At 44.3% G+C, this 260070-nt stretch overlaps 3 protein-coding genes, 1 long non-coding RNA gene and 1 pseudogene across 7 annotated transcripts; 4 read left to right on the forward strand and 1 right to left on the reverse strand.

Moving 5' to 3' along the window:
• Positions 1–1416: 1416 nt before the first annotated feature.
• On the forward strand, positions 1417–4316 carry HOXC6 (homeobox C6). The gene is given in 4 exon segments (XM_020966244.2): positions 1417–3126; positions 3914–3924; positions 3926–4135; positions 4137–4316. Coding segments are annotated over 4 exon segments (708 nt in total). The 5' UTR covers positions 1417–2726; the 3' UTR covers positions 4224–4316.
• A 3196-nt stretch (positions 4317–7512) lies between these two features.
• Positions 7513–11981, forward strand: HOXC5 (homeobox C5). The gene is made up of 2 exons (XM_020966246.2): positions 7513–8179; positions 8922–11981. The coding sequence occupies exons 1-2, from the start codon at positions 7726–7728 to the stop codon at positions 9134–9136; spliced, it is 669 nt and encodes a 222-aa protein (XP_020821905.1). The 5' UTR covers positions 7513–7725; the 3' UTR covers positions 9137–11981.
• A 1274-nt stretch (positions 11982–13255) lies between these two features.
• On the forward strand, positions 13256–33643 carry HOXC4 (homeobox C4). Its single transcript, XM_078145576.1, has 3 exons — positions 13256–13385; positions 30594–31945; positions 32445–33643. The coding sequence occupies exons 2-3, from the start codon at positions 31507–31509 to the stop codon at positions 32795–32797; spliced, it is 792 nt and encodes a 263-aa protein (XP_078001702.1). The 5' UTR covers positions 13256–13385; positions 30594–31506; the 3' UTR covers positions 32798–33643.
• A 56725-nt stretch (positions 33644–90368) lies between these two features.
• On the reverse strand, positions 90369–223754 carry LOC110194034 (uncharacterized). Of its 3 annotated transcripts, XR_013482505.1 has the most exons (7): positions 223524–223754; positions 220735–220852; positions 110425–110491; positions 108297–108399; positions 106722–106772; positions 95634–95735; positions 90369–91431 (listed from the first exon to the last, which is right to left on the reverse strand). It is a non-coding gene; the product is annotated as an uncharacterized LOC110194034 (long non-coding RNA). The 3 variants fall into 3 exon arrangements; XR_013482507.1 differs by lacking the exons at positions 106722–106772; positions 108297–108399 and having other exon boundaries at positions 223524–223751; XR_002320613.2 differs by lacking the exons at positions 106722–106772; positions 108297–108399; positions 110425–110491 and having other exon boundaries at positions 223524–223750.
• On the forward strand, positions 131706–137007 carry LOC110194033 (homeobox protein Hox-B1a-like; annotated as a pseudogene). Its single transcript, XR_013482503.1, has 2 exons — positions 131706–132174; positions 135440–137007. The product of XR_013482503.1 is annotated as a homeobox protein Hox-B1a-like (transcript).
• Positions 223755–260070: the final 36316 nt, after the last annotated feature.

A 260070-nucleotide genomic window follows, 5' to 3' on the forward strand; every position in this document is an offset into this window, starting at 1 on the left:
CACCCTCTTTAGACCTGGGTGAAGTCTAGAGTTGGGTGGGGTGGGGGCTGGGCATCCGGGCTGGGAGGTTCACCTCGGAACTCCCCCAGAAGCCCTTTCAAGGTTCGAGGATTTCCTCCCCCGCCCCCATCCATAAAAGGAGAAGATTTTTAAAAAATACATTAAAAAAATCAAGACTCATTGAAAACGAAACCTCATTAAAACATCCAATCTTATATCATTCAATTTGTTGTACATTGCAACAATTTAATATCTTGAAGGAAATATCATTGACATGATTTATCTCGGTTAGCAATCACTCTCTGGAATGGGGAAGAATTTACTCTCTCTTCCGGCCACTTCTACTTGTTACACCGCTGTTCTTCAAGCAGAAGGGAGGAGGGGGCTCACTAAAGTGTGGCCCTACATTCTAGGGGTTCGAAGATCTGTCTCCTGCCTCATCACTAGTCCCCCCCCGCCCCGCCCTTTCCTACCCTACAGGAGCCTGGAGACCCAGCCAGCTGTTGCACACTACTGCTTAGGCATGCCATGAATTCGAGGGCAGCTGGATACTAGAGAGAGGAACACAATACACGCGTGTGTGCTGGTGTGTTATTAAAAATTAGATAACACGTGTCAAAATTTCTTTCTTAATTTATAATCCCTCCCCTACCTCCTCCTTTCTCTTCCACCTCTGTGGAGAGAAAGCAGGAAGGCCACAAGGACATTCCCAAACAATTGAAGAGTTCCCCCCCACACACACCTTCTAAATACTAGTCAATCGTCTGTCACTACTATTTGGAATGGGAATGCATTTTTTTTTAATAGGCAACCCAAGTTACTTCACAGGAAAACACGTCAATCGAGTAACGAGGTATATATGTTAACTAACATATTCTCTCCTTTAGCTACTACACACTGTCTCCTTTTTGGTTACAAACTTTATTTTTTTCCCCCAGCGACACTCCAGGGAAACCTTAATGTTATAGAAGATGAATTAACGAGTTTTTTTTTTTTCCCAGTGTAGTCCCGTTTATGGCTTTATTGCTACCCATTGATTACTTCGCTTTGTTACACAGAAGGAAAAGATCATAAAATCCTTCGACATCCGGGTTCTCGTTATAGCCAAAAAGAGGGAGAAAAATATGAGCTCTTTCCTCCAACCCACCCCCTGCCTCAGCGCCCTCCCCCCCCTTGTCAAATCAAAGGATCTCTGGGTTATGTCGCCGACATTGAATTAAGTTTGATTTCAACAGAAGAGAAACCCCATCACGACACCTTCCTCTATGTATGTTCTCCCACTCCTGTTCCTTCTGAAGCTTTCAACTCCCTTCTTTTCCTTCCTCTGACCAATGCAGTAAGTTGGAAAGAAAATAGGGGGATAGATGAGGGATGAAGGTTATTGGGAAGGTTCCTGGGTCCAAGCGACACGTTTTTCTGGGTTTGAGGAGAGGAACATTTTCTACTGGGTTGTGTTCCAAACCCTGGAAGCTAGAGTTTGGGGGCTTATCTACTGACAAGCAGCAAGTCCAGAGTGGGACTTAGAGCTTCAGGTTTGGGGACAGAGTACCCTTAATCCCAACAGATCTTATATTCTCCAAGAACAATCTTCCTAGCTGATTTTCGGTGAGTTACCCCACCAGCCCCAACCCTCTCCATATCATAAATTCTCTCCAACATAAACACAGTTGATGTCTCCAGAATGCCCCTCAGAAAGAGCTCTCTCTCTCTCCCTCCCTCTCTCTCTCTCTCTCTCTCTCTCTCTCTCTCTCTCTCTCTCTCTCTCTCTCTCTCTCTCTCCTTTTCTTTTCTTTTCTAAAAAAAAAACCCAAACAACCCTACAAACAAATTTTTCACTGTTAGGAAAAATGCTCTCCATAGTCCCAACAGGAGACCCCAAGAGAAGACTGGGGAAGCAGAGAAGAGGCACACGCCAGCTCCCCGTTACCCCAACTCAGCTCTATAACTTCTCACTCTCCCTGTAAAGTCGAGAGTTCTCCTAGTCTCTTACTTGGGCTTTGAATTGCTCTCCCAAATGCACTCCACAGCTAAGATTATCAGCCCCACTCTCCTTCCACTGGCCAGTGTATTTAATAGAATTCTTTTCTACCCCTGAGGTGTTTTTGCTTTTTAATCAATAGGAAGACACATCGTATTCTGTCTGAGCCTCCATTCAGAGGGAACGGAAAAATAGGGTTGGGTGCTTTAGTGTTGCCTGTTACCCACTGAAGGGCTCTTCCTGGAGTTGGGCAGGGATAATTTTAGGGAAAGAGGTGCGACCCTACATATAACACAATCAGGTAGCAATGCATCCATTTCTTCAGGCCAGTTCCTGGGCAAATCTAATCTGGGTTAGCACTGGATGTGGGATTTTCCTGAGAGGACTTTCTCCCTCTCTAGCTGGCTCAAGGGCCTGCCTTGCCCCTCCTCCCTCTTCCTCTGTTCCCCAAACCTGGTTTCCTATACCAATATATATTATGTATGAATATAATATGTATTAAAAGAAATCCAAGTCTTACTTTGAATGCACACACTTAGTCTCAACTAGGGAATCAACAGAAGCAGGAGCGATTTTTTTCCCCCTTCTTGACATCTAGCTTCCGATTGGCTCCGAGGGGGTCAGCTGACTTTGTCATTTTGTCTGTCCTGGATTGGAGCCGTCCCTATAACCATCTAGTTCCGAGTACAAACTGGAGACAGAAATAAATATTAAAGAAATCATAGCCCGACCAGGTAAAGGCGAAGGGATGAATTCCTATTTCACTAACCCGTCCTTATCGTGCCATCTCGCCGGGGGTCAAGACGTTCTCCCCAACGTCGCCCTCAATTCCACCGCCTATGATCCAGTGAGACATTTCTCGACCTATGGAGCGGCGGTGGCACAGAACCGGATCTACTCGTCTCCCTTTTATTCGCCACAAGAGAATGTCGTGTTCAGTTCGAGCCGGGGGCCGTATGACTATGGATCTAATTCCTTTTACCAGGAAAAAGACATGCTCTCAAATTGCAGGCAGAACACCTTAGCACACAACACACAGACCTCAATGGCCCAGGACTTTAGCTCTGAGCAAAGCAGGACTGCTCCCCAAGACCAGAAAACCAGTATCCAGATCTACCCCTGGATGCAGCGAATGAATTCGCACAGTGGTGAGTTTTACAGCTCCAAGATATAAATTAAATAAAGTGAACTGGCGTTATGAGCAGCTTCCCTAGAAGAACAGGCGGAGAGTTTTTTTTTTTTTTATAGCGCCATAAAAACAATCACGTTCCTCTCCTCGCCGGCGTCGAGACAGGGCCCCCTCTTCTCCTCCGTTTTCCCCCTCCTCCTTCCCTTTCCCTAGCTCCCTCTCCCCTGATGGATTGGAGGGGTTATAGGCGAGCTAAGGGGGAGGTGAGGCTAGGGATGGGAACAAGGACTGAGAAGGATTGGGGGAACCCCTGAAAGTGGAGTCAGGCAGAGTGGAAGAGTGAAGGGGGAGGGGAGAAAGAAGAGAAGGGGAGAAGTTTCTAAAGGGCAAGAGAGGGAGCAAAGCAGAGGGAACCTGAGAAAGTAGGGAAAATCAAGTCAAATGCACTTCTAGAGGGTTCTCCTCTCTCCCCCCTCCCCTAAGCAATTGGGGTTTTCTCCTCTTCAAACTAAGGTTTCAGACTTTCTCCCTCAGCCCGATATCACTTCACCCTCTTCTTAATCCCCTCACCTCCAGGACAATACCTATCCCCTACACTGGGGACCTGGGAGGAAGTTGGGGTCCAAGTTCCCCCCTAGGCTTCGAGGAATTAAGATGGGGGTGGGGCAGAGGCGAAGGCAGAGGGGTGCAGTAGGGTACTGAGGGAGTTGGGCGGGACAGAGACACTTTCTTTTTCCTTATGTGAATTATTAGGATTATTCCCCTTTACTAATTGTTTTTAGTTTGCTTTGTGTCCGGATCTCTAGGGGTCGGCTATGGGGGCGGACAGGAGACGCGGCCGGCAGATCTACTCTCGATACCAGACCTTGGAGCTGGAAAAAGAATTTCACTTCAACCGTTACCTAACCCGGCGCCGGCGGATCGAGATTGCCAATGCGCTCTGCCTGACCGAGAGACAGATCAAAATTTGGTTCCAGAACCGCCGAATGAAATGGAAAAAGGAATCTAATCTCACTTCCACGCTGTCGGGGGGGCGGCGGAGGGGCCGCGGCCGACAGCCTAGGCGGCAAGGAGGAGAAGCGGGAAGAGACAGAAGAAGAAAAACAGAAAGAGTGAAAACTGTCTCGCCTCCCCCCTACCTTCCCCCACTACCCAGTTCACTCCTCTCCTCTTCCTCCCCAGACCTTCTGCTCCCCTCCTTTCTCACATACCCTATATTTATCACTGGCACAATTTATATTTTGACTCCCTCAGGAAAATTAGGGAGTCAAATGTGGACCTTCAAGTCAGATCGCGCCCCTGCTCCCTCTCCCCAAACACCCCCTCCTCCCTCCCTCTCTCCCTTTCTTTCTTCGGCCTCCTCTCCCTTTACCTCCCTGATCCCGCCGGCCCTGGGAGCCTAGGTCTCTGAACCTCGATTCAGAGGCCATAGGGCTCACTTTGAATGAGGACTGGATCTTCCTTCCTCCTCCACCCCAAGCCCCACTCTAGAGCCCAGCAGCAAAGAGCCGACCCACAAGGCGCCTATTTCCCATTCAGCCTCCCCAGGGGCGAGAGGGACTCTAAAGCCGAGTGAGTCATCGAGGCCCTACGTAGAGACACTGCTAAGGGTCTAAAACAACCCCTGGGGCTGTTGGAGTGGGCAGGAAGCTTCCCCCTTCTTTCAAACCCTGCTGGTCCCAGTTCCAATCCCAGTACCCCAGTTCAGTGCCCCCGAAGTTCCGACATATTTTCCAGCATAGTCCAATCGTATTTAAAGAATCCTCGGGGGTCATTATGGCATATAACAAACTGTGACAGTTTCTGTGTGAATATTTTTAGCTGTATTTGTGGTCTCTGTATTTATATTTATGTTTAGCGCCGTCAATGTTCCAATCCCAAATTTAAAAAAAAAAGGGGGTGGGGGGTCTGAAAGGAGAAAAATATGAATGAAGTTTGTTTAGCCAGTAGGAAAAAAAAGAGAAAAAAATACAAAAAAGAAAAAAATGCCCCTCGTGTTACCCTCCTGTATAAATCCGTCTCCCAGACCGGTCCTCGAGTATTTAATAAAACTGATATTATTTTTAAAAGTTTATATCCTGATTTCTGCTCATTCGCTCGCCCCATCTCCTGTACATCATGGGCGAAAGTTGGTGCTGGCGCCGAGTCGTTGCTGCGTCTCTATGCCTCCCCTGGCGGCTGCTTCTCTCCCCCAGCCCCAGTTCCAGCCCCTGCACACTCCCATTCCCTTCTGGTTTCCTCTCAGAAACTTCAGGAGCAGGAGCCCCGAAACATTCTCTCTCTGCTTCCTCTTTGTCCTCTTGTTCTGAGCTGAGAAAAGCTCCCTTCGATCCTTTCCCGGGGAAAAGGCAGTCTTAATTTTCCCCCCTCCCCCCCTCCACAAGAAAAAAATCGAATTTTTCATTGGAAAATGCCCTTCTAAAAGCCCACAATTCAGGTTGGAATCGAATCCCACTCTCAAAGTCTCCTTAAAGACTCCAAACCTTGAAGATTTGCCTCCTGACCCCACTATCCCCTCCCAAAAAAATAAAACCCAGGAAAGAAAAGAAGTTCACTCCAGGCACGGAGCTCCCAGAAGAGAGAAAAAGCTGGCAAGCTGACCCCTGAACTAGGGGCCGGCTGAGGCGAGATGTGTCGGAGGCAGCGAAAGGTGAAGAAAAGATTTGGAGTCAGTTCACAGAGGATTTGGCGACTCAAGGACGCTTAGAAAAATAAAGACGGGAAATTTAGTCCTCTCTTCTGCTGGGATTTGGACATAAGGGCAAAAATATATCTTTCTTCACTCGCCTCTCATCAGCACCCCAATTCTCCTTCTCCCTCAGATTCCCCTTCACGCTCCCAAGTCTGGTTGAAGAGCAAAGTTCAACCCGGTCTTTTCCCCTGCTCTGGGCCTTCTCTTTCCCTCCTGCCTTGCTTAGAAATCCTGACCCAAACTGGGAAGGAAATCTTTTCCCACTGAATTGGAATGTTGAGATGGGGTCTTCAAGAGGAATGAAAAGCCAAGAAGATTTCCAAAACCCCACACATCCCAGGCAGCTGCCAGAGCTTGGTGTTTCTCAATCCAAGGGCGGAGATTTCCCCAGGAAGGAAAGGAAGGAAGGAAAGAATGTGATTTGGAGTTGGGGAAAAAGAAATGGAAACCAACAGACATTTTAATGGGCTCTCCTCCAACTGGGAAATCATGTCCTGCCCGTCCTGATCTAGGACCTCTTCTGGCTGGCTGGTCCCCCAGATCTCTCCTCTTTCCTCCCCAAAGTCTTCTCCCTTCTCTGTCATGTCCCCACCCCCTTCTCCAAAGAAACGCACACATTCTATAAAGAGTTTGACTTATAGGAACCTAACCCAGAAGACCTTAGCCCTTAGAAAGTACCTATTTGCACACACCTGCCCCAAAGGGTGGAAAATATGCATTTATGGGGATTTTTACAAATCCTACTTTCCTGTGACTTCACATAATATCTATTTTCTATGCATATAGATACATATTGAATACATGTGTGTTACATGCACACAAATACCACTTTCTCCACTCAAACCACATTCGTTTGCAGGCCTTTGTGTCTCACTTTTCATAAAACACATATCACCTATACTATCACCATTAAATTACTCTAATTCCTACTGTGGGGTTGGATATGAGTGAATGTGGAGTGAGGTCTAATCATAATTATTTTCTCCTCACCTTCAAGCCCTTCTTAGACATCCTTTCAGTCTACTTTTGCCTCCACAACACCCACCTCAGCCTCCCCAACTCTTGTAGATCCAGGCATTCCCCTTCCCCAAATAACCCTGAGTGGCTAGACTTCCCTTTCCAAGTCAAGTCGTTTCGGAAACCTAATCAACTCTATTTGCTCCTCCCCCTTCCCCAAGGCAAGGAACTTAGGTCCTTTTAATTAGGAAAGAGGAAACAGATCCACTCCCAGCCACCACTAAATGAAGGGTCTAGCATCTACTCCCACTTCAATTCTTCCCCCCTCCCCCCAACACGCGCACAAATTCCTATAAACCAACTCATTCCAACCATCCTAGAAGACCCTGGGGGAGGGAGGGGCGTCGATCTATTCAGAAAAGCCCCTCTGCGCATCCTAAATGAGGCCCCATCTTTCCTTAAAATTAAATACAATTTAAAAGGCCAGCTCAGGGGGGTTTGTGTAAAACAGCACAGCTTCTCTTCGCTAGGGTAGAAAAATCCACCCAGGAGAGGCCAGGATGATGAGCCAGGGCGCAATACTGCCGAGCCTACGCCAGGTGTCGCTGTGGACTCGTTGTCCCTGCTACCCCCTAATTCCAACAACCATTTTTTTTTCTCCCCCTTCTTCTCTCCCTTTCTCTCGATCCCTCTCCCCTCGGTTGGGCTGTGCCAACATATCAAGATGCGTTTCGCCGGCTTCCATCACTAACCTCCCGGAGGTCATCAAGCCAAATTTATGAGTGGCCGCCCGAGTCACGTGACTCTATTTAAGGATCCCTTATTTGGAAAGCGCGCATAGGATAAAGAAAGAGATATCTCCACCTATAAATTGTGCACTTTGGAGAACAAAAAACCCCTCAACTTCAAAGAGTCACAAATCACCCTTAATCAAAAAGGGTGCAGAAATTTTTTTCGTCCCTCCCCGCCATGAGCTCCTACGTAGCCAATTCATTCTATAAGCAAAGCCCTAATATTCCTGCCTATAGCATGCAAACTTGTGGGAACTATGGATCTGTCTCAGAGGTGCAGCCATCCAGGTACTGCTACAGTGGATTGGACTTAAGCATCACTTTCCCACCGCCTGCTCCTTCCAACTCTCTCCACGGGTTAGACATGGCTGCCACTCCTAGACCTCACCCAGACCGACCCGCCTGTACCACGGTGGCAGCTCCGGGACACGCTCTGGGCAGAGACGAACCGGCTCCTCTAAACCCCGGGATGTACAATCAGAAGGCGGCTCGCCCGGCGCTGGAGGACAGATCTAAGGGGAGTGGGGAGATCAAGGAAGAACAGGCTCAGACTGGGCAGCCCGCAGGACTGAGCCAGCCACCGGCCCCGCCACAAATATACCCGTGGATGACCAAACTCCACATGAGCCACGGTAAACTTTAGGGCTTCATTTTGTGCGCTCGGGTCCGCCTGGGTTTTATAGGCCATACGGGGCAAATAAAAAGAAAAAACCTGCGGCCATAAATTTTACGGTGCAGGCATCAATTGCTCGTAAAACTGTCCACTAAAAGGCTTAGAGGCTGTATGCGCCCAAATTTACGACGACATAATTGGATCATAGGAACAAAACGTGTATAAAAGGCAATATTCAATTTTTTGGGGGGAGGGAGGGAGTTAAAAAAATAGAGGGATCTGAGGGGTAAGGCAAGCTGGCCTTACAGAGAGGGGATCCCCCCCTTCACCAACACCCCCATTATTAGGGAAATGATTCTCATTGCGGGGGCGACTGAGGAGGCTTTCCACCCAGGAGGGAGGGAGGGAGGAAGCAGGGGAGGATAAGGGAGGGGGATCCCCTTGTGTCGGGGTCTGGAGGTCTTATTGTCTCGCTGGAGTCCGGGTCTCCCTCCCCATCCCCCTCGGCCTCCTCTGGGTAAGTGAGTGTCGGAGCGGAAAGTTTCCCTAGCACAGAGCCAAGTGTCGCCTCTCCCTAGGGCCGGGGGCTGCTTTCGTTCCCTTCCTTACCCCCTTTTGCCCGCCTGCCCTGTTCTCTAGTCTGTGGGGCTAGTTCTGAGACTGATCTTAGGGTGGGGGTGGGGGGGGGTAGGGAGACGCTGGGACTTTTAAAAAACTATTCACCCGTTCCTGCACTTGCTGGGGTGGGGTTTATATTCCAGAGACAGACGGCAAGCGATCCAGAACCAGTTACACGCGCTACCAGACTTTGGAATTAGAGAAAGAATTTCACTTTAACCGCTACCTCACCCGCCGAAGGCGAATTGAGATCGCCAACAACTTGTGTCTCAACGAGAGACAGATCAAGATCTGGTTCCAGAACCGAAGGATGAAATGGAAGAAGGATTCCAAATTAAAAAGCAAAGAGGCTCTTTAAAGGGAAGAGGGAGATATGGGATATGGCAGTCCCTTCAAATAGTTCCTCTAGTTGGCTTGAATTTACCTTGGGGAAACTTTTAATTTTCTTTTTTTCCTGGGGGTTTGTTTTTTGGGTTCTTTTGTGTGTGTGTGTGTGTGTGTGTGTGTGTGTGTGTGTGCGTGTGTGCGCGCGCGCTTGCTTATGTGTGTGAAAATTTTTTAGAGGATGGGGGTAGAGGGGTGTGTGTGTTGGAGCTGGGGGGATTTGTCACGGACTCTCCCAACCCTGCAGACAAAAGCGGTTTTCGATTAGCATTCAGCTTTCCAACCGCAGCTTGACTCAGAGTGTGTTGTTCTGTTCATTCACTTCTTCAGTCTGTCTCCCTAAGCCCTCCTGGCGACCCAATAACCCAGTGAAATCTTCGTAGAGGGTCTCACTAAAATGATCTAGACCCCGGGACTGTTTGATGGGCCAGGCGTGGGGAAGGAGAGAGCTCTTTGCCTTCAAAATTCTCCTCCTGAACCTCGCACTACCAGTTAAGGCAACAGCCAAGAAACCCCTAGTCCCATCTTCTTGTCCCCTTCATCTCTGGCTACGTTTCCTGAAGGAGAGGCCGGCAGTGGTCTATTCAGGGCTAGGGTGGTCCCTGCAACCCTCTTTGGGCAGAGCCACCACCTTTGGGCTCGAAATGTATAACACCCCCTTTCAGGCGACCTTCAGCCTTTCTTTGTTCAAGGGGGCCCTGCTACAGAGCTGGCGAGTTGGGACCAGGCCCAGGAAGGGTATCTTTTCTTCAGTGCTGTGGGATTCTGTAGGTGTGGGTGATGGTCTGACTGTGTGAGTGAGTGGGTTAATTTTTTTTTTGGGTGGGGAGGTTGTTTCGTTTGTTAAACTAGATTTTCATTATTTTTTTATGATTTACATATGAAAAGGGAAAAATTTAATGAACTCTGGACACTCTTTTCCAGGCCCTCTTGATGTCCCTAAGCATTACTCCTCCTTTCAGTTTTGGGGGAAAATGTTACCCCAAACCAGCTCCCCGCATGCCAAGGGCCAGCTCCCCGGAGTCCCTGCACTGTTTGTATATATTGGGGTCTACCTTCATGTGATGTGCTCTCTGACTCCAGTAACAACTCTTGGTGACAATGTAGTCCCTTCCTGGCAACTTTCTTCGGGGAAATTCCCCCACCACTGTCACCCAACTATTTATTGACTCCGGGTCCATTATGAAACTATATTTTGTCATATTGAATAAAGACCAAATAGACATAAAGAAAGAAGGCGGCCACGCAATCCTCTCTTTCTTGACGGGGAAGGGCAAGGGAAGGTGGGTAGGAGTCTCTAAACTTTTTGTAGAGGCTTCTTGAGGGGGTCCCCTTTACTTTTGGGAGTCATTCCTAAAGAGGGCTTTCAAGACTAGATTTGGGGGTGCCCAGGTTGGCTGGCAATGAAGGAAAAGGAATCTTAAATTTCTAGGCCTTGGGAGTTGGAGAGGAAGGAGAAAGCACCCTCCATTTGGCTTGGTTGGGGGCATACATTTGAACAGAAAAGAAGATATGAGTGTACTGGCACATGTATATGTTCTTTATGCATATATGATATAATCTCTGTGTTTATATAAGTAATCCATGTCTGGAGTCACCCTTCCTTGGGCCTTATTGGATTTCTGGTCTCTGCGAAAAAGCAGTTGAAGATTCATGGCCCCATTGGTCAGGGCTGCCCTCTCAGTTGGAGAGTCTCTTTGGGAACTGGATGGCAGGTTTCCTTTCTTGGGTCTCTTGCCACAGACTGTTAGGGGTGGGGGAAAGGGAGACGGGAGGATCTGGACCTAGGAAAGGCTGAATGTCTGCAAAGGGAATCAGACTATTCCTCAAGTGGCATCTCCTGAAGGAGCACACTGTCTTGGCATGTTTGTGGTAATGGGAAAAAGAGGCAGTGACATCTGACTTTCCCTCTAAAATCTTCTTGGGAAGAAGTATATGAAATTATATACGTATGAAGATGGAGAGGTGACAGACATGGGGTGGTCTGCATTGTGTCTTCATAGTATAAAATGAGTCTCTTTAGGTCTGTCTCTCCACTTTGCTGAGCAAAGGGCTAAGTTATCTGGTTAGTTCAAGCAGTACAGGTAAGCCTTCCTGGCTCAAATCTATCTTGTATTTATTGACGTACATTTTGATGCATGTCCTTTAGGGTCTATTTAGGGAAAAGGAGGCAAAATTCTCCCAATGGTGGTGGCTGTAGAATGAATCAAAACAACCACACTGTGGATTCTCCTCACTGGACAGTAAGGACATGAGGGTGGTAGAAGGACTTTGTAGAAGAAAAAGGAAGAAGCATTGTACAGTAGAAACAAATGTAGCAGCCATCTAAGGCCCCATAAAAGTTTATAGCATTTCCTCTCCACCATCTACAATGGAGGTAATTTCCTGAGTTTGAGCCTGATGCCATCCCACCATTTCCCACCCTTCAGAACTGCCTGGGAAGGAGGGGGAGGGGAAATCCCAGGAACTGGGCCTCAACTTGCTAAAGGTCCCAAGGAAAAAGACCCAAGGAGGTGGAGGCCAGGAGCAGACAGGGATTGGGGAGGAGGGAAGGTAAGAGGGTTATTTGTGATTATTAATGATGAAGCTTTTTGGATGTATTACAGTCCTCTGTATTGACTCCTCTTCCTTTCAGCACAGCCTGTCCTGCTTTTGTTTTTGTTTTTAATTTCTGTGAAGGGATCTAAGGGGTCCTTTCCCCTTATGTACCTTCCTCTATGTCCCCTTCCAGACCATTTAACTCTGTCTGAACACCCAGTTCTAAATGAAGATTTGGCTGGTGTTGTGACTCCCTCCTCTGGGGTTCCTGGACCTGCATTCCCTGCCTGTGATCCCTCAAATTATCTGTCTCGCTAGCTTGCTTTCACTGTGAAATAAAATGTATAATTTTCTTCAGGGAGTTATTTTAATTTTTTCTCCATGCTGAGTAAAACTATTGGGCGATCGCTGAAGCAAGGAAAATCACTGTTGTCTCCTGTTGGGTAGCAGTTAACTAAGAAAGAGGGCTTGTCGCTTGCTCCCAGCCCCTTTCCGACCAGCGGGCCCTCCCTAGCTGCCTGGACTCAGGTTCACCCGGGGAAGTGGGAGATGTAGCTCTCAATAGGACCCCAGAAGACCTGTAAAGACCAAAAGCTGAAGACTTCCTCCTCCCAGGTGGTTAGCCCTTCTCTCCTTGAAAGACTGGAGTCCCTCTTCACTTTTTCATCCCTCTAGGCCTGCATAGATTCAGCTGCTGTCTCCTCGAGCCAGTTTCAGACTCTCCTTTTTCTCCTGTCATGATGGCCCTGGGCCTTTCCTCCTAACACACCAATCTCTATTTCTTCGTTTCCCAAACCAAAACAGTCAAAGCTTCCTTCTCTCTTCCTCTTTTCCTTCCTCTGCCTGCTTGGGGAGGGGATTTGGCAAGCAAGGCTGACGACTTCTTTCCTACTTACACCCCTTCACCAGCCTCAGGGCTAGGGACTAGGACATCTTGTCAGCTATAGACAATATCTAAATATTTGCTTTTGCGTTTCTCTGGAGAGTTGTTTGGAGGTGAGGGGTGATGTATATGAGTCCCAAACGGAGATCACAGATTACTTGTCTCCCCTGCCCCCTCCCTTCTCCCTGGAGCCCAACCCTTCTGGCAGCAAGAAAAAAGGGGAAGAAGCATGACTTACCTTCCCGAGGGAGTGGGGAGGGGGGCACGGGCCCACTCTGAGGAATAAGAGGAGAGAGGAGGAAAAAAAAAAGGAGGAAAAAAATCACGCGACCACGGAAGGCGACAGGTCCTTATGAAAATAAGTCAGTAACTAAGTAAGTAAATAAATAAGGACCCACCCTCCCCTACCCCCCACCATGCAAGGGGGTGCGGGGTGGGGGAAAGGGAGGAAGCAAAGAGGGTTTTTTAAGTGTAAGTGAGCATTCGAGAAATAACGCATGGCTTCTATGTGAATTTAGGAGTTTGAAACTTTTGGAGGTTATTTATGTGAATGGCCCGAAGGCAGGCCCGTGAGTGGCTCTTGGGGAACCACGTGATGTCATTAAACCAAGTTTTATGGCGTAGGGAGAGCTGACAAACCCACAATATATTTACATCATATATAATCTTAACTGTCCAGCAACGCAGCTGCTGGTGAGGTTTAATGCTAGGACAGAGAGCCAGGCAGTTAGAGGGGATTACGGCGGCTGGGGATGATGTTAAGAGAGGTTACATCTTCGCAAATGAATCCCAGGCGAACGCTGTAAGTTAATTCTCTCTCTCTCTCTCTCTCTCTCTCTCTCTCTCTCTCTCTCTCTCTCTCTCTCTCTCTCCTCCCTCTTCCCCCCTTTTCTCCGTTTTACGCACAAAACTCCCCCAACTACTTGTGATCACAGTTAAAGGGAGAGAAAGGGGAAGAAGTCCCCTGAAAAGAAAAGAGAGGAAAGGAAGACTGGAGTTGGGATTGGGTGGGGAGAGCTGTTGTATTTGCAGAGTGGTAAGGCAAGGTTGGGGGGAGAGCTAAGTTCTTTGACTCATCTCTCTCTCCTGCCCCTCCACCTCATTTTCTCTCAATCACAAGTTATTCTTTTAAGGTACTTTAGGAAGAGAGCATTTAGTTCAGTAAAGAATTTACCTCCCTTCCCTAATCTTCCCAGTCTGGGAAGACTGAGAATCCTAGATGGGGATAGAGTCGTGCTGGCTTCTTGTTAGAATATTTGTATTCTGAGTGCAAAGCAAACTTCCCTCTTTCTCCTACCTACTTTCCCCACCCTTGCCCTTGGTTATAATTAGCTGACTTCAAAACTTTGCTGGATTGGACTATCTTGAAGATAAGAGCACTGGTTGGATTGAGACATAGGCAGGAGGGAAGAATGGGAGATTATCTGCTTTTTTTCCTTCTCCTGGTAGAGCTGGGAGTCACCTGGAAATGTTCTTTTTTTCTTTCTTCATCTTCAAGGGCTTCTGAGGAGACTTCTGAGCTGCCAGGGTGGGCTAAGGAAAAGGAGACCTCAGTTGGAGTAGGTTGGTCCCAAGACTCAGGGAAATAACCCTGAACCTCACTCATCCTTCCCTCTGCACTCTAGGCCAAGCCAGGGGTTAAGGTGGAAGAGGAAGGAGCTGTCTTCTGGCCCTCAGAATTCAATGTCATGGAAGAGTCTGAGGGAAGGAGGCATTCTCAGCTACTCTCTCAAGCTGCCTAATAGATTCTCCCTTCCCTTCTTAGCTTCTAGGGTGGTCAGGCCCCAGGAGTGCAAAAACTAGAATAGTTCAATGGAAGGTTTTGGTTTTTTGTGCAAGCCCTGTGAATCTGGAAGGAGTGGGTTTGAGCAAGGAGAAAGAATCCTCTGCCAGGAACACCCTGTTCCGATGGGCAGGTAGTTCAAGGAGAATGGTCTATAGCGCTTGGAGTTCCGACTGTGCTAACATCTGACTTGGAGGGTCTTTGTACTGGGGAAGGTGAAAGAGAAAGAGCACATTAAGTGTGGGTGTTGGAGGCACGTGTCCCCACACACCTGAGAGCACATGCTCTCCCCTCCTCCTATTATGCGTCACGTTATCCTACGTAGCAAAAGCATGCACACATGGAATCTAGGTAAATTTATGCCCTGGAGTATTCTCCATCCCAGAGAGACTGGGGTAGGTCAGAATTGTTTGTGGATAAAAACTGGCTTCCCCAAATGGACTAGCAGATCAGAGAAGCAGGGGGGAGAGGGGAAAGGGAAGTAAAGGGGAAAGACATGACATCAGCCTATTCGAAGACAAGGGATACCTGGAGTGTCAAAGCAATGTTGGAGGTGGGAGAAGGGCAGAAGAGGATGTGTCAGCATCGACTCAGAGCAAACCGAAAACCTGAAGTGGGAGAGGGAAATAAAAAAAGACCCAGAGAGACAAAAGCAGTAACCTAGAGAGGGTAAAGGAGAAAGAGTAGAGACAGAGGCAGAGAGATATAGAGCCAAAGGGAGTTATTTAGGGAATCACTCTAGCTATCTTACTATGTTATCTTATTCTTCTTACACCAAATGGGTTCAACAGGGATGTACATTTTAAGAATTCCTACTCTCTGCTTCATCCCCACCACACTGCTCCAGCTTAGCACTGAGCCCTGGCCAATAAAAACCTTCAAATGCACCTTCTTTCCCTTCACTTGGAAGGGTAGAAAGCCCAGCCTCTCCTACTCCCAGATTGGTATATCTAGGTTAACTATGAAGCAATCCTTCGACATCACTCCTTTGGCTAATTTTGCTATTAATAACCATTTATTCATAATCATTTATGCATTTGTGTATCTTTTTTCAGATGCCCCTTCCCTTTTCCTAATCCTCCCAAGCTCTCTGCCCACTTATTGTCAACTTCCTCGCCTCTAAGTATACTTCTTCCTCTCCCATTCATAGCTCCTACTCTTCTCTTACTCTAATTCCCACCTTTTGGAGGATTTCCCCAAAATTGAAAGCAGTAGGTTGCACAGAGCCAGGTCTCTCTGGAGCGCTGGGCTGGAATGTGTGCTTTGGGTGTATTACCTATCACTTCTTCTTCGTTCGACTGCTCTAGCTTTCTTGCTTATCCCTACGGCTTTGATGGAAGGGACAGTTGAGTTTCTTTCTGAGGAAAGGGTAGAGTCAGGAAATCTGGGAGTAAGACAAACTGGACATACAAACTTCAGTACAAAGACTTGAAGGCTCACTAAAAACTCAGCCATAAGCATGGCACACAAACATGTATATGTGGCGTGTGCTTTACACACAAATACGAGCAAACATGTTTTTCTAACTCACTTGGGCTCTTTCTCTCTTACCTGGGCACAGTAGAACCATTTAACTTCCCTGACCGCACTCCTTCCCTCCTGCACTTTGCATTGGTCAGTTTCACTGTTTTGTCCTTTGCACCAGGGAAACAGGAATGTGCTAATAGGGACTCTTTCCTGGTCTTTCTATCGCCCCGAGCCACCTCTGCATGAACTTGGCTCCTTTCTGGAGAGGAGGAGGGGCATCAAATGCCTCCTGTCCTTTCATCAGGTGCCAAGGTATCCTCACTGCAGCAGGAGGGAATGCTGTATTTTTGTTCCTAGGTCTCTAACCCAGGGAGAGGTCAAGCAACCAATCAGGCATGCGCTAAGCAAGGTCACATGCCCCCCGTCAGCCAATCAGCAAAAAGTCCTTGGGTCCCTTTCTCTGTTCCCTCCCCCCCATATCTTTCCTTAGTCCCCTACACTCGCCGCCCCCCACCCCCAACATTAATCCACCCTCACCAACGGGCAACACTGGGAGCCATATTACTCTGTGAATGGTGCTGGCTTTCTCTTTGTGACTTTCTCTCCCATTTGCCCCCATCCTGTCTTGGGGAGTCCTGAGCTCGACTGACCTGGCTTTGAGAACGATGGATCTCTGATCCAAATCTGATTTCTAAAAATCCAATATCTAAAGGGCCATTGAGGCTAAAGGGTGAGGTGGGAGGGAATTGTCCGAATGATTTCTAGTGTGGACCTGACCCCTTTGTGTTGGATGGGGAGCTTTCATGGATTCCATTTTACAAACAAGAATAAATCTGAAGCCGTCATTTCCCTTGATCTAAATGCAGACTTTTAAAGACTAATCTCACAAGTGCTAAATTTTCCTCGAGTTTTCACTTTTGTCTAATGTTGTTGTCCGGTGATAGTAAGGGTAAAGAGAGATACTCCAGTAACTTACCTGGATAAAGTATCCTCAAAGATGAGGCAAGGGTTTGTGGTAGAAATGAATAAGACTCCAAATGTGGAAATAAATGTTTACAGAGAGAAGGTGAGGAGTGAAGATTTTGTAAAGTTGAAATTTGGTGGGTCCTTTTGGGGGAAGAAGCCTAAAATTAATTGGGGATCAGGTTAGCAGGCCAGAAAGTCCAGAAAGGGCAATAGCTAAGTGGATATTCCTTCCCATAAATCCTCTGATGTAAATCATACAACTGTTTGAGTTGCTAATTCTTCCCTCCTTTTCTCTTTTAAAAACCTTAGATTTAAGGTTAACTTATCCAGAGAAGAATGTGGATCAATATAAAAGAGAAAGTGTGTGTATGTGTGTTTCTGTATGTGTGTGCAAGTCTAACAGAGTGCATGTGCATGTGTATGTGTACAGAGACTATCTCTGCATATCAGTGTGAATGATGGTGCATCAATGTGTCTAAGTGTGTGGAGTGTGAGTGCCCTATTTAAGAGTGTATATATATTCAACAGGAGTTCATGTGGATTTATATGTCTGTGTGAGAGAATCTATGAGAGGGCAAGGAAAGTGATCGAGTCAGTTTATGAAATACCTGTCTTGTAGACAAACCCCAGGGGGATACAGAGAGACTTAGGACTTTCTTTGCCTCAAAATTCAAACTCCACTTTTCAGAACTTTGTTACAGGAACATTTTCCCTTGTTGGACTCCCATGGAGGCCAAGTAGAAAAGGAAACTGCCTCTCCCTCTCTTGCTTCTAACCCCTCAATTCCCAGTTCAGGTGTATCATAAAACCTCAAGTGAGCTTATCCGACTGTCTCTCTTCATGCTAGAAGGAAATCTCTCCCCCTCTTAAAGTTGGGCTCTGGAAGATGGAGGATTCTTTATTAAGTAAGTGGGGAGAAAGTCGGAGTGTCCACTGTTCTATTCCTTGGCTTGTTCCCTGTATTTATTTGCTTTTCTAAGTGGGGGGATGGGGAGGACAAATATCCACGTGGACAGGACCTCTGAGGTCAGGTAAAAAGATTAGGTAAGAAAAAAAATTGAAAGGAGGAGGAAGGGGGGTAGGAGAGACTAAATCTTTAATCCAAAACCTATTATCTACAGATGCCCTAATCATCCATTCCATAGCCCCCTCTTCACTATCAAGTGATTTGTTTTTTTGGTGGGAGGAGATATCTTGGGGATTGGATTCTCAATATGCAGCCTCACCACATTAGATTTCAGATAGCTAAAGTTACCAAATCTTTGAGGAATGGAGGTGGAGGAAGACTACAGTAATCATGTTGATCTTGTCACAGGGAAATGTTTTATCTGGAGAATTTCAGTCCAGTAAAGATAGACCCTGGGGATTGTTTAAGTTAAACCAACTTTCACTCTCCATCAGGATTAGTAGGGCTAAAGGGAGAGGGGTAGGGATGAGATTTTTGTTTGTGTGAAGGCTTCAGTTTATTGGGTTTTGTTATGCACGCATAGACACCACCTTGGAGTGTCTTTCTTCCAGAGAAAGGCTCTGAATTCAACACCTTGGTTATACTGGATGGTGGCGGAGGTGGGGTGGGGGGGGAATCTAGTTTTGAAATGAAGACATCTAGGGATCTCTTGAGAAAGTTTTCTTGAGGTGTCAAGGGAGGGATATTGGATGGAAAGGAGAGATGGAAAAGAGATCCTTCTCTAGTCCCCTTCTTCCTCTTTTTATGGAGCCTATATAAGTCAGGAATGTCTGCTCAGTAGCTTTTCTCTTCTGTATCTTAGACCAGTGGTAAAGGCCTGGGAGGGTCTTCAGTGCTTGGGGGCAGAGGGTGTTTGTTGTTCAGTGGAATGTGAAGGACGAATTGAGAGGTGTTATGAATCTTTTTGTCTATGTGCTTCCCTGTTCCTTAAGGGATCCAGAGTTTCCTTTTCCCAACATTCTCTGGGGAATTAGGAAGGAAACCCGGTCAGAAAAAAAGTATGTGGGATATAGTGGAAAGATTTAGAATGGAAGGATATGAATTTAAATCCTAGTTCTGCTACAATATATCCTACTACATGTTTGTTCCCTCTGAGCCTCAGTTTCCTCATTCATAAATGTAAAATGATTGGATTAGATTATCTCCCAATGCCCTTCAGAATGTGTATCCAATGTTTTGCAAAAACATGCTAGATTTACACTTGCCTAATGTGTGCTGGATGGGTTTGAATCTGCTCTGTAATGCTGCTGTCCCAAGACCCCCCCTTTTTTTTTATAGCATCCATATACCCTGGGAAGAACTCAATACCAGATTCAACGTCTGATTTAGAACATACTTTAGGAATTCCAGGATAAGGAATCCCAGGTGTAACTGGAGATATCAAACATAACATCTGGTCTGTAACGTAATATATTGCATACAATGTTGGTGTATTCTTGTGTGTAAGGGGATGTGTTTATTTATACTCAATCCCACAGATGTGTAGAGATATTCCCAGCAAGTAGCACTATATGCTTACATAAAAATAGGTGTATATATCATACATAACTATAAATCTCTTTGTAGCTCTACATTTGTGGCTGTGTGTATAAACGTCTGCATGTTTGTGCCTGTAGATTTGTGTAGGTAAGAGTCCAGTTTCTCCAATAGGCAGGACGTTAGGCATTCCCCCCCCACACACCATTTAAACCAGCCTTCTTTTCCCACCTTTTCTCTCTTTCTCTCTCTTCCCCTTCTCACCTATTCCTATCCCTCTGGCAATTCCCAGTCCTTCTTAATTTTGTGCTTCAGAAACCTAAAACCACCTAACAGACCTCCCCCGGGGTGACCTTTGGTGTTTATTTCTGTCTTGGCCATGATTATAGTTGGCTAAACTGGGTTAATGGAAAAAGAGTAGCCTTTATTTTCCTTTGCTTTCTTCTTTTTCCTCTGCCTGGGGGGCTGGCCCATTGGAATATCTGTTGCTTAAATCCCCTTGGACTTCTTGATTGCACAGACACTGGAGAAAATCTTTTTCAGTAAGTACTTAAAAAAAAAGAAGAGGTAATTTTCTAACCACTTGGAAAATCAGGGATAGGGGAAGGGTATAGAGAGGTTGGTTACTGTCTATGCCATTTTTAATTGAGCTTCCTTGCTTTTCTATTCCCCTAATGTAGGAGTGTTGGATGGGTGGGGGTGGAGGTGGGTAGGGTGTAAGCTAAAGTTTTATTGAAGGTGCTTTTCCGCCGGGAGGAGAGACAGGGTCATAAACGCAGAGAGGAGGTTGTTTTGATCTGGTCCCTTCCCAGGAAATGGCATCTGAGGCTTTGCTTTGTAAATGCTCCCCAGCCTGCTATCTAAATGGCATTTCACCCCCTAAGTACCCATCATGGTCCCTCCCAGCCAAACTCACCCCCCAATAAAACCCAATTAAAGAGGAAGCAAGAAGGAAACCCTGTGTTCTGATTCTGAGCCCCTCCAGCGCACCTAGACAGAAGAGTTCTTTCTGTCTCTGTTTCTGTCTCTGTCTGTCTCTGTATCTCCTGGTGTATGTGTGTCTGTGTCTCTCTTTTGTACTCATTTTGTCACTTTGTGGCCTACACTAGAGATGTAAAACAGAGAATTAGAACAGTTATGGATGTAATCTTTCATTCTCCCTCAGCTCCCAAATCTTCCACTTTTCTGTGGAGAAAGAAAAAAAATGTTGTCTTCCTTTTTTTCCCTCAAGGGAAGAGCTGCTCCAACTTTTCATCTTTTTTGACTGTATAGACACTGCTCTGTCTTGCCTCTCCTTATCTCTTTACCTCTAAAAGACACAACAATTCCACAGACCTCAAGGCAGTCTCCCCAAATAACACTGAATACAAGGGGTGGGGAAAAGCTATTGGTACTAAAAATCTGAATGTGTTGGTTTGGACCAGGAGCAGGGCATACAGATCGGTCAGGTTTCCTTCTTCAGAGGACTTCTTGCCTCCATTTGACCCCTTCCTCCAAATATAAAGTCGGCTTCCCCATATATAGGATTTCTGAGGTTTACATAAGAGCTTGTGGGATCAAAAGAGGAAAATCACTGTAGGGGTGAGAGGGGGAGGGGAAATGCAACTCCTAGCCGATCCAAGCTAGTGCTCTGGGGCTGTGGTGGAAAGTAATTGAGAGCTGTGTGTGCGTGTGTGAGTGAACGAGAGTAAGTGCATGTGGTAGCCTTCTTTCCTAGGCGGTTTCGCGCTGTACACGCCTGATGCCTCCTCTCTGTGGAGCTGCCTCCAAACAAAATCATATTTTATCCAAATGACCCCATTTCGTAATGTTAACGAGCCTTCCCCTCGTGACACCCGGAGCCCCCTGCTGCCTCTGAGTCTGCCTAAGGAGTCTCTGAGTCCCACGTCGGAAGAGCTTTTCCCTTGGTCTTTCGGTGAGGGGGTGGGAGTGGCGTGGGGGAAGGGAGAGGGGAGGGGGAGAGAGAAAGAAAAAGAAGGGAGGGGATAAGGGGTAGAGCCAAATGAATCCCCCACCTGCGGCCTCAGTTTCGACTTCACCAGAGGCAATGCTACGCTTCCCCCCTACTCCCGCCCCGAGACTTGAGGGTTAATATTCCTCTCAAGAGAAATGCCCCATATGCTATAAATGAGAGTATATATTTCTCTACTTCTGGGGTCTTTGTACGTCGGTCAAACCCAGTGTCTCTTTCTTGGCTTGGGGATGTGTCTGCATTTGATACCTATAGACGTCCTAGACACATTAACTTGGACATCCGTGTCCATATAAAAATGTGCCTGTCTAGAGAGAGTTCTGTATATGTGGTCATGTATTTAAAGATCGTCCTCCGAGTATACAGTCAGAAACTATTTTACATACTACCTCGCCACAGCTTTAAATGCATGTTGATGGATCTTTCACGAGGGATTAGATATTTCTCTTTACTATACCTGAGTGTACATTATGGCCCTTTCTGCAGTGGTGGGTGTACGATTGGGTGCATATTTGTAAATATCATTAAATCCAAATCCATACTGATTTGCTAGTGTATGGATTGTGTATACAAATGAATTTGCTGGTGTGTATTTATTAACCTCCCTCTTCAAACTTAAATGAACATTCAGTAATCTAATGCAGAAAACTGGCATTTATAGATGTCTTTTGTTACATAACTCTTTGGTTTCAAATGTTATTCTTTATTATATCTCTACTTACTTGGTCTTCTTCATAGTATGACTGCATACTTGAGTATTTAGATTTATTTAGAGATGGTCCCTAACTAAGCATAGATGCCTATTTGAGGATGGTGGTGGTGGTGGTGATTTCTTTTCTCCTTCTGCATTTTGGTTTCTGCCATGAAGAGTATGTGGGGGGAAGGGGGAAGTGGAGAAGCATTTTTTCTGGAGCATTCACTTATTACACTAAATTACTCCCTGGCCACTCCTAAGTGTGACCTAGGTCTTTGCACCCCTGCCTTACAAACCCTAGATTGAGTGCTGCAGCCCAAATAAGAAGAGGTGAATGGTTATATGTCTCACTCTGCCAGGTCCTATGGACTCTCCCAGAGGCTTTATCATTCCTCCTGATTCCCTTAGCCTGAGCTTTCATCTCACCCAATTGCCCTCTGACTCTACTCATAGGAGCCTCTCACCCTAGATGCCTTTTTCTAAAAAGAAGGAATGGTATGAGGGAAAACCCTCAGATGTCAGCAAAATGGTAGCAACCTAAACCTTTCTTCTCTCCCCTCTCTTCTCAGGTTGTACTTAAAGCTAGTTTGGATTCCTCCTGTGTATGCAGTGGGGGTGCCTTTCTTTTCTTCTTGCCTCTTGATCTCAGGGCATTTGGAAAAGAGGTTCAAGGTGTCCACGAACCTACACGGTTTTCACTGGGGGACCAAAAAAGGGTGCAAAGTCTCCCTTTGGGGGCTTTCAAAGTTCCCTTCCTCCTTCCTAATTATGAAAGGTACCCAGAGCCCAATTAAACACCCTCCCCGCCCCAGCTCCCAGCAGCCCCGCTCTTATCGGCCTGAATTGATGCTCCAGCCGGCTCCTGTATATCATTTCCAAGATTTCTTCTGTCCAACTCCTCGGTTTCTTTGGCTTCCGCGGGTTTGACTAATGATCGCTACACATGCCAACGTCTTCAGAATTCTAATAACCAAGAGCAGGCGAATTCTTATTTACCCTGCAACATTTCTGCTCTTGGAAGGGGACTGGGGTTGGGGGATTCAGTCTTGGGGGCGGGAAAGGGGGACAGGTTTATAACTATATGAAGTTTCGCTGAAGTTTTTCTCTAGCCAAAAAGCCAGGCGCCCCCACCCCCACCCCCGAGCTCGGGAAAAGAGCCTCATAAAAATACCAATAATGGTAACTAATGGCTGCGGTGTTGGAAGGGATCAGAGAATGAAAAGGACGTGAGGGAATAAGCGAGAAGCGTTTATTAGGTGTAAACAGATGAGAAATTAAACTGGGAAAACACGCCGATGGCCGATCAAATCGTCTGTAGGACGAAAGATAGAAAGTCAGCTCGGGAAAAGGTTATCTCCATTCCCTATTTGTTACTCTTTTCCACCCTCCAAAATAATACAGTTGGCTTCCACCTTGGATTCTCCCCTCCTTAAATCCCCCTACCCTCGGACTGCGTAGATTCAATGACTTGAGGTATTCGGTTCTGCTGGAGGACCACAGTTAACTGGGGGGAGGGGAGCGGGGATGGGGCGCGGTGAAAGAAAGTTCTCAACTCGGTTTTCTTGAGCACCTATGAGTGCACCTGAAGAAGTTGGGGGGGGGGATACAGCGGAAAAAATGAAACTCAGATTACCGTCTTTCTGTGTTTGTCTGCACCCGTTCTTCAATGTTCGAGTTATGACTATTTCTTTACACTCAAGTCTTCCCATTATCCATAGATAGTGAGGAGAGCACATCTATTGGGAAGGGGTTTTACCTTCTCTACAGAGTTGTGTCTGCATTTGTGCCTGCAGAGGTCATAACTGGAGACCTTTTTGCTAGAGACCCAACTCCAGCGTGTGCTAATGTACACGTTGAACTGTATAGAACACAAGGGTGAACAATGTGTAAGAAAATAACATATTTAAAACAATACTATAGAGGAAGACTCCATAGAGAGGTGTATGTATGAACAGGTCTATCTCCTCTCTATCCATATATGTGTCTAAAAATCAGAATGAATCTCTATCCACAAATACATAAAATGTGTGCATCTCTCTCTGATACGGACGAAAATAGAAGTGTATGTATTTGCATATATTTCTAGATGACAGAATAACATAATGTAAAACACAGTTACACTCAAACCGGGAACAGAGTAGAGGGGTACTGTAATAGGAACGTAATTTGGGATAACATAGGATGCCCCAGAAAAAAGACAGAAAATAGATTTTTTTTTTTGGATGCTAGAACAAGATGGAATAATTCGGGTAGAGGACAGCGAATCGTATTGAACAATGAAAACAGCATAGTGTGGAAACAGGAGTGATACTAAGTAAATTAGATGATTCAGAGCAGAGACGAAAATACTAAAGGAATGTGGGGAAATCTAAACAGTCAGAAACAGACTAGACTAAAAAAAATGTTAACATAAAGAATTAATCCCTTTCTTAACATAGGAGTGAATCCCCAGTGTACTTCTGGCAAGGGCTCTTTCTGTTTCCAAGGGAGGAAGTTTTCGGGTTCAGAAAACGAGTGGGAGAGCACGAGGCAGATTTTAATTCTTTGGCTTGCAGGGTGAGAGGTGCGCACAGCTCAGGCAGAGACGGAAACAGGGAAGCTAGAGGGATTTCTATCAAGTTGATTAACCAATCACTATTGATTCATTTTCCCGACTGGCTGGAGAGGACATAGGATGTCTTTTCTCAGAAGTCCGGCTTGCTTCAGGCCTTGGTCTCAACCACTCCCATCCCTTCCCCCACGTTTCTGTTTTTGTTTTTGTTTGGTTCTAGCGGGCCTGAGTCTCGGGAACTGGGGTACTGATCCCCGGAGACTACTGAGGGGAGATTGGTTTGTCATTCAGAGAACCTATCTATGGTCTAAGTCGAGCCGGAGCAACCTCATCTGGAGGTACTGGGGGAGGGGGTTGGGGTCTTAGATCCCACGGAGACAGCCTATATCTGTCCATCTGTCCTCTTTCTGGAAAATGGGAAATATAGAGATTTGTAGTGACTGGGATTAGCTGGGGGTGTTTAAGGGGGTTATGAAGGATATGATGACACATTTTAAAAAGGGGACTCCGAAGCTTGGGGAGCTGGCCTAGAGGATCGATTGCTTTCCTTTTGCAAGAAAGAAAAAAAATTCCTGCTTGAAAAAGAGAAAAATGTCAAGGGAAAAACTGGGTGCTCTGACCTGCCGATAGAAAAATGCTATTATTGATATTATTACCATTAATAATAATGTGGATAGAGATGTAAGTTGGCGAGGTTCTGGGTCATCTGTGAGGGAGATAGACCTGAAGAGAGCTTATAGTGCAGAGTCTCCAATGCTGTATCTTTTCTCCAGCTATATTTCTGCAGGGAGCCAAGGACTCTCTCCACCAACTTTTATTTTTTTTATTTTAGGGGAAGCTGAAGGACCTCTTTTTCCCCGTGGGAAACCTTATGCAAAAACCAGATCCTCTGCCCCGACCCCATTCACTTCTCTAGGCCCCCTCTGCATCAGTCTTATTGATTCTACTAAATTTTACCTTTTCCTGGACTTTAAGGCTTCCCCAGAGAGAATGCAGTGATGGCTAAGGAGAGACAAAGTCTAACAAATGGGTGACCCCCGGCCAATTTCCAGTCAGCAAATCTCTGGAAGGAGTCATTTTGGTACAGAGGCCTTGAAAAGAAGCCGGTTTCCCTCCCTTCCAATGCCTCTTTTAAAACACTTCCAACCCCAAGAACCCGTTGGTTTCTCCCCATCAGAAGTGGGACCAAAGCTGAGCCTGCCTCGCAGTTTCTGACACATTTAATGCCTTAGCAAAAGGTCCTCAATGAGCTCGCTACATTTTTCTGCCCAGCTGCAAAAGCCAGCAAAGGTTAGAAGCATCTACACTAAGCCGTTCTAAAGCCAGGCTTTTTCTCAGGCCTTTAAAAGACACAACAGCACACCCATCACCACCCTTTAAAAAGTAAAAGTCTTTCCCATTCCAAGAACGAAAGTTCAGATTACAGACCTCCAGTAGCTTCAGCTTCCTCCTTCCTCCTGTTGGAGATTGTAAAAGTAAGAATGAAATTTAAAAAAAAATAAAGGGGGGGTCAAGAGCAGAAGCTAAGGTTAAAAGGGGGGTGGAATTCAGTAGACCCGCATGGGGGGGGGAGGAAGGGGACCAAAGCCCAAACTAATAATTTCTCCAGCATAAAAATGAAACATCAAATTCGTTAGCCCAGGGCCTTCATTTTTCCCCTTCCACATTATAACTAGTTATTGAACTCACTGGAAGATCTAAAGGCCATTTGCGAAGAGACAAATTTCAATGGAGTTTCCCCATCAATAACTCTATGGCAGTGACCTATTGGAACAAGTCAAACAACCGAGGTGAAATGCGGGTCACTCTGTCTAACCAATATTAAAATGCGTCCACTTTTTAAAAAGCCACTTTAAACGAGATTTGAAGAAAATTGAATTCTAGGGAAAGGAAGGGGAAGGGGGGGGTGAGCCAGAAGAGGACCTTGTCCGAGATCTCCGAACAAACAAGAGAAATTCATCTTTAATATTTTAAAAGAGGGGAAATGAACGGGCCCATAATTGGTTTTTTTGAGACTATAGGCGATTGTGGGGGGTGGGGAAGGTTGAGCATTTTCTACTGACACGTCCGGGTTATTAAAATCATTTTAGACCAATTCATTACTTTTACTGACAAGAGATTTAAGAAAAAAATCAATTAAGCATTTGCATATTCCTTTGCATACATTAGTCCTGTCTGCCAGGCGTCATAAAGGAACAAAACCAGAAGGGGACCTCGCTTCAGTTTGGAGCTTTCAAGTTGTTGGGGGGGGGGAGAAATTAAAATGGAATTAATTACTTGTCATCTAGAAGTCAACTTATTTGGAAAGAAAAAAGAGGGAGGGCTGTGGAAGTCTCCTTTCTTTAAAAAAATCCTGCAGTTTGTGGAGTGGGGGAGGGGACGACCATGATCTTCTCTCCCATTCTTTCCCTTCAACCAAAAAGACGAAAAACAAAAAATCTTCAAATCCAAATCAAAATAACCCCCTGCCCCCACATACACACACTTTCTCCCTTGGAAAAGAAGGGAGTGGGGTGAGTCTAAGGGCTGAGATTTTTAAAAGCATCACAAAGTCTCAAGAGCTACTTATGTTCTCGGGCCGCAGATTGTTAATGGGAGGGGGGAGCGAATATAGGTTATCCAACGGTCAATATGGTAATGCCGGACACAATAACGCCACACACACAATGAACACTTATTTTTCTTCAGTACTGTCAGAAGGGAAGCGCTTTGTACTGAAACATGTTTCCGAAAAGAGAAACCAGACCTAGACGTAGAGAAAGGCGACAGGAGATGGGGGTTGGGGGTGATACAGACTGTAAATGCTGGCGAAAATGCAGCAAAAATAAAAATAAAATTAGAAAATATCGGGATGTGTGCATGAATGGCTGGGGTGAGAGATGGCTGGTTAGGATAAGGCAAGGGGGAGGAGGATGAACCTAGCTGACCATGGGGGTGGGAAGGCAGAGGGGGGGAATACAAAAGGATTGAGGAGGTTAGTATTGAAGTGTTTTTCACACGCCATGGAAGCCCCAGTGGCTTCTCTATGCAAACAGGAAATCTATGGAAGGGAGCAAGTTGGGGTATGCAGAATATTCTATAGGTGAAATGTGTATGGCCATTAGAGGTGAAGGGCACATGTATATGTTTGCTCAAAAATAGCTTTCAAAATGTAGAGAAAGTGTGGGTGTGGGTCTAAGTAAATATATATGCCCAGAGTCCTATCGATGTCTAAGTGTGTGAGTATAAATAAATACATAGATTCCTCTTCACATTCAAGAATTCAATGAGATGTACAAATATGGTATCAAATCCCTGTGTGTGTGCATCTTTATGGCACACATGCTGGCATTTAGTATTATGTTTGCGTGTATGTTGTTAGTTAACAATGTAGTTATATTAGCTTAATGCAGAGTTAAATCCGATCTCCCACCCTGTGTTCAGGATAGTTCCTATAACACAAACTTACCTGCATAAACAGAAGGCTTTAGGGGTATGCATCCATGTGGTCCTTCGTGCAGATAATCAAATGAGTTTATTGGAGGCTATGATAGAGGCTAGTCTTTAGAAACAGGAAGAAAAGTGTGAGGAGTTTGGAGGGCAGAGGGCTGGGGCTAGAAAGGGAGAATGATAGAGATTCCTAAAGAAAATCTAAGTAGGTGAGTCCCCTAATATATGATAAAAGCCATTCCCTCTGACATGTACATATCTCTATTATGAATTTGTGAAGGAATTTCCTCACTAGGAAGCTCCCTTAATGGATGAAATCACAGGTGAAGGGGAAAATACACACACACACATATACATGAACACGTGTATAGATATACATACATAGATACATTATTATGGATACATGTAATCTATATATGCAAAAGACATACATGTATGTATGTACATTTGCATGCATGCATGCATGTATCCAGAAGGCAGACAAAGATCAGAGAGGAAGACTCCATCAGCATCAGGCCTAGAAAGGGGATTCTGAATATTTGTGGAAAGCTTTGCCTTCACTTCTCCCTCAGTCCCACCTAACTTTTCAGTGTCCCAGTGGAGAAAGCTGATTTCCAGCTCACGATTAGCCATTGATTCTCTCCCATAGCTTGGAATTACACTGTTTACTTCTTCCTTCCCAAACTACTAGCTCTATTTAGAGCTAGGATCTTACTTTCCCCAATTAACCTACACTACCTCCCTGCTTAGGCACAGGCAGCTCAAACCAGCCTCCTGCTCCCTCCCACCAGAACTCCCAGCTAGTTTCAATCAAGTTTGGCTCTGATTTCCCTGAATGGATTATTCAATGTTCCAGGGGATTCAAACATTCCACCCCAGTCCTATTGAGGGTGTGTATGTGTATGCACAAGAAGGGTGCTTTCTCTGCCCTTCAGGGAGAAGGAATGTGCCCCTTTCCAGAGAGTGTGTATACACACACTCACTCACACCCACACATAACCAAAGCTCCTATTCTAAAGAATGAACAGCCTTCGTACTGAAGAATATAGATTTGGTTGTGGTAGGACGGTTTGGTAGAGATGAATTATAAAACTGGTAGCTTTGAAGTCATAGACTAGACTAAGAAGAAATAAAAAGAGGAAAGTGGGAGTGGGTAGCACTTTGAAGAAAGAATACTTAGTTGCCAACAAGAACAGAGCAGTGGATAGCTGCAATTCAGAGGTTTAATTTGATTTCTTCTTATTCTTCCCCCTTCCGCTGCCTTTCCCTCTCCTCCTCAATCCCTTAATGAGGGGGGGGGCTTAATTTGGGGGGAGAGAAGATCTTTCACTCTCGCCCCCCCAAGCTCTAGAAGCGAAAGGAATAAGCCTGAGTCTCCCTGCTCTAGTCTCTTCCCCTCTCTCAGCTCCTCTCTTCCCTTTCTCCTTCCCATTCCCTTAATTGCAGATGTTCTAATTAAACCCTCAAATAGTTGTTATGCTGTTTTAAAAGGTACTAATTCAAGTGTCAACCAGGCCGGGAGGGGAGGGGAGGCAGCGGTAGTGGCAGTGGCAGCGCAGGGTGGCGAATTAAAGGTAGATTGACTAATCACGGCGGCGATCATAATAATAAAATCAGAGGGGGAAAAAAATCACATTATGACTTTTCGTGGAAAGAAGGGAGCAGGCAGCGGCCGCCAGCAGCACGCCTACTCCGACACAAAGAGCCTCGGCGATTCCCCTAGACTGATTTATGACGTTTTACAGCCCTATAAAAGCTGCAGCGACGAGGCAAACGCTCCTACCACCGCTGGCAGATTTAGTCTAATAAATAAAACATAAACAGTTAACTTTATGTGTCACTTTTATTGTTATCAAGTAAAATATAGCTGGGCCCGGCAAGCTATGATTTTAAACTATAATTGTTATCAAGTACAACAAGGGGATCCGGCTCCCTCCCTTCCTCTCTCCTCTCCTCTTCCCTCCCCTGTCCCCCGGCACTCTCCCCCCCCAACCAAACTATGACTTATCCAGGGGCAGTTAATTGGAATCGATGTCCTGAAGTGGCTTCTTCAGCTCTGAGGGTGTGTTGTATTGGGCCTTATATTTCCCCCACCTTGGTGAGGTTTCCACTTATCTCTCCTTTCCTCCTTCTGAAAGCCATCAGGGTAGTCTAATTTGGGGGGAATGGGGGATGGATAAGGACATCAGTAGGAATCTACTCAGGTCCTTATCCCATCTCCCAAAACCCCTCTCCTTTCTCTCTTCCACCTTATCCCCTCCCCACCTCCCCATAGGCCCAGCTGAGTCAGAACCTAGTCTTGGAAGAACAGAATCTTCACCTTTCCCTGTTTTCCAATGCACACTCGCCAAAGGACCCCACTTCTATACTCCCCCCCCACAAAAAAAATACCCTCTGGCTCCTTGGAGGTCTGGGGGAAGTTTTGCACTTAAGATTCAGCCTTAAGCCAAGGGTGTTCTGGGATGCATGTTTACACACATGTACCATAGATAGTGCCTCACACCTAACAGGTATATACATAAAATTACACATGCAATGGGCACCGGCAAGCATTCTATCGCACCAAAATTTACTCATCTCTACTTATAGAGATATCCTACATCTACTTGTGTAATAGCTATAGACATAGGTCATCTGTAGAAATATGGTCAATATTGATAGAGTTCTGTAAATGTTATCAGTTTTTTTTCCTTCCAAAATCCCAGATGCAGTCCTTTTAGATGATTTTCAAGAGTTGGAAAGCCAAGGTAGGTAGGACATTGGAAAAGTCCCAACACTGAAAATGTAAAGGTGAAGCTCTGGTTCTGGGGGGAGAAGCTGTGAGAATGGGGAATCGAAGAGGAAGAGTTCTGAATTCTGCCTTTTTCCAAAGACATAGCATCTCTCTCCAACCAAGTTAAGGGCATCCAGACCTTCAGGCATGACAATCATTTGCATACAGCCAGCTCTACCTGCCAGGTAAAATTCTTTACCTCACCTTCTCTCCCAACAGTCGGAGGGTAGGCTTGGGTGAGTATGTTTAAGTGGGGCAGAGAAGGGCATGGGCTCTGGTCTTCTTAGACTTGTGGTACACCAGTGTCCTGCTCAGCCTGGTGTCCTCTCCCACCCAACCTCTGCTCCAACTTCACACTCTTCATTGGTTCTCGACCTAGACAGATTGAGACACACAACCATTAATGGATTCATTCGGAAAAAATACATACAATCAAGGAGACACAATACGACTGGGGTTTGGGGCTCTCTCACACAACCTTCCAACGCCCCAAATCAGATTCTACTTTTCTCTGAGTGGGACTTGGGGGGGTACCCTTGCCTTCTTGGGCTGGGGAAAACTGACTGAAGGGTTGAAGGAAGACACCCTAACTCCAGTCAGTTTGGGGCTAGTCTCCCCCTCACAAAGCCCCCCACTCACCCCCACACCACCACCACCAGGAAAAAAATTGGATACATTTTGAATAAAGCGATTCTGTTCCTTATCCGGGGACTAGGTTGCTTGGCGTGATTGGCCGGCGCAGTCACATGGTGAAAGTAACTTTACAGGGTCGCTAGCTAGTAGGAGGGCTTTATGGAGCAGAAAAACGACAAAGCGAGAAAAATTATTTTCCACTCCAGAAATTAATGATCATGAGCTCCTATTTGATGGACTCTAACTACATCGATCCGAAATTTCCTCCATGCGAGGAATATTCGCAAAATAGCTACATCCCTGAGCATAGTCCGGAATATTACGGCCGGACCAGGGAATCAGGATTTCAGCATCACCATCAAGAGCTGTACCCACCACCACCTCCACGGTCTAGCTATCCCGAGCGCCAATATAGCTGTACCAGTCTCCAGGGACCGGGCAATCCGAGAGGCCACGGGCCGGCTCAGGCGGGGCACCATCACCCCGAGAAATCGCAGCCGCTCTGCGAGCCAGCTCCTCTCTCCGGCTCCTCCACTTCCCCCTCCCCAGCCCCGCCAGCCTGCAGCCAGCCAGCCCCAGATCATCCCTCCAGCGCCGCATCCAAGCAGCCCATAGTGTATCCATGGATGAAAAAAATCCACGTTAGCACGGGTAGGCAACTTTGCTTTTTTGCTCTCCTCCTCCCTCCCCTCTTCCTCTACACTTCCCACCCTCCCCAGTCCCCCCTCCGGCTCCCGTCCTCCTTTCTCTCCTTCCCCCTCTCTCTCTCCAGGAGCGTCTCTGGGTTAGCACAATTGAACTGGATTTACGAGCGAGAATGGGTAATTACATCCCCCATAAATTTTATGGCTTAGCTACTCTGGGCAGTCCGAGCCATGTGCTAGGATCTGTTATGTATGTGAGAAAACTCTGCTCGCTTTCTAAGGGCGCATAAATAATTCAGTGGCGTTACAATGAGGATTCCCCTCTTATTAGACTACAAAGTCTTCAGCGTCCCTCAAGTTCTTTATAACCCATTTAGTTCGATGACTTTATTATTTTTCCCCTCCTGCTCCTCCGAGCTGAGAAGGGGGTGGGGGTTGGGGGTCAGGAAAGCCTGCTGCCTCTGAACCCCCTATCTGCTTTTCCCATCCCCCTCCCCTCCTCCTAGTGAACCCCAATTATAATGGAGGGGAACCCAAGCGTTCGAGGACAGCCTACACCCGCCAGCAGGTCCTGGAATTAGAAAAAGAGTTTCATTACAACCGCTACCTGACCCGGAGGAGAAGGATCGAGATCGCCCACTCGCTGTGTCTCTCCGAGCGGCAGATCAAAATTTGGTTCCAAAACCGTCGCATGAAATGGAAGAAGGACCACCGACTCCCCAACACCAAAGTCAGATCCGCCCCACCAGCCGGAGCGGCGCCCAGCGCCCTGCCCGCAACCACCCCCGGCCCTACTGAAGACCATTCCCAAAGCTCAACACCACAGGAGCAGCGAGCAGAGGACATTACCAGGTTATAAAACATAAATCACACCCCCCTCGCCCCCATACCCACTTCCCCACCCCCCACACACAAATTGACTCTTATTTATAGAATCTAATATATATATATATATATATATATATATTTTGGTTCTTTCTTCTGTTCCCCCCACCTCTTGTCCTTTGCTTATTCCAAACAGAAACAACAGATACATGGAAACAAGCCCCCCCTCTCCCCTTCTCTCCGTTCCACTGTTAAGGACCCTTTTAAGCATGTGATGTTGTCTTAGCATGGTACCTGCGGGGCTTTTTTTAGGCCATTTGGGGGTTTTATTTATTTTTTAAGAAAAAAAAAGCAGTAAAAAAAAATATATATATATATATATATTGCAAGGTGCGATGGTCCAGTTCTGGTTAATTTTCAGGGGGAAAGAGGGAAGAAAAAGGAAAGAGACGTTTTTAGGCCAATTCTTCTGTTTCTTCTTTTCCTTTTTTCCCCCTTAGGCCTTTTGCATTGAAAAATGCATCAGGGGAGGTGAGGGAGGGGGAAGTCATTTTAAGGAGAACAAAGCTATGAAGTTCTTTTGTATCATTGTTTGGGGGGGTGGGAGGAGAAGGGGGGGGAAAGGCAGCAGACAAAGCTAAATGCATCTCGGGAGCCTCTCCTAGCTGTTCAGTTTGAGGAGCCAAAAGAATATAAAAAAGAACTTTGAGTTCTGAGACGGAAACTCCAGACTTTAGGTAGATTTTTCACCCCCCTTGTGATCATTGTGGTTTTTGGACTGAATTTACTTGGTTATTGTAAAACTTGCAATAAAGAATTTTAGTGTTGATGTGAAGTGCCCCGTGATCAATAATAAACCAGTGAATGTGAATTAGTTTTACTTAATGTCTGATGGTTTCTTTTTTATTCCCCCTCTTCTCCTGTGGACTTGGGCTGCTGCTGTTAAAATCCCACCTTCTCCCTAGTTGCTTGTTAGGTTTACTCTAAGCAAACATATGAATCTTAACTCTCAACTCCAGTTTTCCAAGTGTCCTTAGAAGGACCAAGAGGGGAAAGGAAGCGTGTGTGTGTGTGTGTGTGTGTGTGTGTGTGTGTGTGTGGTGTGGTGTGATGGCTCAACTAGTAGGTTTGTATGGGACATTAGGATAGAGTTCTCTTTTCACCTCTCCTCAAACTGAGTTTTCAGAAAGGAAGGCATCCTCTGGGGGTGGGGACAGTAGAGTTGGGAGGCAGAGGGTGTCTTATTTTCAGGTAGCAAGTGCCCTCACTTAGTTTCTCTTCCTACCCCACCCCCTCCTTGCCTTAGAGCAGAGCTTGGTTTGAGATAAGCAGAGTTGGACTGGGGTAGTGTCTTCAGTCTTGCTTTGTTTTGTTTTTAAATGGGACCTATAACTTTGTTGGAACAGAGCTCCCAGTGAAGGGCTCCTAACAATGCAGATATATATAGTCTTAGAGACTTGCCTGGGGAGAAGTGATTTACCCAGGTTCACACAGTATGTATCTGGGGCATGTATCTAAACTTAGTATGTATTTAAACTCAGGTTTTTCTCAATCTAAGGCACTTACTATGCAATTCTGCTTCCCATTTGTCATCTTATAGGGCTATTTTGTGATTGAGAGGACATAAAGGAGATGTACCCCCAACCAATCCCACAACCAAAAAGTCATTTTAAAGACAACTAAAGGGACACTTTGGCCACTTTTTCTGTTTGTTTAGACTAAGAATAGAGGGGGAGGTGAAGAGCAGAGGCTCTAGAGGGCCTCCTTCCATGGGTAGGCCTCAAAGCCTTGTGTTGGTAGATAATGGAGATGTTTTTTTTCCCCTCGTAACTCCTATCATAGACTAGCCAGGTGTGGGGCAAAGGTACATAGAGAAAAAGATCTCAACCCCCTTTTCTCCCCCACCCCAATCTAGGCCTTGGCAGGCTTGTGGGAGATAAATGAGTTTATAATTTTGTTTATAATAAAATTGGAAATTCAAGAAGAAATGTACAAAAATAAATACTCTCCCCTCCCCATCATCTGGATAATTTGAGCCAATAATTTTAGCATTGTAGACCAGGCCCAAGTAACCTCCATGAACATATTTTGTTTGCTTATTGGAAGAACAGTATCTGAATTCAATTGATTGTTGTAACAGAGTTTTCTTCCTCAAAACTCACAGACCTTTCCTTGCCAGGAAGTCTGTCCAAATTTCAGGACATTAAGGGATCTTAGAAGCTGTATTCTTTTTAAAAGGGAAAGAGAAGAACTGTTCTGGATTTGGCTTACATCAAAATCTTGCTCTCCTTTACCAGATCTTAGGATGAAAGGTGACAGGACCAGTTAAAGGCCTCCTTGAATAGAGAAGTCAAGTTGTAGAGGAATATGTGTGTGGTTAGTTCTCGTTCTCTCTCTCTCTCTCTCTCTCTCTCTCTCTCTCTCTCTCTCTCTCTCTCTCTCTCTTGAATCCACTTTGCTGGTAGGGTAGTTATTGAGATGTAGGTTGGGTGAAAAGAATGGTCCTGCAGGCCTCTTTTCTCCACCCTTGATCATACTCTAGAGATGGCAAAACTGCCTCTTTCATCCAGCTCCAGGAGTGCAGACCAATAATTATCCTAAGTTATTTTTATGTAATCAAGTGAATTAGCAACTGAATCACAGATGAAGCTTCCATCATCTCAAGGCAATTGGTTTGGGGTCAGGAGGGGATAAGATTTGCATGTTCCACAGCGGTAGGAAAGAGAAGTTGTGAAGAGAGTATATAGAGTGGATAGTGTGTAGTTTATAATAAAACTAAAGTGAAAAGTATGAGGATAGGATGGAGGGAATAGCGAAATAGTGCCCCTAACTCTATCCAGGAATCTATTATTCTTCGGGGATTTTTTCTTTTTTCTGAAAGTTGTAGAAAGGAGATTAAAAGAAAAACCAACCACAATTCTGATTTCTGGTTTTGCCAGAACTTACTACATGAAGATCACTTCAGGCACAGGGACCTTAGTTTCAAATGGGAGGAGAATTAGGGTCAAATAGGGACAGAAGTGGGGACATTTATTTTATTTCTTTCACTCCTCTGATCTCTGTTTGTTTCCTCCTCTTTTTCTCTCTGTGTTTGGATCAGAGGAGAGACATCATAGATTATAATAATAAACATTACTACTAATAATAATGATATCAATTATTTAAAGTTTATGCCCAAGGTAGCTTTGGCCTGTGGCCCTGTCTTTTACTAGTTTGCCTGTCTTGTCCTTATTGCCAAAATTTCCCCTTTGCCTTGGACATGACCACCAGGAATCGGGGAGAGACTGCCCTGAAGGAATGCTGGGTGAAGAGATCAGGAATGGGGCTGGATACCTGAGCCTGGCTTTTCCTCCCCACCAATGCAACTCTTTCATTCTGGTTTGCCTTCCTGATGAAGGGGAAGGGAGGGGGGTTTTATTGAAGTTGGGTGGAGAAGAGGGGAAAGGCAAGGGGAGAATGCAACTCAGGTTCACGGAGAGGACACATTTTCTCTGCCATCGCTTTTATATTCCACAGCTGCCCTGACCTCTCCCCCCCCTTCTCTGACCCTCTGGGCTCTGCACCATGTACTATCCCTGGGTCTTGAAGCTTTTGTAAGGTTGTGGATTTTTTTCCCCCATAGTAATGGGGTGGAGTGGGGGGAGAGCCAAGTTGAGCTGAATGCATGTTATTGCATTGTGTCTCTCTCGAATGGCTAAATAAAAATGAAGATGTGGCTGAAGCATCGACCAATCCATCCAAGGTCCTTCTCCAAGAGCCTGGCGATACTCAACAGGTCAAAAATTCGCTTGACATGTAAGTAGTTAGCATTTAGATTTGTTTGAGTGGGATGGGGGCAATATAAATATATATCTATATATCTACATTTTTTCCTCCAAATTTCATCTCTACTCCAACTAAAGAGGAGGAGGATAAAGAGGGAAGAAGAGCAATGAGAGAGTAGAGAAAGGAAGTGTCTGTTCAACGTGGTTGAGTTTGAGCAACATTCCCCCTCCCCAATTACAGAGACAATCACATTTCTCTGATGTTAAAAGTCATCAGGAAAATGTTGAGAGAGGAAGAGAGATAGAAAGACAGAAAGAGGAATCCTGTCTGCTTCTCTCCGGATGCCTCTGGTCCTCTTTATAAGGAGTTCCCTACCAAGTTTCCATCTCTTTGGGCCAGCCTCCTTCAGAGAGGTTGGCTATAACAGAGGGGATATAGAAAGTCTTCAATTTCTTGAGAGAAAAGAGAAGGGCAGGGGTGAACCAGATGGGAGCTGGGGGCCACTCATTCCAGGTGTTCGTTGCTTTCATTTGCCTCTTTAGGATTAAAGGAGAATTGAATTTTTTGACTTGAGCATGGTTTAGTGAGAAGATGCTGCGGTCCTGGAGTTGAAAGAGGAGGGGGAGTGATGCTGGTGTAGGAGGAATCCGCTTCTCATGTTCATTCCCCCACTACAATTGCCTTTTCTCTCTTATTCAGGGAAAGCCATACATCCTGTCTCCCCAGTCTACCTTTCTCAGGTATTTCCTGATCTTGCAGCAGCTTCCTTCCCCCTGTCCCTATCCCACACCTTGGAGAGAGGTTAACTTTAATTAAAAACTGCTTTTCCCTACTCAGGCTGGGTAACAGAGCTAGAAGATATCCCCCAATCCCCACATACATACACCACTCCCAACTAGAGCTGGAAGGGATATTTATTAACACTCTGAATGTCATTACCCACAGATACAATTTTATGAACTTCCTAATCTGTCGTCTTGATTTATCTGGATGGGCAGGAGCCCAAGCTAAACATTTGGGGTCTTTGGTGAAAGAGGGGAATTTCTTGCCAAACAATTCTCCTACTAGAATTAGTCCCACTTGGGTCTATTTCTACATCCCTTTTCTCCTACTCATGCCTGGCTTTTTTTTCTATTTTTCTCCCCCAGTGCAGGCCCAGGTCCCTGGTTGCCTTGGTCTCCCATTACCTTTTGGGAATTAAAAATAGGGAAAGATGCTTGTAGCAGAAGACTGAAAGGAGATTCTCCACCTCTTATCCACACACTACCCTGGTTCCTTTCTTTAAATAAACCTCCATTCTCTCTCTGACCCATTTTTGCTTCGGATTGCCGTGGGAAGGCAAAGTCAAAATCCCTACTTTGTTTTCAGTCTTCTCCTACCACAGGAATCTCCCTCTTGGTTCCTTTCTCCCCCTTCCCCAATTTCCATGCTGTTGGTTCCCTTAATTATTTCAACATCCCCAGTGGGTCAGCCAGTAATCAGTTTGTTTCTAAGTCTTTTGATCCATGTTTTTCTCCTCTCCTCTCCCAAGCCAGCTCTGAGTCCTCCAGAAAACAGACAGAGCACTGGAAAACACCTCCCCTTCTGTGTCTTGTCAGCTTCTATCCCATTTCAATATCTCCTCTGTCAGGCTATCATGATTTCATCTTGCTCCTTTATAGCCCTCAATGGTGGTCCAAAAAGTTGATGGGTCAGAAAGAAGGGAGATGAGGCAGTGAAATTCCTCTTAAAGGCATGTGAAAAGTGCATTGTAGGGCACTGCAAAGAGGTTATAAGGTCAGATAGAAATGTGGAGAATGCCCTTAATTTCCAGTCAAGGTTAGAAAATGCCCATGGTTAATAGAAACCTCTCTGATTTGTCCAGCCTGAAGTGGAGACCTAAACTAGCAGGATCAAAAAAAGAAAATGGTATCCAACCCCCTCACTACCTCTGGTCTCCTGTTTGTGCTCTCTTTGTCACAGGGTGGGGAGAGGGGGAGAAAACTATTTTTGTTTGCAGTAGCAGAAATCTGAAGACCGCACCTGTAGGAAGCAGGTTCTCTCCTGCTCTTGCTTCTTTCCAAATGGTCTCTGCCTTCTTGGGGAACCTTGGGAGAAAAAAATATGACAGGATGTGGTCTCTTCCAATTAAATTAACATAGCACCACTTCTGTTAGGGATATCCCACATTTTACAGGACTGGAGTTTAAGGGACCCAGGACTAATGCTTCAATGCTCCAAGATGAGCCCCGTTCTTAGATTCCCCAGACTCCTCCTCCCAAGTTTCTGGGGCACCTACCTTCCATTCCAGTGTCTGCTGGGAGGGCTGCCTTTGCATTCTTCTGGGTCACGACCCCAGCTTTGGACACCAGGACAATAGCGGGTTGAGCAGGGGCAGCTGAGGTGGGTGAGCGGAAACAGGCGCCTAGAGCAGGTTCACCGAGTGGTGAATTCCATTGCCTGGGAGTTCATTGCATTCAGCCCTGGGCTTGAGCCTTCTGGAGCTCCCTTTACTTTTCTCTGATGCTTAAAAAGTGCTACCCTCATGCCGTCCATTTTCTTCCCCAGGAAAAATGGAGTAGGCCCTTTATCTGCATCCTCCCCCATCCATATATTGGGATTTATTTTCCTTACATACGTAAAGAAGCTGGTGTCAGAATGTCAGCTGGTCTTTCCCCCTAGAGCAGTCAGTCTCTGAAGGGAGGTTCAGTTGCAGATTGTAGGAATCACTGGATCCCCCTGACCATATGCCTAACATAAAGGGACTAAACAAAGTGGAAGCCCATGGTAATTCAAGACACCAGATAAAGCATTTTCTTGATCTGGGAGATATTAGTCATAAAAGAGGCTGAGACTGAACTATCCAGATAATTACCTCAACCCTTCTGAGTGGCCAAGGCTTTTGTCAGGAAAATGGGGCTGAGACTAGAAATCTCTGTTGTTTTGAACAGCAAAACAAAAATAAAAACTAACAAAATCAAATAAGAAGTATGATAGATTTGTGTTGGGGGGAGGAGACCAAAGTGGAAGGGGGTGGTGCCATTTTAGTGGGGCCTCCCCAAATATACCTTCTCTTGGGAAGGGGTTTTATTAAAGGAATCTCACTTCTACCCTGTCAACCATCACCTATGCCAAAGTAATTACCCCACCTTATTTCAATCTTTTGGCCTCTATTCTAACTTGTGAATCAGATCAGCCCAGCCTGGATGGAATTTGGTTGTTGACTTCCCAGTCAGCTAAAGAGCCTGGTATCTGGGCTGGAGAAAAGAAAATTAGGCAAGTCTGGGGAATTTTGGATGAGCAGTTGCATTGAGGGGACTGGAAAACTTGAGGGTTTGGGCAGAGGGAAGGGTAAAGGATAACTGAAGACTTATTGGATTTGGGGAGGCAAGGATTGAAAGTACGGTTGTGCCAGAGTTCTTGGGTAGTATCTGTTTCATTCCTTCCACCTTTTTCAGAGATTGGAGTTTCAAAAGGAAAATAATTTGAGGGAATAGGAACAGGGCTTCCTAGGTGCAAAACCAGGGACTCAGAGCTCAGGGTAGAACCTGCAAGTTATGAGTCTCTAGGCCCAAGGAAAATACTGTGATTGGGGTTCAGCCTCCACTGCTTTTGTCGCAGGCTGTTCCTAGTAATTTAGGGGGAAAATGTTAGTTCCCTTCTTCCCCTTGGTGTCTGCCAATCTATCCTTGTCTCACCCTGGCTCACTGTTTCTCTCCATGTCTCCTGTGTATTTCTTCTTATACTTTCTTCTCTTTGAGTTCCCAGCCCAATATTTTTAAAAGATTTATTCTCAGCCTCAGCCTTCTTCTTAACCCAGGTTGGGAGAGCGCAGCACCCTCTAATACCACCATGAAAGCAGAGAAAGAGGAGTCAAATGGCTTGGGGTTGTGGCATGTGGAAAGAGAGCTGGCCTGGTTGGCTGCAGGGTCTGCTGAGGTTCAAAGGTTCCCAGGCAGGAGTGAGGGGCTAGGGCCGCCCACAGAACACTTTACTGGGGGATTGGGGAGCAGTGTGCTTTCCTGGGGCAAACAACACTGTTTTATAGCCCTTTCAGCAGATGTTGAAGGAACCACTTTCTCCCGGGATGCCCCTTTATCTCTCAGGCCGCCCTAAGGCCCCAATCTCCTTTGCAGCTTTGTTCTCTTTCTCTTCCCCTCCTCCCCCTCCTCTTCCTCTGTTTGATCCTTCCTCTCCCCCCATCAAATTGTTTCTTTAGATCTTAAAGCATCTGCTCCTCCCTCCCCCTCCCCCACATCCCCTCATTCCACACCAAGGGAGTCAGAGGGGCCCCCAAAATGGAAGAATATTGAGGAGGGGGCTTCAGCAACCATAAATGCTGCCTTCCTTCCTGCTTCCTCCAAGCCCTGCCATTTGAAACCAAAGAAATATTCTACCTCATCTTCATGAAAGCCCCTGATTCTGTAATTAAGATTGTTTTTAACCCCTCCCTTGAATTCCTGAGGAAATTAAAGCTGTGTAGACTAGGCCTCACCCCTAAGTATTTGGGGCTGCTATGGTCACAGATACTTAATTATCCTCCTAATTCAAGCAAAAGCAATTTTTAAAAAATGGTTAATATTTTTCCTGAATGATTCCAGTAACTGGTCCAAATCCCTGTTCTTCTTTTGGAAGTTTTAGGATGTAACTTCTATTTTAATCTGTGTTGAGGAAAGGTAGACTAACATTCTACCCAATTCAGAGTGGAAAGCACTGGATTTGGAGGAGTACCTGGGGTCTCCCCAGAATCCTCCCCCTCCCCTGTAATTTTTGGGCAAGTCACATGACTATTCAGGGACTCAATGACCTCATCTAAAAAGTGATCATTTCTAAGTTTCCTTCTAACTCCAAATCTATGATCCTATGATTGACATGTCATCCCACTCCATCTACTACTACCTTCTGCCCCATCTTTTTGCTTTGAGGTCCCTTTCAGGCAAATAAGGGGATAAGGAGGACACACTCCCTATCACTACCGTAACTTCTCTCCCCAAACTGGTCATCTTCTAAGACAATCAAGGCACTTTAAATTAAGTAGATGCTTGCCCCCACATTTATGTTGTTCTGCAATGTCTGGAGATAGAGGGAGCTTGACTAATATGATGCTTGAATGATGTTGCCAGCATAGGGCAGCTAGGTGGCGCACTAGATAGAATACTGGGCTTGGAATCAAAAGACTCATCTTCCTGAGTTCAAATCCAGCTTCAGACACTTACTAACTGTATGACTCTGGGCAAGTGACTTAACCTGTTTGCCTCAATTCTGTATTTATAAAATGAGATGGAGAAGGAAATTAAAAACCACTCCAGTATCTTTGCCAAGAAAACCCCCCAAAAGGAGTCACAATGAGTCAGACATTACTGAAAAACAACTATGCTGGCAATGTTGACAGCAGCTTGTCTGCCACCATCCCAGACCAGCCCGGCCAGGTCTACACAGCTAATCAATTGAACCATTCAGTACAAAGCATTCTGAAGTGGAGGAATGGGAGAGGGGAGGTTCTTGCTGCACTTCTAGTTCTGGCCTGGCTTTCACAGACTTTACAAATATCTACAACTTCAGTGAGCCTGATTGGATTGATTTTAACCATCCCACAGAGATGGAATTTTCCTTCTGCTCTCCCGGTCTTTACCCTGGTATCACCCCCTAGTGCCATCCTTCTCCCCTCCACAAATTGAGAACTTAGCTATAGCATCTGGATAAACCTAGAAATTGCTTCATTGCTCCTCCATTTTTTTCCTCCCAGAACTACTAGGGGTCCGCAATCTTGGCCTTCCCTTCTCTCAAATCTGGTTCAGTCATCTCTCCAAAGATTCTTGGGGGGTCCTTGAAGAACAGGCTGTTAGCCACAAATGTTTGATTTATACCATTGGCGATGGTATTTCCTTGACTCAGTCTTCATAGCAATAGCAAAAGCAGCAAGGTCCCTCCCACCCCACTCACAGCACATATGCTCTCTTCCACTCCCTTCCCTGCCTGGCCTCAGAGTCAGGCCTGATCTGGTCACAGGAATGTTCTGGGGGAGCCCAAGAAAGGGGTGGAAAAACCCTGTACTTTATTATCATATTATTACAAACTCAACAGGAAAAGAGAGGAGAAAAGCTTCAAGTGAAGCTTTATCCTTTACCTAAGATCATGGCTCCCCACCCATGTACATGCAAATAGGCACACATGTATACATATATAACACACAAGCACACATATGTATAACACATCTATTTATACAAATACATGTATGCAAACATGTCTTCTGTTTGTATATTTATATGTGTTGTTGACATTCTTTTTTGGAGGTGATAAGACTTGTAATGTATGAGGAATAATATGGGTAATTGTGGGGAGGGGGAGAGAAGGGAAAGAAAAGAGACAGATGCATGATGGATGTCTTCAGTGGCACCTATGAAGTTTTCTTATGACTTAACAACCGCTGTCCTTACTGCTGTTGCTATTTTCCTTCTAGGAGGGGTTCCAAACTAGGATTCTTGAACTTGATTTAGCAAATATTATATGAACTACATTTCAATATAATTGGTTTCCTTTGTAATACCATGTATTTTATTGAATGCATTTAAAAACATGATTCTGAGAAGTGCTCTAGACGTTTCACTAGACTGCCAAAGAAGTCTAGGACACAAAAAGGGTTAAGAACCCTTACAATTGTAGTCTTGATGCTGACCCACAAATAGACTCCATGTACCTCATGGAGCTGTAGACTGAGCACATTGAGGAATCCACAAGCTACCTTTTCCCAGTGGCCTCATTTCTTTCTCATTCCACCAAAAATCAAATGAACAAATATTTATAAGGCATTTAGTATCGCATTAGGCACTACTATACTATACTCCTTAGAAGAATGGGATCAATGCTTAGGATCTAATACCATTGTTGTCCGACTCTTTGTGACCCCATTTGCAGTTTTCTTGGCAAAAATACCACAGCGGTTTGCCATTTACTTCTCCAGATCATTTTACAGATGAGGAACTGAGGAAAATAGGGTTAGGCCAGGTCATTCAGCTAGTAAGTGTCTGAAGCCAGATTTGAACTCAGGAAGATGAGTCTTTTATGGATTTAAGTAACTTCTGCAGTATTGGTGCTGGTTTTGTCCCACTCATCCTTACTCTCATGAGACTCAGTCGGTATCGCTTTGTTACTTGGATCATTTCCCTTTCATTAAAGTGACTTGGGTGGGATTAGGAGCCTCTCTACAACAGGGTTGGATTAGATGCCTGCTATGGTTTGTTTTAGCTTTCAATCCTAATATACAACATAATAATAGAATAATGGCTTGCATTTGTATAGTGCCTTACTGTTTTCAAAATAGCCTTGCACATATTAGGTAATTTGATCCTTACAGTGACCCTTCAAAATAGTCTGGGCAGGTTTGATCATTCTAGCTTTATGGATGAGGAGAGGGCAAGTGATTTGCCTGAGGTCACAAGGCTGGGAAGTGACTTCACTGGGACTCCAATTGAGGTCTAGTGACTTGTAGACCAATGCTCTTTATACTTCACTCACACACTGATTTCAGATCTATAAATGTATTCCTCTGTATAGGTACCTAGACAGGAAACAAATAAATTTGAACATGTGTACATAGAAAGACCAGCATAGAATTATATGATGGCTGGTCTGCCTTGCAGAGAGGTGCAAGATGACCAGCCTGTCAATGGTCAGGTTCATTTACTCATTAACTCACAAAACTATCCCCTTCCTACCTAGTGATGTCCTGGACATGATACGCTCATTAAAGAGATCCAACAGTCTGCTTTCTTTTGATTTCCACAATTGTAAAGATCCACATGGAATATACATATAATTTGGCCATCCAGAGGAGCATGTGGGTGACAGTCTGTAAATTCAAGATGTATTTCTCTCAACACTCTAATCTTTAAGTGTACAAATAAGAAGCATAACTATGGGAATTTTTTAACTGATGCAAATATGGGACCACTGGGTGCTTATATATCTGTTGCTTTGACATATATAGAACTTTTGTGTAACAGGAACTTCTGTTTATTAATCTAGTGGTATTTTAAAGCAGGGGTCACATATATTATATATCTTTATGTATAAAGATGTATGAAGTCTATGTTTTCATGGATCCATGCATATGTTCCAGTACAAAAAGCCCCAGAGTGGGAATCAGGATGTTGGGGAGTAGATGGGAGAGGAAGGAGAAGTGGACCAGCACTAGTTCAGAACCTGACAATGGTAGGTGTGTGACCTTGAGCAAGTCATATAGCCTCTATAGGGGACTCTAGTTCCTTATCCATAGACTGGGGAGACAGACAGACAAACAGACAGGTAGACAGATAGATACGTAGACAAAACATTTATTGAGTTCTTACTATGAACCCACAAAAACTGGGTTACTGTAGGGCTACTTAATCAACCAGGCCATTTACGTAAGCAACTTGTTTGCCAGATCCTCCTGGTGACTGCCTCCCTCAGTAAGCTGACCATATACATATACATACATGCAATGTATACATATGTATGTACTTGCACACATAGATAGAGACAGAGACAGAGAGAGAGAGAGAGTTAGAGACAGAGAGAGACAGAAACAGAGAGAGAGATGGAGACACAGAGAGAGAGAATACAGGGAGAGAGAAAAAAATAGAGGGAGAGAGGAGCCAGACACTCTCCTAGGTGCTGAAGATACAAATCCAAGCAAGGAAGAAAATGCTTGCCCTCAAGGAGCTTACATTCTAATGGGGGAAACAACATACCAACATGTAAAGAACAGAGGAGGGGCAATAATACATCAGCTGGTTTGGTGTGTCATGGAGGCCTAATTCCAAGGAAGATACAGCAAATGTTCACTTATCAGAACAAGGCATGCCAGGGGTGTAGTCCAAGATCCTGATAGTTGTAGATGAGGATGGTGGCTGGAGTGGGAGCAGCATGATGCAGAGATGGCACGTGTGGATTGGCTTCAGCGCTTATTGGTGTATCGGTGCTATACAGATAATAATCAGTAGCACTAGCACTTCAGGGATCTGTCCAGTGGCCCTGTCTAAACCCTCTCTGCTCTAGGCCTCATCCTCTCATCCCCCTGGCCCTCTCATCTTACAAGCTGTGACTCCCTAAGCTAGGCAGCCAGTGTAATAAGTTCGAATATGGCAGACAATGGTTGTGACTTTCAGATTATGTGCATGTTTTGTGAGTGTTTGTGTGCTTATGTGTATGTGTATCATAATATATGTTTATCCTCACATTCATCAATCAATTAATCAACAAATATTAATAAACTCTTACAGTATTCCAGTCACCGTGTTAGGCACTATAGATACAAATGCAATAAATAAAAACCTCTCTTAAAAGGTTTATATTCTGACACATACCAGCATTTTTGTGGTAGTAATAGTGGTGGAGGTTTGAGGGCATTATGCTGTTTCTACAACCTGCCAACCTTAAGGGTTGAAAGGTAAAAATGTCAGCCAATACATTGTTTTTCCTTCATTACTCCAAACAGTTTGTCGGACTGATTTTTTTCTCTCCTAAATGGATTGAATTGAGCTGGTGTCTTGGCATCTCATAGACATAGGCTTATGGTTCTTTTTCTTCTCCTTCTTTTTTTTTTAGTGTCTTCACAAGTCTATGTCAATAGTTGGGGCCTACCAGCTTTATTTTTAATCCCAATGTGCTAAGCAATTCAGTCAAAGAATTGATTTGACCAAAATTTTCCCCAAAGTGATCCAGGTATTTTGGCTTCAAATGGACTCAGCCATGGTGTGAAGATGAAGTTTTATTCACTGGAGGCCAAGAGAACTGGTTGCTGCTGACAATTTAGAGATTAAGTTAGTTAAATGGACTGGGGTTGGAGAAAATCAGGCAAATGGTTTGGCCTTGTAGAGGTCAGACTCAGCTTTTCCCTTTCAGACAAACTTTGGTATGCTAGAGATGCAACTCTTATGTTAGCGGTTTTGTGTGACAGGGTGCTACTGGGTATTAGCTTTAGGTCTAGCAGACAATGTTCTTGAGGCTATCTCTAAATCCCATCCATTTTTAAATGTTTTGTAATTCTAAACTGTGTGTGCACTTACAGTGCTTTCTACAGGAAGCAAACACAGTTCGTTGAAAAATGACATGCACATTTGAACCATCAGGGTTTTTTCCTTTATATAAAACCATAGAATCTCAGAACTGTAAGGAACCTTGGTAACCATCTATTCCAATCTCTTTACCTTTAGAGATGGGAAAACTGATTCTCAGAGAGGTAAATGACTGGCTTGACATCATACAGTGAATTGTGGCAGGGTTGGAACTAGACAATTCGGGTTTCCTGATTCTGTTGGTTTGCATAATATCACCCCTAAATCAATCAGAGTTGCAATTGTTGCTTTCTTGTTTTATATTTTTATTTTGCAAATGCAACCTCAAATTCAAACTACCTGAAATGTAGACCCTTGAATGGGTATAAAGCAGAAAACAGTTGGTAAGATGATGGTGTTGAGTCAAGATGCCCGACAAGCTAACGGGTCTGAGGAAAGGGGATCTGTATTAAGAACTAAGGGAAAGGATATTGCTAGTTCAAAAATTTTAGTACTTGAAGGGATCCTATAAGATCATTTTGTCTATTCAGTGCCATTAGTGGTATCCCTGGGTCAAAAGGTAAGCACAGTATAGTGACTTTGAGGGCACAGTTATAAATCGCTTTCTAGAATAACTGGACCAATTTGGAGGACCAGCAGTGCCTTAGTGCTGATCATCTTCTTTAGGAAACCTTTTTGGATTTCCTCTTCTTCCCAAAATTTGTTGTTGTTTAGTCATTTTTCAGTCATGTTCCCACTCTTCATGGCACCTTCCAGGGTTTTCTTAGCAAAGATACTGGAGTGGTTTGCCATTTCCCTCTCCAGCTCATTTTATAGATAAGGACCTGAAGCAAACAGGGTTAAGTGACTTGCCCATGGTCACACAGTTTATAAGTGTCTGAGGTCGGATTTGAACTCATGAAGATGAGTCTTCCTGACTCCAGGTCAGGTGTCTATCCACTTCTCCATCTAGTTGCCCTCTCCCCAATATTACCTTGTATTTATTTTGTATTTACCTCTATATTATGTACATATTGTCTTTCCAGCTTAGATTATGGTGATGAGCACCTTGTTTTATATTTGTCTTTGCAACCCTCTTCCGTAGCACAGATCCTGGAATGCAACAGGTACTTAACAGATGTTGATTGATTGTGTCCAGTTCCCTTCCAGTTCTGTGATTCAAAGCACAAGATTGGAGAGAAAAAGTATCTTTGATCTTTTTGGTAAATTCAAAGATGGATTGTGTATCTTTCTCTGACTTGAAACAGGAATAGAAAACCCTTCCTTTTCAGTCTGTTCCAGGTGGCAATTTTCAACTATGGTGGCTTTGTATTTGACCATACTACCTTTTGGACAAACCTCTATGGACATGCCAACAGATGATGTTTTTTCTGGAAGGACCAATCCCTAGAGAGAAGATGAAAGACAGTGGGACTTGGAGATAGAGGCTGTATATAATCTAAATGATGCCCACTATCCAGATGAAAATGAAAAAAAAAATCAGCCCATTCTCAGTCTCTCTCTAAATACAGTGTTTTCATATACAGATAATAGATAGAATTTTATAGCTTTTATTCTACATATTTGGCATCCATTAGAGCCAGTCTGAGGCTAATGAATTACAGTGAGTCACCTATTTGGGGAGATTTGAGGAGCCTTGGCTCTAATCCTGCTGAAATTCTCCCCCACTCAAGTGCTAAGGTGCCTGAAGCTCTACCATTAGAGACCCATTACTTTCAGTTAAATTTTTGCCTTTTAGAAGTGGCCTCTCATAAAACAATAATAACTTCCATCTCTACTGTACATTTTGTATGCTTTTGATCCTCACAACAACCCTGTAAGGTAGATTATCTTTATTTTACAGATGAAGAAACTGAGGCTTAAAAAAGTTAGATGACTTCCCCAGGGCCACATGGTGGGATTTGAATATAAGTCTAGCTGACCGGAACCAATGCTCCATGCATTATATCATACTTCCTCCAAAATACAAATAGTTCCCCAGCAGAGTCAATGGATGAAAGACAGGCCAGTATGAAGTAGTGCTTGCCTATTTGGGGTATGTGTCTTCTCTGAGTGTGAGTTGTTGCTGAAGGAATGGACGTTGTTGCAAGGGATGGAAGGTGAGGAAGAAAAGACAAATCAGTATTTCCTTAGTTCATCAAATGTTGGCCTTTGTGAATAGACCAGATTCTAACTAGGAAGGTGGGAGATGAAGGGCCTTCATAGGAACTAAGTACCTGAATCTATTGCCAAAAACCTTGTTGGATTCTGGTCCCTGGAAGAGGAGAGGTGGATTCCCAAAGGAAGGTTGGCATCAGTCTGAGAATCACCAAGATGTTTCAATGGAGTTTCCAAGTGCAGTGACTGGGATGCCTAGGTCATCAGAACTTTCACAACTGAAAGAAGTCAAGGTGTTGTTCTTTAGGAAAGACAATATATTTATGGAATCATAGCAGGAGATGGTAAAGAACTTAGGCACAATCTAGTCTTCTTCTTTTACAGAGGAGGAAACTGAGGCTTAGAAGGATACAAAATATCTTGCTCAAAGGCATATAGCTCATGAATGCTGCCACTAAAACCCTGGTCTACTGACTTTTTCACCTCGTATAGTGGAAAGTGCACTGGGCTTAATTCCAGAAGATCTGAGTTCAGTCTCACTTCATTTGCCAGTCATCTGACCAGGGGTGAGCCACTTAACTTTTCTTGGGCCCAGTTTCCTCAACTGTAAAATGGGAAATAATATAGTGCCATTTATAGTGTGAAACAGTTGATATGATGTAAGAACTTTACAAATCTTAAAATGCTACCTAACTGTTGTTGCTCCGCAATGATAGATTTAGAGGTAAAGGGGACCTTAGAGATAATCTAGTACAATGATAATAATTTTTTAAAAAGAAATCTAGATAATCTAGACTAGATTATCTCTAGCCTCCTCACTTTACAATGAAGACCAAGGCCCAAAGTAGGAAAATGGCTTGCCCAAGGTTAAACAAGGCAGAAAAGAGATTCAAACTCAATACCTCTGACCATAATTCCAGTACTCTTTACACTGTATATAGAGTTAGGGCAAGCATATGACCACATTTCAGAAAGCTGCAAACTGAATAGAGAATTGTCTCTCAGGGGCAAAAGCCAAGCAGACTCCTAGAACTGGATAATTCCAGGGGGGCTCCACTCTTGATTGAATGAACCCAGCCCCTTTCCTATTCTCCTTTGCCTCTCAAAGTCTGTCAAGGAAGAAGGTTCAGAAGAACTTGGTCCAGTGTAGACAATGTGCCTATCCTAGGCTAAATGCAGGGTTGATTTTGCTCATAGGTAAAGTAGGTAGCTGCCTTTATGCTGGGATTTCAAGAACTTCCCCAAATCTTACTTGCCCCCAAATATCTCTCCCATGGGCTAGTTCTGGTATCTGAAATTCCACCATTATAGCTGCTGTTGATTGTTTTGTTTATCATATTTTACTCTTACTATCCAGGAGAGATAGTAAAATATTTGCACATGGATTCTTTATAAAGAATACCTAGGTGAACTGTTACATGTCAAGAAACATGGCCAGGAGTGAAAGGACACAGAATATTTAGGTTTTTATGGGGGTTGGAGGAAAGAAAAGTCCAGAACATGAAATACTTCCAGGAAACAATGGATTCTATCTATGGGGCAACTTCCAGGTTGATGAGAGAACCTGGGAGAGAGAGGATGAAAAGAAAGAACCCAAAAATAGAGACAGGGAGTAACAAAGATGAATTTCATCCAACTTTACCATTTTCTGTGTAGTCAGATTTGTAACAGACTTTTCTGTCTTATCTCTGGTATTATCTACAACACTGTAGATAATGTTGGGGAGGAGGAGAGTTGGAGACATTAGAATACTATCTAAAAAATCCAGAACACACTTTTACTTGAATGATAGAGGCATGAAAGGCACCACAAGGTTCTGGCCTGAATTATTTCAGTTTACAAAATGTGGTCTGTAGTTTGATAAAGGTCTTCCAGGTGGTCTGGGGTCTGGTTCTGAAATGTGTGCATGTGTGTACATGTACACATGTATACATGCATGTGCTGAAAGTTTATTTTCCCTGACAGACTTTAATCTATATTTATTTCAGTCCTTCAATATATCTGTGATCTCATCTATATGGAGTTTCTCTCCATCAGTGCATAGCACAATCCAGTCATGACTTTTCACCCTCTATATTTTTATCTATAAATTCTCTACAGAGGAATGTTAAAGGGCCCCTCTTGGTGTTTTTACACCTCATGGAAACCATTGTATTTCTTAGTTTAAATCTATTTTTCAAAGCTACAAAATGAATATTTTAAATGTTCTTAATTTAAGAAATAGAATCACAGTAGTAAAAACTTCTATAATATATTTACATATATTTGTATAAATGTAATAATAATAATAATAATAGCTTGCATTTATATAGCGTTTTAAGCTTTACAAAACATTTTGCAAATAACATCCCATGTTATCCCCACAACAAGGAGGAGGCAAGTGCTATCATTATACCCATTTCACAGAAAAGGGTTCTTTTGTTGTTGTATTTGTTCAGTCATTTCATTGTTTCCACGACCTCATTTGGGGTTTTCTTTGCAAAGATACTGGAATGGTTTGCCCTTTCCTTCTCCAGCTCATTTTACAAAGAAGAAACTGAGGCAAACAGGGTTAAGTGACTTGCTCAGGGTCACAAAGCTAGCAAGTGCATTATCCCCATTTTATAAATGAGGCTTCCTGCTCCCCCTTGATTCTAATGCCTTCCTTTAGTTGATTATTGCCAATTCACCCTGTATAGAGCATCTTTGTACATAGTTGTTCGCATGTTGTCTCCTCCACCAGATCCTGAATTCCTTGATACCAGGGACTGTTTTTTTGCCTTTCTTTGTACCCTCCATGCTTATCACAGTGCCTGGCACATAGTTAAGTACTTAATAAATGTTGCTGTTCATCTTTCATTCTTGAAGGGGACCAATGGCATCACAAGGGTGATATTTGTTGACTGAGGCAGATAGAGGTTAAGTGACTTACTCAGGGTCACACAGCTAGTGAGTGAATGAGGATGGATTTGAATCCACATCTTAAAATCCAGTAAGTTCTGCTCTGACACTTTATGGTAGCCTGGATCCCAGAATTCTAGAACACTATGTCAGGCTAGCAATAGATTATATGGCTATTTGCTGAGGACCAGTACAGTTAAATTCAGAGACATTTCTCACTAGAAGTTTGGGCACCAGGGTATGGGATCTTCAGGTACAGAGACAGTCCTATTAAGACACAGAGGGGTTAAGTCTTGGTGGAGGTAGAATCCACCTCTGGGAAAGGATAGACTTAAAAGTATTGAGGTAGATTTAGGGTTAGGGTTAGTGTCTACAGTATCCATAGCATGGTATTTGTACAGGGTGTTCCCAAAATCTCAGTGCAGTCACCAGAGTGACTTTTTTATGTTTCTCTTTTTGAAATTAAAAAAAAATTTCCAATTGCATGTAAAAAATCTTAAACATTCATTTTAAAAAATTGGGTTCCAAATTCCCTCCTTCCTCCTCCCCCCCCTTCCCCCGCTTCACTGAGCAGGAAAGCAATTTGATACAGGTTCACCAGGGTGACTTTTGGGACACCCCATGTATATACATGTTTCCATTTGTGGTGGCAAACTGGTGTGGCTGGAATGAGTGCTCCTGTGGTCAAAGTCTGTTGTTGTACACAAAATAGTTTGATGATAAATCACACTTTTCACATTCCATCCTGATGCTCTGGGCTCATATAGGTGTTTTTATTCTAATGTCAACTCCTTCAATCCTTTGACTGTTTCCTAAACCCTGATTCTTCTTCAGAAGGAACAGCTAGGTGAATGAAGAGGTAACAGAAACTTCTTCCATATTCTGGATACCTCTATGATATAAAGGTTTTTCCTTTCTGATTTAGGGGAGACAGAAAGAGAAAGAAGAGTGACCCCATCGGAAGAAATGTTAAGCAGAAATAAAAAGCCAGAGTCTTTAGATGTCTTTGTAGGTGTGGGGTTTGGGGAAGAGCAGGCAATCAGGAAGGGTGGTAATTACTATGTTACTATTTCCCCTGGGTGTTGTGAGAATTCTTTCTGAACTGCTCGTAAAACAGGGAGAGAGAAGACAGTAAATACACATCTAATGATGTGCTAAATAAATTATTATTGTTATTATTATGACTATTATTATAGTAACTGCAACTTGTTCTCTTTCAAGTTACCAAGGAAGAAAGGAATCATTTCCCTCCTAGTCAGGTCTAATCTGCCACAATTACAGTCAATCAGTGAATCAACAAACATTTTCGGGTGCCTATTATGTACCAGGACAGCGCTAAATACTGGCGATCAAAAGATGATATGGAACAGTCCCTGCCCTCAAGGAGTCTGCACTCTAATAGAGGAGACAACATGTGTCTTGTGTACATGTGTATATGTATGTTTCTATACACGTTATGTGTGTGCATGTATACACACATACATATATATATACACATATATGTGTCCCAAAAGTCTTCGTGCTGTTTTAAGCTTTAGTAACTTAAAACTGCACTAAGACCTTTATGACATCATATATGTATACATAGTGTCATATATTAAAAATATACACCAAAGTATACAAAACAATAACATGACTACAAAGAATTTGGGAGCAATCAGGAAATCGTGAAGACTAGGGTTTCCCAGTCCTTTTTGGTCCCCATACCTCTTGGCTTTTTATCCCCTATTCAGTATGAAAGGAAATAAATTTTAGTGTTCGCCATGAACATGCACATGATAGCAAAATAACTTCATTACTTTTTTCATAAAGAACATTTTATTTGAAGCATAAACATATTTTAAAAATAAAGTTCAATGTTTATCAGAACACAATCACATAAATTAGTGAGACCCTTGGTTCTGTTTCTCATCAACCAACAATTTGATTCTTGGTATAGTTTTTGAAAAAGCCCCCCACATCTCATGTTCTGGCTTCCAGTATTTTTCTGGCTTTGGATCTGATTGAGAATCTCAAAGCACAATGATCAGTTTGTTATAATAGAATTAAAACCCAGTGATCATGTTTAGCGAGAATGGGATCCAAACCTCCAAGGATACACAAAAAATTTTGTAATGTCATTGATTGGAAATCAATTCAGAGTTATTTTGGAGATAATTAACCTGTCTTCCACTAGGTCACTGTTGTTGGTTTTTTCCTAGTTCTATATGAAAAGGCATTTGTATCCAAACCTCATTCATTTGGTTTTAGACAGTAGGAATTATTCCTTCAACTGTCACTTTCATATTTTTCAGAAGTGCTATAATTCTCCCTCCCTTTTCCATCTCAGCCCTCCCTCATCAGTCTCAGCTCTACAATTTATATTTTATTTTTTTCATTAATACTACTTTGGGAATATTTCTATAGGATATTATAACTATTTATTCCCTGAACCCTGCTTGACAAGGTTCTTGTATCCATTGTATGCTACAAGATCTCTCACACCCCAGATTGAAAGCCCATGGTGCTTGAGTTCAGTCTTGAAGAAAACCAGAGATTCTAAGAGGTGGAGGTAAAGAAGGAGTGAATTCCGTGCATGGAATATGTACAGCCAATGCCAAGGCAAGGGGATGGGATATTGATCATGGTATGTGAAGAACAGTAAATGAGGTGGTATGGCGAAATTGTAGAGTTCATGGAGGAGAACAATTTGTAAAAGAATTGGAAAGGTAGGAAGGGGCCAGGTTGTGAAGTTTTTTAAATGACTGCAGTTTATATTTGATCCTAGAGATAATAGGGAATGACTGAAGATTAATGAATGGGGATGTGTGTGTGTGTGCGCGCGCACACGCGTGTGTGTGTGTGTGTGTGTGTGTGTGTGTGTGTGTGTGTGTGTGTGTGTGTGTGATATGGGCAAACCTGTGCTTTAGGAAAACCACAATTCTTGAGGAATCTGGTCATTGGGCAATGTAAATCAGGCATCAGAAAGTGGTCAGTACACTGATTCCTGGGGCAACTATTCTGGGTTGCAGTTGCTACTTCTCCCTCTTGTGATCCCCCTCTTCCTTCCCCACCCCATTCCCCAGAGACAAGCTGCTTGGTACAACTTCTGATATGGGCCTTGTCTTTCTTTTTACTGAGGTGAAACTTTTTGACTAAACCTTGTGATCATCTGAAAGGAGGCCATAAAACTCTATCTGGAGATGTTTAGGCCGAAGGTAGGACTACTCTGGGTCAGAGAGAGGAGACAAGGACCAAGTATTCTCCGATGCCTAATCCCGTAATTTGCTTCATGTTTTCCTAGATGCATCATCCTTCAAAAAAGGCATTTTTGAATGATAATTTTTTAAGAAGACCTTTTCCCTCCCAGGCTTACTAAGAGATACCAGAATGGTGGTAGGGCCCCCCGACACCTGTTGGCTCCTTTCCAGTTTGGAGTTATACAAATGAGCAAACACCCCCATTCTGCATTTCCTTAGGGAAAACAGTCTGGGCTTGCAGAGGGTCCTGCACATTTGCCTAACAACCCAGTCTGGGGTAGGCTTCTCCCCACTCTCAGTTTTGCATTAGCATTGTTCCATCTCTTTCCGAAGACAAATTGAGGTGAGAAGGGTCCTTGTAAGAGTCTCTCACAAAAAAGGCCAAGGTATGCCTTCACTGGCCACCTCGGCCAGACCCTACTTCATTCCCAAATCAATGGAGAGTGATCGTAACATCTCTTAACCTGCCTCCCCCCACTCCCCAATCTCCAGGCTCCTGCTCTCCAGGGTCAGGGCGCCAAGGTGTCTGGGGATGGTACAAGCTCTGTCTACGGGATGCCAAAACAACCCTGTTGGAGCTGGAAGGAGATGGGAGCAGGGAATAAGTCCTTTATCAGGCATCGAATAATGCTGGCGTTTGACTTTTCTTATATCTCCCCTCCCCCAAAAAATATATGTATATATTAAAACGCAAGAAAATTAGCATTTAAAAAAAACCCAGATTTCGGTTCAGTGAGCCGTTGAGGACAGGGTCTCCAGCTGGCTGTGGGTGATTTCCTGGAGAATCTGTGTTGCACGCACCAGAGATACTGGCAGTTATCAATTCAGCGTTAGTCCCCCAGGCCCTAGAAGGTCGATTGCCGAGAAGGGCTTGGCGGGAGAAGGGAAAGAGTGTTCTCGAGTCTGTTTTCCTTCGGCAGAAACCCCACCACCTGCTTTCTCTATGGTGATCTGGCACTAAGTCTGGGTTCAGGAGGGGAGGGGTCTTGGAAAGGCACTGGGGCAGCAGTGCTGGCTTCTCCCTTCTTCGCTAACCGATGAACTTCCCTCCTCTTTTGCCCCGGCATCGTCCGGAGTCTATACTAAAGTCTCCCATTCTTACGACCGGATCTTCACGTTTTGAGAATTGTTAACAAAAAGTCGTATCAAGTCGGAGCAGGCCAATATTGTTGCCTGGTTTCATCAAAGTGCTTTGGAATTCAGGTGGTAGGTGTCCCTACCACCCAGCATCCCAACCTTCTCTTTTTGTGCCTTATTACAGCAACAGCCTTGATTTTGGCACCTCCCTGTGTCAGGGAATCTATGATCCCCTTAGCCCCATTTTCTAGCCTGCTTCTCAAAGTTTGTAGGAGCTGTAGCTGGAAAATGGAGGTCTGGGCCTACTTGAAACTCACCTTGGGTTCAGCCCACGTCTGTACCACCGAGTCATATATGCACTTCAAGGCTGGGGCAGGGGACAGGGAAACATTTTATTCTGGGGATAAAGAGGAAATTCTCCAGAAAAGTGAAAAGGCCAGAATGATCACCTACCCAAGAAGAAGACAAGAGGGAAGTTTAGTGGAGATAGGAGGTGAGGGACTGTAGCACAGGGAGTATAGACGCTCCCCGCTGGTGAGAGGAAAACTGTCTAGGCAAATAGCTTAGGGGATGAGGCCTGCGGCTGAAGACTGTTTATGAGGCGAGAGGGTGACTGATTTTCTCATCCCCCATCCCAGATGCTAACTCAGGCCCCGGTTGGCCCTCTTAGCCGCCACAGCGGGGGAGAAACTGGGAGAAAGATACAGTGTTCTGGGTCCGAACAAAATGAAGCATCCTGTAAGGCAGAGGTCGCTCAGGGAGAGAGGGTCCGATCTGCAGGAGCTTACTGTGTACCCGCCGAACCCCCGGGAGGGCCCATCATTAGAGTCGCATTAATCGGTGAGCAGTTTAATTCAGATTTTCCCCAATACCCCAGGGCGATTCGCCTAATACCCCCTTGCCTCAGTCCCAGCTTTGCCTCCTGAGTCAGGCTGTCAGGAATACGCAGAAGCTTTCAAACTTTTTCTTTTCTCCTTCTTCTTCTTCTTCTTCTTCTTCTCTTCTTCTTCTTCTTCTTCTTCTTCTTCTTCTTCTTCTTCTTCTTCTTCTTCTTCTTCTTCTTCTTCTTTTCTTTCTGGAGATTTCATTTTGTTCTTCTGGTTACCAAGAGGCAGAGACCGCAGATGCCACCCCTGTCTTCTCCGTTACCAGTCCCTGCCCAAACATCGTTGTTTGTCTTCCTTCACTGGATCCCGAGATAGAAACTAAAGTTAGGCAGAGTGCTCCCTAGTCCTATTTACTGCAGTCCTCTTTCCTCTCTTTAAATACTGCCAGGGAGAGAAACCTGCCTCGGGACTCACTCTCTACCTCAACCCGCAACTCAACACTTTTCTCTCTCTAAGCACTTCTAGAGTCAGCCTCGCTAACATACTGCTCCTTTTACTTGCTTTTCTAACGACTCCTAAAGTGATAGCTGCCTCACTACACCACTTTATTTAGCCCCTGTGTAACTACACATATCCCCATGTAAATAGATCTGGTAGCTGTCGTCCTAGCAAGGAAGAACATCCTTCCAGAGTCAGCCATCTAGAAATAGCCTCGTGTACAAATCTCTTTCTGTCGCTAAGTATAAATATGCCTCTATAGAGATATATACTAAGGCTGTGCCATAGTCACCCATCACTACATAATTATAACCTTATATACATATAGATATCTCTATAGAGTTATAGATGCCAGCCACTGCCTATAACTCTAGAGAGAGATAACAGTGTGTGCATATAGGACTACCAATACTTATCCATATTTTTGTAACTATGTAGTTATAAATAGATATGACTATATATAGTTGCAATTGTATAGAACTATGTTCATAACCTTATATGGCTGGAGCCATATTCTGGAACTCCTGTATATCACTACTAGTAAACATATATCTCTCTGTGCATAATTCTAACTATATACATTTATCTTTATTGCTCTACAAAGATATAAATCTGTCAATGCATCAAATGTCTATATAGGAATGGCTATAGATAGAGCTATATATTTCTTTCCATATAAATATCTGGGGCTATAACTAGACAGTATATGGACAGATAAAAGTACACAGATATAATTATATATTTTTTCCGGGCATAAATCTGTAGATATAACCACATCCTATTTAGGTATGTTTAGAGATGTAACAGTCTTTTCCAGATATCAGTCTGTCAATATAAACAACTACAGTCTCTCCTTATAGAAATAGTTATAGGCATAGCTATAAATTTATTTCCCCGATCTAAATTTTTCGGGATAGATGCAAACATAGATTTAAAGATGTGAACTGCACATATTTCCCCAGATGTCAATTTATGCATAACATCCATGTCTGGTTGGTGTAGATAGACATAGATATAACATACATTTCTTGCAGAGAAGGGTTGACGCTGGCTGCTGCATTCCTTGTGAACAAAAGCAAAGCCCGCCCACGCGGGGGAAAGTTTCTGCTCCTCAGTGTCCTAATCTGTAGTACTCCCCGTTCTTCCAGTTCCACACTGGGAAGGATGATTGAGGGGAATAGTCCAGAACTTTAAAAAAAAAAAGGCTGAAAAATGTAATTTCATTTATTGCCTTTTTTTTAAGAGAAAAGGAGAAACAAAACCCCGAGATAAGTCTCTCTGGAGCCCTTGTCCCGCTTAGAAAGACAAAGAGCAGCAGCGGCAAGGTATGGATGCTTAGCGGTTATTATTTTAAGAAGGCCCAGGCCGAGTCTTGACTACTCTTTCCCAGTCGCTCTCCTCGGCGCTTTTTACGTGCCTAACCGAGCTTTGCCTTTGGTATCGGCCTCAGCCTCCAGCCCGCGCCAGCCACGCTGCGGAGGAGAGCTGCCGCCGAATCTGCTGGGGCTTTGAACCACCACTCAAAGCTAGCTAGCTCACCACTTTGACTTTTTTCCTTTTAAAATTTATTGTTAATATGTCCTTTTGTTTGCTACTGCATATTTTTCCTACTAATTTTTTTCCCTCCCGTATAAGAGGACTGTCGGGTTTTTCTTTCGATTAAAAAAAATTCTTGCTTTTGATTTTAAAACAAGTGGGGAAATGTGAACTGTTAGTCCAAACCAATCGCCGGAAATTTAAAAAGAACTTTTATTTATTAAGAGGCTTCGGGTTTCAATCATTTTAAGTCTCTTTATTTATGATCGATTTTATTTTTCCCAAAGTAATTTTTGAATGCTGGAGGATTTATATTTTTCTAGTTTATTTGTCATTGTTGTTATTTATTTTTTATTTATTTTTGTGTGTATGTAAGTGTATTTTAAAGAGGTGTTCGGTGTGCTCGAAATATTAGGGTATCCTCATACCACAATTCTGTTCTGATAACCAAATCTCTCCGGTTGCCTCCAGCCCCCTCCCCTCCCCAGCCGGGGGGAAAAAAAGGATTCTAGGAGAATTGTACCTGAAGAATACGAGGGGTATGTTGGGATTATCCGGGGAGAAATGATCTTTTCTTCTTTAATGAAGTAGGCTCGGCTTCTGCACACACTGTAGAAAAATAGACAACACGTTCCGGCTTTTCCAAACAGTCATGCAAAGGGTTAAGTTTGTCTGATCCCAGTCAGAGTGCCCCAGGCCCCCCACTGTCCAGGCTTCTTAAAGATTTCTCTGCCTCCCTTGGACCAGCAGCACTCGCTCCAGGGGAGTGCCAGGGGAGAGAGAGAGTATGAGAACAAGGACTAAAAACTCACTCCACCTCCACTGTCCAGCTCCAAGTCCTCCCCATTTCTTCCTGCCCCCCCCTTAAGCTTCAAATACTGCTTTCCTTTCATTTTGGTCTGTCATTCAAGAAAAGGGACTTATGGCATTAGTTTGCCTAATACCCCCTATAGCTCTCTGCCTCTGTTTCTCCAACATTTACAATCTCTATCTTAATGTCTCGTCCCAAAACAATCCCAAAGAGAGGGAACAATCTCTAACTTTACCCTAACCCCATGTCCAGATGTCAAACCAGGGATAAGGGCGTTAATTTTCAATCTCCTCTATCCAAAAGTACTTAAAGAAACTTTCTTCCTCTGTTTCCTTTTCTTCTTTCCCATGCTATATCTCCCCTCTCCTCTTTTCCTTACAGATCTCCTGTTTTTATCATTGATTGTTATTCTGCTGAAGAGAAATTGTTAACTCTTGTTATTGTTACTTGTTATTAAAAAAAAAAAGGCTTGTTTGCCCAGGGTCAGGGGCTGGCAGTTTGACACTGGAAGGTGGCCCTAGACACATGGGCAAATCCTACTGTGCAAAGCACAAACACAAATGTATATTGTAAATGCTTATCTACACAGACACATACACACAATCCTCTCCCTCCCTTTGCAAGTAATTCCCACCCCCACTCTCTCGAACCACAGAATCCCCCTTCCCCTTAACCAATCTGCACCAATACACACCCATGACCACAGGCCCCAACACCAATACACAGCCACGGAGAGATGTGAAAGCAGGCCTAACCACATATCTAAGTAAAGAAAAATAGATAAGAACCGAATTTGCAGATCTATTCTCTCTTTCACAACCTGGAGGGACGAGTGAGGCCTCTGTCTCTCTCTCTCTCCCTGTCTCTCTCCCTCTTTTTTTCTCCTTGTTTACAGATTCAGAGAAGCCCAAGGCCCATAAATCTTAAGGGGCCTATGGAGAGCAAAGCACATTTGTATGCATCGTTAGAAGTCTCTAATACCTAAACCCATTAACGAGCGTGTATGCTCGCGGTTTCCGGTGTGTATTAACTTAGAGTTAAATTCTGGAGGAAAGGGCATTGTGTGAATTAACATGAGCCAAATCCATCACAGGCTTTGTCATATCAGATTAGTCAACCGTGGATTTGTGGTTCCGTGTGTGCATGTGTGTATACGTATGTACACATCCTCTAAAGTTTTCTTTTGGAAGGAGGGTCTCAGAACAAATCAAGTCCTCCAAGCCTCAAACCCAGATAATTCCAAAAAGCCAGGCTGAAGTGGCTGTGGAGGAAGGGGAGAATCCACAGTGTGTGTGTGGGTTGTGTGTTGGGTGCATGTGTGTGTGTGTGTGTGTGTGTGTGTGTGTGCGCGTGTGTGTATAATGGAGTGTAGAGAAGAACCCTAGATCTTAGGTCACAATGGCCCAGTTGCCTTTGCCAAGAAGGCTTTGGGGTGTGGTGAGAGGAGGCTGCCAAAAGCTGTTGTGTGGTTATTATGGTTGTGATGAGGCAGCGTTGTGATTTTTGTTTTGGAGAGAGAGAGAGAGAGAGAGAGAGAGAGAGAGAGAGAGAGAGAGAGAGAGAGAGAGAGAGAGAGAGAGAGAGAGAGGACAAGTAGAGTCCCTGAACTTTAATTACACAGAGAAAGGCGATTGGGGGGAGGGGAGGGAAAAAAAGGAGTTTGCTGGAAGGAGGTAGGAGAGGGAAAAGGGATGGGGGAGGGAAGGCCAGGCATAAAGCTGCCTAGTTCTAGCGCTTCTCTCCTTGGAGTCCAGCGGTTGGACCCGGTGAAGGAGAGAGGGAAAGATACCAGGGCTCTCCAGAATTTCCATCCCCTTATTCTCCATCTCTGCGCTCCCCCCCACCCCACTCTTGCCAACCTCCCGCCAAAGTGGAACATGGAGACAATTATTTGAATAATTCCAGCCTAAGTTTTTTTTTTTTGAGCCTTTCCATCAATTATCGGGAGCCTTTGAGCCCGGTGGACACGACCCCAGCTGGGGTCTGAAGGATCCCTGTAATCGAGGCCGTGTAGATCTAACTGAATGCAGGCAGTACAGGCGAGGCGGGGGGAGAAAGAGTGGCAGAATGGACAGAGACACCCTGGGGTCCTCATAGAAGAAGCCGAATGCAATTTTGAAAGTAGGCCGCGTGTGAATAAACTGGATGTTTGACTCTGGGCTCTATGAATGCAGCAACACGAAGGTGGCGTAGTTGGGGAGGAATGCAGAAGATCCCCCTTCCTCGCCCTCCACTGTGGTGCAAAGGGGGCCTCAGCCAGAGCTACTAACTCAGTGGCTGCTCCCGGCTGCAGAGTGGAGAGAGGGGAGTGCCAAGGGGGGGAGGGGGAGGGGAAGGGGAAGGGGAAGGGAGGCGGGCGGGGAGGGGGGGAGCCCAGGGCCGTCCCTGGGTGCTGTGAACTTTAGTTGGAGCCGGCCGCTTGTCAGCCCCAGAAAGCGTTAAAGGTGCAGCAGCCCGCGCCAGCATCCACAACCGCCTTTGTAAGGGTGATTTATGACTTCAATCTTGGTTCACCGAGAGTTCACATGGATTTCGCTGCTGTTGAAGGTTAAAAGATGGTCTTCCCTTGACAAGTGGGACTATTGAAAATTCCTTCTTCTCTCTCTCTCCCTCTCCTTTTTTTTTTTAAGAGACGAATTGGAGCTCAGAGGAGGAAAATTGGGGAGGGTGGGATAGGAGGAGATGAGAAAGGGTCAGGAAGATTTCTCCCCCAAATGTAGAATTGGTCTGGCTGAGAGGGGAGAAGGGGAAGAAGGGGGAGGAGCTTTAAAAGTCTCATATTCAGAGGCCCAAATAGTTGCATTTTAAAAACAGACCATTTTTAAAGCAGCCAATTATCCAGATAACTTGGGCCATAAGTAAGTGTATGTGTAGGGGCAGGATGGGGTGGGGGTGGGGGTGGGGAAGAATTTGGAGTAGAAATTTAAGGGTAAGGAAAGAACTGGGCAATTCCAGTAGGCTTTCTATATTGATGCTGTTTTTTGTAGATCTACTCTGCTCTCCACTTGCACGTGTAGATGCTTATCAAATGTTTTGAAGGGTGTGGGCAGCAAGGGGGAAGAGATTTTTAAGCCCAAATGATCATAGTGTTTTATCCATGTAGACCAAGTAGCTTCAGATCTGTAAGCAGAGACAGTGAAGAGTTGGAAGATGAGATTTACTAAATGGGGCTAAAGGAAAGTGCAAGAACCAATTCTACCTGGTCTACATAATCTACACAGCCTCATGCTTACTCATCTCTGAACTCCATCTGGATGCAGCACCCCTCCTGGGGCAGGGAAGACTCAACAATAGTTGGATTTCAGTAGTCATGCCTCCAAATCCTTTTCCCTGCAGACCTAGAAGGCTTGTGGCAGCATTGGGCCTAGAGTCAGGAAGACCTGGGTTCAAATCCAGCCTCAAACAACTGGACACGTCATTTAACTTGTTTGCCTCAGTTTCCTTATCTGTAAAATGGGAATAATAATAGCATCTATGCTCCTAAGGTTGTTGTGAGAATCAAATGAGACAATATTTTAATAGCACAATTATTATGGTGTATAGCACATAGTAAGTTACTATGTCAGCTGTTATTATTATTAGCTATTAAATGAGATAATATTTGTAAAGTTCCAGGCATAAGTTCTATATAAATCCTAACTGTCATTACTCTATTACTTCCCTGAACACTACCAAGGGGAGATCATTCAGGGGATTTAGGGAAATGCCAACCCAGCCTATCCTGTTTTCTAACCGGGAAGGAGAAAGGAATTTAACATTTAAATGATATGTAAATGAGAAGAAAGCAGATGGGAAGGCAGCAGAGTTTGAATTGGATGTCCTATTCAATCCCAGGCCCCTTTGGCCCATTCCTTCTCCAATGCTATGTCCTCCTTTCCCTGCCTAGTGATTTGGATAACATAGAGGTTAGGGTACAGGGAGTGGAGGGGATGGAGTCATTTTATAGCTGCTCTGAAAATAAGCTTTTATTGACTTTTTAGAATTTAGGGAACCAAGAGGAAGAAGACTATTGCCTTCTCTTTTTTAGATTCCCAGTGAGTGCTGGATTTGTAAGGTCTCATTTGGTTTTGATCCTCTGTGGTGGCTTTCCTAAAACTTCCCCCAACCCTCCTTTGGCTAAAGAAAGAGGCTGAGTTAGCTAGCAAAGAGAGTGAAAAAAGAGAAAGACAGGGAGTGATAAAGACACAGATAAGAAGAGAGAAAAAGATAGAGACTGGCTGGTATGTATTGGGGTGAGGCAGTATTTGAGAACTGACTGTGAGGTAAGGCTTGTTTCAGAAATTTTCAAAGCAAACACAACTCCAAGAAGGGGTCAGAATGCCCAGCCAGCACCAACAGTATGGCATTAGTCTCCCCTTGGGATGAGGGGGAAAGTTGATCCTTGGACCTTTCTGGATCTCAGTGATTTTTTTTTTCTGTAGGCCGTTTCTAGAGAAAACATTCATTCTCCAAAGCTATATTTTAGGTCCAATGGGAATGGAAGACTATCAGATTTGACCAGGGAGGGGGTATCATATGAGGTTACAAATTGCTATATGAATGCAAGTTATTACAAAGAAAAGAAATCTGATATAGAGAAAGAACACTAGACATGAATTCAGGAGAAACCTGGGTTTGAATCTTGACTGATAATATGTTGTTACTGTCATGTTCAACTCTTCAACCCATCAGGTTTTCCATGCTAATATTTAACAGAGTACTAGTAATTCCCAGGAGCTTCTAGTATAAAAAACACTTTTTATACTCAACTCCTGGGGAAACATTGGGTGACAACTCTGCTTCCCATAGGAAGAGGGAAACAAATAATCTCAGCAAAGGTCATAAAGTGAGGCAAAAACGAAACCCAGGCAATCATCGTTCTTAGTATAAAATGGCAACTACTTCCCACCCCAGGCTAACATAACCCTAACTCTGTCTTTTTGTCCCAAGCTGTATACCTAGCTAGGCCTCTCTGCCCATTACCTTTACACACATACACTGCTTCCCCCATCCCTTGGGGATTGCCAGCATCAAGGAATATTCTACTCTGGGAAGGCTGGGGGGTGGAGAAGTGGGGGCAATGGGATCTACCAGTTGTTGCACATCTGTAAAGGCCTGGAAGTGGAGAAAATTGCTCCAGTCCCATTAGATCATTTCCACTGAAAATATCTCACAGCAGCCAAACACCCCCAGGGCACAGCCTGTTCTCATGCCCTCCCCCCATCTCCTTCCCTTTCCATAGAGACCAACGCAGAACACAGAGAAAGAGATAGAAAAGAGGAAGCAACAGAAACAGACACCAAGGAATAGAGCTGGATATTTGTAAAGAAAAACTAGAGACCTAGACCTAGACCTAGAAAACGAGAGATCCAGAGAGATACCTAAAGACAGAGACATCGACAAAGTTTCCCCACCCCTATTGTTCCCCATTTCTCTTTCTGAGCATTGATAATGAAAGTCTGTCTCCTAGAGTCAGGGGGCTGCCCCGGATGACTTTCCAGGCCTTGAACCTCACCATCTCCTGCTTGCCCATTTCTTGCCCCAACCCTCCCCCACCCCTTCCTCTTTTTCTAACTCTACTATGGCACTGGGGCAGGAGACAGCCATATCCCCTATATTCCTAATCTTAAACCTGCATCTCTTTTTCCCCCCTACCTCTCAGCCATTCTTGGTCTCTCCAGGGCTGGGGCCTGCTACACATGATCAGGCCCAAGTGTCTGACTGATGTTAGCAAGTATATTTTATTTTATAATTTGCCAGGCTAAATAGAGACCTTGGGTGAAAAAAAAAAGGGGAAAAAAACCCCACTGTGCTGGGAGTTTCCCCCCTGCTTCCCGGACACTGGCTTTCTCAATGAAACAGTGTGCTGTTGTTCTTAGAAAAACCATTCCCCCACCATCTCAGTTCGGAGGGTTTGAGTTTCACCGTCCGTTCACCCCCATTAATCACCCCAGCAGCTTAAACATCACCCAGCCCCTCTGGCCCTTTTTTCTTCTCTCTGTTAGTATTCATGGCCGGGCACTCAGCACTGCTGCATGCCTCACAAAGACCCCTCCCCCTTTACTCTGAAGGTCCCCATATCTCCCCCATCCCTCACTCCGCAGACCCCTGTTCCCTATCCCCCACGACCCTTGTCTCCTGGCCACATCTTCCATCCCAAATACTACCTATTCTCCCTGTATCCCCTCTGTGCACTTACCTTCTGTCCCTTACTATACAATGCAGGGTCCGTTCACCCCCCGTTCCCCCTTCACATTCTTCTCTTCTGCTCCAATTCTATCCCCATTCCCAACTTCACACATCTCAATTATCTTCTCTACTCCCATTATTCCCTATGTTCCTAGCCTCTGTCCTCCATTCCACATGCCCCTAGACACAATTTCCTTTGCCCCTTTCTCTCTCCTTATCTCTTTTTTCTATTTTTAGGAGGTAGTTGGGGTTAAGTGACTTACCCAGGGTCACACAGCTAGTAAGTAGTTGAGGCCAGGTCCTCCTGCCTCTGGGGCCAGTGCTCTATATCCCCATCTCTTTTCAATACATTTGTATTAACTTTTTAAAAAAAATTTTATTTTGGCTAGGCAGTGCGGTTAAATGACTTGTCCAGGGTCACACAGCTAGTGTTATGTGTCTGAGGCCAAATTTGAACTCAGGTCCTCCTGAATCCAGGGCCGGTACTCTATCCACTGTGCCACCTAGCTGCTCCATTTCTGTTAACTTTTGTCTTAAATCAACTGTGCTTCCTACCCCATCCTTTCCCTACCTCCTTCATTCCTTATAATAAAGAATTAAAAATAGGAACAAAAAAGAAGTTAGGCAAAGCAAACCAACATATAAAAAAAATCTGACATTATATGCATCATCCCAAACCCACGGCCCTTCACTTCTTCAGAGAAGCTGGGGGAGGTATATTCTTGCATGTCTTCTTTGGGGCCAAGCTTGGTCATGATAATTTCAAAACATTCAATTTCTGTTGTTTTGTGGTTTTCACCTCAATTTACATTATTATAAACATTTCATATATTGTTTTCCTGTTTCTGCTTACTTCATATTGCATCAATTCAAATGAGTCTTCTCGTGATTCTCTGTAGTCATGCTTCTCATTTTTACAGCAAAGCTATCCATTATATAAATGTATCACAATTTATTTAGCCATTCCAAAGTCAAGAGTCTGCCATCTCTGTCCTTCATTCTGTACAACCCTTTTCTCCCTGATCCTTTCCATATCCTTCTGTTTTTCATCTTCTCTTCCATAAACAACATTCTCTAAATCCCTATTCTCTCCAACTTCAAAATCTCCACCCCTCCTCTGTGCCCTCATCTTTTCCTCCATCTTTGCCCTCCTCTAAATCAATCTCCTATCTTCACTGTCTCCTGAATTTATTCCCCTTTATCACCACCACTCCCAACACCTCTCTCCCCACTTTGTACTTTCCTTTCCAACTCTACATTCCTAATCTGTCTTCTGGACTGTTGCTCTTACATCCATGCCCTTGCCATCTGACATAGGATCATAGATTTGAGGCTGGAAGGCTTCTTTGAAGCTCTTAGTTCAACTAAGTTCAACTCCATTATTTCTTAAATGAGGAATTTTACAAATGAGGAAACTGAGGCCCAGAGAAGCTAAGTCCAAGGTCATGAAGATTAGGTCCTTCAACTCCAAATCGAGTACTCTTTTCACTGCACTATGCTGATTCATCCTGTTTCCCCTTTCCTGCTTCCCCTATTCCTCCTTTTCCTCTATTCTCCTCCTGTTCTTCCTTCTTCCCTATTCTCCTCCCTTCTCAACCAACTCCTACATGAGGTATTTGAGACCTCTTCTTTGAGATTTGGAGTTAGAAAGGCCCCTTATGAGAAGAAGAAGGTAAGCCTACTGAGGGCTTTACCTCTAATTCCAGAAGGATGGGATTTGAGATTACAAAACTCAGTAGATAGCTAAACCCTTTTACTGGGCTGCCAACATTTTCTACCAGTTTGATTAAGAAATACTTAATAGGGGAGGGGAAAAAAGATATCCTTTTCTTACCACTTACCTGTATATGCATGTTGCAATGGAGAAAATGAGTTAATTTTATAAAATTTTATAAAAATTAATAATTTTTTCAGAGTCCTCCATTACAATGAGGAAAGAGAAACTGTTGTGGTGGGGGGGAATGGGGATATCCCCTTCTCTCTCAGAATCTCAGAAATCCTTTTCAGCTTTTCAGCTTAACTGATGGTTTGAGGGGCAAGAGTACTGGAGGTAAGAGACCTGAGTTTGAATCATAGTTTCAATGCTTTCTAGTTGTGTGACCCTGAGTAAGTCAAATAACTTCTTTGATTCAGTATTCTCATCTGTAAAAAGAGATAATACTACTTTCACTATCTAATTCACAGCACCCCGTAAACTTTGAAATGGTTGTCATTATCTGATAGGACTTAGAGAGGAACAGTCCCATCTAGAAGCAAGGGGACAGACAAGATGACTTTGGTGTTCAAAGGAACTATGATTTGCAGATAGCCATAAGAACGAGGCATCGGAATCTAAACAATATAGAACTCTGTAGTTATATGGTAAATGGAATTTCTATCTGGTTGCCACAATGATATGCCAGGCAACTAGGATACAAGTTTCCAAGATCTTTTCCTGTATTTCCAAAAAAAGACAAATCACCCCAGAAATGGAATCTGCATATTGTAATTAGCTGATAAATATTTCATAGACATTTTGAACTTTCTCTTCCTCCTCTACTTAATGGTCACAAACTTGAGCAAAGGGAAAACAGACTAGGGAAAAATGGAGCTGGGGAGGATTAACCTATTGTGGGAAGACAGGGAGGGAGAAGGGACAATCTTCTAGGGCCCTTCTTTACTTTCCTTTTTCCTGTACCTTTAAAATAATTTCTCTCACCTGGAGAAAATCAAGGGAAAAGTATATGAGGCAAGGTTGATAGGCTATTCTAGCACTGGTCCAACTATAAAGAGGGGGTACATAGCCTGTGGCACAGAGAACTACTGTCATTGTTTGGCCTCCCTATTACTAAATAATAATTTAACAAACATAATAATAATTTCCATTTTTGATAATGCTTCAAAGCTTACAAGTATTTTCCTTGTAACCTTGTGAAGGTAGGTGATTCAAGTGCTATTGTTTCCATTTTACAGATAAGGAAACTGAGGTCCATCTAGGTGAAGTGATTTAGCCAAGTCAGTTAATTTATAAGATAAACTTAAACCCAGGTCTTCTGTCTCCCCTAGATTCACTGCTCTGCCCACTGTGACACACCATATCCTTTGCTGCTAAGCCCTAGTCTTCTTCTTGTAAATGCCATCCTTTCCCCTCACCCTCCTACCTCCACTTCCCCTATTCAGGACCTCTATTTTTGTTCCTCAACTCTAGGTCAAATTTACTCTTACTTGATAATGTGGAGGGTGGGAGAGGGGGAGGTGTTCTCAGGAGACATTAAAGGCCCCTGCTCTCCCTCATCTGGTCCCCCTGGGACTTGGGGAAAATGACACTAAGTGGATTATGGTTCCATTTCAGGAATTAAATCAAAACTCAGGGCTAACTCAATTTGGCTTTGGATGGCAGGAAAAGGTTAAAAGGGAAGAGGTATTGTCTGGGTGTGCTCTCAGCATCATAACGGGTTCCTGCTTCAGCCCATTGCCCCATGGGAAGGCCCAGGATCTATGGGGTTTGAAAGTGGCAAATGTCTGAGTAAGCCTGGGAGATTACAGCTATCATCAGAGCCATGGAGTCTGATTGCATTTTAGTGGGGAGATCCCCATGCCAGAAATCTCTGGAAGCTCAACCCTCTTCCACTTAGCAAGGGAAAGTGAGAGAAGGAGAATTGAATGAAGGACATTATACTGAAATCTATTCATCCAGAGAGAAAAAGATACATTGAAATTACTCTCTTCATAGGACAACTATAATGGGTGCATTGGCATCTCTATTGTATACCCATGTCACTACAATGGTGCCATGTCTTATGTATTAGCATGTACAGGATGTGTTAGGGAGTTTTCCCTATAATACCACAATAAGTTATGTAGATGCTCTTTAATCAACTTAAGAAATAAGGTCTCTGGCCATTGGATGAAATAAACTGTAACAATAATAGTGATTAGATGAGAAAGACAGTCATGTCCCTTGAACTTTTCTTTTCTTTTTCTTTTTTTTTTTTTTAAAGAAAGTCATCCAATGATTCAAGAGTGAGAGGCAGTCAAGGCCCAAAGCAGCTGTGGAATGAGATTCCTGCGTGGGGAAAAGGAGGAATTTTTCTCTCCTTCCTCACTCCCATCAATCATGGAGTAACTTTACTGACCCAGAAAGAGACATCCCATTTAGCAGTTGTACAGTCACTTGGAGACAGTTTGAAGACTAGTGAAGGAAGCAGAGACAGATGCTAAAGTTAGGGATATAGAAATGACTTAAGGAAGGAAGTAGTTTCAAGGAGCATGACCCCTAGCATGAGAGAAGAGAGCCAACTATTGACTCAAGATAGAATTAGTCCTGACAATTGAGAGTTAAGCTCCAGAGTGAACTCCCTAAGGAGAGAAACTGCAGTATCAGAATTGTGAAATGACTTGTCATTCATGTGATTGTGTGTGTGTGTGTGTGTGTGTATATACATGAATATATGTATGTATTGTATGTTTTTGTATACACACATGTATATGTATATATACATACATACATGTGTGTACACATACAATATATACATATATACATCTACATGTGCATACGTAGATGCATGTATGCACATATATGTAACTACCCTTTTATTTTAAGTTTCTGCATATTCTTCTCACTGACATTATATGTATTAGTGGGAGAATGCACACCAGGATTGTGGGGCAAATATTTTGTAGCCATTTGTTCTTATGATACTCTTTAAGAGAATGCCTTTTGTTGAGAGCTATTTGTATCTACTAACTGATTGTTAATGGAAAGTACACCAGAGGGGGCTTATAAGCTACCATTTAGAAAGGTGGCTCTACAGGGGATATCCTTAAATCTTAGGGTAGTAGTTGCCCTTCTAAACTATAGTAACTGCCTTAGGGAAAAATCACCCAGAGAGTGCTACAGATATATCTGATTATGCTTGTATACATATATGGAGGTAGGAGAAGGGAATAAGCATTTATGTGGTATATATTTATCTTTATATAGTATGTGCCAGGTCCTGTGTTAACAGCTTTTCAAATCTTATTTCATTTGATCCTCACACCAACCTTGTGAGATAGGTTCTGCTATTATCTCCATTTTTATAGTTGAGGAAACTGAAGCAAACAGAGGTTAAGTGATTTGCCCAGGGTCTCATAGATAGTTTCTGAGGTCATATTTGAACTCAGGTTTATTGGCCCAGTGCTCAATCCACCATGCCACCTAGCTGCCTCAATAATATAATTGCATATCTGTCTTTATTCAGCTATTACTATGCCACGGACACCCACAGATTCATAACTGACATTTGTATAGCACTAAAGAGTTTACAAAACAATGTCCTCACCAGGAGATCTTATGGTGTGGTGGAGGGAGCCTTAGATTTGCAGTCTGAAGATCTTTCTCCAATTCTGGCTCTACTACTTGCTAGCTGTGTGATCTTCGACACATCACTTAACCTCTAAGGGCCTTCCTCTGATTCAAAGACCTGGGGTCCTACATGCTTATGAGGACAATAGTGTGAGTAGTATTGCCTTCATGTTACTGTTGGGGAAATTGAAACTTAAAGAAGTTAAATAACTTTGTACAAGGTCACATAGCTAGTAACCATGTGGCAGGATGGGCCAAGATCTTTAACTCCAAGAGCAAGGTTCATTCTCCTACTCCATCATGATCTATAGACTAATGTTAATGGCTAAAACTTTCTACCAGGAATGTCTTTAACCAGGACTTGTCTAATTGAATTGCATCACCATCTTCCCCCAAGAGAGACAGAGAAAGAAATTCTCCCCATTTTACAGAAGGGGAAACAAAATCCAGAGGAGCTACATTGTTCTCCCTGAGCCAAACAGACTGAAATTAAGGAAAAGAAACAGGAATGCCCTGAGTGATAAGAAATAGGGAGTCAACTACTATTCCCCAACCTGGCTCCTGTGCCCTGGAGCCCTGGGCATCAATGGGAAAATGGCTATCCATAGATTCCGCCTCCCCATATTCTAGGAAGCAGTTGGGAGGGACTTCACCAGGGAGCAAGCAGCTCCAGGGCAAGAGCATCACCACAACATCGTCATTCTGCGATTACTGTCAGGGGACCATCATCCATCAGAGCTTCCTGCAGAGCACAGCCCAGACTGTGTGCACCACCCTGCTCTTTCTAGATTGCATTAGCTAGGGAGAGGGCGTAGTGTGGCACCAGTTGGGAGGAGGGGGCAGAACTGTCCACAGTCCTCGGCAGGCCCCTGGGGGGGGTGTATGGGGGGAAAGTGAAGAGGTTTGTCTGCATAGGGAGGAACAGAGAAGAAGCCTCAGGACCTCATTGTCTAAATTTCCCTCTTCTGGTGTTCTAACAATATGTGGGAGAATTAGAATGGGCAAAGAGAAAAGAAGGGAGAAGAAGAGAGGAAGAAATGACCTATATGAAAGAAGGAACAGGCAAGCTAGAAAGGGATGAGGGTAATGGCGGATGAAGTCAATATCAAAGGAGGAGAATGGGGACAGGGGCAGGGGGAAGATGGGAGACAAAACAGAGACATATGAGAAAAGAAACAGAATGAAGAAGAAAAAGGAAATGAATGCAAGAGGGAGATAAGGGTAGAGAGGGAGATAGGATAGAGGATAGAGAGATCAGATATAGAGGCAGATGGAAAAAGAAAGGATAGAAAAGATAGACAGTTGAGAAGAGGTTGCAGAACCCAAATTTTAGTGCTAAAAGTAATTTTAGAGATTATCTAAATCAGCACCTATGTGGAATGAACTTGGAGTCAGAGCAGATTGAGTCTGGCCCCTTATAACCATGGATAACTAACTTAATCTCTCTTCTCTCTCAGTTTCCCTATTTGTTAAATGGCAATAATAATAATTTCCCTACCTACCTCATGGAGTTTGTAAACTATTAAGTGCTTATATAAATGTGAATTACTAAGGATCATTAATAATTACTTATCCCAATCATGTCATTTTACAGATTTGGAAACTGAGACTCCAAACTCACATAGCCAGTTAGTGGAAGACTAAAGAATAGGACCCAGGTCTCCTAACTTCTTATTCAGAGCTCTTTTCTCCTTTTCATACTCCTTAAGAGCTGAGTCAAGAGTAATCTCCTATGTCCCCAAAGATCAGATTGAGTTTCAGGATTTCTTAATATCCTCTTGTCCACTGATCTTTTGGCTACTTTGAATAAATTTGCTTTATGAAGTAAATTTGCATTATAAACCCTGGCTGCCTGAAGATCATAGAAAATGAAGTATCCTCTTTTCCCCAAATGATTTTAGGTCTCTGAAGGAACTAGACAACATTCTTGAAATTTGTCCCATCTCAAAGAATGCTTTGCCCTTTGTAAAAGACATAAGAGATGTGTTTGATATTGCACCATGCTCTTCCCACCATTCCTTGCCCTTTTTTTTCTCCTTCAAAGGATGAAGACAAAAGCTCAGAGGGATAATGATTATTTTCATGGCTAGTATTCATAAAGTGCTTTAAGATTAGTAAAGTGTTTTACATACGTTATCTAATTTGTTCCTTAAAACAGCCATGGGATATAGAAGCTAACATTATCCCCATTTTGCAGATTATTATTGTTATTCCTCATTTTATGGAAGAGGAAACTGAGGCTATGACTCAGCTAGGGTCACACAATTGGTAAGTGTGTGAAATAAGATTTGAATTCAGGTCTTCCTGACTCCAAATTTAATACTCTGTCACTGCAACTTGCCTTTTGTGGAAAGTATAGTGTTCCTGGAAATGGGGAGAGTGAATATTTTGACTTCTTAAGTTGCCTAAATGGTCAGATGTCTTCCTCTTCCTTTGGCCAACAAATATCAGCCATTGGATTTCATAGTCACAGAATCCTTCGGACTTCCAAGGTGAATGATTAAGAAATCATTCTCCTGTCTCTGGGCAGGACTGCATCTAACTAGTTCCCCCTAATCCTCCGTGGAGAATTCTATGATTTTCTTTGGTATCATGCTCAAGGATTTTATTCCTAAAAGGGCTTCTTTATCTCTAAACCCATTCCCATCCCCACTTCTACGACAATACTCAAAGCCCATTGTCATAGTCAAAATCACAACATCACACAGGATCTCAGAGTTGGAAGGGACTTCAGAAATTGTCTAGTCCTAACTTGATCTTAAGAATTCCTTCTCTAGCATCCAGTCAAATGACCATCCAGATTTTGCTTGAAGACCTCCAGTGAGGGTGAAACAGCCTATTCCTTTTTTGGATGACTATCATTGTTAGGAAGTGTTTCATTTCATCAAATCTAAATCTATTTCTCTGCAATGCTCATCCATTAACTCTACTTCCAGATCAGGCAAGTTTAGTTTTTTTCCTTCATCATAGCTTTACAAATACTTGAAGACAGCTATCATATATTCTCCATCCAAATTTCCTTTTCTCAAGGCTAAACGCACCTAGTTCCTGAACTAGACCTCACATGGCATGGTCTCAAGGCCTTGTATTAACCTAGCTGCTCTGGTATGTTCTGCATTATCTTCAGTTAATCTATGACATTCATGCTGATTGAAGGAATAAATGAATAAAGCATTTATTAAGAATTTACTATGTGTAAAGCATGGCACTGAATACAGTAGATAGAAATAGAAAAGTCAGGCAGTCCCTGCCCTCATAGAGCTCACATTCTAATGGAGCAGACAATTCACATAGAAGGTTTCAGCTGTAATATCAGATGGAAAAGTCCTATGATCCTTTGTTCGGTGGCAAAGCAGATGGTAATTTTTCTTTCATGTCATTTCCACTGATAAAATCATATCATTTGCTGATGTTGAACCATTTAACTGTGCCAAGGACTTTGGTGGAGAGAACTTTCTTTTCTGTTGAAGGAAATAAACTGAATTAATTGACATTGTGTTTAGTGGTCAGATCTATTAGAAATAATGTTTATTAGTTACATCAAACAGCTGTTTGGGGGATGGTAGCTATATGAAGAGAGGCCTATCAACCAAGTGTCCTGTCTTGGCAAAATAGCCAAGCCTTGTATCTAGTTAGCAAGAATAAAGAGTTAAAATAGGAGCTACCTACTCCCTTTTTTGGTAATATCTTCTTTAGCAATAGCCTTGGGGTGTCCTGAGGACACCTGAGGTGTCCTATGCTTTTCCCCCATAGAATGATGTCCCAGTCTCTCTCTCTTTCCAATTCTTTGCCACCACAAAAAGAGCCACTATAAATACCTTTATACATATGGGTTCTTTTCCTTTTCCTTTGGTTTTTTGGGGGTCCAGACCTAGTAGCGGTATTGCTGGGTCGAAGGGTATGCACAGTTTTATAGCCCTTTGGCCATAATCCCAAATTGTTCTCCAGAATGGTTGGATTAGTTCACAACTCCACCAATAGTGCATTAGTGTTTTCCCACATTCCCTCCAAAATCCAACATTTTTTTGGTCACGTTAGCCAATCTGATAGGTGTGAGGTGATACCTTATTTTAATTTATATTTCTCTGATCAATTGTGATTTAGAGCATTTTTGCATCATAGATAGCTTTGATTTCTTTATCTGAAAACTACCTGTCCATATCCTTTGACCATTTGTCATTGGGGAATGACTTGTATTTTTATAAATTTGACTCAGTTCTTTATTTGAAAAATGAGGCCTTTATCAGAGATACTTGTTGCAAAATCTTCCCCTCCTCCAATTTTCTGCTTTGCTAATAATTTTTGTTGCATTGGTTTTGTTTGTGCAAAAACTGTTTAATTTTGTGTAACCAAAATTATTTTTTTTAACGTTTTTTAATGCTCTCTGTATCTTTTTGGGTCCTAAATTCTTCCCTTATACATAAATCTTTCTGATAAACTTCCATGTTCTCTTAAAAGTAAATCATGTACCCATTTTGACCTCATCTTGGCATATGGTGTAAGATGTTGCACCTAGTTTCTGCTGTATTGTTTTCCAGTTTTTGTCAAATGAGTTTTTATTCCAAAAGCTTGGATATTTGGATTTATCACATACTAAATTACTATGGTCATTTACCATAATGTAATTTGCACCTATTCTGTTCCACTGATCCACCACTCTATTTCTTAGCAAGTACCAGATTGTTTTGATAATTACTGCTTTGTAATACAGTTTAAGATCTGGTATAGCTAGACCACCTCCTTTTGCATTTTTTTCATTGATTCTCTTGATATCCTTGAGCTTTTGTTCTTCCAGGCAATTTTTTAAAATTATTTTTTCTAGCTCTATAAAATAAATTTTGATAGTTTAAATGATATGGCACTGAATAAATAAATTCATTAGATAGAATCGTCATTTTAATTATATTGGCTCAGCCTACCCATGAACAATTAATATTTTTTGGATTGTTTGGATCTGACTTTATTTGTGTGAAGAGTGTTTTATAGTTGTGCTCATATAGTTCCTGGGTTTGTCTTGGCAGGTAGACTTCCAAGTATTTTATATCAAGTATTTCTTTAGTATGTCTCCAAGGTCAATAACATAGAAGGCATCTATATTATCAGAGGAAGAAACTTCATTAATTTTCTGGTTCAGAATATCCTTAGCACTAAAGCCTTCATCAGGGAATTTAAAGTCAAATTCTTCATTACTAGAGCTGGTCATGGTTTCTTGGTGTCTCTCTAATGTGCAACAAAATGAAAAACTAAGAAATGGAATTTAAAGAAAAGCTACTTTTCAACTTTATACCTAAGATAGTTCTCCAGGAAATCAAAGTCCTGTTGAATACAAAGCTATGATTGGGCCTTCCAGCAGCTATTTCACTGGGAAGGGTTTTTAATGGCTCTGGATAGAATGGGCAGATGCCATGGAGATGTAGACAATGGATGGGATGGCAATAGTGTCTTTTTGCAATATCTGTCCCTGTTTAGCTGACTTCTGTCCTGATGGAGTTGTACTAAGCCACAGTGAGGGATGTAATAGTGGAGAGAAGGCCAAAAGGGTCTGCCCTGAGAAGAAATTTGGCAAAGTAGAGGAGCCTGTGAGATGGGTTTAGGTTCTGACCCTGACACATTGTGGCTGTGTGACTTCAGAAAAGTGACTTGACCTGTCTGTGACAATGGGCAACTCTCTAAGACTACAAGGTATACAGAGGGTCCCAGTCTGGATGGTAGAGGGACTTTCCTTATCTGGGAGATCTCTATGTCAATGACATCACAGGTCCAGTCCCTATCTTTAAGGCATACATGGTACTTTTCTCACAACAGCACTGCTAGGTAGTGTAAGAATAATTGTCTTAAGGAAAGAGAGGCAGAAGAGATTAAGTAATTAACCTATGGTCTAATAAGATTAAGTGATTAGCCTATGGTTATGAAACTAATAAGAGGCAGAAGGATTGAAATTTGGAGTTCAAACCAGTACTATCTATTCCATTTATGTCTCTAAATTCAGCAGGTGATCAATAAATACTTATTCCTAGACTAAGTTTGAGGAATCTTCTAAAGTCATTCGATTAGAAATGTCACCTTCCTCTCCTCATCTGTGTGTTCTTAAAGAGGCAGGATAAGGTGCATTGATGTAAGATGCAAAGAGAGCAAAGATCAAATGATCTTTGAGACACAGTTCCCAATTGATATGTCTATGTATTCCATGATTGAAAGAGAAAGAGGTGTTGACATACAGTAATCTCTTGAGGATGGCTCTAAGGAGCTAGGGTCTTTGAACAATCCCAGATTCCTCCTCTCCAACCCCAAGAGGCAGTTAGATCAGGCAGACATCAGCAAGATGTGTCTAAAACCTTGGGAATTTAGAAAGGGTTCTAGATAAGAGGAGATATTAATAGGCAGAAGGCTGGAGACTTAAGGATGGATACATTTCTCTTTCTCCCATCCAGTGATGTCATCTGCTCTCTAGAACTGTGAAGTCCCTGGGGAGGTCAGCATGACTCTCCCACTGATCATAAGTGATGCTGAGCTCATCCTAGTTTTTCCAACCCCATTTGATTGTGTCAAAGACTTTCAGAGGGTCCAGGACAGCCTCATTCAGTCGTCTGTTCCACTGTTTTGAACTTCCTCTGTGTTCCTTCCTCATGTCTAACTTCAGTCCTTCCTTTTCATTCAGTCTTTGGTGGAAATACAGCATCCTCCTCAGAATAGGAATCCTTCGGGAACTTGTATATGGTGGATTCAGTTTCAGAGGCAGCAAGGTCATTCAGGAGATAGATTGGTCTACTTGGAGTCAGGAGGACCTGAGTTCAAATTGGGCTTCAGACACTTACTACCTATGTGACCCTAGGAAAGTCACTTAACTTCTGACTGTCTCAGCTTCCTCAACTGTAAAATGGAGATAATAATAGCACTTATCTATTGTTGTGAGGCAAACAGTATTCTGCAAAAGTATTCCGCAAACCTTGGAGTGCTGCATGAGTGCTAACTATTATGATTATATCCCCTCTCCTCCAATATTCATTATTCCAACTCTAGACCCATGTCTCTTTTCCAGGCCCATAAGAAAAGTCATTACTCCCTCCCAGTGACTCTCTGACACCATCCCCAACCTCCAAATTTCTCTATCTCTAACCCCTTCTCCTCTTTACTACATTTGGAATTGGGCCAAACCTTGATAGTGACATTACCCCCAGCAGCATTCTTGATCATGTCAGTAATGGAAACCCATCCACTGGATGGGAGCAGGGTAGGGAAGAAACTCTCCCTGCTCTTTGAATCAGCTTGGCCCTGTGGGTGATTCCAAGTTACCCTTCCATGCTCTTCATTCACCAATTCTAGACTACTAATTTTTGATAATTCCCTAATATGGCCTCTATGTGTCTGTCAGATTGAGCCCTACTCCACCAAACACCTGTCTGGAGTCTTCATTAGTCATTACACCAATCCCTTCCTCCCCATTATTCCAGTGTTCTCTATTCCCCATCTTCCAGGAGATCTCCTCTCACTCACTACCTCCCTGGCTCCAGTCTGTCACATTCTCCCATCTCCTTTTCCTTCACTTGTACGTACTGGTTCTAAATACCAAAATGTTTTCACAGTAATTTCTAGAGTGTGTCTAGCCTTGCCATCCCAGTAGAGTGAGAGCTCTTGAAAGGCACAGATCCTACTTCTTCTTCCCTCTGGATCTTCTCTGAGAGCCCAAGACAGAGCCCTCAGTCAGTGGTGTTGACTGACTGGTAGATTGACAGGCTGTGGAGCCTCTCAGACCTCCCTGGTTGCTGCTGTCCCTGAGCCAGGAGGAAGCAGCTCCCCTTGCCAAAGAGATCCTGGTGGACAGTTATTGAAGGCTCTCAGCTGGGGACTCCTCTCTGGTCTTAATCTGAACTGCCCTCAAGGAAATCATAACTAGCTCTTAAAAACATGTTCAGACTCAAGCCTGTGTGTGTTTGAGCAAGGTTTCAGACATCTACTTAACACAGGGGGCCTCAGGGCTTTTGATTTCTACCTGCTGCTTTGCCCTCTCCCCCTGTCTGGCTGGTGTTTATCGCCCAATAAATTGTTTAAATCAGTGTCATTTCCCATAAACATTTCACTCTGAACACTACCCCCTACTCCAGAAGTTCATCCATCACCAGTTGAGGGGTATACTTGAGAAACCACGCTTTGGGGGCAGGAGATATGGCCCCCTTCATCCGTCCTCCCTTGAGCCAAGCCCTTCCCCCTTCCCCCCACCCCCTGCCACCTTGGTCCTCTGCCTAAACTACCTTCTCAGATTTCACACCATAAGAGCTACCTCATTGCAATGAAATGGGGCACTTAGAACTGGGGTTATTTATAACAGGCAGATTGGCAACAGGCAATGGCAGAACAAGGAAGATGACCGGCACTTTCTCTTTCAACGCTCAATAAATGGACATGGATTGCTTTTACTTCTTGGTGTCTCTGGCTCCTTTTTTATTTTCCATGCTGGCTACGGGATGAAGAGTAGGGAGGGGATTGCAGGGGGTGGCTCAGAGCAAGATGACTCAGATGAACACTCAGCTTGGGGAGCCAACTGGTTGGGCCCCATCAATTTCATCTTGATACTGTACTTTCTCCCCTGCCTCCCATTTTAAACCAGAAATTTCCTTTCTTGGGTGAACATCTTCCCTCTAAATTCAATGCCCTTAGCTCTCAGCAGAGGAAGGACTCCTTTGTTCTCCAGTGAAGTGGAGGGCATTTTTTGATAACAAGAATGGAAGTCAGACTGAGCAGGAAGAGCTTTTGTGCTGATCAAGATTTCGAGAGAGAGTGAGGTTTCGAGGAAATCTCTTTTTGAGAGAATTTTGAAGATTAGTTGAAAGGCACCTATTCCTTTTGGTAATTGAATCACACGATGGTGTGGAGGCAGGGGCACAACCAAATTGACCTCGAAAGATAATGATAGTCAGCATGTATATGGTACTTTAAGGTTCACAAAGAGCTTTACAAATATTATCTCATTTGATCCTCACAATATCCCAGGAAACCCTGGGAGGTAGGTGTTGTTATTACCTCCATTTTACAGTTAAGGAAACTGAGGCAGACAGAAGTTAAGTAGCTTGCCCAGGGTCACATAGCTAGCAAGCGTTGAGGTTGGATTTGAACTCAGGTCTTCCTGACTCCAGATTCAGAGCTCTATCCACTTCCCTTTCTCTCTTCTGAAGGTCATCAACCTCCGTCATCATTAATTAGAGCAATTTAAGGGCTCTGTTGACTTTGGGGCACTGGAGGATCTCAAAGCACCCAACTTTCCTACCTCTCACTCCAGCTTCTCTAGTACTCCATAAAGGAAAAGGGACAGTTAATGCCTCAGCCCATCCCAAATGCTAGAGTGAAATCCAGCCACTTACACACTGGCACTGCCACCACTGACTACATGGTGCCCACTCCTGCTGTTGGTGGTACATCAGACAGTCCAGGTTAGTAAGGAGAATGAGGCAGGGGACTATGGTGGACCACGAAGAGAGGTATGCCTCCTTCTTGGGGGTTAATACTTTCCATCTTGAGCCAAAGGAGGAGAAAAAAGTTGCTTGGGGAGCATATGACTCCATAAAATAAAGGGGAATAATTGGGAGCGATATCTAATTTATCTATTGAATGCCTCCTACGTACTCTTTTATCACTTAGACGGACAGACTATAATTGGTGTGCTGAATGCCATCAATCTAAGGGCCTGGGCTTCCTGCTCATGCTACACCTATTACTGTCACATTATGACACTATAATACCAAGATCAATGACATTTTAAATGCACTCCAGTTATGGGCAATCGCTGACAATAAAAACAGTGACAAATTGATGAAACTCAGGCAGCGATGATCTGGTGTCGAAAATAAACCATAAATAATCCACTTTCCAAACTGGGAGAGGAGTTTGGGAACCCAGCTTGGGGAGTGGTGGCCTGGTAGAAAGGGAAGCCCCATCCCAGCTCAATCACCTCAGGGGCCTTCCTCCTTAAACTTTGGGTCTTGTCCAAGAAACTCACCTTGATCTGGACCAGTTGTGCTGAAGGAAGACCAACAATCAGAGAAACTCTTGGAGAGAAAGTGAGCCTGCTTAGGCCAGACTGTACCATTATTCTCTCAGTATAGTAGCATGTCAGGCAGAAAGATGCTTTCTCTCAAAGACTCAATCAGAAAGGCCATCCTAAGATTACCACTTGCTTTCCAGGTAGGCTTCCTCATGGTCCAGAGGAAGGAAGAGGAAAACTGCTGGGGCATTGAAAAGGAGTCTGTCTTATATGGCAATTTGCAGTTTTAGAGTGGGGGGGGTGATATCAGGGGATCCATTCTCCCAAAGGTGCCAGAGATTTCCTGTTGGGTTACCTCACGTATTACCTCACTTTTCCCAAACAGGAGGACAGAGATAACTATCTGGACCATGGACTGGGGGTAGTAGGTTATGTGTGAGATGAGAGGGGCTAGAACAGGTGGTATACTAGAGATAAGGTGAGACTGAGGCATAGCTATGAAGTTGGTAGAGGTAGCCCTATGACCCATGGGCAAGTTATCCATTTAGTACCACCCTCATCCTCTAATCATCTAGCAACCTTCCTGCTGGCCTGCTGGCTACCTGGACATACCCAGGCCTGCTTTTTGGCTTTTCTCTCCTTTCTCTCTTTCTTTCTTCCCTTTTGTCCATACATGATTACCCCATATCCATGCACTTATCATAAGATTATAGGATCAAGACTCTAGATTCTAGAGCTAGATAAGATCTTAGAAATCATGTAGGCCAACTATCCCCCCACCCCCCACACACAGACCTTTATTTCACAGATGAAGAGATGAGGACCCTGAAATGTTAAGCAATGTGCCCAAGCTCATTAATGTAGTAAGTAGGCAGAGCCAGAGTTTGAACTGAAGCCATCTAAATATGGATCCATATGGATTCAACTCCCTTCCACTGTCTTTTGTTGTTGTCTGACTCTTTGTGACCCCATTTGGGGGTTTTATTGGCATAGATACTTGGAAGAGTTGGCCATTTCCTTCTCCAGCTCCTTTTACAGATGAAGAAACTGAGGCAAACAGGGTTAATGACTTGCTCAGGGTCACACAGCTAGTGTCTGATGATGGATCGGACCTTCCTGACTTCCTGACTTCCTGGTGTTCTATCCACTGCACCACCTACCTGCCCTATGAAGAGGTTACTATGTTACTTCTCTGAGATGATATGCATGCTAGTGGGTACTTTCTGCAGACAGTGACAACCCAAAGGAAGGACTTTCAACTCTCAGGACCTTAACCCAAAGAATGGAATTCTTTGACTCTGAGAGGCTCTGAGTTTGATTTGTCTTTTTTGTTTGTTTTGTTGTTTTGGCTAGGCAATGGGGTTAAGTGACTTGCCCAGGGTCACACAGCTAGTAAGCATTATGTGTCTGAGGCCGGATTTGAACCAGGTCTTCCTGAATCCAGGGCCAGGGCTTTATCCACTGCGCCACCTAGCTGCCCCCCTCTGAGTTTGATTTGAACAGAGGGCCAGGCTAGGTTAGTTTTGATTTAAACAATTCATGGGATGGTCTGGCTCAGATTGTATGGCCTAAGTAAGTGCCATCCAGCTTGGCTCTAACCTTCTCCCCGGCCCCTAGAAATCTTTTCTCTTGGGCAATTCCCTGTTTTCCAGTTGGCCTCCAAGAAGGATCTGAAGAAGATAAGACATCTCTCAAGCAAGTGAGGACTAGGGGCAGCTAGGTGTCTCAGTGGATAGAGTACCAACTCTGGAGTCAGGAGGACCTGAGTTCAAATCTGGCCTCGGACCAAAGACTTGACACTTAATAGCTGTGTGACCCTGGGCAAGTCGCTTAACCCCAATTGCCTGGAGAAAAAAAGAAAAGAAAAGAAAAAGCTAGACAGTCCCTGCAACACATAATAGAAACTTCAGCTGAAAAGCAAATAGAAGGCTCAGGAAGTCTTAAGGGAAGTTGTAAGTAGTAGGGTGAATGGCAAAGCTCAGAAGTCCTTAAGTAGTTGAGATAACAGTGCTGGAGGACTGCAGTGTTCAGAGGCAGAAAAACCTGCTTGTCTTCCATCTCCTCAGTTGGAATGGAGTTGTAGACTTCATCTCTTTCAAACCCTGTGAGTGGTCAGGCAGCCCAGACAAGGGGGAAATGAAGGGGGTAGAGTGTCCATTTCTTCCTTCTGAGCTATACCAGGTGGGTTCTAGGACAGCTCAGGCTAGGTGAAAGGGGAAGGCAAAGGGGGTAGGATGGTCTGAGTTAGCAGTGCCTCTTCCCTCTGGCTGGGAAGTACAACAAGGGACAATTTTCAATATGACTTTTTATAAGTGCATATATTTTTCACTTTTAGTGGTAAGTGGGGATTTTTTTTGTGATAAGTCAAATTGTATGTTTTACAATAAAGGCTAAAAACCTCCAAGGGAAAGTGACTTGGGGTGGCGGTGGGAAAGGGAAACACTCAAATTCAAGGGAATGCAATTTTCAGACTTTGATAGGGCATGGAAATGTCTCTGCCCACTAGCTTCCAGAATGAGGCATAAGTGGAAATAGAGAGAGATATTTAATTCCTTCTATATCCGTGCTTCCTCCTCTTAAAAAAAAGTTATCTTATTTTTTTAATTAACAAAAATCTATTTTTTTATCCTTTCCTCCTCCCTCTCCCTTCTGGAAAAAATAAAGAGAAAACAAGACCCTTGTAATAAATAATAATAGCTAATAATAACTAGCACAAATATTGCTTTAAGTTTTGAAAAGTGCTTTACAAATGTTCTCATTTAATTTTTACAGCTCTCCAAGGTAGGTGCTATTATTATCACCATTTTACAGATAAAGAAACTGAAGCTGAGAGGTTAAATGATTTGCCCAGGGCCACAGTGTCTGAGGCAGGACACTACGGTCTTTCTGACTCAAAATCCAGCATAGTAAAGCAATCTTCATTATCAGACAAAGCAAATATGAGTAGCCAAGCAAAGCAAATGCCCTAATGGTCAATGTCCAAAAAAAAAATTTCTTTTTGGCTCATTTTACATCTTGAGTCCAACATCTCTCTATCAGAAGGTCTTCTTCCTGACTCCACCATAAGATGGGATCCCCAGATCTCCATTCCAGGGGCACTGGAGCTCTCACTCAAGAGTGTCTGATTATCTGGGATCTGCTTATGTTGGACACACCAGGTCAGTCATCCAATAGGACCAGGTCCCTGGGCAGCTGTCAATATCGAGCATGTCCCCCTCCCCTTTGGCTACACATCTTATATCCCTGGGTGTCCTTGAGTTCTGCGGGCTGTGGGCTAGCCCAGAACTTTGCTCTGAGATACCTAGGAAGGTGACCTAGGGGGTCACACTTAGTCCTGCATCTCTGAACTCATGTTCTTTGAGGGAATAGATGCTGTGGAGGAGGAGGAGTTAGAAGCATTCACCACCTTCTCAGAGGACTTCCTTACCTTCTCTCTGGGAGTCCTGCATAGTTGCTGAGGCCTCCTTATGATGATAAATGCGTTGTGGTCAACAACATTATTATCATCACCTGGCTTATTCTTATCTTTTTTTTTTGACAGGGGTCAGCTAGACACCATCTGAGGATGTCATACTATCGTCATCATCATCATCATTATCCTCCTCCTCATTGTCAACATTAATTACATGAGGCCTGTGATTGCTTTGGCTCAGGAAATTCCAGAGAGGAGACTCTATCATTGCAGATCAGAGTTTGTTCTACAATTTATAGCCTTAGAGAGTTGTGTCAACCAACTAGTATGTGTCTTAAGTTCCTAGCACATAGTAGGTGCTTAATAAATGTTTATGGATTGATTGACATGTCAGAAGTGGGGCTTGTCCTCAGGTATTCCTGATACCTAGGTCAGCTCTCTAGCCACTACAAGATGACTGCCTTGATGATGATGATGATGATGACAATGATCTCCATGCCTCAAAATATTTGTGATTGGTTGGTGTGGGCACTCCTACTGATAGAAACCATAACTGTACTACCCCTTAGTAGATAGTGCTTTGTGAGTCATTGTGGCCAAAATAATCATGCCCTGGTGACCAACTTTATGGTGATAAATTTCTTTGAATAATGAGACCCCAGTGTCACCTCCATAACACTATAAGATGATGAGTAGGACCATAATGAAAAATCACATTGATTATTTATAATAATAACACTAATAATAATAATAGAACATTGTGTTGGTGTGGAGGGTGTTTGCTAGTGTTTTGAGTGTGTATATGTAGCACTTTTTGTCTTTTAAAAAATTTACCCTCTGATCCCATCTTTGAGCTTCATAACACCCCTTTGAGGTAGGAAGAACACCTGTTATTTGCCCCATTTGTCAGGTGAGGAAATTGAGGCTCAGAGGACAGTCATGCATGATACAATGGAAAGGTTGTTGTGAGGATCAAATGAGATAATATTTGCAAAAAATGCTTAGCAGGCAGTTTATAAATGTTCATTCCTCATAACAATCCTGGGATGTAAGTGCTATTATAATCCCCATTTTATAGTTGAGGAAACTGAAGCAAACAGAGGTTAAATGACTTGGCCAGGGTCACACAGGCAGTAACTAGCTAGGGTTGTATTTGAACTCAGGTCTTCCCTACTCCAGTCCCAGGATTCTATTCTCTGCACCACCTAGCTGCCTCAAAAAACTGCAATGAGTACTACTCTTTCTTTGGGTAGAGGGGATGGATAGGGTCACCATCCCCTTAGATCTTGATTCTTAAACCTGGGATCCACGAACTTTAAAAAATAATATTTTGATAACTATTGTTCAATATGATCAGTTTCCTTTGTAATTCTATGTATTTTGCTTTATGCATTTAAAAAATTTATTCTAAGGAGTCCATAGGTTTCACCAACCTGTCAAGGGGATCCATGACACAAAAAGAGATGAAGAATTCCTGCTTTACACAAACCTGTCTCCTCCTCCCCCTGGGTCCTGGTTAGTTCCTGGGCTTCCTTATAAAGGGAAGCATTATTATTCATTACTATCTCATCCTTCAAAAGGCTGATGATTTTGTTAGTAGTAGCGCTTCTGTTAGTAGCAGTATCCTAGGTACAAGGAAGAGGCCACAGGAAGGAGGAGACTGAATTCTTACTTTTGGTTTCATCCCACTCTGATGGGGAAGACATTAGCACTGCAGTGTGAGGGATCAGGAGGAAAGAAAGTAGGGGTCCTGGGTGGTCAGGACAGAATTCCTAGAGGAGGAGGGTGTGAGTCAAAATGGGAAAGGTCTAGCTTGGGTAGAAAGTGTTGGGGGGAGAGTGTTATGAGCAGACAGATGAATTCTTCATAGGCTTGGTAACTGAAGAAAGTGAGGGGCAAGTCATATCTGGGGTTGGTGGAAGGTCCTCAAGGGCCCAAGCTGGGGTTGAAATTGCAGGGGACATGGGGTGAGATAATGGGTGAAGGGCACAGTACTAGAGTGTGAGACATGGGAGGAATTGGGTCATATTTCACATCCTTCTCAGAGTGGAGATTTGATTGGATTTGGTTGAGAATCAGTCCCTAAGATGCAATTTCAAGAGCCCCCCTTCCGTCCATCTTGTTGATGAATATGGAGCTGGAGCAAAACTGGGGAGCGTGGGAGTCTGACGAGGTCTTTATGATCTTGGAATCACTTATTACATTCTCCTCCTCCTCTGCAGCAGTGGCTAATGGGCTGCGGGTGCCTACGGCACAGAGGGCAGGCGGACATGGACGAGTTGTTTGCGGGTAATGGGGAAACCCAGCAGGACTAGCAGAAAGCCAGGCAGCAAGCCTAAAAGAAACCAGAAAACAGGCTGAAAAGCACAAAAAATGGGGATCAGTCTAGGGTCTGTCCTTTCTATTGCCTTTTAAATTTAGTCTCTATGAAGACATTGAATTAGGTTCTCCTCTATCTTTTTGCTTCTAGTCAGGATTATTCCTCATCCACCTCAAACTCCTCCCCCCATCATTCTTCCAGATTCATAAAAGAAGATTCCATAGATTCTCTCTCATATCTACCCATTCCTAGACGCATTGGTCTCTCCTGCTGTAGAGTGTGCAGTGATCCCATTGGACCAGCCAAGCACCAACTGCACTAGCAAAATCCTTTGCAGCCTTGAATACCATGGTTCAAACTCCTAAAAATTTACCATCATCCCTACCCACATCCCACGAACCCTAGCCCCCATCTCTCTCTCTTCCCTGTATCAAATAACCAATCTCTAATACTTCTTCCTCTCTCCCTTCTCCTTTCTCTTCCTTCCTCTCTCTCTCTCTCTCTCTCTCTCTCTCTCTCTCTCTCTCTCTCTCTCTCTCTCTCTCCTTCCTTCCTTCCTTTCTCCCACCTTTCCTTCTTCCTGCTCTCCCTCCTTCTCTTCTTTCCTCTCTTTCTTTCCTTCCTTCCATCTTTCCCTGCCTTTTCTTCTTTCCTTTCCTTTCTTCCATCTTTTCCTTCCTTTCTCCCTCCCTTCCTTTCTGCTTCTTCCATCTTTCCCTGTTTTTCTTTCTTTCTTTTCTTTCTTTCTTTCTTTCTTTCTTTCTTTCTTTCTTTCTTTCTTTCTTTCTTTCTTTCTTTCTTTCTTCCATCTTTCCCTTTCTCTCTCCTTCCTTTCTCCTTCTTTCCTTCCATCTTTCCCTGCCTTCTTCCTTCATTCCCTCCTTTCCCTCCTTCCTTCATCTTTCCCTTCCTTCCTCCTTCTCTTCCTTCCTTTCTTTCTTCTTCCTTCCATCTTTCCCTGCCTCCTTCCTTCTTCCTTTCTCTTTTTCTTCTTTCTTTCTTTCTTTCTTTCTTTCTTTCTTTTCTTTCTTTCTTTTTCTTCTTTCTTTCTTTCTTTCTTTCTTTCTTTCTGTCTTCTTCTTTCTTTCTTTCTGTCTTTCCTCCATCTTTCCCTTTCTCTCTCCTTCCTTTCTCCTTCTTTCCTTCCATCTTTCCCTGCCTTCTTCCTCCATTCCCTCCTTCCTTCCATCTTTCCCTTCCTCCTTCCTTTCTCTCTCTCTCTCTCTCTCTCTCTCTCTCTCTCTCTCTCTCTCTCTCTCTCTCTCTCTCTCTCTCTCTCTCTCTCTCTTTCTTTCTTCCCTTTGCCTGCCCTCTTAACCCTGGAATCACTGCATTGTCTGGTTTGACTGGTGAGATGGCGGTGTTGTGGAGGGAATGAGAAAGGGGAGGAGGAGGGGGCTAATTTTTTCTCCCTCTGGTTTTAATCCAACTGCAGCTGGAAAGACAGATCACCTGTTCCCTCTTATTCAAAACCTGGTTTGTCTCCAAACTGTGACCCAGGCAGGTTTGGGGGGAAGGGGAAAAGGGAGAAGGAAGGGAAGAAATCTGAGTCAGGCTGCATAAATAGCCTCGTCACACACAACCTAACCCCTCTCTCCTAAGGCCACCAAGGAGGAGAGTTTAGAAAATGACTGACTGCTGTCTGTGGCTGTCTTAACCTTGCCTTCCCAGTATCAGAGGACCAGTATCATTATAAGGTAGGGAGTGTTGGTTAGAGCTGGGAAGCCTGGGCTTGGAGTCCTAACTCTGCCACCAGTTCACTGTGATATTTGGCACATCGCCTGAGCTCTCTGGGCTCCAATTTCTCCCTCTACAAAATGGAGAGAGATACTAATATTCTTCCTTCTATTTTCTTCAGTAACCATGGGTTCAAATCTTCTCTCTATATGATGGCTCTCAAATCAATATAGCTGGCGGGAGCCTCTGTCTTGCATTCCAGTCTTTTTTTTTTTGGCTTATTCTTTAAAATTAAAAATACATATTATTTATTTTTAACATTCATTTTTAAAAATTTTGAATTCCAACTTCTCCCCCTCCCTCCAGTTCCTTCCCCACCCATTGAGAAGGCAAGCAATACTCCATTACTGCAATACTGGAGTCTTGCATCGCCAGCTGCCTATTGGATGGATGCTTCCACTTGGATGTTCCACAGGCATCTCAAACTCGGCAAGTCCAAAGCACCATCTTTTCCTCAAAACCCTGCCTCTTCCCGTCAAGAATACTCCTGATGTGTCACCATCCTTCCACTCACCTGGATTTGCAACCTTGGAGTCATTCTCCATCCCCTCCTCTTCCTCACTCTGCACATCCAATCAAGTGCCAAGCTTTCTTGTCCCCACATTCTCCAGTATCTTTTGCATCTCTCTCCTTCTCTTCACCTACCCAGCCAACACCCTGGTTCAGGCCCTCACCCCCTCTCTCCAGGACTATTGCAGTGGCCTTCTAATTGGTCTCCCTGCCTCAAATCTCTCTAAGCCATCCATTTTCCCATAGCCACCAAACTGATTTTCCTAAAACACAGGTCTGATCCATGTTACTCCTCTCTTCAATAAACCCCTGTGGCTCCCTATTATCTAAGAGTCAAATAGAAACTACTCTATTTGGCATTTAAAGCCCTTCACAACCTAGCTTCAGTCTACCTTTGCAGGCTTCTTATACATTATTATGCACATATTCCATATGATCCAGACAAAGCAACCCCAATGTTGCTAACACAAGACACTATCTCTCCTAGTTCTGTGTGTATGTACAGGTCATCCCGCAGGCTGATGACGTACTTCTCCCCTCCTCTCTGCCTCTGAGGAGGCCTAGTTTCCTTCAAGGCTCAAGTATCATTTTCTACATGAAGTGGAAACCTTCCCAGTCCACCATTGTTAGTGCCTTCTCCCTCCAAAATTTTTATATACATATCTATATATCTATATCTATATACATATACATACAGGGTATGCATACACACACAGATATAATACTCATATGTGTGCATATTGTTTCTCCTTGAGGTGAGAGGTTTTTGTTTGTTTTGGTCTTTGTGTCTCTAGTACTTAGCACATAGTAGGTGCTTAACAAATAATTGTTGGTTGATTGATCCCCCACAGGAACCCAGGGTAGAGAAGATTTAGGGGAGACATGATAGCTGTCTGCAAGTATTTGAAGAGCTATCTTATGGTATTGGGTTTGAACTCATTCACTTATGCCGGAGGAACAATTCTCTATAATCTGACCTACCTTCCCAGTCATATTTCTTACTGCTTTTACTTCACCCCCTCTACATTCCAACCAAACTGACTGTTTACTACAAGTTCCTGAAATATGAAGTTCCATCTTCCACCTCTGAACATTTGTATAAGCCCTCTCCTAATCTATATTCTCAATATCCTTCTCTTCCTTCCAAAATGGTTGAACCCATTTGCCGCCACCTCCTTAAAGCCTTCCCTGGATTCCTCCATTACTAAGCTTTCTTGTTCCTCAGATGACCTTATATTTTCTTGTTTATGTCCATCCTACCCCCACCATAAGCTCCAGGATGGGTATGTTTTAGGCATTTTTATCTTGGTAACCCCAGAGATCAATACAGTGTCTTGTATATGGTATACCCTTAATAATTGTTTGTTGAATTGAGAAACAAAACAAAACTAATGGGTAGAAAAAGCAGATTTAGGTTTATTGGGAGAAGAAGTGAACAGCATTAAGTGGGTTAAGTATTATGTAGCAGACACTGTACTAAGCACTTTACAAATATCTCATTTGAACCTCACAACAATCCTGTGAAGTAGGGGATATTATTATCCTGATTTTACAGTTGAGGAAACTGAGGCAGACAGCGATTAAGTGACCTGCCCAAGGTCACATAGCTAGTAAGTGTCTGAGATGGGATTTAAACTTAGTCCTTCTGACTCCAAGCCCAGTGTTCTCTTCACTGTGCTTACCTACCTGGAAGAAATGCCCTCACAATTAGTACTATCCAAAAGTGGAACGGGCCACATTTGTAGGTGATAGTTTCTTCATCGCTAGAATTCGTTAATCAAAAGTTCTATAACCACTTGTCAGGTGTGTTTGAAATAGGGCCAGGATTCTTTTTCAATTGGAGGCTGAACTAGTTGACATTTGAGGTCCCCTACCTCCCAACTCTGAGTTTCTCTGATTTGATTATTCTGTGAGTTTGAGCCACCACATACCCTTCCTTCCTGGGCATTCCATTATACCACTAACCCCTAGGCAACATGAGGATGAGAGAATGCAAAAAGCAATCTTGGTAATGTGGTAAAGAGTGCTTGAGTCAGAATCAAGAAGCCTGGGTTTAAATACAGTCTGTGGCACTTAACTGGCTATGTTCAATTCAATTCAATAAACATTTAAGTGCCTCCCATGTGCCAGGCACTGTGCTAAACTATGTGAGTTTAAACAAGTCACTTCAACTTAATATCTTAATCTCTAAAATGAGGATAATAATACCTTTACCACTTCTGTCATAGGTTGAATGAGGAAACACATAGTAAGCTATATTTAAATACTTTATTTTTATTTTGAATTTAACAGACACCAAACAGTCTTTTCCATATACATAGTAGAACAGAAAAAGAGTACTTGAAACCGCAGATCTCTGTTTTTCTTTTAAAATATATAATAAATTCAACCTGTAGCTTTCAAAGTTGTTCTGCTTGTCTGTGATCCTTTCAGGCCTTCTTTCTGCTCTCTTCTGTGGATTTAAAACATGTTTATATGACATTAAATATTTTAAATGTATATAATTTAAATTTTATAGAATGCCCTATATAATATATAGAGATTGTTATATATTACCTATTTAAATATATGATATGAAGACCTCAGTGACCTCCATTTTTTTCTTCCCTCCTTTCTTCCCTCCCTCTCTCCTTCTTTCCTTCTTTCCTCCTTCCCTTTCTCCTTCCTTTCTTTCTGTCTCTTTTCTTCCTTCCTCCCTTTCCTTCATTATTTTATCTCTATGTCCCTCTCCCTCCCATACACCCCTATTGGAAAATCTTTAAAAAGGAAGGAAAAACAAAGCCCTCATTTTTCATAGTTAAGCAAAACAGATCCCCACACTGGCCCTGTCTGAAAATGTATGTCTTATTCTGCACCTTAGGTCTAGCACCTCTTCATTAACAAGTAGGCAACATCCTTTATCACTGGTCCTCTGGCATTGTGGTTGGTCATTGCATTGATCAGAATTCTCAAGTCTTGCAAAGTTGTTTTTTGATATAATTTTGTCGCTATGTTTATTCTAAACAAATATACTAAGTGAATAAGCTAATATTAGCATCAGTCTTTGTGTCCAGGTCACTTAAGTCATTTTCTGGCCAGTATCTCAACTAGATCAGAATTCTGCCTAAATTTAAAGCTTCCCCAAGAAAGAATATCCCATGTCCTCTCCTGCTCACCCTGCCCATCATTTAACTTAGTCTTAAGCTCTTTCTGGTGTCTACCCTCCATCCCTTTTGCTGCAATGTAAACACCATTTCTTCTTGTACTCATGATAGATAGAGGCCAGTGAATTCCTCTCTCTTTAGAGAAAAATCTTTAGAGAAAAATCAACTCATCTCTCTCTCCCTGCTGCCTTCTCTCATCTGGTATGATTCGTAACTTTCCACTGTCCTCATATGCCATCTCTCTTCTCCTCTGACCCTTCATTTCCCTTACTACTTGGTTCCAGGAACTCCAGGGCCAGAATGGGACTTTCCTTGTGGGCAATGGGGTCTCTGTCTCTCTGTCTGTCTCTCTCTGTCTCTCTGTCTCTCTATCTCACTTTCATATCAGATCTATGAGGGGAAGCTACACTTTGTTCCCTTATCTGGAGATGAAAAGAGTGAGTTAACTACACCATTATCTCCATAACTCTGCTTGGTGCCTCTCATCCTATCATGTCTGAACATCTCAATGTTGTTATTTGTCCTTCTACTCAAAGTGGGCCAAAATGACATCACAATGTTGGGGTCAATGTACAGTGTGTCTGGCCATGGTCAATCAAACCTATATGAGCTTGGAAGGCTCTATCACAGGTCAAGCACAAATAGTCTGTATGACCTCTCAATACAACTTTCTGAATTCCCTCCATTCTGAGGGAGGGACTCCTGCAGTCTTCACTGGTTTCTTATGATTCTTCAACATACAACTTGGAATTTCCAGCCCTGGAAATCTCTGCTCCCTGTTCCCTTACACAATATCTGAACCCCCCTCTGAACTCAAATCAAAGACTGAACTCCCCTGCCTAGGAGATTTTTCCTTTCCCATCTGCCAACTCACATCCCTCTTCTCCTTTAAAACGTTCCTTTTCCAGGAAGTATTTGGTCATTAAATCTGAAAGGTTCTGATCCTACCATTACTGCACATTCCTTTTATTTTATTGTTCAGTCATTTTAATTGTGTCTCATGCTTCATGAGCCCATTTGGGGTATTCTTAGAGAAGATATTGGAGTGGTTTTCTATTTCCTTTTCCAGTTCATTTTACAGATGCAGGAACTGAGGCAAGCAAGGATAAGTGACTTGCTCAGGGTCACACTGCTAGTAAGTGTCTGAAGCTGAATTTGAACTCAGGAAGATGAGTCTTCTTGACTTCAGGCCTGGCACTCTATCCACTGCACCATCTAGCATCCCCAAACATTCCTAGAGAATATTTAATTGGCATTTGTTGACAGAAATCAGAGAGAGAGTGGTGCTGTACTAATGCATTGGCTTAGGAGTCAAGGGATCAAGGTTCCAGTTTTAGCATTTAGCACTGACTAGTACTGTTGACTTTGGATGAATTATTTAAACTTTCTAGGCCTCAGTTTCCTCCTCTGTAAAATGAAGCTGTTGGATTCAAATATCTTTAAGGTCCTTTTCAGTTTTCCATTCAATAACTGTGTCCTTTCTTCCCAACTAGCTTGCACAAACTCTGGGCTATTAGCTCTGTGGGTCTCAGGCAACTCCCTAGGATTTTTCAGTACAATGTGGGTCAAGAACTACTTGGGTATTGTCCAGGCTCATAAAAATCACATTTATGAGATATATGAGGAAAGAACTTGAAAACAGCCTGACTAGTTAATACATTCAAATCTTAAGTTGCTAAGAGAGACAGACATGACCAGCCTTGCAGTAAGAGGCTAAGGAGGAATCTGGACTCAGAAACTTACAGATATTAGCTGTGTGACTCTGGGAAAGTCACTTAACCTCTGTCTACCTCAGTTTCCTCAACTGTAAAATGGGGATAATAACAGCACCCAGGGTTGTTGTATCAGATGAGATAGTATTTGTAAAGCACAATGTCTACCATATAGTAGATGCTATGTAAATGTTTATTCCCTTCTCTTCCCTCCTTTAAAGGGGATAGGGACTGAATCTATGAATTCATTGATGCAGGGAAACTTTGGTATAAGGAAAGTCCCTCCAAGGTAGCTCAACACTTTCTTGCCAACTTACAGTCTTAGAGAATTGCCTAGAAAAAGAAAAAAAACAATTCTCTCCTTAACCTAGGATTCGCCATAAGACACCTTTAAATAGCAGGACCCCTGGAGTGTCTAAGCTAGAATTCCATTTCCATTTGTTTTTTCAGGAGTGTGTAATTTAATGGAAATACCTCTAAGAAAACCTAAGGCAAAGATCAATGGTTATTTTTGGTTCTTTGTAATTCTTCCCTCAGTGCCATATATAGAGCTTTGCCCCCCCTTTTTTCTTTTTTTTTATCCCTATCCCATTTTAAAAAAAATTTTTATTGAAAGTTTTTAGTTCTGAATTCTATCCCTTCCTCCCCTCCCCCCTCCCTGAGATAGTAAGCAATCAGACATAGGTTATACATGTGCAATTATGTAAAACATTTCCACATTAGTCATTTTGTACTAGACTTGAGTAAAAGGAAAAATGAAAGAAAGTGAAAAATAGCATGTTTCAGTCTGTATTAAATCAATATCAGTACTTTCTCTGGAGGCAGATAGTATGCTTCATCATTAGTCCTTTGGGATTGTCTTGGATTGTTGTATTGCTGAGAATAGCTAAGTCACTCCCAGTTGAACAATATTGCTATTACTGTGTACAACATTCTCCTGGTTCTGTTGAACTTCACTATGCATCAGTTCATGTAAGTCTTTCCAGGCTTTTCTGAAATCATCCGGCTTGTCATTTTTTGTAGCACAACAATATTATAATCATACGCCACAGCTTATTTAGCCATTTCCCAATTGATGGGCATCCTTTTGATTTCCAATTCTTTGCTACCACAAAGATGGTGCAATAGAGTGGCACCACAAAATCTGCCTGATTATTTCTGCTATAAATATTTTTGTACAAATAGGTCCTTCCCCTTTTTTTATGATCTCTTTGGGATATAGACCTAGCAGTGGTATTGCTGGACCAAAGGGTATGAGCAGCTGTATAGCCCTTTGGGCATAGTTCCAAATTGCTCTCCAGAATGACTGGATCAGTTCACAACTCCACCAATAGTGCATTAGTGTCCCAGTTGTCCCACATCCCCCCCAACATCCAACATTTTCCTTTTGTGTCATATTAGCCAATCTGATAAGTGTGAGGTGGTACCTCAGAGTTGTTTTAATTTGCATTTCTGTGATCAATAGTGATTTAGAGTATTTTTTTCATATGGGTATAGATAGCTTTGATTTCTTTGTCTGAAAACTGCCTCACACAGGCCCTTTCAGCACTGACTGACTGATTTGGGTTCAGCTAGAGACCCACTGTAGTGCCTCTAGTCAATTAGTTATCTTGAATGGAGTGGGGGGAAGGAGTTTTGAATGGCATTCCTCCTGGAAGGCCTACCTCATGAGGCAGAGAGAAACCAGAGTTAAGTAAATGCTTAGGAACACATATTCCTAAAGGACTTTGGAAATCATCTAGTACAAACTCCTTATTTGACAGGTGAGGAAATGTGCTCAGAAAGGGGAAGCCACTTGCCTGAGGTCCCACAGTCGGTCGGTGGCAGCTCTGGTAGCTGAACTCAGGTCTCCTGTCTTCTTCCTTGTTCAATGTCCTTTGCAGCTGGTACCATGTTGGCAGCTGGGGGTGGAGGAAGCAGAGAGAGTGAGGAAAGGGAGGGGAACAAGGAGGTTGGGCCTGGGCCAGCGGTTGCCCCCAAGGGAGTCCTCAGCACAAGCTGCCGGACGTTGATCCGTCCTTCCCGCCTGACTGATGAGTCTGCCCGGCTTGCACAAGCTGTCAAGCCAGGAGCTTTGCCAAGGCAGAAACAGTGAAGCTACTGTGTATGTGTGTACCCTCGGCCTCCAGCCTGGGAGTCACGGGCCAGGGCCAGGAGAGGCAGGAGGGGGTGATGGAGAAAGCAGACGGAGTCTCGGGACCCCAAACCACAGAAGCTGGGCCACGGGAAGAGCTTGCAAGCGTCCCCACTCCCCTTCCCCCCTCCCCAGTGGCTATAGAAATGGCAACAGACGTTGATGGTGATGGAGGAGGGGACAGATGGGAATGGGTACGCATTGGGGGACGGTTTGGGGGTGAGCTCCACAGCTGTACGGTTCAAAACGTACCCCCCATCAACTCAACTTTGCGTCTTATTTGCATTCAATCATTTGCATACTATTTATTTAATGGTCAGATGCACGGACCACCCTCCCTGCCCCCACCCCAACCCCTCAATCCAGTCTTAGGGACAGCCTTGCCAGCAAAAAACCCCAGGTTAAACTCAAAGTCAGCCTCGGAACGCTTTCTGGTCCCAGCAAGCCGACCCAGGTCTGTCCAGGGAGCTTCCTCAAGCCTGGGATCTGCATAGAGAAGGCCGATAGGGGCTGCTCTCAGGCCCCTGTCGGGTCGCCCGATCACCCCAGCCTAGTTCGGACCCTCCCAGCAGCCACAATCGCTTCCCCCCTCAGCTTTAATTAAAACCTGCGAGATGGAAAGCCTGGCGCGGGCGGCCCCGTTTTATTTGCAGCATCTTTCATGCTGCTGACGATCGTAAAGGGCTTTAATATTGAAATATGGGCCATTTTCCCAGCTCCAGCCCTTTCCGCGAGCTCCCTACACCCCCACACCCAGCCACCTCGGGCTTGATGAAGGAGCCCCTGTAAATCCATTAATAGGAGATAATTGAAAACTCCGGGGTAATATTTAAGACAGCGGGCCCTCGCTGGTGGCGGAGGGGTTTGTCTGCATTAGGCGCGCGAGCACCCCAGACTCAGATGATTCCGCCTTGCCCGCAGCCCCATCCATCATCCCGCGCTCGTGACGCCGCCGCAGCCGCCTAGGCCCCGGGCTCCAGCTCAGCTACCGCCTCCTATCTGTCCGGGGACAGCTCCTTCGCTTCTCCCTCTTCGGCTTCCGCAATCTCGGCCTCCCAGCCCTCTTACGCAAAGGCCCTGTAGGGTTATTTCCTGCCCTTCCACAGACGATGGGTCATCTTTTCTAAACTGCAGTGGGAAGGGCTGAGGTTAGACAGTGAGCAGGACTTCTAGATACTCCCCAATTCTGGGGACCTGTGGTGTCCATGTTCCTAGAGGGCTGAGACAAGGTGGTTTAGGTGTAATCTAGGGAAGAGCTGGAATGAATGGAGGCCAGGCTGGGGTGATACTGGAGAAGAAGGGCAGATGCTTGGGAGGTCACAGGGGAAAGAAGGGCAAGAGCTCTGAGGAGATAGGGAGCAAGGACATAGACCCTGGAGGACACTGGGAAAAAGTCTAAAAGTTGTTTTGTTTTGTTTTAAAGAGCCTAAAAGTTCTTGGGGAAACCCTGCAGGGAGAGGGGGAAACTGGAGGAGACCGTCTGTTTCTACCGTCACAAGAAGTCATCTCTCTCCAGAACTACTGTTAATAGGCTCTCTCCTAAGTGGTCTCCGTTCCTCTTCTCTCTAATCCATCCCATACAGCTGCCAAAGTGATTTTCCTGAGGCACCGGCCCGATCATGTCCCTCTCCTACTTAATAAACTCTAGAGGCTCCCTATTACCTCTAGGTAATGTTTGCTTTTTGAATCTCCTCACAACCTGGCTGCAATCTACCATCGCAGACTGATTATACATTACTGCCTTTCAAACACTTAATGACTGAGCCAAAATGGCCTCCTTGCTGCTCCTCACCAGAGACACTCTGTCTCCTCTCTGCACCATCGCCCAGATTGTTTCCACACCTGGAATACATTTCCTTCTTACCTCTACCTCTTGGAACCCCCCTGATTTCCTTCAAAGCTCAGCTCCTGTTACCTTTCACATAGGCCTTTCCTCATTCTTGCCCATCCAAGGGCTGATGCTTCCTTCCCCACCCCTCCCAAATTATCTTTTTAATGCATGTATAGGTATGTATGTTCCCTCTGATAGAGTGTAAACTCCTGGAGAGCAGGTACTGTTTCTTTTTTGCCTTTGCGTCCCTACACCTAGTACAGTGCCTGGCACATAGTAGGCACTTAGTAAGTGATTGACATCAGTTAGTTGGTATCAAGGGTTGCAGAATTTATGTCTACTTTCCCAGAAACTGATATATATGGAATGTAAAAGAGATACTAACATGTAAATGACCTACATTAATCTCCCAGACTATAGAGCCCTCTATCTCTCATCTCTGCCTCTCCTTCCCCTCATATTCTTTTAGGACTTCCCTGTTTATTGCCCAGCTCTTCCAACAATCAGTATGTGGTTCTGGTGACTTGGGTCTTGGTATTTATTGCTGTTCTAGCTCTTGGAACCTTTGGCCTGAAGATCTGGTTGGGCCCCACAGAAGGTAAAGTATTTTTTTTAAGGCAATTGGGGTTAAGTGACTTGCCTAGGGTCACACAGCTAGTAAGTGTCAAGTGTTTGGTCTGAGACCATATTTGAACTCAGGTCCTCCTGACTGCAGGGCCGGTGCTCTACCTACTGTGCCACCTAGCTGCCCCTTAGGTTTTTTTTTGTTTTGCTTCACATTGGAGTTTCTTATGTCACTGCTTGTGCCTGGATTCAGTGGAATTAAGTAACAGATACAGCAGCTGGGGAAATCTTTGACTCAAGAATACTTAGGTACAACTTTGCCGAATCTCTGAAGGAGCTCTAAGCATTTTAGTGCCTTCCCCCATGTCACAGAAGTTTACCCTGGACGTGAGTGACTCCCTCTTGAATGTGTAACAAGCATGCTCACTTCAAGCGTGTCTATGTAAATAACTTGGGTGTAAGGTCTGATAACCAGATGCTTGTGATAAGCATGTCTTCTTACCTTGACCTTTTGATTGTATTTGATTAGGAAGTACTGGCCAAAGTCATTTGTGCCAACATTCTAAAATACTGATGTCACACTTCAAGGTGATTCATGATAGACAGATCTAGCCTTCCTAGGGGCAGCTAGGTGGCGAAGTGATTTCTTCTCATGACAGGATGGCCTGGTGCTGTAGCAAAGACCAAATCTAAACAAGAATCAGGAAAGCATGAACAGGCAATGGCCCAAGATTTGAGAAGAAATCATATCAAGAACACCCAGATTCCTGGAGTCCACTGGGGTTAAGCTGTATCCCAAGCAAAGACTGGACCGTGTGGAGTTCTTCCCGCACCTGCTCAGTCTGTGCACCTGCTCAGACCATCCTCATTTCCAACTTCTTAGAGGTGATGAGATAGTTTTGGGTGGCCTGAATGAGATGTTGGCCTGGGAACTTGGATGATTTTCACTGTGTGGTGTGGGAATCAGAGTGAGTATTTTCCATTTCTCTATCAAGTAACTGAGTGAAGTGACAAGAGACTGTATCTATTTATTGAAGTAAATAAAAGCAATTTGATTGACCAAATCATTCAGTGTCTTGCCTTTCCTTGGAGAGTACATTCTAAATTTTGGCTGCTCTTTTTTACGTAATGCCTTTGGAACTTGTGCTCAACAAGACAGTAAAAGACTCCCAATTAAGATACTTCCCCTACCCCTCACCCTAACATCATCCCTAACAATTCAAGACTTGGCTGGTATTCTCTATCCTTGGCTATTTTTAAGTTAGGGAAAGATGGGCATTTAAAAGGGGCTGTTTTCTCTTAATTAAGGACACCTCCCTGAATTCTTCCCACCACTTTTTCCAGTCCACTGAATTATTCAGGCTTTGAGACTTGGCATAGTTGTTGGGGGTAGGGGTGGGGAGGGCAGAGTTTTGTTGAAAGATGCCATCTTATCTTCTATCAGGCCAGCTGTGGAAGTATGTGTGGGAATTTAGATGTAGGAAGTTTGGCCATTTCTCTGCCCTTTTTTCAAAGCACAATCAAATGTCACCTTTTTTATGAAGACTAATCTCACTATTCCAGTCAGAAGTGATTCAGACACCATTGCCTTGAACTCAATTAATAACAACTAACATTATTAAGCACCTACTAAGTGCAGGCCACTGTGTAGAACCTGTTCTTAAGGAATTTATAATCTAGTTGGGTGCCCAGGTGCAAATCGTTAGGAGGAAGAAAAAGTAAAGAAATACATACATATGGATACCTATAATACAGCTTGGTGCTTAAAGTCCTCTGCAATCTGACTGTCTTCTGTCTTTTTGGTCATTTTCATATTATCCCCCTTCACAAATTCTCCCATAACAACAGAAACTACTGCTGAGTCCAAGGATTCCTTTTGTACCTCCAGCTTTGTGGGACCCATGACTGTGGTCCTAACTGGGTTCAGTCCTAGAAAGCCCGACCTCTAATTAGAGAGCTTCCCCTTCCTTAAACTCCTTAGCTTATTGGCTTGAATTATTTAAATTATTTAAAGCCTGGGCCTGGGCTCATGCCTAGGTCTACTTACAGGAGGAGTATAAAGGTATTCAAGGTATGATGTGAATAAGGTATGGGAGAGGTATTTATTTTCTACGCACAAAAGAAATGCTAAACATATAATGCCAACAAATATGTATTTGGGAAAAAACCAACAAATTTAAAATAAGATTCAGTAGCTTAGCTTATAACTACTATCACATTCTCCTGGGGGACTGATTCTCATATCTAATGTGAACATGAAGCAAATTGCAGGACTGTTAATTTTGCATTTTCCATTTCACCTTGCCTCTGCATAGTCTCCTTTAAAGTCTTCTGATAAGCCAGGCCAGAGGTTTGGGTTCTTTCTCTTGTAGGTGGTTGACTTCTCTCATCTAAAGCTTCCCAGGCTACCAGTCAGTTCCACTCACTGGACCTAGGATGTCTTGAATTCACAAAGTCATCTCTAAGCGCGAACACCTACTCAGGAAAAAAAACCCCATAAAATAGAAAAAGCAACTGGAGCCCAGGTACAGGCTCACTTTGATTACATGATCTAAACAGGAATTGGGAGTTCACCCCCTCACTTTGGGGCAGTTAGGTAGCACAGTGGATAGAGCGGCCAGGTCAGGAAGACTCATCTTCCTGAGTTCAAATCTGGCCTCAGACACTTACAAGTTGTGTGACCTCATTTACAGAAAGAAGGGATTGGATTAGACAACTTCTGAGGTTCTTTTCAGCTCTTGATATATGGTCTGATGGGGCAAGAGGGAGTGCAGACTCCTCCATATGTATTATTGCCCTAGTCATCTGTGAATCTCTCATAGATGGATTTGCATAGATGGACTTGTCATTTAAAGTTCACAAGGTACCTTGGAAACAAAAGTCTCAGGGCCCAGGCTGACCCTGCCACTGACTGGACTTTAGAGTTCTGCAGTATCAGGACTATGAATCATATAATTGGTGGTAGGGGGGCAGCCAGGGGGTGCAGTGGATAGAGCACCAGCCCTGAAATCAGGAGGACCTGAGTTCAAATCCGGCCTCAGACCAAACACTTGACACGTACTAGCTGTGTGACCTTGGGCAAGTCACTTAACTCCAATTGCCTCACTAAAAAAAAAATTGGTGGTAGGGATGTTTGGCCTCAACAGAACTCACTACCACCCTAAATCCTCCACTGGCTAGAGAGGGAATTGGCAAACCATTCCAGTATCTTTGCCAAGAAAACCCCCAGTGGGTTCACAAAGAGTAAGACATGGCTGAAAACAACTGAAGAACAATCCTCATTTTGAAATTCAATATGAAAGAGTAGTACTTGCCACATAAAACAAAGTGGACGGGAAGCTGTCTCTTTAACTGAAAAAGTACCCCACCCAACTGGCATGGTTTATGAGTGGAGGCCCAAGGGACTATTCAGGGTTTGCCACATCTTATCAAAACACCAGGTCAATGGTTTTAAAAGCAATCATGGAATTCTATGCAGAACTTAGTCATCTCTGAGTCACCCAATACTGAGTCACCTACATGGTTGGCATGGAGCAGAAGAGGCAACTTTTGTGCATATTCCATAGAATGGCCCTCATTATACTGTATACTACTGTACATACTATTTTATTCCCTTTGCTTTTGAAAAAGTGGTTCTCTAGGCCTGGAATGTACTCCTTTTTCTCCTCTCCCTCCTCACTATACTCAAAGCACAGCTTGGATGCCTCCTCCTACACAAAACCTTCCGTGTACCCTTTCCTGATCCCCTATCTAGTTATCAACTCAATTTCCTTCTCAAAATGTTACAACTCCCCCATTCCTCTTTCCCTCTTCCTTCCCCCCAAATGAGGATCTGAAATCCCTGAAGGAAGGGATCAGGGATGGTTTCATTTTTACCTTTCTATCATTGGCATCTTGAACATGTGAGTAATAAATATGTGTTGAAATGATACAAGGCAGAGGGAGGTAAATACAGAGAAGTGATAATACACAGAAAAGTACTATGGGAAATCTGAGGAAGGAGAGGCTACTTTTACCTGCCAGTTCAAAGGAGATTTCACAGAAGAGTTTGGCCTTTGTGGTGTCAGGGGGAAAAAATACTGGGTTTGAGGGCTGAGGAACTGGGTTCAGCTCCTAACTCTTCTGCTAATTATCTGTGTGATCTTAGGCAAGCGGCTTCTCTCTAGGCCTCAGTTTCCTCATTTACAGAAAGAAGGCATTGGATTAGACAACTTCTGAGGTTCTTTTCAGCTCTTGATATATGGTCTGATGGGGTAAGAGGGAATGCAGACTCCTCCATATGTTATTATTGCCCTAGTCATCTGTGAATCTCTCGTAGATGGATTTGCATAGATGGACTTGTCATTTAAAGTTCACATGGAACCTTGGAAACAAAAGTCTCAGGGCCCAGGCTGACCCTGCTACTGACTGGACTTTAGAGTTCTGCAGTATCAGGACTATGAATCATACAATTGGTGGTAGGGATGTTTGGCCTCAACAGAACTCACTACCACCTAAATCCTCCACTGCTTGATAAGAGGGAATCCTCTTTCAAAGAGGAACACCTCCCCCCCCACATTCCCCCTCACCTATTGTCATCTGTGAGCTCTTGAATCTGTCCAGCCCCCCAAAAGTCTGCCCTTTTTACCCCTGTTACCTCAATATGGCAGTAATCTGGGCCTGCCCGCCCACTCTGCAGAGGTCTGCACTGTGTCCCAACTCCTGCCATGAGATGCCAAATAGCTTCCAGATGGATGATTCCTCTAGGGTGGCGGCCATGAGAAACTGTAGCATCAGCCAGCTGAAGCATGGGGAGGGAGGCAGCACATTCCCTTCTCCTCGACCAACTCTGGAGTGCTTATCAGGGGTACCGAATCTCTTTCTAAACAATGACTGGGCCACGACTGGGCTGGAATAGGTGTGGCCAATAGAAAGGTAATAAGGTGTGGCTGATTGACTCCTAGCTGCTCCCAGGTCATAGAATCTAAGGATTTCAAGCTAAAACTTTGGAGATCATCTTGTCCCCATACTGTTACTTTACAGGTGATGAAATCAATTATTTATTAAGCATTATGTACAGGCACTGTGCCAGATACTGGGGATAGATGTAGGAAGAAGGAAACAATTCCTACTTACAAGCAGCTTATGCTCTAATATAAAGCACACAGCAGTAGAATAATTGGCTAAGGGGCAGCTAGGTGTGCAGTGGATAGAGCTCTGGCCTTGGAGTCAGGAGGACCTGAGTTCAAATTCAGCCTCAGACATTTGACACTTAGTAGCTGTGTGACTCTGGGCAAGTCACTTAACCCCAATTGCCTCACCAAAAAAAAAAAAAAAAGAATAATTGGCTAAACAAAAAGTCACACAGCTAAGGACAAAGAGCAGATTTAAACCAAAGCCCCATGCTGTCTTCAGTAATAAGGTCATCTTATCTCTCCCTCCTCTGGGATTCACATCCTGAGACTGGAGGATTTCTAAGGAGTCTGTCTTTTTCTTTTTCCTTATACTGAAAACTTCCCCTCCTTTGGCTGTGCTGAGGTTTAGTTCATGTCTGAGGACAGCTTGCTAAGATAGAGCTCAGTGAACTGTGCCAATTAAAATTTAGCAAACATTTATTAAACATTATCTCCTTCCTGCAGGCAAGACACTGTTAGGTGCTGCCCTTGGGATATAAAGTTGACTGAGACCTGGTCTCTGCCCTCAATGAGCCAACCAGGGAAGGCAATTACACAAATATATATAATGTAAATTAGAAAATGATAAATGCTTAGGAAGTACATAGTGTTATGGGGCTTCATAGGATAGATGGAACCTGAGCTAGGCCTCTAAGGATAGGTAGGATTTTAATAAGCACAGGTGGGATGGGGAAAGTTCAATCCAGGCAAAAGGAACAGTGTGAGAAAGGCCCCCCAAAGTAGGAATGTCTGGAGCACGTACAGGGGATAGCTGGTATATAGAGTACATGAAGAAGAAAGATGAGAAATGAGACCAGGGTCAGACTGTAATACTAACAGCAGACTTTATATAGTGCCTGATGGTTTGCAAAGTGATTTCTTTACAACAACTCTGTGAAGTAAGTAGTAGTCATGGGATCCCCTTGAATTTAAAAAGAAGAAAGGTGTTTTTGTCAGGAGGAGGGCAGTTTGTTTGTTTGTTTGTTTGGACATAGATGAAGGGAAGTTTGCAAGGTGAAGCCTTATGGAATTATCTGGAGCACTGAGAGTTTAAGTGACTTTGTGTGACAGGGTCACACAGCAACTATATGTCAGAGGTAAGATATGAACCCAGTTTTCCTGACTTCACAGCTGGTCCTCTACAGCTGCGGCAAAGGGTCTGAGTTGCAAGTGGTCCAATGGGCAACACACAATCAGCGCAAGTAGATTATGACATATTTCTATTCATAACCTACATTCAAGAAGTGGTGCAATCAATGTCACTTAGGGTGTGTATGATCTGAAAAGGAGGCAGTTTGGTCGTGTGGCAAGTGCTAGGGATAAAAGATGGAAAGGTAGTCCAAGAACTGGACTGGTACCCATGAAATATATGAGGAAGACTCTAGCCTGCTGGTTTGTTTGTTTCTAGGGGATCTATAAGAGACCATAGGAAACGGTAGCACAGATTGAGAAGGTTGTGGTAGGCTGTGATCTGCACTGATGGAAAGAATGTCCATATCAGTGACATCACAGAGCCATCAAAGCATTGAAACATACGGATGAGGAAATGGAGGCCCAGAAAATTGAACTGACTTATTTGCTCATGGTTCTTTACACCACCATTAGACATCTCAGATCTAGTTCTGTCCTTCCTCTTCAGTGGCTCCTTGTGGCCTGTTCAGTTAAGTTTTAAGCTCCTTAGCCTGGTGCCATCTTACCCTCTTGGCTTTGTCTCATAAGACTATCCTCTGTATACTGCTCTAACCAAACCAGACCATTCACCACCACCCATAATGTCCTTCACTTGCCTACCTTTGCTTATACTGTCTTCTAAGCCAGGAATGTCTCCACCAAGCCTGACTACTAATATTTTAAAGGCCAAACCAAATGCCACCTCTTTCAGGAAGAATTCCCCAAGCCCCTCAGGTTAGCAAGGACTATTTCCTCCCCCAGAGCTCACCTAGATCTCTGCTTGTACATGTCTTACGCACTTACCGTGTTCTCAGTCTCCTTTGTCAGATCATCATCTATCTTCTGGCCCCAATCCATAAGTGTCCCCCTAGGCTCTGTCCTAGGTCTCCTCTTCCCTCCATACTTTCTGTTAGTGATCTTATCAGTTCCCATAGTTCAGTTATAGGATTCCCCAAGTCTTTGCGTCTGGCCCTAACAACAAGTCAAACAAGAATGTCCACATACGAAGCCCTAAGGTTGCTTTGCTTCTGACACCTGTGAGATAGTTAATACAGGTATTATTGTCTCCTCATTTTATAGATGGACATGAAAGGGAAAGATGAGAAAGGCTCTCACAGTTTTAAGTGACTTACTCCAGGTCACAAAGCTAGTAAATTTTCAAGCAAGGTGTAGTACTCATCTGTCACTCTTTAAAAATCTGGAGAACCCTAGGGATAGGTAGCTTTACCTCCCTTCTCCCTCACCTCCCCTAGACTAGGGCTGAGCTCTCCCTTCCTCCTCTTATTTGTTACTCCCACCATCCTTCCTCAGGACCCATGCATATGAAATTTCTAGACATTAAATGGCACAGCAAGTAAATGCTCTTCATAATAAAGTCCTGTCATCGCCAGGTCTCTATGCCCGCTCCTCTGCTCCTGCAGATAGACTGCGAGTCCCTTGGCCATAAATCCAGAGGTCACAGCTCATAACCATTAGCCAGTGATTGTGCTCATCAGGACGTCTTTATGAGACTCGGGTCAAATAAATTGATTGTTCGAGGTCAGAAACATGGATCTATTCTCTGCAGCAGTGTTCCTGCTACCCCTGAACCTGGCAAACCCTGTTTGCTGCCCCCAACCCCAATCACTAATGCAAGGGGCATCTCAGTAGGGGCAAGATAGACTCTCCCTGGTTATCTACTTCAATAAAGGGAGGAAGAAGCAGTCAGTGAATCAAGAAGCACTTACACAGTACTTCTTATACAAGGAGTATTAAGTACTTACACAGTGCTATACACTGTGCTAAGAACTGGGAATGCAAATACAAGCAAAAAAGAATGCCCACCCTCAAAGAGCTTCCATTTTAATGGGGGACAATAACACATAACAGGGAATTGGAAAGCAGGAGATAGAAGATGAGGGAATGAGTAAAGAGGAGAAGGTACCACCAAAGATGATGGCAAAGCCCAGAGATTCAGAGGAGAAGAGCCTGGAGAGGAATGAAAGATGGTTGGCTTAATTACTTCTTCAAAATGGAGGTTCAGAAAGGAACTCACCAATGGGAGGACAAGGCTTCAGGAGCAGAGGGCTACTCCACAGTGAGAAGCCTAGGCAACAAAGAAAAAACAAATAGCATCACCTTCCCCCCTAAACTTACTCTACCCCACTTTCTTATTCAGTTTGGCTGATGGTACCACTATCTTTCCAGTCCCCCTAAATGGAAGTCTCATGTCACCTGAGACTCTTGCCTTTCCTTACCACCCATATCCTATCAGTTGCCAAGTACTCTTGAGTATACCTCCACAATAATTCTTTTGGCCTTCTTTATTCCACTACTCTAGATTGGCCTCTTCCCCTGACTATTATAATAGCTTCCCAACCAGTCTCTCTGATTCCAGTCTTTCTATTCTCCAATCTATCCCTCACACAGTTGCTAAAATCATTTTCATAAAAGCTTTATCACGTGATCTTATCATATCTCTTTCCTATTCCCTACAGTTTAAAGGTAGGTGTCATGTTGCTTTTTGTAGAATGAGATAGAAAAGCATTTATTAAGTGCTTACTATGAGCCAGGTATAGGGAACAGGAAGAAAAAAATGAGACAATTCATGCTTCCAAGAATCTCACACTTTAGTGGAGACATCTCTACAAGAAGCAGGGTGGATGAGGAAATCATATCACTCTAGAAGGTCTAGTAACTCAACTCAACATGAGGAGCTCTTGAATCATGAGACAATTGCTAAAACTAGATATATCTATTTCATACTGGTGCCCATGTAATTCTGTTATAAGACAATATTGCTGATTTGACTTGTACAGCATTCTACTTAGGGAGCAAATATAGTAAATTAGCCAGTACAAGTTCAGTGAAAAGTGGGGTTGCTTATTCAGCAAACACCAAACCATGCCTGCTTTCTGGGGGAGTCTAAACCACATGGTATTACTACAATCTTGGGAAGACTGTATACATAGGACTTTAGAAAATAGGGACTCACTGGAAAAATAGAGGGTTGCAAATTTAATTTCCTTCTGGGGGTGGATAGCTTATAGCTTATTTTTATGCCTTATTTCTGTACTTATCTAATGAATTCCTGTGAGTCTTTAGCATTTTACACATTTTCTGTAGGGTAAAATAAAGACTGCTTATATCTAATAGCTACATTGTATGCCAAGTGTCTTCACAGAACTTGGGGATTCTGCCACTGACATTTGGGATACCCTAAATTTTTTTTTATTTAAGTTTTATCTTGAAGAGTTTTCCTATGTTAATTCAAGTAGGGGCAATGAGGCAAAGGAAGAAAGATTGACCCAATGGGGTCAAGCCCCCAGGATGGAACTCAGTCTGTGTGTACCCAGAGTCCTTGGTGGCCATGGATTACCTTTGTTTAATTGAATTAGATCAATTCAGAGGCAATCCAAAACCATTGGGATTTGAGATACAAAAACATACATTAATAGGTACAAACATACACTGAAACAATAGACTCACACATACCTCCCTCCCTCACCGTGGAAAAACCAGATTTCTGGGCCCAACCAGTTCTATCTCAGGAATTTAATTTCTCATGGCTTCCTGAAGACTTTCCAGACAAGCTAATCTATTCCCTGCCCTCAACACATAGCTTGCTCACTTCTGTCTCCAAACTGTCAGCTAGAGGAAAATGATCTCATGGAAGGTAAGTTCATCAGTGTTGAAGTAGCCACCCGGAACATCCTGGACATGGGGGAAAAAATCTGGGAAGGAAAAAACAAACAAACAAATAAATAATCTGGGAAGGATTTCTGGTAGAAGGAGGTATTGGACTGACTTGGGAAGGAAGGGAGAGGCTTGGCTTAACAGACAGGAAAGAAGTAGAGAGCAAATGCCCTATGGACAAATTCAAGGTCTGAAGTTGTGCAGTAGAAAGAACACTGGTTTTGGAGGCAGCAGGACTTCCCATGTGTCCTCCTCCCCCACTACATGACCTTGGATAAGTCACTTTCCTTCTAGCCCTCCAATTGCTTCCATCTAAAATGAAGGAATTGGATGAGATAGTCTCTGAGGTCCCTTGCAGTTATAAATCTATGATCCTGTGATTCCAATATGTATGTCAGGGATGAAGCAGCATCTTTTCCATGTTACCTGCTCTGTGGAGACTTTCCTGAACCCTGGAACTCACACATAGTACTCTGCTTGGTGACTCTGGAATACCCATGTGTAATGCAGTTATGCTTTCCTCATCTTGGTTTTGATATATCTCGGGTTGGCACAAGAAATTAAATGGGAATTTAGGGGGTGTTTTGCAGAAGCTGTAGATGATATACAAAGGACAGCAGATGACACAGAAAAAGTTTAGAAACTCAGAAATGCATAAAATATATGTATAGTATTGTGTAATATCAACCCAATTTTTACAAGAAGGTACTGTAAACACCCCATAAAAGAAAAAGAAAAAAATTCAGACTTCTTTGGTATGAAGGGAGGGCAAAAAAAGTTTACGTAGATTCTTCCTCCTACCCCCGGTCATGCCCCTAACCCCTGAGATGTGGAAGGAATAACTGTGCTGGTGAAATATAAACTCTTTGAGGGCAGGAAATGATTCATTTTAGTTTTTACATCCTCATTGTCTAGCACTGACATATAGTAAGTACTTAATAATAATGATTACGATGATTTAGAGGAGATGATGATGATGATGAATATTTTTACAGCACCTGCTATATGCTAAGCACTGTGCCAAGTGCTGTACATATTTTATTTCATTTGATCCTCACAACAACCATAGGGGGTTGGTGTTATTATTATCTCCATTTTACAGATGAGGAAACTGAAGCAAACAGAGATTAAGTGACTTGCCCAGGGTGACACAATCAATGAATGTCAGAGGTCAGATTTAAACTCATGTCTTCCTGACCCAGGCCCAGTGCTTTATCTATTTTATTACATAGCCCCCACTAATTGCCCCCCCAAAAAAATAATTGCTTTGTTGTTTGGTTGGTTTTCCTAAAGTGCAGGTCTCACTATGCCATTCACTTTCTCAAAAAACTCTAATTTCTCTCCATTGCCTTAGTATCTAATATAAATGCCTGAATTTGGTTTTTGAATGCTTTGCAAGGAAGCAGAGCCAAGAAAATAACATACACAATGACCACAACAATGGAAACACAAAGAACCACACACATGTTGCAAAATTATAAAGAACAAGTATGACCGGAAAGAAAAGATACGAGAAGACACTGGCACTCCCATCTCTTGGCAGAGGTGGGAGGTCCCCAAGTGTTGTATAGCACGCATATTTTCAGACTTCTTTGATGTACTGATCAGTTATATTGATTTCCCCCCTCTTCTCTCTCTCTCTTGTCTTTAAAAATATTATTTGTTATATGGGATGGCTCTCTGGAAGGGGGAGGGGAAGGGATTTGGAGGGAAAGTATGGTGATGTAAAAAACAAAAATCAAACCCTTCTCCAACCTACCTTTTTCAGCCTTATTATATATTACTTTCCTTTCCCAGCTGCTACTGTCTACCCAGACCAACTTTCTTGCTGTTCTTCACACAATGAAGTCCACTTGCCATCTTTGCTCCTTTTTATTGACTGTCCCGCACATGTAGAATGCACACCTTCCTTACCTCCACTTTTCGGAATCCCTTATTTTCTTCAAAACTCAATTCAAATGCCATTTTCTATATAAAGTCTTTCCTGATCTCCTCTCGGCCTCCAACCGAGAAGCTATTGACCTTCCCATCAAAATTACCTTGTATTTTGTGTAAATACTTACCTATATACAGATTGTAAGCTCCCTGAGGGCATGGACTGTTTTCCTTTTATCTTCTCATGCCTGGAGCCTACAACAAAACAGGTGCTAAATAAATCCTGGTTGAGTGACCGTAATTCCCTGAGTTGTCTTATTGTCCTACTATGAGAACAAGAACACTTTTATTAAAACTTTTGTAAACTGGGTCTCCAGCACAGCACAGGTTCTTGAGCAACATTTGCTGAATAAAGGAACTAGGATTCTTAACCCAGGGTCCATGAGTTTGTTTTTAAAAATAGTTTGATAATTGTATTTTGATATAAGTAGTTTACTTTGACATTTTTTTTCCTTTAGTTTTTAGGCAATTGAGGTTAAGTGACTTGCCCAGGGTCACACAGCTAATAAGTGTCAAGTGTTCGGTCTGAGGCCGCATTTGAACTCAGGTCCTCCTGACTTCAGGGCCAGTGCTCTATCCACTGCGCTACCTAGCTGCCCCCTACTTTGTAATTTATGTATTTTAGAACATGCCTTGAAAGACATTCTGAGAAAGGGGTCCATAGGCTTCCACAGATGAACAAAGGGGTTCAGGACACAAAAAAGGTTAAAAAGCCTTGTTCTAGTATAAGCTAAGAAGTCACAGGAAATGGGGTTGGTGAACTAGGAAATGGTCTTTGAAAACTAATCTGAGCATAGGATGAGGATCTTGCATGGAAACCCAGGTCTTTCTTTCCAAGTCTTTGGATGAAGGATTCAAAACGTAGTGAAGCCTGGCAAAGTGGGAAGGGAAGAGTGTTTCCCCAATGGCTAGGGGAACCCACACCAAGCAATGGGTTTCCCTCCTTATTCTGCAACTGTATGACTTCAGGTGCATTATTTCTTTAAGAGACACTCTTCTCCAGGAAAAGAACTGCTTGGCTCCCTGCTTCTGCCAAGATTAGGTGACCATAAATCAAAGCTGGCACTCCCTTGGCATTAGCCTTGCTCTGAGCTGCCCAGATGGCAGGCACAACATGCAGGGGCAGCCAAGAGTACTGGAGGGGAGGGATGGGCAAGGAGGAGACACCTGGGGGAAGAAGGGGCACAGTCTATCTCTACATTAGATAACTGAGTGCACCAGGATTCCAGTGCACAAGAAAATTCCAAGATATCTCCATTTCTGTTTCATATAGAAGATATGTTCTGACCCCTGACAAAAAATCATAGATTGAAAGTGACATTGAAAGGTCATTTTCTCCACCATTTTACCTCTGGCTTCTTTGCCATCCTGATTAACCTCCTGCCTAGGACCCTTCTCTCCTCAAGACCACCATTTTAGGCAGGATACTAGTCATTCTTCTCTCATGAGTGGACCCTCTCCAGATTCCTCCTCTTCTTCACCTGCCACATAGCCCCCCAACACCCTTATTCATTTTCTAGTGCCCCTTTATGCATTGTCTTCTATTAGAATGCAAGCTTACTTGTATTTGGATCCAGTATGGCATAATGCTTGGCATATCATAGGTACTTAATAAATGCTTTGTTTAGCTACCTGATTTCCATCATCTGTGTGTCCTTGGATAAGTCTTTTCACTTCCTTAGGTCTTATTTTCCCCATCTATAAAATAAGGGGGATGGAATAGATGGCCTCCAAGGTCTCTTCCAGCTCTATATTTTTAATCAATAACCTCTATACTCAGGGCAGCTAGGTGGTACAGTGGATAATGCACCAGCCCGAGAGCTGGGAGGACTGAGTTCAAATCCAGCCTCAGATACTTACTAGTTGTGTGACCCTGGGCAGGTCGCTTAACCCCCATTGCCTCCAAAAAATAAAAGTCATCTCCATACTCTGTTTTGACAGCCCTTCTTATTTCACAGTCCACTTCTAGTCTAACACAGAAAATTTTCCTTGGGTTTAACACTCATCTGTTCTAGTCTATCTCCTTGAATTCAGGAAGAAGAATGAATTTTTATTTTTCCTGGGAAAATCCCATTGTAGACTCATGATGAAGTCACACTCATCTAGAACTTCAAGGTACCTTGGAAATCACCTAATCCAATCCTTCATTTTACCTATGAGGAAAATGAGCTTCAGGTGCATTGACTTTTCCAAGGTCACCCAGTGAATGGTTGACAGGGGTGGGATTTGAACACAGGTCCTCCAATTCCCAATATCTTGTTACTTCCTGGATCTCCTGCTACCTCTGGAAAGGAGGCAGGAGGCTAGGTGACCTGACCTAGGTGACCAGATGAGCTCAGCTGGCTTCACTCTTAGAGCCACTTCCCAGACCTCCCAGTCACCTGCCTGTAGAGCCAACTGATGAAGCCGAGACAAGGAGCTGGGATAAACTTTCACAGAGTCGGGAGGGATCTCAGTGGCCATCTGGTCCGACCCATATGTGAAAGGAATCCCTTCTATAACATGCCAGACAAACTGTCACCCTCCTATTTACCTGCCAGAGACACATCTCCACTCTAACTGGGGTGGGAGCAGAGAAAGTTATCTCCATCCTTGTCTGGGTCATATACCCAGGACTAGGAGGTGGAAGCAAAGTAGGGAGGATCCTGGGGCATCCTTCCAAAAAACACTGGAGGGCACCCTGTGCTTCCTCCGCCCCACCTAACCAGTTATAGTACCTAAAGTACTTGTTTGGACTAGACCTGCGCTTGGTATAGGGAACTCCCAGTGGGGAAGTTTTCTCTACTAGTGCCCCTGTTCTGCAACTTATTTATTGTTGTTCAGTTGGGTCCAACTCTTTGTGACTCCATGGACTATACTGTCCATGGGGTTTTCTTGGCAAAGATATGAAGTGGTTTGCCATTTCCTTCTCCAGTAGATCAAGGCAAACAGAAGTGACTTGCCAAGGGTTACACAGCTAGTAAGCATCTGAGGCCAGATTTGAACTCAGTTCTTCCTGACTCTAGGCCCAGCACTCTATCCACTGAGCCACCTACCTGCTTCCTAGGCAAACAGAGGTTAAGTGACTTGCCCAAGATCACACAGCTAAGTGTCTAAGACTGGATTTGAATTCAGTTCTTCCCGACTCTACTCCCAGGGCTCTGTTCATTCCACAATTTATAGCCTTGGACAACTGCTTTAAACAATTAGAGATTGACTCACCTAGGATCCTATGGTAAGTACATGTCTGAGGTGGAACCTGAACCCATCTTCTTGACTGTGAAGCACTATCTACCCATTGTGCCATCCTGACTCTCAGTATTTTGTTAGCAAGAGGTATTATCATATGAGTCATTACTTATTATCATTGCTAATTAGTACTAATAATGGGCCTGACTCACATCCTTTCTTCCTCTGCCACTCTGAGAACATGCCATTTTGGCACATTTTGTGGCTATTATCACTGATAACAAGAAATAATGTTATGAATACCCAGGAATGTAAGGCTTTATTTAGAAAGGTGACTTAAAATGAGATGCCACAATGGTTGGAGATGGGAGGGTAGCTGACAGTGGAGTTGGCACCAGGGTCACGAGTGGGACTGAGTTTGAGTGGGGTTGAGGCCAAGGCCAGCGGCAGAATGGAGTTGGGAAATTGTGCCGAATCTGAGGCCAACTGTGTGGGAGGGTTTGAGGTCACTGTCTTAGAGCTCTGATTTATTTCTGGATGCTAAGCAACACCCCACTTATCTAGACATTATTTATTTTACATGATCACCTACCCAGAACTCAGGTTCAGACCCAGAATGAAATAGGTGACCTTCAACGTCCCTCATTTCCAGTATTCTTGGATTTTATTGTAAACAGCACAGGCATAGATAGGGTGAGGCAGCCAGGACTTTGTTCCAAGTGCTGACATCTGTGGAGAGCAGGGCATGCTTTTTTCCTGCAGTGATCCAGATTCTCTCTTCCCCAAACTATGAAGTCTTCCACTTGCTTGTACTCTTGAAGGGGTTGGGAGAGAAGGTGAGTCCCAGAAGAGAGCTTGAGGGCAGAGGTCAGGGGAGGAGGAGGAAGGAATGGGTTGTTCTCTCTCCTAGCATTACTGGGTCAGGGGTAGGGCTATCTTCTGGGGCCCGCCTAAGCTGTCTTTCTCAGCCCTTCTTCCCCATCCTAACTCCTTCCAACCAACCACATTTGCCCCAAGGGTCCAGATTCATAGTGACAATTCTAAAAAGGCATCAACTCCCCTTGTCCTGAAATCTGTAGGTGGCACAGTGGATAGAGCACCGGCCCTGGATTCAGGAGGACCTGACTTGAAGTCCAGCCTGAGACACATAACATTTGCTAGCTGTGTGACCCTGGGCCAGTCACTTAACCCCATTGCCTAGCCAAAAAAAAAGAAGAAAAGAAAAGAAAAGAAAAGAAAAGAAAAGAAAAGAAAAGAAAAGAAAAGAAAAGAAAAGAAAAGAAAAGAAAAGAAAAGAAAAGAAAAGAAAAGGACTGTCTAGTTTTTTGATGTGACAGCGGTGTTTAAAACCAGAACTTAATTGGTAGGCTCTGGCTGGGACTATCGATTCCTTCCCAGAAAGTTCTAAAATGCATGGAATACAATACACGGGATTAAAAAAAAGGAAAACAATGATTTTGAAAGAGTTATCAAAATATTATAAAAACAAGTTCATGAACCCCAGATTAAGAATTCCTGTTCTAAGCAATTCTCTTAGTTGACAATAGATTGAGGACCTGAAAGCACAGAGAGGTGATCCCATGACTTTGCCCAGTCTAACACAGTCAGCATCATCAGAACCAGGGTTAGAACCCTGCTCTCTTGACACCTGTTTAACCCTGGCTCCCTCCACTAGAGCATACTGCCTCGAGGATAGCTCCCCATCCACTACCAAAAAGGGTGACATTTGGTTCCCAGGGAAGCAAGATGCTTTCAGGTTAGAAAGCAAGGTACCAAAATGGAATGGGATTGGTTTTTAGCATGTTCCCTGTGAAAACATACACACTCAGAAGACTTTCTGAGAATTGTGATGATTTCTCTATAAAATTGAAATTACAGTTTAAAAAATGGAATGGGACAAAGGTGGTTTTTGGAATACATTTCTCCAGAGGACAATGGAGAAAAAGATCCTTGGCCTTTGGGGAAGAAGGGAGGGCAGAAGATGGGAGACTAATTCTCTCTATGGCTATCAGGGAGTCAGGGCACTCTGGCATCAGAACGCCTAATTTCAACAGAGAGTGGGATGTTTTGAGTTTTTTTTTTTAAATCTAGCCTTGGCCCTGGTGTAGGCTACTTGATTTTCTTGTAACTGAAACACAGGCTCTCTCTCTTCTGATTCTCTGGGTTTCGTTCCTTGCTGCCCCGTCCCACCTCTTTTCCAGCTTATGTTGCTGTCAAAGTCATTTGCCTCACATAATTTATGTCTATATTTAGGTTTCCTCAAACAGGGGCTTAATGTGCTATTATTCAGCATTCTTTGGTTGGAGCGTAGAGGGTGCTGGAGCTGGGGAGAGGAAGGTGGCTTGTAGATACCTAGACATGGTCACACTGCTTCCCTGAGGACCTGAAAGTAGTGAATCACCTTCTCCACTTCTTAATATTACTACCTGTAAATCAGGAAACATAATCCTCTGGCCTATGGCTAGGGCTACCAGATGAAGGAGATTGGTATTATGTTTGAAGACCCAAAAGTCAAGGGCCCCTCTAATTTTGCTCCCCTTTATCACAATCTTGAAGGGTGTGTGTATGTGTGTGTGGGTGTGTATGTGTGTGCATGCACGTGCACACGCACTCATGATGGAGGGGAAAAAGAAAGGGGGATGTAGAGAGGGTACTGGAAGCCTCATAAGGGAGCCAGTTAGTACTGGTCCTAGTGCCTCCATGGGTGAAACTCAGAAGCCAGAGAGATCACTAATTTCTGACATGCGGGAGGTCCTTCCTACTGTCTAACCTTATTCTTCCCGCTGCCATGTCACCATGCTGTGGCTTAATTCTGTTCCCAGGCAAACTAAGAATGAATGGGTTCCCATCCATCAACAATGATGAGTAGTCGCTCAGTCTCCCACTCACACACTTGGAAACTGGAGTTAAAAGATCTGGGTTCAAATCTCGGCTCTGCCATTTATTACCTTTGTGATCCTGGGCAATTCATCCAGCTAGATGAATATCCCTTCCAGTTCTAATATAGCAGGTGTTGGAGCATTGTGGAAATGGACCTATAGGGACCTTCCTATGGATTATGCTCCAGAGCTACATATCTCCCAAAGCTGTCAGAGGTATGCTCCATAGGATGGTCCCTAAAAGCCCATTCCCACTCATGGCCCAACCCTCACTCCACTGAAATCTTACAGTTCCTGGGGGTCCCTCTTCAAACTTGTCATTCCAGCACTTCTCACCCTTAATCTGTGGCTCCTAGAACACCAAACTGGGGTAGCAATGGCTAGGGAGAGACCCACCTGACTTAGCCCTTCAGGCTTCCCCCTGCCCCATTCAGAGGGCTAGCCCTTTTCAGCCCAGATGCTCCTGAAGGTACAGGTAACACCAACTCTTTCACCTGCCCCAAGGTCTGACCCCTTCAGGCATCTGGCTTGTCTGAGACAACCCACAACCCCGTGACCATCTCCATTTCAGGAACTAAAAGGTTTGAATCTCAACTAAACTTTGAGGTTCTGTCCTTTGAAACCAAACCACATCATTCCCTCCCAGGCTCCTAGGGAAAGTTGGGAGGAGGCAACTCTGCCAAAGCTGGTGTTTCATATGTAGCTGAGAAATTATGCTATTCATCCCCAGCATGGAGAGGGCAAAGGGGGGATATGGAGCTAAAGAGCAGATGTGAAAACTGGATGACTTTCATTACCTGATATAATACTTCCATCTCACCTTTATGTAGTGTTTTTTAAAGTTTACAAAACACTTTCCTCCTAACCACCCTATCAGAAAGATAGTACAGATATTACACATAACAGCAACAACTGACATACAGTGTCTGGCATGCAGTAAGCACTTAAATGCTTATTGTTGGACCTGGCCCATAGAAGGCACTCAAAAATGCTTGCTGTTTGATTGATACAGATTTGGCACATAAAAGGCATTTAATAGACATCTAGGTAGTGCAGTGGATAGAGCACTTGGTTGGAATAAGGAAGACTTATCTTCATGAGTTCAAATCTGGCCTCAGACACTTACTAGCTATCTGACCCTGGGAAAATAACTTAGCCCTGTGTGCCTCACTTTCCTCATCTGTAAAATAGAGAAAGAAATGGCAAACCATTCCACTATCTCTGCCAAGAAAACCCCAAATGGGGTCAGGAAGAGTCAGACAAAACTGAATAGCAGGGGCAGGTAGGTGGCGCACCGGCCCTGGATTCAGGAGGACCTGAGTTCAGATCTAGCCTCAGACACATAACACTTACTAGCTGTGTGACCCTGAGCAAGTCACTTAACCCCATTGCCTAGCCAAAAAAAACCAAACTGAATAACAAAAGTCACTTGTTTGACATAACACCTTCCTGATTGCAAACCAGTTTACACATGTCATTTGATCCTAGCACAACCCTGAGAATTAAATACCATAGGTATGATTATAATTCCCATTTAACAGATAAGGAAACTGAGATTTAGGGACCAGTCTTTTAGTGACACTGCTGGCAACTGTCAGAAGCAGACTTCAAACCCAGGTCTTTCCTGATTCCATATCCAGCTCTCTTCCTACTTCATCATATTGCTAGATCATGAATCCTCAAGTCATTGGATGCTGTCAACCAGCAATGAATCTATAGCTCTGGATTCTCTACATGCCCTCCCCAGCATTCACCTAACATTGTGACCCAGGATCATGCCCACTGTATCACTGAATGCAGTGATGCTGAAGAAAGCCCATTTGTGCAACTTCATTTGGATTCTCCAGGCCATGGCTGCTGTGGATTACCAGGTCCTTAATCTCTTTTCTTAGTGTCTTCCTCAGAATCTCAATGTAGAGGTTTGGTTTTAGGGGCCTGAGCATGGGCTGTTTGTGATCAGAGTGAGTGGTAACAAATATGAGAGGAGAGACACAGAGAGAGACAGACAGAGAGACAGACAGAGACAGAGAGAGAGACAGACAGACAGACAGACAGACAGACAGACAGAGACAACCATGCCAGGGAGGGATTTGGAAGATGGCATGACAGTCCTAGAACCAGCAGTGCTCACTTGCTCTTTTTACTGGGGCATAAAGATTAAGGGAGGCCTGGGAAAGGACTCTCAGGGCATAGCCCCCAAGGTAGAGGTGAAGGGATCCTGCCTGTGCCTAGTGTCAGTTCCTTCTCCACTGTCCTTCCTGCCCCCCCCCATTTTAGACATTGGGGCATAATAGAGGGAAGGAACCTGGTATAATAGAGCCCTGGATTTAGAGTTCAAGGACCTGGTTGTATGTGACCTTGGGCAGATAGAATTATCTCTCTCTGGGCCTCAGTTTCCTAATTTGTAACATAAAAGGATTTATGGAAAAGAAAATGAAGGAGAAGTAGCCAAGAGAATAAACAATAGTCCCATAAAGACCCAAGAGGTAGATAATTTTGATTATATGAAATTAAAAAGGTTTTGCACACACCTAAAAATGTAGCCAAAATTAAAAGGAAAGCAGGAAACTGGGAGGGGTGGATTTTATAGCAAGTTTCTCCGATAAAGCCCTCATTTTTCAAATACGTAGACAACTTAGCCAAATTTATAAAAAATAAGACCCATTCCCAAATTCATAAATGGTCAAAGTATATGAATAGGCAGTTTTCAGAAGAAGACATCAGGGTTATCAACAGCCACATAAAAATGCTCTAAATCACTACTGATTAAAGAAATGCAAATTAAAACAACTCTGAGATACCATCTCACAACTCTTAGATTGGCTAAAATGATAGAAAACAAAAATGACAAATGCTGGAGGAGATATGGAAAAATAGGCATACTAATGTACTCCTGGTGGAGTTGTGAACTGGTCCAACCACTCTGGAGAACAATTTGGAGCTATGCCGAAAGAACTATAAAACTGTGCATACCTTTTATATTTATAGCAGCTGTTTTTGTGGTGGCAAAGAATTTGAAATTCAGATGCCCATCGATTGGGGAATGGCTGAACAAGTTATGGTATAAGATTGTGATGGAATACAAATGTGCTATAAGAAATAATGAGGGGGATGTTTTCAGAAAAAGCCTGGAAAGACTTATATGAACTGATGCAAAGTGAAGTGAACAGAACCAGGAGAACACTGCACATAGTACCAGCAATATTGTAACAATTGTTAATTGTGAAAGACTTAGCTACTCTTAGCAATACAGTAATACAAGAAGATTCCAAAGGACTCACAAAGAAAAATGCTATTCACATCCAGAGAGAGAACTGATGAACTCTGAGTGTAGAATGAAGCATAATTTTTTTCATTTACTTTTTCTTGCCCCCTCCCTTTTTTGGCAATGCAGCTAATATGGAAATATATTCTGCATGACTTCACATGTATTATTGATATAATATTGCTTGCCTTCTCAATGGGTGAGGGAGGGGAAGGAGGGAAAGAAAAAATTAGAACTCAAATTTTTTAAAAATGAATGTTAAAATCAATAAAGTATAATTATTTTTTAAAAAAGACCCAAGAGGAATCAGACACTGTGAAATATGGTGGAAAGAATTTGAAATTACAAGTCAGGAGGCAGACTCAGGGCTGTCCTAGGCCCAGAGAGTCATTTAACCTCTGCATATTCGTTTCCTCATCAGTGAAATAAGAATTATTACCCCCAAAAGCTACTTTTCAGGGATGTCATGAGTAGCAAAATGAATAGCGGTTGTGAAAGTGCTTTGAAAAAGCTACAGTGCTATCCAAAGAATGGTTATTATTCCTATAAATCAGACATCACACCTAATGAAAACCAGGAAAGGGAGCTAAAGGGATTTTGACAGGTAACTCACAACATAAAATTGAGAGTATCTAACCCAACTCCTACATTTTATAGATGAGAAAACTGAGGTGGGGGGAAGACTGGTAGAAAAGTCCTTACCCAAGGTCACTTAAGTAGCAAGTGGGAAGGACTTGAGTTCAAGTCCTGATGCTATCCTCACCAGAACCCTGTGTGAGAGGTTATGCAATTATTATTATCACCATTTTACAGAGGGAAAGTATCTAAGGTTCAGAAAAATGAAGCTATGTATTTAGCTTTCATTCATTCATTTATCTGTTTATTTGACTCATGGTAACTATGGCTCTTCTTTCCCTCTCTGTTGAATTCCTAACCAGCTTTAAAGCCTAGCTCAAATGACACCCCCTCCAGGAAGCCCTACCACCTTACATCCAGGTGTGTGCTGGAGCCAGCTGGGACCAGCTCTCAAGAGCCCATTGTTAAATTTTCAGTGTGAACATTTATGCCTCAGCAAATGCCACAAATCAGAGCTTGATTCATTGTTTGTTGACTGTCTAGACTTAAGTGATAGAGAAAAATGTTAATATTGCTGATTAAACTTAACAGTGTGCTGTGTGTACTTCTCATTCCCTTGTCCAGAGCTGATTGTTAAACAGCATACCAACTGCCTACACCTCCCTGTAATTAATATCTTTCTTCTTTGGCCCTCATAACATGCTGCTTTTCCCTGAAGCCACCCATTATGTAATATTGTTTATTAGAGTTACCTATGCTTTTGTAAACCTCCTATTAGACTATAAGCTTCTGGAGGGAAGATGTGATACTTTATCTAAATAAACTTTGTATCTTTACAATTGATGTTTGTTGAATAAACCGATTCAAGATGGTGCTTTCAAATTTCTTATTAATATCTCCACATGTTCTGTTTGTTTTGTTCCTTAGTGAACCACATCCCTATCTTTTTGATTCTTACTCCAATATATGGCCTGCAGGCCAGCAAGAGTTAAAGGGAAGGACCTTGGAAAACAAAACTTTTCACTCCCTCTCTAGCCCTTGGGGGAAGGGGTGAGATGTTAGACAGCAATCAGAAAGAGGGCAGTTCTGCCTAGCCTAGTGCTTTCCATAGATACGATGGGTAGTAGGGCAGCTGGGTGGCACAGTGTATAGAGCACTGGCCTTGGAGGCAGCAGGACCTGAGTTCCAATCTGACCTCAGACACTATCTGCGTGACCCTGGGCAAGTCACTTACCCCCCAGTTGCCTTTTAAAAAAAGAGAAGAAAGGATATAATGGGTAATGTTATCCATCCATAGCATGGAGAGGGGAGTTAGGTAGAGTAGAAATGGATGGGTGCTGGAAATAGAACAACCACTCTCCATTTTCATAAGCAATTTTTGAAAGTTACAGTAGCCAGAGAAATTCATCATCATGTGGCAAACCTAATGGTGAGCTTCTCTTAACTTAACTAGGCCAATCCTCAGACAAGACCTCTCCATTGAGGAAGGAACTGTCAGAGCTGGTACCCATTTGGCATAGATTTTGGCCACCTCTTCACCACCCTGAAATGTCAGAAGTGAAGGAGCAGCATTTTGGATTATCCCATTATTTTTATATCCCATCAAGCAAAGAATTGCATCCACTCACCAAAGTTCTACCCTACACGCTCTTCTCTCCTGTCCTCTCTCATCCTGTCCTGTCCTGTCCTTCTCCCCCTTCCTGTATGTATTTTTTTGTTTATTTGTATGTTGTTATGTATGTATTTTGTTGTTCAGTCCTTTCAGTAGTGTCTGACTCTTGATGACCCCATTTAGGATTTTCTTGGCAGAGATACTGGAGTGGTTTGCCATTTCCTTCTCCGGCTCATTTTACAGACGAGCAAACAGAGGCAAGCAAAATTAAGTGACTTGCTCAGGGTCACACAGCTAATAAGTGTCTGAGGCCAGATCTGAACTCAGGTCTTCCTGACTCCAGGCCCAGTGCTGTATCCACTGTGCCACCTAGCTGTCCCTATATACGCATACATACTTTCAGTGACCTCATTAGCTTCCATGGGTTTAATTCTCTTTCCTATGCTGATTATTCCCAGATCTATACGTCCAGTCCCAGTCTCTCCTGTGAACTCCAGTCACACATTACCACCTGTCTTCTGGAAGGTTTGAAAGTGGATATCCCAGAGTCACTTCAAACTCCACATGTCCAAAACAGAACTCATTATCTTCCAAACTTCCCTATTTCTGTCAAAGGCACCACAACTCCTTCAGTCTCCCATGGTGTTATCCTCAGGTCTCAACTTTCCTTTCCCCATTTATCCAATCAGCTGGCATTTCTTACTGTTTTCACTCTCACTTCTCTCCTATTAGATCCCTTCTCTATTTTCATACAGCTACCATTTGGGTTCAAGTCCTCATTTCCTCTCACCTTGATTACTGCTAATGGCCTTCTATCTGCTTTCTCTGCTGCAAATCTCTCCTCACTCGAAGCCATTCTCCATATTGCTGCCAAAGTGCAGCTCTGACCATGTCACTCTCTTCCTCAATCAACTCCTCCTCAGTCACTCTCCCTATGGCCTCCAGAATCCACCTAATTTTCAAAGCCCTTGCCCTAACCTATCTTTCCAGCTTCTTTGTATATTATCCCCCTCCTATGCTCTCAAACCCATCCAAACAGGACTTCTCTATGTTCTACACATAGAGAATTCCATGTTAAAACTCTATTCCTTTGAACAGGCCATCCCCCATACCTGGAATTCACTCTTTCCTTTCCTCCTCCTCATAGAGGCCCTCTCTTCCATTTTCTACATAAAGCCTTTCCTGACCACCCCAACCCCTCCAAAAAAATAAATGTTGGTAGCCTCCCTCCCTAACCACTTTCTAGATTACTTTCTTTATTCGAATTTTTCTTCTACTTATTCTTAATTACTTATTACTTATATATGTTCCCCCTTTAAAATATAAGGTTTTTGAGAGTAGAGATTATCTCATTCTTTGTACTTTTTGTTCCTGTCATCTCTCGGCACAACGTCTGGCACACAGTAGGTACTTAATAAACATTTCTTGATTGACGATGCCCACAGATCATTTAGAGCAGGCTGTATGATTCATTTTTTCTGTTGTGGTCTGAAAGAGAGAGGAGCTGTGACAGAAGAGGATGCTGGAGTTATGGCTTGGGTTCACATTTATCGTCACCCAGTGCTTTATTTCCTCCAGGACAGCTGTTTTTTGCAAGGCTGCATGAGAAGAGTACGAAGGTGGAGGGAGAGATTACCTGGGCCTTTACTGGTGAAAGCCCGAGACTTTAGGAGAGGGAGCCCAGAGCTTTTAACTTAGATCCTGGTGCTCCTGGCTGTCTTTCCATCTAACAGTTATTGCACTTGGAATTTCCTTGAGATCAGATGTGCTTATGCTCCAGCACTTAACTAGCTGTGTGACCTTGAACAAATTATATAACCTCTCTGGGCCTCAATTTCTTTAGCTATAAAATAGAGATGAAAAATTCTTGTGATCATTACCTCAAAGAGTTGTTTTAAGGAAATTATTTTGTAAACCTTAAAGCACTATAGATATACTGTTATTGTTATTGCTAATGTTATTATTGTTAACATTCCTTGTTTCCCCAGGGAGCATAGCTACTCATTGAATCTGGAGTCTCAATAACCCCATAAGAAAGGCCTCCCCTCCCCTCCCCCAGCAGAATGGTGAGTGACTGAAATAACAATAAAAAATTTTAAAAACCCAGAGAATCAATAGAGAGAGAGAAGAGAAAGCAGCTTCACCTCAAAGCATATTGTAAAGCCACAATAAGTATAAGAGGGGGAAAAAAATCCAGGCCAGGACATGTTATGGATACTGAAGAGCACAAATCAATAGACCATTTTTTCAAGGGTATGGGGTGCTGCTGTATGTAAGGCACACCCACTCTTCTCCCATAGGGCTCACAGGGCCCAGGCACCTAGAGATACAAGAAAGAAGTGGGAGGGAGTGGTGGACGTGGAATGGACGGGGGAGCAGACTTTCAGTGGTCAGGGACATACCATAAGGTTCTTTAATTCGGGCACACCCCTATGCCAAAGGTTTGCATCTTGTATACACAACATTATGGTAGCTTCCAAGCAGTGTCTCTAGAAGATAAATTGGCCCCAGAAGGGACAGGGCTGGGTCCTTTCTCCACCGACAGCTCCATCTCTGTGTATTTACTGGCCCAAGAAACATCCCGTCTCCTTATATAAATAAGAAAAATTTATGACAGTTTTCCTTCTTCTTTCTACTGGCTGCTATTAGGAGGGCATTATTGGGAGAAGGCCCTCAGATTCCTGAAATGGATGTGGTAGAGCAGGAGAGGAGAGTATCTGTCCTTCGGCCTCGGCTCTCCCTCTGCACTCTAGAGTCTCAGAGAAAGGCTGGTCATGATTACTAAGGGAGAGAGGGCAGGATTAGGGTTCTGTAGGAGGTTTTGATGACTCATTGGGGGGACATAGAGAAATCATCACTTGGGGATCCTAAAACACCTGCCCCTGTGTCCTGGGAGTCACTGTAAGTATAAGAGGAAAACAAGTCAGAGTATAGGCATATTCCTGGGCCCAAGCTGGCAGACAGACGTCCTCAGCCCCCTTCAGCATAACTCCCTAGAGTATGACATTTGAAAGTAATTAGGTTCTTCTAAAATTTGGAGTACCCCTCACTCCTGCCCCAGCACTTATCAAAACCAGTTACTATCCATCCTGCTTTCATTTCCCATCTTCCTCTTCTTTCACTTTCTCCCCTCTGTCCCTCCCCACAAAACAATATATATCTCATTTCAACCCCTCCCTCAGTCAGAAAAGCCTGGAAAATCCCCTTTCTTTAAAGGCCTAAGAGGATGACCCTACTGGGGTCTATCATCTGTCTCAGAACTGCCTCGTTTTCATTTTCTCTGCTTCCCAATTTATGGCAGAAGGACTTAAGGAGACCCTGGCTCTGCTAGTTCCTAGCTGTGCAACCTCAGGCAGGTCACTTTCCATCTCTGGGTCTTAAAGTGAAGAGTTGGATGAGATGACCTCTGACATTCTGCCATCAGAGCTGTTGATTGAGGATCAATAAACATTTATTGATTGATTGGTATCAAATAATGCTGATGCCATTGATATGGAAAAACTGAGGTAGGAAGAGTCCTGTAGCTGAGACTCTCCCCACCCCCTTGTCCCCTTGTCCGTCCGTCTCTCTCTCTCTCTCTCTCTCTCTCTCTCTCTCTCTCTCTCTCTCTCTCTCTCTTCCTCATGGGGTCAGGCAGAGGACAGAGTTATCAGCAACCTTCTCAATCCTGGAAAATAACACACACACACATACACACACATATATATACACGACCTAAGGTGGCAGTTAACAGACCCTCAAATGTGATTCTGGGAAAGAATGGGATAGTTGAAAGAACACCAAACTTGAATTTAGAGAATCTGGGGTTGACCCAACTTGGCTCTTTTAATTTCTACCTATGCAAGACTGAAGAATTAATTTCATGTCTATGGGCCTTGGTGTGTGTGTGTGTGTGTGTGTGTGTGTGTGTGTGTGTGTGTGTTTAATCTATAAATTGAGGGGATTGGATTAATCTTTTAAGGTTCCTTCCAACTCTAAATGCTATGATTTCAAAGCCCAATGGTTTTACAGCTTCTGCAAGGATGATTCTTGGCTCAGAGGGCCTCCCTCCAGATAATAACAATTGACATTTCTACAGTACCTTAAAGTTTGCAAAGTACTTTATATTCATCACCTAATTTGAATCTCTGGATAACTCAGAAAAAAAAAACTACTACAAGTATCACAAGCCTCATTTTACAAATGAAGAGACTGAGGTTCGGAGGTCATCCAACTAGTATATTTCTGAGAGGGGATTAGAACCTGGGTCTTCCTGACGCCAAGTCTAATATGCCCTGCTATCTCTCCACAGCTCTTGCTCCTATAACCACTTATTCAGACAATTATCTAGTGGTATGAAGACAGATCCTTCCCCCCAAAAAACAACTGTCCTCAATTACACCCCTGAATTCCTTATCCCCCTCCAGCTACCTTATTCACTGAGATGTGAACCTAGTTCCCAACCTCCATTCTGTGCCCCTTCCCTCTATCGTGTTCATCTCTTCTCCCCACTCCTACTGTCCCTGATACCTCCTACAGTCAAGTCCCCTCATCTTCCCACTGAATGTGGCTGCATTGACAGAGGGTCTAGGATTACTTGAAAATAGGAACAGAAGTCAAACTGAGTGATCAGCAAAAGCTGCTTCTTATTTAAACTCCCTCACTTCAGCCTTTCTCACCTCTCAGATGTTCCTCAGATCACTCCACTCACCTGAGATCTTCCCCTTTCCTCCCTTCCATGACAACCCATGGTTTCTAACTCCTGCCCCCCATAACCTTGAGCCACAGATTTCCTCCTGGTAGTTTTCCCTGACAGCTCTTCCATTCCCCCTCTCTCCCCCACCCATACCTCAGCCTCTTCCTGTTTCTTTGGCATTTAAGGATATAGTTCTGTTCCGTATTAAACTAGGAGCTTGTCATGTGACTCTGACTTCTCCCTCCCTCTGGGCCGCCTCTGCCCAGCATCCAGAACAGGGTTCCTGGATTGTCATTCTACCTCTACCAAACAAAAATATGCTAGATTAAGAATGCTAGTGGGAAGCTTAGCACAGTGACTGGCACATAGTAGCATTTGGTAAATGCTTCTTGACTAAGAAAATTACATTCCAATCATCATGGGTCAATAATCAGGGATGATGTTACATTCACTGATACTGGTTTCTTCCAACCCTGGTTTCCCCAGAATGAAAGGAGAAAGGAAGGTGATGCCCTTTATTGAGATGACTGAGAAAGGAACAACTTTCTAAAAGTCATACAGCAAAAGTTCAAATTGAGGGGCAGCTAGGTGGTGCAGTGGATGGAGCACTGGCCCTGAAGTCTGGAGGACCTGAGTTCAAATCTGGCCTCAGACCAAACACTTGACATTTCCTAGCTGTGTGACCCTGGGCAAGTCACTTAACCCCAATTGCCTAAATAAATAAATAGAAAGTTCAAATCCAGCCTTAGATACTTACTGTGACCCTGGGTAAGTCACTTAACCCTTGTCTGCTTCAGTTGCCTTAACACTAAAACGGATATATTAACATCTACCTCCTAAAGTTGTTGAGAGGATAAAATGAAATAATAATTCTAACGTGCTTAGCACAATGTCTTGTACATAGTAGGCACTTAATAAATGTTTCTTTCCTTACAAAATAAGGAAAGGAACAACATAGTCATCCCACTCCCAGACCGCAGGGTCACTCTCCTCCGTTTTCTACATTTCTCTTTTTCTTCATGGAGGCCAAGCTTTTGGTCCTGGAAAAGGAACTTTTTTGGAAAAATTGACTCTGAGTACAAAAATTGTGTTGTCCAGCAGTCAGGGCCATGAGCTCACCTACATGACTACTTGGATTCCCAAACTGCCTGAGATCATTTCATTCTTGTCTCTGCTTCCTACCAAAAAGACCAGAAGAGGCCTCTTCTTGTCTATAAGAAAGAGCATAACCCACTTTGGGTCACCCACCAACCATTATATCCCTTCAGCAATCAGGGCATTATTTCTTTTGTCTAACCTCAAACTTTCCTGATATAGCTTCTAATCGCTGTCCCCCTCTGAGGTCCTTAGCACTCACAGTAATGACTGGCAATAGTGCTTGAGCCCATGAAAAGCAGTTTAAAGATATTATTTCATTTGATTCTCACAGCATTCCAGTGAAGACTGGTACTATGGATGTTATCCCCATTTTACAGATAAGGATGTTGAGTCTGGGAAAGGTTAAGTGACTTGTGCCTGGTCACATACTTAGTGAATGTCAGACAGACTTGAACCTAGATTTCTTCTCACTTCAAGTGCTACTCTTTCCATTCCACCAAACCTGGGGGGGGAAAGCTGGTGGTTCCCTTCCTTGTGGATCATAACCCTTCCTGGGGATGAAAATCTGCTACATCCATTGACCATGGATGAGCCTGATACCATCTGTCTCTAGTTGTGGGTTGATGGGCATGAGGAGCCCTCTCAGTGAAGCAGCTCTGGAAGGATGAACCAAATCTTCCCCTATAGGAAGTCAACAGATGGTAAACCCTTCTCAACAGCTCAGAAGCCAGATGCCTTCACCCTAATGAGCCACCCTTCTAGGACAGGTCCCCCAAATCAATATAAGGGCACTAAAGTTCATGAAAAGCTATAATCCCGAGCCTGCAAGTGCCCTGCAGAGATCACCAGCGTCAATCCCGTCTTTTACCCTAGATGGGAACATAACTTGTAAGAAGATGCCACCATTCTCCTAAGTCATCCAATTTAACAGGTTAAATATCCCAGATTTGAAGCTGTTCCTTAATTTTAACTACAACCCTCTCTTTTTCCCTTGCAGTCTATTTCTTTCTATTTGACACTCAAGGGAGAGGGGGAACTATCAGGTTTCTATTCTCTGTAGAAAAAAAAAACTTTCTAGTTCCCATTCTCCCCTTCCCCTGGATTGGATAACAGCTCCTTCCATTTTCTTCTTACCATCTTTCCCCCCATCTTTTCTAATCCTTCTTCAAGTCCCTCTTTTCTTTAGCAGAGCTCTGTTCCTCCCCACAGTATCCCCTACCCCTGCCCCTGCCCCTCTTGTCTCCACTGCTTCCAGCTGGTACCTGGACAACCAAGGACCCCTCAGCACCTGTCCTGATAAGCCCTGCTGCAGTCCTTCCCCCTGGTGCTACCAGAGACCATGCACCTGTCCTCATAGTTCTGCTTATAACCTACTCCTCTGTCCCTAAGTGTCTGATGGACAGTCTCCCTCCCCACCAAGTTCCCCAAACCTTTCCTTTTAGTGGCCCTTCATCATCTGATCTTTTGCTCTCAAGGCCAGGATGGAAAAACAACTAGTTTGGCCCTCTATTTTAGCCCGCATCTCTAGCCTCAGCCTAACCTTCTCCTCCACCCCCACCCCCAGCCTTGTTCTTCAACAGAGCTAATGGAGTCTGGCCATGAGGGTCAGAAAGAAATCCTGTTCTCTATTCTTTCCCCAACCAACCTCTTCCCCTTTCCCTCATGGCTCATCAGGAAAGAATGGGAGAAGAGAACTCAAGTACGGTGTGTTCATTTAATATTAACAAATTGAAATGAATTATTTTAATGCCAATTAACTTGGAGCAGTCCCTTTTAATAGTAATTTAGATTCATATTTCAGAGAAGCAGAACATGGAGCTGGCCAAATGTGACCAGAATGTCAATGTGAAAGACAGGCGGGTGGAGGGCAGAGAGGGGGAAAATTAGTTTCACTTGGACAGAGTTTGAAAGGTTTGAGTAAGAGTCTCTCCAGTGGCTAGTACATACAAAGTCTTCTTCTGAAGCTTTATTGTGGTTAGCATGACTGATACTGTATTTTTGTGGTTAGGGTTCATTTTAATATACCAACTTAATATACCATATTTATGCAATTTGCATCATATTTCTTAACCATAACCACCACAATAACCAGAATTACTGCTTCTTAAGAAGCCGGTTTTGTTTTAAAGTGAAATACCTCAAGGTTTTGAGGGGGTTAGAACATCATGTTCCACTCTTAACCCTATTCTTTTGTTGGTTCAAACCTGGAGTAGCAAGTCAATTTCTCTTCTACCCTCCTTCCTCAGGTGTAAGAGAAGCAAATTGTTAAGTCCCAAATAAAAAGAGTTACTTTTGATCAGCAAAGTAGGAGACACATATTACTGACAGTGACAGGGAGAGCAGGACAGAGAAACAAGCAACACAACAGTAGCTGATATTTTGAAATAAGGTTGCCCAAGTCCTTAGAACCTAGAGATCCATTGGGGTAGATCTCAGCTAGGACTGGCCCATAAGAACATCTCACTTCAGTTCTGGCTTGTAAAGTCTTGGACCTGGGGGTTGGGGGGGGAAGGAAGAAGGACTTGGGGTTTGGTCAAAAGTGAGATGTTACCTTCTAAGGGGGAGTCTCTCGTCTCTCTTCTCTCTCTCTCTCTCTCTCTCTCTCTCTCTCTCTCTCTCTCTCTCTCACACACACACACACACACACACACACACACACACACACACACACACACACACACCCTCTTTAACAATTTAGGACTGGAGACGAGAGGGAGAAGTGTGATGAGTAAAATTATGTTGGAAAGAAGCAGAGGAAGAGAACATGGGAGCCGTTCACACCGGGCTCCTGTCTAGGCAAAGATTGCAAGAAAGAAGAGGAGAAAGAGAAAGACAGAAAAGGGGTTGAGGGGAAGAGAAGGGAAGAGACGTTTACTAAAATAAATCTCCCCCCAACACGAAATTAATTGAAACACAAAAATGTGATCTCCTTTCCCAGAAGTCAGATTTGTAAAAGAAATGAAACTAAGGAAAAGAAGGATTAAAAACAACAAAATAAAAGAGAAAAACTGATGGTGGCTGAGTGGGTGAAATTTACAAAAGAGAGAAAAACAGAAGCATCTTTTAAGAAGGCTTGAAATTAGGTACGAGAGAGCAATTTTGGTTAACCAATTCCCCAATCGTCTCCCAAAAGAAGTGATCTTTCTTGTCCAAGAGATAAATTAAAACATATCAAAACAAAACACAAAAGATAAAGTGTCTCCCCTCACTCAGATGACAAAGGAGGTGACACGTGCCAAAGCTTGAAACTTGGGGTTGGGGGGAAGGAGGAGAAATAGTGAACGTGGAAACTTCCCAAAATATTATTGTTCCAAATGACCGAAGAGATCGGCGGGGAAAGACTGGGGAAAGAAAGAGAACGAACTTGACATCTCTAAAGAAAGGAAACTTAGAAAACTAAAATGAAACCGATATCTGAAAAGAAAAAAAAAACCTCCAATGAGGAACAAACTATTCCTCCGGGAGAGGAATGAAATGAAATTTATCGGAAGAGTGAAAGTTACCTTCAAAGAGAAAGATGAAATAGAAACAAGTAAAATGTTTACAAACATTATCCCCAGCCCGGGGGCTAAATTGACCGCACCAAAGGAGATGTTCTCTACCCCTACCCCACACCCCAAGGAAACTTAGAAACTTGGAAGTGAAATGTATTAATGGGGAGTGGCGTAGTTTGCAGGTGTCTTGGGAGGGCCCCAGACCCAAAGTGAGAGGTACGGGCGGGGGGGGGGAGGGGGAAGGGGTACATGGCTTACCTTGCTCGGGAGTCGATGCATCTTGAGAAGGGGAGTGGGCTAAGGGAAATGTAGATGGGGGGAAGGGGGGAAGAAAGCAGGTTAAGGAAAGCGAGGTGTCCAGGGACTTCGTGAGTAGGGAGGAGAAACGGGGATGGGGGGCGGGGTACAGAGTCTCTCCCCTACTCTTTGCCCACCTCCCTCCCTCCAGCTCCCGGGCGGAGAGAGCCACTGAAAGTTACAAATTGCTTCCATTATTAGCTCATCCCAGGCGGCTTGGTCATTGGTCAGGACTGGATCACGTGATCCCCCTTACCAATCGATCGAATTTCTTGTTGCAATTCTCTGTCCCCCGGCTCCTGGGAGGGAAGGGGGCGGGCGTTCGGTGTTTCTGGGACTGGGGGGATGGGGAGGCAAGGAGGGGGTCCCTTAGCCCCCTCACCCTCCCTTTTTGCCATGTCTGGATCATGAGCGCCGCCCCAGAAGGGGTAGAAGGGGTTGGGGCATACCCTGGAGGGCCGAAACTGGAGAGGCAGAGAGACGTCGCTAGGGACTCAGACTCCATTCAGTCCAGCCCTCCTGGTCACACTGGCCCGGTTCGTCACACCTTATACAACGCCCTTTCTACTTCAAGCTATCCCCGAGAGACCTCTCTGCCTCCCTTTCTTACTGACTTTGGTTGCTCCTCTCCGGGGTACCTTGCTGCACCTCCCTGCATGGGCGGGGGTGTGGAGCTGTACTCACCCTATACCTTAGGCCGCTATGCCCCCAAGGAGACCGACCAGGGGGCCAAGTGAGCGAAATTTCTGGGACCCTTGGGAAGACTGCCAAACTTTTGAATGGATGAAAACCAAGAGGAGTCCGTCCAGAGCAGGTGAGCTGGGGACTGGTAGGGGGCATTACAAGGAGAGGCACACGTTGAAAACACTATTTCCACTCCTCAACTTCCACTCCTCTATCGGGGTGCAAAAAATGGTCCAGTTAGCAGAGCATTGGCTGGTGGGGAGAAGGGTCAGCATGTGCCTCCTTTGCGTGGGGGAAAGTAACAGCCTTGAAGTTTTAGTCTTAAGCGGGATGGTATGGTATACGACAGGAAAATGAAGGCATGATTCTAGAGACCGAGAAAAGAGAAAATGAGAAAATTGTTGGAGGGAAAGGGAAAGGGGGGCTAATTGAGAGGGGGACACGAAAACTCGTTCTCTCGGGTATCCTGCCAGGAACAACTTGGGGAAACTTTTCCGAAGGGAAATAGAGACTGGAGCTTATTCGTTGGGTTTAAAGTGGGCGGAGGAAGTGGAAACTTTATCGGCTATTACTCAATTTTTATTTCAGACACTTAAGGATATTACTTTATGCTGGTTCTGGCCTGTTAGCTTTTTAAATGATTGCTAATTTTCATTGATAAATATTCCCTTGGTAGAAGAGTTGCCTCCGGGCCTATCCCTAAAGGTCAATTGAGATCTGTACTAGGGGGGCCAGAGTTTGTGTGTGTTGGGGAGGGTTTTGGGGGGGGGGAGTTGAAAGATTAAACTATAGTAAATAGTCCGAGACTGAGCTTCTAGGCTCACCCCAATTGGAACGAAGTTCACTGTCCTGGACCTCCTGAGGAAAGAGTCACAGTTTCCACTGGCCTGCTCTTCTGGGTCTTTCAGTGAGGCAGAAACCCCTTCGGGGCACAGCAGGAACGAAAGAGGACTCTGTTGGAACGGTCTGGGTGGGTGCTTGATTCCCCAAAACCTCTGAGATAAACATAGAGTAATCGGAAGAACCAACATTTCTAAGCTTAGTTCGGGGTAATGACCCTGTTCCCGTCCTTCCACACCTCTCCCTTGACTGTTTTTCCCTACTCTTTTTAACTTCCAAAATATGTGTGTGTGTGTGGGGGGGGGGGAATCCTGCCCAGAGAATCAATCAGTCAGGTTCAGTTACCTCTCTTGGAAAAAAGCAATTGAGGCGAGTTTGACACTGTCGGGAAACCAAGGTCAGGGGAGTTCTGAGACTGAAGATGGGTGCGAAGGGAACCCCGAATCATTCAGGTTTGGAGTCTGGAACTCGAGGTTGGCTAAACTTAACCTTGCCTTCTTTCCAGTGTCTCGGAAGCTACATTTAGTGAACTTTTCGTGGGTCGAAGAAGTCCGCTTACGATTGGGACGGCTGAATGGGATGCCCCCTACTTTGGGGTTTGGAGGGGAGAGGGAGAGATTGACAACACACACCCAAATGGAAGGGAAATTTTTGTCCAGTTCCCCATGGGGACTCACGTCTCAAAAGGCTTTTGAAATTCTAAAGCGGATGGCTGGATGGAAGGATAGACAGATGGAAGGACATATGGATTTTAAAAAAAAGAAAAAAGATTGAAGAGAAGAAAGGATGAGAGAGGAAGGAAGGGAGAAAAAGAGGCGCAGAAAGAAAAGAAAAAAAAGGAAAAGACACTGAGAGAAAGGAGGGGGAGACAAGCCCCCGATCTCTCTTTATTCCTGGAGACGATCCCAGTGCCATTAGACCCAGCCAGCCTCTATCGCTTTGTTTTTCTGTTTTGTTTCATTTTTCGGTTCATTTTCGGGCTCAGACCCTGTGCAGGGCTAAAGGAGGAAATTGTTACCCATCCCCAAGAGGACGTGAAAGTTCGCCTGTAGCAAAATAAACCGTTACTGCGATAAGTTGTTGTTGTTTGTAAGGATACTTAATAACAAAAACATTTTGAAAGCGAGGCTTCTTGCTTTCCATAGATAAAGAAAACAATTCACTCCACCGTGGAAGGGAGAATCGGGGGAGGAGAACCTATTGGAAGCTAATGAGGCTGTGGCCCCGGCCCGCAGGTTTGGGGAAAATCTCTTTTTCCGTTGACTCCGGAAAACACTGATATGAGAACTGGCCCAAATACTTAGGGGCTTTATATAGACGCTACATTTCTTGTGAGACTAGCTCTAGACTTCAGATTCAAACAAATAAATGTAAATAGAGGGCTTTTGTACCTTCTTTTATTAAGTCAAGAATCCATCACACTATGCAGCCCCAGTGGATCACGTGATCCAAGACCCCATTACTGTGTAGTAGAATGATTAGTCCCCTCCCTGAATCCCGTGGCTAATGTGGACTTCGGAGAGGAGGCAGCTGTCTTCAGGGATGAATGATGAGGCACGATCGACTAATAAGTTTGGAGAAAGGCAATGAGACTCCCCCCTCCGTGCCAGCCCCCTGGACCCCCACTTCTGGCCATTCCTTATTAGCTATCCATTTGCGCTTGGTCCTTTTTTTCCCCCAAACAAGTCCCCAAGCTCCTTATGGAAGCACCAAGTTTTCTCTCTAGATTTTTACTGGGATTTAAGCTTTACGGCATCGGCAAGTTCCCTTTCCCCCTAAGAAGCCCTATGGTGGTGGTAGCAGTGACCTAAACCTGCAGGGGGGAAAGCGCAAAGTCTGGAGCCCAAGGACAATGAGGCTAAGATTCTTTGAGACTTTAAGAAGCTAGGCACCGGATGGATGGCAAGATGGAGAGCTTGGGGAGGGAGGGCCTTGTGAGGAGAAGGACATAAGGCAGAGAACCGAAAAATGAGAGGACCTCGAAGTAGTGAATCAAAAATACTGCGACTAAAAAACGAAGGACAGGGAAAGGAAATTTTAGAAACAGCTAAGAAGAGAAAAGGTAGCTAGAAGGAAAGAATAGAGGTGTGGACCAAATTGAGAGAAAGAGGGAGAAAACGGAAGGAGAGGAACAGGAAGGGACTTTAAGAGATAGGGAAAAGAGAGGGAAGAAAATGAGTGTGAAAGAAAAATTGAAAAGAGGAAGAAAATTAGTAAGGTTAAAACCTCTGCCCATAAATCTATAACTATATCTAATACATAATTTTAATATACATAAAAGGTACTCATATGTATAATATATATACATAAAATGTAATGCATCTATAAAATATATATAATACAACATACTTTAAAAGACAGAAAATGAGGCAGAAAAAGAAAAAAGGAATTAAGAGAAGGAAGGAGAAACTGACAAAAAAGGCGGGAGAGAAAGAAATTGATTGTATCGGGAAAGGGTTGCTGGTGGTTACTGGGATTCAGTATGCTGCCTGCTCTCTGGGGCTCCCGTGGCTGGGTCATCTCAGGCGCTGACTCTTTTCCTCCTCTGTGCCCAGCCAAGCCTGGAGGGGACAGCAATTCTGGGGAGCCCGAGGCGGCGGCGGCAGCAGCAGCAGCGACGGGCAGTCCCCGGACCAGCTTCTCTACCAAACAACTGACTGAGCTGGAGAAGGAGTTTCACCTGCAGCATTATCTGCCCAGGTCTCGCCGGGCAGAGATGGCATCTGCACTTCAGCTTAGCGAGACTCAGGTCAAGATCTGGTTCCAGAACCGGAGGATGAAGCAAAAGAAGAGGGAGAAGGAGGGGCTGGGTGGGGGCTGGGTTCCCTCTGATGCCCCTTCCCTGGTTTACTCAGCCAGCACAGTGCCCCTCACTCCCACTCGATGACACTCCCAAGCACCATTACCCACCCCTACAGGTGATCTGGGTAGCTAAGACAAGCAGCATGTTTGTGTGTGCACAGTAGCACTTTCTGAGCCTCATTGGGCTTGGAAACCAGGATGGCCCTGGCTTATGTTTTTTAAATCTGACCAAGACTGGTTGGGGATAGGGTAGACTTACCAAGTTGCTGAAATTCATATACACCTGAAACAAGTAATCCTCCCAGCCTCCTGAGACCATACCCTTCAAAATTAAGGGCTTTCTGGTACCATAGAATCCAATAGTTTTGTTATCTGGTTCAGGTGGAACTGTTTTTAAAATCCTGAAGAATATGAGAATGTGTGTGTGCAGTGAGGGTGAGGGGTGGGGATGGGGAATAGAAGTGAGAACCTTGTAGTTAATGAAGGAAAGGAAAATCTCTAATCTAGGCATATATCTTTATTCCACTAAACACACACTTATTTGCAACATGGCTTTCCATTCAGCCTCTCCAAATTGTATACATACCTACACAATGCTATGCAATACACTGAGCATCGGCAAGTTCCCTTTCCCCCTAAGAAGCTCTATGGTGATGGTAGTAGTGACTTAAACCTGCAGGGGGGAAAGCACAAAGTCTGGAGCCCATCACAGCCCCTAGCCTGGGTCCCTCCATCAAAGCAAATCAGTTCCACTGGGACCATGAGTCTTCAGGGTAGTGAGACCCCGGATCCTATGGGACCACACTAGGATGGTGAACCAATGCCAGAAAATGTCCGTGCTCATTATGATGCATGATTTATCAGGGGCCCTGTCTTGTGCTGACCATCCTCATGCTTATCTTCTACATTCCCAGAACTGTCCAGGCTCTAGCACTCCCTCCCCAAAACCCCCCTGTCTTCCCCACTCCAGCTACTCTAGCTGCCTAAGCTTTCTAAGAAAGAATTTGCTCACTTACTCATAAATACCCTCATCACCCAATCCCAAACTAGAGCCCCATTATTTATTTTCATGTTCCAAGAGGCTTTTCTATGTGGCCTCTGGGCAGGATGAAACAGACGCTACCTATTAACAATTAATTACACAGACTGCAAATATTGGGATTGGAGAGAGCCTACTGGAAGAATTGGAAAGCTCTGGTAACCACGAGCAGGGTGAATAGGACTGTTTGTTGTAATCATTGTCATTATGCTTGCTTCTCTGTCATCTTTTTATCTCATCTCTGCTCCTCAGCTTAGCCTAGGAAATCCTTCTCCATCATAATCTAGCCAATGTAGGCTATCACACATATGGCCCATCCACAGTAGTACCCAGAGTGCTATATCAAGTACAGTTGGGACACTGTACTATGTTTAGGGCTCAGAAGGGACTTGAAGGCAGACAGCCATGCCAGTGGACTTATTTCCACATTTCAGGTTCATTTCATGGACCCTTTTCCTAGAAAATAGACAAATCAATTCACTGCTTTGAAAACCATTCCCAGGAAAATATTGTATGTAGCTGGGAAGATGGTTATTCACAGGCCTGAACCAGAGACCAGACATCCCAATACCCATGCTACTCTGTTAAGAGTTCCCTCCCTATTCCTATTTGGAGATCTGGGAACCTGCCTGAAAATTCCCTGGTGAGGGTGACCCCAAACTCAAATCAAGACAAAGCAGGCAGCTTCATCTTTGATCTCGGAGATCAGAATACAGTGGTGTTTATTCCCCACCCCTAGCTGAATCTCTGCCCCTTGGTGCTGCTAATAGAATGGAATGGTGATCTCCCAACTCTGGAAGACTGGCCAGGAACAAATTCAAATCCTCTACAAGGAAAAGGACAAAAGCCCTTGCATTCTAACCTGTCATTGATCTGTTTTGAAGGAACTTAGGAGTCAAAATTGCAGCCATAATTTCCTAACTGGTCTAAAATAAGCATTTCATATTTGGGCCAAACTCTGGTTTCTCATGGTGAAAGGTGAAGAGCGATGATTAAAAAGATTTCTCACCCTCCTCACTCAGGTCAAACTGGTAGGGATTCGAGAGTTTAAGACTAGGGATTTTCAAAATATAGAAATCATGTCTACCTCCGTTGTTTTTTTAATGACTATCAAAAGTATTTTTATGGGTTTGGGGAGGGAGGGAAGGAAGGAAGGTCCAAATGTGATGTGGATAAAATAAATGTGGATGTGGATAAAATAAAATAAAATGATGGGACTTAAAGTTTGGTTTGAATTTTGGTAGTGCTGGATTAGAAAATTTTGCTGCCTTGCCAGCAAGGCTGTATTTCCTTGTCCTGAACATATTCTATTGATTGGAAAATAGAAAAGATTTTTCTAGGCTGGTTTAATGAGAATTGGGCTGTGGGAACTTATTCCATCCTTTCCCCTGTTATCTGGGATTAGCTGGTTAAAAGGAAAGACCTCAAAGTAAGAGGGTTGGACTCATACTTGGGGATTTGAGACAGAAGATAGAGAGACCTTGGAATGAGGGAGAAATGTCCCTTTATCCTTGCGTTTATAGGGTGTGTCTATGTGGGGGGGGGGGGGTGTTAGTGCCGGGAAGATAATGGTGTGTCTGTATGGGAGTAATCTATTTAAATTTTCTTGCACCTGTATAAGTGCATATCAAGGTGACAGGAAGGGGTTGGGTTCAGGTTTGTTTGAGATCTTATGAGTAGGTGCCTCTGAATAGGATGTATGTGTGTACCTGTGTCAGAGTATTTAGGGATGGGGTGTGTGTGTGTGTGTGTGTGTGAGTGAGAGACTATATTTCTGAGTGTGTGCTGCTGTGTGGGTGGATCAGGATACTTCTGTGCATCTCTGTGTGAGGACCAGCTGAATGATTATAAAATTACAACACTCCTTACAGAAAATCCATATCAGCCTCTGCCTTTCACCCCCGACCTCCTGACCTCTGATGTGCCCGAGGACAGAGCTGACCCGGTCACTGCCTCCCCCCAGTCAATGAGTCTCTAGCCATTAGCATAAAACATGAATCTGTTGGCAGGTTGACAAATTATAACTTCCAGCCTGAGTTTTGCCAACTGGCTTGCTCGGCTGCTGTCTATTTATCACTGGAAATGGTAAATCATAAGAATCCAGATGACTTAATTATTCAAATCCAGGATGGAGAGAAGCTGCAATTGAGTCAATCTCAAGCCCTGGGCTTTAGGGAAAGGGATGGAAAAACAACAATGTTCTGCTCTTCTGGGATGTGAGAGGCAGGCAGGCTGGGAGAGCCAAGACAGTCCTATTGTATCTGATCCAATCAATGCCCCCGCCTCCTCCTCTGCCTCCTCCCTTCCCCACCTTCTCCCCCTTGTCATTCTCTGCAGCCTGCCCAGTCTTTCTCTTTCAGATTTCTTTCTAGTCATTCTAGATCTTAAGTTTTCTATGTCATCCTTTCTGACTTCTTGGAAATCCTTGTGGCCCTCCCTCATGGCTATTGGAGCCACTATTTGACTTTACTTTTCATTCATTCATGGTCTTTGGACTCTCTCTCCTCTCCTCTCCTCTCCTCTCCTCTCCTCTCCTCTCCTCTCCTCTCCTCTCCTCTCCTCTCCTCTCCTCTCTCTCTCCCCTCCCTCCATTCCTCCCTCTCCTCCTTATGTGTCTTGCTCTCCATGTCTCCATTTCTCTCCTTTCTCTATGCCGATGAGTCAACATCCAATTAGTGGGTTTCTGTGTATTTGTACCTATCTGCAAGCATTTGTGTGTGCATATTAATATTGCTATGTGCCTGCATTACAGTTATGTATGTGTGCACCTCCCAGACAATTCCTTGTCTTTCAACAAATGACAATGTCCCCACCAGCAGGATGCTTGGTGAAGCAACCCCCACAATATTATCAAGTCCATCCTCTTGGCCTCTAAACATTGAGACCACAGACTACAAACATTTTTTATTGCATTATATAGGAACAGAAACTCCTCCCTTCATAGACCATACTAGTGCCTCCCAAGACTCGCTTTTTGGGGGGGTCTTTAATAAGTTTTTATTTCTTTTTACATCACAGTGATTTCTGGAAACATTCTTCCTCCACACCCCATGCCCCAAAAGTGTATCATCCCCACCACCAATAGGAAAGAAAAATAGTCAAATGAAAACACTATACAGTAACCATATTTGACAATATTCTTCCTTAGTAGTCCTCTGCCTCTCTACAGAGAAGAAGGTATGGATGCTTCATTATTTGTTCTTCAGAATCTTTATTGGCTTTTCAAGTACTCAGAATTCAGCTTCCTCCTTCCTTCCATTCTTAGTGATCTTTTCATTTGCACTGTTGTAGTCATTGTTTATTTTATTCTTTTGGTTCTCCTCATTTCACCCAGCACCAATTGGTACAAATCTCCCAGACCTGCTTTCTGGACTCTAACCTTCACCTACTTTTTGTATCTCCAGTGCTTATCACAATGCCTGGCACACAGTAGGCACTTAATAAATGTTTATTGAATGAAACCTCTCGTCTTTTCCTCTCTTCTCTTCAGAAGTTGGGGAGAGATGTGTCTAGACAAGAGATCTTGCCTGTTGCTCGTCCCTGGTGCCTAGTTGTCGCCCTTATCCACCTTATTTCTTCCTCCACCATGTCCCAATCCAATTCTGTCCTTTTGCTGTGCCCTCTGGAGTTCTTCTTATCTATAATCAAATTTCTCTTTATTTTTCATCTTTTCTTCTCATGGTCCTCCTAGCTTCTGGAAGTCACCAAGACTTCACTCACCCCAGATGACATTGCTGTCTGATGACATCCTTTCTAGTACTAGTTGCAGGTTTTCTCATACTGCCCCCCCCCTCCAGTTTGCTGGTCCTAGAAAGGGAGCAGGAATACTTCTTGCTTTCCATTGCCACCTCCAGATTCTCTCTCTACTACCATTAATTGGTAGCTCCTCCTCTGATTTCACTGTATCCAAATGTATCACCCAGTCCAGATCCTGGTGACTGTATCTGCTGATTCCCAGGACAGTCTTCCTCCTTTCTCAACACATTCTGTGCCTGGCTCAGTCTTCCTGTCAACTTCAACTCCTGCCCTCTTACTAGGGGACTTCCACATAGCTGTTGGTGTTCCCTCAGAAATATTAACTTCCCCATGCCGTATCTACTCAACTGTGACCTATTCCTCCACTCCACCTGCGCTACACAAAAGGGTGGTAACACCATTGATCACCCACAGAGGTCCTACTTTTAGGACTCAACTTCCTTTATCTGACTATAATCTATCATTCCATCTTACTCTTTCTAAACCTATTCTTCATCCTCCACACATTCTTTTCCAGACCACCTCACCCCCACCCCTTTCAGGTTCTACTTGCCCTCCTTTCCGATCTTGAACCCTTGGCAAACCAGTTTTACTCTCCTCTCAAAAACTATGCCCTGAGGTAGCTAGGTGGCCCAGTAGATAGAACACCTGCCCTGGAGTCAGGAGGACCTGAGTTCAAATCCAGCCTCAGACCAAACACTTGACATTAGCTGTGTGACCCTGGGCAAGTCACTTAACTCCAATTGCCCTCACCAAAAAAACAACCAACCATGCCCTAATGCTGCTCAAGGCTTTGCCTTGCAAGGCCCCAACCTTGGATTAAGCCCACCCTCTTCCTCCCCTGCTCCTATGAACATTCTGCTGGATGGAGCTGGAGGAAATCACACAAACCGTTCAGACTGGGTTCACCACAAATTTATGTCACTTAATCTCATCTGAGCCCTCACTACAGCAGGGAAATCCTTCTACTCCTCCCTAATTGATTCTCTATCCCACTGATTATAGTGGCTGCTTCAGACCTTCTTTTCTCTTGCCTTAAGCACTTCCCCCACCCTCCAGGTTTAGGACTTTGCCTCATTCTCTATAGAGAAAATCAAGGCCATTCACTATAAGCTCCCTTTTCTCCCCTTCTCAATTCACAAAACTTTGACATCATTCCTTGCTATTTCCTCCTTTACTCCTGTCTCTGATGAAAAAAATAGTCCTTCTTCTTACATGTAGGCTTGCTCCCATCCCCTCCAATTTCCTCTAGTAGATTGTCCCCACTATTATCCCCTCTCTCATCTTTAATCTTTCCCTTCCGGTTCCCTCCCTGCTATATACAAACCTACCCAAGTCTCACCCATCCATAAACAAACATTAGTATATCTCAGTTATTTATAATGATATTTACAATGATTCACAACTATCCTCGTGGAGCAGCTAGGTGACGCAGTGGATAGAGCTGTGGTCTTGGAGTCAGGAGGACCTGAGTTCAAATCCGGCCTCAGACACTTGACACTTACTAGCTGTGTGACCCTGGGCAGGCTACTTAACCCTGATTGCCTTACTAAAAAGGAAAAAAAAATACATAGCTACACAACTATTCTCATGGAAGACATAAATAGAATGCAAAATACAATGAATTTTAAGACTCAGTCACAGTCAATTCTACCAGACACAAACCCAAAGTGTGGACAGGAAAGGGACTATAAAGACAGATGAACATGTTAAAACTTTTATATTTTCAAACCAAGGGGATGAAATTTCATCCACAGTTGTTGCCTGACAAGTAGGTGGCTTCAGTCAGAGCCAAAGGGAAGGTCTTAATTGCAGGCAGTCACAAGCAGGCCTCCCCTCTGGCTGCTTCACAACCTGGGGCTGAGCTCACTTGCTCTGACACAGCTAACACAGCCATATCCATAAACAAAGAAGCCCTCACTAGATTTGGCCATCCATGTTAGCTATCAGTCTATCTCTCTGTCCTTTTCTTCAGTTAAGTCCTTCAGAAAACCACCTGTACTTGCTACTGTCATTGCTTTTCTTGTTCTCTCTTCTTAACCCCTGGGAGATGGCTTCCAGACCTGTCATTCACTTGAAACTGCTCTCTCCAAAGTCACCAGTGATCTTTTCTTAGTCCTCATCCTAACTGACTTACCTGCGGCATGTGACACTGCTGACCACACTTTGCATTCTGGAATACTACTTTCTCTTGGCTTGTTTTCTACCTCAGTAACTGCTCCTCAGCTTGCTTTGCTGGATCATCACCCCTGTCATCAAAGCTCTCTCCTAGACCCATTTCTCTTTTCTTTATACTCTTACACTCAATGACTTTTTCTACCCCCCTGGGTGCAATCATGACGGCTCTCAAGATAACTCCTGGATTAATGTATTCAGCACAAGTTTCTCTCCCGACTCTGGACCTGAATCACAAATTGCCTATTGGACATTTTGAACTGGATTTCCCATAAGCATTTTGACACAACATATCTAATGATAATAGTAATAATTAGTAGTATTTATATAGTGCTTGAAGATTTACAAAGCACTTCACATATTTATCACTTTTCATTTTTATCACCTTGACCACCTTTGGAGGTGGGTGCTATCGTCCCAGTTTTACAGATGAGGAGACTAAGGTTTACCGAGTTTAAGTGAACAGAATTCATTATCTTTCCTCCAAAATGCACCCTTCTCTTATTAGCTGTGTGGCCTTGGGCAAGTCACTTAACCCCACTGCCTATCCAAAACAAAACAAAATGCACCCTTCTTCCAAACTTCTCTATTACTGTTAAGAGCACTATTATCCTTTCAATCACTCAGGTTCAGAACCTTGGTATCATCCTCAACGTCACTCCATATATTTAATAAGTTGCCAAATCTTTTTTTGGTTTTGTTTTATTTTGTTTAGGCAATGGGGTTAAGTGACTTGCCCAGGGTCACACAGCTAGTAAGTGTTATGTGTCTGAGGCTGGATTTAAACTCAGATCCTCCTGAATCTAGGGCCAGTGTTCCATCCACTTCGACACCTAACTGCCCCTAAGTTGCCAAACCTTATTTCTATCATAACTTCTCTCAGATATGTTTCCTTCTCTCCATTCAGACTGTTACGATGCTAGTTCAGACCCTAATCACCTCTAGCATGGACTATTAGGATGGCCTTTTATTTGATCTCTCTGCCATATCTTTCTCCACACTCCACATTCTTGTCAAAATTATTTTCTTTTTTAAAAAATTTATTTTAGTTTTCAACATTCACTTCCACAAAATTTTGAGTTCCAAATTTTTTCCCCATCTTATCCCTTCCCCCGCCCCAAGATGGCATGTATTCTGTATACCCCTTCCCCTAATCTGCCCTCCCTTCTATCTCTCCCCCGCTTCTCTTATCCCCTTCCCCTTCTATCAAAATTATTTTGTTTAAGTGCTGGTCTGATCGTGTCACACTCTTACTCTATAAACTCCAGTAGCTCCCTATTGCCACTAGGCTCAAACTATATGCTGTTTAAAGCTCTTCACCACCAGGTCCCTTCCTATCTTTCCAGTCTACTTACTCCCCTCAATGCTATTCTGGACTACCTGTTCCTCACATATAATTCTCCATTTCTCATACTCTTGCCTTTGCCCTAGCTGTCCCCCATGCCTTCCTGGAACGCTCTTTCCTCATCATCTGTAATCTAAAATGTCCTTCAACACTCAACTCTAGTGCCATCTGCTTAGGGAGGCTCTCACAGCAGGCTTTTACCACTGCCACTCACTAATGTCTTCCTCGTCTAGGTTACTTTGTATTTAATTTGTAGACATCTCCTATATTCTGATGTATGTACTCGCTAGCTTCATCATCAGGGGGGAGACACAGTTTCTCTTTTATCTTGGTGCCAGGCACATAGTAGGTATTTAACAAGTCGAGTCAATAGCATTTAATAAGTACCTTTTTTCCCCAAACACTGTGCTAAATGTTAAAATACCAAAAAAAAGACCAAAAAACAATAGCTGCTCTTAGTCTAAGAGGAGAAACAATACACAATTACATTAAAAAAGAAGAAGCTATATATGTGCTAACTTGGAGATAATGTTAGAAAAAAGCCACTCTCGTTGAGGGGGGATCAGGAACGGCTTCTTGCAGAAGACAGGCCTTTAGCTGGAGCCGGAAGGAAGTTAGAAAACCAGAAGATAGAGACAAGGAGAGAATCCCAGGCATGGGCAACAGCCAGTGAAAATGCATGAGGAGTCTTGCTGGAGGAAGAGCAAGGCGGCCTTACCTGTTGATTGATTGAGCCCTCTTCCCCAAACATGAGGCCTGTGGGGTCCCTTTTGCAGAAGGCTGGCTGTTACCTGGGAATAAACTCACTCTGCAGATATGTTACCCCCCTACCCCCAAACCCAGAAACAGGGCTGATTTAGGGAATTAGGGGTGTGGAGAGGTCAGGATCAAGAATCAAAAGCCTGTCTGAGTGGTTGGCAGTCAGAGATCAATGAGAAGAGACAGATTGGAGACAGGTTTCTCTTGCTTTTTTCCTGCTGGCTCAGGCATTCAGCCTCCCTACTCCCTCCTATTCCTCCTTCTCCTCCCCCCCCCCCCCCCCCCCCGCCCCTCAGCTCCTAAAAGCAGGTGGGATCCAGGACTAAAGCTGTGGCCTCTCTCTGCCCTTCTAACTCAAACAGGCTCCTAATCCCTGGACAGAGGGTAAACAGCCTTCCAGCACGGCCAGGATTAACCACAGAAATACCACTAATGTATTCTGATGCACTTTCCCTAGGCCCCACTCCCACCCTGTGTTACTAATTAGCCAGCTGGCTTGGGGGGTGGGGGGAGTCATTGATAACATCTTTGTGGGGCTCCCAGAAGCCCAGGTATTACCTGGGGGTGGCATACACATCTCTGTGAGCAGTGTTGGTTGAGAAGTCTGCAGAGGAGATCTACCCTGCTCTGGCCTCTTCTCAAATTCCACCTCCCCAATATCCTCCAGTCAGTTCAAAGGCATTGGGGATTATTTTCTCCCCACCCTCCCTGGGTCCCCTTTTCTCTCCTTGGCTCTTCACAGCTGGGAGACAGGTGGGAAGGAGGAGGGGGAGGGACAGGGAGGAAGAGAGGGGAGGAGGAGGAGAGAAGAGGGAGAGAAAAATTCGCTCAGGAAATCAAACGACCAATAAAAAATTAATTGTCTAATTAAAACCACCAGGAAGCCCCTTGCCAGAGTTTGGCTCTGCGTCATTGGGGCTATAAAGGGTGGGAAAAGGGATCTTGGCTCCTAATGAATTACTGACTTGTTACATGGTCTTCTATCCGAGACTCCTAAGCAGCATTCTGTCTTTCGCTAGGAGGATTCTGGAGGTCACCCTATCCCTCCCCCAGTCCCTGGTTCAAGCTTCTAAACAAAATATCAAAACTCAGACATATGGGAGACTCTCTAAAGGGGGAGTGCGGGGTGGCGGGGTGGAAGGATACCAGAGTTCCAGTCTTGTGGAAGTACCTGAGAGCCACTCTTAATCTTTCTTGATGTGGTATAGACTAGTTTTGTCATCTGTAAAATGAAGATAATTCTACTTGCATTAATGACATTACAGGGTGGTTTTGAGCAAATTACTTTCTAAACCTTTTTATTGTTTAGTCACGTCCAACTCTTTGTGACCCCATCTGGGGTTTTCTTACCAAACAAACTAGAGTGGTTTGCCATTTCCTTCTCTGGCTCATTCTACAAATGTGGAAACTGAGGCAGGCAGGGTTAAGTGACTTGTCCAGGGTCACACAGCTAGTAAGAGTCTGAGGCTGGATTGGAACTCAGGAAAATGAATCTTCCTGAACCCAAGCCTGGCACTTTATCCACTGGCCCACCTAGCTGCCCCCTTCTCAACCTTAACATGATATAAAAACTTGAATTAGTACTGATAGAGCACCTACTTATTTCCTCAGAGTCTGTCTTCAGTGGAGAGAGGAAAACATCACAGGTTCAGGGCAAGATAGCATCCCCTCCTACTTCAGAGAAGCAGCCATTTACAGATTTGGGGATTGCTTTTGATGATTCCCTGGTCACATGCTAAATCACTTTTGTTAAGGGCCTCCTACCCATTAGGTCAGTGGTTCTCAAAGGGTGGGAATGGGTAGGATACAAGGGCTCTTAGAAGTAAAAACATTTTTTCATAATAATATTAAGTTGTTTTAATTTTTAAGACATCAGATATCAATGGATCGAACCCATATAAACAAAAGCTCTTGGGAACATCCTAAATAATTTTTATGAGTGTAAAGGGATCCTGGAACCAAAAAGTTTGAGAACTGCTGCACTAGACAGAAGTGAGTACCAGTTTTTGTCAGGTAAGCAGCAAGAGATTATGGACAAGATTCTAAATACACTCTTCCCCTTACCTCCCACCCATCCACCCAAGGCAGTATAGCCCTGTCTTCTTCTGAGTTCCAGGTTAGTTCAGTGGTTACATTGATGGGGGCAGAGAGGAGTGGAAGGTTGGACAACCATCCTTTGTAGACAGGCACTCATGTTACCTCAGGTCCCATTTTCTCCTGCTTCCCTCCTTCGTTTTTTAAAATTTTCTTTTTTTAAAATATCAATTTATTTATTTTTAGTTTGAAATATTTACTTCCACAAGTTTTTGAGTTCCAAATTTTCACCCCCCCTCTCCTCTCCCCCACCCCAAGATGGCATGCATTCTGAATATCCCTTCCCCTAGTCTGTCCTCTCTTCTGTCTCTCTCCCCTTCTCTTATCCCCTTCCCCTTCTATTTTCCTGTAGGGCAGGATAGACTTCTGTACCCCATTTCCTATATTTCTTATTTCCCAGTAGCAAGTGAAAACATCTTTTTAAACATATGTTTTTCAAACTTTAGGTTTCAAATTTTCTCCTTCCTCCCTCCCCACCCACCCTCATTGAAAAGGCAAGCAACTCAATATAGGTTGTACATGTGCAGTTATGCAAAACATCCATAGTAGACATGTTGTGAAAAACTAACTCTATTTCCCTTAATCCTATCCTGCCCTCCATTTATTCTATTCTTTCTTTTGACCCTGTCCCTCCTCAGAAGTATTTACTTCTGATTACCCCTTTCCCAATCTGCCCTCCTCTCTATCATCCCCCTGCTCTCTTGTCCCCTTCTCCCCCTATTTTCCTGTAGGGTAAGACAGATTTCCATACCCAATTGAATGTGTATGTTATTCCCTCCTTAAGCCAAATCCTATGAGAATAAGATTCACTCATTCCCTCTCACCTTCCCCCATTTCCCCTCCAGTGTAAGAGACTTTTCTGTTTTTTTTTGTGAGATAATTTACCCCATTCTACCTCTCCCTTTCTTCTTCTCGAGTATAATCCTCTCTCATCCCTTAATTTTATTCTCCAGATATGACCCCTTAATCTTCAACTCACCCTGTGCCCTCTATCTATCTATCTACATATACATACATATAATTTTTTCCTCCAACTACCCTAATACTGACAAAGGTCTCATGAGTTATAAATATCATCTTTCCATGCAGGAATGTAAACAGTTCAATCTTAATAAGTCTCTTAGGATTTCTCTTTCCTGTTTACCTCTTCATGTTCCACTTCAATCCTGCATTTGAAAGTCAAATTTTCTATTCAGCTCTGGTCTTTTCATCAGAATGCTTGAAAGTCCTCTATTTCACTGAATGACCATTTTTTCCCCTGAAGGATTATACTCAGTTTTGCTGGGTAGGTGATTCTTGGTTGTAATCCTATCTCCTTTGCCCTCTGGAATATTATATTCCATGCCCTGCGGTCCTTTAATGTAGAAGCTGCTAAATCTTGTGTTATCCTGATTGTGTTTCCACAGTACTTGAACTGTTTCCTTCTGGCAGCTTGTAATATTTTCTCCTTGACCTGGGAACTCTGGAATTTGGCTATATTCCTAGGAGTTTTCCTTTGGGGATCTCTTTCAGGAGGAGATCTGTGGATTCTTTCAATTTCTATTTTGCCCTCTGGTTCTATATATCAGGGCAGTTTTCCTTGATAATTTCTTGAAAGATGATGTCTAGGCTCTTTTTTTGATCATGGCTTTCAGATAGTCCAATACTTTTTAAATTCTCTCTCCTGGATCTATTTTCCAGGTCAGTTGTTTTTCCAATGAGATATTTCACATTGTTTTCTAATTTTTCATTCTTTTGGATTTTTCTACATGTCTTGATTTCTCATAAAGTCACTATCTTCCAATTGCTCTATTCTAATTTTTAAGGAAGTATTTTCTTCAGTAAGCTTTTGGACTTCCTTTTCCATTTGGCCAATTTTCTTTTTAGGGCATTTTCTCCTCATTGGCTTTTTGGACCTCTTTTGCCATTTGGGTTAGGCTATTTTTTAAGGTGTTATTTTCTTCAGTATTTTTTGGGTCTCCTTTAGCAAGCTGTTGACTTGTTTTTCATGATTTTCTTGCATTCCTTCTTAGTTTTTCCTCTACTTCCCTTACTTGCTTCTCAAGATCCCTTTTGAGCTCTTCCAAGGCCTGGGACTGATTCATATTTTTCTTGGAGGCTTTGGATGTAGGAGCTTTGACTTTGTTGTCTTCTTCTGGTTGTGGATTTTGATCTTCTTTTTCACCAAAGTAAGATAACATAGTCTGACTCTTTTTGCACTGCTTGCTCATGATCCCAGCCAATTACTTGAGTTTTAAACTCTTTGTTAAGGTATGGATCTGCTTCCAATGTGCAGAATGTACTCTCCCAAGCTTCAGGGGGGTTGTACAGCTGTTTTCAGAGATACTTGTAGGGACCTGTAAATTTTCAGTTCTTCCAAGGTGGTATGATAAGGGGCGAGGTGTTTACTCCTTTCCTGGCCTGTGACTACAAGTACTCCTTTCTGTCCTGTAACTGTGAGGAGGGGTTCCTCTCTACAGCCACTACAAGCTCCACCAAGCCAGCACTCCTCCTCACCCCAGCACCGCCGCCCAGAACTGTGGCCCAGATCCAAACACGGGCAAAGCAAGAGATTCCTGCCTCAGCATTGGCAAAGAGATCCCTGCAATCCCTCTCTGATCAGCTGCTGGATTCCCCCTCAGTCTGTGGGCTGGAAGCTCAGGAAGCAGCTGCCCCCCACCCCCAGGGCCACGCTCTTGGGGAATGGAGCTGAGACCCCGCCTTCCTTTCTCAGCACTGACAGAAACAGACTTTTCCCACTGACCTTCTAAGTTGTCTTTGGCATTGGTAGAGTTGAGGAGTCTGGAAACCTCCATAGCTGCCCAAGATTCAGTCCTCTGAGGCCTGCTCCAGGTTCCCTGTGGCCTGCGCACCCACGCTGTGCTGTGCGACACACCTTTGTGATCAATCATCCAGGTTGTCTTGGGCTGGAAATGTGTTTCACTCTGTCTTTCTGTGGGTTCTTCTGCTTCAGAATTTGTTTAGAGCCATTTTTTTTATGAGTATTTGGAGGGGTTTGGAGAAGAGCTCAAGCAAGTCACTGCTTTCACTCTCCTTCTCTCCTCCATTAATGCAGGCTGGCCTTCCTGAATTACCCAGATCACTGTGCCAACTGCCCAGTGGCTTCTGCCCATTTCAACACAGCATCAGTGTCTCCACTCTCTCATTTGGCCAAGATAAATGTGTTCCACACCAAGGGCAAGGTGCCGGGTGATAGTCCCCAAACCATGTAATCACCGGATCATCACATTCTCCATCACATTAAATCCTGATATCATGTAAAGCATAATACAATACTAAAGGGTAGCTATGAAGCAGCAGGACTGATTTTAAAAGAAATATGCCAGAAGTTATCCATCTAAATGAGTGTTGCCCCCTTCTAAGTAGTCATTTCTGTCCATGTCAAAAGTCACCCCACCCCATCACTTCCCTGAGAAGGTCAAGTCAAGCCAACAGGCATTTATTAAAGCACTTACTGTGTGCCAGGCACTGTGCTAAGCCCTGGGGGGAATATACAGAGAAAAGCAAAAATATGGTTCTTGCCTTCAAGGAATTCATATGGAAAAAAATTCTACATATGTGTAGTATACAATATAAGGGGAGGCTAAGTAGGGAAAGTAACAAGCATTTAGTAAGTGCCTACTATGTGCCAGGTGTTGTAATAAGCACTGGGGATACAAAGAAAAGCAAAAAACATGATCCCTGTCCTCAGATAGCTCACAGTCTAACCAGGGAGATAATGCACAAAAATGCTATGTACAAACAAGACATAAACAGGAAAAATTGAAGACAGCCTCAGAGGGAGGGCATTTGCATTCAGGATGACTGGAAAAAGTTTCTTGTAGAAGACAAGATTTTAACTGAGACTTGAAGGAAGCCAGGGAAGTTTGGATGCAAAAATGAGAAAGGAAAACCAGGCATTCCAGGCAATAGGGTTAGCCAGTGAAAATGCTCAGTGAGTCAGGGAAACAGAATGAGGATCAACAAAGGAGGCCAGTGTCACTGGTATCCTAGGAGGGTAAAGGTATGAAGGGATCAGGTGAAGAAGGGCTTTAAAAGCCGCCCTCTCCCCCCACCAAAAAAAAAAAAAAAGGATGTTTGTTATATTTGATCCTAAAGGTAATAAGGAACCACTGGTATTTTTTGAATGAGGAGGAGAGGTGACATGGTTAGACCTACACTTTAGGAAGAGGACAGAATGTAAGTGGAGAGGAGATCAAATCCTGGGTGGTCCTAGGAAATTAATGGACTAGTAAGTTTGGACTTGGGGAGATCTTTGGCGTGAAAGGACCCAAACACCCAGGTAATTGGGGGCAGAAAGAGGGGTAGAATTTTAATGTTGATTGAGATAAAGGGCAAATCCCACACCTTTCAAGGATCCTTTATCAAAGTCCTAGCACAACTTCCTAAGGTTGTAAATTTAGACCTGGCAGGGACCAGGGTTCTCTGGTCCAAAACCTCTCAACTTACAGATAAGGAACCCAAAAGTTGCATGACTTGCCCAAGGTCACACAGGTGGCAGATGTCAGAGCTGGAATTTGAATCCATGTCTTCTGACTACAAACCCAAAGCTATTTCCACAGCAGCATCTTATGTTCTGTGACTCTTCTTTCCAAAAGAGCAAATCTACTCCTCTTGGGAGAGTTAACTGTCCTGGTTCAGTTATTTGCCCTCTGTAGGCTTCAGTCTCCTCTTTGTACCATGAGGCACATTAAACAAATTATCTCTAAGATCCATTCTGCTCTAGTGTTCAGTGATTTTTCTATCAGACTAGGAGAGCCTGGATTGAGCTGTCCCCAGGCACTGAGAGCTATCACAACCAGGACTGAGAGAATTTCACCAAAAGAAGCTGGCCATCAGCATTATGCAATAGAAAGAACACAGGATTTGAAGATTTATGTTCAAATCCCATTTCTGCCAACTGTGTGACCTTGGACAAGTCCCTTAAACTCTCTAGGCCTCAGTTTCTTCAACTGTAAAATAAGGAGGTGGGACTAAGATCCCCTGTAGTTCTAAATCCTATGATTTTGAGTCTATAAACAGGGAGGGATATGGTATATTGAATAGACAGCTAGCCATGAAGTCAATTGTTCTTCGCCCTTCCTTCTCAAAGAGGACCAGTGACATCAGGAGGGTGATGTCATAAACTGGATTTGAGTGAGGCAGAGCTGTGCAAAGTCATTAGCCCCACTCTCTCCTCCAGAGTTATCAGAGTCCAGTGGCAAGACATGCATAAGTTAGGACGACTGGTGATGATCCCAGATGCCACGCGATACCTTGGCCGTTTTAAGCTAAGGTCTTTCCCAAGTCTCAGTTTCTGAAGTCAAGAAGACCTGGGCTCAAGACCCATCTCTTACACATTCTGATGATGGGACCCTGGGCAGGTTATACAACCTCTCAGTGTTCTAGGCAACTTTAAAGCTATAAAGTATATCCAAGGTGACTACTTGCATTGATAGAGGGAATTTCCATGCCCAGGAGTTCCCTAAACTAATGAAATCCCAATTCTGGTTCCAATCCCACATAATCAATAGGCATTTGTTTAGCTCTTACTAGGAGGAAGCCACTGTATGAAACACTGAGGTCCTTGCTATCTAGGAGCTGACAGCTTAGTTTTAGAGATAAGAATTATAGTGTAAAGTGGTAAGTTAGAATATAAAGCAGTGCATGAGACATGACAAAGAATTGGGACAGATTGTAAATTCAGGAGGAACCTAGGTGGTGCAGTGAGCCTGGAGTCAGGAAGACTGCAGTTCATTTTTTTTTTTTTGGTGAGGCAGTTGGGGTTAAGTGACTTGCCCAAGGTCACACAGTTAGTGAGTTTAATGTATCTGAGGCCAGATTTGAACTCAGGTCCTCCTGACTCCAAGGCCAGTGCTCTATGTACTGTACCATCTAGCTGCCCCTAAGACCTGAGTTCAAATCCAGCCTCAGACATTAACTGGCTGTGTGACTGAGCAAGTCACTTAACCTCTCTGTGCCTCAACTGTAAAATGGGGATAATAATAGTGTGTATCTCCCAGGGTTGTTGTGAGGATCAAATGAGATAATATTTGTAAAAGTGCTTGTCATATAATAAATCTATAATAAATGCTTCCTCCTTTCTTCTCACCCTTCCTCTCTCCCTCCCTCCTTCCTTCCTTCCTTTCTTCTTTTCTTCCTTCCTTCTTCCCTCTCTTCTTTCCTTTCACATTTGTTAAGTGCCTACTATGTCCCAGACACCATACTAAGCACTGGATTTTGTCGGACAAAAGATACGTGGTACATGACTGAGTTCACCCTTTGAATGGTCAGAGTGTGGTGTTCTGCCAACACAGCCTTGGGTGACAACCCAGAGTCACCTCCCCAACTGCACAAATTTTTAATGCCAGAAAACTCTGCTTCTGTGGCACATGTCACCATAGAGGCTCAACATCTTCCATGCACCATCACTCCCAGGGAGCACAATTTTCAAACTCTGCCTGGGTTTCATAAATCCCTTATGTGGGCTTAGCTTCACGACTCTCTGAAGGATCACCATACCAAATACTGTCTGTTTCCTCAGAGCATTAATCAAGAGAACAAGAAAAAAACTGGAGTAAGATTTAAAGAGTGTCCTGACAGGGAAGGTTCATAGGTTCACATCAAAAGATGTATAGCAGGCAGGGACCTTAGAAATCAACCAGTCTAACCTCCCAATTTTATAGATGAGGACACTCAAAGAGGTGAACTTATCTGAGGCCATACAGGTATCAAGGAGCAGCAATAAGGGTTGATAACCAGGTCCTCTAGTGCAGATTCAGTGTCCTTTCTACTGCATAGCTAAGACTCTAGAACAGGTGCCTAAGGGAGGCTAGAATCTTCGTCTCTCTGGGAGGCTTTTAAAATTTATAAGATCATGGATCCAGAGACAGAAGATACCTCAGAGGCCATATTACCAAGGAGGAAACTGAAGCCCAGGGAGGTTAAGTGACTTATCCAGGGTCACACATAGCTAAGTGTTAGAGATGGGATTTGAACCCAGGCCTATGGGTCACCTAGAGTCGGTGATCTTTCCACTGAACCATATTGTCTCCTTCAGTCAATTACCAATTTTTACTCATCAAGGGGTGATTGAGATGAGATCAGACTTGAAGACAGGGTAATCTCCTCCAGCTAAGAAGCTGATGGCCATGAGCTTCCAGAACACACAATACTTTGTATGGGCCTGGTTTGTAAGGACAGGGCCTCTTAGACAAGACCCCAGTTACTGTCATGGCCTTAATTAATTAAGCCTTACTGGTCTGTGGCCAAAGTCCTCATTACTTCCTATTCATCCTGAACTCCTGCTTTCGAGGGTCACCCATTTGGACCAGTCTTGGGCTTGGTACTTACCTTCTATTTCTATCCCTTGGACCCTTCCCTCACCCTCTTCCCATCCCTGCTGCCCTTCAGATGCTCATGACTGTAGCATTTCTCTCCCCTGTTCCCTTCTCCTCATATCCCAGGAAGAGCAAATGGAAGAAGAATCTTATTTAGAAGGGAAGAGAGTAAAGTTACAACTTATTTATATACCAGAGGACAAGCCTGTTCTACTTTCTAATGAAATATTCTGCCCAGAACATACCTAAACAGCTCTCAAGTTTCATTACACATACGCCTTGCCTTCCTACTCCTGAGTGCCTTTGCTTAGAGTGACTTAGTCCTGGAATGCTGTCCTTGCTCCCTCTGCCCACTGAATCACTACCCCTGCTTTCAAACCCAGCTCAAATGTCAATTCCATTTAACTCAGCAAACATTCTTCACTACATGAAGGAGCTAGTATCAGGCACTAGGAATACAGAGACATACCTAAATAATTCCTGCCCTCAAGGAGCTGACATTCTGCTTGGACTCTTGGGGATGTGTGCATGGATAAGTAAGGTCAAGGCAGGGAATAAAAGGGCAGAGGAGAAGTCCAGACAACACACTCTAGGGACCTTTGAAGGAGGACAGACCACTAGTAGCTGGGGGGATCAGGGAAGACTGTCACCAAAGATTGAATTCCAGGCATCCATTGGGTATGTGCAAACATTAGAAGCCTTCCCTAACCTTTCCAGCTGATAAAGACTCCTCTTCCACATAACATTTTGCATTGTTTTATGCATTTATTTTACAGGATTTACAGCAAAGGGACCTTAGAGGTCTTGTAGCCCAACCCCCTGGTCTTGTAGTTAGATTTAAAGAGTGTCCTGACAGGGAAGGTTCATAGAATAGAATGTATAGCAGACAGTGACCTTAGAAATCAACCATCTAACTTCCTGATTTTATAGATAAGGAGACCCAGTCCCAGACTAGTTAGTTATTATTATTATAACACACTACTAGAATACAAGCTTCTCCTCACCTGAAGATTAATGGAACATAGTGCCAATTTTAGCCCCAGAAGTTCACCAGAATAGCCCATTTCTTCATAAGGTCAGACTCGCTCACCATACCCAGACCCTGACAAGTAACAAGGTAGATGCTGGGTGCTAGAATAGGACAGCAACAGGTAGAATATCTGGGGAAGTAGAGGGTGACATGCAAACAAGACCCAGTGTGCCATGTACACTCCAGTCCTTTCTTCAACTGAGCCACATTCTTCATCCCAAGAAGAAACCACTAGTTTATCTAATTCACCAAGGTCACTGGGCAGATGTGCTTTCCAGATGTGCAAGCCAACCTCGCCTCTTTGTGATGACATCTGCCAGCATCCTGAGTGTACTTCCACATACATCCCCTCAAGGAAGATTTTACAAATACAAAGTGGGGATCAGACCCAGATCCATCCCTACTTGGTATGTCTCCCCAACCCATCTTCCCTCTCCCTCCACCTGTCTTCCTCATCTCTGACCCTGGATCGCTAGCTGATTTTGAGGGTTAGAAGAGCCCCAGAGAGGCTACTCTGCATTCACCTGCCATTCACCAGCCCACATTATAGAAACTCTCTTTTAAACCATTCCTAGAGAAGGTTTAGCCAAAGGGCAGTTTTAAAAATCATCTCTAAGTCTTGACTACATGTCCCCTCTGATACCCATCTCCAAGCCTGGTTTACAATGCTTTGTAGTAACTGATCCCTCCCAGGTATTCTGATGAAGAGTTTGCTGATAGCTCCCTCCCTCCCCTTTGTGGTAGAGTGGTTGGGATTGGGGTCAGCCTGATATACTGCCTGCTTTGGTCTGGACTGGTCACTTGCAAGTAGGGGAAGAGGACAAAGCTTTGGAAACCACAACAAATAAAATCTTCCCTATTTCTTTTCTTTTCTCCAAGAGGAACATCTGTCCCCTCCTTACATTCCCCAGAAGTTCTCAGATGGAAAGGTTGACTTCTGCACATAATGTGCAGCTATATTCTCGGCAAACTGCCCTCCCATAGCAAGCATTCAGGCACGCAGACGGCCTGAGAGCCCCATACTTGCCTTTGAAGTCAGCACGTCTTAAAGGGTCCACCTGTCCCTTCAACCCCCAGCCCCAGGCCCCAGAGCTGAGCCCCTGGTGCACTACCTCACTTCTTTAAATTACATGCCACCACCACCACCCCCATCCCAGAAGTATCAGATCACTTCCCCCTACCCCTCCAAAGTGCTAATCAAACCCACCCTGCTCGGGGACATCTGTCTCCCATGAATAGGAGGAGACCCCAAGCTTACAGGGGTTTCGATGTCACTTAAAAGCCTCAGGCAGGAAGATCTGCAGTTTCTCTTGGACCCAGGCCTGTGGTGAGGGGCCCCTTTGGAAACCTTTGTTTGATGTTGTGCTTTCATGACTGTGGTTTTATCCAGATGTTGCCCAGTTGTGGATTTTTTGCCATACCTCCCTACCCCCATTCCTAGGGGCAATGGAGACAGGGAGTCATTGGCTGCTAGGATGTTCCCATCATACACACATTTGGATTCTGGGATAGCTCAGAGATCTGGCACTCTTCCAGTCAATACCTTTCTTCCACCCTAACAACAAAAGGTGGTCTGTTTCACCGTTAGGTTCCCAGGCCTTTGGCGGGGAGACAATAGGAACATAGGGGTCTTAGTCCTAGTTTGTGTGTGTGTGTGTGTGTGTGTGTGTGTGTGTGTGTGTGTGTGTGTGTGTGAGACTCTTGATGAGTGGCTCAATCTTTGTTTATCAATGCTGCAGGTGAAATTGACTCCCAGGTTGGGGAATAGAAAAGGAGGAGGAAGGTCCAGTATCAGAACAAATAGAATTTTTGAAGAAGGTCAAAGAATGAGGGAATGCAGGAAAGGTCTCCCTGGCTGTGTTACCTTAGGCAAGACACTTCCTTTCTCAGATTCTCATTTTCTTTATCTGCAGGGGCCTAGAGGCCAATCTAGGGACCTTAGAATGTCCCTTTTAGCTTTAAATCTCTGAGGCTGTGACCTATGAAATGACAGAATGTACTAGAATGACCTCTGAAGTTCTCTTTTTACCAGTAAAAATTAGTTCCTTCTCTGAGTCAGGCCAGGAAGCAACAGAGAATTAACTCATCCAAGAATCTAGGCCTGAATGCTTCTTCAGGGCCTGAAAGGGCTAAGACATCTCCCCAAGAGCTTCACTGATTCCCTTCAGCAAGCAACTCTTTTCGGTCCTTTAAGTATCTTCCCAGGAAGAAGATTCTACTATTCTACTCCACTGTTGCCCTTAGCATCCCCAGTTAGGAAAGTTCTTTTTGTTGTCTAACGTCAACCACTACTTGTTGCAAGAGAAGGCTCCTTTTCTATGTTTCTCCAGAGAAATTTCAGCAGTCATAAGTGCATCACCAAATAGGGCCCTGTGCTGGGAACAGAGCCGGACACACAGTAATGGCTTCCTCGAAGTCAAGCCTTAAGATAACAGCTATGTGTGGGGTAGATAATGTATCACACCCTTTTAAGGCTAATCCATGTTGTTAACACTCTCTTAAGTCTGGCCAATCAATTAAACAATAAATCAAGCCCTGATTTTTAGCCCTTGATTTCCAGGATGTAAATGCTCACACTAAAAATTTAACAACCAGCTCTCCAGAGCCTGTAGGAGCTGGCTCCAGCACATCCCTGCTTAAGAGGGACATGGATATTAACAGCTAATATGACAAACCGACAAACAGCATTGAGCCTAGCATTTTTAAAAAAATGTTTAGTGGGCAGCTAGGTGGTGCAGTGGATAGAGCTCCAGCCTTGGAGTCAGGAGGACCTGAGTTCAAATCTGGCCTCAGACACTTGACTCTTACTAGCTGTGTGACCCTGGGCAAGTTACTTAACCCCAACTGCCTAACCAAACGAATAATAATAATAATAATAATAAAAATAAATGTTTAGATTAGATGATACCTAAAAAAAAATTTGCAGTCACTTTCTAAAGATTTTGATTCCTAATAGAAATCTCCCTTGCAAGAATAATGTATAGTTAAGTATATAAAATATAGTTATGTACATGACAAACCAACACATTGAATATGTCTAACCAAGTATGCCTTATTCCACACCTGCAGTCAGTCCACTCACTCCCCACCAAGAAGAGGGAGGAATGTTTCACCTTTATTCCTCTGGAACCAAGATTGGTTATTGTATTGACCAGAGCTCTGAAGTCTTCCCATTTTGTTTTCTATTGTTGCTTCAGGGATTTCACAGATCAGGGGTAAGTATGCTTTTGGGGTAAGTGTGTGGGGTGTGTGAAGAGAGAGGCTGGAAGAACCACCATGAGCAGAAGAGGAAAGAGTGACGGTAATGGGAGCCATCCACCTTGCTCAGATCAGTCCAGGAAGGCTTCTTGTGGGAGGAGGAATTTCAGAGGAGAAAGGGCTGTTTAAGATCATCAGATCACACATTTAGAGATAGAAAGGATGGAGGTGATCATCGAGTCCAGCCTCTTCATTATGCCAGTGAGGAAGCAGAGATAGGATCTGATCCCAGTCCAACACTAATGTTTTATTTTGTTTTGTTTTCCTACTCTGAGCATGTTGCCTCTGTTATTTATAGGATCTAGAGACGGACAGGAACTTAGGGGTCAACCCTCTCATTTTACAGAGGAAATTAAGATCCAGAGAAAGAAAAAAAAAGATCCAGAAAAAGGAAGCAATTTGCCCAAGGCCACACAGACAGCGTAGATCAGAGTCATGATTTGAATTCAGTTCATCTAACTACAAACACAATTTTCTTTCTACTATTTAGCTGTTTTTTTCCTTCCCCTCCCTTTTCCTTTTCTTTTTTCTTTCTTTCTCATGATGAAGTAGGGAGAATAGGTCAGGTAACTGCTGGTAAAATCTCAGGTACTTGAGAAAATAGAGCAAAAATAGGGCCTATGAGAGAAAGGGAAGTAATGGTCCCTCTAGGAAGTGACTAAATTGGAGGTGAAAGGTGCCTGTGAGGTCAAGAGTAGAGGGAGAGGGCTGGGGTGGAAAGAGTCTGAGATGGAAGGGATGAGGTAGGAGAGAAAAACTCCATCTGGATTGTGTCCTGCCAGAAGAACTTGAGCTGCTGTTCCCACCTCCTCTTTCCTGGCATAACCCACGGGAAATGCACGATTTGGGGATCAGCTTTCAGCTGCTGATTCCTAAGGGAGCAATTCACAGCCTGTCTCCTAGTGGGGATCAGAGGAGAAGCCTGGACCCTTAATCCAGCCAAGCCATCTTCTGACTTGAACTTTCTTCTGACTCCATCTATAACCAATCCCCTCTCGTACCAGCTCTAATCTTGCCTGGGTCTTACATGCCCCATATGTTTCCAACTTGGCACTGCTCCAAGAGCTGAGATACATTCTATCCATCCATCCATCTATCCATCTATCCATCCATCCATCCATCCATCCCCAGAGCCAGGCCCCTGGCCACTTACCCTTTGCATTAGAAGCCTGTTGATAGCTTCCCTATAGTTATGTCTTTTATATCCAAACTAGTGTGTACCTTCTCTGCTTCTGTTATGAGTGGGGAAGGAGGCTCACAGCTGGCCAGCAGCTGGAAGAACTCTGCTCCTTCTCCAGGCTCAAACTGTTCCCTTGGGAGAGGATAAGAAAAACAGAGAAAAGTACCCAGGGTAAACAGGGGAAATATGGGAAGGTCTCTGGGAAGGGTCTCATGGGGCGAGGTTCCCTCTCCTGGTCTTGTCTTCTAGGTCATGGAATCTGAGTTGAAAGAAATTTCTACTAGAATCTGGTCCAACCCCAAATTCTTTGTATGACGTTCACAACAAGGATTTATCCCATCTCTCTCTGAAGTCAACCAACGATCAGGAACTTACTACCTTCTATGACAATCATTTTTGTATGGTCTGATTGTTGTGAAATTTTTCTTCATAAAGACAGTATCTAGGAATTTTCCTACAATGTAAGGAATATAAAGGAACTATCTAAGTAACCTGCAAGATGGGAAGACATTTCACAGTCTATCAGCATCAGGTACTGAAGAGGCAGTAGCTACTATTAAAGAAAGCCTCTGCAGCTAAGAGTTCAGTCACCACCAAGAGAGAGGTCAGCAGAGTTGATTAGACAGTGCCCATCAAATGTGAAACGTAAGATGGCTAATTAGGAGTATTACAAAACCATTTTATGTCATGATAAGGCTTGTCTATCAGTCTCTCAGCAGATGGCAATAGTGGTTATAAGTTAAATTACTGAATTCTGTTCTACTGCTTCTGTAAGGCATACTGGGATTCTTTTTTATGATTATCATTATTTTCTGTATAGGAATAGTTTCTCAGTCAAATTGTGATTGACTGAGAGGATCCGTCTTGCCCATTGGGCTTATATAAAAAGCAAGCCAGTAACTTCTGATTAAGATGAGAACATAAAAGGTCCTAGAAAAGTCCGGCTCTCTCACAAATACTCCAACAAAATTCTGAAAACACACTAGAAGGAAGAACGACAAAGAAAACCAAAGAGAAATATCAGTACACTCTTCTCTCTAGTCCAAGACTACAGAAAAAGACTGTCAGAAGCCTGTAGACATTCTGAACAGAGACAAGCAGAGGAGGAGGAAGTAGCACCACAAAGCTGGTACCTAAAACTAGCAGGATTTTGGCTTGGCCTGTGGAGCAACAGGAGATAGAGCTAGTCACCTTAGCTCACAGGACAAAGAGACAGGGCCAAGCAGTATGTGCTCACCTGCCACTTTCCAAGAGGTCCAAACTAGCAGCCATCAGCAACCATTATGCTGGAAACCCACCAAACAGCTAACCTTATACCTAGCTATCATTCCCAGTTACTTATGTTGGAGCCCCAGCAGGAGACAGGACCAACACAGTGTCTGGAGAACTCACATCTAGGACACTCTGCAAGAAGCCTAAAACCCGAACCCTCATCAAAGCCAATGCAAAAAACGGGGCCAGCAATCATAGAGCAGCCCCAGTATCAGGAACCTTGCAGGAGAACCGCAACCAGCATGATCTATGATATCTAGTTAGGGTCTGTCATGGCCACAGCAGGAGAAGCGAGTCTACTCCCAGATGAGGTTTGTGCAAGGAAGAAGAGATGGGGAAGAGGCCAAAACCTATGCTAGATAACCAGGAGACAATGCCAGAAGCCAGGAATTCTTATAGAAAAAGTAGCTTCCAAAGGCGTAGGAATCAGAGCCAATCAGAGACCGCTCATCACATCCAAGAGTGTGAGAGGGAGCAGAATCTGGTCCTAGCACTAAGTACTGTTCCAAATATTCTGGTAGGAGAAAGGAGTAAAGAAGAGAAAATGCCAAACACAATGAAAAAATAGTAGGGATTAAGAGTCTCTCAAGAGATAAATCCAAAAGACAAGAGTAACTCTACTACAAGTACAAGCAGAGTTTTGGAGGAAAGGATGGTTTAGCCACAGGGACTCCAAAGGTGGCTGGAAGAAATGAAGCAAGAGATAAAAAGTGAAATTAGAGCTTGAGGAGGGGGAAGAAATGGAAGGAAAATAAATACCTTAGAACAGAGGGTAGAAAATCTTGCTCAAAGAGTAGGCTCGCTGAAAAACAGAACAGAGCAAGCAGATGAACACCGTGAGACGAGAAATGCTATAACATTCAACCAAAACATTGAAAAAGTAGTTTAAAAAAAAAAATAAGGTACCTGCTATCAAAAGCAACTGATATTCAAAGAGGTCAAGGAAAGATCATTAAAGGATAAGACTTCCTGAAAACCATGATCACATAAAAGAACTTAGATACCATATTTCAATACATCATAAAATAAAATTAACCAGAACAATGTCAATCAGAGAGCAAAGTGAAAATAGAAAGAATCCAAGGATCGACTCCTGAAAGAATCCACCAATAGGGGCAGCTAGGTGGTGCAGTGGATAGAGTACCCACCCTGAAGTCAGGAGGACCTGAGCTCAAATCTGGCCCCAGATGCGTTAACACTCACTAGCTGTGTGACTCTGGGCAAGTCATTTAATCCCAACTGCCTCATCAAAAAGAAAAAAAAAAAGGCATTTAGCATGGGGCAGTTAGGTGGTGCAGTGGATAGAGCTCTGGCCTTGGAGCCAGGAGGACCTGAGTCCAAATCTAACCTCAGACACTTCACACTTACCAGCTGTGTGACCTTGGGCAAGTCACTTAACCCCATTGCCTAGCCAAAAAAAAAAAAAAAAGGAAAAGGTACATCTGCATAATCAAATCAAGTTCTTAAGGGAAGAAAATGTCCAGGAACTGGGCTTCTACTTGAAAGAAGGCAAGCCTCAGAATCTAGACTCTTGCTAGTAGCCCTAGGGCCGAAGCTCTGTTTCTTTTTGCAAGAATACCCTAGACTAGGATTTCAGCTAATCTCAAAGCTTGAGACAGGAGACTACAGTCAAAATGGCATCCTCAGTGAGAAGTGAACTTCAGGGAGCTCACAGGAATGACTCACCCAACAAAGATGCTGTACCCTTCCAGAGGCTTCACAAGGACATCATGAGAAGATAGCAGGGCCCTGAAAGCACCAAGAGTGTGAGTTGCCTTGGTCACATGTATTCCCTATGTGTGTGCTGCTCTGTTTGGGAACTATGTATATCCCCTCTTCCCACTGACGCTTTGTGTAGTTAAAAGGAGAGTACACCCCACATTTATGAAAGCGTGTTTTGCTACTACTGTTCATGCTATTCCATTTCAGTAAATGACTTTGCCTTGTGCTAATTGTGTCCTCTGGCTAACTAGAGTAAAGGAAGGGGCTAATGATCTATGATTGAAGAAGTGCAAAGTATCTTGAAACTAGGTTGTTGCCCCCCTGGATATACAACTTGTGAATGCAAGTTGGGGGGGGGTGGCTCTCCCACAGGGAGGGCTACATTTATAGAGCTGAATTATGCTTCACTCCAAATTGTACCCCCTGCTACTAGTTTGACCTTCTGGGGCCAAGCAGAGAAAGTCTAATCTCTCTCCTACATGACACCCCTTCAAATAATTGAAAACAGCTCTCCTATCCTCCAGACTAACCATGCCCAACGTCTCCACCTGATCCCTGTATGTATGGCGTAGCCTCCCATTCGCTCATTCTGCAAGAGATCATCCTCCTCTATGTAGATTTTGTTTTGACAGTGTCCATCCCTGAAATACAGTGTCCATCTGTGCAGAATCTCCCCAAATCACCCCGACCTAGGGAGCATATGGTAACAGACCAGCCAAATATGAAAAAAAGGTACAGGTTTCTCAGTGGGCCCAAATACTCTCCATAAGCTCATTGTGCTCTGCCCTTTCCACCCTTAGCTACTACTCTAGTTTCATAGCTTAGTAAGAATAGCTTGCATATGTAGTAACTAAGATATATCACATAATAGCATTGTACAAAGCACTTTTCACAAACATCATCTTATTTGATCCTTTTAAACAACCCTGTGTGGTAGATAATATAGCTCTCTAACACAACCAATTGTGTTACCTTAGGCAAATCACTTCCCGTCCACTGGAGGTCAGTTTTCTCATCTATAAAATGGGAGTGATTGGACTAGATTATTTGTGGGGTCCTTTCCAGCTTTAATATTCTTAGCCTGATAATTTTTTTTATAGCTCACAATTCTGTGTTGGGGTTGTTTTTTTTTAAAAAGGCAACTGGAGTTAAGTGACTTACCCAGGGTCACAGAGCTAGTAAGTGTCAAGTGCTTGGTCTGAGGCCAGATTTGAACTTAGGTCCTCCTGACTTCAGGGCCAGTGCTCTATCCACTGCATCACCTAGCTGCCCCGAGTTCTGTTTTCTTTTGAACACCTCTGTGAGGCAGATCATTGGAGCATTATCATTCTCATTGTACAAATGAGGAAACCAAGGCTCAGAAAGGTGAAGTGACTTATTCACAGTCACACAGCTGAGAAGGTACAGTGGGGAGTTGAACAAATAGTCCCTTAGGGAAGCCCATGATCTATTCCTGTAGAAGAAAGAACATTGGTTTGGAGATAAAGTCTTGAATTTGAGTCCTGGCCTGGCTGCTTTGGGCCTCAATTTCTTCTTGTTGACAATGAAAGGATTAGACAAGATGCTTTATGATTTCCACCTCCACCAGCACCTTCCACTACTGTACCACCACCAGCAAAATGCTGAAGTGGAAAGTCTGAGAAAGGGAAGAAATGACATCCACTGTTTCATTATTAGTCCTCTGCAATCCTACTTAGTCACTATGCTGATCAGAAATTCTAAGTCTTTCAAGGTTGTTTGTCTTTACCATGTTGTTGTCATTGTATATAAATTGTTTTGGTCCTGCTCACTTCACGTTCCCCAGGTTTCTCTGAAACCATTCTCTTAGACTAATATTCATATATCCTAGCTTATTCAGCCATTCCTCAAGTGATAGGTACCCCCTCAGTTTCCATTTCTTTGCTGCTATAAAAAAAGAGTTATAAACATTTCTGTACATCCTTAGAGTTGGTTTTGCAGAGGACTAAACCTTAAGGTAGGGAAAGATTGATCTGGATGACAGACCCCCTCCTCATTCCCCACTCTGTCATCTCCTATTTGCTGCATAAAGGAGAAAATGGATCATCTGTTCCCTTTTCTTGGAGCTGCCTCTGGGATGGTAAGCTCTATGGGGATGGCATGAGAGCATGCTTGCCCTGATCTTCCATGGCAGAACCCCTTGCCTAAGAGTTCCCTTAGATACCAAGCCTCAAAGGCTGGGGAGGGGATGGAGGTGGAGCTGCTGTTGCTGTGACTTGAGTTTCATTTTATTAATAATAATAATGTTGTTGTTGTCGTCAGTCGTTTCAGACATGTCCGACTATTCATGACCCCATTTGGAGTTTTCTTGGCAAAGATACTGGAGTGGTTTGCCATTTCCTTCTCCTGCTCATTTTACAGGTGAGGAAACTGAGGCAAACAGGTTAAGTGACTTGTCCAGAGCCACACAGCTAGTAAGTCTGAGACCAGATTTGAACTCATAAAGAAGAGTCTTCCTGATTCCAGGCCCACTATCCGCTCTACCACCTAGCTGTTTCCGATAATAATAATCATTTCCATATTGCTTTAAGATTTACAGAGTGCCTCCCCCACAACACTACTAATCAAAAGAGAGGCAACGTGACATAGTAGACAGAATGATACATTTGCAATCAGAAAGACTTGGGTACAAATCCTGCCTCTGCTTCTTATGAGTTTTGTGACTGTGGATAAGTCACTTAACCTCTGTGTGCCTCCAACAACTAACGAGGCATTAACTTCTAAACCACAGACTTATCAGCTGAGAGGGTTCCCTATACAGACAAATCACTGATTTCTTTGCCTGCTCCTCATAACAACCATAGGAGGTGGGGAGTGGGAGTATTAGCATCTCCATTTTACAAATAGACAAACTGACACTCCAAGGGCCATTTGGGGGCACAGTGGACTTGGATTCAGGAAGATCTGAGTTCAAACTCCACATCCAACACTTCCTAGCTGTGCAACTCTAGGTAAATCCTTTAACGTCTGCCAGTCTAGCGGTGCCTGCCATCTGTAAAGTGGGGAGATGATAGCGCCTACCTGCCAGGGTTAATATGAGGATTAAATGAGATTCTATCTGTAAAGTGCTTTGCAAACCTGAAAGCTCTGTCGAAATTTATTGTTAGGAGTAGCAGAGGCCACACAACTGATAAGTGATTCAGCCGAGAATCAGACCAAGATCTTCTCATTTCCAAAAACACCTCCCTAGAGATGCCTGCTTCAACCACCCAGATCTGCCAAGGAAGGCAAGAGGAGAGCCACTGGGATTTTTCTAGCCTGATGGTTCCAACTTATGGGTCAAGGACCCTTGTGAAGACCACAGAGTTATTGTGAGGAGTCAGAAAATCATATATATGGACACCAAATGTTGCCATATCCATTCTCAATGAACAGATCCAAATAATATAACTATTATCAGAGATGGAGGTTCCTGATGTTAAAAAGGGGTTCCTGTGCTCACAAAGGTTGGGAACCACGATCTACTTATTGGATCAAGTGGACTATCCATCTTCAAACTCCTCTTAGAAGGCATAGTGAGTCAATGGATCCTATATGGATCATGATGAGGGACCAGTTAAGTACCTGCTAAAGTGAAGTTACTGTGCTTTGTAGGGGGCATGTAGGATGCTACAATACATAAGGCATAACCACCAGACACACACATTCACATATCATGGTACCATGGAAAGATCACTGGATTATGAGTTAGGTGACCTGAGCCCAACCCAGTCACAGTCTAGGTGTGTGATCTTGGGCAAGCCACTTTAACTTCTCTGTACCTCAGTTTTCTCACCTGTAAGATGAGAGGGTTAGACTAGATAGATCAGGGATTGGCAAACCATGGCCTGAGGGTCAAATCCAGCCTGCCACCAGCTTATTGATCCCTGGATGAGATGGCCTCCAAAGTCCCTCCAAGCTCTAACAATTTCTCAATCTATATTCTCAATCACACACATCCTCTCATGTAGGTTAAACATAAGGAAGAACTTTCCTTTAGGTAAAGCTGTCAGACACTAGAATGAGAAAACAGGGCAGACTGCAAAGCCATCTCCCTAGGAAAGCTATATATGTGGAAGAAATCCATTCATCTGTGGTGGCAGGGGGTGGAATGGGGAAGTGTTGATGACTGAGATAACCTCTCAAGGACCCACCCAATTTAAGGCATCTAAAATTCTAGATGCAGCCAGTGGAGGGCTAAGTGAATGGGCACATGAGAGAAAGGATGGATGGATGGACCAAAAGATAGAGGAACAGGTTGGGAGGGGGTGAGGAGGGAAGATGGATTGTCTTGGCTAGGCTGATGGACAGACATAAGGATGGATGGATGGTGGTTGAGGTTTGTTTACTGGCAAACCCCAGTCTGACATCGCTGAGGGAGAGAAACAGCAGCTGGCACATCAGAGGGCTCTTAGGGAAGCTCATGGGGATGATTTAGATGGGAATGAATCAGCTCCATATGGATTAAGTGTCCCTGCAAATCCTGGGATCTTACAGATGAGGGGACGGGGCAAGGGCACCATAGGGGAGGTGGGGGAGGGGTGGTGCAGACTAAAGTTGCTGCCAATACGCACTAGATCCAATCAAAGCCAGAAGCCTCAGAAGTGAGCAGGAATAGGCCAGGTTCTCCAACTCAGGCACACCCTTTCTGCCTTTCTCTCCTTCTGCCCTTCTTTATATGCATCCTTTCTGTATGGCCTCATCTATCTATCCTCCCTTCTCTCTACTGATCTTTGAATCTCCATCTCCCTTTCTCTCTCTGCCTCCCTCCGTTCATCTGTCTTCCTTTTGACCCTGGTCTCTGTCTTTCTTGGTGTCCAGTCCCAGACTCCTCTATCTCTCCTTCTCCACCTTCCCAGTCTCTCCATTATTCTTTGGGACAAACATAATGAAGGTGATGACTCCCAGCTTGCTGGTTGCAATGAGATCAAGAGATGCCTAGATGTGATTCAAGGGTCTTAAAGAGAAATCACCACGTGTAAGTGCTAAGCTCTATGTGAGGCTTCCAACCTCACTCCCTCCTATTGCACTTTTAACCCATGTCCCCCCTCAAAGAACAGTTGGCTAACAATCTGAGCTATTCAAAAATAGAAGGAGATGCCTCACTGGAAGTCTTCAAGCACCAGACGACCATTTGTCAGGGATGGTAGGGAAGGAATGCTTTTTTCCAAGTAAGGGTTCCACTACATGGCCTCTGAGGTCCCTTCCTCCTCAGAGATTCTGTGGAAATTGTCCCTCTGCAGGCATGAAGTGAATTCCTTTCTCTCCAAGTGTCACACACACACACACACACACACACACACACACACACACACACACACACACATCCCTTGTGACAGGCACTAACCCTAACCCTTTTCCAAATCCCTTTAATCAACTTCAGTCAGATCAGATTATCCCTGATGACTCTAACTTATATAGTGCTCTGAGGGCTGCTTTCCTTGAAAGGGAGGAAATAGTCCCATTTTACAGATAGGAGCCTGAAGGTCAGAGGTTTAAGTGACTTGTCACTTAATTAGTCATATAATTAGTGAGTGTTAAGAGTTAGCATTCAAATCCAGATTTCATGACTCTTTGAGGCCTGTTGACTTTTTTTCCCTCTCTATTTTGCCAACTCTAATTTCCCTTCAAGCTGTTAAGTGTTTGGCTCCTTCCATGTCCCTGAGCCACTTTGCTAGGGAGAACGTTGGAGATGACCAGAGGATTTCTGAGCCAAAGACTTCTGGTTAAACTGCCGGCTGGGGGGATTCTCCTTGGCAACATTTCTCTGCCCTGAACACCATGCACATGTACAAACACACATACACACGTATACATATACACATTCACACATATCTACATGCATACACATGCCATTCATACAGGGCCCTGAAAGGTGACTATAGCTATTCAATTGGCTGCCATATTCAGGGCACCAGCCACGTGTGGGATAGTCACATATGACAATCGGTTGAAATATCTCAGCCTCTCTCCCCCCACCCCCATTGGTGATCTATGGGCTGCGTGCCCTGTAAAAATTATTTATCGGGGCCTCAGAGTGTCCTGATTTAGTGCTGCTGCCTCTGGGGCCGAGGGGCCCGCCTGCCCGAGCTTGAGCAGTAAACGACGCTAAAAAGTTAAACGGCTAACGTCGGGGCTCACTTGAGGAGGCACCATAAAGCTGTCGGAGCCCTTTAAATCAGGAGCTGAGGATTCCCTGAGACATCTTCTCACCATATGCCATAAGCCAGGAAGACTCACTGCTGTATCCCATCCCATCCTCCACCCCTCCCACCCCCTACCAACCCACACACCTAGTGGCCCAAATGGGTGCAGGTATCAAAGGGGCGAAGGCCCCGGGATGGGCAGAAGGGGTTGCCAAGCATCCTTCTCTAGGTATCTTCCTTCATGTACCAGCCTAGAGCAGTCTGACGAATGTTGGGGGGCAGAGTCATCTGATTATTGCCCCTGTTTTGGGAAAGCCGAATCAGCGCCATATCCAGTCCTGTTCCTTTGCTTTCAAGACTTCTAGGGAAAGATAAAGCCTCACAACAGGTTTGGGGAAGTCATTCCCTGGTTTTTCCCTCCAATCCAAATGCACCTTTAGCTTTGAAGATGAGAGGAGAGAGGGGAAGAAAGGGTTTACAACTCATCGAAGAGACCTCACTATGAACCCAGCTCCCTGTCCCCTGAGACTTGAAGAGGGTAATCCCTTCTGTCCTGCCTTCCTCCTCCTCCTCTTCCTCCTCCCAGAACCCAGCCTTCCCTTTTCCAACACACTCTTTTGATCTGATCACAGACAGCCTGGTACAAGGTAAGTGCTGAATTTAACATCAGAAGGCTTGGCATTGAAGCCTGACCCTACCACTTGCTAGCTGTGTGAGGCTGGGCAAGTTACTGGCCCTCTCTGGGCTTCCTATTCTTCCCTGTAAAAGAAGAGGGTTGGAGCAGATGATCCCTAAAGACCTTTCTAGCTTTGTCCTTCTTTGAGAAAAACCCTCTCCCAACGATGTGTATAATGAGTTCTGTGGGCACAGCTAGAGGCGGGCCGGGTGGCGGGACACTGGGGAAAATGATGCCTCCCTGAACCCCAGTCGGTGCTGCCCCCGTCTGGCCAAGTAGGAGAGAAGGCAGGTCCCAGCAGGCTGTCTATCATGATTCCTTTCAGCAGCAATAAACCTCACCTCTTAAAACCTCTGCTCGGGTCCCTAATATTTGCCTGGCCATATATCTCCGGTGATATATGGACAGAAATTGCTCATAAGAGACTATAAAACTTCCCAGCCAAGAAAGGGAGAAGGCGAGCCAGGATGGGCACAACCCAGGCTTCCAGCAGGCTCCAAGCTGTACCACTAGCGTCTGCCTCCTCCACTACCATCCCAATCCCTGGGCGGACGGGATGGGAATGGGGCTGCTTTTCCCACCCCCCTGCCCCCCAGGCCAGAAGACAGAAAACTAGAAGGAAGCTAGTGGGGAGGAGGGAGGTAAGGGGAAAGGAATAAACCTTTCTAGGAATAAACCTGCCATGTGCCAGGGGCACGATACGAAATACTTTTACAAAAATCATCTCATCTGAAACAGCTGAGGCAAACAGAGGTTAAATGACTTGCCAAAGGTCACACAACTAGTCAGCATCTGAAGCAGGATTTGAACTCAGGTCTATCCTGACTTCAGGGCTCAATGTTCTATTCACTGAGCCACGGCTACTCCCTAAACAAGGGGGGTAAGAACCAAAGAAATATTTCTAAGTTTCTCAAAGGTCATTACTGGGTCTCACCATGTGAAAAGTTTTGGATTTGGGGTCTAATCCTAGGTCACATGACCTTGGGCAAGTGCTTTAATCTTCCTATGACTCAGTTTTCCCATCTATAAAATGGAGATGACACCCACCCTAGCTACCTCATTAGCTTATGAGACCCAATTTTTTTAAAAGTATGTGAAAAAGTGGGGCAGCTAGATGGCACAGTGGATAGAGCACCGGCCCTAGATTCAAGAGGAACTGAGTTCAAATCTGACCTCAGATGCTTACTAGCTGTATGACCCTGGGCAAGTCACTTAACCCCAATTGTCTTTTAAAAAATATATATGTGAAAAGTATAACATGTTACAGAAGATGCTATATTTAGCTATAGGTATGCATAGAGTATGGGTCTGATACTCTCTGCACAGCTATCATAGTTACCTTCCATTAAAGTCCTGCTCTGAGGGGCATCGAGGTGATACAGTGGTTAAAGCACCAGCCCTGGAGTCAGGAGGACCTGAGTTCAAATCTGGCCTCAAACACATAACACTCACTAGCTGTGTGACTCTGGACAAGTCACTTAACCCCAATTGGCTCAAAAAAAAAAATCCTGCTTTGAGGGCTTATCATGACTCAGAGCTAACCCTGAAAGCTATGTGAACCAAGTTCAAGCTCTGGCAGGTCCCACCAAGCTGGAAGGGCCAGGTTCAAGTGCAGACCTGGTGATGAACTTTGCCTCATCTTTACCAGCCTAGCTAAGTTCAGAGAGACTTATGATCAACTAATGTTTCTTTTTTTTGGTGGGGGGTGGTGGACGGGGAGGGTACAAACTAACCCCTAAAGGTCATCTGTCAAGGCTGCAGAAATGTTGTGATCTCTGTTAGCAGGGGGTGGCCCATCCACACTAATGAAATCACAAATCCTTAATGTATTTAAGTCAGCATTAGAATCTTCTTCCTGGGTGGTAGTACAGTGGAAGAAGACATGGTCTTCATGAAGTGCAGTTGGAAGGATGAAGGCTAGTCACCAGAAGGGATGTCTCAACACAGATAGTTGAGAAGAGACCAGTAAGAGATGGCTTAAAGAGGGTGTGGCAACATAGGTTCACAGGGTTTAAAACTGGAGAGAACCTATGTGGTCCGAACTGTTCATTACATTTGAGGAACCCCTTCATGTGTAGCTAAGGAAACTGGGGCTAAGAGAGGACTTTCAAGGGTAGCCTAGTGGATAGAGCACTGGCCCTGGAGTCAGGAGCATCTGAGTTCAAATCTGACCTCAGACACTCACTAGCTGTGTGACCCTGGGCAAGTCACTTAACTCTGCCTCAGAAAGAAAGAAAGGATTTTAAGTCACTTGACTAAGCAGCAAGGCTAGAAGCTGAACCCTGGACTTCGGTCTTGAAGTCTCTGTTGTACTGCACCATGCATTCTGCGTCTACAAGTAAGGTTCTGGCTGATAGAACCTCTAGATCTTCCAGCCCAAGGGTTTTCTGATCCTTCTGGCTCTACTCCAGAAGCCCTGTGCTTTTCCTGAGCCCGAAGGCTTTGGATTCCGCCACTCTTCTTAGCTCGTCACTCATCATACCCTAGTCCCTGCCACCAACCTTCAGGGCTCCATATCACCTATGAGAAACAACTTCTTCACTGGGAAGCAGCCAGGAGGCATATGGGAAGCCAAGACATGCCCCCTTCTTGGGCTCTTTCAGGGCAAGGGACATCACATTCACCCCACCCCACCCCCTCTCCACTAGATAGAGTGGGGGTGAGTGGGGAGCCAGGGGCTGGAGGAGAGTCACATATTCAGAGGGACTGAATGATTTAGAAGAAATCCCTTTCCCTTCAGTGTCCCACCTTGTTCTTGGACCTTCTCTCTCCTGTCTCCCCCCAGCCCCTGCCCTTTCCCACCAGTGTCCTCCAGTCCTTGTCCTTCTCTGCCTAGTATTCTCTGGCCCCTTCCTTTCTCCCTCATGTTCCCTCACCCCCTGCCCCTCCCCCCAGTATCCCTCCTGCCTCTTCCCCTCAAGTGTACCCTAGCCTCTGCTCCTCTTCCCACAGTGTCCCCTCCATCCCTGCTTTCTTCTTCAAGTAAAGCCTCTTCCCTTCTTTGCCTGGAATCCTCTAGCCCCAGGCGCTCTTTCCACAACATCTTCTGGCTTCTGCCACTCTGCCCACAATGCCCTCTAGTCCCTGGTGTCCTCTCAGCCCCTGCCCCTCTCTCCTATGTCCCCCTCAGTCCCTGTCCCTTCTACCAATGTTCTCCAGTCTCTTCCCTTCTCTACTGCAGCGTTCCCTCATCCTTTGCCCCTCCCCTACTCCTTCCTCTCTGTGGTTCCCAGCCTCAGCCCCTCTCCCCCGTGTCCTCTAGCGCCACCCCACTTTGGGTGGTGGTCCCCAACCTCTGTCCATCTCCCTGCAGTGTCCTCCAGTTCTCTGCCCTGTGTCCAAAGTTCTCCATCCCTCTCCCCCTAGCATCCTGGTGTCTCTTCCCTTCTCCCACAGTCCCCTTAGCCCAGTGCCTTCCAGTACTGCCCCCTCCCCTTCTAATGCCCCTTCAATCCCTGTCCCTCTCCCACTAGTGGCCTCCAGCCCCTTCCCTTCATGTTCCCTCCCCACTCAGTGGCACCTCAGCCCCTCCTCCCCAGTGTTCCCCCTTTCAGTCACAGATCAGGAGGAGCATCCCGCAGACCCCCCAGGCTGCCCTGCTATCTCCCCCCTCAGCATCTCCCACCAACCCTACTTTTCTTTAAGTTTCCAATCCAACCTTCTTCCAATAATAATGATAAAGCAGGAAGCCCGGCCCTAGGACAGTGCAGATTTTTCTTCTTGACACGGAGTTTCCGATTAAAGGCAAAGGGACATAAATCCTCCCTCATAATTGCTACACTCCAGCTCTGAGCCACACCATCTCCTCATTCCACATCCTTCCCCATGCCCCCCCAGTCTCAGATCCTGCCCACCCCTTGGGGTGGGCCAAATCCCAGGTATTGACCCAAGTGGCCATGGCACTGGATAAACCTGCTGCTAGGCTCCATGGGGTTCTCTTCCTTACCTCTCAGTCTCAAATAAGCTTCTGAGGACCTGAGTCAGGTAACTCCCAATACATTGTAGACTTTTCCAAGCTGTTTCCTCTTCTGTAAAATGGCGGGTTTGGGTTAGATGATCTCTAAGGTCCCCTCTGGCTCTTAATCCTGTCATTTTATGACCTCTTTTTACACCCATCATTTCATTTTATTCCCACAGTGACCCTGTGAATTAAGTAAGACCAGAGCAGAGCCAAAGGTTAGGTATAATCAAAGGAGGGTGATTTAGGGTGCAGCATACAGTGGGATACAAGCAGGGGCCCTTAAAAAATATTAGTCTTTATACATGCACATCTGTTTGTACCGAGAGCTGGAAGCATTTGAGTCCCTCAAACCCACTAGAGGAAATTGCAGAATGAAAGAGGCAAAGGCATGTAAGGGTGTGTCTCTTTCAGACACAGATTAGTCCATATGAATATGAAAGAAGCAGTTAGGATGGTCGGAGACTACTCTCTAGCCGGTAGGCCAATACAGCCTACGTGAGAATTGAAAAGCAAAATAATGGAACTTCTGAATCAGGGCTGAAGTTTGTCAGTTGAAGAGAGTAGAGACCGTGAGTTCTGTGGAAATAATTCACTTTTTACCTTTCTGTTTTTTTGCATCTTGGCAAGCACCACCAGCAAAGGCATCTCACAGCAGAAGCCCACAGCTGTGGAGTCATCAGTGGGAAGAGTGGAGAGTCCTGGCACATGCTGCCAGTATGCTACTTGGGAGGTGGGAGGCCCAGAGCTGAGACCCCAGCTGGTCCTAGGTTGTGGGCCCCAATGATTTCCAAAAGTGTTTAGGATTATCAGGGCCTTAGGATATCAACTGACCCCAAAGCTGGAGATTATGGAGGCTACAAGCCTCAGTGTCAGAACCCAGTCCCGCTGATCAGGGCTAGTCTGCTTAACGAACAGACGTTATGCCCCAAGAGGACATGACAAAGAGATATTGGTGGTGATGGGAAGAGTGTATGTGTGAGCAGGTGGTACACATTGCATAAATTCTCTCTGCCCCTGTACTCTACATGCGTACCCACTCCTTCTACTGATGTATTTATGAGAGAGCGTGCCCCACCCAGGTTTATGAGGAAGATGGTTTGTTGTTACTATTCCAGCTTCAGTAAATGCCTTTTTTTTTTCTTTTTAAGTTAATGTATCCCTTGCCTAACTACTGAAAAGGAAACACATTGATGGGGTTCATGGGCTATATAGTTTCAGGAGTGTGGACAAATAGAATACCTTGAATATTAAAGGGACCTAACTTGTGAGCTTAAATGGGGAAGGGGGGTAACACAGAGAGTACAACATGTTTTAAAACAAAATTTTTATTCATATCTTTTGTTTTAACATTGCTTACATATCCCAATGTACCTTTCTCTTCTCCTTCCCAGAGAGCCATCCTTTACAACAAAGAATAACAAGAGGGAAAAAATAGTTCAACAAAACTAACCAACATATGGAAGAAGTCTGCTATATACAGTGCTCCACACTCATAGTCTCCTACTTCTTCAAAGACGAAGGAGAAGTGCCTTCTTATCTCTTTTCTTTTGGGACAAACTTGGTCATTATTTTAAAGCTTTCCATTTTTTTATTGTCTTGTCATTATTCTTTTCCTTTACATTGCTGTAATCATTGCATATTATTTTCTGCTTGCTTCACTTTGCATCAGTTCATACTAGTCTTTTTCATACAAGTCCAGGTTTCTCTGAAATTGTCCTTTTCCTCATTTCTTATGGAACAATAATATTCCATTATATTCATATATCACAATTTATTTAGATATTCCCCAACTGATATGTATCAATCCCTTTGTTTGCAGTTCTTTGCTATAACAAAAAGTTACTACAAATATTTTTGTACATACAATGATAATAATCATAATCATACCAACTGGCATTTATAAAACACTTTCAAGTTTGCAAAGTACTTTACAAATATTATCTCATTTGATTCTCACCACAATCCTGGGAGGTGGGTGCTACTAAGATTCTCATTTTACAGATAAGGAAATTGAGGCAGGCAGATTAAGTCAAGGTTTCACAGATAGTGTCTGAGTCAGGAATCAAACTACATTTTACTGGACTCCCAGTTCCTTGATCTGTACTACCTAGTTACCCTATGGGCCCTTTTCCTCTTTCTTTGAATTCTTTTGAGTATAGGCCTAATATTGCTGGACAGTTTAGTGACTTTTGGGGCAAAGTTCCAATTTCAAACCACAGTTTCTTAATCTCTAATGTTAGGGACTGAATCTTTGGTTTCGTTAATACAAGGAACTTCTAGGTGAGGAAACTCTTTCTCCCAAGTAGGTTATCTGCATTTTCTCTGTATCTTAGTCTTTACACAAATCTTAGAAAGGAACAAACTCTAAAATCATAACAAAGCTTGTCCTTAAAAAAGCCATAAGAAAATTCACTTCCCTATCTTCTTTGCAGAGAGGCTATGGGTATGGGATTTAGTGTATAGTGTCAAACTCAGGTGATGTGTTATATTACCAAAAAAATGTTTTTAATCTCTTTTTTGTTGCAAGGCATGGATGGCTTTTTGGGTAAGGTGATTGGAACTATGGTATAAACTAAAAAAGATTTCAAGGGAAGTGACATCACCATCCTGGGGTGTGTTTCTTCACCCTCCCTCCACCTTCCTGCAATCCTCCCTGCCTTCAACATGCAAGTTTCTTCCTGGAAAGACTTATATGAACTGATGCCAAGTGAAGTGAGCAGAACCAGGAGAACATTGTACACAGTAACAGCCACATTATGCATTGACTAACTTTGATAGACTTATCTCTTCTTAGCAATGCAAGGATCTAAGACAACTCCAAGACTCTTGATGGAAAATGCTGTCCGCATCCAGAAAAAGAACTATGTAGTCTGAATGCAGATTGAAGCATATTATTTGCTCTCTTTTCAAAATTTTTTATTTTTTGTTTTGTTTCTTCTTTCTCATGGTTTCTCCCATTGGTTCTATTTCTTCTTTACAACATGGCTAATGTGAAAATAGGGGGGCTTTTTGTTTTTTGCTTGTTTGTTTTTGATGAGGCAATCGGGGTTAAGTGAGTTGCCCAGGGTCACACAGCTAGTAAGTGTCATGTGTCTGAAGCCAGATTTGAACTCAGGTCCTCCTGACTCCAGGGCCAGTGCTCTATTCACTGTGCTGCCTAGCTGCCCCTGAAAATAGGTTTAATATGAATGTATATGTTGCGCCTATATTGATTTACATGCTGTCTTGGGATGGGGGGAGGCGAGAGATGGGGAGAAAATTTAGAACTCAAAATTTTATAGAAGTAAATGTTGAAAACTAAAAATAAATAAATTAATTTTAAAAAACATGCAAGTTTCTTCCCCCTACCTCCTGCCTTCACCATGCAAGTCTTAGAGACTTACATAAAGCATCAACAGTTTAAGTGACCTGTCCAGTGTCAAACCTCTTGAATCCAGGTCTTCCTGGGTTCAGGGCTGACTGCTGTGCTCTTTTCTCTACATCATCAGATTATGGGTTCTCCAGGCCCTAGAGGTATTATCTGACCAAACCCTACTTTGCTCACCTGTCTCACAATTCTCTCCATCATGGAGTTTCTCATGAGGTCTGATCATAATGCTGCTGCAGTACCTTATTTTTCTTCCTACTTCCAGAGGACCTCATGCAAAACTTGTTCTGCCTCTTTGTAAGGTATTTATGAGCTAACACTATATATTAAAGTCGAATATGCACACGTCATATTGTGTGTTACACTTGTAACCCCTGTCCCAAAGCCATTTGGTATGGAACTCTCTCCCTGTTGGTGGAGATGAACGCCCTGCCCTGTGTGAGTGGTGGTTAGTGGCAGAGTTAGTGAAAGGTCAGAGAGATCCTGCCTTCTTGGGTCATCCTTTGAGGAGGACTCTCCAAGCAAGAGTCTTCTAGTCAGCTTTCAGCTTTGAGAGAAAAGATGGAAGAGTTGCTGAAGGTTGCCAAAGGAAAAGACTCTGGGAAGACATGAAAGGAGCATGCAATCTCCATCAAGTCCCTATTCCCCGCATGCTACTCTAGAGACTTTGGGAACCTCCCCTTGGGTGAGATCCAGGAACATCTCTCTTGGTGGGGCTGAGCTGAGCTGCTCCCAAAGGGAGAATTCCTTCACTCTATCGTCTGCCATATATTCTCCTTTGTACGCTTTCTCTGATTCCTGTTTTGCTCTGATTTGGATAAATTAGTATTCTTTGCTATTTGCTATGTGTGTTCATTGTGGAACTGGTATTCGGGGGAAGGAGAGGGGTCAAACCTTGGATATAGAGTTTGGGGTCCCCCTTCCCCCCAGAAATGAAAAAGCTGTCAAAAGTTAGCCCAAACCTCATTGTATCCCCTAAACTAATAATATTTAAGGGAGCAGATAGATATAGTCCTAGCCCAGTACCCCCTCTCTCTGAGGAAAACAGACAGTAGCCTCTGGCCTCAACCTCCTGCTTCACTTCTTGGTAGAAATGAAAGTCTCCATTGGAGTACGGTGGGAGGAGAAGAGCTGGGAGATTTCTATTCTGCCTCCCTTCAAGGTACACACAAGGACAGCCTCCTTGTCACACATGGGGTTCATTACTATCGCTACTCTCCTTGTAACACAGTCATCTATATTTGCACCTCACTCTTGCTAATTGAGCCCATGAGAATATGGAGTGTGTCTTATCCACACCTTACATCTCATCAAGCACTTTGCTCTAAGTGCTCTGCAAACAGTAGACACTTAATCAGAGCTACAACTAGGGCAGCACTGCCAGGGTTTTATTCCGGGCTAGAAAATTTAGAGGATGTTTTCTAGAAATATAATACCAGGAAATCAAGGACAGAAAGAAAGGTCCTGTGAGCAGCAAAGTAGTCAGAGCAACACTTTTCTGTGGTAGCAAAGAACTAAGAACAAAGAGGATGCCTATCAGCTGGGAGATGGTTAGACAAACTATGGTACATGAATGTAACAGAATATTACCGTGCCATAGTAAATGATGACTGTGAAGAATTCAAGGCAGTTAGGTGGTGCAGTGGACAGAGCACCAGGCCTGGAGTCAGGAAGACCCAAGTTCAAATGTGACCTCAGACACTCACTAGCTGTGTGACCCTGGGCTAATCATTTAACTCTGCTTGCCTTAGTTTCTTTATTTGTAAAATGAGCTAGAGAAGGAAATGGCAAGCTCTTAGCACAGTACTTGGCACGTAATAGGTGCTTAATAAATACTTGTTCCCTCTCCCTCCCTTCTTCTGTATTTTATTTTATTCATTTCAAAACATTATTCTGAGGGGCAGCTAGGTAGCACAGTGGATAGAGCACCAGCCCTGGACTCAGGAGGACCCCGGTTCAAATCTGACCTCAGACACATAACACTTACTAGCTGTGTGACCTTGAGCAAGTCACTTAACCCTATTGCCTAGCCAAAAAAAATATATATATATATATATTATTCTGAGAAGGGGTTCAATAGGTTTCACCAGACTGCCAAAGGGGTTCAGGATATCCAAAAAGATTAAGAAATCCTGACCTAAAGAGTGAGTCTCAGTTGAGGAAGGAAGCCTGGGAATGTTAGAACCTAGCTTTTTTATTTGACAGATGAGGAAACTGAGGCCAGAGAGGGGAAGTGATTTGTCCAAGATAGTCTCAAGAGTTAGCAGCAGTACCAGGACTAGAAGAACACAGGCCATTTGTTTAAATCTCAATTCAGCTTTCCTTAAAACACATATCCCACACTTTGCCTCTTCGTTCTTATTTAAAATAATAAAAAGTAACTTGACCTCAGGACTGAGTATCACTGTACTGCATCTTTTGGGCTGTCATTGTGGGACTGCTGTGAGCTATTTGTTACTATTGGGCTGTTGCAAGCTAGATGTTTTTCTAGTTGATATGTAGCACTCATCAGGACTGGATGTCATTTGTTGTAGTAGGGTCATGCTGGACTGGTGTTAGATTTTCTGAGATGGGTGAATTTTAGAATCCCTGGAGGAGGAAGCCGAGACCAAAGAGAACAGAACAGCCAAGCCCTAGACCCTTTGACCCCATTCTTAGTATTCTCTTCCCATCACCCCCCTGTGCTAACAGTCTTGTTTGTTAGGACATTGGGTCAAGGGAGTTGATGGAGAAGGAACCTTGCTCTTGAGAGAGGTCACAAATGTGATGCTGCATTGCAAAGGAAAGGGTTCAGTGGTGGGAGCCAAAGGGACCAGACAGTAGGTTGAGGCAGCTGGAAACTTTATGGATGCCTTGGGATCATTTTGTGTCCCTCATACCTATGCCCACAGTCATGTCTTGAGTCTATCTGTCAATGTCCTCCCTACCCTGCACTCTAAAGACATGGCGCACACATTGCCTCTGACAGAGTTGAGTTGTGTCTCAGAGGTGAAGGCCATGTACCCTGGGATCTTCATCTGATATGGGGCTCAGAGAGGCAGAAACAGAAGCAGCAATGACAGCAGAATATGGAGCAAATCAGGACCATCATTTCAGAAGGAAGGCAGGTTAATCACAAAAGCCTGCATGGAAGAAGGGAATGTAGGATAAGGTTGTTGCGGGCTGAGCAAAGAAGTTTAGGAAAGGTCCAGGACTGGGAGAAAATGAAGTGTGGTAAGAGGTGGTGGATGCTCTAGGCTGGGGAGAAAATTAACTAGAGATGATTGTAAGGGGACAGTTATTGATGGAAGATCCATAAAGGCTGGGCTGGAGGGGCAGTGGTAGGTGAGTACGGAGCTCTAGACATGGAACCAGGAAATGCGGGTTTATCTACTTGCTTTGCCACTTCCTAGGTATGGGTACTAGGCTATTCCTTAATATGAGACTCCATTGCCTTATATGTAAAATGGGGAAGACCATAATAATGATAACTAAGAAGTTACAAGATTGTTGTAGGAAGAGTACTTTGTAGACTGTATAGGGATATGGAGAGGACAGGTATTACCAAATAACTGAGTCTTTCCCAGAAATACAGATTGTCATGCCCTCTTGGGTTTATTTCATTTAGCCTTTTGTCACTTTGCGATCTCATTTCAAAAAGAAACCCATTCATTACTATCTTTAGGACAAAAGACCAGAATTCATGGGTGCTCCTACCTTGATTCTTTTAAGTCTCCAAACCCCATCTGAACTTCCCTTCAAACTCCTACCCCAATCAATCTCTTCAAATGCATTCCTCCTCTCCTGGGCCTTCTTCCCACTAGCTTGGCTCCAGAGAAGGGAGTAGCATGGGGGATTAGGGTTAGCTGCCTTGGAAAGCTCAACAGGAAGGTATGAAAGAATCTGGAACAGGTCCCTGAAGGAAGCTGGGCTTTTTGGTGAATGACTTTAATCCTAGGATAAATTCTCAAGTGTCAGTCTGGTGAAGGCTGGTCCTGGCTGGAAGGCAGGAGAATGGGTGAGATGTCTCTGTAGGCCCTAGAACTCCCTCTCCATGGTGCTCACTTAAAGAAGTAACATTTATCAGCGCGAGGGCGGGGAGGGGGGCAAGGAAGAGAGGGGGAGAAAAAATAGCCACAGCCCATTAACCTACTTTTGCAACTTCATTAAAATTCACTCCTTGACTCATAGCTATAAATTGTCTTCTGAGAATGGGACCATATCCTTCGGCTGGTTCACAAGCATTGGAGCTGTTCCCAAAGGACCTTGAGGATAGTCAGAGCTATGGTGGGTAGAGGGACTATCTAGGCAGAACCCAACTGACCCTGCTTTGTTAAATTGGGATAGTTCATCAGTTACATAGCAAGGGCTGGGAGGTCACTGGGGAAGAGAGGCAGGGACTGGAGGGACATTTGGATGATAGGGACAAAGACTGTGGGAACATTCAGTGAGAGGAACAAGGACTGGAGAAGGCAACAAAAGAGGAGAGAACGGGGGCTGAGAGAGGCTGCTGGGAGGGAGGGGAAGAGGATAGGAGGGCACCAAGATAGAAGGTAAAGGAATAGAGGGAATTCTGTGCAAAAAGATGTGACCCCTACCCTGTTCAAGAAATTTTAGGAACTCTCTACTACCCATAAGGTTCCTCTTTTGAGAATCCCCACTGCCTACATTGTCTTTTTTCTTTCTTTCTTTCTTTTTTTTTGGCAAGGTAATTGGGGTTAAGTGACTTGCCCAAAGTCACACAGCTAGTAAGTGTTATATATCTGAGGCCAGATTTGAACTCAGGTCCTTCTGACTCCAGTGCCAGTGCTCTATCTACTTTGCCACCTAGCTGCCCCTACATTGTCTTAAAAAACAAAAAAAACCCTACAGTGTTGATTTTCGGTTCCAACAGAGCCAATCACTGTCCTATATGGACACCAACACTACCACACAGCATGTTCATTGGCATCTCCATGATTTCTCATACTCCTTGTTCATCTTCACCAATCCATGGACCTCTCCTTCTTCCTGGAAGATTTCAGGGATGAAAGAAAGCTCTTCACAAGAGTCATTCTGTCAGCAATGAGTTGGTAACAGTCAAACAGACCTTCACACACCTGAATGTTGGACTTGAATAATAGCAATTTCTCACATTTCTGGAGTGCTTTAAGGTTTGCAAGGCACTTTACAAACATTATCTCATTTTATCCACAACGCTTGAAGGTAGATATTATTATTATCATCCCCATTTTACAGATGAGGAAACTGAAGTTGATTGAGTTAAATGACTTGCCTTGGGTCATGCAGCTAGTAAGGCCAGATTTGAACTCTGGGCTTCCTGACTCCAAGTCCAGTTCACTAATCTCTATGTAAGCTCTTTAAGGGTAAAGTCTGATTCCTTTTTTGTCTTTTGTATTTTCAGCTCCTAGCATGGCTCCTTGCCCATTGTAGGTACTTAATAAGTCCTGGCTGAATTAAATTGAACCCAAGCCCTGGAAGAAGAGTGACTCTTTGTACTGGGAGAAGAAGAACACTTGCCTAGGATCACACAATAAATGTGAGCCAGAGCCCTGAATCTTAATTGGATCAAGGCATGGATGGCCTGCTTGTCAATATTTTGGTTTTTAATTTTCTTTTAAATTATCAACTTAATCATTGACAAATGCAAACATTCCAACATTCAAGAACAAAAAAAGAAGATTGCATTTGAAACCACAAACTTCTGTTACACATTTTCTTTTTTAAAAGTGCGTATTAAATTTAACAAGTTAGCAATAAAACCATCATGTTTGTGTCCCCTCCTTGAACCATTTGTTTTCTTTTGTGTGGTTTTTAGTGTTTTATTGATACTATTTTCGTATTTCTGTCACTTTCCAAGTACTCACCACCTCTCAAAGAAGTCCTCCCTTGGAACAATATTCAGTCACATGCTTATCAAAGCTCTGAGAGATAGCTAATATATTGAATGACAGCCCAGATTCAAAAATATCTTCATAGGTTAAAGCAAGGACCAAACCACAATGGTATTTAATATGGATAAGCACAAAATTTTCTAGTTGGGGGCCAAAATCAATTCCACAATTAGCAGATGGGGAAGGTACGGCTAGACAACAACTCCAATGAAACAGACCTATGGGATTTAGTAAGCCAATATGTCGGCTAACAAAGCTAATGTCATCTTTTGGCATTGAGAGGCAGGAGGTTCAGAATGAGAGAAGCAGTTGTTCCACCATATTTTGCCTTGGTCAGGCCACATCTTGAATGCTGTTCAGTTCTGGGGACAGTATTTTAGAAAAGACACAGAAAAGGTAGAAGATGTCTAGAACGTAGTAACTAGGATGATGAGATGACCAGAAAACATGCCATACAAATGAGGACTGGCTCAAAGAATTGGCGATGTTGAGCCTGGAAAAAAGAAAATAGCATCACAAGGTCATAGAGTCATAGATTCACATATGGAAGAGACATCAGAAGTGAACTAGTCCAACCCCCTATTTTATAAATGAGGAAGATGAGGCCTGGGGAAGTGAAGTGATTCACCCAAGGTCACACAGCTAGTCAGTTGGAAGAGATGGAACTGAAACTCAAGGCCTATGACTTCCAACTCAGGACTTTGGCAGAGATATGACACTGTCTTCAGCTATGAAGGGATTTCATGTAGAGCGGGGATTACAGTTGTTCTGCTTTGCTTTAAGGGGCAGAATTAAGACAAGTGGATAGAAATTACAGAAGAATGGACTAAGATTATGTAAGAAAAAGCTTCCTGTCCATTAAAGTTGTTTCAAAATAGAATGGGCTACCTCCAGAAGTAACAGGTTCCCTACTTGTGGGGAATCTTCAAGCAGACGCTGGACAACCAGGGCAATTAAAATATGCCCGATATGTAGGGGATCTAGAGGGCCTTAGAGGCCCTTCCAGCTCTTAGAATCTCTCGCTCTGTAACTCTGACCCCTTCTAGCCTTTTGTTTGCCCCATTTTTTCATGTGTATCAGTTTGTACTTGTTACTGGGTAGATTTGTAAGAAGCTTGAATTCTACTTCAGCCTTGATGACCACTCCCTTTTGGACCTTAGGTAATTAACTTCCCTTTCTGCATCTTCCTCAGTTTCCTTATCTGTCAAATGAGAGGGTTTGACTACTAGGGACAAAATATTGTATACACTGTCCAACAAGGTCCCCATAAGATGCTTTTGCTTAGCTGTATTCTTTGTTAAAATCAGGCTCAATCTGGTGGTGGAGGGGTGGGAGGTAGTGAAAGAAGAGTATTTCCAGAAATGACTTTGACATAAAGACAATTCATCAATAAAACTTTTTTTTAATCAATATAATTGAACTGAATGATCTTGCTTTGAAGTTTTACATATAATCAATCCTCTTTTTCTGTTCTATTTATATGGAAATGTTTATCCAGTGTTTGTTAAGTTCAGAATTTGAAAAATCTAAATAATCTTTCAAATCTCTTTCTATGGTTCTATTTTTTAAAAACGCAATTTAATTTTTTAGTTAACAAACATTTACTTTCTCTTCCACTACTCCTCAACTGGAACCAAGGAGAGAAAAACAAAACCCTTGGGAAAAATATGCGTAGGCAAACAAAACCGCTTCTATTTCCAGAAAAGGCTCAACAAGAAGAAACCGTAGCAGGAGAGATGGAGATTAGACATTAAGAACATCCAAACAAAAGGACTTGCTTCAACTATATTAACAGTTAAAGCAATACTGTTGTAGAGACCTCTCAGCACCGGAAACGCTGAGCTCTGATGGCAGGAAGATGAAGCAAAGGGAATCTTGCTCATTAAGCTGGGCTTGATTTAAGTGCCCTCAGTCATCCCTGCTCTCCTTCAGAGTTGCAGCCTAAGAAAACAAAAACATAAACCAGACATTTTCTTTCATGTGTACTTGAAGAAACTATTTAGTCCAGCCCATTTACAAGCTGTTGGGACTCTTTATTAAGCAAAGCTCTCTCTGGTTTTCCCCAAATGGACTCCCAGGGTTAAAGTTCACACGTGAAGTGTGTGTGTGTGTGTGTGTGTGTGTGTGTGTGTGTGTGTGTTTCTGGGTTAAAAAAAACAATTGTGGGGTAGGAATTATTTGTTTTTTAACATAGAGCCTAGCACAGTGCCTGGCACATAGTAGGTGCTTAATAATTGCTTCTTTACTTGACTTGATTGACTTGACTTATCTTTTTAAGATCCAGGTCAAAACCTAGTTAAAGGGAGATTGGACATGGGAAGAAAACTGACACTGAAGACCAAAAAAAATCAAGGTTCTCATCCCAGTCAATTGCCATGTGACTGTGCCTAAGTCACAGCCTCTCTGGGCATTCAATGGAGGGCAAGCAGAGATGAGCACCAGGAATAAATATGAAGACTTACTATAGAACTCATGATCAAACAAGAGATAGAGAGCATTACAGGATGTAAGATGGATAATTCTGACTACATTAAATTAAAAAGGTTTTGCACAAATAAAACCAATGCAGCCAAGATTAGAAGGAAAGCAGGAAACTGGCAGGGAGGGGGAGGGAGGAATTTTTTATGGTAAGTGTCTCTGATAAAGGCTTCATTTCTCAGATATAAAGAGAAATGAGTCAAATTTATAAGAACATGAGTCATGCCTCAATTGATAAATGGCCAAAGGACATGAACAGGCAGTTTTCAGAAGAAATCAAAGATATCTCTAGTCATATGAAAAATAATGTAAATCACTATTGATTAGATAAATTCAAATTAAAACTCTGTGGTACCAGCTCATACCTATTAGGCTGGCTAATATGACAGAAAAGGAAAATGACAAATGTTGGAGGGGATGTAGAAAAATTGGGACACTAATGTATTCTTGGTGGACTTGTAAACTGATTCAACCATTCTGGAGAGCAATTTGGAACTGTGCCCAAAGGGCTATAAAACTGTGCATACCTTTGAACCCAGCAATACTACTACTAGGTCTATACCCCAAAGAGATCAAAGAAAAAGGAAAAGAACCTAAATACAAAACTATTTATAGGAACTCTTTTTGTGGTGAAAAAGAATCGGAAATTGAAGGGATGCCCATCAATAGGGGAATGGTTGAACAAGTTATGGTGTATGCTTGTGATGGAATACTATTGTGCTATAAGAAATGATAAGCAGACCTGAGTTCAAATCTGGCCTCAGACTAAACACTTGATACTTGCTAGCTGTGTGACCCTGGGCAAGTCACTTAACCCCAACTGCCTAAAAAAAAATGATAAGCAGGATGATTTCAGAAAAACCTGGAAAGATTTATATGAAATGATGCAAAGTGAAGTGAGCAGAGCATTGTCCACATTAACAGCAATATTGTAATGATGATCAACTGTGAATGACTTAGCTATGTTCAGAAATACAATGATCTAATGCAATTTGGAAGGACTTATGATGAAAAATGCTATCCATCTCCAGAGAAAGAACAGATACAGTCTAAATGCAGATTGAAGCATATTTTTAAAACTTGCTTTATTTTACTTTTTTTGGGAGGGGTCTGTGTTCTCTTTTGCAAAATGGCTGATATGTTTTGTATGACTGCACATGTATAATCTATATCAAAATGCTTGCCTTCTCAAGGAAGGGAGAGGGGAGGGAGGAAGGGAATATAGAACTCAAAAATTATAAAAAATGAACATTAAAAAACTGTTTTTACATGTAATTGAAAAATTAAAAAAAATAAAATGATTTTTTAAAAGACTAATTACCTTACTCTCATCTCCAAGAAACCTCAAATGAAATGATTATTAATAATGCTTGCTGCTGTTTATGTTAATAATTAAAACAAATTTCATAATGACCTTGGCCTCTCTCCAGTTACCATCTGTCAGACTACCATGAAGGCAGGAAAAGAGTACCACATCTGGTACCACAAGACCTGGTTCTCTACAACTTGATATCTGATGACCTTGGGAAAGTCATTTTCCCCACTCTGGGTTATAGTTTCCTCATATGTAAGATGAAAGGGTTGGATTGGATGGTCCCTAAGGTCCCTTACAGCTCTAAATTCTATAATCCTATTCATTTTAAAGCCACTGTCAATCCTTTCCCTTTAATCCCCTTTCCTTGCCTTTGTCCCTCTTTATTCTGTCTTCACATTCCCCATGCTTTCCCCAATACTATAACATGAGAAAAACAATCTGTAAGAGGGATCTCCAGCTATACAGGGGCCAAGTCACTGACCTCTAATTTCCACCCAAAGCTGTCGTTTGGTTTCCTCTTCCTGGTCTTTCCCACAGACACTCCCCTCTTTCCTGTGGAATCATGGGTTAAGAGACCAGTTGGTGAGAATTCTTAAACACAATAAACAGTAAATCTCTTGGCTCTGCTCAGAGATGAGATGTATACAATTCCCAAATGGTCAGGGTTCTGCACAGTGAGTTCCTGGTACAGGCCTCAACTTTCCTTTAAGTGCCCCATCTTCTTTTCTGGCCCCCAGGAGCCTGTCCTTTGTGGGGAAGCAGAGAAGGCAGCAGATCTGGCAATGAGTCACCTCCATCTAACCTATTGCCAGAAGTCGATGGGGGAAGGAAAAGCAAATAAGTGATGTGGAACAAGGAGTTTTCTTTATCTCCTACTTCCCAAAAGTTTTCTAAGGAAGCTGTTTGGTCTTCCCAACCAATAGGAAGGCTCTCTTCTCCAGTGTGGAACTTATAGGAGGCATCAGAGTGATCTTTTTAGAGATACCCTCCAAAGACAGAGAGAGAGTTGTCACAACTCTGGAAATCAACCAATTGACAAGCATTGACCAAGCACCTACTTGCCAGTCTGCAAGGAGACCAGTAGCCTCCTTGCCCCACAAAACAAAGACAGGGCACTAGACTAGGCATTTCCCTGACTTCAAGAAGCTTACATTCTAACAGGAGAGATATGTGTATATAAGTAAACACAAGACGACAGGGGTACAAGAACCAGGAATTGACTCATATAGAAGTTGGCACTTAAGTAAAGTCTTGAAGCAGACTAGAGATTCAATGAGGCAGAGGTGAGGAAGAAGTGCACTCCAGAAATGCAGAATGGCTAGTACAAATGTACAGAGATAGAAAATGGAGGGTTATATGTGAAGGACCGCATTGGAGACCAGTTTGATTGAACTATATAGAACCATGGGGGAGGTGTGTGTAACAAGCTGGAAAGTTGGAATCAGATTGTGGAAGCTTTTAAATTCCAAATAGCAGTTTATATTTGAACACAGACGTATTAGGGAAACATTGGCATTTATTGAGAAGGGTAATATGATCACACGTGCATTTTGGCAGCTGTGTGAAGGACAGATTGGACTGTGGATGTGGGGAGCTCAATTAGGAGGATATTGCAATAGTCTAGGTGAGAGGTGATAAGGGCCTGAACTTGGGGAGGGAGGAGATGTGGGGTATGGTTATATTAGTCTAGCAAAAGGAGGCGAATTTGAGAGGTGCTGGAGAGGTAGAAATAACAAAATCTGGTAACTGACTGGACATATGGAGTGAGAAAACATGAGAAGTATTCTGAAGTTTCAAATGTAGGTTACTACTACACTTCTGTCAGGTGCCCCTGACAGAAATAAGGAAGTTGGGAAGAGGAGCGGGTTGAGGGGAATGAGATCAGTTTGGGGGCATATTGAATTTGAAGTGCCTATGGAACATCCTAATCCAAAATGTCTATTAGGTACTTGGTGATGTGGAGCTCAGAAGAGAGACAAGGGCTAGACGCTATGAGCTAACATCTGAACTTCTAAGGGGTGCATCGGAAGGGCAATATTCTAAAGGAGTTTTCCAGAATCTCATTGTGATGTGTGGATAATCTAAAACAAAACAACAACAAAACCAAAACCAACAAGCTTTGGTCTGGTCTAATTGTTGAGGATTCCAAATTCCGATTATTAGGCAGAATGGTAGAAAGAAGAGAGGCCGGAGGGGTGTAGGATGGAGAACAGGGGTTAAACAGTGCCCAAGGGAGGAGAGATGGGATCAAAGTGGGAGAGATAAGTACCTGGGCATGTAGACACTCCCCACCCCAGAACAGAAAACATCCCTAAGGCAAATGGCCTTTTACTATGCAAAGTGCCAGGGAAGCATATCTCATTTACAAGTTGAGGGCATGGAGGTTAGTCTCTGGAGCAATATACCTTCATGACCTCATCTCCACCTGTGCCTCCTCATACCTCCAACTCTCTTTGTGTCATTCTGGATGAATAGGTGCTGTGTCATCATCAATCATTATCAGAAGCAAACATCACTGTATGCTTACTGAGTTGGGTCCAATCAGGATGCAAAGATGAGCAATACATAGTTCCTGCCCAGAGCAGCTTCTACCCTAGTTGAGGAGGTGTAATATAGGGTGCTCAAATTCCTTCCTAGTCTTTAAAACCCAATACATTCAAATCCAGCCTCAGACACTTGTTAGCTCGGGCAAGTCACTTAATCTCATTGCCTCTTCCCCCTGCCCCCCCCCAAAAAAAAGGAAGAAAAAACCCCAATGCAAAAGTCACTTCTTGCTGGGAGTCAAGCTCAGGTCCTCTGGTTGCAAATTTGGCCCTTTTAGTTCTATACTCTGCTGCATTTTTAAAAGCCACTTATAAAATAACAACACATATTGCAGTTATTGGTGTCTGTCTCTTTCCCCTTATTAGATTCAAGGGCCATGTCACATCTCAATTTTTTATCTCTGAGCACCTCTGCACACAGTTGGCATCTAATAAGTGTTTGTGGAATGAAACAACGAAAAAATAACTAAGAGTCATGGGTCAAGGCTCTTAACCTTTCCTAGGTCATGTTCCCGTCTGGCCATTTGGTGGAGCCTATGGATCCTTTCTCAGAATCATGTTTTTATTTTATGTATTTATTTTTTGGCTAGGCAATGGGGTTAAGTGACTTGCCCAGGATCACACAGCTAGTGTTATATGTCTAAGGCGCGATTTGAACTCAGGTCCTCCTGAATCCAGGGCTGGTGCTCTATCCACTGTGCCAACTAGCTGCCCCATCAGAATCATGTTTTTAAATGCATATGTGTTCAGAAGACTAAATAACAAGCAGGATGGTTTCAGAAAAACCTGGGAAGACATATATGAATTGATGTAAATAAAGTGAGCAGAACCTGGAGATCATTGTACACAGCAACAGTAACATTGTAATGATGATCGACCCTGAATGACTTAACAACTGTGATCAATACAGTGATCCAAGACAATTCCAAAGGAACTATGATGAAAATTACTATCCATCTTCAGAGAGATCTGATGAACTCTAGGGGCAGCTGGAAGCATCCATTTTTACTTTCTTTATGTTTCTTGCTCTGTATTGTTTTGTTTGGTAACATGGCTAACATAGAAATGTTTTGCATGATTTCACAGGTATGATTACTATTATACTGCTTACCTTCTCGATGGGTGGGGGAGGGAGGGAGAGAATTTGGAACTCAAATTTTTAAAAATGAATGTTAAAAATGAATACATATGACCAAAAAGAAACCAAGTATGCTGAAATACAGTTATAAAAATTTTAAAACAAACAAGTTCACATACCTTAGGACAACAAGAGCCCAAAGAGAAACGTGGATACTACTCCAGAATAGGATAGAGAGAGAGGGAGAGAGAGAGGTTGCAATGGATTAGGAGCAGAGAAGGCTTCCTAGAGGAGGTAGCACTAGTGCCAGGGCCAGAAAACTGTGTAAAAGTATCCTTTGAAAGAAGGAAAACTTGATTAGAGAAAGGTAAATTAAAACAACTCTGAGGTACCACTTCACATCTATCAGACTGGCTAATGTGACAGAAAAGGAAAATTATAAATGTTGGAGAAGATGTGGGAAAATTGGAACACTAATGCGTTGTTGGTGGAGTTGTGAACTGATCCAACCGTTCTGGAAAGCAATTTGGAACTATGCCCAAAGGGCTGTGAAACTGTGTATACCCTTTAACCCAACAATACCACTATTGGGTCTATATTCCAAAAAGATCAAAGGAAAAGGACTTGTATGTACAAAAATATTTATAGCAGCTCTTTCTGTGGTGGCAAAGAATTGGAATTTGAAGGGATGGCCATCAATTGGGGAATCACCGAACAAAGCGATGAATACTATTGTGCTATAAGAAATGATGAGCAGGGGGATTTCAGAAAAACCTGGAAAGATTTACATGAACTGATGCTTAGTGAAGAGAACAGAACCAGGAGATCATTGTACACAGTAACAGCAATATTACAATGATGGCCAACTGTGAATGGCTTAACTATGTTCATCAATGCAATGATCTAAGACAATTCTGAAAGGCTTATGATGAAAAATGCTATCCACCTCCAGAGAAGGAACCAATGGAGTCTGAATGCAGATTGAAGAATTTTTTAAAACTTTCTTTATTATTATTATTTTTTAATCTGTTTTCTTTTGCAATATAGTTAATATAGAAATGTTTTACATGATTGTACATGTATAATCTATATTAAAATGCTTGTTTTCTCAATGAGGGGGGCAGGAAGGGAGGGAGAGAATTGGCAGCTCAAATTTAAAAAAATGAATGTTAAATTTTTTTGTTTATATGAAATTGAGAAAAAATAAAATAAAAATTAAATGTTTAAAGAAAAAAAAAGAAAGATAGAAAACTGAGGCAGATACCAAGAAAGACATTTCAGGCAGAAGAACCAACTAGAACAAAGATGGGAGTGTATATTGCCTGTTAGGAAGGCCTGAGAAGGTAAATTTAGCATGAAAACAGGATTTATACAGGGAAGTAATCGGTAAGTAAGCATTTATAAGTGTCTACTATATGCCAGGGGTAGCTAGGTGGAAAAAGAGAGTGCCAGGCCTGGAGTCAGGAAGATTTGAATTATAATCTAGCCTTAGACACTTACTCACTGTGTGACCCTGGGCAAGTCACTTAACCCTGTTTACCTGAGTTTCTGCATCTATAAAATGAGCTAGAGAAGGAAATGGAAAACCACTCCAGTATCTTTGCCAAGACTGAACAACAACAATGTGCCAATGGGAGCTGGCTTGGAAAAGATGGTCGGATTGGCCCAGTGGATGGACTCAAATGCTAGATTTTGGATATTAGCCACTAAGCAGCTGAGGCCCTAGGGAAGATTTTTTCAGCAAGGGAGAAACATGATCAGAACTGTTTGTTAGCTAAATCAGTCTGGGATTTGAAGCAAGGACAGACTAGAGGCAGGAAAACCAGTTGGGAGGCTATGGGTAGATGCCACTATTTTCAGGTGAACAGCTCTGTGTTCCTGTGACAATTTTTCCATTTTCCCCAAGTCAGTGTCTCTATGTCATTTTGGATACCTATGTGTCATTGTCCCTGTGGCTACATTTGTATTTGTATCTGTGTCTCGTTTTGTCAGTTTGATTGTCTGCAGGTGTGTGTGTGTTTTGTGTATGTGTGCATGTGAGTGCACACGTGTATGTGTGTAGTGGGGGGGGGGGTAGGTATGTGTACACACACATAGCTGTGGCTAGAGAAGCCTGTTTGGGCCAAGGCTCTCTTGGTCTCCTGGGGAGCACAGGGGTATGGATGATGGATTACCACTTCCCCACCCCATCTGTCTCCCTCTCCCACTACAGTTGGAAGGACCCTGACCTCTTACGCAAACTGAGTAGCCCCTCAAGCTCTCTCAGAATCAGAATTCCAGTTCTCCTCAAGTGTGTGTGTATGGGGGGAGGTGCTGTCCCTGTCACTTGGGGGACAATGTATTCACTGACTGTATTCCCAACCCCACTCTCTGTCTCTGAGCCTGGGCAAAGCTAAAGCCAACCAATATCCATGCATTCAAGAGGGCACCCAGGGATGCAAGAAAGAACAAAGGATAGGGTTGAATACTAAAGGGATGGAGGTGGAGAGTAAGGTGGACTCCTCTCCAAATCCCCAGGTGGTTCTTCCCACCGTCCTTGATAAAGGGGGTGGGGGAGGAACAAAAGACTCCCAAGAGCAGAGCACAAACTGAGCCAGCTCAGCCCACAGGTGGGAGAACAGGGGTGGAGACACATGAGAATATTTCCAGGCTGGGCCAACCCAAATAACACAGAAGGGGGAGGGAGTCTCTAGAGCAAGGTATGCTGAGGGGAAAGGAGACAGGGCTGAAGGGAGAAATTCGGGGGAAAGGGTAGGGATGGAGGGGCCCTGGGAGGAGGGACAGGACATCACTGCCCTTCCCTACTTGCTCTTGCTTCTCACTACCCATGCTTGCCTTGCCACCCCTCCCCCTAGACCGGCAGGGACCCTCTGGCTAACCAGGGTAGGCAGCTTGAGAGAGCTGCTCTGACCTCCTCAGCAACCTCTGCAGCTTTCCCACATGGCTCAGGTCAAACTCAGTGGCCCAATAGAGTGTAAACTCCTAGAGACTAAAAGGGGACCCTTTTGCTTTCTGTTTCCATATCCTCAGAATCTAGCACAAACACCTGCAGGAACAGGAACATCACCATCATCATCATCATCATCATCATCATCATCCTTGCTGCAAAGATTGATACTGAGATACCAATCATTGCCAGAGGGTAGCAGATTTTCAGCCCTTATCACAGCTCAGAGAGACCACCGAGGCAGGGAGCATTAGACCTGGGATTTGATGGTAGAAGGAACTCTGGGTTAGGAAACTCCTTCTCCCAATTCAGGTCTTTCTGTAATACCTTCTCTGTGACTGACTTACAGTTTTAGAGGTTAAATGACTTGTCCAGGGTCACACAGCACTTGAGTGGATGTGTCTATATGTATCAGAAGCAAAACCTGAATGCAGGCTTTTCTGACTTGGAAGCCCATTCTCTAGCTACAAATGATACTGCGCTTCTATTATTTGTACGATTGAGAGCAATGAATAATTTTATAATAAGGACTGCCAGATCTCATTAGAGGCTGATCTCTAGTCTAAAATGTTGTTTAGGCTTTTAGAGTGTAAACTATAAAGTCCTTGACAGTGAGGACTGTCTTTTCCCTTTCTTTGCATCCCCAACACTTAGCACAGTGCCTGGAACAATAACAGATGTTTGATGCCACTTGACTGACTGGATCTGATTTCATTAGTAGAGGAAACTCCCATTACCATTCAGGCCAGCACCTTCTCTGCAACTTGTCATCTTAACAGAGTTGCCTAGATCAGCACTTCTTAAACTGCGGGTCTCAACCCTGAATGAGGTCTTGAAAAATTTGGCAACAATAAAAGGTTTCTGAGTGTGCAACAACCAAAAATTAATTAAAAATCAAGCACAAAACCCAAAGCGTTTCTGGCAGGGCTTACCTACGTTGCACTGCAACTTCACTGCAGCCTAGGTTCTGAACACAAAGCACGTGCATTTTGCACTGCACAAGCCCTCAGGCCAGGCAACACTTTGGAACCCCCAAAAAGGGTCTTCAGTGGAAAAAGTTTAAGAAGTGCTGGCCTAGGGTACCTTAGGGAAGTTAGATGGTACAGCAGATAGAGTTCAGACACTTACTAGTTGTATGACCCTGGACAAGCCACTTCACCTTGTCTGCCTCAGTTTCTTCATCTGTAAAATGAGCTGGAGAAGGAAATGGCAAACTACTCTCATATATTTGCTAAGATAATCCCAAATGGGATGGACATGATTGGAAATGACTGAACAAGAAGGAGAGTACTTCAAGGTTAAGTAACTTACCCAGGATCACAGCCAGTGTTAAGGGCAGTTCTTAAACCCTGGTCTCTCTGGCTTTGAGAGCAGTTCTCTACCTGTTACAGCATGCCCTCTCCTTGGTCGGTTGGTTGTTGTCCTTCCTGCTTGAGGAAGATCAAGATTACATCACTATGTTGGGGTCAAGGTTTTGTGTGTCCAACTATCTACCACGGGCCAGGCACAAATAATTCACACAAACATCTGGGATGCTCCCTCTTATGATTATCATCAAATCAGGGCACTGTAGGACAATAAAGAGAAGCTGGTACTTGGGATGACTGTGTCCTCAAGCCTCTTTGGTTGGGATCGTGGATCTATTAGAGGACCTTAGCTGGCTAAAGTCCATGAGAAGTAAGGGGAAGAGCCATGATTGGGGCCATTTCTTTGAGTCCTGATGCAATGCTACACTACAATATTACTCTTTCCAGCTAACATCCCCCTATTTACCTATTTGAAACATGGAGGATTAAGCACCTCCCCCCCCACACACACAGCATGTGTGCTCACACATGCACAGACATACAAACACAGATTCCTGCCGGCTCTGTCTCCCTTGCCATTGCAGGGAGTATCTAAAATGGTTTCAGCTGCCTTAGCGCTCCTAAACTCATCCCATTCTTTCCTGTGTACTCACATGGAGGCCTCTTATACTGAGATGTGACAACTTCCCTCAGCCGCTCACTCCATGTCTCCCAATCCTGCCCTGCAAAATACTCTTCCTCTCATCTAACCCCCTAATCACTAGCTATAATTTTAGGCTACCTCCCTGGTAGCTGTTCAAAATGAAGAGAATATTGCAGCCTTTTGGTACGTGCTTTTCTAAAGCTATAATCCCTCTGGCCTCCCCCATGCCATCTCCACTCAGCCACCTGCTTGTGTCTCCCATCCCTGGCAGCCTGGAAGTCCTCCCTACTATTTATTCTGAATTCCACTTTCCACAGTCTGGAAATCCATTTCAATCAACCTCCTGTATTTACTCCATCTGAGTAACTGTGTGTTTAAGGTCCCTCAGGGAACTAGGCTCACATATACCCTTGGTCACTTAATCCACAATGTCTACCCTTCCTTCTTCCCATTGAAAGCAGGCCAGTCCTCTCTAGCAGAAGGAGATCAGATCTCTCTCACCTGGTGAGAAAGGAATTTGATGTTTCCTCTGAATCAGTATACCACTTTCAAATGCCTCCTTTCCCCTTCCAATATCTTAAGTCAAACCCCTCTTCATCCCCTTCTCCAAAGCATCCACCCCTTCCCCACTGTGACCATGCCTGAAAGAGGGCAGGTGAAGGTCACTGGCCCTCTCCCAGCTCCCCATACTAATGTGGTCAGCCCTAGGGCAGGGAGAGGGAGTAAGACCCTAACACTCACTAGAGAAGGGGGTAATTAGAAGCAGTGCTGGTCCCTGTCCCCCAAAAGGTACTGCTGAACAGCATCATCCATCATTAGGGCCAGCTGCAGGAGAGGTGGGGGGAGAGGCAGAGGGGCTCAGGATTGGCTGGCTATGACTTGCAGAGGAAAGGGCTGCAGGGGAATAACCTAAGAATGACCTTGCTGGGATTTTAACTCCTCTGCCTCTGCCCCTATCTTCCCAGTGTCCCTCCATCCCTGTTCCTCAATTCTCTTTCCTGACTTTGCCCTTCTGCCCGATGTCCCCTAGCCCCTGCCCCTCTCCCCTCACCCTCTTCCCCTCTTGCCCCTATTCCTTTCACCTAATCCACCTTTCCAGCCTCTTCCTCCCTCCTCCCAGCATCCTCGCCCTGTTCTCTTCTCTTTTCTCTTGGGTTATATCTTTCCCCCACCATTACCGTCAGCCTTCAGTTCTCAAGTTCCCTCCCTACTTATAGTACTTCCTAGAGCTGGCAGAAATCTCTGGAAAAGGAAAGGGATGGTGTGTGCCTTCCAAATGTGTTTATTTGATCTGAGTCTTGGCCAGCTTGGACTGTGTATATTTTGATATCAAAATATTTGATGTGCAAATTTTCTTGTGGATATAGGTAGGTCAATTAGAAGGTAAGGAAGTGTGGCATTCCTTGGTGAGATCTCATTTTTGCTCTAAGTGATCATATCTGGGCAAGGGGAGCAAGGTTGCAAGGCTACGTATGTGTGTGGTATATGTGAACACATGCCACGTCTGTGTGGCACCAGGGGCATGTTGCCTGTTGATGCACCTGCTTTCACATGTTCGCCTGTCATGTTATGTTATACTAGGGTGTGTGATGGCACGTGTATGTGTGCCTTTGTGAACACACAAAGAGGTTACATTTTCATGAGTGTGTCTGTATCAGGAATTGAAATTTGTTTCTCCATGTTCCTTCACAGGGGAAAAACAATGAGTCTGAAGAGATGTAAACACTGCACCCCCACCCATGTCTTTTCAGTCATCTCCCCCTTGTTCTGTACCCCACCCCAACCATGGGTATATAGAAATGAGAATGTGTGGGGGAGGGGAGAGGGGAGAACCAGCTCCAGCAGGTCAGGTGGCCATAAGGAAGGGAGATGGAGAAGGAAGGGCAACTTTGCCAACACTTGTGAAAGTTCCTAGTTACATATGCAAATGTCCTCATTAGAGATGCAAAGAGCTTCTCCAGTTAATAGCTGCAGCTTTTTCCAAGCTGATGCACTGAACTGAAGGAGAGATGGGGGAGTAAACCACCAGCAAGGGGCAGAAAAAGACAGGAGGGAGGACTCCCATTACCCAAGCCAGGCACCTGGGTGTGCAGTACTCCATCCCTTACCCTGGGCAACCCCGGGGAAAGAAAGGAAAGCACTTGGCTTAAGCAAATAGGCAGAATTGAGCCACTGAGGCAGAGGATGGGACTCCTGATCCCTCTGTCTCGTTCTAGTGAGAAAAGGGACCGAAGCTCGAGTCAGTGCTGGGCACCCTCAGGTGCTATCCCACAGTGTTGGGGTCTCATTGAGGCTGCAGCCTGGGCAGGAAAGAGACAGGGTCCATTGCCAAGAGGGCAAGAAGAACGTTCATGGTCTGAGGGCTTGGTTATCGTGTGCCTGTACACAGAGTCATGGAGTGTCACATGATTCTGTAAAGGGTCCAAGCTCTCGAGCTGACACCACCATCTTACATTTGAGGAAGAGTGAGCTCAAGGTCACACTGTAAGTTCATTCACTCATTCATTCATTTCACAAGCATTAATTATGCTTCTGCTCGACTGAAAAAAAAAATCACCTCCCACAAGGAGTTTACATTCTATTGGAAGCTCCTGGCAGGGCCAGGACCAAAGGCCAAGCCTCCTGACTCCTAGTTCAATGCTCTGTCCACTAGGGAATGCTGCCTTCCATTAGCAACTACCTGGTTAAAACTGTTTCCTGTGAGCTCTTTCTAGGTCTTCTTCCTCTCCCCCCTTCCCCAACCTGCCTGAAAATGCCTCACTGTACTTCTAGGGACCTATTGCCATAAACACTCCACTCCCTATAGCCTCACACACCCACCCACATGCCATCACACACTTACAGAGCCACACATCCTGAAATCATTTCCCATACACTCACAGCACCGTTCAGAGCACTTTCCTGGGAGCCGTTTTGGGCCAGGTCTCCACTTTCTCCTTTCATCTCTTGGTTGTAGGGGTGGTCCAGCTACTTTCTCCTTGGGTTTGGTACCAATCCTCACCCAGGGATAAATTTAGGCAACTGGGATCAGACCCAAAAATATAGTCTGACCTTTCAGAGGAAGGGGTAAAGGAGCCAGTCTGGGGTCTTCCTTTCTCTCCACAACCAGTCTCAGTAAGTCCTCTCAAGGTAGAGGACTGGGTCAGCTTGCCATGACTTCTATAACTTTCTGGGGGCTTTGTCTACTAAGATAGTGATCCGTCTCCTCCTCCTCCTCTTCTTCCTCTCTCACAAACATACTGAGATGGAGACAGATACATACAGCAGAACACAGAGGTTCCCATCTATATACACAGGTAGGTGCAAATATATACAATATTACACTAACATCAAGTTAGTTACACATGCACAGAGACATTTACCTAGGTCTACACACTTCCCTACTATATACCCTGTTGTTTGCGCACCTATGGTCAAACACAAACACTCCTCTGTTGTTGTTGGGCTTTTTTTGGGGGGGGGTGGGAGGGAGGGGTATTGAGAGGCTGCCCCCATTCCACTCCCCCCTTTCCTTTCTTTCCTTGCTTCCCCTCCCCCACTGCCTCCCTGGGCACCCGTTTGCCAGGGTTATTTATAGAAGCAGGCGATAAATTCAGTGTGTTTCTCGGTGCGCAAAGCTATAAATAATGGCACAGATCATTAAACCCCTAGAGCAGGCCCAGCCGCCGACGCCGCGCAAACAAGATGAAGTACAAACCACCGAGTGAAAGAGAGAGAGAGAGAGAGAGGAGAGAGAGAGAGATACACGCAGAGATATAATGAGGCAGAGACAGAGACAGAGCCAGTGAGAGAGATCCAGGACTGACCAAGATGATAGGCCACTCCCCTGCAATCACTCAACCTATCCAAAGGGCACCTTATATGAAGAGGCCAAGAGGAGATTCTCAGTGAACTCAAGAGGGGCTGGTAGTATAGAAAGGGGGAAAGCTGGGCCTAGAAGCCCCTCCAGAGGTAGAAGGAATCTTACTCATGGAACCTGGCATCTTCCCTACACATCTCTAACCCATGAAGGTCCCCTTCATCTTCCTTCTCTCCCCCCACTTCTCCTTCCATCACTCCCTTTCTCTCTCCCTCTTCTTCCCTTCCCATCCCCCTCTATTTCTCCTCTTTCCCATTTCTTCTCCCATCTCTCCCTTTCTCACTTCTTCTTGCTACCCTGCTCCTCTCCTTTTCTTTTGTGCCTTCCCTCCTCCCCACTCTAGATCTCCAGGCCATGGGGAGAAGCCCTGATAGCCTAGGAAGGAGCCGCCGAGGCAGAAATTCCCCTGTCAGCAGAACACTAGTGCTGACTGCTGATTCAGTGTCTGTGATCTCCGAGGCGGAGGCAGCAGGGGACAGGGAAGATGGATGAGGAGAACAGGGAGCAAGCACAGAGGGGACATTGGGGACTGGGTCTCATGGCGGAGGTGAGAATCTGGGGGAACAGCCCTGACCCCAACAACTGACAGCCACATCAGTGCCTGTGGATCAGTGAATGAGGCTAACTGGAGAGAGAAGACAACTGGAAGTCTGGGGTGGTAGCAGGTTGAGATGAGTGTGACAAGGAGAGGAGAGGGGAATAGAAAGAGAGCTATAGGGGGGAGGGAGGGAGGGAGGGAGGGAAAGAGAGACAGAGACAGAGACAGAGACAGAAAAGAGAGAGGAGGGAGGAAAGAGACAGAGATAGAGAAGAGAGGGGAGAGAGAAGGGAGAGAGAGGAGAGAGGGACAGAGATAGAGAGACAGAAAAGAGAGAGCAGAGAGACAGAGAGAAAGGGGGAGAGAGAGAGAGAAAGAGAGAGAGAGAGAGAGAGACAGAGAGAGAGAGAAAGTGGGAGAGGAAGAGAGAGAGAAAAGACACAAATGGGAGTAAGAAGATAGATCTGTCAGTCAACAAGCATTTATTAAGTGCTTACTATGTGTCAGCCATGGTGCTAAACCCTGGGAATACAAAGAAAGGTGAATGGGTGAAACAGAAAACACTGGACTTGGAGGCAAAAGGCCTGACTTGGAGTTCCGCCAACTTATAGGTGAGCTCAGACAAGTGACTTTTCTCAGAGTGTATTCCCCAATCTGTTAAACGGAGTTACAGAGACAATTAGTGGGGTAGAGAAGAATGCCTGTGGAATCCCAAGACATGACTCAGTGGGTAGGGAAGCTGCAGCCTTGAGGCCTCATGTGACCCTCTAGGTCCTCAAGTACGGCCCTTTGACTGAATCCAAACTTCACAGAACAAAACAAGGCCTCATGTTCCCCAACCCTTGGGTGGATCTGGATTCTGGCTCTGTCACCTTCTAGTGATGTGACCTTAGGTAAATCATTTAAACATTTTAAACCTCAGCTCCCTCATCTGGAGCTGGTGTGAGAGTGAAAACAGGAAGTACAACCATTTCCTCAGCCATAAAATGAGGGGAGAAATTGAGGTTCAGAGAAGTTAGGGACTTGCTCAGGATCCCACAGGGACTTTCCAGAAGCATGCCAGGTGCTTGTGAGAAAAGTTCTTTGTAAACTTTAAAAGGCCACATAAACATGAGTTATCATTGAAAATACTCTGTGGGGGCAGCTAGGTGGTGCCGTGGATAGAACACTGGCCCTGGAGTCAGGAGGACCTGAGTTCAAATCCAGCCTCAGACCAAACACTTGACATTAGCTGTGTGACCCTGGGCAAGTCACTTAACCCCAATTACCTAAAAAAAAAAATACTCTGTGAAATACCAAGCACTATATCAAAATAAGTTGCTGTTATTATTATTAACCCTTTATGTTTTGAAGAAGCCCTCTCCATGTCATCCTCAGGCCATACAGCACAGTCCAGCGACTCGGATCATAGCACTTTCCACCAAGCTTGGGAAAATTCAGACTGTTCTTATGGCTGAATGATCCTCTTCAAGGCTGCCTCACACCTTTCCTTTGGCCTGTTTTCAGGGGGTTCCTCCAGACTCCTGGGCATCCTCATGGCTAGTTAAGAATGGTGCTTTAGTCAAATCTATCTTGGTCCAGAAATTCCACTTTTGGACTAACCTGATGTCGTTGAAATCTCCTCTAGGAGAGTAGAGCCTGTGGCCAGCACAGAGGTCAGTGGTCCCTAAAAGCTAATCAGGGTTAACAGCTCTGAAGATTTGCCATGACAAGACCAGAGCCAGTGATATTCCTTCTCCATCAATGACAGAATAAGAGAAAATGGACTTCAGCTGTAGCACAAGTGAGAAGGGAATTCCTGGTGATGCAGGCTAAAGGGGTCCATAGAAGGTATCCATAGTTGTATTTGAATGTCCCACAAGGAGCTATTGTGGGGCTGAGCTGAATACTGTCTTGCTTGGATGCAGAGGGATGGCCTAGATGACCTTGGAAGGGCTTCCCCTGCCTCCTACTCCCACCCCCCATGAACATACCCCAGCCAGCTTCATCACTAGCCCTACCATCTGCTCTGGCTCTGTTCCCTTGTCGTCGGCTCTGATGCAGAGCGTGGTTATTTGCCCAGGGATTTATAGCAGGAACACGGACAGCAGCTAAATCCCACAGCCACAGAGGTAAATCAGCCGCTGCGATGGGCTGGAACGAGGGAGCTGTCGGCCTGCAAGGCAGCACGCTGGGTCTAGAGAGGAAAACACTTGTCCCTGCTTCCTCCAGGGGCAGCCACCAATAAATCCCCTCCAGAGTCAATCCCAAGCGGGGGGACTGAGGGGTTGGCCAGATTGGAAAGTCTGTCAGGGGTAGTAGAAGAATATTCTATTCGAGTGGGTGATGCTGATAGAAACTGCAGCATGAGGTACTGAAGCTAGACACCAAGAAGGACTGCCCATGCAGCATAGCTAAGAGGCACCACAAAATAAGCTCTCTATCTCCAGAGTGAAGAAGAGGTTCTTGGGAACTGGAGGAACCTTGCCTGGAGTCAAGGGGAGAGACGAAATGTTCTTTGAGGGACCTGAGATCCTAAGCTGCCCTTCAACACGGACAGAAGGAAAAATAAATTTGAACTCTTTAAGAAAAGGAAAAGAAATGAAAGAGCATCTTGTTTGGCCTCTTCTGTGGGAGAACGAAAGGTGTGGAAGCTAAAAGGGGACACCCAATCTAGGCATCAAGCCAGGGAAAAGGGAACCTTGATAACTCTTCAGGTTTATCTTGACAATCAGTTAAAAGGAAAAAGGCAGAAAGACAGAGACAAGTAGAGAGGGAGAGGGGAAAAGAAGGGGACTTGAGAGAGTCTTTAATCCAGCCTCCTCATTTTAGATGAAGAAACTGAGGTCTAAAAGTTAAGTGAGGGGCAGCTAGGTGGCGCAGTGGATAGAGCACCAGCCCTGGATTCAGGAGGACCTGAGTTCGAATGTGACCTCAGACATGTAACACTTACTAGCTGTGTGACTCTGAGCAAGTCACTTAACCCCAATTGCCTCACCAAAAAAGCAAAAAATAAAAAATTTTTTAAAAATAAAAGTTAAGTGATTTTCCCCAGGTCTCACAGCTGGGAGGGGAAAGAGCTCACATTTGAACTTGGATCATCTCACTTCAAACCAGCCCTCAACAATGGAGTGAGCCAAAGATAAAGCTGGGAAGAAGGAAATGAAGAAGAGGGGAGAGACAAGAGGACAATGAAGTGAAGAGAGAGTGGCAGGAAGTAGAGATCATGATGTGGTGGTGCTAACATTTATATAGTGTCTACTTTATGCCAGACACTGTGTTAAGTGCTTATTTCGTTTTTAAAAGATTTTAATTTTTCCCAATTATATATAAAATAATTTTTAGCCTTCGCTTTTTACAATTTTGAATTCTGAATTTTCTCCCCTCTCCCTTCACTAAGAAGACAAGCAATTTGATAAAGGTTTTTTATATATATATACAATTATTATTCATTTGATTCTCACAACAACCCTAGGTACTATTATTATCCCCATTTTACAGATGGGGAAATTGAGGCAAATAAAGGTTAAGTGACTTGCCCAGGGTCACACAGCAACTAAGTGTCTGAGGTTAGATTTGAATCCAGGTCTTCCTGACTTCAGGTTCTGTCCACTGTACCACCTAGCTGCCCTCGGAGTGGGGAAAAATGAAGGAAGAGAGAAAAGACAGGAAAGTTTGGGAGAAAGCAAACACTAGAGGGAAAGAGATGATCTCTTGATTGCCAGATCTGGTGGCCTTTTCTCAACCTTCATCCTTCTAAACCTCTCTGCAGTATCCAGCACTGTTGATCACTCTCTCCTCTGTGGGTTTTTGGGATACTGCTGTCTCTCTCAGTATTCTTCCCATCTGCCTGACTACTCCTCAGTCTCTTTTGATGACTCATCTTCCAAAACACCAAAATATGTCTCTAACTGGGGGTATTCCCCAAGTCTCTGTCCTGAGTGGTCCCCCCATTCTCTGTCTCTCTCTATATATTATATATATATATATACACATATATATACATACACACACACACATACATACATATATATGTATATATTCTCTCACCTCATGACTTCATCAGCTCCCGTGAACCTATCACCTCTATGCAAATGGCTTTTTGTTGTTGTTGAGTTCAGTAGTGTCTGACTCTTTCTGACCCCATTTGGGTTTTGGGGGGGGAGGGTTGGCAGAGATACTGGAATGGTTTGCCATTTCCTTCTCCAGTTCATTTTACAGATGAGGAAACTGAAGCAAACACTGTCTGAGGTCGGATTTGACCTCAGGTCTTCCTGACACAAGGCCCGGCACTCTATCCATTATACTGTCCTAAATGACTTTTAAATACACAAAGAGACAGAGAGAGAGATATGTATATACCCACACACATGTACATATACATACACGTATATGTCTATGAATCTATATCTATATCTCTACTTTATAGTCTCTCTCCTGAACCCCAGTTCACTGAATTACCAACTGCCTAGTGGACATTTCAAACCGGATGTCTTATAGGCATCTCAAACTCAGCACATCCCAAAATTGAATATATTATCTTTCTCTAAAAACCCTTTCCCATTCTGATTTTCCCTCAATCTTTAGAAGACATCACCATCCTTCCAGTCACCCGATTTCACAACCTTGGAGTTAACTGTGACTTCTCACTCTTCCATATCCCACATATTTAAAAAGTTGCCAAATCTTGTCATTTCCATGATTCTTCTCTGGTCCCCTTTCTACTCACTCTACTTCTGCTAATCGAAGTCAGTGCTTTCTCACCTCTTACCTAGACTACTGAAATAGCCCAACTGTTCTCTCCCCTCTCCAATCCATCTACCACACAGCTGCCAAAGTCATTTCCCTAAATTGCAAGTCTGACGATGTCACTGTCCTACTTAATAAGACCCAATGGCTCCCTATCACCTCTAGGATCAAACATCAGCTCTTCAGCTTAGCTTTTAAACCGGTTTACAACCCAACACCAAACTACCTCTTCAATCTTATTATAAATTATTGTGCTTTCTGAACTCCATGGCCTGTCTTGCTGTTCCTAACACAGATACTAGCTGCCACGTGTCAGTCTATGTACTGCCTAGCAATACACCCTTACCCTGGCTCCACCTCTTAGAATCACATTTACTCCTAAACTCTGATTAAGTGACACCTTCTACGATTCCTCCAATTGCTACTGCCCTCTCCAACAAGCCTGGCCTCTATCTGTTTTGCATCTATTTCTGTATGAATCTCCTCCAACAGAGTATGGGCTCCTTAAGGGCAGGGGTTGTTGCATTTTTGTCTTTGTATTGCCAGGGTTTAACACAGTGTAGGCACATACATGCTTGTTGATTAACTGGCGGAACGAGGTGGAAGGACAGAAGAGAAAGCAAGGGGTTGGGGGAAGGGGGAAAAAAGAGATAGATGAGATAGAAAGAAAAAAAAGATGGCGGGGGACAGATTAGGGAAGAGAAGCCAAGGGAGGAGATGGAGTAGGCAAAAAGGGCAGAGGACAGGAAAGAAAGAAAAGGGGACAAGGCAAAAGAAGAGAAGAAGAAGAAAGGAAAAGGTGTTGGGGAGAAGACTTCAGGATAGAATGAAAGAGTAGAAAGGCCCGCACCAAGAAAGGAGTTGGAAAGATGAGATGCTTGAGAGATACAACAGAGGCTGCTGGGAGAGACAACAGAGGGAGGACCACTTCTGGGCAAAGGGCAAGTCCAAAACCCCCAAAGCCTGTTGGACAAATATTATTTTCTCCTGTTCTGTCTTTCTTTTCAATTTGACTTCCTCTCAACCTTCCTCTAGCTTGACCATCTCTCTTCCAGCCTCTTTTCCAATGTCTAGGCACATGGCGGGGCAGGGATATGTGTGGGGGGCAGGGAGAGGTAGGAAGAAAAAAAGAGGAGGAAAGAAGGAGGAGGAGAAGGGGAGGAAAAGAAGAGGAGAAGAGGATGAAGAAGAAGCAACACAGCCTTTAAGGTGGTGGCAGTCAACCCAAGTGTCCAGGGTCAGTCTGGATGTCTCCCTGACTCACCCATTACATCATGATGAGGACTAGGGCCTTGAAGAAAGCAGGAATCTGATGAAATGAAACTAGGTCACGGCTGAAAAGAAGCCAAATGAATTGAACCAACATTTATGAAGTGCTTCCTATGTGCAAGGGGCTGTACTAGGCACTGGGGCACAGTATTTAAATAAAGCATAGGCCCTCTCATGGAGATGCAAAGCTTCTGCATACACACGGCTTTCCTAGTACTTTTAGAATAGAAGTTCTTTCCTGGTTTTTAAATATTTTGATAGCTACATTTTTAATATAATTGGTTTCTTTTGTAATGCTATGTCTTTTATTTTACACCTTTAAAAATATGGTTCTGAGAAGGGGTCCTTAGGAGTCACCAGATACTGCTCAAAGGGAGCTGTCAAACACAAAAAGTCAAAAACCTCTCCTTTAGAAAGTGGGGGATTTGTATGGATATATTTGCTGCAAAAAATCCTGGGGGACTCTGAACAGAGAGAGGGATGTGGAGGGAAAATGGAAATAGAGAGAGTGGCCCAGGAGAGATGCAGAGCCCAGGCCAGGTTGATGAGGCCTCTTCTTCAGCTCAGTCTGCCCCTTTGACTATACAGAAACCTAGGCAACCTAGTGCATAATCTCCTTCTTAAAACTGGGAAGGGAAACTCAGCCTGAGGAAAGTGAAAGAACTGTGTTCTCAGCTCTTGGGCCCTCCTTCCAAATTCTTCTCCTGAGAGGTTAACCTGTGGCAACCCTGCACTTGTCAATCCTTCTCTGCCATATAACAGAGGCAATCACTCCTGCCCTTTGGAATCACCAACCCATACCTCCTTGGGAGGGTTAGCCTTTGTCTGATCTTAGACAAACTAATAGATTTGCAGGTCTTACTGGTAGGTCTTCATGCTGGCTACGGTAGGTCCTTCTCTATGGTTCATGGGAATTTTCAATAGAGAAAGAACACATATTACATCATCCCTTCCTCTATGTCACTTGCTCAAGGGGATCAAAATCCTTTATCACCAACAACCCAGGGGAACCAGATAGGTAAGTAAAAAGGGTCAGATTAAAATGCAGAGATTGAGACTGAGAAAGAATAATCTTAGAGAATAGCAGAGACAAAGAAAGACAGAGACACTCAAGAGACAGGAACAGGGAAATGGAGAGAGGTGTAGACCTCAGAGACACATGAAAAGAAAGCAAAGTATAGGGGGATGGGTGGGGGGAAAGAGAGGCAGTGAGAACTGCGGAGAGGACACAACCAACATTCACAGTACAAGGCAGACCTCTCCTCTCCACCCCCACTAAAAATACACACCTCACACAGAGACACAGGCCACACACCAAGGCTTTTCCTACCCTCACACCCTTCTCTTCCTCTCTCCCCATTTGACACTATATCACATCTACAATATCACACCACACACACATACTACGCTGCTGCTTCTGGGATCCCAGCCTCTGATGGCTGGCCCTCTGCTGCCCTCTATGAGCTCTGCATGCTCCTGGAGAAGAGAAAATGCAAGATCCCGAACCTATGCCTACTGCAAGATTCCCACTCTCCCCTTGAACAGGAAGGAGGCACACACACAAGGAGACCAGGCTTCACCTTTTTCCTTCTCCAAAAAAAAAGGCATCATGGGATAGTCAAGCCTATACTGTGAACCCCAAAAAGGCCCGAGGGAGAGGAGAGGAAGGTACATTCATTTGCATCTAGGTTAATACAGGATCTGCCTGCTTGCATCTGAATTTTTCCCCCTGCTATTCCTCACTCCTGGCCCAGCTCTCACCTTTCAAGGGTTATGATGGAGAAGATAGGGACCCGCTATGGAGGTAGCCTGGTGTAGAAGGAAAAGCACTAGATCCGCCTCCAGAAGATTTGGGTCTGAGGCTCAGTTTTACTGTTGGTTAGCTTGGGCCAGTCTTTTTTTTTTTTTCATTCAGTAAAATGGAGTTGGGTTAAATTCTGTCCTCTTTACCGATCCTTCACCATGGTCCTCTGAATAAAAAGAAGTAGGGGTGAGATGCAAGAATCAGAGGAGACACAGGGCAGGAGGGGCAAAAGATGAATAAACCAATGTGGCCATCCTGATGGAGCCACATTCATGGGGGGGGGATATGGAATAACCTTGGAACATACTTCTAGGTCACCAGGAGAGAAGAAAAAGCCAGACAGAGAAAACAGGAGAAAGGAGAGAAGAAGATGCACAGAGAGACACTGAGGCAGAGACCAAGAGTCAGGGAGAGAGAGGGCCCAAGAAACAGTGGGAGGGAAAGGGGTACAGAGAAACAGAGGGAGGGACAGGGGTAGAGAAACAGAAGGAGGAATAGAGAAACAAAGGGATGGCCAAGGGCAGAGTGACAGGCAGAGAAATAGTGGCAGAGAAACAGAGGAAGAGACAGAGAAACAGTGGTAGGGACAGTGAGGCAGAGAGGTAGGAGAAGGGGACAGAGAGACAGGGGCAAGGGCATAAAGAGACAGGAAGACTCAGGGAGGGCAGAAAGATGGGGAAAGAGACAGAGAGACAGAGAAAGAGGGAGGTATGTGTACGTGTGTGTGTGTGTGTGTGTGTGTTGCAGCACGGGAGCCTGGGCCCGAGCAGAGCAAGGCCCCAGCCCCACACCCAGGCCGCGGCACCGAGAAGGACACAGGAATGGCAGAGCCGGCAGCAAAGAGGGGGAGGAAAGGAGGTGGCGGAAGAAGCCAGGCCGAGCCGAGGGCTGGGAGCGGGCCCATAAAAGCCTCACCAGCGAGCAAGCGAGCGGGGAAATTGCCAGCAGAATCGCTGAGCTCCGCAAAACACCGCCCGCCAGCCCGCCCCGCCGCCCGCACCCAATTTCCACTCTCATCGCAGAGCGGGCTGGTTATGCATTTAAATGTTATTTAATTGGGTTGCGGAGGAGCTGGGGGCCAGAGCAGCGTCCCGCCGCCCGAGCTGCTTGCCTCCGAAAATCTGTTCTTCCTACTCACAAATTGCGAGATCCCCCAACCTCCCCCCGCTTCTCCCCCTATCTGCACCTGTCTCGGGACCGAGCAGGGGACCCTCCTGCAAGGGGACATACAGCACAGGGCCACCGAGAAGGGCTGAGCTCCCCCAAGGACAATGGAAGCACGAGGCTTGAATCGGGCCTGCAATGGATATGGAAACACACCACACACACACACACACACACACACACACACACACACACAGCGCCTCCAAGTGCACATCGTCCTATGAGGCAGGCAGACACATCAATTCAGGGCAAAAAAAAAAAAATCCAGGGATCAGACATGGACCTGCTAAAAAGATGCCCCCGGGGATAGCAAAAGGCAATATGAATGAATGAATGAATGAATGAATGAATGAATGAATGAATGAATGAATGCACAGTGACACCATCACACTTACTCGAAGTCTAGTTTACAGAAACCAAGAGACCTCACAGTAGAACCACAAACACCCTCCAAAGCTGTACCAATGGATGAAATGCATTCATTCCACCTCTTCTCTGGACCATCTCTTCCTTGTTGTCCTCTTACCCTGACACCTCACTTCCCAGACTAAGAGTCAGGAAGTTTACTGAGATACTGTCCTAGTCTCACCTTCAAGAATCTGGGTTCCTAAAGTTTAGGGGGGGGGGAAAAAAGGCTGCAGAAAGATTGCCTCCCGAGTCATCAACTCCATCTTCCTTGAAGAATTAGTTTCACCTAAGCTAATGACCTAGTTCTTCCTGGAGACATCATGGAGTAGTAGGGAAAGTGGACTTGGGGATCAGGAAGAAGTGGGTTCAAATTCCTGTCTCTCACACTTCCTAGCTATGTGACCCTTAATTGTCTCACCTGTAAAACAGGGATAAAACCTGAAGCAGCACCTTCTCAGGGGTGTTGTGAAGCTTAGATGACAAAATGTATGCAAAGAGATTGAGGCTTTAAAGCCCATATAAATTTCAGTTATGGTGATCTGGGCAAGCCACTTAATCTCCCTGAGTCTCTGTACAAAAACAGGATCAGACTAGATTGTCTCTGAGGGCCCTTAGAGCTCTAGACCTATGATCTGAAAGCTGGGAAACCAGAAATGGGCCACAAAGCTACGGCTGGAAGGACTGAGGGTAGACAGAAAGGGCTTCCTAAAGGCACATAATTAAGGCTCCTTTTGCCAGGGCTCTCTGGGAAGGTCAGACTACCTCACTGAGAGCAGCAGGTCACTCTCTGCATGTTGAAGGAGAGGGTCCATTCTGTTGCATATAAGGCAGACAGAATGACCTCCAGAGGAATCTTTTCCCCCCCAAGACATCCCCCAACCAGGTGAAAGGAAATTGCTGGACTTGAATGATCAGGATCAAGCTGCTTCAATTAATGAAAATGGAAATTGCTAGGAGACTTGGCAGAGACTCTGGGGTGAGGAATGGGGCTATTCTGGGCTTCCTGCCACCCCAGCTGCCAAGGCTGACGTGGAGGCAAGGGACTGATGTCAGAAACTGAGGATCCTTGAGATGGGAATGGAAACACATAGAAGGGCAAGGGGATGGAGGAGAGTGATCCATTCCAAAAAAAAATAAAACAAAACACTCCAGTCTCTGGGAATGAGGGAAAGAAGGAGCAGGAGGGGAAATAAGGGAAAGGAGAAATTGTTTTTCCCCAAATCAAACCTTTGTACCTTGACTCCCTGGGGATACCATTGTCCCTAATTCAGCCCAGATTGACAGGGTCAGGAAAGTGGTCTCAAAGTCTCTAGGAGATGCCCCCTAAATTGAGCTATTTCCCCTGAAGTCACCTATCCCCATGTTTTCCAACCCCCAAACTGGGAAGTAACTCCACATATCTAATCTCAACCTCTCCTGCAGATGGAGCTTTTTCAGGGCCACAGGTGGGGATAGAAAACAGCTGGCTTCCATCCTCTTTAAACAGTACCGTTAGAGACAAAGATTGGTATTCAGTCCCTACCATTACCATCAGCCCACTCCATACCTTCAGCCCTCTCAGCTCCAGCTGTGTCTCAGGCTAGGTTTCCAAACTGTCAACAGTCTTTTTGATCTAACATCGGACACTCCTGGTCTGACCCTACCCTGACCACAGTCTCCCTTTCAAAGCCCCAGAAGTTAAAAGGACACCATTCAAAATAGTAAAGGCATGCCTAAGCCACCTCCTAGCTTCCAGAGGTCAGTCACTTCCTTTCTCTAGAGGTTAGAAAGGGAGAGCCTTAAGACCAAGAGCTAGGATTCTGGGGTCCAATGATTTCCCAGCCAGCCCCTACTCCTCCTGGGTTACAGTTTGCCAGCCTCCTTCACTTTGTGGACAGTTGCCCCTCTATCACTTTTCCTTCTCCCTGAGCTCCAACTTCCTGCTTAGAGTTCAAGGAAAGAGCAACAAATACCCTTTGAAAGGCACTGTCTTGGTGCAGGAAAGGGAGAGGACTTAGGTAGGAGGTGGCAGAGAAAAGGGAGTAGAAAAGGAAATCCAGGTCTATGCCTTGTCTTCCCTAAAGCCAACCTGCTTCCCCAAGGGAAAAAATAAGGATGGAGCTTCCCTTTGAATCAGTTAGAAAAGGCTTCAGAAGCCATTATTCCTTAGATAGAATCGTGATGACTTAAAGGACTAGATCTAAAAGGGACCTGAGAGATTCATCTGATCTATCCCGTCTTCCATCTCCCAACTCCCTGAGATCTGTAGAGATGAAGTAACTTGGGGCAGCTAGGTGGTGCGGTAGACAGAGCACCCACCGGCCCTGGAGTCAGGAGGTCCTGAGTTCAAAACTGATCTCAGACCAGACACTTGCCACTTACTAGCTGTGTGACCCTGGGCAAGTCACTTAACCCCAATTGCCTTGCCAAAAAAAAAAAAAAGAAAATAAATGAAGTAACTTGCCCAAGATCACACACCTAGTGTAACCTAGCAGCACCAGTACTTGAAGCCAGCTCCTTTGACTCAAAAGTCCACACCTGTTGCTACTATACCACACTGCCTCAGTCTCCCCTCTCAGACTGAGGGAGGGGGTGTCACATTCCCATTAACCCTTCAACCCAAGCTGTGAATCACTACCACTGTTCTAAAGTAACAACCCCTTGAGAGTGAGGGAAGAATCTACATTCACATTAGTGGAGGGTTGCATTGATAATCCAAAACTCATTTCCATTTGCTGTTATCTTTACAGCAGCTTCAAATTTTTCATTCTATTTGGTTCAAGAGCTAATCATAATGGGTTCAATTCACTTGGGCTGAGACAGTCCTTGAACATGCTTGTAGGGAAAGGCAAGGAGAAGTCATTCAAGGATTCTATTCTACTGGGTAGATGACCCACAGGTGGAAAATTAAGAGATGGCAGTATTGAATCCTATGGTGAAGGAGAAGCCTGGAATACCAGATCAGTTTTCCTGCCATGCTGGACTAGAATGAGGTTGCTGAATTAAGAAATTTAGAGGGGCAGCTAGGTGGCGAAGTGGACAGAGCACCGGCCCTGAACTCAGGAGGACCTGAGTTCAAATCCAGCCTCAGACCAAACACTTGCCACTTACTAGCTGTGTGACTCTGGGCAAGTCACTTAACCCCAATTGCCTAAAAAGAAAAAAAAATGCTAGAGCTAGGAGGGATCTTAGAGGCAATCAGATCCAACCCAAAATAAAGAACTCAAATATGTTATCCATCATAAGGCTTATTCCTGCCAAGGTATCAGGGAGACCCCATCCCTACTCCCAATATGTTAGGGGCCTGAAGAAAACAGGCAGTCCCACGTCTTTTCCTGTCTTAAGGGTGGGGAACACCAGAGATATCAGAAACCTCTCAATATGCCTCTTGATGTTTGGGGCCAATGTGGGTTTGGGTTGATAAACAAGCCTAGGACCCACATGGGATCCCAAGGAAATGATGGTAGGGACCACTTTAAGGGAATCTCTAACCCCCAGGTGTAAAGCCTTTATACTTAGCCCAGGGAGTAGGCAAGAAGGACACCACCCTCAATAAGCCTTCTCACTACCATTTTATTTGCTCCAACACTCCCTTCCTTGCCCCCTCTCCTTCCCTTTCAGTTCTCTGACCACTGATGCAGGCAAGATACTTTTGTAAGCCTCCGATTTCTAAATTCACTTCAGTTCAATTAGCCTACTGAACTTCCCAAGCTCTGTCTGCCACCTCAAAGCCCCCAAGCCTGGAATGCACTTCACCTCAGCCTTTTAAAGGACTCACGCTCTAGTTTCTGTCAAAACTTAGTTCAAGCGCACTTACCTAGAGCTCATCAAAGGAGGTCATCTATGTAAATCACTTTATCTTTAGCTATTATTGTCCAGATCCTACCCAGATGCTAGCTCTCTCCTCTACCCCCAACCTACACGAGTATCTACCTTGTATTTACTTAAATTTCCTTTGTTATCTCTAGCCCCAAGAGAGTGGAAGCTAGCAATAGACTATCTCCTCGTCTTCATAGCCCAGTACTTAGCACAATGCCTGGCACATAGCAAGTGCTTCACAAATGCTCCTTGAATGAATGATGAATTTCAATAGCATTTAAGTGCCTATGTATAAGAGTGATCATGCTAGGTTCTAGGGATAGGAAGAGCAAGAGCCAAAGTCCTCAGTCTCTCAATTGTGTGAACTTCAGCAAGTTATTTAATCTCTCTTGGCCTCAGTTTTCCCATCTGTAAAATACTTTATTTTGGTTTGGATCTGATTGCCTCTAAGATCCCTCCTAGCTCTAAATTTATGGTCCTAGGAAATATTACTATGGCTCCTAAAGGTAGCCCTAAGAGCAATGGGTGGAGATCGCAAAAAAAGAAAATTGAGACTCGACGTAAGGAAAACCTTTTTAACAATGAGGGCTATCCCAAAGTGGAATTGGCTGCCTGGAGGAATGGTACCTTCTTCTTCTTCTTGGAGCAAAGGCTGGGTAACCCCACTTATTGGGACTATTGTAGGGAGGATTCTTTTTCAGGTATGGGTAGGACCAGGGTCCCTTTAGACCTTGAAATCCTGTGCATTCACTCACTGTCTCTGAGACTTATAAACAATGAGTAAATTGGATGAGATGCTTCTGAAGTCCCTTTCAGCTCTTAAAGGAGCCTATTGTATGGGGAGCATACTTTATGCTTGTCATCACTCCTTGACCCCCTCCACCTGCTCAAATTCTAATCAATTCACTGACCTTCACTACCTGGTCTTATTTTTTTCATGTGCTCATTACTTAATAAATTATAGCTCATAGACAGAGAGACATAGAGTGGTGTGGTGAGAGGAAAACACTAGCCTGAGAGTGAGAAGTCTTGGGTTCTGGTCCCATCTCTGCCACCTAATAAGCTGTGTAAAGTAAGCAAGTAACTTCTCTAGAACTTGGATCCTTCCAGCTACAACATTCTATGATCCTCTCTCTATGACCATAGATTCAGAACTTTGGGGCTGGGAGGAAGCCTTAGTCCCAAATATCCATTTTGCAAATGAGGAAGCTGAAAGGTCAAGTGACTTGCCCAAGGTCACATAGCTAATTGGTAGCAGGGCATGGACTAGAACCTTGATCTCCAGATTCCTGGAGTGGTGGTCCTAGCATCCTGATCTCCTGTTTCCTGGGCTGGTGGTCCTAGAACCCTGATCTCCAGATTCCTAGACTGGTGGTCCTAGAACCCTGATCTCCTATTTCCTGGGCTGGTGGTCCTAGAACCCTGATCTCCTGTTTCCTGGGCTGGTGCCCATTGTACATTCTTATCTCAGGGATGTTAAGCTCCTTGAGTTTGAGCAACATGACTTACTTTTCTCTGGATCTTCAATGCCAAACAGAACCATATTACATGTAGCAACTACTCAATAAGGCCCATCGACTGGGCCTTCTTCCTCTCTGGTATCCAGTTTGTACAGGGCTTTGAACATGGAGGAGCTCACTTCTTTCATTCATACAGCAACTGACAGCAGATAGGAACAAAGAGGAAATAGGAAACCCAAGCGTGGACAGCAGGGAGTGTGGGTGAGGGGAGCTTGTATGGGGCAGGCACTAACAACCCTACTGTCTTTCAAAGTTGAAGGAGGCCAGTCCTCAGAGATGAAAGCTCATACTTGGTCTGTTCTGGCATGAGTACACATAAACACACACACACATACATTCCTACCTCATAGCAGGTATGAGAATTACCCAGAGCCCAGCTTGCTTTCCCAGCCCTCACTGGAGGGGACCCCAACTGGCTACTCAGAAGAGCTGAGAATCAAGTTAGCAGGAGACACTTGGCTGGAATCCATCCATCACACGTCCCGACAGTGCCCTGGAGTACCAGACAAACAACTGGACAGGCACTTAACAGGGACATTACAGCTTCAGGAAGGTGATTAAGCAGAAAGCTATTTACACCCTCCTACCCATACCTCAAGCACACTGAAATCCTTCAGCAGAGGCAAATGAGAAAGGATGCAGCTAAAGGGCTTAGGGATCAATGCATCTAGCAGTCAGATTACAGGTTAGCACTGCTTTTCCAGAGGTCATCAGGTCCATCCCCCCACCCTGAGAAGGGTTGCTTTTTTCATTCTAACCACAAAGTATGAATAAGAAAGTATCACCTATTCTAAATAATCTTCAGAAATAAGGAGAAATGCACTCGCCCATTGGTAGTGTAATTCAGTGTCTCCCACCTTAAAGGATCAGGAAGTACACCCCAACTCTAGCTTTGGTCTGTCTCTTTGCAATGATGCTCATCTCTCAAATCCAAGTACCGAAAAGGGCAGAACCCAAAGGAAAAGATTTGAGTGTTCAGTCCTGTATAGATAGGTTTGGCTTCCAGTTGGGGGCTTTTCCCTGAGAGCAGTAAGTTTATCCTCTGAAGGTGCCAACATCACTTGCTCAAATTGCTCTCAGCCAGACCAGGTCCCCAGACAGGACAAGACAGTGGGGTGGAGAGGGAAACCACCTGGGGAAGTGTCTATTTCCTGGCAATTCCATGTAGAGTATGGGTACCACACCAAAGGGAAACAATTCAAGGGAGAGAGGAGGCAAGGAGGCTCCAAAGAGGGAGTGAGTCTAATGTTATAACTGCAACAGCAGCTAAAAAGAAGAGTTCAGCATGTGAAAGTCAACATTATCCAGTTTCCCAGGAGAGATCTTGTCAGGAAATTATATATACAAGTAGCACCTTGGTATGCATGTGTCCAGTCTAGCAGGATAAGACGTGAGCCAAACAGCATTGGATTCTTTCCCACCCCCAGCAATGGGCACAATTTGGATAGCTAACTCGACTGTGAACAGAGGTTGAATCAGCCCAGCTCCTTCCTTGGCCACAGCCTCCCAGCCCAGATGGGTTGTGGGCTTTGGGGTAAAAAGGTGTAGGCACCTTGCCTGCCAGTACACCTTGCAGGCTGGATACCACTCCACCACCCCTATGCCAGCTGAACTCAGTACCTGTACTTCATGTCACAAACTCCTAGCAGCTGCTCCTGCTGCTTGGCTGGCAGGTTTCAACTACTGGGGGCCAAGAAGTGACCAGGGCAGGTAGATAGAGAAGGGTCAGGGAGGGTCCCGGCTTGCCCACAATGAGCAGAGAAGTCTGAAACAGGCACTACTCCCCTCTAGCTGGGGGCGTTCCAGTCCTGGGACCCCACATTTTGGTATACTTGGGTGGGGCTCACACTATCCTCCCAGTGCCCAGACAGTGCCAAACTACACAGACATCTCTAAAGGACACCTGTGGGAAGAAAATAGAGGCATGACAATCACAAAGATAGAGACAGAATACTTAAGTTTCAGTATACCTGCTCCTTTCCATTTTATCCATGTACCACGAATTCAACCGCCAACCTCAGACTTTTGTCCATACAGCTGGAGATTTGGGGACCAGGGTGTCTGGGTCCTAAGCTGGCACCTCTCTCCCAACTTCCATTGAGGATTAGGGCTTCCAGACATCCCCACCCCACTTCCTATCAACTTTTAGCATCGGAGCAGGGAACAAGGAATGCAAATCTGTGAGGGCTTCAAGGTCCTCAGCCTTCATAAAGGCACAGAGGCCATACAGCTGAGGAAAAGAATGATGGACAGAGACAGCAAGGATTTGAGGTGGGGGAGGAGGGTGTAAAGGTTGGTGGGCTAGAAACATGGTAGAGTTGATCATCGCTCTGAGCTTCCTCCTACTCCCCAAACCTCTAGCCATCATACCCACCTAACAATCATTCATCACCTAGCTGGAGTTAATCAAAAAGATCAAGCCTCCTGCCCTTACCCTCCCCTCTGCCTGTGAACACTACCCATGCACTCATCCCAGGAGCTACCTGAAGCCCAGCTATCCTGAGATCCTCATTCCAGCACCCACCAATATGGTTCTGAACCTGGGGCCTGCGAACTTTTTTTTTTCAAAAAATATTTTCATAATTGTATTTCACTTGTGTCATTCCAGTCAGAACAGTGCCTATTTTATAATTGGTTTCCTTTGTAATCCTGTGTATTTTATTTTATGCATTTGAAAACATAATTCTAAGAAAGGCTTCACCAGATCATGGCCAAAAGGGTTCCAAGGCACACCAAAAAGGTTAAGAACCCCTGGTTTAATTCAAACAAACAACCCAGCAATGTAAACACCCATGTCCTTTTCCGCTCCTTTTCCACCTCAGAACCTAATTTTCCTAACCAACACCACTCTTCCCTTGGGGGGGAGGGGTCTTCTTTTTCTTTTTGAAAAGAATTGGAGGTGGATGGCCCCCAGGTGAGGCAAAGAAATGAAAAGATCTTCCCTCTTCCCCCCTTACCTTTTCTAGACCCAGCCTGGGTGGGAGTGGGAGAGAAATCAAAAGACGGGGTGGGGTTAGAAGGGGTAGGCAGTGGCGGAAGGAAGGCTCCCGGAGGCAATTAGTGGACATCACAGAGGGGAAATGGAACCATCGTTAATGGGCTTGGCTAACGACCGGCAGTGAAGCAAAGAGTGTCTGAGCAACCACAGGAGCCAGCAAGGGGTAGGGGAGTGGAAGGACCCCACAGGTATACACATGTTCACAAGCCCCACCCCATGTGTCCATCCATATATGCACACACACTTTTCCTATACAACCTAAGCATCCTGATCAAAAATGCCTCACCCTCCATTCCCACCCTCCCAGATTCCTCACCCCAATCTGGGCCATGCTGACAACTCCTATTTTCATACTCAAGAAGAGCACAGCTGTGGGACCTTGATGGTATCTAGTGATAGCATTGGTCCAGCTCTGTATTCTGTCTCAACTTCTCTTCCAGAAGGTCCTGGGCCAGGCTGGAAGGGGAGTGGGGAAGCTTTCAGAAGTGGCAGACTCTTTGGAGGGTCCTAATGGGAGGCTTGATGTCACCTGAGGGACAGAGAGGTCCCCAAATCACTCTTGAAAATCCAAATGGCAGCATTCTTCTGCCTCCAGGTAGGACTGTACCCATTCTGTTCGCCCATCTAACTTACCACCATTATCGCTAGCCAAGTTCTCACCATCTCAGCTGCCTTTCTTTTCACTGTTCCATAAGAAGACTCTAGAACTTCCCTGGGCTTCTCTGTCTTAGCAGTTAGTCTTTTCTCATGTTTAATTCTAAGCTACCTTGCTACAACAGAAAAGATCCCTTTCTGGAAGCTCTTGTGGAAATCCGGGGGGGGGGGTTGGAATCTTCTCACCCAATCCCCAGCCAAATCCTATCAGCTGACTCTCCTTTCTAAATTCTAGGAACTGTATATATGTGTCCTAGAAACCATGATGGGGAAGAGCTCAGGTCCAGGAGAACCTGAGTCTCACCCTACCCCTCGATAACCTCCCCTTCTTCTAGGCCCCATGCCTTGGCATTTAGAATTTCTCAGTTTCTTGCTTCGAGGCAATGATGTACAGTGGCAATCATGCTGGACTTGAGAATCTGGGAGATCTGGGTTCAAATTACAGCTATCCCCCTACCAGCTGTGTGACTTTGGACAAGTCACTTCACCAATCTGACAGTTCCCAGTTTCATCATCTGCAAAATGGGGACAACAGTATACTCCTGACCCAACTTACTGTGTAAGCTATTATTTTTTTTCATGTCGCTAGTATAAATAATCTTTCCATGCCCACAGTAAGCTCCCTGGGGGCAGAGGCCATGTTCTATATCTTTGCATCTCTGTGCAGTACCTTTCATGAAGTGTGTGCTCAAGAAATAATTGTTTATGGATTTGCCCAGCTCTTCCTTTCCTTTCTGTGCTCAGTTCTTTCCTCTTTCCTTCCTTACTGTATTCAGTATTTCCTTCCACTCGAAACCTTTTTCTGATTCAGTCTATTCTGACTCTCCCTCCCTGTGTTGTGTGTGTGTGTGTGTGTGTGTGTGTGTATGTGTGTGTGTATCTCCACAGCATGCACACACTCAGTTTGTATTCCATTCCAGGCACTGACTTCTCTGCCTCTATCTGAGGACTGGGTGTGTGTTCAAGGAGCTTCCCCAGGGCAAAGATAGGGCACTCCTCTTCCTCCTTCTGCAGCTCTCCTCGATGCCCATGGGACACTGATGCTTAGTGATTGATGGAGGGCCCAGCCTGATCCATCTCACTCAGCTGCTGTCTTGTTCTCGAGCTCTAACTGGGATCAGCAGGGAAAGAGGGGGAGGAGAGAAGAGGGAAGGAAATCACAGTCCAGACACAAGACAATCCCATCCCCTGGCTGGTTTCAGAGGGAGAGTTTTACTGATCTAGCCAGGTGGTTCCTCCCATGCCAAATGGACAACTGCAGGCTGAGGAGGGCTTGGGGGTGGCACTCAGATATCCTAGGGGGGACCTGCCTCCCTTATCCCCTGCCCAGCTTCAGGATTATGGGATTGGTCACCCTGACTCTAGGATTTTCAATGATGCCTGAGCACAACTGGGACTTTCTCTCAATCACCAGAAGCCTAGAATGGAAACATGGGGGAAGAAGGTAGCAGCAGTGGATACAGAGGGATAAGGGCCATTATCTTTTTTTTTTTTTAGTAAGGCAATTGGGGTTCAGTGACTTGCCCAGAGTCACACAGCTAAGTGTTATGTGTCTGAGGCTGGATTTGAACTCAGGTTCTCCTGACTCCAGGGCCAGTGCCCTGTCCACTTCACCACCTAGCTGCCCCTAAGGGCCATTATCATTAATGCTGCTGTACTCCACTGTGTGGTCTGATGTCAAGAGTTGGAGGCGGGGAGTCAAGTGGTCTAGATTCTATAGGTTTAGGCAAGTCATAACCTGGCTGTGGTGAGGATAAACTGAGTCAACAGATATGAAAGCATTTAGAAGTAAAAATTGATACATAAATATGAAAGAGGAAGAGGGATATCATTCCATTCATTCCATATAATCTCTCCTCCAACTCCAGAGTTGGAGGCAGGAAAGGGGAAGGGTCTCAGAACAATGACAAATGGAGGGTTGATTCATAAAGTGCTGAACACAGAAGTGCCTCGCACAGTGCCTAACACACAGTAGGTGTTTAATAGATGCTTTTTGGCTGGTTGATTGAAAGATGGAAGGAAAAGAAAAGGAAAAATAAGAAAAGAAAAAACTGAAAAATGACACATCAACACCTAGGTTGGGAACCCAGGTGACTGGGAGGATGTGGAGTTCTTTCCATAGTTGTATGGAAGGGGGAAGGGTTTGGACCATTCCCTTCTTCTCTAGAAGGTGGGACAAACTTTCCCCACCTACAGCATAAGGCATAGAGGTTAAATTATAACCTCACCAAGAAGTATGAAATTGTTTTCCAACAGCCTGCAATGGACAACCAAGGAAGAAAGACATGACCCTGTCCACCAGCAGGCTGCCCCATACCCATCCAGGGTGTCTGGAGAGCTTTGACAAGGACAGGGATCCCATAGGGCTCCACTTCCCCAACCCACCCCCAGAGCCCCTCCCACCTTCCTTCTCCTTTTCCCCTTCTGGCTATACTATGAACCCCCATCCCTCCCTCTGCCATAGGGAAGCCAGAATCCCTTCTGTAGTTCCACTTCCCTCCCTCCCCAATGGCATCAGGCTGCTTCTGGGGGCAGCCTTGCCATCTGCCTGGTAGCAAAGCTCTCCTACAGATTTTGTCTTTCTTAGTTAGAGTGTGAGCTCCTTGTGAACAAGGACTGTTTGCTTTTTCTATCTGCATTACCCACGGCTTAGCCCAGTGCTTGACACAATGTAAATGCTTACTACAATAAATGCTTTTTCAGTCATTCATTGCACGGGAAAGACTGCCCTCCATTGCAGGAGGGTTAAGTGCAGTCTAAGAGGAAGGCAGATAGAGGAAATACCCTCCCAAGTTTCTGTGGTAATTAGGTTCTCATGTCAAAGGATACAAATTGACTCAGACCCAGCACACTGATGACTATTGTATATCTAAAAAGGGTAACATTAGCTGAAATGTATATACAGCTTTACCTTCTGCAAAGTACTTTCCTCCTAATGACCCCGTGAGGTAGGGAATCCAAGTCCCACTGCTCCCATTATATAGATGGGGAAACTGCAGCCCAAAAAGGTAACATTTAAGTGACCTACCTCCATTGACAGTAAGTGGCAAAACAGGGACCCAAGCCCAGGGCTCCCGACTTCAAGTGCAAGTGCTTCCTCCTTCCATTGTACAACACTGCTTCTTCAGAAATGGTGGGGAGTCAACCTGGGACCAAGGAGGAGGAAGAAGTAGAGCTAGTTGTTGTTGTTGGCTCATGTCTGACTCTTTGTGACCCCATTTGGGGGTCTCTTGGCAAAGATATTGGAGTAGTTTGACATTTCCTTCTCCAGCCCATTTTACAGATGAGGAAACTGAGACAAACTGGGTTAAATGATTTCCCCAGGGTCATACAATGAGGAAGTGTCTGTGACTGGATTTGAACTCAGGAAGATGAGTCTTCCTGAGTCTAGGTCTGATGCTCTATCCCTAAGCATCAAAATCCGTGACTCTAAGGGAGCTATGGAGGTCCCCTTGATCATACCTCTCCCTCTCTGCCTCTGAGCTACTCTCAAAGCATCCCAGACCAAATGACCAAACCGCAAAGCAAGATCTTGCTGTTTCTTGTATCTGCTTCCACAGCTACCACTTCAGGTCAGGACATCATCACCTCTCGCCTGGATTATTGCTTCAGCCTCCTAAATGGCCTTTTTGACCCTAGCCTCTCCCTAATCCGATCCATCCTCCACAAAGACAATAAAGTCACTCTCCCCAGGTCTACATGTGACCACATCAACATTCCACCCCACCCCCTCCCCATTCAATAAATTCCAGTAGCTCCCTGTCACCTTCAGGATCAAATATAACCTTGGCCGTTGGGACTTAGAGCTCTTGGCTACCTGGCCCCATCTTTCCAGTCTTATGACAGATCACTCCCCTCTGTGCACTCCAGTCTGGCCAAACTGACCACCTTGGTGCTCCTCATGTGACACTCTGTTCCTTTGTACCAGCTATTCTCCTGCACCTGAAAGGCAGCCCCTCCTCATCTTTACCTCATGATAGACACAATTTCCTTCTAAACTCGGTTTAAACTTCTTGGATGTCCTCTAGACAATTCAACAAAATTCAAAACTGAACTCAGTATATCTTTACAAGAGATGGGGCTTGCCTTCCTCGATTCCTAACTTCCTGTTACTGTGGAGGGTAGCACCATTCTCCCAGTCACCCAAGCTTCCTACAATCCTCTCTCTCTCTCTCTCATTCTCACAACCAAATATGCTGCCAAATCCTGTTGATTTGACCTTGGTAACCTCATCACTTCATGCTTGGACTACTGCAATAGCCGTCTCATTGGTCTCCCTACCACAAGTCTCACTCAGTAAACTCCAATGGCTCCTTATCACCTCCAGGATCAATTATAAATTCTTCTATTTGGCTTTCAAAGCTCTTCATAGTTTCCCCTACCAGTTTTCTTATACCTTAAAACCACCCCCTACCCCATGTACCCTTTGATCCAGTAAAACTGCTTTCTTTTGCTGTTCATCAAACAAGAATTTTCATTGCTTATCCATCATGACAGGAAGGCTCTCCCTTTTCATCTCTGACTCCTAGCTTCCTTCAAGTCCCACCCTCTACAGGAAGCCTTTCCCAATCCTCCTTAATGCTCGTATCTTCCCTCTATTGATTGTCGCCAATTTTCCCCTTATGTATGCCCTGGTTTGTATGTCTCCCCTATTAGACTGTAAACTCTTTGAGAGCAGGGACTGTCTTTTGCCTTTCTTTGTATCCGAATGGTTAGCATGATCCTGGTACATTTTGTTGCTGTTACTCAGTCATCTCTGTTCTTTTATTTTTTTTTGCTTGTTGGTGAGGCGATCAGGGTTAAGTGACTTGCCCAAGGTCACACAGCTAGTAAGTGTTATGTGTCTGAGGCTGGATTTGACCTCAGGTCTTTCTGACTCCAAGGCCAAAGCTCTATTCACTGTGCCACCTAGCTGTCCCAGTCATTTCTGTTTTGTCTGATACTTCTTGACCCCATTTGGGGTTATCTTGGCAAAGATACTGGAGTGATTTGTTATTTCCTTCTCCAGCTCATTTTACAGTTGAGGAAACTGAGGCAAACAGGGTTAAGTAACTTGCCCAAGGTCACCTGGCTAGTGTCTGAGGCCATTGCACCACCTAGCTTTGTGTAGCAGAATAAACAGTTAATAAATATATTGACTGGCTAACTTCTACCTGAAGGCTTTCCTGGTCCAGTTGCTATTGCCTTTGCCGCTAGGGTTACCTTTGTAAGTGTTTTATATGTAACTATATATGGGGGCGTATGTGTGTACATATGTGTCTGTGTGTGTGTGTGTGTGTATATATATATACACATACATACATGTGTGTATGTGTATATATGTGAGTGTATCCACGCACACCCCCTCCCCATATATACCTCTACCTTTAAGCATCTTGAGAGTAGTAGCTATTTCATTTTCACCTTTGAATCTCCAGGGCTACCACACAGTAAATGTTTAATAAATGAATTTTGATTGAAAACCGGTCTGATTCTTGACACCTGACTCTTAGTGGGCTTACTCCTTAAGCATCCTGTGACATTTGCATCTGTCTTTCTTAAAGTCTGAACTCAAAACTATCCTAGGTCATTTCGCCACCTTGCCCAGTGGAAAGTCTCTTCAAAACCTTTGGGTTTGCAAAGTGCTGTTTCCTTTTTATAAATGTAGACGCTAGAGCTCAGAGAGGTTATGGCCTGCCCAGGACCACACAGCCCTCAAACCAGAATTGGAACCCAGGTTTCTCCTGACTCTGTCCAGCTTTCTTACTCTATATCGGCCTGACTCCCCATAGTCTAACTACTATTGCTGCTGCTATAATTTTCATCTATTGGCCTTACCTGTCCTGGGACTCTGCAAATTACAGAATACCCAGGCGATCCAGCTCCTGTATCTCCTGTTTCCCAACAGCTTCCTCCAGTCTGCACCTGACTCTTCCCTAAGGCCAGGGGCTCACTGCACCCTGTGCTTTTCCCCTCCACTATCACCCACAGTAGCAAAGCTATCAGTCCCTCACCTGGGACTGCAGCCCTCCGCTCTCCACGCTACTTCCGGATCCTCAGGCAGAGGACAATGGGTAATGTAGTCTGCCCTGGGGCTGGTGGTGGGGAGGGCAGGGGAGGAGGACACTTCAGCAGGCCTCAGCCCCTTCCGCCGGAAACACTTCATCAAGCTCTGCGAAATGTCGACCACCCTCAGCCCAAGAGGATGCTGGGGGTTGTAGTTTACCTGTTTCTTCGTCAGACTTCATCACTCATGTTGATTCATAAAACTGTACCCCACTAGAGAAGGCAGGAAGTACATTCCTACCAACCCTTACCCACCCTGGGAGACAACAGAATCTAGGTTCTGTGTATGTAAGATCCTCCTATTTCCCCCCATCCTCTGAATAAACACCTAGGCCCTCTGCTCTCCTGGGGGTTCTCTGCCACTACTGCCTCTGAATGCCTCCTAAACCCACAGCAGGTCACCTACCTCAGCCTTACTTTTAGTTCTTTTTGTATGCTTGCCCTCCCCACCTGAACTCTTGGACCCTATGGGCTCTTCACCTTCCCTCCTTGCAAAGGTTTTGCCAAAAATCTCTTCTTATGGGAAGGCTTCCCTGACTAATCCTCAGACTTCAGCTTACATCATAGTGTTTGAATTGGAAAGGACCTTAGGGTTCATCTAGTCTACACCCCTGATCTCCCATAGGGGGGAATCAAAACCCAGAGAAAGGGAGTGACTTGCCCAACGTTACTCAGGTAGTAGATAGCAGAACTGAAATTTGAAAGCAGAGCCTCTAACTCCCAGTCTGGCACTCTTTCCAACAAACCACCGTGCCTCCCATTCCTTTCTTCTCTCTTTGCAATGATCTAGATGGGTCTATCTCCCCCATTAGAATGGGAGCTCCCTGTGGGCAAGAATACTGTCTTTTCCTACTGGAGCACCCCCACTGCCTGCCACATGCCCTGGACAGTGCTCCATCTGTGGACATGAGGAAAAGCTCTCCACGAAGGTGGTAAATAGAATAATGTAGAAAATAATGAGGTTGTAAAGAAGAGAGGATGTTGCTTCACCATGCAAATGTCCACTCTCTTAAATGCACACTTGAGCACACACACACACACACACACACGTATGCACACGAACTACAGCTGCTGCACCAACAAGTTCCTATAAACATAATGGATACAAGGGGTGCTTTGAAGATACACAAGCAGTGACCCTTTGACACCAGGAGTGAGAAGTTGGCCCCCCCTCCATCTAGTGTACAGAAACTGAATCAATCACCCACCTCCTGTAGTCCCTTATTTCCTGAGCAGTAATTTACACCAGATTCTCCCACACACAAACATTTCCATGTCTCTGTTTCTCTTTCTCTCTGTGTGCATTAATATCTATTTATATCTTTCTTGATCTCTAGATGTGTCTCTATCTCCTAACTACTCAATTCAATAAACATTTAGTACCTTCTATGAACAAGATACTGTTCTAGGCACAGAGAGAGAGAGAGAGAGAGAGAGAGAGGAGAGAGAGAGAGAGAGAGAGAGAGAGGAGGGAGGAGGAGGGGAAGGGGAAGGGGGAGAGGGAGAGAGGGGGAGAGGGGGAGAGGGAGAGAGAGAGAGGGAGAGAGGGAGAGGGAGAGGGAGAGATACAAGGAAAGGGAGAGGGAGAGGGAGAGGGAGAGGGAGGGAGAAGGAGAGAGGGAGAGGGAGGGAGAAGGAGAGAGGGAGAGGAGAGAGGGAGAGGGAGAGAGGGAGAGGGAGAGGGAGAGGGAGAGGAAGAGAGAGAGAGAGAATAAAAACATGACAAAATAACAGTCCCTACCTTTGAGAAACATTCTATTTGTGGTTACAACTCTCCCAATTAAAGCTAATTTTGTACTTGGACTTTGGATACCAGATAGAAGCATTTTAGCCACAAAGATAGCTTAAGAGTTATCTAGATATGGATTTGTATGTTTCTTTCTCTATGTGTGTTTCTGTGGGTACATATCAAATGAAATTATATTTGTAAAGCAGTTAGTATAGTGCCTGGAACATAGTAGGTATTTAATCAATGCTTGTTCCCTTCTCTTCCCCGCCCCTCCCCACAATGTGTGTCTCTATGTTTCTGTCTCTATGCATATCTCTTTCTCTTCTCATATCTATTTGTCTCTGTCTTGCCTTCTGTTCGGGAGTGACCTAAGAACAGCCGTTTTCAACTTGGAAAGCAGATGTTTTGGCTAGATCTTAAACATATTACAGCCTATGCAGGGTGAACTTGCCAAGTAGGAGACACAACAGCCAGGTGTTCTCACTTCCGATCTCATATCTCTCAGGCTGCACTCTTTTTGTGTATTTTTGTGTTTGTATGTCTATCCCTTTATGTCTGTCATGTTGTGTCATCATACACAAAATTGCATCACAGGCCATCATATGATACCGTGTGTCACACAAGGCAGGGTGACTTAAGCTCCACCTTGTTGTGGAGTTTTACGTAGCCCTGCTCAGTCCCTGGTTTTCTTGGCAAGCACTGGGCCTTTGGAATTAGTTAAAAGAGCATGGGACCATTAGAAGTCAGGATACCTGGGTTTTGTCCCATCTCAGTCACCAACTTGCTATCTAACCATTGCTCTGTGTCTGAAACAAAGTAGGTGACTCCCAAGATTCCCCTCAGTTCTGTCTATGCTTCTTTGAGACAATCAGAGTTAAGTGACTTGCCCAAGGTCACATAGCTAGTAAGCATCTGAGGCTGGATTTGAACTCAGGTCCTCCTGACTCCAGGACCAGTGTTCTATCCACTGTACCACCTAGCTGCCCTTTCTATGCTTTTAAGAATGTTTAAAATAGGGTCTTTCACTCATGATGAAAAATGCTATCCACATGTAGAGAAAAAAACTATGGAATTTGAATGCAGATCATAGCATACTATTTTCACTTCTTTTTTGGGGGGGGTTGTGGCTTTTCTCTTTTGCTCTTCTTTCACAATGTGACTAATGTCGAAATGTTTATATGATTGCACATGTATAACATATCAGATTGCATGTCATCTTGGGGAGGGGGCAAGGGAAAGAAGGGGAGAAAAAATTTGGAACTCAAAATTTTATAAAAAATGAATATTGAGAATTCTCTTTATATGTAATTGGAAAAAATAAAATATTATTTTAAAAAATTGGGTCCTTCAGCCAGAAGTGTGCTGGTAAATGTTTAACCACCAGGTATCCAAAAAAAAAATAAAAAGTACCACAATTTTAAGTTTAATCTGCATTAGTAACATTTTCTCCATCACATCCTTATGTCTAGGCAATCAACAAAATAATAAATCAAATCCTGATTTGTATTGTTTGCTGATTTCCAAGGCATAAATATTCACCCAGAAAATCTAACAATTGGCTCTTGGGTAGGTTTGAGCTGTCTCCAGCATACCTCTGCTTTCAACCCATAATCCTTTCACCTTCTCTATTGCCACTCCCAGAAGCTGAGCAGGCAAAATCACATAGCAGCAGCCCTAATGAGGGACAGAGCAACTGAAATCTCTCCAACCTCCCAAATCCATTTTCCCGGATTGGGATTAGGGGAATGGGACTCAAATCCTTGAGCTGGATGGGGGAGGAGGTAAGTAAATTAATTCCATCTGTAAATAGGATCTCTCCTCCCTGTACCCCCACCTCTAAAGAAGAGATGGTTGGTAAAGTGGATGGGAAGGAAGAATTAACCTCCCTCCCTCCCTGCTTCTCAGTGGTTTGATGAGAACACACACACACACACACACACACACACACACACACATTCTTCTAAGCACAATCTCTAGAAATTCTATGTGGGAAAGAGACTGGTCTGGGAAATGCTTAAAGATCTCTAGAGACAGAAGAGATAATGAGTGGAGCACACAGACTAGAGACAAGAAAGACATGAGGCAGACATTTGTAGGGAAGAGAAGCAAAGACAGGCAGAGACAGAATAGACAGAGACATTCAGAGCCCCCTGTCTACTCCCAGTCCCTTTCAAAGGCCCAAGAACTGGGTTTCCCTTGTCCTGCTGCTGAGGTCTCTTTGGGGGCTGCTACTGATTTATGAGCTGAATCTGGTGGGGGAGGAGCCAGGAGAGGACGAGACCCAGACCTGTTCTCTAGCAGTCTGGAGAGTCATGTCACCGAGGCCCAAGGCACCCGCTTCAGACACAAGCCAGCCTCCTCTGGACCTGGAATGGGGCTAGGATGGGGATAGCATAGGGTTAACTCTCTAGCCGGCTTTTCACCATCTCGTTCAGCTTCAGGACTGTGTTGTGCTGTGGGCGCCATCTATCGGCCATAAGAGGCATTGTTGATGCTTCCCACATTTGTCCCGTATTCTGAAGTCTTTTCCTCAGCCTCCTGTCTCATGACCTATTCAGGTATTTTTGGAGAGGACTGAAGGAGGAATCATCAAATAGCAGATGAAGGAAATGAAGGAACGTGAATAGAGTCACAAGGTGGGACCTCTGACTGTCATCCCATTGGACAATGGTCTCCCAGAAGGTAACATGACTTTGAGGAGAGAAAACACTTGATTTGGAGACAGAGGACCTGGCTTCAAATCCTGAAATTGCTACTCATTCCCTGTGTGACATCAGGAACATTCCTTAACCTCTCTGGGCCTCAGTTCCTCACCACTTCTCCCTTCAAGCTCTAGATTCTATAAAAATTCCAGCCTACACCATACAAGGTCACAGACCTTAAAACACCATCCCGAGGGTGGAACAAAGTCATTGCATCTCCTTTCCTGGAAATCTCCAAAGGCAGATGTGCCTTGTGGACCAGGTTAGGTAGCCTGGAGGCAGAGAGAGGAGGGCAATGATCCTTCTGGGCCCTTTTAGGAAAGCAATGCTTTGAGATCCCAGAAACTAGAGGGATTGGGGGTATGAGGTGAGGGAATCAGGGAAGAAATTTGAAGAGGAGGAGGGGGTTGGCAAAGAAAACATTTTCCAGGGGAAGGAAAGCTCATCCTTGAAGGCAAGGGGTTTGACAGGATGGCCTTTACAGGATCCTGATCAGGGTAGAGAAGGATTCTTTGCCCTTTGGAGGGTGATCATGGGACCCCTAGCCAGTGGATACACATTCAGCCAGGGCCTAGGGATTCAGAAGCACCAGGTTTGGTGGGAAGCTTGAGCTCAGAGACTTTGTATTATAGTTCTATTCCAACTCTCTGAACACAGCTTCTACATCCTTTTCTCCCATCAGATCAGATGGAATGACCCCCAACTCCACATCTCTCTCAAAGGTCTTCTTTGCTGGGTACTGTCAATCTGTTTCTCACAATAAACTCTTCTTTTCTTTTTTCTTTCCCAGCCCTCGCCCCTTATCTTTCTTTTTTGTCCCACTCTTCTTTCTTTTCTGCTTTGTTTTTCTGTACTTTCTTCCTCTTTCCTCCCTTTTTTTTCCTTTTTCTCTTCTTTCCCCAGTCTCTCTCCTTTTCCTCTCCTCACTTCTTTTCTCTCTTCCCTTACTTATCTTCCTTTTTTCTTTCTCCTTTCCCCCTCTTTTTCCCCTCTTCTCTTAATTTCTCTATTCCACTTTTCTTTCCCCCTTTCTATTTCCTCTCCTTTCCTTCTTCCCTCCCTCTCTCCTTTTCTCCTTCACCTCCTCTACCCCCTTTATCTTTATCTTCTTTTTCTCTTCCCCCCCTTTCTGAACAATATAAAGGATGGGTATTCTCTGTTTCACATATCTTAATGAAGTGTCCTCATACCCCAGAGGGGAAGACTGAGGCACAAACCCGAAAGAGACTAATTTCAAAATGAGCACTGAAACCCAGGCACCTTGACCACCCCCATCTAGACCCCCCCCACTCCCACCCCCACCAGACCAAGTCCTGGGTGTCTTAGAATTTGGCATAGGGTAGGACAAGAAAGTACTCAAGGCCCCCTGCCTCTGGGGTGCCTCCTCTAGAAGTCCTGGACACCTGGATCACTGGGAGAAAAGCAGGCTGGACTGGTTGATTTGCATCGTTTAGTTTGGAAGCAATTATTGGAGGAGCTGTCAGCTCAGCAGAGCACTCTCCCCGATAATCGGATTCTGCCAGAGCCCCAGGCTTGGGGGGGGCAAGTAATTTGGCTTGACGCAGTAGTGGGAGATGTCGGGGCTGGGCTGCTCGACAATCTGTCTGAGCGCTGTTATAGTTGTTCAGAGCAATTATCCTGAGGGGACCACACAGATATCAGAGTGAGAGCTGAGGATGGCCATCTCTACCAACCACAGCAGGATGGATGGAAGGTAGACATCTGGCAAAATTCTTAGAACATCTTCAGGCTGGAAAGGATGGAAGAGGCTGCCAGAGAAGCCAACCTATCCCAAGGTAAGGGAGAGGCAAAGTAGCCATGAACCAACTAAATGGGAAGGGAACCTAGGAATTTTGGCTTCTAAGTCCCCATTTGTCCAATGTCCCCCAAGGCTACATAGGTTATACCATAACAACCGTGTTATAAGCAAGTATGAATTGGCCTCTCCTTACCCTCAAAACAGAAGACCTTATGAGACAAAGACTACAAAGACAGACAAAGATACCCTCCCAAAATTTAAACACATGCTTTTGTTTCCTTTCTTCTCCCCCTTGGGGTCTGCTTGGGATAGAAATTGAAAGCTCTGTGTCTAAAATTCATAAATCAGACAACTATCTGTTTCTTGGTCACTATCTCCCTATTTTTCTGTCTCTCTCACCTTCTAATCACCAAATCCAATGGCTTTTTTTCAGTTCTCATTCTACTTGAACCCTCTCCTGCATTTGACATTTTAGACCTCCCCCTCCTTGAGACTCCATTCTCCTTTGGATTCTGTAACATGACATACTCACGTCTTTGCTTTTCTCTCATAGGACTGAGTATCGAAAGGGACCTTTGAGATTGGTTGCTCCATCCCCATTTTGACACCCAGAAGGGACATGACTTGCCCAGAGTTACAGAGGTAGTAACTACGCGATCTAGAAGGTACTTCAGGAGCTCTTCGTCTCCCTAATCTGTCCATGGCCCTTTTCTTTTCTTTCTTTACTCTCTCAGCAATCTTAAACATTCCTATAATTTACTCTGTGTAGATGAGTCTTAAATCTCTACCTAGCTCTGACCTCTCCCCTGAGCTCCTGACCAACATTTCCAACTATTCACTAGGCATTTCTACTGGAGTATTATACCATTTAAAATTTAACGTGTTTTACATGGAATTCATCCTCTTCTTCCCCACCCCACAACAACAATAACAAAAAAAACACCCACACTAATCTGAATTCCTTTTTCTTTTCTGAATTCTGAATTCCCTATTTCTATTGATAGCATCGCCATCCTTCCTTTCATCTAGGCTCAAAACCTCAAAATCATCTCTAATACCTCTCTCTCTCACCTCCTATATCCAATCAATCATTAAATCCCTTCAATTCTTTCTCTGAATTGTCTCCCCAATTAACCCACTCTTTTCCTCCCCTATTGCCACTACCCTAAGCCCAGGCCTTTATTATCAGTGCCCTGGATCACTATTTCATGCTTTTCCTCTGGAAGGGACCAAAAAGTATTACCTTTTAGTGATGGAATCTGAGGCCCAGAGGGCTGAAGGTCACTGCAAGTTAGTGGCATGGCCAGGACCAGCATCCATATCTCCTGCCTCCTAGTTCAGTGTTCTTTTCATTCTACCATATTGCTTCTAACTAGTCTCCTTGCTCCCAGGATTCTCTATCACCTTCTAGCTAGTCTAACCTACTAATTCTCACTCACCATAAGTTCTGAATACATTCCTCCACAAAATCTTCAAAGACTTCCAATTGCTTGTGAAAGGAAATCTAGATCTACCATTTAAGATCCTCCAGAGTCTTTAAGTATTAGATTAAGAGCCAGAGAGAAGCAGGTTCAAATATCAGCTGTGACACTTACAACCTATGTGACTTTGAGCATGGTACCAACCTCCCTGAGACTCAGATTCCTTTCCTGAAAAGTGAGGAGGTTGGATTCTGCCTCTAACTCCTATGATGCTTTTCCATTCTTATTTCTATCATCCTCCTTGGCCTAAGCCCTAAGCTCTAGTTAAAACTAGAGTATTCACCCTTCCCAATTATGCCCATATCTTTTTTCATATCTTTCCTTTGGCCCAGAATGCTTTCCTCTCATTCAGACATCTCTACCTGTTGAAATTCTATACATTCTTCAAAGCTTAGCTCAAATGAATCAATCAACAAACATTTATTAAACTCCTGCTGTGTGCCAGGCAATGAGTTACAGGATATAGACACAAAAGAATGCACACACAAAAAACATTCCCTACCTTTAAGGGACATTCCATCAAATGACGCCATCTCTATGAAGCTTTTATTGATGTCTCCAGCTATAAGGGATATCTTTTTTCTGAATGCCCATAGCATTTCTTACAGTTGACATGGTAATATTACTTATGGCTTTGCTTACAGCATATTCATTATACTTATTGTACATATCTCTTTCTTTCCACACCTGTGATTTTATCAGTGTGTTATCTCACCCTGATAGATTGATTATAAGTTCCTTAAGAGTAGCTACCCAATGTCTTCCACTTCTTTCTCTCTCCTTCAGTATTCAGCACAGTGTCTTGCACACAGTAGGTGAGCAGTAAATGTTAAATACAGCCCTAAATATATGATCATGTGAATTGCTTTCTCTTCCACTCCATCCTTTTGTCATTTTCACTCTGTTCCCTGCTGTGTTCCTATACCTGACCTCTCTGAGGTAAACACAGATTCAAGACAATAACCCTAGAATCCTGGTCTCAGCTCTCTAAACTACTTGGGGGAGATGAAAGGGGACAGTTCAGGTAGATATCCTGTTATCACTTCATATCTATATCCTGGAGATGATCACATCCTCTAGAGAGACCTGGATTTCCTAGCTCCCACACCTGATTAATTCCTCCTTACCCTAGGCCATGGATTTTTTTTTTTTTACTGCTCTCACCCACTCAAAAGAATTTATTTATTCATAGTGAAGAAAGGAGCTTGGACTAAATGACTTCAAAGGCCCTATCTAGCTATGTCATATAAGCTGAGGTGTGGAGCCAGCGGGGAAATGATCCTTCACACTTAGCCCCTACAGGGAGAACCAGAGCTGAGGACTCAGAAACACCTCTGCTTGTTTTGCATTTTACTTACATCATATTTGCACGTGATCCATCTCCTACTCCATACACAGAAATCATCCCACCTCTATTCCTCTCCCCTCAGTGTCTCCTCAGCCCTTGCTCTTCACCTCCCCCCACCCCATACCGGGCTCTCTCACTGAAGTGTCCCTTCCAGCCTCTGACCCTCTCCTCAGCGCCTGCCCCCATCTGCTTCCCCCATCCCACAAGTGAAGCCCTAATCCTCTACATCTCTCCTCCTGGCTCTACCCTATACTCTCAGCCCCATTAGCCCACCCTGCCAAACTGCCCAGCTCCAGTTCCTCCAGATTCCACCCTGGACCATGAGAAGAGGGTGTCCTCACCCGTTCTCTTCCCACTCCCCATCACCCCAATCCCTGGGCCGAGTAGAAGCAGCAGACAGCAAGCGCGCCTCTCAGCAAATCCCAGCTCCATTCAGCTACGTGATTAATGGCCCTGCCCTCCCCATGAACCTGCCTTTAATACTGAGGAAGTTATGAAACCGCTATACATCAGCAGCTCCGGTCCCGATGCCCCCCCCTTTCCTCCCGCCTCCTCCCCCCCCCACTCCCGCCCCAATTCCCTCTTCAAAATCTCATTTGGGCTCTGGGCGCCCAGGTCCATCCCTCCCCTGGATACTAGCGGGGGTGGCGGTGGGGAGCTCTGCGCCCCTGCCCGCTGTCCGTAGTGAGGACCTACAAATCATTTCCCTTCTCTACTCTCTCCCCTCCCTCCTGCTTCTGCTCCTCCCCGCTCCCCCCTCCCCCCCACGGCTGCATCTCCGGCCCCATTTAGAATCGCTGACATTTTATCTGCATTACATACATCACTCCATCCCCAGCAGCCATCTCTCATGAATTGCCTGGGGGTGAGAGGTGGGGGGGGGGGGAAACTAGGCTGGGAAAGATGGGGTTGGGGGAAATGGGACCAGCGGGAGGGACTCATGCTTCCCTCTCAGCATCCAAGGGAACCCAGGTATGGGAGTGATTGGGCAGGGCAGGTAGCAGCAGAGCAGGATTGTCCATCCTGATTCTCTCTCCCTCCCCCGATTCCCTGATCTACTACATCTGGAGGGCTTTTCTAGGACTGCAAGGGGGGGGGGGCTTTCCTGTTGTCTATCCCTCTACCCTAGAGATCACTGTTTCAGAATCCCAATTGATTGTAAGAGATACAAGGCTTCTCTTCTCAGAGACCCACCAAAAAGATGATCATCCCAGCCTCCTGTAGTGATTGTGTCTGGCAGCTCCCCCTGCCATCTCTTAGGAAGTCCTTCTGAATATCCAGCCTTGATCCCTCTGGCTGCACTCAAGTTCTTATTTGTCTTTAGGTAAGGGTGTGTGTGATGGGGGTAGAACACTGGGGAACAGTGGCAGCCTCTCCCCTGGGTTCAAAGCACCTTATCCGATCCCCTCAGCAGCTATAGACAGACTGATCACCCCCTTAAGCCCCCAGTATCTTGTACACCTGAAAGAAAAAGCAGACGCTTCTCATCATCTTCAGAAATGGGGAAACTAAAATAAGGAGACAGAAGTCAGGAGGTACCTGTCTAAGGCCAGGAAACAATAACACAGCTAAATCCTGGCTGGCAGCTTTCCTTCCACGGGGGACAGACAAGGTAGGGAAAAATAAAGGACACCTAGGCAATAGACAGGGCAAAGGGAGAATGAGGGCTACAACCAGGAGAATAAAGTCAAACAAAGAGGTAGACAGACAAAGAGGTAGACAAAGGAAGAGTCTGATATGTGGAGTCAAGGAGACATCGCACTGAACACAGGCTATTCCACAGTGGACGTGGGACAAGGGCATCTATCTGCCCAGCAGTGTCTCTGTCTCTGACTATCTGTCTGTCTGTCTCTCTCCTGTCTTTTTGTCAGTTTCTTTTTCTCTACATTTTTTTCTTCATTTTCACCCTCTCCCCTTTCAGGAATATTCAAAGGTCCCTATAAGTTGTGAGGGTGGATGGAGGGACCCCGATCCTTCTACTACCTCTCTCTTGTCCACCTCATACAAGGGGTTGAATGAAAAGGGGTGGAAAAAGGAAGGCTGGCCTGAGAGGGGAAGGAGGGAGAGGGAGAACAAGATGGGGGCTTGCTCTCCTCCCCTTGATTTCAGACTCAGCCAATGAGAAAAGAGAATCCACTAAGAGGAGAAGGGGGTTTGCGGGAAAGGAGGGAGGAGGACTCTCCTTTCATCCCTAACATACAAACACACACTCACACATACACACACACACACACACACACACACCCCACACCCTGTGGTGCAGCTCCAGACAAAACAGGCCCAAGCTATGGACTCAGAAAAAGAGAATAAAAGACAAATAGTAGTGATTTGCATGGTGTTTGCATCTCATTTGAATGTTTCCCATTTCACCTGGCCTTTTCCTCAGACTCTCCCCTCTATGCATTTCTAGAGATGGGGTGGGGGCTGGTTATCCCTAGGGAGCAGAGGATGTAGGTATTTGTTAGATCAGGGAGTTGTGGGAATTGTGTATTTTCCTTCCAATCTCTCCTCTTGCCATAGAAAAGCTCCTCTGCCCTCCCCTCTGGCCTTCTGTGCAGATGACTGCCAATCTATTTCTCTGGCCTGGACTTGGGTTCCTGGAGCTACAAACCTCCCTGTCTAACAGCCTTCCGGGCAGTTCCAGCTGCTGTGCATCCTGCATCTCAAACTCCTCAGCCAGAATGAAACAGCAGCTCCCCCCACCCCTCCTTTGGTTAATGACTCCAGCATTTTCCCAGTCACCTACCGTGGATCATTTGAAGTTATCCTTCTCCTCACCCCTCATAGCTCAGCAATCACTGAGTGTTATCAACTCTTGCTTTGAAATGTTTTCCTCCTAAACGCCATCATCATCCTTCCTCTCCTTTCCATTCCAACTGCCATCACCTCGTCACCTCACGCCTGGACCGTTGCAATACTCTCTTAGCTGGACTTCCAGTCTCTCTGCCCTTCTAACTCTTCTGCACACTGATGTTAGATTATCTTCTTGAAATATGGCTTTGCAAATAGTACTTCCTGCTGAGGAACTGTGAATGGCTCCCCATTGCTTATCCAATACAGTCCAAACACCTTAGCTTGGCAACTAGGAGGTTCAGTGGATAGAGTGCCGGACTAGAGTCAGGAAGACTTGAGTTCAAATCTGGCTTCAGACACTTATAAGCTGTGACTTGACCTCTGTCTGCCTCATTTTCCTTATCTGTAAAATGGGGGTAAAAATAGGTCTTCTAAAGTTATTGTGAGGGTCAAATGAGATTATACAAAGCATTTTGCATACCTTAAAATCCTATATAAATACTAGCTATTATTATTAAAACACTCCATAACCTGATACCAGCTTACTTTACCAGCTTTATCTCCAATTAAGCATTTTCCTGAATGAACCATTTGTTTCTGTCAATCTGATTTACTCACTGTCTCCAGAGAAAGGTCTTATTCTTTCTTGTCTCTGAGCTATTACTCAAAATGTTCCCTTGCTTTGGAACTCTCTCTTCCTGACTATCTGCCTCTATCAATCCTACCCATCCTTAAAAATCCAGCTTCCTCCACTCTTCTTCCACGAAGCCATCCCAGACTATCCCAGCCCTCAGTGATCACAGAATTTTAGGGAGGTTACCATGGTATAAATGGCATATACACCAGTTTTGGGGACCATGGACATGAATACAAGTCTTTACTGGCTTCTTGCTGCTTAATTTCATGAAGTGATCTTGGGCAAGTCTTTTGATTTCTTTGGATCTCAGCTTCTTCACTTAACCTAGAGGGTTGTTGTAGATAATAATGTGTCAGGGAGGGAGTTCTCTCCCCTTTTTCAGTTAATATAGTAACAGGGTAGTGACACATTCGATGAGACTTTGACTTGTTACCAAGATATAACACCCTGATCCCTTTATAAGGTGCCAGCACCTTTCTAAGCCCAGAAGGAAACACGATTGGCTGAGGCTCCACTTTGGACACTTTAAACAGTTCAATCCTGGATGGTTCTAGAGTGGGAGAGATTTCAATCTAGGAGGGGCCTAGGAAGGAGATCCCTCTGAGGGTGGGGAGGGTGGAGGAGGAAGTAATTTCACTTCCTGACTTCCTAGATCCCTCCATGATGGGCTGCCTGCCCTCCAGTTCACAGTTCCTACCTCCCACATCTCCTACCTCCCACTCTGAACTCCCACTCTCACCCCTGGCATCCTGAGCCTCTGCCTGAACCACCTTGACATTTCCTGGTCCTCTCCAAGCCAATCCACCTCAAGGTTAACCTTCCCCCAGTCCCCTTATTTTCTAACTCTGAAAACAGTAAACCATTACTGAAAGCAGCCTGTCAATTATGGTTCAACTCACCATTCCCCCTAATTTCCAGGTCCAAAACACATTTCCTCATCGACCACTTCCAGAGATGTATTGTCCTCTTCTATTACAATGTAAGCTCCTGGAAGGGAAGAACTGTCTTGCTTTGCTAGGTGTAGAAGTGAAGAGAGCACAAGTCTTGGATTTGAAGTCAGAAAGACCCGAGTCCTGCCTCAGATGTTGGCTGTGTGACCCTGGGCAAGTCACTCAGCCTCTCGGTGTCTCCATTTCTTCTTCTGTAGAATGGGCATAATGATAGCACCTACCTCACAGGCTTGCTGTAAGAATTATATGAGTTCATGTATTTAAAGATCTTGCAAACTTTGTATCCTGAGTGCTTAGCCCAGTGCCTAGCACATACTCTGCATTTGAAAAATACTTTTTCGTTCATTCCCCACCCCCTCCCCATTCATTCCTGTATCACATATACATTGCCCATGCAGCTTTGGAAAGAAACTAGTAGACCACTTCCTAGTAGGAGACACTTCTTCCATCACAGAGCAGAGACACCTTCTCAGGCAGCCACAGAGGAGGACCCAGCATCAAGCAGAATGACCCTTGATAGCAGAAAAGAAGAAAAAAGACAGCCAGGCCCTGCAGCACCAGCTGTTATGAGTTGCCTTTGTCACATATGTCCTGTGAGTGAAACTCACTATCATTGTGCTTTAAATTTAAGCCCTCATAGCTCATGGATGTTTGTATTTGTGGGAGAGATCTAAAAAGGGGAATGCTTTCTAACTACCGTGCTGAGCTTACTACACCTTTTTTTTTGTGAATGCCTTTGCTAAGAGCTAATCTAATCTGCTAGCTGAATGTTAATGGGGAAGCGTATTAGTGGGAACCCAGGAACTACCATAGTAGGAGTGACTCCCCAGAAGGTTAACCCCTAAAATATAAGAGAGCAGCTATGGTCTAAGACTCAAAGTTACAATGGGAGTGCAAATTAGGGGAATATTCCAGAGGGGATGATATGATATATGTAAAATTCTTTATCACTAAGCATTATAGAACTATAAGCTATTATCATTAGGACTGGGGTGATGAAGAGATTAAATTTCACCAATATTTGATAAGAATCTACTTTGTGTAAGCTCAGTCCTTGGTTCACAGGCTAAGGCTTCCCCTCGACCCTGTCCTTATGCTAGGGGATGTCAAACACGCGGCTGGTCCTCCCAATTCATCAACTTTCTCAGTTCTCTTCACTTTTATTCAACTCAGCCACACACAGGGATGGTCAGTCAGTCAGTCAGCAAGCAGTTATTAGATGCCTACTATGTGCTAGGCACCGTGCTAAGCACTGAGGATACAAAGAAAGGCAAAAACACATTCCTTGCCATAAAGGAATACTCATATTAGGGGAAAGAAAATGTAAACAGTGGTGTACATACAAGACATCTAGGGTGTCAATGGGAAGAAATCTCAGAGGAACGATCATCCTCTTGATCTCACCTTTACCCACAGATGTTTTAGTTCCATGATCAACAATTCTGAAATTCTTCTTCTGACTCTGTCCTCCTCTTACTCCATCATTTGTACATCTCGTTCTTCTTAAGCCAATTTTCATCCTCACTGAGACTTCCAATCCTTCACTCCTCGGTGCTCTCCTAGGTCATCACCATCCAGTTTCTGTTTTCTCCCTCCCAATTTTAGCAGCTAGATGACACAGTGGATAGAGTGCTAGGTCTAAAATCAGAAAAATGTTATCTCAAATCCAGCATCAGACACTGGTTGTGTACGTGGGGAAAATCACTTAACTGCTGTCTGCCTCAGTTCCTTCAACTATGGAATGGAGATAATAATAGCACCTACCCCTCCAGGGTTGTTGTAAGGGTCAAATGAGATAAAGTACCTAAAGCACTCAGGGGGAAGGGGATGAGCATTTATATATACCTACTAAGTGCCTGATACTGTGCTAAGTGGTTTAAAAACTATTATCTCATGCTTAGCACAGTGTGTGGCACACAGCAAGTAATTAAAAAATGTTTGTTCCCTTCCCCAGTCTTGACCCTAGAGTCAATTGGTTTAACTCTGTGATGTTCAGTACTTTGGAATTCCTTGCCTTTATGTTCTATTGCCTTTCTGTCTTGCCATCCCCTAACCCTGAATTATCCCATCTCTCCCTTTCCTTAGCTTCTACTCATGTTCTAAATGACTCTAGAGGGAGTCAAACAAGGGTGGTGAATGGGCCTATCACCAGTTTATCTGATCTGATCTCAACTGAATCTTTACTGTTTTAAGGTAATACTTTTATTCTTCCCAATGGAGTCCCCTTCCTTTTCCCTTTAGCTGCTGTTTCAAACCTAGGAGGCAGTAAATGACAATGGAAAGATATGGATCTGGACTCAGAGAGCCTGGGGTTCAAATCCAACATCAGGCACTATTCCCTGTGTGATATTGGGGAAATTGCTTAATGTCCTTGGGCCTCAGTTTCCCCATCTGCAAAAATGAGACAAATGGACCAAATGGTCTCCAAGATCCCTTCCAGTTCTAAATCTATGATCTAATGACCTCTTTCTGGAAACCCTCCACACTACCCCTCCCTCTCAGCAGAGTACCTTGTTTTCTTTTTTTGCTGAGAAAATATGAGGTCACTCTCTTCTTTCCTACTCTACAACTCAAAACTCCTTAATATCATTCCCCATTGTATTCTTTATTCCATTTTCTGAAGAAAAAGTAACCTTTCTCCTTAATAGGGTCAAGTCTTTTCCTAGTGCCTTTAGTACCCTTGATTTCATCCCCTCCTTTCTCCTCTGGCAGGAGACAGATTGTCTCCACAATTATCCCCCTTTCTCTAATCTTTGATCTCTCCCTATCTATTGGTTCCTTTCCAGCTGGCTACAAGCATAATCAGTTCTCCCACACAATCCTTAAAAACCCTTCACTTGACCCTTCCATCCCCTCAAGCTATCATCCTATATCTCGCCAACCTGTCACCACCAAAATCGTAAGAAAAAGCTGCCTCCACTCACTGCCTCCACTTCTTTTCCTCTCCTTCCTCACTCCCTAGCAATCTGGCTTCTGACCTCATCACTCAACTCAAAGTGCCCTCTCCAAAGTTACTGATGAGTCCAACTAATGAAGCTGATGGCCTTTCTTCCATCCTGGTCCTCCTTGAGCTCTAAAGCACATAACACTGGTGATGACTCTCTTTCTGGATGCTCCTTTGTCTCGGGGTTTGGGAACACTTCTCTGTCCCTTACTTATGTAACTGTTTCTTTTTTTCTTTTCTTTTCTTTCTTTCTTTTTTTTTGAGGCAATCAGAGTTATGTGACTTGCCCAGGGCCACACAGCTAATAAGTGTCTGAGGCCAGATCTGAACTAAGGTTCTTCCGATTCCATAGGCTGGTGCCCTATTCACTGTGCCACCTAGCTGCCTCTTGTGTGACTGTTTCTTCTAAGTCCCCTTTGCTGCTTCATTTTACATACCACATCTCTAATTGTGAATAGAATTCAAGGTTCCGTCCTGGGTGTTTTACTCTTCTTTCCATTCTCTTTCTTGGTAATATCAGCTCCCATGAGGTCAATTATTATCTTTTCAAATGACTCTCAGATCCAATTCTACCCTTTCTTCTGAACTCCAGTCCCCTATCTCCAACTGCCTAGTGGACATTTCAAATTGGGTGTCCCAGGGGCAGCTAGGTGTCACAGTAGATAGAGCTCTGGCCTTGGAGTCAGGAGGACCTGAGTTCAAATCCAGCCTCAGACACATAACACTTACTAGCTGTGTGACCCTGGGCAAGTCACTTAACCCCGATTGCCTCATCAAAAAACAAAAAACAAACAAACAAACAAATTGGGTGTCCTATGGGCATCTCAAATTCAATCTATTCAAAACATCACATTGCCTCCCCCCTCCTTCAATCCACTTCTTTTTGCAATTTCCCTATTTCTAATTACAGCATCAGCATCCTTCTAGTCAAAACAACCAGGTTCAAAATGAAAACTTCAAAATCATTCACTGTTCACTCACACTCACTCCCCATAGAGCCCAATCATTTGCAAAACTGTGTTATTTCTACCACCACAACATCTCTTGAAGTCCTTCCCTTCTTTTGACTAACACAGCCAGAGTATCCTACTTCAGGGTCTCATCACCCTTTGTTCAATAGCTTCTTGATCAGCCTCCCTACTTCAATCCTCTCTTCTCCAATCTAGCCTCCACACAACTGCTGAAGTGATTTTCCTGAAGCTCCCATTGGGCCATGTCACTCTGCGGCTCGATAAACTTTTGTCTTATCACTGGATTTCAGTGGCTTTGGAGGACAGAGAGAGGCTGAGGACTTTGCACAGCTCTGCCTCAAATCCAAATCGCCTTCTTTGAGAACAGAGGATGAATGACAACAGTAACAACAACAACACCACATTTCAGTAGTTCTCTATCATCGCTGGGATCCAATAGAAACTCCCCTGTTTGGCGTTCAAGCTGGCCCCAACCTACCTTTCTAGCCTTATCACACAATCTTCCCTTTCGTGGAGGTAGGTTACTGTCCAGTCAAAATGGCTTTCACTATCTCTCTTGGTGACATTATCAGCTCTTATGGGTCTACATGACTCTAGGATCTATCCCGTCTTTCTGCTGACCTTCAGTCCCATCTACAAATTAGGTATTTACCACTGGATATTCTACAGGAGGGCAGCTAGGTGGCACAGTGGATAGAGTGCTGGGCCTGGAACCAGAAAGACTCATCTTCCTGAGTTCAAATCTGGCCTCAGATACTTACTAGCTGTGTGACTCTGGGCAAGTCACTTAATTTTGTTGCCTCAGTTTCCTCATTTGTAAAATGAATTGTAAAAGGAAATGACAAACCACTCCAGGATCTCTGCCAAGAAAATCCCAAATAGGGTCATGATGAGTTGGACACCACAGAACAGCAACGATCCTATAGGAACTTCAAACTCAGTATGGCCCACACAAAAGTCATTGTCTTTTCCCCAAAGTCCACCTCTCTTCCTAAATTGCCTATTTCTGTCAAGGGTGCCATCATCTTCCCATTCATTCAGGTTTGATTCCTTTCGCTTTCATCACCATATCAGTTGACAAAACTTGTCCATTGCTTCTCCAAATTTCTCAGATCAATCCCCTCCTTCCCATTCATATGGCCACCAACCTATTTCAGGTCTTCATTACCTCTTGCCTGGACTATTCCAATAAACTTCAGTTGGTCTCACTGACTCAAATCCATCCTTAGCATAGCTGCCAAACTAGAGTAGGGGTCCAACCATGTCATTCCCTTGCTCAGAAAGCTCCAATTGCTTCTAAGATAAAATGCTAACTCTTTTGTTCAGAATTTAAAACCATTCACAAGCTGACTCTAGTCGACTCTCCCAGGTTTATCACCTATTATTCCCCCTTAATCTGGCAACTAGGTGATACAGTAGATAGAGCACTAGACTTGAAGTGGAGGAAGACCTGGGTTTGAATCTAGCCTCAGACAATTACTAGCTGTGCGACCTCGGCTTGGGGTTGGAGTAGGAGGCTAGATTAGGTGGCTTCTAAGTCATTTACCCTTTCTCAGCCTGTTTCTTCATATGTAAAACAATGAAAATAATAGCACCTACCTTAGAGAATAATCGTAAAGATCAATTGAAAAGTGAATATAAAGTGCTTCACAAACCTTAAAGCACTGTATCAAGGTTTGTTATTATTATAATTAAGAACTAACACTCTGTAGTCAAACCTAACTGGCCTGCTTACTTTTCCTTAAAGGCGGTATTTCATCTCCCAATAACCACGCTTTTGCACAGGCTGTCCCTCACACCTAGAATACACTCCCTCTTCCCCTCTGCCTCTTAAGATCCCTGGTTTTCTTTAAATCTCAACTTAAGTACCACTGCCTACATAAGGCATAAGGCCTTTCCTGATCTTCCTAGCTCTTAGTGACCTCCCTCACCCACGTTTCTATCTATCTATCTATCTATCTATCTATCTATCTATCTATCTATCTATCTATCTATCTATCTGTCTATCTATCTGTCTACATCTATCTACCTATCTATCTGTCTACATCTATCTACCTATCTATGTATCTATCTATCTATCTATCTACCTATCTATCTACCTATCTATCTATCTATCTATCTATCTGTCTGTCTGTCTGTCTGTCTGTCTGTCTGTCTATCTATCTATCTATCTATCTATCTATCTATCTATCTATCTATCTATCTACCTATCTATCTTCCATTCATCCATCCATCTGTCTGTGTGTATGTACACTTTTTATGTATATTGACTTTTATGTGTAAAGCTTGTTTTCCCCATTAGGATGTGTTTCCTGGGGGCAGGGACTGTTTGTTTTTTTTTTAATTTTCACCTTTGTATCTCTAGTGCCTACCTCAGTGCCTTGCATGTAGCAGGCACTTAAAAATTTCCATCAGGAATCTAGGGGGCAGGCCACTGAGGGGAATGGCATTGTTGTTCAGGTGGAAGTGGGTGAATGACCTTGTATCTGGGCTAATCAGGGTGGGTATATTGTGGGCATGGACATTAGAGCCCTCAGAAGTGAGTTCTGCTGGGCAGTCTTCAGGTCTGATGGATCTTCATGATCCACTGTGTCATGTGGCTGCCCCATTACAAGACAACATAATTTGATGTAGTAGAAGAAGCCCTGGAGAACCAGGTGATCTGAATTCAAATTCTGCCCTGGGCACTTAATCTCCCAGAATCTCCCTGGCAGCAGGAGGTTTGAATTTAGGAAGAATTGTCTGACAGGGACCAGTATGAAATACTGGATGGTCAGATACTAGGCCACTAGAACAGTCTCCATGTATGACTTCACTAACTAGTTCTTGGAAGGGGGGAGAAAGACAAGATGACCTTTAATGGGCATGAGGAGGTCTTTTATTCAAAGGACTCTTTTCTGTAAACTAGGAATAATACTTCTTACATCACAGGGTTGTTGCGGGCAGGGATGCTTTAGTCTATAAAACCATCTGTGATTATTCCTATCTTTCTGAGCATGGGCCAGGTACCTAACAACTTCTCACAGGCAGTTTCTCCATCTGCAATATTAGGGTAATAGAGGCATCATGGTGAAGTGGGGAAAGCCCTGTGTCTCTTGGACTTGGAAGAACACAGTGGAAACCGTGCTCTGTCAGTTTCTAGTCATGCAACATTAGGTCAGTCATGTCTCTGGGTTTCTGTTTCCTCATCCAAAAAATCAGGATGACGATGCTTTCACTGTTTGCTTCACCACTGAGTTGTTGTAAAGAAAATGCTTTCTTAAAGCAAAAAGGTTTACAAATGTTGATGATAATTATTATTAGGGGATGGGAGAATAAAGGGAAGGTCTTTTTCCCCCTGGGGCTCTGAGAGGATTCAGGGAGAATTGGCTATCTTGCCCTTCCCAGAGGCACAGACGGGATGACCCGCAGAAAACGATGGTGCCAGGGCTGGGGATTCTGGGAGTGTTTGCATCGGTTCTTGAGAAAGGCAGGGGGGAAAAGAACGAGTCCTGGCGCCTCCCTGTGGCAATGAGGAGGAATGACATGTTCTGTCTTCTCTGGGCCTTGGTCCTAGAGCTACCAGAGTGGGGGAAAATGAATTGAAAATAGCCGCAACCCCAAGAAGAGCTAGACCACATCCCAAATGTGGGTCCAGCATGGGGCAGGAGGAAGGCTAGAAAGGAGGAGGATGATGGTGACAGCATACGTGTAGCACTTTAAGGTGGCAAAGCTCTTCACAAATATCTCATTGATTAATAATAATAATGATGATAATGATAATAGCTAGCATTTACATAGAGCTTTAGGGTTAAAATGAAGACGTGGGTATGACGAGAAGAATTTGAACTCATTTCATTGTGCCTGGTCCCGGCCCTGAGCCTCCGTTTCTGGATCTGTAAAAGAAGGATACTGTTCCTGGAGTTCTCCACAACCCTTCCCAGCTCTGGTTCCTTTGGTGCTAGGACCCAGGAAGGGAGACATTCCTATCAGAACCCCACTGAGACCTCCATCTCATCTTGGTAAAGCTGAACAGAAGGACCCCAGCTTAGTCGCACAGGAAAACAGGGCAAACTACGAACTTGCCGTGGGACTGTAGGCAATTCAGTTAGTGCCCACAAACCTCATTTTCATCATCTATAAAACTGAACTCAACAATTCATTCTATGAACACGTATCAAGTAGCTACGATGGGAAGCGATTTAGCCTCCGACTTGGAATCAGGGTCCAAGACTGGATTTGAGTCTGCCACCTGTACGACCTTGCTCCTGTCACTGGGCCTTGGTTTCCCTATTTGTACAATGAGGGTCTGGTCTGTATGGGTCCTTTCCAGCCCAGACATTCTATGATTCTGAAAAATGCTACCTTATCTGGCCTCGAGGAGTTTTCTGAGGAGGGCCTAGGGTGGAGCAGGATGATGGGGATGATTCATTCCAATAATCATAATGCAAATTAAAAACTGAAGATAATGCCTCACTAGGGTGTAAGGAAGATAGAATGCGATAAAGCGAATTGGAAAAACAACACCTGCTTGTTTCTGTTTTTTTTTTTTAACCAGACCAGTGTTTTTATTACTGTAGGGAACTCCTAATAGGAAAACAAAAACCTTTCTACCAAAGCTTTTGCACAATCTGGAATCTTAAAGGAGTTGCCTGGAGGCACAAAGAGATTAAATGACCGGCTCCAGGTCACATAGAGGTTGTTCTTGAATCCAGATCTTCCTGACTTAGATGCTAGCTTGCTATCATTTTGTTCCTATGACTCTCTACACATACATACACATACATATACACATCTAGTACGATATATGGATTAAAAAACTTTTAAGATATAGACAGTGGAGTCAGAGATTGGGTTAGGAACAGCATGCATATAGCTTGAAAGTATACAAAGCAATTTACAGATATTATCTCATTTTATCCTCACAACTATCCTAGGAGGTAAGTGCTATTATTATCTTTGTTTTGAAAATAAGTAAATTGAGGCAGACAGGTGAAGTGACTTGCCTAGGGTAACACAGTAGGTATCTGAGGCTGGATTTGAACTCAGGTTTTCCTGACTCTAGGGGTAAGTAGTGAAGGGAAGAACATCTGGCAGCCAGGTCCCATTGACTGACTCTGTCCATCAGTCATGAGTTTTCAAGGGGAGAGACCATACCGGTAGAGGCTAAACTTACCAGGCAGGTTTGCTACCCAGTGGGGCAGGAACAGGGACCTGGTGGAAGTGGGGAGAATGGCTTTCTGTCGAAAGGCTGAGAAGGAGCTGAACTAAGGTAATGAACAAGGAGGAGGGGCCAGACTCTTTCACCCATATGCTTATACTCCCTGGAGAGCACAAACATAATGCAGTGGAATGAGGCTGCAGCTAGGGTGTGATGAGAAGAGCTCACTGGATTCAGTGTGAGAGGACCTAGGCTGCAGTCCTTTATTACCTATGGCCTTAGATAAACCACTGCCCTTCTCGGAACCTAATTTCCTCATTTGCAAAATAACAGTGTTGGTACAGATAATTTCAAAGGTCCTTTGCAGCCCTAAATCCTGATACTATGATCCCCACAGGGGAGAATCAGAAAGGAAAGCAAAAAACATTTATTCAGTACCTACTATGTGCCAGGCAGTGTACTAAGCCCTTTACAAATATTATTTCATTTGATCCTCACAACAACCTTGGGAAGCAGATGCTATTACTAAAGCTGAGGAAACTGAGGCAGACAGAGATTAAGTGACTTGTCCTGGGTCACAGAGGTATCTTGAGACTGGATTTGAACAAAAGCTCAGACAGAGCTCTATCTACTGCTTCCCCTAGAATCTGGGAATTGGTCCCTTGATAAGGGCACTAGGGGCTGATGTTGAGAAAGAAGCAGATGTAAACAAAATTTTAGATCTTAGAGGGGATCCAGTTCCATTTTTTCATTTTACAGACAAGGAAATGGAGATTGAGATTGAAGAGCCACATCTCAGGTCAATACAGAAATTGTGAAGTAATAATTGACTCGCTCCTATTAATGAAATAAAGTTTTCACTTTTTAAAGGCACAACAACTGTTTCCTACCACTAGAGAATATCTGGCCCAGAAGAGATATTGCTTTTTACTGACAAAGCCTTCTGATCCCTCCTAGATTCCCAACCGTTCTTAATTCTAGGACCTTCTTTATTTCTTTTCTATTTATTCTGTATGTAGCTTGTTTACATACACATCTGTGTTTGCTTGTTTCCCCATTAGAGTGTAAGCTCCTTGAGGGGAGGGACTATCTTTTGCCTCTTTTTGTATCCCCAGAACTTAGCACGATGCTTGGCATACAGTAGGTGCTTAATAAATGTCTATCTTTCTGAAAGGGCTCACTCAGCTGGTTTCCTGTGACATTTAAGTCACAGACACAAGCTCACACAGCCCCAGACATGACACACATAGGTGCACATTGATTATAATATACAATCAGCACAAGAAGACCAATACCCATACCCATTTGTAGGCACAAATTTCCACAAACACTTTCATTAACTCTCTAGAATCACACACACACACACACACACACACAAATCTTTCACTCCTAGCCCAATCTTAGAATGGCCTGTTCCAACCCCTAGGGGACAAGAAGATGGGAGGTGGAAGGTAGAGGCACAGGTCCTAAAGCTGGGCCAATGGATCCGGGCCAGGATAAAGGGTGATCTAACCCATTCTTCAGTGTCAGTCTGGCCCTGAGGAGCCCATGATCTCTGACCCCTATGTTTGGGTTCATAGGGAGGACAGAGGGTGGGGACAGAGTCACACTTCACCCTAGTCCTGCCTTTCTTATTGGGAACCCAGAAATGTTGGAGAAAGGACCCAGCACCCTAAGGTGAAATCATGGGGAGGAAGGGTTTTGCCAGTCTAGACAAGGGGAAAAGCAAGGCAAAGAGGAGGCAGAGGGCTGATCTTTTCCCCTGGACCCTTCTTTTCAGGACTGCATATCCTTAGATGTCAGAAGGTTCTTCCAAACATCTAATCTCCTTCCTCACTGCTGCAACTGACCAGTACAGTACAGCATCCATTCAGCAAAAGACTTTTCCAGGCTTTGGCCCTGAACTCAGCCAGAGGAAGGAATCCCAGTGTCCTTGATAAAGACTGAGAGAAAGGTCTTGATGAGACATAAGACATAATCTAAGTAGAAGCTGTCTTTGGTGGTAGTCAGACAATAGACAGAAACTTCATAGCTGGTTGATCTCCCCCTAACCCAATGGGCTAGAATTCGATGTTGTTCAGTCATTTTTTCACACATGTCTGACTGTTTGTGACCCCATTGGGGTTTTCTTGGCAATGATACTAGAGTGGTTTGCCATTCCCTTCTCCAGCTCACTTTACAGATGAGGAAACTGAGGTAAACAGGGTTGATTAACTTGTCCAGGGCCACATAGCTAGTAAGTATCTGAAGCCAGATTTGAACTCAGGGAGAGGAGTCTTCATGACTTCCTGCCTGCCACTGTATCCACTGTACCACCTAGCTGCCCATGGGCTAGGATGGTTGTTCATAGTACAGTATCCTTTGCCATATAGGACTAGGTGGTACACTTTTAAACTGGCAATATGAAGAGAATAAGGAGGCTTACACACAGGCCATTTCTTCCTTTCCATCAGAGCAGATCTTTTTGTTGAATTCTTAGCAAGTTCTGAATCTGTGTTTTGAGGTTAGTGCTTATCTATAATAAGCAAATTTTGTTTATTTTATGAGTACTCTGCCCCTACTACATATGCTAAGTTAGCAAAAATTTATATTAAACAAAAACAATTGATCACTATTCTTTTAGTTACAATAGCATAACACCCCAAATTCCCTGGCACACCTGGCAAAACTCAAAGTTTGCCCTTTGAGAAGCCCTGAGCGTGAACCAAAAGGAACAGCTTTTCCCTGGCAGCAGCACAGATTGACGGTAGTGGACAGGAAGCTCCCCCCAGGCAGTACAGCAGGCAGAGCAGGTGAGGAATCACTACCCCCAAGGACTTTTCACATTAGGTATTCTGGCTTCCATTCCTTCCCTCTTCTAATCCAACCTTTATGGCATTGATAGAATAATTTTTCTCATGTGTAAACCCAGCCACATTACTCCTATTGCTACTCCCTATTACCTCCCAGGTAAACATAAAACTCCTATGCCTGGGGTTCAAATCCCTCTGTCACCCAGCATACCCATGCCTTTCTGGTCTTATTTCATGTTGTTATTTAGTTATTCAGTCGTGTCCTGACTCTTCATGACCCAATGGACCATTCTGCCCATAAGATTTTCTTGGCAAAGATACTGGAGTGATTTCCCATTTCCTTCTCCAGTAGATTAAGGCAAATGGAAGTTAAGTGACTCTCCCAGGGTCACACAGTCTGAGATCAGATTTGAACTCAGGTCTTGCTGACTCCAGCCCTAGTGCTCTATCCACTGAGCCATCTAGCCTTCAGCCCTCTGGGAGGTGCTCAATGCCCCACTCCCTACTTTCTCTGTGGTTTTGGTCATCATTGTCCCTGTATCTGGGATTCTGCCTATCATTTAAAGCCTAACTCACATGCCATCTTTTCTATGAAAGCTTCCCTGCTATGCCCAGACAGTAACAACCTTTCCCCTCAGAACTCACCTGACATTTGATTTGCAGCATTGTTCATGGAATCCTGGACATTAAAGTAATTGGTATATGTGAGTCTCTCTCCCTTTCAAGGGAGTGGCCTGCAACATGGCCAAGGATCTAAACTTTGTATTTCCCTAGGGCCTAATTCAGTTCTGTACACAGTTGGTGCTTTTGAAACATTAGCTGATTGAATGGATGGGGAGAGAGAGAGAGAGAGAGAGAGAGAGAGAGAGAGAGAGAGAGAGAGAGAGAGAGAGAGAGAAAAAGGAGAGGCAGAAAATGTCAAAGAAGGACAATGTTGGACAATAACAGGAGCAAAGTTGTTTTTTTTAATGATTGGAATTGAGCGAGTATGAAAAGAGGCATGAAAGAATAGAGGAGGAGGAGGAGAATGAGCCTGAGAGAATGAGAGGGAGACAGAGACAAAGGAAGAGAAACTGGCACTGAGATATGGAGGGAAAGAGAAAGAAAAAAGATACAAGCAGATAGGAATTATGGATGGCCTCAGTAGATGGAACATCTCCACTTCCCATCATTAGGCTCTACTCACCACATCCTAAAGTACCTATCTTCTTTAGGCCATCTGCCCCCTGACCTCCAATTACATGTGCATCTCTAGAGAGAGGGAAAATTTCTCCAGCTTTCTCTAGCCAAGTAGCCAGGCCTTTTTGGCACCTGAAAGTAATGAGTTCTTCCTATGTCCTCACCTCAATTTTCTCATTGTATCAGCATGCCTAAAGCCCTTCTCAAATAAAAAAAAAAAACCCAACCCAACCCAACTGCTTGACAAATGCAAATAATCATGGAGACAGGAGGTTGTCTGTCATTGAAGGTGACCTCTGGAGGGCTTGTCCATTTTCATGAACTTTGCTCCTCTGTCCAGGGGTCAGGACCAGGCCTCTTCCTCCTTTGGTCACTGCAGCAGAAGACAGTCAGAATTGAAAGGATCCTTAAAGATTATCTTGTTCAATCTCCTCATTTTACAGATGAAGTAACTGAGGCCTGGAGAAGTTGGACCCTGGCATATTGGCTCACACTATACCCAGAAAGCAAATATTCAAAGTTCTGGGATACGGGGAATGGTAGGAAGGAAGGGAGATCTTGCCACCCAAATTCCCATGGCCTTTGATTCCAAGAATTCCAGAGACTTCAACTCAGACTATTGTAGATACCCAGTCTAAGCTCCTGGGTGATGGTATCTTAAGCTTTGTTCCAGAAACATGGACTTCAGGGCAGCCAGGTGATAGAGCACCAGCCCTGGAGTCAGGAAGAACTGAGTTCAAATCCAGCCTCAGACATATACTAGCTGTGTGACCCTGGGCAAGTCACTTAACCCAGTTGCCTGCCCCACCAAAAAAAAAAAATAGAAACGTGGACATCCCCCAGTTCCTACACTCGTCTTGGGAATAAGAATAAATTCAAAATGTTTTGAGATCCTCTGGTATCCCAGGTTCCACTCTCTACTGCTACCCAGTAATTGTGACAAACTAGGTGATCTTGCAGGCAATAGAGTCTAAAGGTCATAAATGCAGTCCACAAGCGGAACTCATCACCAAAGAAAGAGGAGAACCCAGGCTCCTAGAAAGGGGAAGAGGGGAACCAAATCTCAGGCAGTGATAAGGAGTAGATTCTCATGTCCAAAGTCCCTTCCCCACATGGAAGCCCAGTTGTTGTCACTTCTCCTGGAGCTTTTCTAGAAGTCAGTGAGAGAAATTATTATTAATAGCCAAAGATTTGGGGAGGTCTAGCTTCCCCTTTTTCTACAGCCCTCAATGCAAAGTTCTGTCTATTGAAGGACATTGCATCAATTTTCCTCAATCTTGGTCAGTCCCCACCCCCCCCATCCAAGGAATTTAGTCTCATTGTGTTCTACTCAGGTTTGGGTGGGGAGAAATTCTTTGATTAGATTGCCCAAGGCTGGGGGTAGTTTAGAAGTAAATGACATAATCCCAGTTCATTAGAATAGGTCCAGCCCCTCATTGTAATAGTCATTCTCTTATTAATTGTTAACCAATCAGAGTTGATTGCCACCTTCAGGAACACCCTTCTTTCAAGGGCATATCAACCTTGAGCCTGCTCGCCATGATTGCCTTTGGCATTCAGAGTGCCACTGACCTCTTTTATTAATAACATGTTCGCCATATTAATAAAATGATTAAATTACCCAGAAACTATATCTCCCAACTTTTTAAACATCACATTATCTAACCTAAGCGTTTTTGTTTTAGTTGCTCAGTTGTGTCTGACTCTTCTTGACTTTATTTGGGAGTTTCTTGGTAAAGAAACTAGAGTAGTTTGCCATTTCCTTTTCCAGCTTGCTTTACAGATGAGGAAACTGAGGCAAATAGGGTTAAGTGACTTGCCTAGGGTGACATAGCTAGGCCAGATTTGAACTCAGGAAAATAAGCCTTCCTGACTCTAGACTCAGCACTCTATCTACTATGCCGCCTAGCTGCACTTTGTGCCCAACCTATGGTAGAGTGTTCCCTAGCTCCTATTGTCTAATCAGCCACAGTACCTTGTATCACACCTTGTAATATCAGCTACTGTACCTTGACTCCAACACAGTGATATCGTTTTGGTCCTTTTTGAGAACAAAGAACAACAACTAATCTAACCTAAGGTTCTTCTGTTCCAGGGAGACCAGAGAGAGCAGATAATGAGGCTCCTGGTTCAGGTGACCTACAGAATCAGAGGGTAGAATGGAAAATGGCAGAGGGAAGGTAGAGGAAAGAAAGAGGAAAGGGGGCCTGAAGCTTGAGTCAGACTAGAAGCTGTTCTAGGAACTAAGGATGTGCTGGAGAAGAAAAGAGAAGATTCAGTCTGGGCTTGCTGCCTATCTCTAGGTATTTGAAGGGCTGCCACAAGGAAGAACGATTAGATATCTTCTTCTGGGGCCTCCAGGGCAGAACTGGGAGTGTTGGGTGGAAGTTGCAGATTTAGGTTTGATGAAAGGAAAAATTTCTGAGCAATTAGAGCCGGTCCAAAATGGAATGGGCAGCCCCAGGGTGTAGGCTGTCACTAATTGAAGAACCTAGAGAGGGGCTGTAATGATTAGGGATGTTACAGAGTGGAATCTGCACCTGGGGGTTGGAGTCCAGGGTCTCTGAGATCCCTTCTGGCTCGGAGATTCTGGGAGGCACAGATACAAGGAAACAAATCGATGCACACAAAGCTTGACAGAAAGACAAAGACAGGGATGGAGAATAACAAAGATTAATTACAGAGATAGTGAGTCAGAAAGGGAAAAACTCAGAGAGGCATAAAAAAATGAGAGGAAAAGAGAGAGAAGAGCAAAAGGATCGGGGCAGTATAAAGGAAAACATGTGGCTCTCCATGCCTCCATTTCCCCCTTTTTGAATGAATGCTACAAAAAAAGTCTAGGACACTTGGATTCCCACCCTAGCCTCTAGTTCTCCCATTTTCAAAGAGTTTGGCGGCATGAATTGGCTGAGCATAAGACTGGAAAGCAGTAGACCTAGGGTTGGTAATAACAATAATAAAAACTAACATTTATAAAGCACATTACAATTGATTTGCAAAGCACTTTATGTATTTTTGTTCAATCATGTCCGACTCTTCATGACCCCATTTAGGGTTTTTTTTTGGCAAAGATACTGGAGTAGTTTGCTATTTTCTTCTTCAGCTCATTTTGCAGATGAGGAAATTGAGGTAAACAAGATTGGGTGATTTACAAAGGGTCACATGGCTAGTAAATGTCTGAGGCCCTGTTTGTTGTTGTTGGGTTTTTTTTTAAGGCAATTGGGGTTAAGTGACTTGGCCAGGGTCATACAGTTAGTAGGTGTCAAGTGTTTGGTCTGAGGCCAGATTTGAACTCAGGTCCTCCTGACTTTAGGGCTGGTGCTCTATCTACTGCACCACCTATCTGCCCCCTGAAGCCAGATTTGAACTTAGGACTTCCTGACTTGAGGGAGAGCACTCTATCCACACAACCACCTAGCTGCCTTGATTCTATGTATACTATTTCATTGATCCTCAGGACCATGCTATGAGGTAGGTGCCATTATTATTCTCATTTTACAGATAAGAAAACTGAAGCTGGGAAAGGTCAAGTGACTTGAGCAGAGTCACACAATTAGTATCTGAGGAGAGATTTGAACCCACGTTTTCCTGACTCCGGTTCCATTGCTCTATCCCCTTACAATTGTGATCTAATCCCAAATCTGCCATTGACTAGGTGTGTGACTTTGCGAAAGCTAGTGTACCCCTCTTTTGTCACCTATAAAATGAGGGGGGTGATCTCTAAACTCGACCTGAGTCTGGAATCCAGCTAGCTATCTCTTCAGTGTCCAAGGTACTATAAATGGCTACCTAATATTTCAAAAGACTAGGAGAGATGGGGAGAAAGAGGAGAGAGGGGAAGGGAGAGAAAGAGGAAGGGAGAGAAGAAAAGAAAGAGAGAAAGAAGGCAGAGAAAGGGAGGAAGAGAGGGAGGGGAAGAGAGAGACAGAGAGAGACAGAGAGGAGAGAGGAAGAGGAAGAGAGCCAGAAAGAGGGAGACAGGAAGAAAAAGAGAGAGAGAAGGAGGAGAGAGGAAGGAAGAGAAAGAGAGAGGAAGGAAAACAGAGAGACAGAGAGAGGGACAGAGAAAGAGAAAGGGAGGAAGAGAGGGAGAGACAGAGAAGGGGAGACAGAGGAGGGAGGAAGAGAGAAGGAGGGAGAGAGAGAGAGAGAAAATTTAAACGTTTATAATACACCAGGCCATGCATTACAAACTGGGGTTACAAATACAAGCAAAAAGGGAGCAACCTTATGTTGTGATAGAGGAAAAGGACACAAAGCAAAACTGGGCAGTCTGAGCAGGGAGGCCTGGCTGGAGACAAGATAAGGAGAAATCTCCCTTATCAGAGCCTGGAGTCCAAGGCGCTAAGTTCAAGGTAAAGCAGGAATTAAAGTTTTCCCTTCAACAAAATATATAAACCCCCCCCTTCAACAAATATATAAACAAGTCTTTAATTAACTTGCGAGGCCATCGGTTGGAAGCACACCGGAAACAACTTGAAGATGTTAGAGCCAGAAGAGGCTTTAAGAGTTACCTAGTCTGTTGTATGGTCTGATGCTGAGTGAAGTGAGCAGAACCAGGAGAACACTGTACACAGTAACAGCCACATTGAGTGATGACTGACTTTGATAGACTTAGCCCTTCTCAGCAATGCAAGGATCTAAGACATCTCCAAAGACCTCATCATAGAAAATGCTATCCATATCCACAGAAAGAACTATGGAGGTGGAATGCAGATCAAAGCACACTATTTGCTATTTTTTTCTTCTGTTGTGTTTTGTTTCCTCTTTCTGGTGGTTCCTCCTATTGGTTCTAATTCTTCCTTATAATATCACTAATGTGAAAATATGTTTAATAGGAATGTGTATGTATATAGCCTATATCAGATTGTGTGCTATTTTGGGGAGGGAGGTGGGAAGGGAGGGGGAGAAAAATTTAAAACTCAAAAGCTTATGGAAGTGATTGTTGATAAATTAAAATAAATTAATTTTTAAAAAAACACCTAAAAAAAAGAGTTACCTAGCCTGGTCCCTTCATTTTGCAGATGAGGAAACTGAGCCCCAGAGAGATGATCTGTCCAAGGTCTCACAGCTAGTTAGTAGCAGAATGGGCATCCTGGATTCCTAGGCCAAGATTCCTTCTACTGCACTTCCTGCCTATAGCGGTGGGGGCTGTGTGTGCCCAAGGCAGGGAGTGAGTCACCTTCATTCAGCTGGCCTGCAAGATGAGGTGGTGCCAGAGGAGTAGTCACCAAGGACAGTTACCTCCTAGGGATGCACGGACCAGCAGGAAGGCATGTGAGGACCTTCCCTCTCCTGCAGATACAAGAGAGAGAAGATTTTATCCTGACCTTGTGGCTTAGAAGGGGGCAGAGGCAGCTTTTGTAATAAGGCCTTGATTCTGAAGGGAATTCTCTCTCTCTCTCTCTCTCTCTCTCTCTCTCTCTCTCTCTCTCTCTCTCTCTCTATATATATATATATATATATATATATATATATATATAATATTATATTATGTATTACATTATTATATAGTATATATACACACATGCTAGTAACCACACACTAACACACAATACACATGAATATATGACTATAATAGTCACATCCTCACACATATACATGTCCCTATCTATATGTAGTTGATGAGCACAAACTCCTATACACCCCAAGAAGAAATGTAACTAGGAACCCACTTACTTGGGGCAAAATTCTTGTTTCTTTTCTTTCTTTTCCTTTTTTTCCACCTTGCAGTGGTAGGGCATGCCATTTGCAGTTGTGGAGGAGGGGAAAGACGGTGCTACCCAACAGATTTCAGACGAGGAAGCCTGAAGATACAGTTGCTCCAGAATGGCCTAGTATTTGCCCCCATGGGAGCTGAGATGGAAAGTCAACCCTGGGGGAGAGAGACACCCTCATCATGGGACTCTGGGGGTGCCAGCAAAGACAACGGTTGTGCCATGGGCTAAGACAGGATCTTGAGGCAGCACCTCACCTGGGGAGGACGTGAGCATTCCACTTCCTGGCAAGGCCCTGGGGAAAGTTTCATTTGTTCCTGGTCCCCCTCCCCAGCCCCACTACTTCTAGGGTAGCTAGGTGGCACAATGGGTAGAACACCGGCCTTGGAATCAGGAAGACTCATCTTCATGAGATCTAATATAGCCTCAAACACGTTCTAGCTGTATGACCTTGGGCAAGTCACTTAACTTTGTTTGCCTCTGTTTCCTTATTTGTAAAAGGAGCTGAAGAAGGAAATGGCAAAGCACTCCTGTATCTTATGCCAAGAAAACCCCAAATGGTCACGGAGAGTCGGACATGACTGAAACAACTGAACAACTAGTTCTGACTCTGATACATACTAATACATACTCCTAAACTCAAAGCCATGCAAGGATTGAAGAAGAAAGTTTGCACAACAGAAGTCTTAGGGAAGTCATGCTGTCTTCAAGTAATTGAAGGAGACGCTAGATTAGGTTTGTTCTGCCTGGTCTCAGAAGGCCAAGAAGGAGGAAAGGGTGGCAGTCAGGCCTTCCTAACACCTTAGAGCTACCCAAAAGTAGAAGGTCATGGTATCTAATGGGCTTTCCTTCCCTGGAAGGCTTGAAGAAGTGTCTGAATGGGGGCAGCTAGGTGGCGCAGTGGATAGAGCACCGGCCCTGGAGTCAGGAGAACCTGAGTTCAAATTCAGCCTCAGACACACAACACTTACTACCTGTGTGACCCTGGGCAAGTCACTTAACCCCATTGCCTAGCCAAAAAAAAAAAAAGAATCTGAATGACCAGGGGATGTAGGGATTTTTGATCTGGTACTGTAGGTTGGACCAAATGACCTCTGAGGTCATCAAATGAGATAATATTTATAAAGTGCATAGCCCAGGCCTGGTTCTTATTGTTGTTCAATCCCATCTGATGCTTCATGACCCCATTTTAGAGTTTTTGGCACATAGTAGGTGCTTAATAAAGGCTTGTCCCTTTCACCTTTCTTCTAGTTCTGTGATTCTCCCTCCTTCCCTCCCTCTCTTCTTCTCTCCTTTCTTCCCTCCCTCTCTCTCTCTCTTTCTCTCTCTCTGTCTCTCTCTCCCCTCCTTCTCTCTCTCTCTCACATGCCTAGAAATGAAATAATACACATCAAGGGCATTTAAAGCACTTCATACATGTCAGTTATTATTACCATTGCTACTGATAGCTGATATTTCTATAATGTTTTGAGGTTTGCAAAGTGCTTTCCTCACAATAATCCCCTCCCTCCCCCCATGCCCATGAGGTTGGTACACACAAATGCATATATTACCATGCACACACACAGACACTAACACACATACAGGCACACACTCACACACTACCCCCAAGCCCCCATAAATCTTATCTTTCTTCATACCCGTCCCCCATATCCCCTCCAGGTGAGGCTTCGGCCTAGGCTGGACCCCTGCCCCTGGAATCCCATACTAGGTACCTGCTGCCCCCTGCTTGTGAGAGAGAGAATGACGCACCAAGTGAGCCGTGTCCAGCTCGGTACCTTGGACGTCTACCCTAATCCACCTGCCCTAAGAGAAAACCTGCCAGAATCCTCTCATACTCACTCTCACCGCAAGGGGGAGAGGGAGAGGGATGAAGAGAGGGGAAGGTGCAAAAAGATACAGGATGTTGTGATTCTCTGAGGGAGAGATGAAATAAGATGTACTGGGAAGGAGGGCCATAGGAAAGGAAGGAAGAAGGGGAGAGGGACGGAGAGGGGAGGAAGAAAAAAGGAAGGGAGAGTAGAAAGGAAGGAGAGGTGGAGGGGAAAGAATAGGGAAGAGGAATGGGGAGAAATGCAGCAAAAGAAGAGAGAAAAAGAAAGAGTAAGATGTGAGAAAGAGCAAGAATAGGGAAGAGGGAGAGCAAAGATGGATAATGGTGAGGAACAGAGGGAGAGGGAGGGAGGAGGGGGAGGGAAAAGGAAGCAGGGGGGATGGAAAGGAATGGCCAGAGGAAAGGGGAGGGAGGCTGAGCTCCCCTTTGACCTTAGGCCCCAGAGATGCTATCAGGAAACACCCCCCCCCAGATCCCTCCCCATCCCCCCTTCCCCATCTCCAAGAAAGCTGGATAATCCTCCCTCAGTCCTTCTACATTCCAGCCTTGGGGCCGGCCTCGTTTTACAGCCTTGCTGCCCCTTGACTTTTTATGGCAGTCTCATTCTCTGGCCCTTGTCTCCTGGCCCTTGATGGCATCTGGCCTGGCCAGGGAAGGCAGAAATCACTGGGGTGGGGGAGGGGGTGTCCTTCCACTGCCTTGTCCCAGGCTCACATCCCCTCCCCTGTCTCCTTTGAACCCATTTGGGCCAGGACTGGGGGTGGGGTGGGGGGAGGAGGTGGGGCAGGCCGGATTTCTGCTGTTTCCTCCCCCTCAGGGTAATAGGTCTGGAGGACAGGGCTGTGATTATCCCGGAAAGGGGGCTGGGTGGCTGGACTCCTTGGCCCCAGGGTAGGATGAAGAGGATATTCATGAGTATATGTTTGGGTGGGTGGGGTGGAGAATCTTAATCCTGCCCTTGATGGGGAGGGGACTTGGAGAGGCAGCCTCCTAGATGAGGAGCAATGTTTTCTGAATGGAGCTCAAGCCTTCTATGTTTGGTTGGGCGTGGAGGTTGGAGCATCAATCCTAAGAGAAATGGGGTGCTTGGCTCCAGAACAGACTATTGCCCCCCCCTCCTCCCAGATCTGGTCCCTTGGATAATCTTCATATCTTCCAAGCCTCTATTTCTCCTCTGAGGCTGGTGTTGGAGGAATCTCTTCTGACCCATCCCCCACCCTTCACCTTCTCTGGCCCTAACACCTCAACACCTCAGAGGTCCCCTTCATCCTCAGCCCCTGGCCTAGGCTATCCTGAGCTTGCTTAAGCTGCCCTCTTCTGGCCATAGGTGGAACAGCATGCCAGTTTCCTGCCATCTCTCAGCCTCCGAGGAAATGAGCCCTATGGTAGAGGTGGAGAGAAAGAAGCGTTTTCCTGATAATCCATAGGAGTATAGAATTTAGAGCTGGAAGAGACCTTAGAGATATACAGTACGTTCCCCCTCATTTTACAGATGAGGAAACTGAGGCCCAGAGAGTTTGTAAAACTTAACCAAGGTCACATAGGTAGTACCCAGGTTGTCTGGCTACAGAACCATTGCTCTTCCCATGACAGCCTTTAGCATCTTGCTATACAGGGTGCTCGGAGAGCCCTGGGGACATATGTCAACAGCTGGAATGGGGGAGCTGGAAAGGAAGGTGATTGGGACTGCAGCAGGAAGGATAGGGAGCAGGCTTGAAGGGCTTCTCAAAAGCAGGAGGGAGACTTTGTGATGACTAGGATGCCCAGGATTTAAAACTGGGAAGGATCTTAGAGATCCTCTAATCTAACCCCCTCATGTTACAGATGGAAACTGAGGCCCAGCAAAGGTGACTTACCCAAGTTCACACAGGCATCAAAGCGCATGAAGACATTAAACACAGGTACCCCTGACTCCAGAACTCGTGTTCTTTACACTTGGGGGTGGGGTTGGGATGGGGCATAAGATCTCCTGTCCCAGAGATCTCCCAGCATGAGACAGTGGTGCTAAGGAGTCAGAGGGATGGAAATAATGACCTCTAGGGAGTGCCCCCAGAACATGGAGGGAGGATGGGAAGAGGTTAATTGAGTCTGTCTGCAGTTGAGATAAAGTCCTGGCAGAGCCTGAGCTGTTTCCCTGGAGTGTCTTCCAGATAACACTGCAGACTCGAGCTGAAGATGGACGGCACTGGTAGGGGAATCTGGACAAGAGAGAATGAGTGCTGGGCCTCTAGGCTTGCACAATCACCACCTCCTATTCCTTTGCCCTCCCACCCTCTCAAATACACCCCAAATCGGCCTCCCTCTGTCAAACCCTTGATCCAAAGGAACGGGTTCCCTTACCGT

This window comes from Phascolarctos cinereus, unplaced genomic scaffold (assembly GCF_003287225.1).
Source record: "Phascolarctos cinereus isolate Bilbo 61053 unplaced genomic scaffold, phaCin_HiC Scaffold_1;HRSCAF=81, whole genome shotgun sequence".
NCBI classification, from domain to species: Eukaryota; Metazoa; Chordata; class Mammalia; order Diprotodontia; family Phascolarctidae; genus Phascolarctos; species Phascolarctos cinereus.

Bases quoted from the DNA above. Each gene is read 5' to 3' on its own strand.
- HOXC4 (XM_078145576.1), top strand. From the start codon at position 31,507: ATGATCATGAGCTCCTATTTGATGGACTCTAACTACATCGATCCGAAA. The intron at 31,946-32,444 runs GTAGGCAACTTT...CCCTCCTCCTAG, and splicing joins AAAAATCCACGTTAGCACGG to TGAACCCCAATTATAATGGA.
- HOXC5 (XM_020966246.2), top strand. From the start codon at position 7,726: ATGAGCTCCTACGTAGCCAATTCATTCTATAAGCAAAGCCCTAATATT. The intron at 8,180-8,921 runs GTAAACTTTAGG...TTTATATTCCAG, and splicing joins CAAACTCCACATGAGCCACG to AGACAGACGGCAAGCGATCC.